A 288,358-nucleotide genomic window follows, 5' to 3' on the forward strand; every position below is an offset into this window, starting at 1 on the left:
TGGTGGGATACTGCATAAATCAAGATAAGACAGAGGTATGCCCACTAAATGTGCACTGCACAGCTGCGGGCATTGGCGATCTGGGTCTAAAATTGCAACCGTCCGCCATTAAATACCTAGGCATCTGGTTCTCTTTGGACCTCAATTGGCTGCCCTTAACTAACAAAAAACTCTCCACAAAATTAAAGAACTTCTTTCCACATGGTCTCCTAAAAACATCACATGGTGGCGACGTGTGAGTACAGTAAAAATGATGATAGTCGCACTTATCAATTTCATCTCCAGCATGCTCTCTGTATTTTTAACCGCCACCTTCTTCAAATCTGTAGATATTGCTGTATCTCAATTTGTCTGGAAAATGAAAAAAGTGAGAATTTCCATGAAAGTCCTGAAGAGGAACAAATGCTCTGGGGCATAAATATTCCAGACTATGTCCGCTATCAAAGAGCTTTCCTGTTTACGCAGGGCTCCTGGTGGCTGAACCAACATGATCCGAACCCTCCTCGGCACTCCATTGAGATAGGTCTTTCAGCGCCCTTACCTCTTAGCTGCATTCTCACTACCCATAATTTTGCAAAACTCCCGCTAGATCATTCTAGACCAATTTAAATGGACATGGCATCCTCACTCCTCCAACTCGAAAAAAACCTAACGCACAAGCTACAAGGCTGAACCTCCACCTCCCTTTGGTTTAAACGCCAGATTAACTCAATTGGAAGACAGTACTCTGGTCCACCTGGGCTCACAAAGGAATAAACATAAAAAGTGTTGGTTCCTGTGACAACCCTATCCCCTTTTCTAACCTACAATCTTGTTATGATCTTTCTAATGTTGACTTCTATAAAGTTTTACGCCTCAAATGAGCTTTGGGTAAGCTGAAGCCCCCACATAAACCAGACCTCCCAAACTTACTAATAACACTTAAAGTAGGAGGCAACACTGCCTCCCACCTAAACAAACTTTCTTGACACATACAATGGCCAATTGATTTAACTACTCATTAGAAAAAGGGAACCACACATCCCACCTAAACAAACTTTCTTGACGCATACAATGGCCAATTGATTAAACTATTCATCAGAAAATGGGAACCACACATTTCACCTTCCAACAACCTACACATTAATTAAACGAGCTGGCAAACAATTTGGAAATCTCCCTTTGACTCGAAAATGTCTCCCACCATAGCACAAGCCAGGTTCTGGTCTATCTATAAAAGGTACTGGATACCAGATAGATTACACAAACTTGGACTGAGGTACTCCCTCCTAAGTTGGCGGTGTGGGTAGGAGACAGGGAACCTCCATCACATGTTTTTCACATGCAAATTTATACGTCCACTCTGGATAAAAATTCAAGATCTAATACAGCAGCTCACAAAGAACCCAATTGTAATTGATTTCATTACAACCCGCTGGGACTTCATGCTAACCTTCACGCACTGCTCTTTAACCCGCACACAGCATCATTAGTTGACCTCCTCTTATCCCTAGGCATGAAAATGTTTTTTTCTGATTGGAAATCATCTTCCGCTAGCACCCATGACAAGTGGTGAAACTTACTTTGCTCGATCAGGAGTGCGGATAACACAATGCACTCCAACATACATGGCTCTTCAAGCCCAAGATGACTTTGGGATGCACTGATGAACAAATTTCTACTAGAACCCACAAACCCCCATAGGACCCCCCACCGATATTCCCCCACGTAGGACTTTGCCCGGTGCCACATCCAGCGAAGAGTTCACAGCTGCCCAGCGTAGCCACCTTGTCTCTGCCTTTCTCTCTGTCTCCCACATTCTCTCTCTCCTCCCTCCTCTCTTCCTCTACTTCCATCTTTAGACCAGCGGACTGATACATGTGGTACACTCCATGTGGTACACTCCATCCTATAAGTTCACAATCTATCTCCTGGCAGTCCTACTTAAACTCGTTTGCTCCCATCTATTCATTGTACACTGTTTGGCAACCACCGTATTTGTTAACACGGCCCCACAGGCTGCAATGTCATGCTGATGTTTCTTTCTACCAACCTTACAGGCGGTACCAATACATTGCAGTATATGGTGCCATGTTTTGTGAATGCATATTTTATTTATTCTTTTTTTAATTCTATTTTTTGTATTTCTTTGTCGCATGATTAATTTTTGTTCACTTTTCATAAAATGAAAACTATCTGAAATAAAAAAAAAATCAAGGCACAAAGTAAATCCTTAAAACCTGTGTTTGTGTTTTCACTTCCAACTTTGTACATCGCACTACCTGGCATAACGCTGTACCAAGAAATGTATGGAAAGGATTATGAAAACAAGCAGCTTCTACAAGGAAGTGAACCACCTTTCAAAGGAAATTAGTAAAAAAAAAAGTCAGTATACAACTAAAGGGGCATACTAAGATTATAAATCGCAAATAAAATAATGTGGAATTTCAAAGCACTGCCATGTTTTCGTACACACCAGGAGAATCTTAAAAATTGAAAACTTGGGTTAGAACGTATCACAATTATTTAGGAGGTATTAAATGTCCAAGAATTTGCGCCACAAAGAAAACTGATAGTTTATTTCATTGCATGAGTGTTTAAGATCAGAATATTTTTTAACATTTACTAGACGTGTAGTGAAGTTGCAAATTCACTTTGCCACAAACTCTAGCATTGTAGTAGAAAGGTGTAAATGTATACGCGATATCAGCAACGTAATGAGCAAATCGAGGCTTATATAGGGGAATATTATCAAGAAACGGCGTTAATGGGCTTGATAATATGCCCTTGAGAATTCCCATAGAAGCCCATGTTCTGGTGTCAACATGGGCTTCTATTGGAATTCACAAGGGCATATTTTCAAGCCCATTATCGCCGCTTTAGCGGCAGTTTTCTACCGCTAAAGCGTCGATAATTTTAACGCCGTGCTTGATAATATGCCCCTTCGTTACACAATCTTGCAGCAAATTATGAATAAGAGAATTTTGTTGTTTAGGTGGTTTGTGAACAAATGATTTGTCTATGCTGTGAAGTAAAGCACAAAAAGATTACTTGTTTGTAAAAATTTGTAATTTGAGCGCAATATGGCATATTATCAAGAAACAGCGTTAAAATTATCAACGCTTTAGCGGCAGAAAACTGCTGCTAAAGCTGCAATAATGGGCTTGATAATATGCCCTGGACAATTCCAATAGAAGCCCATGTTCTGGTGTCAACATGGGCTTTTATTGGAATTCTCAAGGGCATATTATCACCGCTTTAGCGGCAATTTTCTGCCGCTAAAGCGGAGATAATTTTAACGCCGTGCTTGATAATATGCCCCTAAGTCTTTAATAGTATTGACCCAACAAAGCACAGATATCAGTGGAGACACTATGAACTTAGTTACAAAGGCTAAACGACGACGAAAAAATGAAGGAAGAGGGAAAAGAATAGCACTAGCAAAAGCAACGATAAACAAAGAACATCTTCATGATGTGGGTATAATCATCCAGAGATCAATGTAAAATGATGTCCAGCCTGGGGTAAGCCGTATAATAATTGTGGCCTATTGGCCACCTTGGCAAAAGTGCGTAGAATTCGGAGGAGTAATAAGGTTTATATGGTTGAGGAAGTGCAAAACGTTAAAGAGAATATTCATAAGTAAGTCCTTAGGATAAAGGTAATGCATTTGTGAAAACCCAATTGCATATTAATGGTACAAAATAGAATCATTCAATGCATGTGTGATTCTGGTTCACTGATAACTACCACACTGATAACTACCATAGATAGGTATTTGATAAAAGTGGTCAGATATTAAGTAAAAAATAATTCAACTCAGGTAGTCAGATTTTTTTTTAATATGGTTAGACAGATACTTTTGGGCCAAGATTACACTTCAGTGCAAAAGCACTAAAGGAATGTTCAATTTCCAGAAGATGATAACAACATCATTGGTCGACCTTTGCTTGAAAGCCCTAAGCATCAAATTTGACCCTTGGGCATGTCTACAAGTTTCTGTTGCATGTATAAAGGTTTCCACTGGCTCAGTAGTTGAAAAATACGTTGAAGTGTTCATTGAGACTTGTATAAATTGTGTGGGTTCCATCACATGATCAAATTGAAACTAGGAGCAAGTCCAATGACGTGAATGAATGAATGAATGAGTGGATGAATGAATAATGTAGATACTTAGAATTCTGATGTATAGGGATGTAAGTAGAGTGCTTGCTGTCTGCCCGTAAGAAAGGACTTTAGCCAGTTCCAGACAGTGCATGTTATACCTATTTCTTCCAGTCTCTGCAGCAGAATCAAACGTGAGACCATATCAAAAGCGGCCGACAGGTTGAGCAGGACCAATATTGATTTGTTTCCCAGAGTCGAGCTGAATTTTAATGAAGTCTCTTACTTCAGAGAGAGCTGATTCTGTACTAAAGTTGGCTCGAAAGCTAGACTGGGAGTGATGTAGACAGTTATTCTCAACTATGAACTTTGTGATCTGTTCATTTAACCAAGTTTCTAGCATGTTACCCATCGCCAGAAGTAGGGAGGAGAGCCTATAGTTGCTTGGGTTTAGTGGATCAATGTTAGCCTTTTTAGGTCTCGCATGCGCTGCTTAGGAGGGCCTTTAGCCGTAGCTCTGCTCATTTTCAAGCACACACTCATGCTTGTGGCGGCATCCTCCTAGCGGGAGCGAGCAGGGGAGCGCCACAAGCACGAGTACAGTGCTTGAAAAGTGGAGACTGCATGCCCGCACACGCACCACTCCCGGGCTTGTTTGACATTTCAGCATACACTCTTAAAGGAGTGCATGCCTCGGCAGTCCCTCAACTTCACCCCCACCCGCCTGCTCTCCCTTTTATTCTCCCCTTGACATCTCTGGCATTCTCGTCCCTTCTTTTCCTCTCTCTTCAATTCTTTTTTTTCGCCCCTTCTCTTCCTGTGTCGCCCTCATTCCTTACTTTCTCGCTGCCATTTGCACCTCTACCCGGCTTTCAGTCCTACCTTCTCCCTTGATTTCCCCCCTTCATTCTTTCTTGTATTTCTTTGTCCGCTGTCACAACCACCCTTTTAACACAGTGTCTCCTTTAATGACATCATAGTGCACATTACACTTAGGTTTATAATGTATGAATATGCAGCAACCACAAGGGTGTTTGGAATGTGTACATCTGAGACTGGGGTGGAATGCAGGAGTGTGTATTAAAAATGCAGGAATCAGTCCATATGGTGTGAGTCTATATAGATTGCTTCGAAGTGTAAAATGTATGCGAACCTGTCTTTGCGTGTGCAAAATGTGTGTTTCTTTAGATATGTATGTGTTCGCATACAAGAGCTTGGCTTTGTGTTTGTATCCCATAGCATGTTACGTGTGATTTAGCCACGAGTCACTGTGTATGTAAATACGTGCTTGCATTCAGTTGCAGAGAGTGTGTGCTTGTATGCGAGCTCTGTTCTTCTGTGTGTCCATTTGGTGTTTGTCTATTTGCGAGTGCACATGCGTGTTTCTGTAATGTGGGTGCGTCTTTGTGTGGTGTATGACTGTCCGTTTGTGTATGCATGTATGCATAGCGTGTGCTTTCTATGCAGTTTTTCATGCGTGTGAGGCAGTGTGTTCGCTTGTCTGCAGGTTTTTGCCTGTGTGCAGCTTTTTGCTTTTGTTTGCAGAGAGAGTGTATGGGTTTCATATATGAAACTATGCAGCTACATTTGCATAAAATGTGTCCAATGTGTGCGTTTGCAATGTGTCAGATGAGCAAGACATTGAGAAATTTAAAAATCGTGGAATTTTATTTCCAGTGATTGGTTACAGTATGCCATTTTATTTCCAGTACGATTTAAAAGATGTGTGTGATGGATGCAATTTTTTTCTTGGTGCATACATAGTTTTGTCAATGTTTGTCTTAAGACATGTTGCACTGCGGCGCTATCTGCTGTACAACATGGCTTAAAGTTAAAAACAATGAAAAAAACGCATTTATGTGGCCAACCTTGACCTCATCACAGCACTTTAAAAAAAAAAACTTTAAGCCATGCTGCACAGCTCGCACTAATGTGTAACATGTCTGAGAAAAAATACATCGACAAAACCAGTAGATTTTACTGAGGCGAAACCTATTGGCTTTGCCAGTGCTTGTTAACAAAGGATCGAAACGCCATTGACAGACTCTGACCCGCTAGACTATTTATAAATCTTCTGTTTGGGTGCAGAAGTGTACGGTTTCCTTTACCAAGTGACCCTAGGGTCACATTTCTTTCTTGCCTGTATGTTTCCTAAATTCCTTGTTTTGTCTGGTTTTAACACCGTTTTGGAATGTACTCCAGTGTATATGTTTTTTTCGTTGAATTTTATTTTTGAAAAATACATTGAAATCTTCATAGTCATTGGAACTTTCCATGAAAATTATTTTTCCATAAGTACAACTCAAAAAATGTTATGCTTAGGAACCATTGTTGCTTAAATTACTAAAATACTACAAGGCCGAAGATTCTCTTACTGCACAAAACAGCGTGCACGTTGGATTATTCCCCTCTGTACACTTCTTGGGCTTGAAGATCAAAATAATGCCCCAAGAGTCTGCAAGTCAGATAATAGGAGCAGCATAGTATACTCCATCTCGAACTACTTGCCTTCAATCTGGCACATTAGATCAAGAGCAATCGAGAAAAAAATCCTCATTTTAAGAGCATGTTCTGATGAGGTGGCCCCTCACAATCTTCGCACAAATGCCACTGCATCTGGTGCACTAATGGCCCTTAAAAAATAAAAAATAAAAGACCCATTATCTCGACACCATCCTCAAGGCATCTCTCACAGGACACTGTATCTGTCATTTGTAAACTGAACAAGCATTGGCATAGCCGATAGGTCTCGCCTTTGGGACCTTATAAGTGTTTAGCCATGCAACCGTTGATGTTGTTGCACCAAGGATATTGTGCTAGATAACTAAACACTTATAAGGTCCCAAATGCGAGACCTATTGGCTATGCCCATGCTTGTTTCAGCTGAGGAAGCACCATTGCCTTTTTCCATATTATGGGAATCGTTTGGGATTCTAAGGAACTATTGAACAAGTCATTAATCTAGGGATTAAGGCCATTCATTGCTCACCTTCATTATGTGTGGAGGACAGACGTCTAGTGGGGAGCCCGATTAAGTTTGTTAAATAATCCTTCCTGAAAACTCCTAAAGACGTGCTGCCAAAGGTGAATAGCTGTGGTTGGATGACTTGAGGTTTATGGTAGAGACCTGGAATGATCATTATTCATACTATCTTTGAATCGTGAATACATTTTGAGCACTTTATTGTGTAAAAAGCAGGACAGACTATCGACAAATTTTTTAGAGGTATGCACGGATTGTTTACATGATTTCGGATTCAGGAAGTAGTCTACGATTATTTTTAATTGGTCTTAGGCACATTCCTTGCTTCCTTAATTTGTGTGGTGATCATGCTAAATTTGGCTTTGCTATTGTTTCTCCTAAACTGTTTCAAAGCATATTTATAGCTCCGTTTATCATCTTCCAAATAATTGCGTTGCCACTTCCTCTCAAGGTTTTTGCACTTGTGCTTTTCCTCCTTTAGTTCCGCAGTGAACCATAAAGCAAAGGGCAAAACTCTTTCCCTATTATTTGTTTTTACAGCTGCAATTGTGTCAAAAAGTAATTTTAGATCAGGCTCAAAAGTCACAATGGCTGTGTCTATATCCCTGGTGGGGTCAACCTTGACTGAGGAACATGTTGTGTTCAATACTGTGTCCGGGTCTACATGCTAGGAGCGATGCAGCGGTGCTTCATTTGTTTTAACAGTCTGTAGGCCAGGCAGATTAAAGTGATAGGGGATAAAAGGATAATCAGACCATGCTACAGGAGATATTTCATCGACAATGAGTGAAGGCGGGATGGAGAAGATTACATCTAATGTATGGCCACCTGAATATGTTGGGCCAGCGACCTTTTGAGCTAATTTAAATATGGACATTGCCTCTATCAGCTGTTCATCAGTTTTACATTATGGGTTATCAAGGTGTATGTTACAGTCGTCTTAAGACAATAAAATTAGAGTATTGTAAGAATAGTGGTGTAATAACGTTGGCTGGAATCGCACTGAACTGTGAGTCTGCCTTGGAGGGGGGGCAATACTCAAGAACTTTGGAGAGGGAGAAATTGTTTGAAATCTTCAGGGTGAAAGCAAGAGTCTCAGCTTTATTCTATCAGTCTACCTGCCGACTAGAGCAAAATAAATTGGATTGGTAAATAATTGCAATTCCCCCTCCCACTACAACAATTCTGTCCAAGTGAGAGATCAAGTGTCCATTAGCAATGGCTTATTCGAGGTCCGGACCAGAGCTTTTATTCAGCCATGTTTCAGTTAGGAAGATAAGATCCCAGATATTTCCGTGTAAGATAGTCCAGTGCTCAGTGTTTGGGGAGTTTGGTGGAGTGATCAAACATTAATTTGATAAGCTTTTATAGGAGCAGGCCGTCCTTTCAGCAACCCCATCGCTCTGACCGCCCGGGCTGTGTTTTCACCACTGTGCGTGGGTCTCCTCACTCATTGAGAGCTTCCTCTTCCCCCACACTGGGAAGATACACGGATTTAAAATTGCATACCATGAAATAAAACTAGTGCAACATTTGTGTGAGCATTTAGATTTAAAAGGATCCAATTTGGTTCGGTGTCAGCTGCATCTGTGATCCAATGCATTACTGGTGAAGGAATATTGCCAAAACAAATCTCGTGGAAGCAATTACTCTGTCACCACTGACAAAGAACAACAACATCTTTTTGGTTCTTGAAAATATTATGCATCCAACAAGTTCAAACTAAGCGAGAGGAACATCTAAGGAACATGTGTCTCATATTTTGTTTTATTTATAAAATAACATCCTGCCAGCACTGTCTTGTGATGCACAATCGCTTCGTGGGGGGCCCATTTTCAATTTAAGTAACAAGATTGCATTGTCTAAAAAATAAAAAAAGTATACCAAACTATAGTTGCTCTTTTCATATTAAGATTTCCCTATGCTAAGTTATATTTGCCTAAACAATAATACAGCATAGTGCCTGGCAGCTTTTGGTGTTCATATACAGATGACCTCTGAAGGTGGAAAGTTGTGATGGAGCATCTCGGAAATGTAACCCACCTCAAATAATACCTGGATCTGCAATTATTTTGAGAGGTTCTCAAAAATGAACTCACTCAGGTCACCACAGAAATATGCAAAGTGTGTGGTTCAAGCAAGAGGAATACTGTCTGTCTTGCATAGTGGAATGAGTGGCCTGGACCAATTAACTCTCACCTGAGTGAGAGTCAAGAATGTATTGTAGAACGCGTGGACTAATAACTGAATTGCCAAAGGTAGAAGAAACACTACACCTAACTGTAATCCGCTCTCTCTCAGTTCACTCGCAGGAATTCTAAGTGGATCGCTTTATTTCACCGGTTTTCGGTTCAGTTCTGCCCCAAAATTGACTGTGCCGAATGTGCAACATGTGACAATTTAAATATGTTTATTGGGGGTTTATTTATATAGTATTATCGAGTAGATAAATACATTAATGGCGATTGAATTAAACACTTATCGCCCGGATGGTCCATAAGGGAAATCCCATTTGCTCGCCTCTTGGGCTGTTTCCGGGTATATACATGCATCAGTCGTGTCGTACCCGCTGAAGCGTGTCTATTACGGCACGGTGATGACATCACCGGACTTCTCCTCCCCGCACTGACACTGACACAAAGGGGGGTGGCGCCGGCCGGGGCGGGCAGCGGTATCTGCTCAGTGCTGCTGCTGGTCCGTGCTCCGGGAGAGGAGGAGGAGGCGCGTCTGCCCTCCGCCTGCCTGCTCCATCATCAGCTCTCCTCGGCCGCGGTCCTCCTCCTCTTCCTTCCATCCGAGCCGGTCCATGCCTCTCTCCGCTGGCGGGCCGCGGGCCCGGCGGGTGGCAGCGGCATTATGCACTGGGGGGTGGGCTTCTCCTCCTCGCCCCGCTCGTGCCTGCTGGATCTGAGTCGGAACCAGAGCCCGCTGTCGCTGAGCGCAGAGGAGCAGTTCTCCGCCTCCTTCTTCTATGGGGACATCGTCGCCTTCCCAGCGCAGGATCCCTGCAGCACCATGTCAGGGCTGGGCTCCGACTCCTGGTGGAAGAAAACCCTCTACCTGACCGGGGGAGCGCTGCTGGCGGCGGCCGCCTACCTCCTGCACGAGCTGCTGGCCATCAGGTGAGAGCCGGCGGGGTGGGGACTCCGGGTACAGGCAGAGGATGCGGTACTCAGACGGGTCTGAGGCAGCTCGGGTCCAGGGTGTACAGGACCACGGGCACCCATGAGCTGCAAGGCTCGGGGAGGGGGCAGAGGACGGCAGGAGGAGACAAGAGTCTGGAAACAGGGAATGCATGATTCTGGGGAGCCAGGGGACTAAAGTGGTGAGATGGCACATGGCCTCCAGAGGTCTGAAAAACAGGTGGTGTACGGCTCTGGGAACCCAGGGTATGCATAAGTATGGTATTAAAGCTATGGAGGGGTGTTGCATAAGTATGGTATTTATGCAATGGAGGGGTGTTGCATACATATGGTATTAAAAGTGGTCTGGGTGACATACTCTAAACTGGCAGAAAACTGGGGTGTACATCCTGGGATTTAGGGGCAAACAGGTCCAGAGGTATTCAAGAGTTTTGGGTACACACAGGGTTAGACACGTTCATACTTATATACAACAGTGTGGGAGACCCAACAGGCACTGAGATCCGCGGATCCACTGGTTGTAGGGTGTGGATTATACAGCCCTGGGGCAGGCTGGGACCAGAGTTCAGAGTGTATTCAGGTTTCTAGGGTGTACACGCCCATAGTTTAAGGGCTAACACATATGGGCAGCCCTGGGCCTGTGTCCCCCAACAAAGGCACAACTTCCTTTAAACTCAAGAGATTTAGGGGTGCAGAGGCACACACACCAGATATACGAGATATAATTGACACAGAGAGTCTTTTAGCACAAAGGGAGTTCAGGGGCACAGGGCCAACACACACACACAGACTCCTACTCACTCCCACTCTCCGTTTCTTCTGTGTGAAGTATGACATCCGCATTCGACCTTCACCCATTGATTTCCTGAAACTCAGATACACCGAGCCACAGAAGAGCTGCAGCGCGCGCTCACTTGCCTTTTCCGACATAAATCACAGTCAGACGTGGGCACCCACCATTAGGACGCATTTACACTGTAAGTGTTTACAACTGCTGCCCGGCTCCCCTGTTGGTAGGCTGCCGAGAAGAAGGATGCAGTAGGGTGGGAGAAAAGACGGGCTGCGGTGTGAGGGCGAGGAGCAGGCCGTCCTTCAGCTCTGACCGCCCGGGCTGTGTTTTCACCACTGTGTGGGGGTCTCCTCACTCATTGAGTGCTTCCTCTTCCCCCACACAGAGACGACACACGATACCACGGCATAATAACTGTGTGGATCCAATTGCAGGCAGGCACCGCACTGAGCCGTTTTGCACAAGGTTGTTTTCATGAACGGAAGTGATGCGAGACCTTGGACAAATCTCTGGGGCACCTGTGTTGTGGTTTTCTGTATGGAGCCTGCTCAGAGGGTGTCGCCAGGCAGTGAGGTCCTGATGTAAACAATGTACGCGCCATGAGCGTTATTTACCTCGACTACAAGGGAACTAATGCTGGGCCGATCTACAGTTTACATAAATAATGTATACCGGTGGTAACTGTTTTACGCGTGAATGGTATTTGGCCATATGGGGAAATATAAGGAGAGGTTGGCCAAAAGAAAGACGGATTTTAAAATGAGCGCTTGTTATTTGACCATGAAGAGAGAGAAGAGGGTGGGCAATGGAAGGAAGCTTTTACAATTATTGCTTATCATTTTGACTTGTAATAGTGGGAGATTGGGAAGAGGGTGGACAATAGAAAGGGCGTTTGCAAAAATATTTCGGATATTGGCATGAAGGCTTTTTTAAACGTTCAAATCAGACCATAAGGGCTGAGAGCCTTGTCCATGCAGGGCCTATAACCAGGGTGTGTGGAAAGGTCCGAGAGACAGCAGTGGACGTGGGCATGAGCGAAATATAAGATACCAACCCCCCCCCCCCCCCCAAAATACCGGTGGGGATATCCGGTTGGCAGCTATTCGAGCTATGTTTCAGAACCATATGTGTAGATGGCGGACATTAGAGGGCGTAAAGTTGCACAGACAAGGCAAAAGGTCCCAGTATTTGATGTCACATCGGTAGGAATATAATATGGATCCAAGGTCATGACCCCGTCCCTCTAAATAGGATGGTGTCGTCCAGTGCTTTAAGAAAAAAAGTCTTGTTTATATACCTGTTAATGGCATGAAAAGACCTCAGTGCGAGATAGTTTTAAATCATTGTGAGGAGAGAGTAGACCCCTCTACACACCACCCCGTTAGTTGTGCACCATCAAGCAGCCTACCAGGTGCAGGCAGGGCCCAGTCTTACACTGGGCTGATGGTGGTTATTTACTATTTCAGGAAGTCACCAGAGCATGTATGGACGTGAGACAACATTCTGTTGTGTAACCAAAGGGTACCATACAGGAACCTCTCGGCTCCACCCACCATTGATTAGGAAATCAGAAAAACAATCTTGGATCCTGATTTCCCGAACAATACATCAATTGCTTGTACATTTCTGACTCCATTTACTTACTCTGGGAAAACACATCGCCAGCCCCCCTAGGGAAGTGCAGCAGTGAAGTGCTGTCAGGTCGCGTTTGCATCATTGAGGTGACACTGAAACAGACGCACTCCTTCCTGTTTTTGTTTGATCTTGAATTGGGAGATGCCTAATATTTTACAGGGAAGTGGATTGGATCGGCGCTGTTCATCCAGGAACCAATTAGCGAAGTGATGGCAACGGGAGAAAGTGTCTAAGCACACTCCCTTTGACTTCCATGTAAAGCGACCAGGTGGTTTCTCTCAGTCGCCTCGCAGTGGCAAGTAACTACCAGTGGATTCATTTCCCTGGAGAAGTGGGAACATTGTGAGGACCTGGTTACCATGACTGGTTTCTGTCCAGGCCCAGGGGGGGGCGGTGTGTGTCAGATTAAAGCAGTGACTGACAGGCAGCTAAACCAGAGGCCAGCGCCTGGTGACAACACTGGCAGTGTCAGTGCACAGATCCTCGCAAGGTGGGAAGTTCAGTGTGGGTATGGCTATACCCAGAGCCCTAGAATTCAGTGGCGGCTAGCAGGGAACAGAGGTGGTGGGTGGATTTGAAAACAGAAGGCAACTAAAAAAAACCACTTTCGGCCGCCGTCTCTCTGTTGTTTCTTCTTTTCCTGGCAAATCCGGAACAGAAAGCTCCCGGGCTCCCCAAAGACAATCACAATTGGTCTGAGTGCCGTGGTTTGGCACTCAGAGGGAGACTGGAGACCTGGCCATGCTCCCCGCCAGGCTGTGTAATGCAGCCTTGTGGAGCACATGCTAAGTGCGCATGACGTTCTGTTCAGGCTAAGAAGGCCGGCCAAGCAGTTATGTGCAGTTTGAGAGTGTGCACTCACCACTCCTCCCAGGCTCCGACCCCAGCCCTGCACCAAATTAGCTCAGCTCCGTAGCAAATAAAAAAAAATTATATTAACAAAGTAATTATCATTTTCTTTTTCTTTTTTTCTGCTCTCAGAGCAGTGGAGCGACGCTCCTCTGCCTTAGTGGACGAGCCGCCTCTGCTAGAATTAATCGCCTAAGTCCCACTCTCAACAAAAAGTGGGTTTCTTGTAATAACAAAAAAAATGAAAAAAGTAAAACACTTCCTCTCCCTAAACGTAGCTCCTTCCTTTCACGTTCCTGTTTTATTTTAATTTGATACATTGTTTGTGTTTAGTTCAGTCTAAAAGCAACCAGTGGTGGCTGCCACTGAGTAGTATGGGTGAGGCTGAGGCTAGAAAAATACATTAAAAATGACCTACCTTGTTGCCGACTGCCGCCACGCCTCCATCCTCTTCTGTTCCTGCCGGATGCCGTAAGCACACACATGTTCCCCTAAGCCAATCACGACGCTGCTGTCACCATGATAGCAGCGTCGTGATTAGTCTGAACGCCATGGTTCAGAGCTCAGACGAGGACTTTGAGCCTGTGCACGTTCTCAACCCAGGCTGCACAATTCAGCTGGTGGGGAACATGCAAAGTGCCCATGACGGTTTGGTCGAGTCCAAATGGCCGACCATACCGTCATGCGCACTTAAGTGCCCTAACCACTGCTCCCCTGCTGGCTGTAAGAACAGCCCAGCCCGCCTGCCCCGTAAACCTGCCTCACAACGGAAAAATAAAATGATAATAACATAGTGCTATTATCATTTTATTTTCCCATTTTCCACTACTCTAAGAGCAGTGGGGCGGCACTCCTCTGCCACAGCAGAGGGGCTGCCGCTCGAGACAACTCTATTTCTAGTTAACCTAGACCACCTTCTGACAAACCACCTTTGGACGGAGCAATTCCATCATTACTGAGACTGTAAAGAACATCACAGGCAGGGGTAAGGGTGGGGGAAGTTTGGGGTTATAAAACCCCCTTAATAAATATATTCTCTAGTAAATAGTTGGGTACAGGAGTTTTCAATCGTGTGTGATAAGGAGTCTGTGGGATTTCAACCGGGATTCTTACATACACACACAGACAAAAACACAAGCACACACACTGTCTCTCGTCTATATTTTAAATATCTTAAAAATGTCGGTTATTTAAAAAAATATTGTGTTTTAAGTACCCCTTACCATCTGCACTCTCCTCCTTTTCCACTTAAACTGCCATTCGGCACTGCTTTCCTTATAATGTATTTTAACATGATATGCCAGCATGGTTGTTGAAAAACCTGAAGCTCACACCCCCCTAATCTTACTGACCAAGCTACGCCCCCACTCACAGGGTCATGGTTTAAAATGTAATCTTCATGAATGCGAGACTCAAAACCTTCATAATAACAATTGTAATTTTTATATCACTCTTGCTGCATATCTGCTATAGACTGCTACAGACCTAAGGGTTTGAAGCTATGCAAATAAAAATTGTTCCTATAATCACAACTAAATGGTCTATCTTTATTTAACGCTGAAATGGTGAAATGCTGAGTGAACCCCCAAAGTCCTGAGCCTGCAGATTGTAGGTAGGACACCGATTTTAGCAAAAGGTGCCCCAACTACTTACCTATTTAATATGTAGATAGTTGAGAGCCATGGGCCAAATTATTTCTCAATAGTCCACTGCCTCTGGCACTGCCCGCAGCTCCTACCACTGCGGCTTAAATGCCAGGGACAGCAGTAACTGCCTGAAAGTTTTATACATTTACAAGTATATTAAATTGTTAAATCTTCTGCTTCTGCTACTGAATTCTGCTAAAAAAAAAACCCTAGACACACAACGTCAGCATTTTGCGGATAAATACTTGCCAATGATTGGAAATAAGTGCCAGTGCCGAGTACCAGCAAACACTGGCAAAAATTAAGCACTAAACAAATACATTTTCCTTCGTGAATACAGTATTGAAAACAGTCGCACTTTATATGCTTGGATTTATATTCCATATTTGAACAGAACCAGGGTAGTAAAGCTCCCATGCAGATATTGAGGCGCCTTAAAGCTAATTTTCAGACAGATAGGGAACTAGTTTAGGAGCTGGTTGGCAAATACTAACAAATGTTGTATTGGAGGACAGATGGTCTATTGACAAGATTGTTCGCGGTCTGGTGGTCATTTTATTGGTTTGGAACTGTGAGACTCAAGTTCTATTTCCCCTTCCCCCTCCAGGCTATATGCCTGTACCGCCTCCAGGGTATATGCCTGTACCGTTGCTCCCTTGTTCGCCTGTGATTAGAAATACTTTGACTCATGTTATCAAACATTACATGAAAATGGTACATTTACATGAGCACCATGCTCTCATCTCAACTTCCCATGATCAAAATCCTGAAACGAACAGCATCTAGCTGCTCAGCCTCAGACCTGTTCTGGATGGCACACTATATTTTCTTCTCCAGTCAGTGTACTTTGAAGCTTGATTCGACCATAGAATGTACTTTCTACACTCCTGTGTTAAATTTCATGGCTAAAGCCAGTCTGGATGGAACTTTTATGCAGTGTGTAGTAATCTTCTGCACAGCCACTCCACAATGTGTCATCAGGCTCGAACTGAATTTAAAATATTTGATGTCAATACACTACAGAAGCAGCTTGAATTTCTTTTGTGACTGTGCAAGGGCCGATCCGTTAACCTTAAAATCCTTAATCCATCAGGAATTAAAAAGAGCATCATATATGGATGTGAACTGAATGTTATATGGTAAGATGCGGCTCTAAAAATACACAATTTAGCCGACCTAGAGTCGTTGGCAAAGTTAAACCCATCGGCCCAAAAAAGTCTACTCCCAGGAATTTAAATCTAATTTTATCTAGGTTACGGACGGGCAATGCCAACTGATGCTACTATTTTTGAATAATATGTCTTTTTTAATATTAGAGGCTGTGTCTTAAAGTTATTACTTTATAAAGGTAGGGAATGCACACCATTTCTATATGTTCAAAAATCCAAATTCATCCATATTTGTTGATATTGCGTGCTCCTTGGAAAAGTGCCTTGCCCAGGTGACACTTAAAAATAGACGTCATGATTATGGGGCGACTTTTCACCCCTTCCCAAAGGCACTGCTTTTGTGAATACTTCTCGTTTCCAACCACATTTCTACCATTTTCTCTGTATAAACATCCATTTTCTCAATCTCTTCTTTATAATCCACTTGGTTCCACACGCTTAAAGTGATGCCAATTTTCAAAAGTTTCTCATGTTTTTGATGTGCCCATCCAGACCTCTCTTCAAACACTTCCTTTTCAAGAAAGATGAGGACGGACTGTTTTATTAGCAGTGACCCCTGACGAAGGGCCCCAGTAGCCCGAAATGCATTGGGTTTTTAATAAACACTGCTTCTGGATAAATATATGCGTCAGTACGTGTTTTTGAAGAGAGGTCTGGATGGGCACATCAAAAACATGAGAAACTTTTGAAAATTGGCATCACTTTAAGCGTGTGGAACCAAGTGGATTATAAAGAAGAGATTGAGAAAATGGATGTTTATACAGAGAAAATGGTAGAAATGTGGTTGGAAACGAGAAGTATTCACAAAAGCAGTGCCTTTGGGAAGGGGTGAAAAGTCGCCCCATAATCTTAAAGTTATTACTGGCACATCGCTTTTTAACTGACACATCGCTTTTTATTTCTGTTCAAGGAAGACCTGGGAATACAGTATCAAAGCTATAACCGATCCCTGTGTTTTATCACAAAGTTTATTTAATATAATGAAACATATAATCATTGGATTTTTATCGTTCATGATGTAATGAATTGGCCTATGCTTCTATTCAATAAAAAAAATCAAATAGAATTTTTACTGTCAGACAGCGGGATAACGACTTGGCCAAGTCACAACAAAATAAACACAAATACTTAGTATCTCATACCTTCGCGTCACAGAGACAAGAATATCTAGGGTCAAACCTGCCTGGCTATGTTAAAATGAAATTCCTAAGATTTAGACTGTTTTACATCCCGATCCATGAATTTGATGGGAGATGGAATCCTACGCTTAAAGGAGAAACTGTCTGTCGCCCTGATGACATACATTGGAAGCCTATTGCATATTATATGTAGCTGCCTCAAACCTTTGTATTTAAGAAAAATGTTCTTACGACTGATTCTAACAAAGCAAACATAAGATCCAATGTTGAGGCTGTTAGATATTGTTTTAGTGTAAGTACAAATAGTGCAATTACAAGGATAATGACATTTTTAGGTGAAGTTTACAAAGCGTTAGTCTCTTGAGCTAGCAACAACTTTTATAATTGATCTTAATTTATATACGTCTAGAATTTTTTAACCATCACCTGATATTTGCGTCGATTGTGATATTTTGTTTTTATTGTAATCTTTTCCTTAATACAATACATCTCCTACATTCAAGTCACTCCTGTGGTGCCACGACTTGTACTCAGGTCTGATTACTTCTGATCCTAAACGCAACTCTTGGAAGAATTTAGCTTTTTGTATATCCAAAGTGGCTTCAAAAGGCCTATGAGTAGTCTGGAATGCAGAGGACCGTTTCCTCATGCTATATGAAAAATGTGTGAACGGATGGAAAAGGATCCGCGGATGTTGATTCATCAAAATGCCAGAGGAAGCGGAATTGGCATTGCACATTCTTTGTGCCTTATAACATCAAAGGACTGGATCCATCTTCCACCCCAAGCCCCTCAACAACCTCTTATTTGTTGCTGAAGAGGCTAAAGGGTTAGGGAAGGGGAAAAGTGGTATATTCAAGAAAGTTTACGTAGCTCTCAGAGTCTATTTTAGGTCTCCCCTACAGACCGCTTGTAACTTTTTTCTTTTGTTGCCCCATTGTGGCTAACGTAGGGGCATATCAGCAAGGGTCGGCGATAAATATCGCTCAGCGCTCTTAGCGTGAGGATAATTATCGCCGGCCAACTCTGAATTTTATCGCGGAGATAGCGTGCTATTAGCAACGCTTATCTCCAAAGCGATAAAATTCAGAGCGCAAGCTGCCAAATGTGCGATTATCGCGGGAAATCCAGCGATAATCACACAACTTTTGGCGATAGCTTGCTGTTAGGGCCTCACATACTTAGCCATGATATCCACCTTCCATAGGATATCATGGCTAAGTCAGTTTCAAAGCAGGCGTAAGGAAAGTAGCGATAACAGAGGGTATCGCTACTTTTCTTGTCGCTATGCTGCTGTGCGTGAGACTTGATAATAGTAGAAATGTCGCTTAGCTACATTTCTCCCGTTATCTTGGGGAGGAACACCCACTTTGCATCTCATTAGAGATGCAAAATGGGCGTTAAGCGAAATGGCGATAAGGCAAGGTTTCACGCGATAGCGTGACCTTGCTGATAAGGCGATAAAATTATCGCCGCTTTTCGTCCGAAAATGGACGCAAAAGTGGCAATAATTTTTTATCGCCTGCTTGCTGATATGCCCCGTAGTAATTATAGTTGACTTTGTGCCAGCCCATTAGTAGCTATTGTTTTTCATGTAAGTCCCATTTTCTTACTTCTTGTTCGATTGCTTTCCTTCATCTTCTTGTGTTTGTCCCGCCCTTTGAGAATAGTTTCTTTGCCATCCTTTTAACTGAATGACTAGTATCCTTTCTCTGTTCATATTCAGGGAACTACTTTTTTTTTTTCCAGAAGTCTGTGGGAGTGCATGTGTTTTCTTGCTCCTTCACTTATTTGCTGCGTACCCCTGAACAAATCCCCCTGATGTGCTCCATGTTGCTCCGTCCTTCCACTCCGTAGCTTGTCTACTGCTTCCCCATACCTCTCTCCACAGCTATATTTTGCTTTACAATTTTTTCTCCTATGCCTTCACTACTTCATTGCTACCCCACTCTCTCTCATGTTGAAGTATTCACATTCTTTAAAGAAAAAATGCTTTTTCAAAATGTTTAAAATTGTTTAGCACCTTTGCCCCATGTTGATTTTGCTATTACCTCTTCTCCGTTGCTTCCCCGTCCTTCTTTTCGCAGTCTTCAATCAATCAATCAATCAATCAATATATAGCACATCTTATTACCCGTACACATGAGGGTATCCAGGCTTTGGGTTGCAGGTTTTTTGACCCTTCCTGAAGTCTGTCAGCGAGGGTGATGTTAAGAGGTTGAGGGGGAGGGTGTTCCAGGACTTGATGGCGTGGTGAGAGAAGGAGCGTCCTCTGGTGCGGCATCTGCAAATGTGTGGTGTCTGTATGAGGGCAAGGTGGGCGCACCTGAGGTTTTTAGATGGTTGGTGGAAGTTCAGGTGGTGGTTCATGTATGCAGATCATTGGTTGTGGAGTGCTTTGTAGGTGTGAGTGTGTAGTTTGAATTGGCATCTTTTCTGGATGGGGAGCCAGTGGAGGTCTTTCAGGTGCTGGGTGATGTGGGTACTTTTGGGTTGGTTGAGAATCAGCCTGGCTGCTGCCTTCTGTATCGTCTGGAGTCCTCTCATGAGTTCGCTGGTGGTGCCTGCATATAGTGCATTGCCGTAGTTCAGGCGGCTGGTAATGAGGGCCTGCGTTACTGTTTCTGGTTCTGATGGGTAGCCATTTGAAGATTCTGCAGAGCATGCGGAGAGTGTGGAAGCAGGCTAAGGAGACGGCATTGACCTCTCGTTTCTTGGAGAGTTGTCTGTCCAGGATGATGCAAGGTTACAGGCATGGTCTTTTGGTATGGTAGTGGGTCCAAGGTCCGATGGCGACCAGGTGTCCTTCCAGAGGGAGGTGTGGCTTCTAAAGTTCATCACTTCGGTTTTGTCAGTGTTGAGCTTTAGACAGTTGTCTTTCATCTAGGCTGATATGTTCTCCATGCAGTTGTGGAAGTTGACCTTCATAGTGGTGGGGTCAGCTGAGAGCGATAGGATAAGCTGAGTGTTGTCGGCGTAGGAGATGATGTTGATGTCGTGGGTTTCGACGATATCTGCTTGTGGCGACATGTAGATGTTGAAGAGGGTTGGACTGAGGGATGAGCCTTGATGGACGTCGCAGTTGGTGCGCTTGGGATGTGAAGTGAAGGGAGGGAGGCAGATTCTCTGGATGCGCCCGTGAGGAATGATACCATCTATCTGAGAGCATTGCCTTCGAATCCGATCTGGTGCGATCATCTGGTGAGTGTGTGGTGGGAGACGGTGTTGAAAGCAGCGTAGAGGTCGAGAAGGATTAGGGAGCTGATTCTCCTTTGTCGAGTAGGGCACAGATGTCGTTGGTCACGGTGATCAGGGCCATCTCGGTGTTGTGGTTAGCTCTGAATCCTGATTGGGAGGGGTCTAGCAGGTCGTTTCTTCCCAGGTGATCAGTGAGTTGGAGGTTGATGGCCTTTTCGAGGACTTTAGTGGGGAATGGGAGTAGCGTGATGGGGCAGTAGTTCTAGAGATCACTGGGGTCTGAGGAGGGTTTTTTGAGGAGGAGTCTGACCTCTGTGTGTTTCCAGGCACTTGAAAAGGTGTCTGTGGCGATGGACTCAGTGAGGATGGTGGCTTAGCTGGTGACTGATCTCATTGTTTCGAGGTTGAAAGCAGATGGCGGCATGGGTCGGTGCTCCCAAGTGGATGGAGTTCATTAATGCGGTGGTGTTTGGTGTGCTGAGCTGTTCTCAGGTGGTGAGCAGGTGGTCGGTGGCGGTCTTCGTCTGAGTGGGGAGCATGATGAGGTCAGTAAGTTGGGGATCGAAGTTTCTGTTTATGGTGGCTTTTTTGTTGTGGAAGTGTGCTAGTGTGTCACAGAGTTCCTGTGAGGAGGGGATTGAGTTTTCGGTAGCTGATGGGCAGGTGAACTCTCGAGTGATGGTCAAGAGTTCCTTGGTCTGGTTGGTGCTGGTCTCGATGCGGCATGTCAAGGCCTCCTTTTTTGCAACTTTGAGTTGGTGCTGGTAGTTGTTAAGGGCAGACTTTAAGATGACTTGATTGGTGTAGTTTCTGCTGGTGCGACACTTCCTTCCTAGTTGTTTGCATTTGGGTTTCATTGTGCTGAGTTCTGCGTTGTACCAACTGGCTTGTTTGATGGATCTGTGTTGTTTGGCTGGTATGGGGGAGCGACTCGATCGGTGGCGCTGGTGGTCCAGGGTCTAAAGTTCTCTACTGTACGATTCAGGTTGGTGGAGACATCAGGCAGGGTTTTGCTGAGGGCGTCAGTCGATTGGTGCTGTGTGACTTTGGTCCAGCTGCGGAAGGGAGCACTGTGGCAGTTGGGGGTGGTGCAATGTGGTCCAGTGATGGTGAAGTGGATGATGAAATGTTCGAACCAGGTGATTTCCGTGGTGTGGCTATATTTGACTTTGTTGTTGAAGATGAAGATAGGATCCAGCATGTGTCCTCCTCTATGCTTGGGGTCTGAGATCAGGTGTGTGAGGCTGATGTTGTTCACTTGTTCCAGGAGGTCAGTGGAGTAGGTGTCTGTGTGGTCGTCCAGGTGGAAGTTGAAATCTCCCAGGAAGATGTAGTGTTCAGATTCCATGGTGAGCAGGGTGATAAATTCTGTAATGGCATCGATGAGGCTGGTTCATGGCCGTTGGGGTCTGTGTGCGAAGGTGCCTTTGATGGTTGTTTTATCATCGGTGTTGAGTTGGAAGTTCATTTGTTCCATCATCCGCGTTGTTTCGTCTTCGGTGGTGGTGTAGATAATTGATTCCTTGCGTACGGCGCAGCAGATGGGCGTTGTGGTGGCGATGTCAGGGGCCGATGCCGGTGTGAGCCAGGTCTCTGTGATGGTCACTTCCAGGGCCATCATAACAGCATTATAGACCCCCAGGCAAAGCAGTGCACTGGGCCCTGCCTACACAACCACTCACAGGAATAAAAATGTTTAACGGAAAATGAGTGTTTAGTCTGGTCTGCACGGGGCCCCTATACTTGTGGGCCCCTGGTCAACTGCCCAGCATGCCCATGCGTTAAGACAGCACTGGTCACTTTGGTCGAGGGTGGAGATGGTGCTCCAGATTTTGGTGCGTGTTTGCAGAGTAATCTAGTCAGGAAGCATCTGAGTGGTTCCAGGGTGGTAGCGGCTGGCGTGACGCGGGTTTCTGCAAGGGCGGTCAGTCCTAGGATGAAGGTGAAACAGCAGCAGAGGCAGGTGAATGGTCCAGCAGTGGAGGTGGAAGATGTGAGGCAGCAGTTGTTGTTGCATCCGGGGTCCAGGGCATGAAGATCTGTGGTGGAGTACTTGAGGAAGTCGGTGGGGGCCAGGGTTCCTGGCGCTAGGCGCTGTCCAGGCATGGATGGGTGCAGACAGACTTGCCTTTGGCACGCCTTCAACGTGACCGTACTGCAGCTTCCATTAATCGGTCAACAGGGGTGTTGGGGAGAAGGGAAAAACGGCACAGGGGAGCAATGGCGAGACAGGAAAGGTGGCGCCTGGGGCACTGGAATCTGGAGTGCAGGGGAGCAAGGAGCTGAGTCAGAGTCTATTGGCTGGTGGGAGCAGTCCAGTGGTCGTGCAGAGGGAGGCTGGCAGCAAGGAGAGCTGGCACTGACCTTCACATTCTTTAACAAAAGAAAAAAATGCTTTTTGCAAGACATTTTGGAGGGGCCTGCAGCTGCACTTCGCTTTGTGCAGATACACATCTGCACACGTTTTCCCCTGATACTGCACAGCATCTGTAGAAAGCATTTTTGTTGATGCTGAACAGCAGCATTAAAAAAATATTGGCAAAGCCAATAAGTCTGCATTGACAGGCAAAAGGCTAACATGTTGGGTTTGCCAATACTTGTTACATTATGTTCCTAATGCTGCCTTTATGTCCATTGAGACCAGGTCTAGCCAGGACAGTGCCAGGGGTATAATAATGCAATGCATAGGTAGCAGTAGAGACCCATGTGACCTCTAATTGGCCTCTGAGAATAAACCTGCATTTCTGGTCACAGAATTTGTCAGACACTTGCCATAGTGTTCCTTGTGAGCAGCCATTTTCATATATCTTGTCATCTCAAAATACAATAAAACCATCATGGGTGGCCAAGCCATCCATATACAATATGTTGAGTGTTGGAACACATTCCCCGTGGCTCACTGTCAATGTCATGACCACCGCAGGCTCAGAAATTCCCTGAAGACATGACGTTTGACATGTTAATGGCTAAGTAGTCACAATGACGTTTCCTCTGTCCAGACTCTCTTTTACAGGGCCAGGAAGGCCCCTGGAATGACTGCTTCTTATAGGACAAGATCAGGCCGGCTCTAGGGCGGTGCGATCGGTGCCACCGCACCGGGCGCTGACTTGGGGTGGGGGCACCATGTTCATCGCTTTAAAAGCACCGGATGCTGCGTACTTTGTCCCCGCAACTCCAGTGATGAATGCTCTTCCTGGAGAGAGTCCGGAGCTTTGTCTACTGAAAGTTTTGACTGATCATAGGGCAGAGGGTTAACAGAGTGTATCCCATTAACATCTCAAAGTGCATGTAATATAAATAGGTCAATGAGTTACCGGTTTTGTCTGAGATCCTTTTCTTACTTGCAGTTTATAAGTTAAAATCTTAATATAGAGCAGTGAGCTATGAACTGCCATCACACGCTGCATGCAAACGGCAATGAAAATATTAAAACAATATATTTTTTGCCCTGACTTTCGTTGTCCTAATATTGCAAAAGGGGTTCATTTAGGTAGAAATCAATTCTTTTTATTAAAGAAAACCCCTAACAATGGTGTTAAATTTAAAATTCTGAATTTGTGCTTTTCCAGTCCAAGGACTCTTAAACTATACTGCCTACCAGTATGGATGACATGTGTATCGTACCCCTTGTAGGCCTCTGCCTTATGTAACATTTCCTATATACTAATTTTGACAGCGATGATTGATTGTCTCTGTGCAATGCATGTGTGATGTAAAGTTTTTTGACATCTTAAACTGGTATGAGTGGCGCTATAAAACGAAATGAATCTAAGGGACAGTGGTTATGGAGCCTTGAGGGGCACTGTCAAATGGTGGTAGTGAGGGAATCTGTGGTAAAGGTGGGGGGGCGCCAACAAACATTGTCGCACAGGGCACCACCAGTGCTAAAGCCGGCCCAGGACAAGATCATAATAGCAGCAAAGTCCTGGAAAGAGGAGAGGGACTTGAGTCTTTTCACTTCTCTTCTTCCTGGTCCCAAAATTGAAAGACGAGCTTTGAGAGACGCAGAGAGCGAGCAGCAGGGGCAGGGTTCGCGCCACAGCAAGTCTATCCTTGGATTGAGAATAGTCACTTACTTGCAGCATAACCATGCTATAGAGAGACACTGATGAAGACAAGGGGGGATGTAACCCCCGAGGATCCCCTGTTGGGTGACAGTGTCTTTCCTGTGCTCACCCTTCTTGTTACTTTATCTGTAGGCTGCTGGAAAGGAGTAACTCTCATTTCATCACGCTCTAAAAGAGGAGACAATGGAAGAATGAGAGCAGCACTTAAATCTACACAAAGCCATGACAGAGCTGTGTCCTGTTCTAATGGTTTGTTCCATTTTAGGAATAAGAGGTTTGCAGTTGACAGACCCGGATGAGTCATTCACCTGCAAGAAACCCGGATGTGCATTAACTGCGCATTTTTCAATTCCGAACAAAATAATGTCACAGCCGTGTTTTTATATGCTACGATTGCAACTGGAAGCCCCAATAAACGCGCCTGCACTCAGCGCCTTGGGAACTTTCCCATCCATAACCTTCGGCGTTTTTTGAGGTTTGGTTTGTCAGTCATAACTGCTGAGCCCAGACACTGTTTATGACTAAACACATTCCTTTCAGGATACTGTTGCCACTGCACAATTGTTTCACACAAAAAAACCTTGCTATGGTTTTACTACAACACATTCTACAGAGACATTTTAAGGCCTGGGCAAAGTGGGCAATTGGCCGTGGCCCCCACCTTCCAAAGACCCCCTGGGAAAGTGAACTTTATATCTATCTGATCTCTGTCTATTCTCTATCTCTACCTGAACCTCTCTCCCTCTCTGCCTATCTCTACCCACGACCATTACTCTCTAACCAGCATCCTCTTAAGGATTTTTGGATTCACTATCAAAATAGGTCTAAACTGTTTTTAATGAATACTGTTAATGTTCAACATATGATTCAATATTGCTTGGCAGCATGCAGATTTGAATTGTTATGAAATGGGTAATAAAATTCAAATGTGTTCCTTATAGGGGCCCGCAAATATGTCTTGCCCGGGACACAAAAACCTTTAAGGTGACACTGATGCTTTATTATTTTTTTCAGGAAAGAACAAGCTCTGGATTCGAAGGACGCAATTATACTCCACCAGTTTTCAAGGCCAAATACGGGTGTTCCAAGTTTATCGCCATTCTGCCTGAAAATTGAAACATATTTAAGAATGGCTGATTTGCCTTACCAGGTAATGTTATTACTTAAATCCTTACCTGCGCTAAGAAAAGTTTGTTTCATGAGGTTGGATTGCCAAGTACATATACGTTTGTCTATTTCACACAGTAGAGTTGTAAGTTGGACTCACTATATTCCATTCCAGTTTTCCTGCTACAAATCACAGTAAATATAACTTTAGCTCAATTGGGGCGAATCAGGACTACAACTCCCAGAATGGATTTGGTTGTTAATACAAGCCCAAGTCTGAAACATAGGGGTAGCACATATGAACAGTAGGAAAAGTTGTAAAGTGTTTCTATGTGTAGTATTTTGTACAGGAAGGGTACTCCTATGGTAGACTCAGGCATGTACCCTAGCACTATGGCGCTCAGGTGTGTGCCTGGTGCACAGTAGCTGAAATCAGCACTAGGGAGAGGGGAGGAGGGCGCCATTTCTCTGTAGCTATGGCGCTCTCCTTCTCCCTCCCTTTCATGCAACGCAGCACAGCACTTTTGGCTGCTGCGCTGCATTTATGTAAATCTAGGCCATGGTATCCCGAAAGATGTGGATTTGTTTGGTAGTCTTAGCTGTCTGGGCACTTGGGACACTTGTTGCTCTTACATGGATCTTTATGTCGTCGCAATACCTTTTGCTTCATATGACCACATTGATGCTGACATTTGATTTGCATGTATGTTTTCTGTTTCATGTCATGTGGTAGGAAAAGTGGCGGGAGCTGTAAGTCCACTTATCACAACTGCCACAACCTGCTATGATAAGTATTCAAAATTCTTTGAAATTGGGATACTGATTTTATGAGTGTTGATGTTACCAGTACACTCCTCCATATATTGGTTTCTGGGTGTAGGACCTTTAAAGAGGGCTGTAAGTAAGAAATCCTCCGGAACCCAGGAGCAGGCTTGTCCGTTAGTAGCTAAGCTACAATTTAGTTGATGTGACATTTTATTTATTAAGTGAGCATGCTAAGAAGTATTATTGTGCATAATTTTCATGGTGAGCATGACATATTAGAGTGCATGTTTGGCATTAAATCTCTGGCCCTAAATGGACCCTACATTGTCCGTTGGATTTCTCTTTGAGTACTCTTACACAATGTTGTTTGTTATTCTATGGTATTTGTAATGTGTTGTCAATTTCTAGTTATTTCAGAATGTTTTGGGGGCACTTATGTAAGGGCATGAAGAATAGACAAAAGGCAAACAATGTTATCTGACACGTAGTCTAAAGGGCTATCATCATCTGGGCTTTGTTCCCAATTAATTGGGGAGAAAGGCTATGGCCCTTATTCTGAGTATGGCAGTCCATAGGACCGCCGTACCCGTGGTGGCATCCAACGCTCGCCACACGGAGGGACTGGCATAAATCCGCTGGCCACACTGGAATCAAGGATCCGCTGGGCCGGCAGTCTTTCACTGGTAGAAATATGCTGGCGGAGCCACAGCCGGCATTGCCGAGCATATTCCAAGTTGCTATTCTACCGCCCTTTTTAAGGCGGTGAACCCGCCACAAAAGAGGGTGGCGGAATGGCAACAAAGGGGGCTCTAACAGGGCACCCTGCCAGATTTGGGCCTGGGGGTGCATGCGCGGGGCACATGTAGTGCCCCCCTTGATTTGCAACCTCCCTTCCCTGCGTGGTGTGGCATGTATGACACACTGTACACGAAGGTACAGTCGTGCTCTGAATGCGGTCGTCTGCATGATAGGCTCTTCTATGAGCCTAGCTGTTAGAAATGGGATTTTTGGTAGGCTAGGGCGTGGGCCAAAGCCAGGCAAAAACCACCACTCTTGTCAGGATAAGGGAGTTACACTTCTAAAATAACCCCTGCTCACCCCCTTGGTAGCTTGGCACGAGCAGCCAGGCTTATCTTAGAGGCAGTGTGTAAAGCATTTGCACATAACCAACAGTAATACAGTGTACGCACTACAAAAGGACACCACAGCAGTTTAGAAAAATATCCAATATTTTTATATAGTGAAGACAAGACCAAAAACGATAAAAATCCATACTTCTATACTTAAAAGTTCACAGTTCCAAAAATACGCTGATTAAAAAGAGTTACTTGTGGGGATTGCTCCGTCCGGGCTACCACGGCGTTGTGAACAACAAAATCCAACAGTTCTGGCTGGTTGCGGGCCAGCTACGGTGTCGGGAAGACCTGCAAAGCAGTACCTGTTAGAAATGCAGGGCGTCGAGGCCCTTGAAGTCACTCGCGTTGTGGGTCGAGCTCCTCTCTGGTGGAATCAGGAGCGCTGGCGTCGGCAGGTGTCGGGTGCAGCGGTGCGGCGTGCGGTGCTGCCAGGTCACGGTGCGAGCAGTGGCTCCGTGGCGGCGTCAGATGACATCGTCGGTGAGACCAGGGTCGCGGTGCGAGATTAAGGCGGTGCTCGTCATGGTGCTAGCAGGTCACGGTGCAAGCAGCGGCGTCGTAGCTGGAACGCTGTCGTCGGCTGACGTACTGGAGTCGATGGCGCCGGCGTCGGTAGGCCGAGGCTGCGGTGCAGGATGAGGGCGGTGCATCGTGTGACTCACAAGCGGGGCCCTCGAACCACGGAGCAAGCAGCGGCGTCGATTTCGGCGGGAAGAGGTGGTGTCAGGCCGGCCAGGGCGTCCTCGTGAAGCAAGGCGGTGCGGAGTGCGGTGCCCACAGGTCGCGGTGCGAGCGTGGCTCCGTGGCGGCGTCATCTGGCATCGTCGGTGAGACCAGGGTCGTGGTGCGGTGTTGCGGAGGTGCCCTCTGCGGTGCCAAATCTTTGGTGTGAAGCGAGGTGGTGCGGAGTGCAGTGCCCACAGGTCGCGGTTCAAGCAGCGGCTCGGTGGCGGCATCAACAGGCTTCGTCAGTGAGACCAGGGTTGCGGTGTGGCGCTGCAGCGGTGCCCCCTGCGGTGCCTTCAGGACACGGAGTAGGCAGTGGCATCGTAGACGTCGTCGAGTTGGTGTTCTTCAGGTTGCAGCACAAAACACACAGTCCCCAGTGCTGCGGGCCGAAGAATTTGAAGTCTTTGCTGTTTCTGAGACTTCGTGAACAGGGGGCAAGCTCTACCTCAAGCCCTTGGAGAGACTCACAAATTAGGTTGCAGAAAGTCTAGTCCAGGCCTTTCACTGCCCAAGACAGAAGCAGCCACTGCAGGTCAGCCCAGCAAAGCACCCAGAAAAGCAGTCCTTCCTTTTTGCAGCTTCTCCGGCTCTTCTTCTTGGCAGTCCTCTTGATCCAGTTGAGTTCTCAAGTTTAGCAGTCTGGGACCCAGTATTTATGTCCAAAAATCCTTTGATCTTTCAAGCAGAGGGTGTCTGGGCCCTGCCAGAACCAGTTGGCCTTCTCTGGTGTGAATTCCTGGCAGGAGGTGGAGACGGGATTTGTCAGAGGCCGACCAGGCCGTTTGAGGTGCAAGGAAATCTCCTCCTCCTTCCCCCATCGTAGCCCAGGTCTATTCAGCCCTCTCCTGACCTACCTAGACTATCTGGAGCCCCTCCGGCCCCCCAGTCTTCTGTCATCCAAAACCCAGACAGGCAATCCACATTCCAGCAGAGGCACACGGGATGACTGAGCAAGAAAATACCTGCTTTCTAAAAGTGGTACCTTCAAACGCAGAATGTAAAAATCACCTTCACTAAAAGATGCATCTTTAGATTCTGAGTTCAGGCATACTAAATTTTATATTCTTACTGAATTCCCTGGGCCAGTTATGTTTATAAGATGTTATAAACAAACCTCCCATTCTGTCCTATGGGGAACTGGTAGCCTTGCAATAGTGGAAAACGAAATTGGCTGTAATTCACTATTAGGACATGCCACACACACCAGGGCATGTCCTACCTTTCACATACACTGCACCCTGCCCACAGGGATACCTTGGGCCTACCTTAGGGGTACCTGACATGTAAGAAAAGGGAAGGTTGGGGACTGGCAAGTGTGTGCACTGGCCAAGTCGACATGGCAGTTACAAACTGCTCACAGACTCTTCAATGGCAGGTCCGAGTTACCTTTTCAGGGCTACTCATGTGGGTGGCATAATCAGTGCTGCAGGCCCACGAGTAGCATTTGATTCACAGGCCCTGGCACACTCAGTGCACTTTACTAGGGACTAACAAGTAAATCAAATATCCAATCATGGAAACACCAATCCATAGCAAAATGTACACAGAGCACCTGCACTTTACCACTGATCAGCAGTGTGAAAAGTGCGCAGAAACGTTACGCCAGCAAAAACAGAGTCAAAACCGGGAGGTCAGAAAGCAAAAAAGTCTGGGGAAACACGTCAAAAGATGCCAAGTCTAACACTAGCAGACCGCCGCCGTTAGACTGCCCCAGGCCGCCTACCAGACGAGGATTTAACTCCTAATCTGGAGGGTGGTCACACCACGGCTTTGGTGGTCCTACAGCGGACATCGCATAGCACTGTCTGCTGTAGGACTGCTAAAGTCGTAATCAGACCCTATATCTAAGCCACCAGGCCAGGATTTGGCCACAGGAGATAAAGATACAATGGAGCCATAAACAGCTCAGAAGAGGTGTGTTTTTAATGTTTTGAGAAATGTCTGTAAGTCTGCTATAGGTTGTCAGGTGGACACTCGAGAGCTCCAGGGGGTGCATCTGTCTTGACAGGGTGGCCCATACGCTTCTAATGCAGTCCAGCCCACAGAGCATACGTTTGGGGCAGAGGGATGCCATTTTGAGGGCCATCCCTAAATCATGCACCAGGGAATGTAATGTTTGTTCAGGAGGTTCTTACCAAAGCTATGAATATTGTGGTCCAAGGTAATATGTACGCCATTTCTAAATGTACCCAAATGACATGACTTCAAGGGGGCAGAGTGAATAGAGTAGCAGAACCACATGAATCGTGTGGTGTTAGTCTGCTTTATATGGGAGTATGTTCTGAGGAGGCAGCTACGCTGTAAAAATAACAGGCACCGAAGGCCAACATTTGGCATAGCCATTGTTTGTGAACGTTTTTATAACACTGCACAAGGTGGCTACGTTTTGTCTGTAAGTGCACGTTATGGAAGAGCAAAATGCCATCACTCACAGAGAGGTGAGCAAATGGCTGAAGTGGGCTTACTGAATGCTGTGGTGGACGGACAAATCAGTAGATTCAGAGAGCTGTCGGAAAGCCCCTATAGGTATCATATATTTATAATTTTACTAAAATAAAAAGTCTTGGCTAATACCAGACCTAAAAAGCCTTTGGCCAAAGCATGGAAAAACAAATAGCTGTGGGGGGTTTCCATGTATGAAGAGATGTTGCTGGTGAAATTACACTTTAAAAAAAAAGGTTTTTGATTGGCTTTTACGATATACAAAAACATGTCATGAGAGCATTTAGTCGCAGAACACAGTCACTGGGTATTTCGTATTGCAAGTTCACTCGGTGAAAGAGTACATGTGTAATCGTTGCAGCAATGAGCAAATCGGGGGAAGTACAGCGTTAGTGTTAACAATAAAGCGGGAGTGGGCGACAGAGAGTTCCATCTCAGCGTATCACGATTCTTGTGCTGTAGGTGAAGGTCAGCAGATACTTGGATACCACAGTCCCCCACTAGTGTACGTTGGCTTAAGCCCACTACTCTCGCAAACAAACTGGATCCTCATTATGTTGTATCACGTCCCCTAGGCGAGTAGAGTGTGTGAGGGGCAGTTTCTCTTATTGGGCCGGAGAACGTTGCCCCACTTGCTGCAAGTGCGGCAATAAACACAGAATAATAAAATGGTCATTGCCATTTTATTATTCTGTGTGCCGCCGGCTGTACCAAGTGCAAGGTGGGGGAGGGGCAGATTCCGGCAGATTGCAGGATGACGTTGTAGGTGCTCAGTACGCATGAATCTGACATGGACACTTCAAAGCCAGCAATCCCAGCACTTTAAAACAGCAGAGGGATTGCAGGCACAAGCCCCCAGCCTCAAAATGAGCGCTGGGTTAGCCTGCTCCAAGCAGAGTCCTTCCCTTCCTGCTCCTCGTCACCCCGAGGATCGCTGCTGGAAGAGGAACATTGGGTTGGAGTGCCCGGTAGCCCGTAGCATTTATGTTGAGTGCAGCACCAATAATTGATGTTGCCAGCCGCCACTGGTGTATACGCTTCATTACTATAATGCTGTCTAGGGAAGTTGTAGAGGCCAACATGTGTAACTTGTACAACTTAAACTAAAACAAACTGGTCTGCCTCAGGGGTACAACTGTCGTGCTAGCGTGAACGTATTAGGGTGTCTAATATGTCGGGGTAATGGCTCTCTGTCTCCCTTGAATGTAGAGGGCAAGGGAGGGGGGGGTGCTATGGAAGGACATAACTGTGTGTGTGCGCCTGTTAGGAGTCCAGTGACTAAACAAGGGGAGTGGTGAAATTGCACATTGCATGACATCTGAAAGCGGTGTTAAACTGAAAGATAGACGAAATCAGGATTCAAATCTGCGGCTATTTTTATCTTGATAAGTGTATTTGGATGGTGCTGCGCTTTATAATTTATGTGACTGAATTAAGCGAAGCTTTTCTAAGGAACTAAAGCATTATATTCTAAATACATTCAGAAAATTTGACTTAGGGATCATACCATTTTATTACTTATATAATCACTATAATTTAAATGTGCTACAACTTCAGGAAATGCATTCATGGATTCTGGCTCTTAGAAGCAAAGTCGGTCTTCGAGGTAAACCCAAGATGCCCTCCCAGCTCTCCTCGAGACAAAGGTCTCTTATCTTGTGTGCAGGGCAAGGATGTATGGTTAAGTGAATTCCTTTGCCTCCTTGGTTCTCAGCGCTATCCCTCTCACTGATGTTTGGGATGCTAATCCTTCTTTTGGGCCCACTGCTGGCTATTTTAGGTGGTCTGTACATATTTGAATCACTCGACAGACATTACAAATTAAAAACGTTTGACACGTCGATCCTAAGGAACTCTGCATGTTTTAATTGTCTTCTTAAAGCCAACATATGGGGCGTCACAGCTATAAGCTAGTAGGACGGGGCCCCCCGCAGCACCCAGACACGCAACAGACACGCCATCTTTCGGCGAGGGCTGGTGGAGTACCATGTCAGCAGCTCCAGAGTGCATATTGCGGTGCGTGTACCGTAATAAGGAGGGTGCACCTGCAAATGCACAGCAGCACCGGAGTGCACTCGCAGCGCTCAGGACCAGCAAAGCGGGAAGTAATGCCAGGCAGGGAGCCGCGGGAACGCCGACGGCCCAACTATTTCACCAGGCTAGCAGAGAGGGAGCGAAAAAGAGTCCCGCTCCACCTGAAGAGAACAGGAAGCTGGAGGGGACTTAGAGATGGATGATGATTTGGAGGTGTTGCTGGAAAGAGCGCGCCGGCTGGTTTCGAACCGAAGGCACGAATGGGCTCTTGTTGTTTTTTGGAACTTGCTCCCGTGACTTTCTGACTTGGACTCTTATGCTCCCCCCCCCATTTTGTGTCTTTCTTCTTTGACTCCCCTGTCCCTGATCCCATCACTCATCACCCCCTCCCTGATCCCATCACTCATCACCCCCTCCCCTACCTCTTCCCTCCCTCCCTCACTCTTTCTACCTGCCCTATTCCTTTCCTCCCTCCCCTGAATTTCTCTCCCCTTGCCTGCTTTTTCCCTATGCCTGAGCCTTGCTTCTGCAACTCATTATATATATATATATATATATATTCACTGAAAAAACCATAGGTTTCACACATGTTATAGTTAGCGGAAATTTTACTGATAAAAAACCAATGAAATTGCCCCGTTATAGTTAGTGCTGGCAACTATAACTCACGCGACCGTAATCCTCTGCTGATGCTAATACTGTATTTAGACACTTATTTGCCCATGTCTTCTTCCATACATTTTTAGCTATACATATATTACAAATATTTTTTTTTATAAAGACACATATGTCATCAGCAGAAGATTGCGGTCGCGTGAGTTATAGTTGCCAGCACTAACTATAACGGGGCAATTTCATTGGTTTTTTATCAGTAAAATGTCCGCTAACTATAACATGTGTGAAACCTATGGTTTTTTCAGTAAATTTGCAAGGTTTTTTAAATGCTAATTCCTAACTATAACGTGTGTGAAACCTATGGTTTTTTCAGTGAATTTGTACGTTTTTTTAAATGCTAAGTTACTTTACGCCATTCGAGGCGTGCGCGCCCACTTAACGCAGTGCGTTCCGTGCACGGTTTTTATCAACTTTAATAAGCCCTGTACATTTGGTGGCCTTCGGCCACCAAAAGCACAGGGGGTGGGGTCAATGTGGATAGTGTTTTTTTTATTTCGATTTTATAATTTCATGTTGCCAAAATACCGTTTTTTTACTGATTTAATAAGCCCTGTACATTTGGTGGCCTACGGCCACCAAAAGCACAGGGGGTGGGGTAAGTGTGGATAGTGGTTTTTTTATTTCTATTTTTTACCGTACGCTTACCGTAAGCGTACGGTAAGCGTACTCGGCGAAATTGCCGAAAAAAAAATAAAACCGTTTTTGCTCTTGGGGGATGTTTGGGGACTCCCTCAACATGACTATGTGGGAGGGAGTTGTCAAAACAGCCCCGTAACATGTTTTTTGGCATCATGTTTGATAAATAACACTCAGTGCGAGAGACAAAATGGCGGACGCCGCTTCCTGGTTTCGGCCGATTCGAATGTTTACTAAGATCTAAGAGCCAATCAGAATCGCGCTCGCGCACGCCACCGTACGCGTACCGTAAGCTTACCGTAAGCGTACGGTAAGCGTACCGTAAGCGGGCTCAGATATATATATTGATTTAAAGGCTATTTTCTCAGAATCTACTGAACAGATTTACACCAAACCTACAAAAGGCACTTCCTTGACATAGGGACTACCTCTCTGCCAAATTTCTAGTAATTCTGTTCAGCCGTTCGGGCTGTAGCTCGTTCTAAAGGTCCTATGGAAAAATGCATGGGAAAAACGCGTTTTGGGACCCCCCTTTTATCTCAGCCCCCGCTTGACGTATCCCCCCGAGACTTTCAGGGTAGGAGCGGAGCGTAGCGCCCCACCTATTTTGAGAAATTCGCGAGGATTCGTCGACCGGCGCCAAAGTTATTCAAAATAGAATGTTGCGGATTTCCTATGGAAAAGGGGTCCTAACTATAACTACCTACTGGCGACCGCCAGTAGGTAATATATATATATATATATATATATATAAATATATATATACACACACACATATATATATATCTATCTGTCCAAGCCTAATCACTGTTAAAATGTAATCCTGAGTGAATTTACTGTTTGTATATATAAAATTCTAACCACTAGTATATGTAGTAGACCTTTGTACTTACTACCATTCCTATGTGATTTTAGAGTTTTACCTGTTTGTATCTCTTCCCTGAGTGACTTTACAACTTGTACATGTGCAATTTGTTCCTGTTTATATCTCTTCCTTGAGTAACTTTACACCTTGTACATTTGCAATTTTTTTCTGTTTGTATCTCTTATGTAACTCATGTAATCCAAAGTCCTTATGTAACGCAACTGGTTCTTTTGTAAAGCACTCTGACACCTTCGGGTAATGTTCGCGCTATATAAAATCGCATTACATAAAATAAAATAAAAAATAAAAAAGATTGGTGAGATGACATAACATAGTTACTCTTCATCCAATATAAGTCTTCACCAACAGGAACACTGGCCTTTATATCTCGACCATGGTGTGCGCGGTGTAGACACCTGTTCAGAGATCTTTAGAAGGATGTGCCCTCCAGCCGTGCAATTGTGTTTTTCCTGCTGTCCTACTGGCCGAAGAGCTGGACTCAGTTCCTGGGTATTCCCACACAACGGGAGATAATACACCCTTTGGACATTGATGTTTTCGATCTGCTCAGTGCAATCGAAAGAAACCATGGGTCAAGAAGACCGTGTCCATCTAATGCGGACATGGGCATGTGGCCTGCAATGAGAATTAGCCATCCACAGTGAATAAGTAAAGCAACCCTCTTTTATAGGGGTAGGAGATGAATTTGCATCAGCAGAGACACCGAATTTCAGTGCTGAGCTTTCATTTTGCAAATCATTGCTTTCAGAGGCTTTTCTCCAATTGGGTCACTGGAAAGGAACCAAGGGGCATATTATCAACGACCAGCGATAATTATCGCTGGCCGTACTTAGCGATAATTTTGTTATCGCAAGCTATCTCTGGAATTTATTGCCCTGGTAGCGCGTTATTAACAACGCGTTTCTCCAGGGCGATAAAAATTCCAGAGATAGCGAGGTTGTCGCCGTTTTGCAGGGAACATCGCTGGTTTTCCAGCAATGTTCCCTGCAAAATGGCGATAACCTTGCTGATACGACTCACAGGGTTGTATCAGCATAATCCACCCCAATGTTAGGGATAGGTAAGTCTGCATTTTAGCAGACGTTAGTTTTTGGAGAAAACAGAGGTTTTCTCCAAAAACTAACGTGTGCTAAAATGCTGGGGCAGCCTTGTAAATATCGTGATGTGAACATCAGCGATATTTACAAGGTTGTCCTGCCCAGTGACGCCCACTTTGCATCTCATTAGAGATGCAAAGGGAGGCGTTGGGTAAAAGGGTGCTAACATGCGCTAATGCATGTTAGCACCCTTTTGTTAATAGGGCGATAGTTAGATCTCCGCTTTTTTGGCTTTAAAAGCCAAAAAAGCGGAGACAAATCCCTTGTAAATATGCCCCCAAGTCTACAACTCCCACAGGGCATTACGTTGTTAAAGGAAAAGTAAGAACTGGAAAAGGGTATCCCTGATGACATGAACTGATCTTGCAGCGTTATTTATAAGAACCCTTTAGTCAATGGTGAGGATCCCCTAATGGGATTCTCTGTCTCAAGACGCTGAACTCTAATCACTTCAAAAACAGAGTCCAGAAAAAAAAAAAAGGCTCGCAGGGTAAAAGCATTAAAGCAAATGGAGGTAAAATCTAATGAATTTCAATTTGAGCCCTTATTAATGTTTTTTCATTGGCTGCAGAGCACCATACCACTGTCCAGATAGCTGCTGCCGTGAGCTGGGAAAATTCTGACCATCCATGGTCGCCAGATTGAATCCTAATCCCTGTGCTTCCCCCACTTAGTCACTTCCTTCTTGCAGGGTGAGCTTCTCCCCTTCAAAGCAGAACCTAGGTGGCTCCTCCGAGAAAGGCCCCTCTTCTGGAGCACCTCTCTGCAGGGACATGCTCACTGGGGTTCCCTCAGAGGTAGTTGTTCACCACAGACTGACAAGTGAACACACACTTTCACTACATTTCTGCCACCCTGCATTTGACATCGGATTGGCTTAAGGCCAGTTACCTTATATACCAGCCAATCAGTGCCACCAATCCTTTAACATCGATTGTCTGGAAGCCAGTGACATCTAATATCACTAATGCACACTAATCAAATTAGAAACCGTAAAGCACAGCGCTAATGTAGCACTGGCCAGTGCCTATCTATAAACCAAGCTGTACCCGGCAGATGAGTCCATATCTAAGGGGGAAACCATTCCTGGATTGCTTGTGTTCCGGTTCAGGGAGAACCTGGCTTGGCAGTTTGGGCTGGACTGTTCCTATTGGAGCAAGGTCGAGACTGATTTTCATATTGCTGTGTCCAAACAGGTGGCATGGTGTGCAAAATAACGATGGATTGAGATGTGGACTGAGTGATTACCAGTGGCTGAGATTAATTCAAGCATTCCTTCCATCACTGTTTTGTATACTTATTGTATCTATAAACCCTATCAGTGTGTCCACAGGATCACAAAACCTGCCAATCAATCCACTTTCAGTCAACTTATTAATGGTACTTTCAATCTGACTAGTTAAATCACACATTTGACATGAATGCGATTAATTAATTATACCAGCAGTGGCTTAACACAAAATGATGGGCCCCCTCTGTAGAATGTGATTAGGGACCTCGGAGTCTCTCATATCTCACAGATGTCATTGACCTTGACCTGAATGGGGCCCCCTTGAAGAGCTGAGGGCCCACTAAAGTCCCCCCTGTGCCTCAGTGGCTGCAGGAGCTTGCATTATGCCCCTGTACCCCAGCACCAATCTTCACACTTTCCATTTTCTCTCCAGTTGAATCAAATATAAAAGTGTGCACCTTGCATATGGGCATACACATCACATGTATCCCTTCCAAGCTCACCTTTCCAGTCACTCAGTGAGGGGTTTACGCTTGGGATAAATTCCATCTCACAAGGAGGCCCGTGGCTTAGCAATCATGTTATTGTGTCTCCTTCTCTCGATTGCTTTATCTTTGATAATATTGTGATACCAATGCCACATTTCTTTTGATAAAAGAAGCTCAAGGTAGGGAGAGGTTGTAATCTCTCACACAGGACACTCTTGGAAGGTGTACTTAAAAACTTTTTTTTAATGAAAGGTGTATCCTCATGTACAGACCTGTAGGCTTGTCTGACATAAAAGTGCACTCATTTTAGCCGAAGGATGGAAGCCTGCAGCCATAAACGGAGGCATAAGGGGCCTGAGGATAAAATACGTTTCCCAGTCTCCGATAGAACTGAGAAGCAAGCACTGGCAAAGCCAATAGGTCTGGCTCTGGATGACAACATTTGGCTTTGTCAGTGTTTGCAAATGATTTTTGTTAAACTGTATACGGCGACTACTTTTTGTCTGTAAGTGCACATTGCACAAGAGCAGAATGCAGTCGTTCAAGTAGAGGCAAGCGAATGGCTGAAGTGGGCTGATCCTGCGACCAATGATGTATGATGAGGTGAGGGGAACAAAATGTGGATGTCATACTGACAGACCAATGGATGAAGCGAACTGGCTAGAAGCCCCTCTAAGTAAGTATAATATATAACATTTTATAAAAATAAAAATGTCTTGGCTAATGCCAGTCCTAACGAGATGCAGAGAAAACAAAGTTGAGCATACACTGTAAATAGATATTAGTCGTTTTTATGGTGACGTGCACTTCAGTTACCTCTCAGCCCAGTAAATACAAGGCGTGACAGTTACTCACTTAAATGGTACTCATTCTACCAAACTGTCAAGAATAACGTGGAGTTACAGTGACGAACTCATAACCTGCAGATGATGACATTACTCAGCAGTAAGTGTTTGTCTCAGTGAGACATCCTGCCAGCAGAGGGTGGGACTTGCATTGCTGGCAGATTCATATGGAAATAGCACTGCTGACCATTAAATGTGTCATTTAAGTGAGCTGTGGTCCCATTCACTCTCTATGTTCATTGCTTGCATCTCAGGCATAATATTCTGAGGGCCAACAAGTAATATTATTGACCATTACAGTGTCAGTTATGCTATATTGTATCTTATGAACTGCTTTTCATGCTCCCACAGCTCTTGAACTGCAACTTGTTTTTTAGAATAGTTTTTTATTTGGTTCACATCTCTATCCCTAGGTTATTTGGTACCCAGTAGCGGACACCAACTTGGCTCTTTTTAGAGGACCTGTGACAATAGTCTTTCAGTTCTTTGCAAAGGTAATGATTCTAGGTAACTCACTATATGGGACGGAAATGCTTCTCCACTGGAGGATCTCAAGTGAGAGATTTTATTACTGAATATCGGCCCCCAAAATATCGTGGTACAAGAATATTGAGGACAGAATAGCAGGGGCCAAATATCGAAAGGTAAGAGGATATGGGGAAGTATAGACCTGCTCTCCTTAACGCCACGTCTGCGTATCATGAAGTTATCTGTACCACGTAGGTACATATATGTGGAGTTAGGTATGGAAAATCTAGACTTACTTACCTGTTGATATATTTTGTACAATATTTTGTCTTCAGTATTGTGTCTTATCAATATTCTGGGGTTGACATTCAGTGTGCGTATCCCAGTGACGGTTTAAAAATGGAAGAAAATAACAAGTTGTCTGTAGGTTACTCAGGGCTCTCGATAGAAGAGAGGTTTAGTTCTGGGTGGCGACCCGTCTTATTAGGTATACCCTTTATGACGACTCTATTGCCCCTGCCTTTTCTTCCTCACAATTTTCCTACTTCTCTATTTCAGGGCAGTGTGGGAACAGACAGGGCCAGGAGAAGAGAGATTTACACTGCTTAATGTATAACATGACACACACCTAATTCATCATTCTTCCTTCGCCATCATTTCTAATAAAGTATCCTAGTCTGCAGCTCCTCCCATTTCAATGTGAATTGAAAGAAGAAGGATTGCTTCCTTCTGGCACGGACAAGGCTATCTTTTCAAAAAGCAATATTTTCCACACGCCACTCTGCAAGGAGCAGTTGAAGTCTCCTTGTTTGGTGTTGCAAACCACAACAAAGAACATGGACGTTGGTTAACAAGGCAGCTCTTACAAATGTGGTGTTACGGCTTAGCTGCCACCTTGGACCCTGAAGACTTGGGCTTGAATTACGTGTCTAATGCGTGACTGAAAATCATTTAGGGTCTCATTTACAAGAAACGGATGCATCAGCATCTATGCATCAGTTTCCTTGTGCCTGTGCCAAATGTTCTTGTGACACCGTGGATGTACTGTATTTACAACGTAGGGCACTGTGGTGCAAGGATTAAGAGATGCGTCAGAAATTTTGACACATCTGTTGGCGCAAAGGTGACGCATTGCTGGAGTTGGTCATAAAACTGACACAACTCCAGCATTGCGTCAGAACACATAGGGGAGTCCCATTGTCAAAGCCCTTCGTCATTCCTTATGCCTGGTCTGAGCAAGCATAAGGATTTTGCAGCAGTGAAGTCATAGAGTGATGCAGTGAAATGTTGTAAATTTCACTGCACCAGTTGTACGTGCCTTTTTTTGCGTGGGAACCACTACCCTGCATATATGATACCTGGCAGGTATAATGTGACGCAAGGCTCTACAAACTGACTCATTGGACCCAAGGCATCAGTTTGTACATATAGCGCAGTGTGGCGCACTGATTTCGCTGCTGCTACATCACAAAAAAGTGATGCAGTGGTGGAGCAAGGGGCTTGTAAATAAGTCCCCACATCTCCCATTGCCTAGAAAATGTTTAATATGTGTGAAATGCAAGGCAATTATAAGTATTTGAAATGTATTGTAATTCAAAGGTGCGTATCGTAGACCCTAGGGAAGCAGTCCATCTCTGCGGTGCTTAGCATTGTCTGTGTCTGAGTGTAGTGCCTGCTGTCCGATCTTTAATACACAGTGGATCAGTCTGCTTAAGGAGGAAGTAAGCGGCAAAGAAAGCCAGAGTGAGGCACAGAAGTGTGACAATACACCAGCTATTAGTTAACTATATTAGAAGGATTTAAAGTCCATGGTCGAGGGCAGCCGGACATCAGTCTTTTAAAAGAATTTGCAGGGAAGGAAAAATGGAAGCCTTCAATGAGGAGGAGGAGGGTGGAGGGATTGCAAGTTTCTCTTTGTATATGTAAATGGTAAGTCCAGAGTAGGAATTGGCCAGGGTTCCAGGCAGCCAGATATTTTTGAAGGGAATGACACCTTCTGTATTGGTCCCCATGAATCCTTCTCCCTTGCACATCTGGTCCATGGAGTCAGCTTCCGGGGTCAGATTCAAGATATGGAGGCCATACGCTATAGATGAATGGATGTCAACAATTATGTGTTTTTAGGTCGAGCCTAAGTCAGCCCGCATGCGCTGCTCTGCAAGACTTGTTGTAGTGGAGTATGTAAGAGAAGCCCCGCCCACTCTCTGCCCATATTTTTCATTGTCTTGTGTCATTGTCCTTCGTAAAGGCTGGCTTGCGAGTTGTTGTTTGGGTTTTTTGTCCCTCCTTGGTGCCGCCTTGTCTGCATTTGTAAACACCCATGGCGACTGGTCCCTTTACTTTGGATGCGGCACGGTATGCCTCATTTAGTCTGTAAGCACTCTTTTCTTTAATGGGTTTCTCCTACTGCAGGCATGAAGTGCTTTTCAGCGCTCCATGCCCGCTTTCACTTTCAAGCAGCCCCGGACAATGGCGGCAGCTTCTTCGAAGTGAAATAGGTCTTGCATTTACAAGAGTTTGAGCTATTGCCATTGTAAATGACTATAGCTGAAACTCTCGTAAATGCGAGATCTATTGTATTGCAAATGCTTGTTAATTAAAAAGCAGCCTTTTTAATTAGTTAACTAATACTTGGGGAGCATGGTCCATGGATCGGTAGTGTTGAATAATTAAGACTGGAGCATCGCTGCAGCTCCCCCTGATGCTTTGCTTATTTTAATACATTTGTTCCATACCATCAATGGCTCCCGTTGTAATAGAGAGCTCCCTTTTAACATCATCTGGAGATGAGGTTTCTAAGCGCAAGGTCTGCAGATTTGTGCACTAGAATTGCAGCTTGTAGAATCGGTTAGAGATTCAAGACCACTGGAAAGTAGCAGCAGCGCTTTCTAACAACTCCCAAATTTGTTATAAATGAATGTACTGGCGTAACGGTAAAATAAAAGGCAACAATCACTGTGTTAATTTGTATTTTCTCGTTTTAGCGTGAGTGAAATACTAGATTTGTAATCACCAATGTGATCCCTGTTGCCTTGAAAAGTCAAGAAATACCACACTATGAACATTATATATTTTCTGCATAGAAAGCGGCACACATCCTATTATTCCCAAAATAGATTTAACGTTCATTTGAAGCAAAAAAAAAGCAAAAAAAACACACACACTCAGAGAACCCATCATCAAATATTACAAGATTGCACTAAATTTGTACATGATTGAGGAGTGTGTTGTCTCTTCTCATTTGGGGCTTTCAGGCTGAGGCACATTTTGTGAACTCCGTTTTACTTCAGTCCATTGTGAAATAATTCCTATATCAGGCTGCGGTATTTCCAGTGTTCATTGTTGTGAGATCATTACAGCTGGTTGCCCGTTTATGGGAAGGCGTTCATTTCAGTTTAAGTTTCTAAAATAGAACTACTGAAAAGTGTTATTTCTGGGTTACATTTTTGTAACGAAACTGAGTAAAATTGGTGTTTGCGAAAGTCGCTCAAAGTGCACATGAGGAACAGCCATGACTGAACTAACACCCCTCGCCCCCTTCTCGCCCCTCCTATCCCCATTCTTTGAGTACAGCCTTTCTCCTTTCACTGTTTGGGCTATTCTTAGTGCAAGGGACATGAAACAGTCTATGTTTAAAGTATAAGCAACTTGTAACTCCTTCCTGGTCTCCACTCGCTCCCTGCAGATACCGTCCTGTAATCTATAGGCAAAGTCTCTGCCAGCATTACCATTCGCTGTTCTCGTGTCGTTGATTGGACAGTTCCGTACTTTCTTTCATTTGGATCTTCTTTCTGTGATGCGCAAACTCCAATCCTGCCTCCAGCAGCCCCCTTTTTTGCCGCTTCAATACACTGAGTTTCTTTACAGCGCTTCGGATCTTTCTTAAAAACAGGACACCGAAAAGAAAGACACAAAGTACTCCTTCAGAGCCTGACATGTCCTAGAGGACGGTCACAGGTCCTTTACTCAGGATTTCTCTTCAGTGCTGTAGGGGATTCTGAAGGGTGACATTGCGGGTAGCACGCTCATGACGGAATTTGTGGTGAGAATTAGAGACATAGCTGTCAATAGTGCAGGGTTACCGGGGCCAAAGATAGCTACATGTTACTACCAGAGTGGGTTGGAGAGGTGGTGGTGTTGGAGGGTTAGGGGCAAGGACATTTTTAGGTTGAGTCTAGAGTCAGCGCGCATGCGCTGCTCTGCGAAACATGTAGTGTCCCACTCTCCGCCCATATTTGCCATTGGCTTGTGTCATTTCCTTTTTAAATGCTGGCTTATGATTTGTAAATAGGCTTGTTAGTCCCTCCTTAGTACCGCCTTGTCTTCATTTGTCACCTCCCATGGCGACTGGCCCTTTTACTTCGGTTGTTATACGGTACCTGTCATTTAGTCTGTAAGCACTATTTTCTTTATTGAGTTTCTCTTACTGCAGGCACGACGTGTTATGCTTATATTCAGTCCGTGGTGCCTTCTTTACCCCCCCCCCCCGCCCTCGCTCTTGTTGTCTGTGCCTTCTTTACTCCTCCCTCTCGTTTCCGTGATGTCTACCTTACCCCCGCCCCCTCACTCCCGTTGTCTGTGATGCCTACCTTACCCCAGCACCTCCCTCCCGTTGTCTGTGGTGCCTACCTATTGGCAATGCCAATGCTTTTTACATTTTTTTAATTTGTTATGTTATGTTATAATGGATTTATACCGCCCTCAAATACCCAAGAGTGTCCTGGCGCGCACAGTCACCAAGGCCTAGTGGAACGAAGAGTTTAAGTTAGCTGATCAAAAAGGAAGGTTTTAAGTTGTTTTTTAAAAAGTCTGAAATCCTGAATATGCCGTAATTCCACAGGAAGGGAGTTCCATGCTGTAGCTGCTTTAACAGAGAGGGACTGACCCCACAGCCGCATCCTGCGGAATCGGGGGATCGCCATCCGTCGTTGGGTGACTGAACGCAAAGATCTACTGGGGACATAGAAAGCAAAACGCTTCCTGATATACATTGGTCCAAGACCATGCAGGGCTCTATGGGCCAAAGTGAGAGCTTTAAATTGCGCTCTATGGGCCACAGGAAGCCAATGCAGATCTCGTAAATGCTGTCTTACGCTAGATCTTCCAGAGATGTTAAACAGAAGTCTAGCCGCGGCATTCTGTATAGTCTGCAGTTTTTTTTAACAGATATCGAGGGATGCCAATGTACAAAGCATGCGGAAGAGAATGAGAGTGCGGGCAACCATTTCCTTGGCTGCCCTTGGAAGCATGGGGAAGAACCTTCTTAATGATTTAAGAGTGCCAAAGCAAACTCCGGTGAGTTTCTTAATTTGCACCGAAAACCGAAGGTCTTCTCCAAACCAGACCCCTAAGTTCTTTGCTGGAACGCCCTCTAAATTGGGTCGAGGGAAGTCTGGTGGCCACAAAGTTTCTCTGAAGGCAGGCAGAAACTGACCATACAGAAGGACCTCCAACATGTCCTCGTTGCAATTCAGTTGGGCATGTGCAAGCCACTGAAACACAGATGAGAGACAATTCTGGGCAGTTTCTGTCAACAAGTTGGAGTCCTTCCAGGTAAATAGGAGCTGGGTGTCATCGGCATAAGCTATTATTTTTGCTCCCAGCTCCTCTGCCAGAAAAATCAAAGGAGTCAGATAGATATTAAAGACCAACGGGCTCAAGGTAGAACCCTGTGGAACTCCAGTAGACATTTTCCTGGCAGCCGATGAAAAAGGTGGCATCCAGACCTGCTGAGTGCGGTCTTCCAGAAACGATTTCATCCAATCCCAGGCAGGGCCAATGATGCCAATGTTTGAGAGTCGAGTGAGAAGTAATTGATGGGGCACCGTATCGAAGGCGTCAGAGAGGTCAAACAAAATCAAGGCCACCCTGCTGCCCGCGTCCAGGCATTCCCTAATCGCCTCAGCCATTTCTACCAGTGCGGTCTCAGTGCTATATGACGCCCTAAAACCGGATTGCGCCGGGTGAAGTACATCGGATGCTTCAACATAGGCCTCAAGCTGTCGAAAAACCACCTTTTCACAAACCTTAGTCAGTGCCGGAAGGAGAGAGATGGGGTGATAACTAGCAAGTTTCAACAGATCTAAAGAGGGTTTTTTTAAAAGTGGCAAAAACTTTGCCTGTTTCCAATTCAGAGGTACAGTAGCAGTCTGTAAAGATAGATTGATAATCATAGTTACTTCTGGATAGACCACCTCAGCGACTCCAGCCAGAACTCTAGCATGACATGGGTCTGTCGGGGAACCCGACTTAAGTGATTTGAGGATGGCCAATGTATCCGACCCAACTATGGGCAAAAACCTCATAAATGGAGAGGCCGCTGGGGTAGGAGCTAAAAGGGGCAAAGGAGAGGGATCCCTCGGCACCCGGGAGCCCGTCCCCAGGCTATCTTGAATGATCTGTATCTTTTCAATAAAAAAAGAAGACAGCTCCTCACACCATTGCGATGAAGCTGGAAGGGCCGCTTGTTCAGCTCAGGGTGCCAGAAAACTTCTGACAATGGAGAAATCTCCTTACTATTGTTATTAGCCTTGGCAATCTGCTCCGCATAAAAGCTACTTTTCGCCTCCCTAATGGCTGCATAGTACTCTCTCTGGGCTTCAGTTTTGGCCAGGGGACAATACTCCCAACGCCAACGTCGTTTTAGTTTTTTACATCCCAGTTTAAGCTCTCTAAGAGTGCCAGAGTACCAAGGTTGAGGTGGAATAAGTCTCGAACGCCTATTAGAAAGGAGTTTAGAAGTGGAGCCAACCCCTTGACTGATCCAGGTGGCAAAGATATCTACCGCACATTCAAGATCATGGGATGCCGACGGGCGTGAAAGTAGAAGGGCCTTAGAAAGGGCCAGGATATCAATCTTCCATAAAGGCTTGCTTTGGGCCGAAGCAATAGAGGAAGGGGACTTCCCTATAGTCCAGGAAATCCGGACCAAATAGTGATCAGACCAAGTGACCTGAATGGGGTCAGTAACGGACAAGCCAAAGTTGGAACATACCAAGTCGATCGTATGTCCTCCTTTATGAGAGGGAGACTTGATCCACTGGGTCAGTTGTGCCAAATCAAATACATCCATTAATTCCCTGGCATCAGAAGCTCCCGGGCAATCTACATGGATGTTGAAGTCACCCAAGAGGAGGAAATTTGAGAAGCGAAGGGCACGGGGGATAATGACATCATCCAGGGCTTTCAAAAATGCTCTGGGAGAGCCAGGGGGACGGTACACCAGAGTGCCACCCAGCGTGTAATGCGGCAACATGACAATGGTAAAGTCGAGAGCATCCCCATCCACTAACCCAACAGATACCTTGATAGAGAAAACCCAGGTGTCCCTGAACACCACTGCAATCCCGCCCCCTCTCCCAGTTTTGCGATCCACTCTTGCAATTTTGTAGACCGAGGAGATGGCCAACTCGACAACAGGGGCGCAGGACTCATTGAGCCAAGATTCAGTTACAAATAACACATCTAAGTGTTCATCAGAGAGAAGTTCATGAATATCAAGAGCATGTTTGACCATTGAACAAGAGTTAATAAGCGCAGCCCGAATCCTGTTCTCCCGCTCAATTCGAGGAGCAGGGGCTGTCTGCTTGGTTTGGAAACAGAATTGGCAAGTGGGACATGTCCTAGAATGACAATGAAGGACTGCCCACTGATCCCCCCCCCATTGCACTTAGCAATATCAAGCGCCAAAAGTTCCTTATGACTAAAGGACCTCCGACCACCCTGCTCCTCAGACGTATAGCGAACGTGGCTGGCGCTGGACGCTCCCGCGGCGCGGATGGGCGCAGACGGGCTTGCCTTTGGTGTGCCAGCAGCGCGCCCGCTGCGCGTGTCCGCTGTGCGCTCGCGCCAGCCCCATAATTTATACTATGACCGCGCTAACAGGGAATCAGGTTTGAGAGCTGGCAAAGCCTAGTCTGCTCACCCTGACTCAACCCAAGATGGCGGATCGGCAACACGGAGCGTGAGGCGGCTTCCGCGAACCGCTATCAAGCTCTCTAAGTAAGGTACAGTTTTAAATAAGTAATCTAAAAACAGGTCACAACGAATTGAATAACAATTTTAAATACAGAGCTTGTGCAAAATCAGGCAAATAGATCAGTTCAAATAGCGAGGACTTCAGATTTAGACACAGATGGCTAATCACATTAAGCTATCTCCCAGCTCACGCCTCAGGAGAGGTAACGCTGCGCGCTCGCGCCAGCCCCATAATTCATACTATGACCGCGCTAACAGGGTATCAGGTGTGAGTGCTGGCAAAGCCTAGTCTGCTCACCCTGACTCAACCCAAGATGGCGGATTGGCAACACGGAGCGTGAGGCGGCTTCCGGGAACCGATATCAAGCCCTCCAAGTAAGGTACAGTTTTAAATAAGTAATCTAAAAACAAGTCACAACGAATTGAATAACAATTTTAATAACAGAGCTTGTACAAAATAAGACAAATAGATCAGTTCAAATAGCGAGGACTTCATATTTAGACACAGATGGCTAATCACATTAGGCTATCTCCCGGCTCACGCCTCAGGAGAGGTAACGCTGCGCGCTCGCGCCAGCCCCATAATTTATACTATGACCGCGCTAACAGGGAATCCGGTGTGAGAGCTGGCAAAGCCTGGTCTGCTCACCCTGACTCAATGCTAAATAATGGCGGCCACTTGTCTCGTTGCACGCGGCTCAACCAACTCGGTTTTTTTAATTTATTTTTATTGATATGCTAAATAATGGCAGCCGCATGTTTCGCTGTGCACGGCTTACCCAACTCGTTTTTTAAATTGTTTTATGTTCATGGTAAATAATGATAAACCAAAACAATGCAAGGTGACGGACTTATTGGGTAGCACTTTCACTGTACCTCTGCAGCCGTATAAGAGTGGTCGTGCACAATACTCCGGCACATGTCACCTTTTGGTGCCACTGGTTACAGATTCCCACAGTACATTAAACAAAAGGAGGTGCACCGAACACAACACATGTACTCTGTTGTGATTTCATTAATCTCTTGTTTTATTTCAAAATAGTTCAAAACAGGAACTTTTTGGAACTTCATCAGGGCTTATGTGGCATAATGCGAATTCACAATAGGGTGATAAAGTATGGTATTTCTTGTAATGGAGCGATGCTCCAAAAGTTTTAGCAATAATTGACACCTTTTATATCAAAATGCGTTCAAACCATCAAGGAATGACATAGAACACAATAGTGTAGTCCTTGTGGAGAACATGTTCTCCAAATGATAACATTTTAGCCACTGTTTGTATCAGGATGCAAATAAGCTTTCAAGTAATGGCTTGGACAACAGTAGTCCTTGTGGAGAAGTTGTACTCCAAAAAGTGAGATTTAGCCATTGTGATAAGCGGCCGAGCCTCCTTCCAGAAATGCCATCCTAAATAATGGCGGCCGCCCGCAACGAGGCGCGCGGCTCACCCAACTCGAAACAATCATTTGCAATGCAATAGGTCTAGCAAGTTTGAGCTATTGGCATTGTAAATAACAATGCCTTTTATTTATGTTTTGGGTTTTTAAACATAAATAAAAGGCATTGTCATTTACAATAGCTTAAACTCGCGTAAATGCGAGACCTATTGCATTGCAAATGCTTGTTAGCCTTGAGGTCAAGTGATTCCAAAGACAACTGTACATTCGCTCCTGTCTGTGATGTTGCTTGGAACCCCTGGGTGCAAAAAACTGTTGTTGCTACCCTTCCAGATATCTCCACTCTTCTGTTATCAGTTGATTGGATTATATTGCACTGCAGCATCTATATAGTGTGTCAAACTATTGATTAGGCTGTGGAGCACTCCAAATCTAATTGGATTCCTGGGCACCCGTTCTGAATGTTGGCTGAAGTATGCCCTATATAGGAGATGTGGTGTGAGGTGTATAAGGTTCAAGTATATGCTTCACACCTGGTGAATGAGTTTCCACTATTGTGATACTATAGCAATGGTGTGAACATTTCATTTTTCACTACTGGGAAGTCACAACCATGAAGAAAACCCTGCAACGTGTTTAAGACCCCACACAGAACACTGCGGTTGTCATGGACCAGACACATTTAGCGAGCATCTGCTTGCGATATATCATGCCGGCCTGCACTCTCCATACAGTATTAGTTCATGTTGATAGGTGGGCCCTTTAAACAAAGTTGGCGCAGAGCCCCAGGTCCGCTCAATGGTTGTCAATCAAAAATATCAGAATTACACGGAACACCGTGTTCAATATTTCATAACTTCACATGAATAATGTATTAGCTATGCTTGTTAATACTGACAAAGCATTAAATATGATAAATTCAATCTGATCGTAATAGCATGTCAGAAACTGATATTTCCCCACATTGTTTTTTATTAATCCAATTTACACAACAGTGTGTTTTAAGCTTTTGAAGCAGCGAATATGTCAGTTGCCCCATAGTGTCAGAACATTTGGTACTCATTTTAGGTTCCCTCAAACCAGCAGATTGCAACACTGGTCACTGTTGTTAGTTTCACGGCACCACCCCTGGCATTAGAAGTTTTTACCCGTTTATGGGTCAACGCAATTGTCCCTGTTGATAATTGTAAGGCGTTCTACTTCTTTTACTGTACTGTGAGTATACCATGAGTTTTTAAAAAGTTGTTTAATTTTTGAGTGCACTAATTTTAATCAACAATTTAATTAGTCAGATTTTGATTGCAGGATGACTTCACCATCTTTGCAACTGGCTCAAATGTTATTCCTACAGTGCATGAAAACAGGTAGTTTTTGAATTGGTAGTTGATGGACTGACGAGGGGATCTCTTTAAATCCTCTGGTGATCTGTGGGACCCCTTAATAACCCAGCACTTAAATGCAGCTGCTAGAGGCTCACCTCCACCTATATGGCGTCAGTCTGTCATAGTCTCAATTTTTAAAAAGGGAAATAGGTCAGATCCAGCCTGCTACAGGCCGATATGTCTTATTGATTCAGAGGTGAAAATTATTGGTCGGATCCTGTTAGAGCGGCTTTCAATGTGGGCAGAGGATCATAGCATTTTGTGTGACCTACGATATGGGTTTAGGCCGTTAGTGGGAAAAGGGTGTTTTCCGTTTGTTATGCCTTAAAGAAATAATAAAGCTTGTTTAACTTGCTTTATAGGTGTGTCTTGATTTTAAATGTTTTTAGTGTAACACAAAAAGTTCTGTTGAAAGAAAAGTGTAATTACACATTAGTGAAACAGATTGTATTTAACATTTCAGCTTTTTGTATAATTTCAAATCTTCCATTGGGAATCATGAGTTAATGTGATCTCTGAATAATCACTCCTTTCAGTGAGCGCGGTACAGGAGTCATTCTCCCTGCTGCCTAAAGTGGAGGACACTGGACCAGCACTAATCTAAAAATACATTTTTCCTATGGTTGGGGTTTATCAGTCTGTCCCTTTCTTGGATATTTTTAACGCTATAATTAGGATCAGAGGGCTCCTCACCTAATGCACTAAATCACCCAACTGCATTATTTAAAAATATGCATAAATGTTAGTGCTATGAATGCAAATCATATATTGAAACCAAAGTGGAATAGCGTGTTTATGGAGTGATTTAAATGCATTAGGTTCATTGTACATTTGGTAAGGTTGTGAGAAGAAAGTGTTAAATCTGAAACCGGTGTTAGCACTTTACCATCCGGCTCTACTGTACAGATTTACTTTTTTTTTAAAAACTTCAAAGAAATTCTCTATAATTGATTTAATGTCATGAACCATTCATTATACCCCGAGTGATTTGTGTATGTCTCTCATTTCTATTCTATAAGCTGAAAAGGGATGCATGCACCTTTCTGATTGTTTGTGTCTAGGATGAGAGTTGGTGCCGGGGGTCTTTGATATGACTAATGTCTATCCAAATTAATGCCTGACCTTCTGTGATATTGTCAGTGTTCTGTCTGACCTTTTATTTCTTCTGTGGTAGTAATTCAAACATAAATGGGCTAGCTGGTTCTGCTAGCTCATTTAGAGGGTAGGTTGATAATTATGTTGCCTCTTATTATTTGGGGTAGCTTCTGCTCGTAGTGTTCCTATTATTGTGGTCGGGAGTAATAAATCGATGTGGACATGGGTGGCGATACATTAAATAAATAGTGGTATTCTATAGTTTTTTTATGGTATAGTGCGTACTATCCCACTTTGTGTTGGAGTGGGTAGCACGCTACTCCTTGTAGCCCTCAGTTCGTTTGTAGAGTTAGTGGTAAGTGTTGCAGTTAGTTTTATATAATGCAACATCATTAGACTTGTTACACAGATTCGTTTCATGTAGTTTCAAACTTGGTGCAGGCCTCAAAAAATCATAAAAGGTTTACTATACCTGCAGGTATAGCACCTTGAATAATTTTCTCGACCTAACTGTAATGTACGTGACCCGTAAATTGTTTACAAATTGTGTGATCTTAGGCATATATTTTATTTTATGGAGCCGCCTTTTTCTTCATTATCACATATATAGCACCTTTAAATATGCAACTTCAGCATTTCTACTGTACAAAAAGCCCTTTTATTTTTTTATTTAACAGACTAAACGTTTGCTCCATGTATAATAAGAATTGAGCACACTTATAGGGTACACATGAGCCCTGACTTGCCTCTTAGTTCACCAATAGCATTGTCATCAGGGCGGGTCATGAATATTCCTCAGTTCATATTTAAAAACTCAGGGGTATATTATCAAGGACAGCGCTAAAATTATCGCCGGTTTAGCGGCAGAAAACTGCCGCTAAAGCGGCGATAATGGACTTGATAATATGCCCTGGAGAATTCCAATAGAAGCCCATGTTCACACCAGAACATGGACTTCTATTGCAATTCTCAAGAGCATATTAGCAAGCTCCTTATCGCCGCTTTAACGGCAGTTTTCTGCCGCTAAACCGGCGATAATTTTTAACGCCGTCCTTGATAATATGCCCCTTCGTTTTAATAAATATATTACTAAAGCATGATGCAGTAGTACACTGTCATTTACAGAGATAACATTTTCCATTGAAATAGTCACAAACTTTCCCACTAACATGCAGATTTACTGATAAAACTACACAGTGCATAAACAACGTTTGGAAATTGGGCTTCAGCAACAATATTTACCATTTGTTCATCACCAAGTAAAGTGTTCTGATTTGTTTTCATCCTATAAAAAATCTTTTTTCACCACACAGAAATACAAAAATTTACTTTCATAACTACTGAAATATATTTTGAAATGTTTTTACAGTTCACTTATTAGCTATTTCAATGTAAAAATATAAAGCCTTTAATTTCACACACGTTGCATAGCACGATTGTCCCTCAGTTCACTTTTCAAAATCCTCTAGCATCATGGTCAGAAAAAGAGAAGTAAATGTAAGAAGACAAACTGACTTTTGACCTCTTTCTATGAATGCAAAGCAAATGTGAACAGATAAAAACAAGATTTAGAGACACCTCTATTGCTCATTCACTTTGTGAGTGAACAGAGCACCTGTTATTTGTCAGCTGATCAGAATGGATGAGCAGGCTCTAAAACACAGTCTGCCCTGATGGAATCTGACACCATAGCGAGTGGGTGAGTAGATTTCTCAAGACCTGTAGTGGAAAGTTAGTTGATAATTGCTGCTATTGTTGTACATCCTTTACCTATGTATAGATTTGTATTCCTAATTGTGTCTTTGTGTTTAATGAGAATGGAGGGCTTGCAGTATACAGTAGGTATTATTCTGTTGCTGGGCTGTCTTAATACACTGTGTTATTGGATGGCAGTATTAGTCAATGCAGTTCTATGTGTTTTGGTCCGTGCTTATACATGTCAGTGAGGTTGGTAGGAAAACATCATTAGGATTTATTTTGGAAGGCCAAGCAGACTAGGGCAGAGAGAAATGGATACTTTGAAATTGTGAGCCATGGAACAGGCACCCAGCCTTCCAAACAGTGGATGCACGGCTGATTGTGGAGCCTTTGTGCCTTGTTTAGCATCTTCCCAGGAGACACTTAAGAAGTTCTTTGCTTGCCATGGAATTTCACTCCACACTGCAGAAAGGCTATTTGAATGAATATCACGTATTTAGTAACACTGAAGAAAGAGTACACTTACATTCCTGGTGGCACCTAGCAAAGAGAGATCTGCGCAGGCGTTAAACTATCCAAATGCATAACAAAGGTAGCAGGACTAAAGAAAGGAGTAAAGAGGAGGAGTGGCAAGAAAAGGCATAGCGAAAAAGAAAATGTGCAACGGTGGGGTAAGAGGATGGGAAAGCATGGGTTTAGTGCCCCCCCTAACCCGTTATCAACACATGAGACCCAGACTGTTAAAGTTAAGAAAACAGAAGTGAAAGTGAACATAAACAACTAGAAAAGATGTTAGTGGCAGAGGTTTGAAGTTAATGAAAAAATACAAAGGACCGATATTGTATTTACTTAAAAATAATGAAAAAATACCTTTAACAGGCGAGCAGTGAAATAGGTTCCCAGCCCCCATTTCCTTTTCCGGCATTGACTAATTGGACTTATATTTCATGTTTGTTACTTTTTGTTTGTGTTGCTTACTTTAGGTGTCAATGATTTAGAATGCAGTATTGAAACAGAAATAGCTGCTCTCTTACAGGAATCATGTTAATCGTTAGAAGAATGCCCAGCCTGTATTGCTCTCCTTCTGACCTGAGTGGGGCGTGTTAAGATTTTGGGTCTAGATTTTGTGGATTTCTTGTCTGCCCCCTAGGATGTAGTGCAACTCTGGAGAGTAAAATTCCAGAATTATCGTGATTTCTTGGGCTAAAGGTTCCATAGGGACTGATTTATAGTTTGGCGAGAGTATATTCCATCGCAACAGCAACAAAGTACCCTCTTTACCACACTTTCAGTCCTTCCGCCCAATTTAGGGCTGGGCAGACCAACAGTATGTTGACAGAGGAGCTTAGTCTGACTTCTTTTCCAACATACTCCTCTGACTGCCCCGCAGAATATAAGCTATATATGGTAAGTCATTTGATTTTCCACCCAATTCAGAAAGCGTGGTTAGATGGCTTTTTTGCTGTCCTTCAGCACCAGGTAAAACCTAGCAGTGAGGGACAGTAAAAATAAAATAAAAAAAAGCCCCCCCCACACCATCGGAGACCACTCCCATGGTGTGGTGAAAATTATTTTTTGATTTTTCAAAAACAAACTCCTGCATTGGTAGCTTGATTTTGAAAAAAGTAAAACTTTGGACAGGTTTGGTAGCTCGCCATAAATCTGTCAAACCTTTCCAACATTGACAGGAGGCGAAAGGATGGTGGTTCCTGTCAATGTGTAGAGATATTCACGGGGCTGGTGGACTACTCTTAATTTGGCAGGTGGAGTAAAGGCAGGGTGGTGGACATAAAATCCTCCGCCACCCTCTATGCCTTTACTCCATCTGCCAAACCTTACATCAGGCCCATAGTCTTGTTGACATTTTTCTGGTGTAAAATGTTCATTTTAGACTTGTTATCATGAGGTAAAGTGGTAGTCAAGTCACGAAGCATATAGCTGGTTTTCAATGTAAATGGCTTTAGGTTGTGAATTGGGCTAATGTGCTGCTTCCCTTAACATACATGCTGTTGTTGAACTGGCTCAAGGTACTAAATCAAAAGCAAAAATTAAAAAGTCTGCCATCCAAAATTGATAATATGTTAAGCCACTAGAACATTTGAGTGACAGGTCCATGTAACGCGCTCCTCATAGGCAGATTTATTTTAGCCTGTTGCTCTGGTGTGGAGAAAGTTGCGTGGGATTGTTTCAGCCCAGATGTGCTTCTATTGGTCAGGGTATCATCCTATTTGGCAAGACCTATGGAAAATAGCCAAGTTGCAGAACCTTAGGTGGTTATATGGGCCCTGGAACCTTTCATCTCTGGGTATGCTGCATGCAGACCTTTGAATACTGGTCTTTAGCCCATTGGCTGAGTATGGCTATGGGGTGTTTCCCAAGTTCCATACATAAAAATGATATGCAAATATTTCTTTGTTATTTTTTAATGGGGGAATGCTCCCATAAATTTATGAATACTTGAATGTGGCAGGCCCCTTCAGCAGCCCCTTGTGGAGGCTGAATACAAAGACAAATAGGAAGCAAAGACCTTGCACCCAAAGCAATTCGTTGATGTTAATGTCAATGGCAAACATTTTTTAGTTGCCCTTTGCTATCTGCATACATCAGACATTTTGTTAGGATAGTATACAACAAATAGGAGATTCAAACTTGGTTAGAGGGACTTGACTCCTTCATAAGAGGTGACTGTGGAGTGCTTTATTGTTTTTGCTTGCTATATAATGTGACGTGTGTGTGTGTGTGTGTGTGTACACCATATCAACCACCCTGGTGCTCATTTAAGCAAGTGCTATGAAATATATAGATTAAACAACAGCATATTTAGCCTATAAATCTCATGGAACTGTTATTTCCAACACAATGTACACATACGCTCTAAAACACCCCCCCTTTCAAGCAATACGATGTTGTAAAACATGTTCCTTGTTATTGAGTAAATCTACAATATTTACAAAAAATCATAATACATTCAAGATCTCTTGAATGTACAGCAGTGTAGATTGCTATTTTGCTTGATGAATATACGAGCATGAATGTTTTTCTTGGAAATGTTCATGTTAATCAAGATATTGGTTTCCATTGGTTTCCATAGACACAACATTGAAAAAAGCCTCTAATGAATTAGGCGCCTGCTTGCAGCTAAAGGTTTAAAAGCATTGTGTTCCCTTGGGCAATGTGTCATCTGGCAGAAGAGTTGTTTTCCAGTTTAACAGATGCACACAACCCTTTCTGCAGACAGATGGCTGGATTTATTGCAAGATCAGCCCCACCGTATGTTTCTCGTTGCATTTTTGCTAGGAAAATAAAAAGTTTAAAACATAATTTCTCTGATGTTAGGAGATGTTGGTAAGTCACAAAGGCCCCGATCATAGGTCGGGTGGAGCAGTATCCCTGGTGTGATAATGCTCAACCAATCACGCGCGCCCCTGTATTTCAGTATCCGGGAGTGCACGGTGTGGGGGAACATCCATCCGTATTTTATTGGTTGGAAACACAGGCCACTAACATTAAGTGAGGCCACGGGCACAAGTGATGCTCGACCCCTTCTTGAAGCATGGGAGAACATGGATGGCTTCCTCCTGTCTGCCACCACCCTCCTCACTACAGATGCGCTTCCTGCCCTCGTGCCTCTTCAGCTATTCCCTATACTCCCATTTAATTTGTGAAGGTGATAAATAGGAGCAAAAACGGGCCTCTTTCTTGGGCAAATATGGGAATTCACATGCGGAATTTGTTCCAGTAAAGCCAGGTACACATGTTATTCCCCATTCCGTACACAGTAGCTCATGATTGCACGTGCGGGGGTTCAATTACCACCTGGCAACATACATTCTGGACCTGGTAATTTCAGGACTCCAGAACTGTGTAACTTGTAATTATGTCCATTGAGTCAAGAGATTCCTTACCGGCAATTTGTCTCAAAATTATAATGTGTCGATTTAATTGAGGTTAAAAACTTGACCTTGTGCAAACATAATTTGGAACTGAATAATCAAAATATATGAAAGTACCTTATTGGGGTTGCACTGTTGATGTGATTCATGTAGATGTCTTGCTTTGTGCAATGTACACAACCTCGGCTCTTCCTCTTTTCTGGTTCCTCTAGAATGAAAAGAAATGTCAGTCTAATATTTTGCTCCCAGGTAAACCGGTCTGTAATCTGGGCAAACCACTAACACGCAGGCACTAATGCATCACTGATGCTGGGAGCGGGTTGAGGCTACTAAAGGGGTCGTTGTGCGTTGTCTTGTACTTTAGATCTAATTATTTATATGTACTGCTGTGCCTTTATGTGCTGTGCTACTACGTGTTCTGATCCTAAGGTTTTAGGCCTACTCATAAGAACCATATACAGGGGGACATATCTATAAGGACATTGCCTCCCTTTTTGGGATGCTCCAGTGGCATAATGCCCTGCTCCATATTTACAAAGCGGCGGTAAGCCACTTTGCGTGGCTTAACGCCACTTTGTAAATATCGTACCCTTTCACGCAGTTAATTGCGTGAAAGGGGCATGCAATGAGTGTTGCTGTGGGCGTTCCACATCAACACCCATTGCTTTTTGACGCTGCCCCAGATTTAGAAGGATCTGTAAATCTGAGGCAGCGCCAATAGCTAACGCCGTGCATAAGCAGGCATTAGATTGGCGCAACTGGTAGAAATACTTTTATTCCTCCTCGTTTTTGCTCTTTCTATGTGGGCTGCATTTTGGAGCACACATAGAAGGAGCAAATCGCCTTTAATGATTGTTTATGTGCAGGAAGGGAAACCTTCCTGCACATAACCAATCATCACTGCAACACAGACACGCTGAGTTGCAGGGAATCATCCCTGCAAAGCAGGCACCTTTGCACCATGGCGCATGGGTGTCTGTGTTGGCGGTGGGCAGCTTTTTTTTAGCACCAGCACAAGGGAAAACAGAGGTGTGTCTTATTCTTGTAAATAAGGCGTAGCCCTTTGTTTCTGAAATGACGCAGCGTGGCACTGCTAAATTGCTTGCAGCGCCGTGCGGCGCCCTTTCCTTGTAAATATGCCCCAGTATGTCTGCCAATGGCGCTGCAACTCTCTGTCCCTTCATGCGCACATGACTCCTATCAACCTACCCTGGGTTTACAGCTGCACTAAAGCTTCATCTCCTCTGGCACCTAAATGGAAACTATAAGTTGAAGCACCAAAAGAACTACGACATAACTAGACAAACATGGAGGCTCTGGCGCCAGCCATTCGCCCCTTATGCACTCTACTGGTAATGTGCACAAGCTCTTCCTGATACTCCCCAACATTGGGACAGCCAGCTAGAATGTTGCCACCACCTCTCTCAATGCACAGTGTATTCCTGAAGTTAACACTGACTACATATGCTTCATAATGTGACAGGTGAACTAGGGGAAGATTTTTAAAATACAATATTTATTGTTTTTGTTCTCTGTTTACAACTGCATTTACATAATGCCAATACATTATCATTACCAATTTTACAATAAACCATCACATCAACACATTGGGGAGCACAGTTGCATTAGGACTAATAGTATGTATACCATATATATATGTTGATCCTTGCAAATATTTGTTGTTTTCATATCTCATCCTCTCTTTTTTCCAATTATCCCAATTATCCCAGCACCTCCCTTTCAGTTTCTGTTTCAGGGTCATCAGGAGGTATGTCATTTACACAAAATCCATACAATTTTCCACCAGCGCCATATCTTGTGAAACTTCCTAGGGAATCCCCTGGCTTCATGTGTCACTCTTTCTGCCGACATAGAGATCCATACCGGTTTGCCATTCCTTTTTGATTGACACCCCTAGCAAACCTCAGTATCTTGCAAAGTCTTGTTTTGCTACGACCAGTGCAAATGCACTGAATATAGGCTTTCTTCTTGGTAGATCCGCAGCATTTGGGGTATTGTGAACTGGGGTGCCAAAGTAGTTGACTATTCAGCAGTCGTTCTAGTTCTCCCAACAGAGTTCACCGGTATTGCTGTATTCGTTGCATCTCTTGATTGCCCTTCTCTTTCATATTTCATGCAGGTAAGAGATGGGGCCCTTCCCGTGTTGTGTAGCCTGCTCCAATTGAAGTATGCGCTGGTTATAGTTTCTAGCTGCATCAGACATAGCATATTTTTTAATCAGAAATTCTGTAGGACACATCAGGGCTTCCTCCTAGTCTATGACCCCATGGTCCCTCTATCTGCCCTCATTTCATCCTTAATTTTTGCAACATATTATTGTTGAGAATTCTGTATATCAAGTGAATCCCCCATCCCTTCAGCTCCCTCCAATACTATTCTGCTGTCCAGAAGTTCACATTCAGGGATCTAATTGAAGGCCACCTTCTGTGACTGCATGGCATGCTTCAACTCAGCATATTTGAACAGTTGGTTCTGTGCCACACTATATTCAGTCTGTAGCTGTGCAAATTGCTTTATTTTACCATCTCAATCACATTCCCTACTTAAATATCCTAATGTTGTCCCACGTGTTAAACCCTCTTACTTTGTGTACTTCCTTCAACATCTTCACGTCCCACAATGGTGTCTCCTTGGTAATTATAACTTTTCACCCAATGCACCTTGTCACTTTCTCCCAAACCTGTTGCTGGGTAGTAGCTTTGTTCGTCCACCACCATGTATGTAGTGCATTTGCGGATAACATCATGGTTGATCTTTGCATCCAAAGAGAGGGATCGTCTCTCCGGGCATAGACCCAGTCATTGATTGGCAGGACATGTGAGGTCCAGTAATAGGCACTGACATCTGGGAGTTCTATTCCCCCCAACATGTAGACAGATCTGGTGAGTGTTTTCATTGTTCGGGGGTTTTGAGTCCTTCCATCCCAAAGTAGAGTCTGCTTTACTCTATTTACCCTAACAAAGATCCCTTCTGTTACAGGGAAGGGAGTGTTCTGCATAACATAGAGTAGATTGGGCAGGATAACCACCTTAAGAACCGCAGCTCTTCCCATAAACATAAGTAGAAGTCAACTCCATCTGAACACGTCTGCTTGGAACTCCGCTAGTATGCATTCCATATTTCACATAAGACACAATTGAGCCTTAGGTGTTGGGTATATCCCGGGGTACAGAAAGCCTTTTGTAGTCATTTTAATTGCTTGAGGAAGTTCTCCTATCAATACCTAACCACAATTATTTTCTAGGATAGATTTTCTTCAGTTAATTCTATACCCCATGTTTTTACCAAACGCTATGAACATTCGGAAGGCTTAAGGAATAATAATTTGGAGCTGTGCAGTGTAAAACAATATTTCATCTGCATACAGTAAGATCTTTTTCTCCGAAGGACTCTCATCCATTCTAAACTCTTCAATCTCATTCATCAACCTGACCAGCTTGCTTAAGGCTCTGTGCTCTATGGGCCCTCATGAGAGATCTGTGCACAGATCGCTCACTGCTTGGATGCAGATCTGTCAGATTGTGTAAGCTGATCTGAGGGAGCCTGGTGCATTCCCTACTCTTGTGCGTCAATTAGAAAAACATATGGAATCACCACTTATGGGTCTGTCTTCATGATAGGAACCTATGGTGCAGTGGTCAGGATTTGGGCTCTCATTCTAGGGAGAGGGAACAAACTGAGCATAAAACGGGGAAGACAAGTATGGAAAAGGACTGAGCAAGAGTGTGGCTACTGAGGAAGTTACCTACCAAATAAAGGGCTAAGAGTTGCAAAAGGACAGAAATGTCTCCTGTGAGGCAAATTCAGCCTTGAACCAAAGTTTGCAGGATATGTTTAAGAGCTAGACATGGTGGGTGACGTTTTATTTTCTTGATCTAAAGGAAGCTTTCCTAAAGTCACCACAGACACTTGGGTTGCAATCATATTCTATGTGGAAAGAAGGGAGAGAACACAAGATAGAAGAAATGACATAGGCACTGGATTGGAAGACGTTTACAGAACCTTTCTTCTTAACAGTATTGAATTGATCATCACAAAAAGAGATGGCTATGAAAATTGGTTCAGAACCTAGCGCCTCTTTCTTTGATTGAGTGTGGTTGCTGCCGGAAAGTCCTGCAGGGTGAGTGAGGATTTCTCACAAACCTGTTTACTCATAAAATTGAAACACCAGCCAAGAAGAGGCACATCACAATGGAGGCCTAATGGAATGGGATTGCTCTGGGTTTGTTAATGGCCCAATCACCATTAGGTTACTTTTAATCTGAAAAAGTCAATTTTAACAGGAATTGCAGTTTCACTTCAGCTACATTCTTGAAAATGCCCACAGCCTGTACCATCATTCTCTTGATGCCAAGAAATGAAGGCTCGCCTCCAATATCTACACAGGTAAGCCAAGTACTACTGTACAGTATGTTTTTACAAGCGAAGCACACCCATACAGAAAGCAGACCTTTGGATGCCCCCCCATTAAAATTAGAGTGCAAGGTGCATCCTTGGAAAGATGACTACTTGGCATGATTGAAGTGAGTGGCATTAACTGTGTTAGCACATTCATGAGTAAGGACAACCGCAGAAGCCATGCCATTGTTTTTAAAGATCCCACAAAGCATGAAGTCGAAGCACAATCCAACAAGGTAAAGAGGGGTAAATTGTACCAGTACCTGGTTTATAGAAAACTTGAGTGGTCAGAGCAGGGCAATGTCATGTTCTCATCGTGGCACAGGTTGAGGCACAGACAAATATACTCTTCATGTGGATCCAGTATCTTCACAATAAATGTGCGATTTTTTAAACCTTTTTTTTATTAGCATTTGATATAAGGGGCATTTACGCATGTACATATATAGCATACCTCTAGTGCACTTGGCCAAGGTAGATAGCAACCTCATGGTACATATCAACGCTCCCCAAGGACTGTGCATAGGTGTTACATGTATAATGCGTCAGGTCAATATGACATGCATAGTACACAATACAATTTACATGTTAACATAGATAATCTCGCCCATAAACCACCAGGCATTTATCCGTGAGCACTATCCAATGAACATTACTGTATTTCAGACGTAGTGCATTGACTCATTCTATGGCCAATTTTTAACTTAAACAAAATAATACAGAACGTTCGGCAGTCATTGGCGGTAGCGGTACCATATAGTAGTATTTTTTTTTTTTAATAACATTTAGAAGGGCCAGTATATATGCTAGCAGCTGTCCTCCCTCTGCCCCACCCCACAGGTGTGACTCCGCTAGTTCTGGGCAGGGGGGATTATACAGTGAGGGTCTACATTAAATAGCCAGTGCCAGACAGCTGAGAGCCAACTCAGCCAATATGAGTAGGCATGGACACGGTTACCTCGGTTGAACCCAACCGAGGACCCACGAAAGGGAAATGCGAATGGGGTATAAGGCTCTGCTACTGAGATTCCCACCCCGCTCCACCAGTCTGTCTGCTCATCTATTAACCAGGGCCACTATCTGACAGCGGGCATGTCCGACAGCAGAATAAATGTGTGATTACAAATAGAGGAGTCAGTGCAGCAGGATGCCCTGGGGCCAAATTACCTTTCTTGTGAGGTCCACAGTCAAAAAGGATGGAAGAGGCAAGCATAAGAGATAACACGAAAATGTCATTCCCATGGGCTCATTTGAGCTCCTGCGGTATAGGTATTCTACTTTATTAGTGCAGCAGTTGCACCAGGGCCTCTGTGCCCTGGTGCAACTGCACCTGCTGCACCATTGTTAGAGGCAACCCTGACTCACTCCCACTCCCTCACACAATCTCCCCTTCACTCACTTATTCTAACTCACTCACACTGATTTACTCAATCCCTTACTTCCACTTATTTATACTCATTCTCATTCATTGATTCTGACTCTTATTTTTATTGACACACTCAAACACATTAAACTAACACACACACTCTCAATCTCATTCTCTCTCAACACTTTCACACACACATGCACAGGGAAACACATCTGAATTTATTTTTTCCCTACCTTTCTTTCTTTGGTGGGAACTTAGAGGCTTCCAGGCAGCAGCAGAAATGAATCTGGTGCTGTACATTGGAATCAGCAAACCATAACTCCTAACGAGGAGCCAGATAAAGCAGCGGTGCCAGGTTTAAGAGGAAGACCCACCTCCAGCCCTCTCTCAGCTTTTTGAGAGGACTGGAAGCACAGCCCTATCAGAAGCTGGGGCAGTGCTGGGGATCCTGCTCCTGTTGCTTTGTGTGGCTCCTCCTTGGCCTCATGGATGCACTGATGCGCGCCCTGACATTGTAGCAGATATACTGTTCTGCCTGAGGCTTGAGCAGGATGTCTGCTAAATAAAAGGATTGTGCCTGTGTTGGAGATCGTAGTTGAACTACACCGCTCACACCGGCAATCCAGACATCCATCTACAGGGTGCTGTGTTTTTAAACAACACTCTGTAACTAAACAGTCGATCGGCACCCCTCAGACCCAGTGGCGGCGCGCCGAGGGAGTTCTGCGGGGAGGTGAGGCGGGGCAGGGGAGGGAAAGGGAGGGGGGTAGTGGAGTCCAACATACGACAGACAGGAGTAAGGTAAGTAATTAAATAAATAAAACTATTTACCTTGCGCTCGCTGCATCGCCAACTCTGCGATAGGTTTATGTGTATCTTGTGTCTGACATTGACTGAAGCATTACAACATTGTTTGGTCGCGTTTATTCACAAATGCATACAGAAATGTAACTTAACACTGACTGAGGACGTGTGGAGACTAATCTGTTTGTTTTAAAGGTATGCCTTGATGCAATGATTGATTAATTCCTGGCTATTCAAGTCTCTATATCTTTCACATAGCTACATATAGGTAATAGGGCATCCACGGTTCTACTTACTAACACAAGACACCGCTAATGGAGCTATTAAATGCGTGAAATATTCTTAAATCCTTACATCAACGGGGCTTGTTCAAATGCTATTTTAATATCGATCCACCTGTTAATGAGGCACTCAGAGTCCTGCCACCACTTACTATGTGGCCACCGACCTTTTCTATTAAATCTCTATTAAAATTTTACTTCGCGTTCTGCTCATTCTTTCAGAACCCTCCCCGCTTTCTTTCCTAAGGATACGTAGAGCCTAAGCACTTAATGCACCAACCTGTGGTTTCAAAACTTAGTGTACCAGCCTGTCTTTAACAGTCTTGGATTAAGAATCACTTTCTACTTATCGGCACATGGAGAATGATTGCTCTTCACTCTTACTTATGGTGATGGTCTCTTTAGCACAAAAGGTTTTAAACCAATGTGACTTTCATTACTTCCTGATTTTTACAGCCTTGAGAAAGCCCCAAGCTTATCAGTCCGAGGGGGTGAAACACATGTTGGCTGTTCTTCAAACTACATCGCATACCAAACCATCTACCTTTAATAAAGAATGGAAGAGACAACTTTGATTGATTATTTCATGGGAAAACACTCCTACCTTATCCTGAACATTTATAAATTGGGGTACCAAGGGTTTGAACCCTAGTTCTACCTTGTATTTCCTTGTGGCAGGTAGGTGTTACATGGGTGGAGCATGGGTGTTCCTGTGCATCCACTCATGTATCTTAATGCAAACCCATATTTACTTAGGACTTGTAAACTTGGGTTTGCACCAATATGGTGTGTCTTCCTGAGGATGGCGTAACAGGGAGAATTATCTTTATTTCTCTTTGTTACTTCATATTTGCATGTGTGCTAAATCTGCAGCACACATACAAAGAAGAATATGCCTCAAAGGATAGTTTTTGTGCAGGAAAATATCCCTTGCGACATGACACAAGGGTGCCTACGTTGGTGCAAGTGTCCAGCACTAGGAGAGAGCAGAACTGCACCACATCCTTGTGATTATGGCTCTGGTCTGCTCTCTCCCATTCATGCAATGCAATGCAGTAACCTGATTTGTAGTCTTGCATGAACATTTAGTAACTCTAGCCCACACACACACATATATGAATGTGAATATAGAGGTACAAATTTTACATTTCGACAGAGGATGTTATCAACAGCCTGCTCTCATTATTTTAGAGGCAGTCAAAAGAATATGATGATTAAAATAAAATGGCGGCTTGTGACTATCTTAATGTAACCCATAATGAACAATTCATTCAGGGTAATTTTACATGCAAATGTCCAGTATGGAATGAATCCTTGGTAAAGCTTATTTTTATTTTCACTATAAATCAGAATCACTAGTCTGGCAAGAGCAGGCCTTTTGCAGGTGGCGTTCAGCCTGAGTATTAAAGCGTGTATAAATGTGCAGACCAGAATTACTACAGTCCACACAACAGGTCTAGATTGGGAATGACCACAAGTGGCCACTGCCCCCTTTATTCATATCTTTGGGTGCGCACATACTTGAGTGAAGTGTCCCACATCGATGGTAACATAACATGTGGATTTGTTAACGGGGTATCTTGGCGCTGAATAACAGATGTTCATTGTTACCCAACTCAATGGTACTCATTTTATCGACCTCAGATGGATGAAAGGCTGAGAGGACTCACCGGGATTTGAACCTGTGACCATGAGGTCAAACACAGGCCCCTACAGTGGATGCATTTGTTCACTGAGCCATCAGACCCGGTAGTGACCAGATAACGCACAGTAGCTTTAGTTTTTCTAATTGGACCTAATGGGCCTAAGCTATATTCAGTTGGAACTGAATGTAAAATACCCCAAAAACGGGCCTATTCACAAACTGTATTTCGGAGTACGCTTAGAAGTATTACTAAAGTACTAAAAAATGCTAGTTACAAACCTATGACTGTATTTCTCCACCTCTCCTATCTTTTTTATGAGGTGACCCTCACATGTGTAATTTTACTACTTAGGGCCTAATAACGATGTCAGTTGGTAAGCCTCCGACCGTTCGTCCGAGGCTTACCAACTGACATGGTAGGTTTGTATTCCAACCGCTGAATTATAATGTCGGCTGTCGGAGTGTAAACCGGCTAAGGAAACGGACTGGGTTCCGATGGGCTCAAGTAGCCCGTCGGCCAGTTGGAAGCTGCACATAATCCCTTGAGGACTGCGTTTCCGCCATCAGGATTATGAAGTGGGTTTCCGACAGCCTTCTTATGTCGGCCTTTCTGACATGGAAAGGCTGTTGGAGAGCGACTTTTGGGGGCCCCTAGCAGGGCTCCCTTCTCCCCTGGTCCTCCGGTTGAGGCCATGGTGCCCCCTTCACCTCCCTGCACCATGTGCCTGCCACACGGTTCAGGGATGTGCAAAAACTTGTGCTGTGGCCGGTTTTGCCTGTGGTCACATCCTAATTCGGTATGCGGAACTGTCAACCTACGGTTGGGTAGTTCCCTCACTGAAACGGTGCATCCGCCCGACATCATAATTAGGCCCTTAGTAGAAATTATGGGACAGGCCTGGGGAAGTGGCTGTAAAAAGAGGCATACCTACTCCTAAATGGGAGGGCTTTAGGTAGGTTTAAACAAGGGTTTATGGTGGGCAGGGAAGGGTTTAGGGAAGTGCGTGCACCCACTCAGAAAATAAATAAGTACATGGCTATACACAAACTGCACTTCTAAAGTACTACAGCCCAAACAAAGCTAGAGTTAGTGACTTAAAGGTCCATATAAAATAATATTGCATTACTTTAAATTATTACAAATACTTACAAATATATATAAATTAGATTTTAATGTTAACAAATCTAAAAACAAAACATATTTATTATTTCATTTCAACATATTTAACAATCTTTTTGAATGTATAAACTAGCATATTCTTTTTAATATAATTAAACTACTTTTAATTAATTCTATAAATCATTTTCTAATAATTGTTTATGCAAAGGTTTTTTTTTGTTTGGTTGGGAATTAATTTTTTAATTTAAACTCCAGAATAATATTTTTTATTTAATGTAATGTATTTACATTCATTAAATATTTAATTCGAAATTCAGTTAATAGCGGGGTAGCACTTTTTAATTTTGTTGTACATTTAAAATAAATATAAAAAACATATTTACATTAATGTACAACATAAAAAATATTTTAAATAGTTTTTGTCACGTTAAATACATTTTTTTGCTTTTCCCTATACTTGACCGTAGGGAGGCTCCACAGTCGGTGTTGGAGATCTCCCTATTGTAATGTATAGGGAAAATTAAATGTTTATAATTATTGTAAATTCATTTTATATTTCTATTTTAAATGTAGAACAAAATTCAAGTATAATTAAATAATACATGTTTTAGTGTAAATTAATTAAACATTCAATTATATTCATTTATATGGTCAATTAATTTATTTAATTTAATTTAATTTACCATTATTTTCTTTGGAGCTCTATTTTAAGTCCCTTCTTCCATTGTTTATTTTGGGACGGTGTTGCAGTAACAGTGGTTAGCTATGTGCGGTGCTGGAAAAAGTAGTGCAGATGGGTCACACCGGAATACTACTGGCTCAAATTAAGCACGTAGGAAAGTACCCACAAAATATTGGTGATTTCTCACAATCTTACAAATTTGTGGATGTGGTGATCAGCAGATTGTATTGAGTACCTATCTAGAAACACCCACTCACCTTTACCTACCTATGTAGACATTTTTCTATTCTGGTGGAATTTTCATATTCAGAAATTCCCTTTTGTGAAGATAAATGTCTGCCATTTTTAATTATTTAAATCATGTATGAAATTGTGACCTCACTAATGACCTTTTATTGAGATTGTGAGCAGTGTCATCTTAAGGAGTTTAAGGGGCTCCCACTCAGAACAAATTTGTATTCTATTCATTTTCTTCAAATTCAAGCCCCAGCATGTGAAACGTTGTTAAAACAATATGTTAAAGGTGGAGATGGAGAATTAGCTATATGGGAGGTCAAGAGAAAGTTATCTTTCTCAGGGCCCTCTTGGGAGGTGTGGGCCCATGCCCATGCCTTAAAACTTCTCTGATTGTGAGGTGTTAAACTTGCCACAGTTCTGTCAATTTGTTTTAAAAGAAACCATATCACTTTTGCATTTTTTGTGATTCCAAGACTTCCCAGTAGTATCCTAAGAAAAATTATAACTGTACTAGTTTTCCTGGAATATGCAGATCTTATCTTATGGACACAGCCTTACTATATGCATTTCTTTTTTGGAATTTCTGCAGCTCAGTATGCAAAAATGTTTCACAAATAGAAAAGCAGCTTTAAAGAAGGTAGATCCAGAAGATGACCAAACTGGATAAAAGAAGAGGATAACGTATTACCTAATAAGCATACAAAGGTGTTATACATGTAGGGCCTTATATTACGAGGTTTTGGATCAGGGCAGCTCTGAAAGGTATCTTGCTGTGCTGCCCTGCGTCAAAAGAAAAGGGCCGGAATGCGCCATATCTATGAGATACAGCGCATTCCTGTCCCGTTACCTTGGGCTGGTGCACAATAAGCTGCCATGCGCCAATGCAGGCACCCTTGTGCCATGGAGAAGGGTGTCTGCGGTGTAGGGGTGATTGTTTTTGTGCAGGAAGGGCCAGCTTCCTGCACACAAAAAAATCACAAGAGGTGTTTTCATCTTTATATATGTGCTGCAGAATGGTTCACAAATAGAAAGAGGAAAAAACGAAGAGAAATAAGGATATTTCTCCTCTTTGCACCTCTCTAACGCCACCCCTGTGGTGGCGTTAGAATCTGATGCACTCCCAGGCTTACGCTTCCTCGTAAATCTGGGGATGCTTCAGATTCCATGCGTGTTGCATGGGAACACCCACAGCAACACCCATGGAATGCTTCTTTCACGCAGTGTTCTGCTTGAAATGGCACAAGGCCATGAAAAATCACGCAAAGTGGCTTTGCGTGACCTTGTAAATATGTTGCAACACATTGCTCTGCCAGAGCGTCAAAAAAGTGATGCTCCGGCGGCGCCAAAGTGCCTCTAGGGGCCTCGCAAATGAGGCCGATAATGCTTAAATATCATTTGAGTTGGTTTGTCTGAAGAGGGGAATTGTGCAGACAGTGGTTTAGGATAAACGTGCAATTGCTCATTTATATTTTTCCCTTATTTTCTTCACATGGAAACAATGTTCGTTGTGGGGGAAAAAACCTTCCCCTCTGGAGAAACAGCATTATTTGGGGCGCTTTCCCATAATTATTGCACCATCTATGCGCCTTGTCACGAAAACCCAGGACAGTGAGTTATGACAGCGGACGGACTCGAGGGACAGGGACGCATAGTGAATGTACAACAGTGGATAAGGTACCTCAGAGATGCCAAGTCTTAGAAGAAGGAGACACAGAGGTGCGGTACACGGGGATCGGAAAGTATTACACTGGGCTGAAAAACAGTATGCACATGGAAACAGAGAGAAAGGACTCAGAAGCAGCAGCAAAGAAGGAGAGAAGGAGAGATCAGACTGAAAGAGAAGACAGACTCGAGAAGCCAATGTGACATCTATCAGCTTCTGTAGAACAAATCCGGTGGTGGAGTCAGGGGGGCACGGCACTGCTTCCATAGGGCAATATAAGGCTTGATGGCAATGAACATTTGCTGCAAGAGGCCTCACAAACATTTTAAAATCTATTTATTCAGCTTGAAGTACTAAACATATGTGCAGTGTGGCTGCTCCAGAGGGTTCTCGTAGAACCAGATGCACATGTGCCGCGGCTACCTGGCGGACTAATACAACCTGTGCATGCGATTTTGTAATTTTTAAACGCAATGCAGTCAAGCAGCGAGGATGCATAATGCTGCTGCTGTGCACATTATATATCACACAATTGTACATTTTAATGTGCTCCCCTGACAGCCACTGATCACTTTCTCTGACTGGGGCTCCCTGGGTGCTTCTGGCTGTTGCCTGGGCTGTGCTGTTGCCTGGGCTGTGCTGTTGCCTGGGCTGTGCTGTTGCCTGGGCTGTGCTGTTGCCTGGGCTGTGCTGTGAAATAAAATTGTGACTCACCCTGGAGCTAGCAGCAGAGACTCTGCAGCCAGCTGTGCTGCATTGGGGTACTGCCATCAATGTTACATCATCAACGTGCAGGGTTTGTGGAAAATCCAAGCGTCACACAAAGAACAAGGGCAGCAAATGAGTCACGCCCATATAGGCAAGAGAGTGGTAAAGGTGTAACACTATGCAGCATACAAACCATAATGTGTGAAAATCAAGTTTGAGCGAATATTTGTCATTTACACATTACCAAGTAAAGAAGTAAAGTGTCTTGATTTGTTTTGTTCGTATTGAAATATTTGTTTCCTTCATACTTTATAATTTGAACATTATGCTTCCTTTGTGCTTTCTAACTGCTGATACCTTTTGAAATATGTGTGCAGTTCATTCAAAGGGCTTTAAAATGTGTTGTCTGCTAGAAAAATTACTTTCTGCAGCCTTTCCTTTCAAACCAACAAGACAGTCGCATAGTTCATTTTAAAAAATCCTGAGGAAAAAACACCAATTTCTATGTTAGAAGAAAAAGCAGCAATTTGCCACAGAAACAGAGCCTGACATTGGACCTCTGTCTCTGATTGCAAAGGTGTAAAATGTTTACTTCACCAGTGGCGGCTGGCACCAACAGGAAAGGGGGGAAGGGCGTGCGCTCAAATAAAATAAAAAAAATATATTAAACAGGCGGGCGTGCACAAATATAGCCTTAAAATATATATATTTTTTAAAACGTACCTGATAACAGTATCTCCTGCTCTGGACCTCGTTGCGCTGCAGCCCAGCCACCAGGAAACTCCCTTGACCAATAAGGTCACTGCTCTCATCAGCATGAGCGCATCTCTCTAATTGGAGGGAGAAGCCTCACTCGGTGCTCCACAGCATTCTGGAGGCCTGCACTTACTCTAACCCAGCTGTCTCTAGGCTGCTCGGTTAGAGGTTTTTAAAATGTGCCTGTCTGGCTAGCCATCCCAAGACGGCTGGCCAAAAAGACATGCGCACTTTGAAAAGTGCACATGCAACCCACCCTCCTTCCAGTCCCTGCTGCTATCGATCAGCCGCGGCCATACCCCCGTCCTGACGCTCGTTCAGGATGGGGGATGTCAGGGTGAAAAATAAAATGGTAACAATGAATTACCATTTTATTTTTCATCTCGGGGGCATCTAAGTGGGGTGACGCTCCTCCACTCCAACGGAGGAGCCGTCCCTTTGAAAAACCTCACATACCATCAATGTTAAAGTTTTCCTGGAAGAGTAAAACACAGGGACTTGACTTTTTAAACTGTGATCAGATGCACGGGCTTCACGCAATAATTATTCAAACACTTGTATCACAAGGAGAGTGCTGGCAGCAATGTGGCTAACAGGACTTTCTGGCAGGTCCCGTTTCACACAAGGCAAGGCTTGTTTATTGATGTTGAATCCCGCTCATGTAGTGAATGATGCAGATTTCTATTTCGCCTCACAAGAAAAGAAATGGGTATCTATGCATGAACAATTCAGTTTTAAGCGAATATATATATCAACTGCTATGATTTGGTCCTGTATACATTGCTGACTGTCTCTTGCATATAATGTGATTTGCTGTTGTCCTACTTTAATAAAATAAAAATAAAAAAATAAAAAATTATTTTTAAAAAATCTATTTCGCGTTCAGTGTCAGGATGCAGGCATGAACGGGCTCCTGTATAAATGCCTTAGTATTTAACACCTTCAGTTATTTGTATTGACTCTGCCTCTGCTTTTGAAAGCGATGCGATTTTGAAGGCAACATAGCTGCAATTGCCTCAAATTCTCAAGGTATGAGATGTTGAGAACCACGATAACACGGATTCCTAACCTACGCTTCGCTGTAGAGGAGGAAGAGGAGCGTAGATTCTAAAGCAAGCGAATGCTTGGCAAATCCTGTTAATTCCGGGAGCTGCCCACTGCTGGATTTGTGGCTTAAAAAGTATCTGTAAAATCAATCTACTGACAGATGTTCACAGGAGAAATCTGTTGGAATTTCAGCAACAGGACGCCTTTGGGTATTTGTGCGCTTTACAAAATCAAAATCAGCCAGTCAGTCAGCATTATATATTTGTACAGTGGTGTTAACTCTGGGATTGGGAAAGAAATGTCAGACGCCCCGGATGCATCAAACTGTCATTGCTGCTTTTGCGACCACAGAGCTCTGCTGAAGCTCTGAAAGCCTTATCTGGCACAACACTGCTGTCTGCTTACAGGCAATAACCTGGTCTATACGGCAGCTGGGAAAGAATAAGAAGAAAGTCACACCCACGAGCCTTGATTTCTTTCTTCTGCTGGCACCATCTGAAGTCAGAGGAAATCTAATCGGCCGAACATAAAAGGTGAAGGTCACACACCACTACAACACCCCCTCTTTTTGTGGAATTATACAGTGCTAAATTTGAGCCAGTGGTTTACGGTGCTCGGCACCAGCAGTTGTCAACACTAGTGAGAGTGACAGTCTGCCACAAGGTGGCGCTGCATTGGTAATTTAAAGATGACCACATGACTATTACCTGCCACCCAAGAAGGCCTGAAATAGTCTGAATTATCACACTTGTAGGAGTTTGATGGTTAGTAGTTGTGTTGTTACTATCATTGGCAGCATGACAGGGACACTATGTGGTGCAAGCTGCAGTGGCCTCCTGATGAGAGCCCTGCGCTTATTTTTTCTTATATACATTAAGCACTGGGGCTATAAAATGGTAAGCTCTGCATAATTATGTCAATGTATTGTACAAGTGTGTATGCACGTGGTCGGCTTCCTGATCCTCAACAGCCCACGAAACAGGCAGCAATACACTGATACATTGTTCTTGTGTGTTTAAACGAATTGGAAAAAAGTGTTAGTTGTAGATCAGAGTGGCAGAGCCGCAATGCCCTAATGCCCCACACACCACTGTGGGACAATAGTGTACACGAACGTGGTGGAGGGCTCCTAGACCCCCAACTTCCCTTTGGCTTGCGCTGCAGGGAAAACCCATAAGCACCACTTTAAAGCAAATCTTCACGCTACAAACTACAGCACCCACACTTTGGAGCCAAAGATAGGTTTTCCTGAAGATAGCTCCACTAACAATAGCAGATTTCAGTTTACCCGAGAACCTAAAGCACCACAAGGACAAAGAACTTTAAGTAGGAGTAAGTTTAGAAGTGTGATAAACGTCAGTAAAGATATTCCTAATGTTTGTGAATACTCAAATTGTAACCTTGCTGGTGTTCAGTACATTTTCCAACTCCCTCGAAACTCGTTTGGAAATACCCATTTATATACCCTGAGCCTGCACTTATAATAAGGGAAATATTCCCATGAAGCACATTCGCTAAAGGCGGAGTTAAATTCAGCAGATCTTAATTCTCTCAATCTGGATGTGTTATTTCTATTCACAAATGCCAATCTTTGTGTATGTAAGTGTACCTTATATGTGAAACAAGCATTGTGAATGAGGCCTCCTCCACTCTAGAAATGCTAAGTTGGCCCCCCCCAAAAAAGCAAAGTAGCATGGCACACTGAGTCCAATGGGGCACAATCGCAATCAGTGCTGAATACAAAAACTAATTTGCATCAAACTATAAAATGTCTCACATAAGGATAACGTACTGCTGTTGGGGTTGACTATGCATGCAGGCGACAGGTTGTTTTATATACACAGTGTATATACTGCATATGGTGGTTCAGTTGCAACACTAATGTCAGAAATAGAGCTCTTCAATGTATTATTTCTCAATTGATTCTGTAAAAAACAGATGTTTACCTTTTTTCTTTTTGTTTCATTTGTTTGTCAGAACTATTTTGATGGAAAACTCTCCCCACAAGGGAAAATGCCCTGGATAGAGTATAACCATGAAAGAGTCTCTGGAACAGAATTCATCATTGACTTTTTGGAAGAGAAGCTTGGAGTGAATTTAAACAAAAACCTAAACCCCCATCAAAGAGCTGTCTCCCGAGCGGTGTCGAAAATGGTGGAAGAACACTTCTACTGGTAAGACCTACCAGATCTCCTATGAGAACAACATTTTGCATCAGAAAGTTCTGAAAATTATACATGCTTAGCACTGCCAAAGGGCTTCAGGGAAAATAACTTTTACCTCCCAGACACTCTTATTGACACTAGTTTTGCAGTTATTATCTTTGAAAAGAAGAGCAAACATGTAGCACAGAATAAGTTCCATATGGTTTGATATATGTTGCTAATTACTTTGGTATAATTCACATGCTGTTCTTTGAAATTAATTTGCTGTTTTCATACATGTTGCAATTAAATGACTACTTAATATTAATATCTGTATCAATGATTGCAATAACAGGTTTGTATTGGATTCTACTAGTGTCTTACATGTTTGCGTTTCACATACTTATGAGGCTTATAGCTTACAAGTTTCAAAACTTTATTCGGATAATAGTAATCCATAAAAGCACAAAATACAATTCACATTGCAAATGTACAATATGCAAGTATTTACAAGAGAAAAACAACAGATCATTCATACTTTAAGACATAGTTAAACGGGCACGAACCGCAGTTTTTAAAAAGGAACCCACACGGAAAACAAGTTCATGATCATCCAGGGTTAATATCATTGAAAGTGCGAGATCCAGGCTAATCGGTTTCAATGTTTTAAAATACGGGGTTAAAAACCATTTAATATATGTAATATAAAATTTACTAAAAAATAAGAAATGTAAAATTGTTTGATCACTCCGGCAATCACATGGGCATGGCTCGACAATTTTATCATTATAATTCCATAGCGGGAAACTAAGAGCATATTTGATAGTGCCAGCCCTAAGGCGAAATAAGAGGCCTCGCTCCCAGTGGCTCATTGGGAGAGTTAAGTAGCTGGGTATGGGATAAGTTAAAAGATTACGGGCTAGGTATCTAATAACACTAGGTTTCAGGGACTCTCTCACAACCCTTTTGTCACTGAACAGTGTATAGAGAGCTTGTTTGAGTACAGACTTGGATGGGAGCTGGATGGTGGTAGGATCAGAAAAAACATTTTGAAAATTCGCACTACCAAGAACGCTCTGCACCCCAGAAAGCCAAGGGATAGACATAACTCTGTCACAACATAAACAATCCTCTATAATATCCGTAGTCAATTTAGCAGCAGGATTTTTCCAAATAGCCAGCCAAAAAAGAGCAGGGCGAGCACGAATAAAATCCCCTATAAAATGCAACCCCAATTCTTTATGACATATGTAGTGGGGAGAGGAGATGGGGCGCAAAGGAGCTTCCTGCAAAATCTATTTTCCTCGGCAAGAATGTGCGGACATCTGGCTGTTCCCCAAACCTCAGCTCCATACGTTGCAACCGGAACGCATTGGGCTTATATATTTTTAAAGTGGCAACCAACGCGCCAGTCTTTTTAGGGCGGGGGAGGCTCAGGATAGAGTTAATGGCCTTTGAGAATGCCCACTCCAGGAGTTGTTCGCAGCAAAGACCACTCCCAAATACAGGAAGCTACTAGTAGACCCCAATCTCTCTGTCCCCATAATGATGCTTCCAATGTGTCGTTTCTTCGGGCCACAGGACATAACAAAGGATTTCTTAAAATTGGTCTTTAAGTCCAAGGAGTCCATATGGTCGACGAAACCATTCACTAGGATGCGTAACGCATTGGGGGTGCGGCCCATAAGGACCGCATCATCTGCATATAGCAGAGCGGGAAGGTAATTGCCCTTTATTTTGGGAACGTCACAGGTTAAAGAAACCAAGGACTTATGCAGCCCATTAATATAAATAATAAATAAAAGAGGGGCTAAAACACATCCCTGTCTAACCCCTCCATGCACTCTTACCGCATCAGTCACCTCACCCCCTTGGCTAATCCTAATACAGGCCTTCAGATCTCTATGCAAGTAGGCCAGAAAATGAACCAAAGATTCATCCAGGCCATATTGCAATAGGGCCCTCCAAAGCATCGACCTATTAACGAGGTCGAAGGCAGTGGATAGGTCCATGAAGGCGAGGTAAATTGGGGATTTACGAGCTACGGTGTATTTACCCAAAATAAGATTGAGGTTAAGACATTGCTCTGCCGTACCAACCTTGTTTCGAAAACCCAGCTGGCAGCTCTCTAAGATGTGATTATCCTCGGCCCAGGTCAAGATTTTATTATATAACACTCTACCAAGAATTTTTAGGGTATTGTCAATGAGGGAGATAGGCCTATAACAGGATGGTTGGGACCGATCTCCCTTCTTGAAGATTGGCACTATTGTGCTCGATGACCAAGTTGATGGTAGAGAGGTGAATGTTAGATTATTAAAAACGTTCAACATTAGAGGGCCCCACAAATCAGGATAAGATTTAATAATATCAATAGGGGGGCCATCCGGGCCTGGGGCCTTATTCCCCGCGCTCTGGGTGATAGCTTCTACCACCTCCGATAATGATATTTCTACCCACGGGGGGTGGTTGAATACTGGGGTAGCTGTTACTGAGTGCGGGGCGGCATAAATCTTAGAGAAATGGTCAACCCAGGCTGCACCTGAAATGGTGCAGTCCATTGGGGTGAAAAGCTGGCCTGAGCAACGCAAGTCTTTGACCGCGGCCCAAAAGACATCCCCCCTTCCGCGATCAGCAGTTCGCGCTAACACCTCCCAACGCTCTTCTAGGATCTCCTCCTTCCTTCTTGTAATTGCCAGTTTGTATCGAATCCTAGCATTTTTCACATCAGTCGGGTTCCTCGGGCAGGAAGATAAAACACGCCGCAAGTCGCGGTTGGCTAGAGAACACTCATGATCAAACCATCTCGGGCCATCCGAGACTATGCGCCGCGGGGTCATAGGTTGGGCTCGGCAGGCTGAGCAAATGTTAACAAAATCCTCAACTGCCTCAGGATTTGGATTTAGGTCAGACAAACAAGAAAAGGAGAGGGGTAAGTTATCTCTAACCAGTGTCTGAAAAGTCCCCTTGATATTAATACCCCTCCATTTTAATCTAAGATTATTTGAACATATGGAGAGGTTCCTAGCTCCACATTCCTTATTATAAACAGGGCGGTGGATTGATTTTAGGCAAACCTTAATGGGGTTATGATCCCCTTGAGGCATGGGAATTACTATAGCTTCACTAATACGGTCAGCCAACCCAGGAGAAATAAAAATATAATCAATAATTGATAAACAATCTCTGCCTCTGAATGTAGGTACTAGGGGAACTGTTGACAAACAATTAGCCATTATATCCATTACATTCTCCAGGTTATGTGAATTCAAAAAGGAAGCCAATTCCACTCCCCTTTGACACCCAGAACCAAAGCTGCTTTCCCCCATGGGTAGACAAGCCGCATTAAGTTTTGCATTAAAATCACCTCCCAACACAAACCCGCTAGTTTCATCAAAGTCGTGCCTAGATTCCAAAGTAGTAATAAAGTTAAAAAGATTTATAAAATTTATATTTGGGAGGAGGAGCCTAGCGCGCAACCAAGATGGCCGCGTAGGTGCGAGGCTCCCGAGGACCTCCGCGACCTCCTGAATTAATCCTGGCGATATCCTGTCCTTGTTGAGGGGACTGTGTTGGGGAACCGGAGCTGAGGCGCCACCCGTTTTTTGGGCTCGAATCGGACCCCGAACGCCGGTGGGAGCATCGATCGAAGGTTGCGGCCTTCTCCTCGCCGGCTCCCCGGATTGGAGTAGTGGGGCGATCCGGGGACAAAGTGAATAACAGCGGCGAGCGGGGCTGGGCGACTGGCGTACCCCGCACTTTCACTTTCGCTTTTGCGCCCTCCTAGCTCTCAAGCCGGGTCGGGCTGCGGAGCGGGGTGCGGTGGCCTTGTCCAGGAGCCCGGCTGACCCGCCGGCGGTGGGTTGACCCGCGTTTCGGTGGTCGCCCCTGCCCCCCCCCCTGGCACCCGTGACTTGGTATAGCGGCCCGTTTGGGGAGCTTGGCACGACGGTGGAAGAGCCAGCATGTCCACCAAACAAGATGGCGACCGGGCGAAGGTGAAGACGACCCGCCGTGGCACGGCGCACCAGGCCAACAGTATGGACCGCTACACGCTTCAGAAGGGTTCTCCGGAGACATCGCGTGCATCCCCGGTGGGCCCGACGGAGGCATCTGCTCATCCGGTGGATCTGACCCTCCGGGACGTCATGGGCGCCATCGCAGAGATGAAGGCCTCGGTGGACCAGCGTTTCGACACCTTAGCGCAAAAAATAGACTCGGTCCTTGTGGATGTGAGCCTTGTGAGGGCAGACTTGTCCAAAACAAACGACCGAGTCGACTCCCTGGCCCACACCACAACGAGCCTCACGACAGACGTGGTGGCCCTCCAGAAGGAGGTGCGCCGGCTTGGCCAGGCGAGCGCCCTGATGGACCGGCGATTGGAGGACTCCGAGGGTCGGGCCCGGAGGAATAATGTCCGTATTGTGGGGGTCCCGGAGGGACGAGAGGCGGAGGCGGCGGATCTTTTCGTGGAAGATTTGATCCTGACCCATCTCCAGCCCCGGGGGCTGAGTAAGCTTTTTGCGGTGGAGCGTGCTCACCGGGTCCCCGGGGGCAGACCTAAGACTGGTGCCCCGCCGCGGCCGCTCATCGCCCGGATTTTTAATTTTCGGGACAGAGATGCTATCCTCCAGACCTCCAGGCAACAGGGACCGGTCAAGCTTGACAACATGGAGATACATTGCTACCCAGACTTTACTCCGGCGGTCCAGAAGCAGCGACAGAGCTTTCTTGGGGTTAAACGTCGCCTAAGGGACCTGAACCTCAAGTACTCAATGCTCTTTCCAGCCAAGCTGAGGGTAGAGGTGGATGGTCGCACGCACTTCTTCGACCGGCCCGAGGCGGCTGGGGACTGGCTGGACACTCTGCCTGGAGATCGGGGCCGGGGGGGCGGGGGGGGCGCGGCTGGCGAGGAGGGCCCGCCGGATCAGAATTGAGGGGTGGCTGAATAGGCCTTGCTCTGGACGTTGTTCCTTCACCATTTATTGATTGCGTATGTTCCCCTCCTATGGAGGTTGCGTGGGGTCTGTTGGGGGCTTCCCTCCTCCTCTGGGGGACTAGTTAGTATTTTAGCTATGGGGCGACAGGCACACTGCACTTTGGGGGGGCTGTCTGGGCTCATGCAGGGGTGCAGGGAGGGGGGAGTTCTGTTGGGACCGGGGGGTGGGGGGGGTGTGTTGTTTGTTAGCACCGCAGGGCAAACCCGCTACTATGTTGTTGTTATTAGGATGCTCGATGGGGGACGACCGATTGATTCGACGTATGATGGGGGGTAGGGATTTGACTGTGTTGTCATGGAATGTTAACGGCCTGGGGGATAGGATTAAGCGTGGTGCGGTCCTGCAGTACTTAAAACGTATTTCACCAGATGTTGTCTTCCTGCAGGAGACGCACCTTATAGGTAACTCCTTTCATGCAATGAATCGGCGGGGATATCGTTTGGTGGCACATTCCGGCTTCACCTCGGGCTCGCGGGGGGTGGGTATTATGATCAAGAACTCGCTCCCGTTGGAGATTGATGAGGTGCGCCATGATGAGAGGGGACGCTACACGGTTCTGCTGGGAAGAATGGAGGGTAGAGTGTTTATCTTTATATCAGTGTACGTCCCGCCTGGGTTACAAGCCACCACATTCGCGGACCTGGGGCGCCTCCTTCTGGACCTTCCGAGTGGCCTGCTGGTGGTTGGAGGGGACTTTAATGCGGTAGCCTCTGGGTCGATGGATCGCCATCCCCCTAGGGACCTCCCCCGGGCACAGGCGTGGCTGCCCGGCCTTCTGGACACGCTGGGCCTGGTGGATTGCTGGCGATTAAAGCATCCCGCATTGCGACAGTACACCTTCCACTCGGGTGCCCATGGTAGCCTCTCGCGGCTTGATTACATCCTTGTCCCGGCGGCCCATGCAGGGAGGGTGGGGGAGGTGCGCCATCTAGCGCGGGGTATCTCAGACCACTCCCCATTGTTGTTGCATTTCGATGTCTTCCCGAGGGGGGATGGCAGGGTGGCCCCAATCAATGCATGGTATTTGCGCGACCCCACCATTCGTGCCGATTTGATCAAATCCTTACAGCGATATTTCGACGAGAATGTGGGGTCGGTCTCCTCCGCCATCTCCCTGTGGGAGGCTTTCAAGCTAGTCCTTAGAGGGGAGGCCCTCTCCTTTATCTCCCATGCCCGGCGGCTCGAGCGGGAGGAGGTGACCCGGGTAGAGGCCGAGATTGCAGAACTGGAGGGTGACCTGGGGAGCGGGGTAACAGACGCCAAGTTGCATGTTCTACACCTAAAGCAGGCGGCCTATCGGGCCCTCGTCACGGAGGCGGCCAGGGGCCTCAGTAGAGAGCAGCAGGGGCGATTGTACGATGTGGGTGATAAGGCTGGCAAATTGATTGCGTGGTTGGATAAGAGGGAGAGAGCGAGCCGCGTGGTGCCTTTGATTGAGAGTGTTGATGGTGCGTGTGTCACCGAGCCGGAAGCCATTGTCTCCTGCTTCGCGGATTATTTCCGCGAAGTCTACTCCCCGGTTTCCCCCTGCTCGGAGGAAGATTCCCATGCCCTGCTTCGGGACATCGCACTGCCCTCCCTAACGGTGGAGGACAGGGATTCGCTGGACGCCCCTCCCACCTCGGACGAAATTGCCTTGGCTATTCGCTCGGTTGCATCCGGCAAGGCCATGGGCCCCAATGGTATTCCCATCGAGCTCTACAAGCTACGCCCGGATGTGTTGGCGCCCCACCTGCGCGCGATGTTCCTGGCGGCCCACTCGCAGGGTTCCCTCCCGCCGGACCAGCGCCTGGCCACAATTGTGGTGATCCACAAGGAGGGGAAGCCCCGTGAACGGGTCACATCCTATAGGCCGATTTCGCTTTTGAACGCGGAGCCCAAAATCCTGGCCAAGGTGTTGGCCAACCGGTTGGTTGGCGTGGTGGGCGACCTGGTCCACCAAGACCAATCTGGCTTTATACCGCACCGCAACACGGCGCTCAATCTGCGGCGCTTGCACGGGGTGCTCGCGCGTGTCCCGTTTGTGCCGGAGCCGGCCATCTTGGCGTCCTTGGACGCCACCATGGCGTTTGATACGCTTGAATGGCCATACATCTGGGCGATGCTGGCGAAATTCGGGTTCGGCCCGGGTTTCATTAGCTGGGTCAAATTGCTATATTCGGGCCCATTGGCGCAGGTGGTAGTGAATGGGCGAGTCTCGGCCCCATTCGCGCTGGGGAGGGGTACGCGACAGGGTTGTCCCCTGTCGCCTCTCCTGTTTGCCCTGGCCCTGGAGCCCCTGGCGGAGTGGCTGCGGTGGCACCCTTCTATCCGTGGTCTCCGCTGGACCCCCGAGCATGAGGACCGTGTGTCCCTCTACGCTGACGACATCCTTCTGTATCTCGCCTCCCCGCGTAAATCACTGATCGTCCTGGTTGATGTTTTGCGCTCATTCGGTCGCAACTCAGGCCTGGTCATCAACTGGGCGAAATCCTGTGTCTATGTGCTTTCCGGGGAGGCTCCGGCCCTACCACGGGACTGTCCGATCCAGATTGCCTCCCAAGGTTTTCGGTACCTGGGTATCTATATCACACTTGACCCGGAGGCCCGCTATGAGCGGAATTTGCTGCCCCCCCTCCAGCGCTTGAGGGAGGACGTGGTGCGCTGGCGGCGTCTGCCGCTCTCGCCGCTCGGCCGAGCGGCTTTGTTCAAAATGATGTCCCTGCCGCGATTCCTCTACGCCCTCCAGAATACTATGGACTTGGTCCCGGCACGCTATTTCCGTGAGGTGGAGGGCCTCCAGCGGCGCCTGTTCTGGGACGGGAGGCCGCGCATTGCTCTGGCTAAATTGACGCTCCCGTGGTACGATGGGGGGGTCGCCCTCCCGGACATTAAACGGTATTACTGGGCCTCCCAACTAGCTGCAATTAATCATGGCCTTTATGGGCCCGCCTTGAACCCGGCATTTGAGATGGATAAAATGCTCCTACCCGGTGACGATTACAACCGCGCGCTCTACTCTGGCGCGCCCGACTCCCGTTTGACGGGACCGACGCGTGTCATGGTGCGTGTCTGGCACGCGGCTAATGCAGCTATGGGGTGGAAGGACCGTTTGACCCGGGCGTCACCGCTGTATGCGTCTGAGAGGTTGGGCTCCCTATGGACGTCGAAGGGCTTCGAGAAGTGGGACACGATCGGAATCAGCACGGTGGGAGATCTCTGGACGAGGGGGGGATTCAAAACTTTTGAGACGCTGCAGGCGGAGTTTCAGCTGCAGGGCAGTGAGTACTTTCGGTACCTACAAGTCCGCCATGCGCTGGGCTCCGTCTTCCCGGACGTCGCATCCATTCCGGAGTCTTCCCCCCTGGAGGACAGAGTGCTGGATGGCCATGTACCGGACAGCACGATCTCCCTCATATACAAAAAACTGATCAACGATAGATCGTGCCTGCTGACTAGTCTCCGCGAGGCCTGGGTTGCCGACGGGCTGGAGCTGGACGACGAGGATTGGATTTCCGCGGTGGCCTCTCCGAAAGAGGTGGCCATCCCGGCTCGCCTTCGTTTCGTCCAGCTCAAGATCCTTCACCGGGTTTACGTGACGGGGCCAAGGCTTCTGCGTATGGGTTTTGCTGGTGACGGACTGTGTAAGCGTGGCTGTGGTGCGCTGGCGACTTTCATGCATATACTGTGGGAGTGCCCGAAGGTGGAGCGATTCTGGCGTGGTGTGCATGAGGTCCTGCGTGTGGTTACGCGTGTCGCACTGCTGCCTGAAGCGAGGAGATGCTTGCTGAATGTATGGGAACCGAATGACTATTCGGTCCCGCAGACGCGGTGGGTGACTCTGGGATACATGATAGCTAAGCGTGACATTGCTCAATTGTGGGGATCCCAGAGGCCCCCTGCGGTGTCGGCCTGGAAAGAGCATATGGATTGGTGTATGTTTCGTGAAAAGGTGGTGTATGTGGCGAGGGGTAAGCCTGGGGCGTGGGTGAAACTCTGGGGCCCCTGGAACGCCTACCGCGGGGGTATTTGTGAGCCACCACTGCTACCGGCTGCCTCGCCTGCTCCGTCTCCCTAGACGGCCCCCCTCCCTCGGCCGCGGGCGCGCGGTCCCCCAGTCCCTGGCCTACTCCCATTCCCCTCCTCAGAGTTCTGCTGCTGGTTTGGATCCCCCACTTATGGAGCACGTGCTGTCACTTTGGATCGCGGGTTGCCTTGCGGGTGTGGTTTTTTGGTGTTGTTTTGTCTCAAGAAAAGGGAACCGTACTGTGGGCTTGGAGCTGTGTGGCCTGCACCATTGATTACTCCTGTTTCACTGCTCTGCACTGCCGAGAGACTTTTACTGTATGTATGCAATATGCTTTTGTCATTCTAGCGGCCGGCCGGGTGGTTGTAGGCCCATACCTGTAACTTTTACAACCTGCAATAAACGGTTTCAAAAAAAAAAAAAAAAAAAAAAAAAAAAAATTTATATTTGACAATGAACTAAAATCATTGTTATAGAAGTTAACCAGGAAAAAACTTATTTTCTGGGTAAATAATATAGCCTGGAAATTCTGATTATGCGTTGGTATAACCCTGGTAGTACCTCCAACGGTAATATTGACCCAGATAGATAAGCCTCCCGAGGGACGACCCATTCTAGATTTGGTTGCCAGAGTATTATAGCAATGGAACCCGTTAACGTGCAGTTCCGTAGTAGCCCATGTCTCCTGTAACATAATTATGTCGTGACTTTGAATTAAACAAAGCCACCCGGGATCGCGTAATCTCTGTCGGAGGCCTGCTAATTTCCAACTTAAAACATTTAAGGTGCCCGCTTTTGACACTACTCTCCCTGGGTGACTGTCTAGGTTATTTTGAATAGCAAGTGCTGGTACTGGAGAAAGAGCAGTGGTAGCCTCAATCTGTAACAGGGCAAGGGGTTCAACACTCACTCTTGGTTGTCAGTCGGGAACATATAAATCTGACAGAGCTGAAAAGCGATTAACCAGAGGGAGGGCCTTGGGCGTAGGCGCATATGCATTAATATTAGGTTTATAGAAATAACCAAGGGTAAACATACATATGTTCGACTTTAGACCTGGCAATAACTCACAGGTTTGCATTAGGGACCGAACGGTGTGGGGACTACAAAAATTGATAACAATACAATCGCCTATAATGTTTTTAGCAGATTCACCCACCCATCCCACTCTTCGCACCATTAAGATTTCATGCAGTCTGGCCGGGTCGAACCCTTTGTGTTTCCTCAGCCAATCCACACATTTGTTTCGAAGATCCACCCATGACTCCTTCCTAGAACCCGACAAGCAGGGAACTCCTGCCAAAACTATCACATCAGGATAGGAGGCAGGGGGAAGATTCAGAACCTCAGTTTTAGGAAAAGTCTTTGGCGGCATTGGATCTATGGTGGGTTGTCTTACTTCAGGGTCCGATATTTGAGGGGGGACAATCGCAGAGTGCTGTTGCTGTGAGCTACTAGGTGGACACTGGGTCCTATTGTTAGCGTCAGCCGTCCTGGGACCTAGGTTAGCGGGATCCCCCTGCGTATGAGTAGTTGTAATTAAGGGATTGCGGTTAACAACCGGGAGATCAGAAACTGGTTCCCGGGTTAACAATTGCTCCAAACATGCAAGTCTTTCCTGTAAAAGAGAGAGGTTTTTATCAAATAAAGCCTTGGAATGGCTAACTATTGCTCTCAAGCCCGACTCCATGGCAGTCATAATGTCATCTTTGCTTGGGGGGCAAGTTATATCATCAGTTTGGGTACCAACGGACGCAGTAGTTGAAACAGCTGAAATTTGTAAAGGAACAACACTAGAAACTCCAGAGCGATTGTGGGATTTGGATGTAAGGTTGGGGCCCCTTTTGCGTTTGGCCGGTGGTTCCTTAGGTTTAGACTCTGTAGAATTTTTAGGATTGCGGGAACGGGTCCGAACTTTTTGTCTACTTAAAATAGTAACAGAGGGGGAGTCTGAAATTACTAATAAGGAGGATTGGGGAAGAGGTGCCTCAGACATAGGAGAAATGGTAGGTGATACAGAGAGCCGGGGATGTAGCATGTCTCCCTGGGTTAGAGCTTCCAATAAAGAGCGTCTTTGAGCCGTTAGTAAATCTAGGGACAATCGCCGCTCAGTTAGCTTGATCTCATGCGTGAGTAAACTCTCTGCCCTGATCATAAATGCATCAAGTGTCCCCACCGCACCCTTACGTCTATTCATACTTGTGCTATTCTAAACACACCCTAATGCAACAAACAACAGTGATTTAATAAGGCAACCGCCTGTGTGAATGTAACAGTCACCTGAGGGTATGATCTACGTTGAACTGCAGGTCCATAGGGGGTCCATAGGGGGTGGCCCAGCCCGGCCTCCTCAGGCCTCCTCAGGCCACAGACGGCCCGCCCTTTGCCCGGGCTTAGCCCGGCGCTGCCCGCATGCGATCCCGCGACGCGGGGACTGGCCTTCCGTTAAATACGCCTCCGGGCGCGGAAACAACGTTCGCGGCTTGCCTGCCGCTGAGGAGCCCGGGATGTGTGGTCCCCACCTCTACTCCGCGGCCGCGCTAGCTGGAACTGCGGCGGCGGGAGGCGGGAACAGGCAGGAAAACGGGTGGCAGAAATGAGGAGGTCAGTGACTCTGAAGCGTCGTATTCCCCCAAAGTGTTTGCTTATAGCTTACATTCAGGAGGCAAACCTTAGCTGTGCAGTCATGCAAGGAAATGCATTACTGCATATATCGCAATTGCAATTTGTGCAATAAGCAGCGCATCCTCAAATTTACCATAGGATAACGCACAGGAAATAACAGGACGTGTATTTTTTTGGTGGTAAGCACAGAAATCTGCTTAATGGGTCCAATTTTTTACACTATAATCACAAGAGAGTGCTATTTATCTGACCCAATAAATTCAGATCCCTGTGGTGTTGGAATGCATGAATGCATCATGGGAAATAAATATCACACAATTTCTGGGTCGATCACATTCAGGTTCAAAGTGTTCAAAATGTATTGTTATTGTAGTGATATGGCTGTGTGACACATTTTATATTTTAGTGTATGTATGTTGAGTTTGGGCTGTTGACATGACCTGTACAGGATTTTGTCCTTATCATAAACTATAGTATACAAAAGGTGATGGATGAAAGGCTTGACCTAATCTCAGCCACTGCACTGATAATTACTCAGAGCCACATCCCAGTCCATCATTATTTTGCACCCCGTTGCCTCAGTTTGGACTCAGCTATATGCAACTCAGACTTGAACCTGCTCCAATAGGAACAGTCCAGTCAAAACTGCCAAGCCAGGTCCTCCCTGAACTGGAACACAAGAAACCCAGGACCTGCTTCACCCCCTTGTGATGAGTTCATCAGCCAGCTATCGCTTGGTTCCAGTGACACAATGTTCATGAAACTCACGTCTGGGCATACCCATCCCACTTAGGGCGACATATTAAAGTATACAAAAGATAATGGATGGAATGCTTGAATTAATGTCAGCTACTGACAATTACTCGGGCCGCATCCATCTTTATTTTTCACACCATGCCACCTCAGTTTGGACCCAGCTATATGAAAATGAATCATGGCCCTTCTCCAATGGGAACAGTCCAGCCCAAACTTATTTTAAACTATGTCATTTGTTGATGTTCATCATGTGTTGGTGGAAATATTGCAAATGATTTTATATATCAGGACAATAAAGATTATCCAAATCTACCAAAAAGAGATAAAGTAGAAGTGGACAGCAAAAATATACATCTTATAATCATTACCGTGGGCAGAGCTGTAGAACCATGCAAACACTAAACAACCCCTGACATATTCAAGTAAATAAAATCATGCACAATCAAATGTAGTCGAAACAGAAACATAAATGCTTATGAGGTATTATCCAAGTGTGAACTATTATAAAACACGTTAATATCCTTCAGGATTAACCTAATGTGCCTACATAGCCCTCTTTTTAATCAAGGATATATAACAATACAATATTTAACTTTTACATGTTTTCACACACATTTGTGACATGTCATTGGAAAATAAATGATCCATCATACCAAAATATCAAGGTACAATCTTCAAAGTTGGGAACTAGAGGTTTCGAGCTTCAAGGGTCAGCCAGCCTCCAATAATCCTGTTTCACACAAAAAGGCCACCCAAGTGAAAATAGGTGTTTACAACTTTTTTGCCAGTCTTGTTTCTGACACATGCAACACGTTTTTCAAACGTATTGCATGTGTGGCCTTTTTGTGTGAAACAGAATAAATAATTCAATCAATCAAAATAGGTATCATCTATGAAATGTGATCTCTCCTGTCCCGCTCCCTCACAAGAGACTATTGGCCCGATGTATGAAGGGTTTTAGCATTTCTTAGTGGTCCGAATCACTATTTTGGGCCGTTGAGAAATGCTAAATGGCCTTTCCAGATGTACAAAGGCTAAATCACGAAGGCAGTTTGCAATTTCTACATGTAGAAATTACAAATTGCAACCGCGATGTAGGAATCGCAAATAGGGATTACCTATTTGCGATTCCTAAAGCACATGTACTAAGCATTCCCTAAATGCGAATTGGGCATTTAGGAAGTGCTATACCATCGACTTCAAGTCAATGGTAACTACGTGCAAAATAAAAAAAATGCATTAAAGGTGCATTTCGGGCATATGTGAACTTACATGTCCACTAGGAAATATGAGGTGCCTCCAGGGGAGGCCTTAAGCCCAGAGGCACCCTTGGCTGTAATTTCTTTAATTGCAATTTCCTTTTAGGCAATCACAATTTAGGAAATGCAAACCATTTCCTATTTTGCCCATAGGCAGGAATGCAATGGCATTTCCCATTTTCGATTCTCTAATAGAGATTCCTACTTTGTAGGAATCGCGATAAAGAAATCACAAATTTCGTACATATACTTTTGCTTTTCCTAAATAGCAATTCCTACGGAGTCGCTATTTAAGAAATGCAAATGGGAAGCTTTGTGCTTCTGGGCCTATCTGCACAGACCTAGTTTCTATAGCTGGCATTTCCATGGAGGGCATCCCTTAACTTCCATTTCATTATTCACCATTTATTTTAGATTCACTTAGTAAGTTAGTAACTGGTCCACTACAGGTCCATAACTACTCTTAGATATTGTCCCATAACTGTGCTATCACAGGTCTATAGCTACCTATGCACTATTAGATATTGCCCTATGACTGTGCCATCACAGGTCCTTAACTACCTATGCACTCTTAGATATTGCCCTATGGCTGTGCCATCACAGGTCCATAATTACCTATGCACTCTTTGAAATTGCCCTTTGACTGTGCCATCACAGGTCCATAACTCTCTACACACTCTTAGATATTGCCACATGACCGCGGCATCACAGGTCCATAGCTACCTATGCACTCTTAGATATTGCCCTATGACTGTGCCATCACAGGTCCTTAACTACCTATGCACTCCTAGATATTACCCTACGACTGTGCCATTACAGGTCTATAACTACCTATCCACTCTTTGAAATTGCCCTATGACTGTGCCATCACAGGTCCATAACTCTCTACATACTCTTAGATATTGCCCCATGACCACGCCATCACAGGTCATAGCTACCTATGCACTCTTAGATATTACCCTATGACTGTGCCTTCATAAGTCCATAACTACCTATGCACTCTTCGATATTGCCCTATTACTGTGCCATCAATCCCTCCTCAGTTGATATCTTGAAGAATTCACAGTCACCATACTGTTGCTCTAGAAGTGATCGATATGGATTGATCCCAATTATCCTACATCTTCTGGCCATGTCCCTTATGTCTCACATTTCATTATGACTCTTTGAGTGGTTCTTATGGACCTCATTAGGAAGATCCAGCATCCGAGAGAAAAAGTAATAAGTTGAAATATTTTGTTTCAGTCCAAGCATCACAACTGTGAATATGCACAGAACTATACTCTATGACCATAAATAATTCTTGAAGCTAACATACCTAGTCACTGCGACTCAAACCTCTGTGCACTGTACACATTTAGTACAATTCAGGAATTCAATCCGATCGATTTCAAAGTGCCCAATGCATTTCGGGCCTGACTTGCCCTTCTTCAGGGGATTTGACTCTATAAAGGTAAACACAATATGAGTCTCAGCTTTTTTCACGAAAGTGGAGGGTACTTTTTTCATCACAGTCTTCATTATTATTTTCACCATGAGTCATAAATAATTTTTGACGTTCTTACTAAAAGTCTTTTGTCTTCCCATGTCTGATATGATGCTTTTTGAGTTTTCTGTACATCAATATTCTAAAAATCAAACTTTGTTTACCTTTATTGTACTAAATGTGTTTATGTTCATGGAATGTATTGAATTCCTCTATTATATTTACGTTGTGTGTTTTCAACGTAATGTTCAATATTAAAACATTGAAACAATGTGAAAACCGAATAACAATTTGAGTGATATGATTGGTTTTGAATTCAACAACTTATGTGTTGATTTAAAAACATTTTTATTGGAATTTTTTTTGTATGGGAACCGTACCATAGTAAAAGTGCACAGAGGTTTGAGTCGCAGTGACTCTAGGTATGTTAGCTTCAAGTATAGGCACACTTTAGACAACACGTGCAACCCACTGTAGCACGCTGTGTTTTAAATAGGTAAAGTTTTTCTAGTTTGAGTATAAAAAGTAAAAAAGTGGAGTGCTTCCCTGTTTGATTGATTCATAAATAATTCTTCCTACTTAATGGTTGATACACGTACTGAGTGCAAAATCACACTAATGTGTTTTCTAAGTGATAATATATTTTTCGTGGTCAAATCAGGGGTTCACGGTCCTTTTCAAAGATGTATTAACATTGAGTCTCTCTGCTGTTGTAACAGTCCAACCACTCTGTCCATGGCCTAAGAAGCTGAGAATAACAGTGTTTTTAATGTTTATCCAACAGACACGATGATTGGCTTGACATCTACAGCCACAGTTTGCTATTGAGAAAGTGTATAGAATCCCCCCAAATTGTTTTTTTATGCAATTCATTGAGAACAACATTTTTCTGGTGAATAAAGAGCGAGTTCTCTGACTTCAAGTTGATCACATTTCTCGGCCTTCACTTGCTCTGGCAGCCATAGTCTTGCTCACTTTGAGGTAGCAGATGGAAGGCTATATTAAACATAGGCAATTGCCTTGATACAGTTTGGTATGAGGTACGTCTAGGTGAAAGTACATGTTTCATAACCACAGGTTTCTCAGTTTGTACATGTTCAGGAACTTTCACGGTTGAGTCCTCGGGGCAACACCTACATTCTACACCTATCATTAAATTAGTGAAGAAGGACATTTCACTATACTTGTTTAATTGCCATATTCGTAAATCCAATTTTTGAGTGCAAGATTGAGATTTTTCTGTACACATAGTTTAAACTGAGTTGGGCAAAATCAATAAAAAATTTGGGGGCATGTTCTCAGAATCTGCCCGTTTGCGAATGGGAAAAAGCCTTTTGGAATATATCATCCAAAAGGCCATCGCAAAATAGAGAATTGCAAAATTTGCAATTCTCTATTTTGCGAATGCAATTAAGGAATTGCAAATTGCGATTCCTTAAATGCAATTCTGGAATCACCAGAAATTTGCTATTTGGCCTTAAGTAATCGCAAAAGTTGGTGGTAATTTGCGATTTTCTAGAAAAAAGCACTTTTTTGCTTTTCTCAAAGTGCCATATCGCGCATGTATGAGCACAATATGTGCACACATGCATATTTCAGGGGTGCAACAGGGTGTCCTTTTGGCACCCTTGCACCCTTGAAATTGCATTTGCTAATTGCGATTACCTATTTGGTAATCGCAAATTGCGAATGTCTTCCCATTCATTCCTATGGGCCTCTAAGCCCATAGGAATGAATGGGAAGGTATTCCTTAATTGCGATTCAAAATTTGCGAGTCGCAATTCAGGAATATGTAGGATTCGCAAATTTATTTGCAAATCCTACATACATTGCATTTTGCGATTCTCAAATTGCAAATCGCTAAAAATCGCAATTTGATAATCGCAAAACTCTTTTTTGATACATATGCCCTTTGATCTTTTTTAGTTTTAGGACCTATGTATTTCCCCTTACAATCCTGCAACGATTTCAGAAATATCCAGTTCACCCTGAGTCATTTTTATTTTGCATTATTTTCTTAGCCAACATAACAGTGATCAGCCAATACTAATTAATATCGTGTTTGACTGTGGTGCAGGCTCTGGGAGATTCAAAGTTAAAGGGGAAGTCATTTTACACTTGCATTAGTTTGCAATATTTGGTTCAATGTGAAGCTTTGTGTGGAAGGGTCTTTTTGGAAAGTATACCAATTGACCCATTTTAAATTAAATATTTATCTTTCCTGAGAAATGCTTAACTTTCTCAGTTGGGCAATTGAGTCCTACCATTGTAGCCAATAATCTACACACCCACCCTTTACAGAAGGAACGACACACTTGAGGAAAAAGGTTTGTTTCACGAATGCTTCTTATTTTGTATTTTCCTGAAGGTACACGTTTTGGAAAGGTACGGTTGGTGACTTTTGGGTGTTTCTTTCTGGAACATATTCAAAGACAGGATTGTTTTTTTTGGGAGGGATATGGGCTTTCAACAACCACAATGATAGGGCTCCCTTATGATCGCCCTAAAGTTGCAAATAAAAGATGAGGCATTTGTTTAGGAACCCTTCAGAAAATTGCCATCTGGTGTTTGAATGGAAACATGAAAAAACATCCAATATAGCTTGATGTAGTTTGCAAAATTAAAACTATGACTATGAACAAGGGCACAACAATATTGCACATGTGAAATGCTACTCGTCGCCATTAACGTGCAGTACAATCCCGCGAGTTGCGGCAATAAAGGCGCCACTCTCCTATATGTTCTGCAGTGTCTGTTTCACCTGAAGTTAAAGAGAGACACTCCCTTAAACAGCAACGAGAACAATGCATTTTGAAGACTGGTTTCATGTGAGAGCGTGAAGACTGGTACACAGCTCTTACAAAATGGCAGACCTGTATTGTGGTTCATAAGCCTGCACTGCAGACGTCAGAGCAGAAGGATACTTCAGAGAGAAGCAGAATTCCACAGAGAGCGGTATAAATCGATTGGAACAGATGGGATAGAGTTTATTTGTGGCGTTTGTCACTCTCTGTGAATGATGTACTGAGAAGGATTCAGCGGTGTTTGGATTCATGCATGTATTTATGGATGCATGTAATATTCATATAGCAGGAACCTAGCCGAAAGGCAATGGAGACCTGTTCAGTTACTTGTGTCAGTCCAGTTAACCTAACAAAAGTAAAGCTTATGTTGTAATCTCGTGTGATTGAAAACACAAGCGTTTTCCATTGACACCATACTACAGAAACTAACCCCTTCATTGTTTCTTGCCACCATGCTGCAGGCTCCCCCAATGGGCTACTCACAACCTTTAGCCCAAGGTGATTTGTCTCCCTGTTTTAGATCCAGGTCAAATGGTAGTGTTGCAATGGAGAAGTGCCTACCTGAAACCAACTAATTGTACATCTCCCAACCCACAATTATAAAAAAAACTATAGCTTTTTATAATTATTAGCCTGGATCTGGCTCCTACTTTGGGAAAAGTTATTAAACTGTTTATCAAACTCTGGGATGGACTGATCCCAAGTATTCCAGGGTAGTTGTGCACTACGAACAATTTTCAGCATTTGAATGTGTTAATGTACATATTCACATAAATTGTAGCTAAATATGTTTGTCTTAAACCTGTGTCTATAGTTTACACATTGCATATCTAGTGAGAGAACATTTTTGATATTCCACAAACAAACATTGTTTTTCCAATCGAAAAGACATTTTCCATGCAGAGTCTTCTCTTTGTTCATACGCTGTCAGAAAATAGGGTATATTCATGCAATTTCCCAGTCTTAAAGCACCAGTTCTACGTGAATCATTTAGCTGTAGAAGGCAGATGCATTTGCGCAAAGCAGTGACAATGCCTTGGAAAGATACAACTATGTTGGTGTTTCCCACATTTGCATGGACCACTACCACGAGACTCATATGGCAACACCATCAAGATATCGTGAACTTACCAGAAAAATTGCCTTTCTTGATGGAACTTCCGCACTGACATCTCAGCACCAAATCTTCCCGGAATTTACCATTATGAGTCAGGATCGGATTTTGTGCAATAAAATACATTTGTGAATCAGTCGCTAAATTCGTAATTTTTTTTGACATGCATGATCTTGGGAAGATCAAGAGTGCTGGCGATTTTAATAACTGCCCTATATAGAATTCCATCTGCCTAAGGAGATTGTTTTTGTTTGGAAATTCTTCTTCGGATGAAGCCTACTTACCAGACCTAAGTCCCATGCCCTCTGTATAAAAATGTGTTTGTACTTGTATAGCGCACTGCCACCCCCAACGGGGGTATCCTGGCGCTTTTACTCATACCGCTGTGGAACCCTTCCTGGCCTTTCCCTGTGAAATGTCCACTCCTGGGCACCCCCATGGTGAAGACAGGCATCTCTGCGCCGCTGGGGCAGTTGTGGAGATTAAGCAAGCTATTGCCCAGAGTTGCAGCGTGGGACCCATGATTAGAATAGGCACCGAGGCGAGAATTATCAGGTCCGAGGAAATTGAATCCAAGACCCGCCGAGGCGAGGAATTGAACTCTGGTCCCAGGCCAGAACTCTGCATCAGGGTCTGCCGCTCTAACCATTGAGCCACACTTCTCCACCGATGTGCATTTTACCTCCAGTGCAGCTACTACTACAGCATGACTTTGTGGCCGGGCTCCAGGCTGACAATTACCATGTCAAATAGTAATACTGTATTTAAAGATATCTGCATCATTTCTGCCCCAGATCAGTTAAATATATGTGGTAGGACTTATTAATTTGCCATTTTTTCCTTAAATTGGCCTGGCGGTGGCTAACATTTATCTAGCTTTTCATTAAAAACACATATCTGAAGTCGAATTGTGAGTACCAATTCTTTAGCTTATGTGTTAATGTTTTTGCGACCCGAAATCCAGTTACAAAACATTGATATTTTACCTCCAAACCAAAGTAGTTGGTAACCATTCGCAAACGGGAAGAGGTCACTAAAGGACCCCTTCCTAGAGATGGGCAAGGAAACAAATTAACAGGGAGAGCCGAGCAAGAGCAGAGCCTAGGGTCTGGCTTTTCTCTTGGTGCCCATGCACGAGCAGATCCCTGAAAATGACATAAAAGCAGTTTTAGCGAAATAAAGTATGTCTAATATCACACAATTTAAGATGGGAAGCCAAGATTTATCCTGGGTTTCTGGTTTCACTTTGTGCAAACCGGACACTAATCTATTTGTCTTTCCTTTTTTATGATAACGCTTTTTTTCACCTCTTTTCGGCATTTCTCTGCAGTTTTTATAAACAGCAAATCCAACCCAAAGGTATTGGAGCGCATTAGGTGAGCACCAGTTACACAAGGCCACATTCATTTTATAAAGGCAGGTAGATTAGGTAATTTTCCCAGGATCACAGGATGTTGAGCTGATGCTGAGACTCGAACCTGGTTCGTATACAAAGTGGCAATGTAGCACCACATCCTTGGCAGAGGGAGTGTGGTAGGAAGAAGCGACTTGAAAGCTCGGCTCGTTATGGGCTAGAGGTTTCAACAGGACCTCTAGCTGACACAGCGCACAGGAGTAGCTAGAGCTTGTGGCGCCCGGGGCTAGCCCTCAGATTGCCGCCCCTGGGGTGGAGAGGTGCTGGGGAAAAAGGACGGCGAGCACTTGAAAGAGGTCCGAGAGACACGTAGTTTTGCCGCTAATAGTTCTTCATCATACGCACTGTCGGGCTCTCATATCACCATTGATCAGTGAAATCTCAGGCTGTGCAACTCCTTTAAACCTATCAGCCACTCATGGCTTTAAGCAGAGCAGCTCCTAAAACTGACTTTGCAATGGATCACTAATGGGCACTATAATCAGCTCCTTAAATTTCAATAATGCTCAAAGTGTGAACAAATATATATACACCTTTCTCAATAATGGCAATAAAAAAAACCCTAAAGATAATCCATGTCAGCAATGCAGTTCCTGTTTGCAGCACAGAACACCGTGTCAACGACGCAGATGTTTACAGTTCATCTTCATTACATCTTTCATTACACAAAAGTATTTTCTATTTTTCGATTTATGAGCTATATCAGTTCCTAGACAACAAATTAACTTCTATTCAAATAAGAAGGCATCCTGTACGTTTCTTCTGACTAATAGAACTGAGTCTACACACATTTGTTTTAAAAATAAGATTGAAGTAGAACATTAATAAGTCCCACAGGACTATTGATGGAATATAATACAATTACCCTGCTTCTCGTTGGCATATAGGGTTCTCCATGTCCTGTTCACACGGAAACAGAATAGGGGCAGCTCTGGGGAGTATAAAGTTGCATACTGCTTATGGTGCATGTTTTACATGAGATCTCTATTATTGTGTATATGTGGAAGAATACTACTGGATAAGCTCAGAGACACCACTGTCTGCTACCGCACTGGGTGAAAGATAGGGCAAACAGACTGGGGTCAGCACTAGCGAGTACTGTGTGTGCATGCAACTTGTGGAGCATGTTCTACATGAGATCTCTCAAAACAAGGGTACCATTTAGTGTGTATGGAAAAATGTGACTGGCTAAGCTCTGAGACACCCCAGCCTGCTGCTGCCCTTGGAGAAGGAAGGTTCACACAGAATGGGAGTATACCTCTAAATAAGAGTGTCAAGGTAGAGGTACCATCTAGTATGTATGGGATAATGATAATGGCAAGGCTGAGAGACATCCCTAACTATTACTACCCTGATACAAAGAAGATGGAAAAAGAATGGGACATCATAGGGGAGTCGTGTGTGTACAGCATATGGCGCACACCTCTATATGAGTTCTCTCACAGCAGAGGTACCATCTAGTATGTATGGGATGTCATACATTATTGTGCTTTATGCATCATCATGCATTCATTGAAAATGCATGATAATTAACTTTCTCCAGTGCATTTTCAACACCCTACCCTATGTCAGACACAGTCCCACCTTCTTTGCATGTGCTGCCCCACCACACTTAGTCTCAACAAATATGGTGCCTCGAAAGCAGATCAGAATTGAAGGCGCTATGACATAGTGTGCCTAATAGGGAATCTTGTGTGAAACATACCTCATCAGTAACAAACATCTTATCTAACAGCTAGAATGCCCAAAGGCTTGAATGCTTGCTTTACAACTGTAGATGTTACAGTCCGCATTTAAAAAGGACCCCATTAATCCCTGCTCCTAAAGCAAAACCTTTCCACATTTTCAAAATCACACATCCAGACACAATGAACCATACGTTTGTGAATTAGTGCATAGAAAATGTTACATAAGGCAAAGAAGACCAAAAAGTGTAAGATTCACATGCCATCCATGCTGGTAGGCACTTTTTAAGAGTGCTTGGTCTGGAGAAGGACAGACTCAGAACATAACACAGTGTTTAGGATCGACTTTAATAAAAATGTATTTCTACCCAAACAAACCTTTCTTAGCAACATCAAAATAGAAAAACTGGGAAAAAACACATCACTTTCAAACATGTACCATGCAGCTCTGTGATAGCAGTTCATAGCTCACTGTTCTAGATTACGAATGTAATTTATTAATTACACAGTAACAACAGAATCTCTGTGACTAAAGCAGTAACCCACTGAGCTGTGCCCATAAAATATTCTTTGATATGCATGGCACAGGTCCCTTGCAGCAGGCGTATTACAGTCTTGCCAAGTACCATGCATCAGGGGTTGGACTAAGGCATTTTAGCACTGATGTCTGCATCACCGCACTAAAATGTGTTAGTCACGCATACTATAGCTCTTGGAAGAATCACAACACGTCGCTTCATAGTATGATAAAAGCAGCCTCTGCCAGCACCTGCTGCGCTACTGGTTGTCCAGCTCCGTAATTAGGAGCTTATAACCGACTACACTTTGGCTGTTAGGGAGGAGCGTTGTGACCTTTAGTGTCAAAACTTCTCTAAAAACACACATATACTTCTGCCCTGCAGCTTAAATACATTTGCACCAGGCCCGGCCCTCCACCTGGTCGTCTGGTGTCACTGCAGAACATAAACACAGCCAGGATCCCGCACTTCTGTACCATCAACAGAAAGCCGACAACGATAATCCCAGCCAGTGGCTGAATTTTGGTTTGTTTTCCTGTTACCATGCTCACCACGCAAACAGCATTGTGAGACTCTCACAGCGCGCTCTCTATGATTGTGCTGCTGGCAGGCAGCTGGCACTGGAACAGTGTGGAGGGATTTTTCTGCTGTAAACAGCCCCGATTCTGCCCTATGGACAGTTTGCCTAAAGATAGCAAGCAACTTAGCCATCACCAGCGCCTGGCCTTCGATCACGAAGGGATCCCTGTAGACCGTTCAGTGGGCGGTGGCGGGCGTAGTTTAAAGAGCGCACTGCTAACTAGTACTTAGGAGCACCTAGTGTAACAGCAAGCGACAGTGACTAAGAAGGTCAAAGAGTAGCCTTGCCTGGCAGGCCTTGGGCCTGTAGGTAACCTCAGCAATGTCTGCACACCGGTCCACCACACTGGGTTTCATCACGCAATCTGCAGGCTTTGCCCGGCAGCACCTTCAGGATACTACAGGTGAGTCCAGCGCACCTGATCACTAGACTAACTTGTGTGCTGCAGCTGGGGCAGTACCAGGCCGGACGAGGGGGAAAAGGGTTGGAGGACAAAATAGGTTTATTCAGTCACTAGTTTTGATTGTCTTCACCTTCAGTAACAGCATTCAAAATAAAGGCACACTGTATGTTTAAAGATAAATCCAAGTTAAAGTAATCAGTAGGAAATGCATTCATTTGCATTATGAAATCTTAAAGATTAATTCCGTCACTGCAGATGAATATAACCAGACAGTAAAGGAACAGATTTTTGGCTGGCAGGGAGGTAAGGAGTGGTTTTTAACGACTTCTGTATTTATAGTGCTACGATGTCCAAGCTTATGACTTAAAGCACAATGAATATACAACTCATTATTTTAACACAGTATAAAGTGTTTTTTGAAGTGTTACATTTCCTGTGGAATGTCACTCATAAGTCACTGCAAACATTGAATGTCACATCAGCAATGCGAATACGAGGCAGCTACGATATTAACCCTCTGGGCTACCTTACACAGGTGAAAACTGTCACGAGACGAAACTCCCATCTCTCTCCAGCAGGTAAATTATTCACAAGAGTTAACTTGACACTTTGTTTGTTGACCAAAACTGCTCAATATACAAGGGACTTTCTACTGCTTTAAACACAACTAAGGTTGTGCTCTGAAGGGTGTGCTGTGAAGGGGATGGTGTGAAGGGGATGGTGTGAAGGGGATGGTGTGAAGGGGATGGTGTGAAGAGGATGCTGTGAAGGGGATGCTGTGAATAGGATGCTGTGAAGGGTGTGTGGGGGTGCTGTGAAGAGTGTGCTGTGAAGGGGATTCTGGGAATGGTTGCTAAAGTGCTTGTTTAAAATTCTTCAGTTTCGCATATGGCACTGCTTGTGAAGTTTAGATAAATAAGGCATGACATTGTCAGCCAGCTGATTGTGTACCGGTCCTTTCCACCCCTCTTTAGAATCCAGTACATCTGCAGCAGACATGAGCACTCGCCTGACCCTAGCCACTGGGGATGTTCTCGACCACCCCAGACGTGCTGGACACAGTCCTCAAGACGTCCCTCGCTGGCCCTGACACTCTCACTGTAGTGAGCCGTCCGCCACTAGAACACTTTGCTGCATGTTACAGCCTCTGGGCTGGTCCGGGGGTAATAAAGGTGCAACCAAGGCTCGTGGTCGACTGCACGTAACCGTACGCGGTGTCCTGTCCAGTGTCTGTCCATGTTCCTCCTGCGCCTGTGGCCTGTTAGGGAAAGGCACCCATACACCCAGGGGCACTTTACACTCACCAACTGTCTACAGCCCGCCTCGGGTCTCCCTCGCATGGAGTCTGTGGTGTCTGTGGTATGCTCACAATCTGTTCACAGGGAATCCAAGAACCGGCTGAGTGGCGAACTACACTGCTACAAAACTGCAAAATAATGTTCCATTACCGAAGAGAAGAATATTTACATGTGCAGCCCATTTAAAACACTTCCCCTGTAACTGTGAAGGTTTGTACCCGTGTCCCTCCAACACACTCTCTCTACACATGACACAAAAAGCACTTCTATTCGGTGCGGTGTCCTCCTTTCCCTAACCACACCCCCAGAGTGACGCGCATTTTATCTTTTTAGAAGTGCCAAAACAGAGTATAAACTAGGGGAAAAACTTACTTGCTGTTGCTTGAGTCTCCCAACGATCGGCACGCACCACAAAGGGAATCGAAAGTAAAAGTATACTCTCACATGACCTGCCCCCAGCCAGACGCCCGAGGTCCAACCAAATTTGCAGGTACAGTACACTTTTAAAATAAACTCAGGTGGTGCATGCAATGCAGTAGCATTTACACACACTGGCCAATCAAGGCGTAGTTATGCTGCGCAGCGCACTTCGTGTCCAATCAATACTCAGGGCTGGCTGCAAAGGAGGATTTACTATGCCCAAATAGTAATTAGCAGATTCAATGGGTTGGGTATTCAGAAATAAAATAGTGTGTCAGTTAACATACTTGAAAATAAGACTCTCCATTCATCATCGTTTACTTCTTCCTTTCCCCTGCATACACTGTATGTAATCAATGAAAATGCTTATGTTCTCATTTATCATTCACGTAACCTGAGAGTTTCATTTTAGTGTCGTGTTGATTACGACACTGCCGAGGGGCCGCCCCAGCTTGTAAAAATGCACACAACGTGACAACGGGCAAATAAACGCCCAAAGAGTACCCGCCCGCAATTTGGGTTTTTCTTTTTTGCCACACAAATGGGCGACATTATTCCCAAATAATAACTCAATCTGGCAGCACTGGTTGCGGCGGCCTTTATAATTTATTTGGGGACACTGACACTACTGTGACTGACAGTAGTGTCAGTGAGTGTCCCCAAATAAATTATAAATGCTGTCGCAAAGGACCACGAGTGCCGCTGGCGGCCGCCCCCAATTAGTGACGCCTGGGGCGGACCGCCCCCACCGCACCCCCCTAGCTATGCCGCTGACACAGCGCCAGGCTTTAGGCTCGAGTCTGGCTTAAGCTTTCAGTGGCTCGCCCACCTCTACCCCTTCTCCTTTGTGAATGTCAACAAAAAATATTTCGAACAACCAGTGTCTGCTCCTAAACAATGTTTATAAAAGTGTTTAATTTTCTTTTTTTTGAAGCATCCCAGTTCCCTATTAGGAAAACTGACTGCATTTAAAAAATGTTTTATTTAAAAGCAATCACAGACATGGTGGTCTGCTGACCCCAACAAGCCACTGTGCCTGGGATCATAGAGGGTCTCAATTTGCAACCTATCTCATGCATGTTAATGAGGTAGGTCGAATTGCGACCCACTTAGAATCAGTATTTTGTGAACCAACCTGTTAGGACATAGATTGTTTGACAAAATACCAATGCATTCATAGAAGTCGGTGTGGAAATTGCCCTCACTTCCACAGAATCCAGTTTAGTAGATTCCTAATAAGAAAACACAAATTGCAAATCTTTATTGATACAATTTATTATTCTTTGGAAGGCATCTTAGTACATCAGGCCCAAGTTCGAGTCTCAGCGTTGACTCAGCATCTTGTGAATCTGGCAATTCACTTAATCTCCCCCTGCCTAAAAAATGACCTGGGGCTTATGTGAAGGTCATATAGCTTGGGGTCTAGTTCATGCTATAAAAACTGCAACAAAAACTCAACTCATCTTAGGTTTAAGGTAAAACACCAGGCCGCTGTAATAAAGGACAGCTTAAATATTTTTAAAAAGGAGCTGAGCCACAGCACCTATATAACATTTACCCACAGTGAATTGCTCTTTCCTATCAAGGATAATTAAATGGTGCATTGCTACTAAAATTAGCCAAGGCATCATGTGTTCAATGAAATGCCGTCCAAATACAGGGTGAGCTGCACCACAGTTCCAGCTATTCACTAAATACTGGATGATGCTCTATGCATCAGGACAACAGTGGCTGGTGTTTTCTTGTCCCTCTTGGCCCGTCAGCGCAATTTGACACAGTCAACTATAGCACACTACCGAGCACCCTGAGTGACAGAATGATGGTAAAAGCACTGTCCTAAGTTTGCTGTCATCTTACTTGCAAAATTTCTCTCAGCAATCAAAACTAAAGGAGAATATCTAAGACTCTCCACCTTTAGGACTGGGGAAGCCTCAAGGCTCAATCCTTCTTCCTTGCTTTTTAGTCTGTATGTAGAACCTCTCACCACGCTTTTGAAACACCCCAGCATATTTTATTATTTCCATGTTGATGATGTTCAACAATACCTAAAACTAACCTCACATGGTTACTGATGATGCAGAAAAAAGTGATTTAGAAAAGATGATGTTGGTTAATTTCCTTAATTGCAGCCTATGTATTCACAGAGGTTCCATAGAAAACCTCTACATTTGGTGCAGGAGAATGGTATCACGTTTGGGAGATACCAAGAAAAACATGACAAGCAAAGAATGTAGTTATTTTTGCGTCAAAGGCTGTACATATTTGTACAACTTTTTTGACACAATGAGTAGGCAGTTGCTGTGATAACTCTCAGATGAAATTAACAGAATGGAAGGCATGTAATGGCACTTTATTTAGATAAGTCAGCAATTATGAGATAGGGGAATACATGGTTAGTGTAAGAAATTAGGTTGTAGGTTAACTTGGATGTGAGCCCTGGTCAAGCAGCAACCACAATCCTTGTAAGGATGAGGCACAAGCCAACCATCAATTAACCTGTGCTCAACCTTCTGGTGACCTGGTACAGAGCAGTGAGGCTTAACTTAGAGGCAATGTGTAAAGTATATGTGAAACACCTCAAACGGTAATAAAGTGAATTCCCCATACCAAAAGGATCCCTTTCACCAAGTTAGAGAAATAGAGTTATTTTTAATAAACAAAACTAGACCAAAGGACCAAAATCCGATCAGTCGCACCGGAGATATGCAAGTTTAAAGATTTCAGTAAAAATAGCACCAAAAACCACAAAACTGTGGATATCTGGTAGTGCCCGATTGGGCCGAAGTCACAAGTTCAGGCCGACCACGACGGAGATCGGGTCAGCAACAGAGACCCTGATAGGCGTGCTGAACAAAGTACTTCAAATCCTGGTTTGCGCAGCATTGCGAGGATCTGTGTTGAAGATTCGTCACGCAGCTGAAGCAATGCATCGGTACCGAATCGCAGCAAGGGCTGCGATGCGAGGTCCTGCGTTGTCGTCAATAATCCTTACGATGTGGGTTTGAGATGCAGAATTCAGTACTGAGGATTTATTCCGCTGTTGGGGCGATGCATTAGTTCCAAAGAGCTGCAAGACTGCGTCGCGGATCATGGTGTTGTCATTCAGGCTGCCTTTGACGAGGGACGCAAGGACCTGCGCCATGGATGAGTCATGCAGTGGCAGTTCCGATGGGACGATGGGCTGCCATATAGGTCTTTGCCGTGGTCCCGAACTTTGCAGCATCGGCGATGCATCGGTTCTGCTCGGGGTTGTGCCGTGCAGCAGAGGAGATGTGCTGGTTCCGCTGGATCCACATAGGTATTCATGAGCATGCACATTCACGTTGGGCCGTTTGCAAGGTCTCATATCCTGCCTGATCTTGTAATTGGAAGTCACAGACAACGGCAGATTGAGGGCAAGCTTGTTACTGCACCTTGAAAACTATCGAAATATTAATCCATAAGGCTCATGGAGTGTTTATTGTAGTCCTGAGGAAGACCTGCCTTTATGTGCAGTTAATAACACATTATCATAGGGTCTAAAAGTCGACCACAAGGTCCAATGTCCTGCGTCAGTTATCCTAAAATAAACAATGAGCATAAAAGGATATTCTGAAATTTAAAATCTGGACCTTTTACACTACATGTCTTTTCATTTGTTTCATATATTATGCATATGTGCACAGGGATCAGTACATTCTCACCATTATATGTAATATATGTGTTTTGGGTAGCAAGCTGAAAAACAAAAAAGTAAAGACAATTGCCTGATTGGAAGTACAGTTGGGTAAATGACAATGAATAAACCAAGCTAAAAGTGTCCTTTATGTTGTGTGTGCCTATTTTGCTGTTTATACGTTTTCGCTAAACAATTTAGCAGACTAGTGGTGGTGTTCAGTGCCAAGGTACTTTATTGTTAAGATAGTCCCCATTTGTAAAAGGCATCATTTTGTGACCCTTCTGCACTGATGTTGATTTTTCAACATTCTCTCACATTTCACAGAATTGTGTTACCCGACAGAACTCTTTGCAGCCTTTAAAGAATCCACAGAGGCTGGCAGAGCGCACTGGGCACACTTCTAAGCGTCCAGGACTGGTATGGCACCACCTGGCAGGGTAGACTCACGAATGGCAGAATCCAGTTGCTGGGGCTGTGTTCAACAGATGCAAGCCCAGTCCTTCTCACCCAGGCAGGAAGGCAGCAGGTCAGCACAACAGGGCAGCAGTCCTTTGGAGCAGCATTCTAGCAGAGTGGCTGTCCTTTCAGCAGCACAGTAGTCCTTATTCTTGGCGGAGTATTCACAGGTCCAGAAGTGTACTGAAGAGTTGGTGGCTGAGGTCTATTATTTATACTCAGTTGTGCATTTGAAGTGGACAAGAAGCTTTTAGAGGGTTCCCTTTGAAATTACCAGGCATCTTGCCTCTCCTGTCCTGGCACCAGACTAACTACAGGGTGCATGCAAGCCTTTGTATGGAGGCAGGACAAAACATTCAAGTGTAAGTGGAGCTGTGCCCAGCTCTTCCCACCCATCCTGGCAGTGATGCCCCATCCAGGCACATCTAAGTTCCCTATTGTGTGTGGCTGTCTAAGAGGAATACACAAAGCCCAACTGTTGACTATACCCAATCATGTGACCCAGAGACAGGCTGCAGACACCAAATGGCTAAGGCAGGAAAATACCAACTTTTTCTGAATTTTAATTTAAAATCCAACTTTACCATAAGTTAGGATTTTTCTTTACAATTCGAAAGACACCAAACATGAATGAGTTACTTGTTCTCATTTTGAAGTTACAGCTTACTAAATGTAATAAGGTAACTTTAATGTTATCCAATGGGAGAGGTAGGCCTTGCAGTAGTGAAAAATGTATTTAAGAGTTTTGCATTACCATTTAAAGCTTAAGAGTATATGTCCGACTTTTTAAATACATTGCACCCTGCCCTCTGGGCTGTCCAGGGCCAACTCTATAGGTGACTTATGTGAATTAAAAAGGAAGGTTTAGGCATGGCAAAAAGTGTATTTTGCTAGGTCGAAATGGCAGTTTAAAAACTGCACCCACATTTTACATTGGCAGACTTTAGACCTGTTTAAAAGGCTACGTAGGGGGTGGCACAAGCAGTGCTTTAGGCCCAATAGCAGCATTTAATTTAGGGGCCCTGGGCACAGATAGTGCCACTTTACTAGGGAATTACAGATACATTAAATACATGTATTGGGTATAAGCTAATTCTACCATGTTTTGAGAGAGAGCAGAAGCACTTCAGCACTGGTTAGCAGTGGTAAAGTGTGCAGAGTCCTAAAGCCAGCAACAACAAGATCAGCAAAGCAGAAGGTCCGAGGGCAAAAAGTTAGGGGGAAAACCATGCCAATGATGCCAGGTCTAAAAGTTAGGAACAGAGGTGGTTAGTCTGAGGAGAAGAGTGTAGCATTGATGTCTCACGGACCACTTATTTATTTATTTATTTTTTTAAAAACCTTTATTTTAAGGTGACACAGCTATTCAGCCGACAACCCGGAGGTACGGCAGCTTTAGAGACTCAACACATGCTTGCGTCCACATTTTACTGACAGGAGAGTCAAAGGTTCTGTTTTAAATAAACATAAATCCAACCCTAAAACACAAACAAGGCGTTAAGTACCGTAAGCCCCAAAAGAGGTTCCCATCAGGGGGGACGAGCCCCATTCCGTCCAACAGACACAGGTCTATAGTAAGGGAAAGGAGGGAAAGGCAGAGACTCAAGAAAACAAACACATATCATCAAGAACTTCAAAGCCGGAAAGAAAGCTAAGGGGAAAGCTGCTCCTCAGGCGGGTCCGGGTCTGGGGGCAGGCATATGTCCCCTCTGTACTGGTTCCATGGCCCCCATACAGAGTGCCATTTCCGAGGGCGCCCTCGAGCACAATACGCTGTCTACCACTTATTTTTTTGATCTTATGTTCCATATACATCAGGAAGAAAGGTAGTCTGACATCCCAAAGGAAGATGGCTTAAGTCTGTTTATGTTTTTTTGCTGCAGACAATACAGTTTTACTATCTAAGAGGCTGAATGTTAAGTTTGTCTCTATTAGGACTTTTGTCTGCAAAGAGATTTTCTCCACTATCACTGCAGAGTCCAGCTTATTGATATTGGCGGGGGCATAGCTTTGCCAGTAAAGTTGGGGGGAGGGTTTAAGGACTGGCTACAGGATCTTACTTATTGTCAGGAACAACTTAATACATACTCTGAACTCTTACCACCTACATCAAGGCCTGCAGATATATGGGCTCCGTTGCAATGTTATTTGTTGAGGGCGGGAAATACCGGTGAGGCTGGGTCGCCTACATAACTTCCAGCTGTAGGGTTCACTGATGACGGTAATCCTAGGGGGAGGGAACCCCTCCCCCCCGCTCACTTACAATGAGACACTCTGAGTGCTTCGTGCCGTGGGACTGTACCGTGATTCTCCCTTTGTTACATGGTGTGGTAATCTGATGGGGGGTGACGGGGTGGGGATGGCCTTGTGAATGTCGCGAGATGTCAGGACGGAGTTGCTTCATGGATGGGGTCCGCATTATCGTTGCCTGCCTATTATTATATCCTATGTACTTTATATTGCTCCTGGATGTGAAATGAGCCCAATGTCCACCATATATGAGGTGCTGTATGTTCATGTGTTAAATAATTAAAATAAAGTAAAAAAAAAAAAAAGAAGTTGGGGGTAGGGTGGTTGAATTTTTCCCAAAAAGTACGCTGGTATAGCTTGTGGGGATACATTATATGAAAAGCAGGATGGGGGGGGGGGGGGTGGTAAGGGGCAGTATGAATTGTTAGGAGTACTTAAAAAACAATATTTTTCAAATAAACAATAATTTTTAAGGCCTTTATAACAGAGATGAGAGAGCAAATGTGTGTGTATTTTGTGTTTTTATATAAAAGTTGCAGGTGAAATCCGACAGACATATTGCTATACCCGACTGAAAGCACTTGTACCCAACTATTTATGACAGAGTACATTTTTTAGAGGGGTAGAACAGCGGACAGTTTCTCATCGCGAGCAGTTGCGAGCATACGTGACCACTCGCAATGAGAAATCAGACCACCTGCGTTGAGAAATCTCGCCAGGAGGTTGATTTTCCACGCTCGCCAACTTGATGTTGACGATAGCGAATGAGGAAAAATCTCGCCGGGAGGTGGATTTTCCGCACTCGCCAACTTGAGGTTGACGTACGCAAGCGAAGGAAAAAACTCTGCTCCGCTATACGGAGCAGAGTTTTTCGGACCTCCGCGAGCTCCCCGCAACACGGTGTGCGGAAATCTCCGCAGACTCCACGAGCGGAGCACAGTTCACCGCCCAGACTTAGTATAAAGGGACTGTTTTAGAGTTTGGCGAATATGGGACCTTTGGCAAAAACAGGTGAATGTTCTGTCTGCCCTATTTAACGTGCACAGGTTTCCAGCACACTCTAAATAAGATGGACAAAACATCTCCCATCTTTTTGGCGGAATCATGCATTTATCAAACTCTAAATAAGCCCAGAGACAGTTCCAGCACTGCCTCCATTTTGGATTGAAAGAGTGTAACAAGGATGGGAAATGACTAACTGATAAACATGTAATGCGCTATTGCCAATCAGGACAGAAGCCAAATGGATAAATCAATGTTCCACTGTCTACTACTTTTTTATTCACAACAACTACTTACACTGCAACTCCAGTACTTAATATAAATAAATAAACCGAGAGACCTAACATTTTTCTTAGGAGTCAACCACCTAAGCTGCTAAATACCAAATGGCTGAATATCAAGGCTGCCTAATTTTGGTTCCAATAATACCGCTTTCTTCCAAAACCCTACACTTCCTGATTTCTTATACTCCACTTCCTCCTCCTTTCTCCCTTTTCTGCCTTTCTTTTTCTTGCTCTCAAAATCTTACGATGACAAAAAAGTTCTAGTCAAGAGAAATAAGTGCCCATCGTCTGCAACCCCCAGCACAAATTGATTACCTTTCCAATATTACCTGTAATGACCCTTACCTTGTATACAATAGCCTCATCAAAAAGATTTACAAATAATGACATATTTATCAATCGTTAATTTATGTATGCATGTATGTACTGTAAGTGCAATTAAATGAATGTAAAATAATTGAATACACTATTATTAAAATGAATTAAAAACGTTAATCACTATTGGTAAGAGTTAGTGTTAGAATGAGAATGAGGGTTTAGGGAAAGGGTTCCTCATTTACAAATAATTTAACATGCATTACACTCTTTTGAAATAAATAAAATAAACAATTTACCTTTCATTGTTGGAAGCATCAGTGTTTTATTAGTTTTAGGCTAAGATTTTTATGTATTTAAAAATCAATTTATTATAAGTTAATTTAATTAAGTTCATTTCATTCATTTCATAAGGCTTTATTCGGAGCTTAAACACAAAGTCCATAAAAGCACATACATTGCATTATAAAACAAACATCATTTATACAAAATCGATCAGACAGTTAAAATACATCAAATGACAGTTTAAAATATCATACTAGGCCTTGCTTTGATGGCTTGAAGAAGAAAAGTGGCAGTAAAGAAACAGACATCGGGTGGCGGGTTAAATAACAATTTCATGGTGTCTTTTACAATCCTAACTCCATACTTCTTAAAAACAGGTTTTAAAAAAGCTGAACGAAAATTGCAATAAAGTAGACAAAACAATAAAAAGTGCATGGTGCTTTGTACGGTAGTATTATCACATGGGCAAGGACCAATCGGGTGTTTTTTGATACTTGGGAACGCCACCAAATGGTGAACAATCCCAAAACGCAATCTTGTCAGTACGAACCGATGGGAGGGTCTGGTTACAAAGCTCAAATACGGTTGGAACCCTATCGTCTCACAGAAACTTCCGTAGAACAAACAGGTAGTTAAGTTACCACTGGCCCTCCCACGCCGCTCAGACTTATGGCTCATAAAACCGATTTCGTCTCATTTTTGGTCAAACTGGAGGCTGCATAACAATCCTCTATTACATTAAGACCATAGATCTCCAAAATACTACCCGTAACAAATTTGACCCATGGGATCTTTAGATGATTATCAATAGAGAAACAATCTTTAATGATAGCTCTATTTAAGGAGGTCTCTTCCTTTACCCAGATTGTACGCCACAACATAAGTGGTTTGAGGGCGACAGAATCTGAAAGGTGTTGAATTCCAAACTCCCTATGTACCAAATCGGTAGAAACCGATATGGGTAAACTTAGGAGTCTTTTTAGGAAGAGACTTTCCTCCACTTGTAGACTCCCAGTCGAAACATGCCTCCAAATACCAGCACCATAAAGAGCAATAGAAAGACACCTCATTTGATAGATTTTCAGCATGTCTTTAAGCCGTTTATCCCCTATTTTAGATGCGAACTGAAACACCCCGTGGGCACATTTCGCCATTCTAGCCCTGACATGGTTGATCTCGCTGGACCAGCTACCTGACTTGGAAAAGGTAATACCTAGGTAGGTAAAAGAGTCCACCGTTTGGACTTTATGCCCATCGATAAAAAACGAATGCGGTTTTTTACAGCCCTTACCACACTCCATAACAAAAGTTTTTGTTTTATTAATCATCAACTTCCTTTCCTTAATGAACAGAGAAAACCTGTCCATTAGGCGTTGCAGGCCAATAGGGGTCCTAGATAAAATAACGGCATCGTCCGCATAAAGTAAAACTGGGACGTGAAAATCAAGAGTTTTTGGGGCGTCAGCCACAACAGTCTTTAAAACAGAATCGACCTCATTAATAAAGGGTGTAAAAAGTAGAGGGGCAAGCACACACCCTTGTCTAATACCGCGCCTAATAAGGAACTTAGGGGTGCGCTCCCCTCCCGGGCCGTAACGGACACTTGATCTAAGGTTAGCGTATAACCGGGCCAAGAAATAAACAATGCCCTCCGGTGCCCCCATTTCTAGTAATTTCTCCCATAGGATCTTATGGTTCACCATATCGAAGGCACTGCTCAAATCTGCAAAGCAGAGAAAAAGAGAACCTTTCTTGGCCTTCGTATACTTCCCTATAAGAAGTTCTAGGTTAAGGCACTGTTCTACTGTCCCTCGTCCCTTCCTAAAACCATATTGGGAATTCGCCAATATGTTATTCGATTCGGCCCATTCTTCTAATCTGACCAGAAGCACCCTGCTCATGATTTTCACAGAGGAATCTAGAAGGGAGATTGGACGGTAGTTCTTAACGTCCCTCCTCTCTCCCTTCTTATAGATAGGGATTATAATAGATTCCTCCCAGGTGTGTGGGACACCATAACAGACAGCTGCATTAAACACATTAGTTAATAACGGGCCCCATATCTCTGGTTCTTTTTTGTAGACATCTATCGGCACCCCGTCAGGCCCCTGGGCCTTCCCTCCCTTACTAACAGAAATACAATCCTGAACCTCGGAAGTGGATATATCTAAAGGAATGACTGGCCAGTCACCTCCACCTACGTCCATAGATTTATCTGAGTCAAAAACCATGGAGAAGTGGGAAACCCAGCATTCTGCACTAACGTTTGCCGTCAGTTCAGGCATCTCCTCGTTCTTAAGAAAGGGACAATTAACTGTTGCCCAGAATAGGGAAGAATCCGAAGTTTCAGCCGCCTGGTCTAGCTTGTCCCATGCCTCTTGTCTTAGTTCGGCCTTCCTATTTTTAACTGCAGCCTGATAGGAGGCTCTAAGCTCCCTAACCAAGATTATATCCCTTGGTTTAGCTACAAGTGCCTCTTTAAGATCCTTAAGGGCAATAGTGCTGGCATGGTCGAACCACCCCCTTTGCCCGCACGACTTACCCTTAAGAAGCTTAGTAAATTTAGCATCAATAGTGAGGTTAATATTAATAAACTTGGGTATAATTACATCTGTAAGTTCTTTGTTCTCTAAAATAACAGCAATTTCGTTTACACACTTAATAATAATGGAGTTGGACAGAATATCAGCTTTAGCCCCCTTCCACCTAATTCTGGTTCCATTTGGTCGGTGGGGTTCAATATTAGCTATTATATTTAAATTGGGGCCTTGTTTCGCCTTCCAGAGGACAGCCTCCACAGTTAGGCAGTTATGATCACTAATTAAATTATCAACTACCAAAGGGGCTGAACACCACGGGTTAAGACTAGATGAAATGCAAATAAAATCAATCACAGTATTTGCATTTCGGCCCGTGAATGTAGGGATGGTTTCACCAGAGGCACCCTTCTTATTCTCCAACATCTCCATATCATAGGTCATCAAGATTTTGTTTAATGAATCTCCATAAAGATTATGGGGAAAATGAGAGACGCCTTCCCCCCAGCAGTTTACAAAACCACAAACCCTGTGGGCGGGGGATGGACACGCAGCAGTATTAAAATCCCCTAGCCAAATGAAATCAAACACGATATCGTTTCCCGTAACTATTTCTGCCAAAGCGGACTCTAAAGCAAACACTACCTGCTGCCTAGTATTATCAAATACATTATTATAAAAGTTAATTAAAAGGATATTTCTACCCAGCTCCTGGAAAAGCCATAAAATCTGGGAATGGGCCCCAATCGGTACATATTTCTTAACAATGAGTGGTACTTCCACTGAAATCAAGGTTAAAAGCCCACCCTTTGCTCTGCCCAGAGACAGTTCCAGCACTGCCTCCATTTTGGATTGAAAGAGTGTAACAAGGATGGGAAATGACTAACTGATAAACATGTAATGCGCTATTGCCAATCAGGACAGAAGCCAAATGGATAAATCAATGTTCCACTGTCTACTACTTTTTTATTCACAACAACTACTTACACTGCAACTCCAGTACTTAATATAAATAAATAAACCGAGAGACCTAACATTTTTCTTAGGAGTCAACCACCTAAGCTGCTAAATACCAAATGGCTGAATATCAAGGCTGCCTAATTTTGGTTCCAATAATACCGCTTTCTTCCAAAACCCTACACTTCCTGATTTCTTATACTCCACTTCCTCCTCCTTTCTCCCTTTTCTGCCTTTCTTTTTCTTGCTCTCAAAATCTTACGATGACAAAAAAGTTCTAGTCAAGAGAAATAAGTGCCCATCGTCTGCAACCCCCAGCACAAATTGATTACCTTTCCAATATTACCTGTAATGACCCTTACCTTGTATACAATAGCCTCATCAAAAAGATTTACAAATAATGACATATTTATCAATCGTTAATTTATGTATGCATGTATGTACTGTAAGTGCAATTAAATGAATGTAAAATAATTGAATACACTATTATTAAAATGAATTAAAAACGTTAATCACTATTGGTAAGAGTTAGTGTTAGAATGAGAATGAGGGTTTAGGGAAAGGGTTCCTCATTTACAAATAATTTAACATGCATTACACTCTTTTGAAATAAATAAAATAAACAATTTACCTTTCATTGTTGGAAGCATCAGTGTTTTATTAGTTTTAGGCTAAGATTTTTATGTATTTAAAAATCAATTTATTATAAGTTAATTTAATTAAGTTCATTTCATTCATTTCATAAGGCTTTATTCGGAGCTTAAACACAAAGTCCATAAAAGCACATACATTGCATTATAAAACAAACATCATTTATACAAAATCGATCAGACAGTTAAAATACATCAAATGACAGTTTAAAATATCATACTAGGCCTTGCTTTGATGGCTTGAAGAAGAAAAGTGGCAGTAAAGAAACAGACATCGGGTGGCGGGTTAAATAACAATTTCATGGTGTCTTTTACAATCCTAACTCCATACTTCTTAAAAACAGGTTTTAAAAAAGCTGAACGAAAATTGCAATAAAGTAGACAAAACAATAAAAAGTGCATGGTGCTTTGTACGGTAGTATTATCACATGGGCAAGGACCAATCGGGTGTTTTTTGATACTTGGGAACGCCACCAAATGGTGAACAATCCCAAAACGCAATCTTGTCAGTACGAACCGATGGGAGGGTCTGGTTACAAAGCTCAAATACGGTTGGAACCCTATCGTCTCACAGAAACTTCCGTAGAACAAACAGGTAGTTAAGTTACCACTGGCCCTCCCACGCCGCTCAGACTTATGGCTCATAAAACCGATTTCGTCTCATTTTTGGTCAAACTGGAGGCTGCATAACAATCCTCTATTACATTAAGACCATAGATCTCCAAAAAACTACCCGTAACAAATTTGACCCATGGGATCTTTAGATGATTATCAATAGAGAAACAATCTTTAATGATAGCTCTATTTAAGGAGGTCTCTTCCTTTACCCAGATTGTACGCCACAACATAAGTGGTTTGAGGGCGACAGAATCTGAAAGGTGTTGAATTCCAAACTCCCTATGTACCAAATCGGTAGAAACCGATATGGGTAAACTTAGGAGTCTTTTTAGGAAGAGACTTTCCTCCACTTGTAGACTCCCAGTCGAAACATGCCTCCAAATACCAGCACCATAAAGAGCAATAGAAAGACACCTCATTTGATAGATTTTCAGCATGTCTTTAAGCCGTTTATCCCCTATTTTAGATGCGAACTGAAACACCCCGTGGGCACATTTCGCCATTCTAGCCCTGACATGGTTGATCTCGCTGGACCAGCTACCTGACTTGGAAAAGGTAATACCTAGGTAGGTAAAAGAGTCCACCGTTTGGACTTTATGCCCATCGATAAAAAACGAATGCGGTTTTTTACAGCCCTTACCACACTCCATAACAAAAGTTTTTGTTTTATTAATCATCAACTTCCTTTCCTTAATGAACAGAGAAAACCTGTCCATTAGGCGTTGCAGGCCAATAGGGGTCCTAGATAAAATAACGGCATCGTCCGCATAAAGTAAAACTGGGACGTGAAAATCAAGAGTTTTTGGGGCGTCAGCCACAACAGTCTTTAAAACAGAATCGACCTCATTAATAAAGGGTGTAAAAAGTAGAGGGGCAAGCACACACCCTTGTCTAATACCGCGCCTAATAAGGAACTTAGGGGTGCGCTCCCCTCCCGGGCCGTAACGGACACTTGATCTAAGGTTAGCGTATAACCGGGCCAAGAAATAAACAATGCCCTCCGGTGCCCCCATTTCTAGTAATTTCTCCCATAGGATCTTATGGTTCACCATATCGAAGGCACTGCTCAAATCTGCAAAGCAGAGAAAAAGAGAACCTTTCTTGGCCTTCGTATACTTCCCTATAAGAAGTTCTAGGTTAAGGCACTGTTCTACTGTCCCTCGTCCCTTCCTAAAACCATATTGGGAATTCGCCAATATGTTATTCGATTCGGCCCATTCTTCTAATCTGACCAGAAGCACCCTGCTCATGATTTTCACAGAGGAATCTAGAAGGGAGATTGGACGGTAGTTCTTAACGTCCCTCCTCTCTCCCTTCTTATAGATAGGGATTATAATAGATTCCTCCCAGGTGTGTGGGACACCATAACAGACAGCTGCATTAAACACATTAGTTAATAACGGGCCCCATATCTCTGGTTCTTTTTTGTAGACATCTATCGGCACCCCGTCAGGCCCCTGGGCCTTCCCTCCCTTACTAACAGAAATACAATCCTGAACCTCGGAAGTGGATATATCTAAAGGAATGACTGGCCAGTCACCTCCACCTACGTCCATAGATTTATCTGAGTCAAAAACCATGGAGAAGTGGGAAACCCAGCATTCTGCACTAACGTTTGCCGTCAGTTCAGGCATCTCCTCGTTCTTAAGAAAGGGACAATTAACTGTTGCCCAGAATAGGGAAGAATCCGAAGTTTCAGCCGCCTGGTCTAGCTTGTCCCATGCCTCTTGTCTTAGTTCGGCCTTCCTATTTTTAACTGCAGCCTGATAGGAGGCTCTAAGCTCCCTAACCAAGATTATATCCCTTGGTTTAGCTACAAGTGCCTCTTTAAGATCCTTAAGGGCAATAGTGCTGGCATGGTCGAACCACCCCCTTTGCCCGCACGACTTACCCTTAAGAAGCTTAGTAAATTTAGCATCAATAGTGAGGTTAATATTAATAAACTTGGGTATAATTACATCTGTAAGTTCTTTGTTCTCTAAAATAACAGCAATTTCGTTTACACACTTAATAATAATGGAGTTGGACAGAATATCAGCTTTAGCCCCCTTCCACCTAATTCTGGTTCCATTTGGTCGGTGGGGTTCAATATTAGCTATTATATTTAAATTGGGGCCTTGTTTCGCCTTCCAGAGGACAGCCTCCACAGTTAGGCAGTTATGATCACTAATTAAATTATCAACTACCAAAGGGGCTGAACACCACGGGTTAAGACTAGATGAAATGCAAATAAAATCAATCACAGTATTTGCATTTCGGCCCGTGAATGTAGGGATGGTTTCACCAGAGGCACCCTTCTTATTCTCCAACATCTCCATATCATAGGTCATCAAGATTTTGTTTAATGAATCTCCATAAAGATTATGGGGAAAATGAGAGACGCCTTCCCCCCAGCAGTTTACAAAACCACAAACCCTGTGGGCGGGGGATGGACACGCAGCAGTATTAAAATCCCCTAGCCAAATGAAATCAAACACGATATCGTTTCCCGTAACTATTTCTGCCAAAGCGGACTCTAAAGCAAACACTACCTGCTGCCTAGTATTATCAAATACATTATTATAAAAGTTAATTAAAAGGATATTTCTACCCAGCTCCTGGAAAAGCCATAAAATCTGGGAATGGGCCCCAATCGGTACATATTTCTTAACAATGAGTGGTACTTCCACTGAAATCAAGGTTAAAAGCCCACCCTTTGCTCTGCCCGAAGTGGAAGCCACAGCCGGCAAATGGTAAGAAACAAAACCCTTGTAATTAATGGGGTCCAGACTCCAGGTTTCCTGAAAACAAATAATATTAAAAATGTTAATAAAATCAAACCAACCTAAACATACATCCTTTTGTGAGAGTCCAGCAACATTCCAACAGGCAATTGAGCACAGGCCCCAGTTGTCTGGTACAGTGAGTTTAGTTGATACAACCCTATCCCTATCGTCAATGATCAGTCTTTCAATTCCGCAATCGACTGTGACATCGATGTGGTTAACACTGATACCACTTATACCAATAGCCTCCACTGATTCTGGAACCCCGGGGACCACACTACGCCTCCCCTCTCCCAAGGAAGCGACCATAGTCCCTGGGTCCACCAAAGGTAATACCAGTCAATCGTTACAATCAAGCCCACTCAGGGGCTGGAATCTATTAGACGTGGAAATAGTAGGACCAGCACACATATTCAAATCTCTAGACCTCCATCGGTGACACTCAACGTCAGATTGAATATCATGGTCTCTATAAAAGTACCCCAGGGGGCGTAGAGAGATTCCTTGGTCTCGTGTAGGGAGAGATGCGGCTTTAATCAGCACCGTGGAGGTAAGTTGTGGGTTTCGGAAATTGATAACAATACAATCCCCTCCACAGGTCTTATGGGATTTGCCTACCCAATTAGTTCTTCTAGTGCTTAAGATATCCCCTGATAGGGCTACGGGGAAGCCACACTGCCGGTGGAGCCAATCCACAGTTTTATTCTTTAGTGACAAATGGGATTCACCAAAGCCGTGGTTGCTTCCGGACACTCTTACTGGAGGAACATTAGTTAAAACAGCCACAAAAGGTGCACAGGTCGGCGGTAAGTCCGGCTGAGGGCTACTTGAACTATTAAAATTTGCATTGGGACCCACCTGCTTCCTTAGTACTGAGCTAAAGGAAGGTTTAGTTTGGCCCGACAACTGCGGGAGAGAGTTGGGGACAACAGGAACAGCTTCGCAATCATTCTCGGAACTAAAATTAGGATTACTGCTCACGGCCGACGTTAGAACTATGTTAGGAGTATTAAGGGGAACCTCAACAGGTCCATGTTCATTATCGTTGGTTTTGGCTCTCGTACCGGAATTAATGAATGAATCCAATAAACCTCCCAATCTGACTACTTCATCTGAAATTATAGCAAGTTTAGTCAATAGGGGTTTAACAAGTAAATCAAACTTAGCATCAATAGCATTTATCAAAAAAACAAGTTGCTCATTATCTAAAGTAATCGTGGGACCATCCTGTGCCATTTTTTGGTCACGTTGAGCATTGGACAATGAAGGGTCGTCTCTCTTAGTGGAGCGATTCCCCCCTCGTTTAGGCTGATTAATCTTGCTATTGTTCCTGCATGAACGTAATAATCTTTGTGACCTCGATGCCGTCACGCTAGGAATTAATGGATCAAAAAAAGTTTCTTGACCAGATTCTAAATCGTTAAGGGACCCGGGAATAACACTAGCCTCGCTTGTAATATCCATTGGAACAACCAAGATGGAACTATCCATAGGACCTAAGGAAATACTGACATCAGGATTAGTAATTGACTGGGGGGCCGGTCGGTTAAGAGAGGGAGGGCTCAAGCTTTGTGACCCCGGCCGTCCTAAGGACTTCCTCCTTTCTTGGTTGATTTTATCGACCATCTTGACTAGATAGTTATCCATAGTAGTGGACACAACCACAGGTTTAGCTTTAGACATTATAAGCCGGGCTTGACCAGTACCGATACTCAACAACAGACTAACACCACAATATACAACAACCTATAAACCTACGCTGTATATAGCTGCCTAGCACAGATAATAGCTTCCCGTTATACCACCTTACACCTCACTGCCCTACCCTGATAGCAGTAACGTTTAGGCGGATCACACAACAAGTTAGGCAGGTTAACAACATACAAAAAAGCCTGTATACGGCCCCCTCCTACCCCCTCCTGTCCCGGACTGTCACAGACTGTCCGCCCTTTGTCCGGGCTTCGTCCTGGGCGTCCCGCGGCGTGTCCCGCGCTGCGGTATCGAATGAAATTAAAGGGATGCTGGAGCCAATAGGCGGGTGGGCGGTCAGGCTCGGGCTCCTGGGATCTGTAGTCCATCCAGCAGCCCCTCTCACCCTCAACAGCGGCCAGCGACTCCAAGCACAGCCCCTCCAGGCACGACAAAGCTCAGGTATGCAGATGCCCCCAGCTGCGATGCGGGACCCGCGCCAGCGGGTTCCGCGAGCGTATTTAAATGTTTGTGGGCGGGTGGGCGGGCCGCGACTCAGGTGCGGTCAGGCTCGGGCTCCTGGGAGCTGTAGTCCATCCAGCAGCCCCTCTCACCCTCAACAGCGGCCAGCGACTTCAAGCACAGCCCCTCCAGGCACGACAAAGCTCAGGTATGCAGATGCCCCCAGCTGCGATGCGGGACCCGCGCCAGCGGGTTCCGCGAGCGTATTTAAATGTTTGTGGGCGGGTGGGCGGGCCGCGACTCAGGTGCGGTCAGGCTCGGGCTCCTGGGAGCTGTAGTCCATCCAGCAGCCCCTCTCACCCTCAACAGCGGCCAGCGACTCCAAGCACAGCCCCTCCAGGCACGACAAAGCTGAGGTATGCAGATGCCCCCAGCTGCGATGCGGGACCCGCGCCAGCGGGTTCCGCGAGCGTATTTAAATGTTTGTGGGCGGGTGGGCGGGCCGCGACTCAGGTGCGGTCAGGCTCGGGCTCCTGGGAGCTGTAGTCCATCCAGCAGCCCCTCTCACCCTCAACAGCGGCCAGCGACTCCAAGCACAGCCCCTCCAGGCACGACAAAGCTCAGGTATGCAGATGCCCCCAGCTGCGATGTTAATTTAATTCAACTAATTCAAGTAAATAATAAACATAAATAATACACATTGGTTAGCAATAGGGCTAGACTATTGCTAGGCAATAGGGCTAGACTAATTTAAATAATTTAAAAAATAATATATTTTAATATTAGTCATGTGTACCATTAGCATTAAGGTTTGGCTAAGGATGGATTATTATAATATCATTAAAATGTACTTGATATATTTAATTACAATTATACATTTGTTTATTTATAAGGGAAAGAGTAAAGGGAAGGCTGAGCGGCAATAAAAATAACTTTAAATTAAATCAATTAAATATATTAACACAGATATTGAGACGCTTATCATATTGTAAGTTTAGAGTCAAAGTTAGCAAAAGCAATAGGGTAAAATGACATGATTTCACTTAATTTAATTAAAACTAGTTTACTAATTGAACTAAATGAACTAAATATTTTTTTTAATGGGTATGGCTAAAGTTAGGGCAAGACATCAATGAAAATGTAAAGGTGCAAACAAGTGGCTAGGCTCAGTGTAATGGTAATTTTAATGTTAAAATAGGCTGAGGAGGCAGTAGAAGACAAGGTAAAAGTGTAGAGTTATTGGTAGGCATGGTTACGGCAGGAGATGTAGCCACTCTCGGATAACTCCCATTTTTCATGGTCTTTGGTTCCTATCTTCTCCTTAATGGGCAGCTTTGTTTGTATGCCTAATTTGTATGACTTCTTTGTTTGACTATGCTTAAATCAGTGTTACCTTCATATATGTCTCATTCAAATTCTTTATTAACAGGCGACCTCTTCCAACTTGGGACTAGGCAACTCCCAATTCTGTCTTATTTGCCCTCTTCCAGCTACTAATTTCTATTACTGAGCTGGTTTGCAAAAGGCCACCCAGACATCAATTTTAGATGTGGTATTAGCAAAGATATTTTCATTTTACTAAAAGTATATATAATATACTTGCAGTGACTTTCAGACAGGCCTCTTTACACAATAGTCTGTTGTTTTGTTATTCACATTTTCTTCCAGCCCAGCAGCAGCAGGGTGCAAAGGCTGAACCCACTTCAGCCATTGGCTAACTTCACTGTGAGTGATGGCATTCTGCTATTTTCAAAGATAGCATACCCACACACAAATAGTTCCCTTCGGTGCCAGGGTTGGCAATGTGTGCTTTTTGAGTCCAAAGTATATTTTTGACATTAGGCATTAGTTTTTTATATCCACGAGGGTCTGGCAGCTCCCCCAATAGTACAATTCTACAAAATCCAGGGCAAATAAAACAAGTCTTTAAAAAGCCAAAAGGCTGTCAGCCACTGCCAGACTTATTGCCTTTGCCAATGCTTGTTTTTTCTTGTTATTGGCGTAAACACCATTAAAAATGCTGCTGATTGTACGTTTCATAATTAATCTAGCCACTCCTGCCCTTTTTCTCTAAAGGTGTGGAAGGTAATGTGGTTAAAGACTCTGGTGCTGAAATCACTTGCAAAAATTCAGACATGCAAATACTGATTGCACCATATTTCCACTGTATTTTTTCTTACTGAATATCAGCCTTCTAGAAAAAAGTGGCACATGCCATGCACAAATGGTTTTGGGCCAGTTTTTCCCTTGTTGTTTTGAAATTTTTTCCAAGTTTGATCTCAATCTTTACACCAATCGGTGGTACGAGTGTATACAATATTGTAGAGAGTACTATTTGAACTGAGTTCTAAATTGGCATTAACAATAAAACAGGCAGAAACAGGCCGGACTAGGAACCTAAAGCAGCCCTGGCAATTTTGTCGCACCGCCTCCACCCAATGGGGTAGGGGAATAATCGAGCGTGAAGCACTGCTGCCTAACAAACAAAACTGGCCCCCAGCAGTGCTGCTTTTGTTACTGGTGGCCAATATTGCTGAATCGGTGCAAGACTGGCCCCCTTCGTTCCAGAACCAGCCCCACCCTTCCAGCCTCCCGGGCAAACGCGCGATGCCTGCTACGGCCAGTCTGGCCCAGGCCACAAATACCATAAGAACCCATTATACAGTTAGTACCAAGCATTACCAGTTAGACATTTTGGCACTTTGTTTTGTAGACAAATAATTTCTGTAATTCTCATTTCAGGACCTTGGCCTACTGCCAGTGGGTGAACAATCTCCATGAGACCCAGAAGATGCTCTCTGTCGTTGGCCCATTTAGCGACCTGCTAAGATGGATTCTGTGCCACCTCACCAAGGGAATTGTGAAGCGGGAAATGTATGGCCAAGGAATTGGGCGGTTTTCCGAAGAGGAGATCTATATGCTGATGGAGAAAGACATGCGCTCGCTAGCTGGACTTTTGGGTAAGACATTTTCAGCTCCAGCCTGGATGCTGTCTCTTAGAAATTGTATGCATGAGCATCACCAGGATTTTCTACGCTCATTGCTTGGGCACTCCCCATAGACAGAGAAAAGTTAATTGTTGACCATTTTCAGTAATTTGGGACCACCACGATGTGGCCCCCTAATGTTTTTGTCTTACCTAGCTGTATAGTATAGGCAGAACTGGTTGCGAGTTACTTTGAATGAAAGCAGGACTTTTGGTCGCTCGTTTTGCTCTAAGAAATCCCGTACCTGGGTTTGTAAATGAACCTAGGAAAGTTACAGATCCTCTGAGGTTAGGAGTTTGTTTCATATATTATCAGATTGGAATTTGATATTTGGCATCCGTTAACTTTCTTTGAAAGACTAAGGCAGGGAGTCAAGCACAATTACACTGTAATGTACCTATATATAATACATGGGATTCTGTAATCCCTGTATAAACGGCAGTCTCTGATTTCTTTATAATCGCCCACTTGCGACGCATCCAGTTGCCGATTATAAAGAAAAAGATGTCAGAACTCGACTTTTATAAGTTATTCTGATGTAACAATGCCTGCTGCCAGAGCCGGCAGCCACAGTGAAAGGCCACAAATATCTAACAGGTTTTTGATGTGTTTAATTTTGCACTAGAGGTTTTATTTTTATTCTTCACGTTTGCAAACGTGTTCCCTCTTTCATATGAAAGAACTACGCAGCAAGGCTTTAAGTGGTTTGTGGAAAAGGTGATGGTGTGACTATGTAGTATATAGGATAAAGTACCCTCTGGCATACATGATAAAGATATTGAAATTCACCTCAGGATTCTGTAAACTTATAAAGGAACTCGTCCTTCAGCTTCGTCTTTCATATGGTTATGGAACTCATTTGTGATTTGCAATATCCTTATAATGTACGGCTGGGGGATAATTTGTCCCTCATAATCGTGTACTGCTCCTTTAAAGAGTTTAGGCCTGGCAGGTGATTGACACGTCTGATTTCTGGGTGAGTTTTGAATGCAGAGAGAAATACACTGTGGAAATGCCCTTCACTATAGGTATAGTATGATGAATGAATTCACACCTCTGTTCTCTTCTGGATTCACCATTTCCTCCTGAAACTAGACGACTTACAACTGCAACCCAACTCTTGGTCTCTCTGTCCGATAAAACAGGCTACAAGTTCTATATTGTAACTTGTTGTCATAGTCAGTGTATTTGATTTTGGCAATTCACTTTTGCAACAAGAGAAACGGATGTTTACGCACAGGCATTTACAGTGACAATAATGTGATTATGTATTCTTGGATCATGCCCAGCAATCATTGAAAGGGCATTTCACTAGGTTTTATATACTTTATATAAAAGGGATGGTGATTTTGAAGGGACTTAGGAGGTAATGGGTGCCAGAATCATGTATATAGATAGGACTATATGCATACCCCACTTATTGCAACTTCAAAGCATGCCATCTCCGACACAAGTCAGAGAAGTGTATGATGCCCTTTGGCTACTTCTTAAGTTGTCCTTTCTCAATTTCTCAATGTAGTTTGGTATTTCTTGCCAATTATCCAACTGTGTATGCAAACTCCATTTAGAATCTGTCAGCTAGATATTAATAAAGTTAGAGTGTATTTCTTTCTCACTTGTAATAAAGATGAACTCTTCTCAGTTACAAAGTCACAAAGCCACTTGCACATTGAAGCTCAACGTACACATAGTTTGCTAGTACAATCAATTCACAAAAGATGAATTTGCATTTCTACCTGGATTAACACATGTGTAATACTTACCCCAATAAGGTGTTATATTATGGATGTGTAAATCTCTTACCAGTGGCGAGGAGTGGATGTTCCCAGGCAAGATCCCTGGAAAGGGTGGGAACACCACATTTGGGGCTGTTCACATTACAAACCTATCCACAGTCCATCCCCACACTGGCTACAGTTGCAGATTCACTAGTGTTAAGGGCAGGACTGGATTTATCTGCAGGGTTGGAATGGGAAGGGAGCACCATCATATTCAGAGTGAATACTCTTACAGGGTGGGAACTGAAAGTGGGCATCCTCAAAATTGGCGGGACTGCAGGATTCTCCACGTGAAAAAGTTTATATCGGTGGAGAACATTATATATTTTGCACTGATACAGTCAGGTTTGAGCATGCTCAGTTTTACACTATGTACATTCAGGACAACCTTGGCCTGGACGTGATTAGGATGTCAGAAAACGTTTTCAAGAGTACTCCTGGAATACTGCAACTATTTCAGGTTTCCATGACTTCCCTTAGAAATGTTTGTCTGTGAATATTTGAAATTTGTGAATCTTCTCTCATGCAAAGGTGAAAATTTGCTGGTGCGTATTTATGGGTAATTTTGTAAATCTGTTCCTTATTTTCATACCCAGTATATCCCTCAGCACCTTTTACCCTTAGCACTGATATTGGGCTCATCTCAGGCACCCACAACCGCTTGATTACATTTATATTGATTTAGTTTGTGCATTTATAATGCGTGACAAACTTAACCACCCTGGCTCTAGTTTCATGGTGGTGAATGACGCAGATGCAGTGGTGTCTTAGATATACGTTGGAGATCTGTAAGTGAAGGAGAACGTAGACATCAGTGTATGCGGTTGGGAATATCTGTAACAACCTGATGTTTATATGTTCATCTAGTATTTCCCAGCCGATATGCCAGGCTAGTTTAGTAAACTCACTGACTGTCCACAAGTTAACCTGTACTACACATACTATTCAGTCTGGTGGAATTAACAATAGTTTTATCATGGAAAGCTTTGAATGGACCATCCTGTGAATGATGTCCAAACCCCAGCAGACGTCATCAAACAAAGGAGCATGCCAGAATGTATATTGTTGATGATTGTCAGTGATGCAGAACTGGGTACAAATAACTGTTCTACTCCCTTCAGAGGATAGCTGATTTAAAACCGATTAATAGTAAGAACACTGCATCAGGGACAGCTATTGTACCGGTAGAGACAGGGAAGTCGCTTCCACCGATAGTTTGGTTTTACACTGATCGGTAATTACTTAGAAATTACTTTCAGGAAAGTTGATGATTATGCGTAACACCTATATATAAATTAGGACACATACCTAAAGAAATAAGTGCAATATGAAGCAGTATTGATTGATAGCCGGAGAAGGGCCATCCTCGCTATAGAACAACCCACAAAATCTTCCACTTCTACATTGCATCTGTCTGCTGTTGGTGCCCTTTCTTAGGAGACAGGACAGCTTAGGTGAGGGTTTGGTACCAAAGCAGCTAGGGATGGAAATCTCTCGTCTGCATTACCACTGGTGGGGGACGGTGGAAGAGACTATGTATAAAATCCAGGGGGCTGGATTACATAAACTGCATGATTGGTGCTAATTTTTACTGATGTGGTATTTATCATCATTACATGTATACTAAGGGTGCAGTCTAGTCTCCATTGATTAGTGGATGTTGCTATTTTGAGTGGTAAACTATATATCAACATTGATATTGGCTGTCTCAAAAAGGCATTGAGTACCCCTGTACAGGGAACACCTTATTCTTTCCCTCCTGGAAAAATTGTCTCTGATTCTTAATGTCCTTGGGTTTAGTCATAATGATCTGTGCAGGACATTGTAAAACATTAACGGTCAGGTTTATCAAAAATTTGACGCAGCACAACGCAGCAAGACAGCTTGCTGCATTGCATCACATGGAGTGGGCAGGACTGCACCATATTTACTAATATACAGCACATTCCTATTCTTTCACTGGACTGGCGCACTATGCACTGCCTAGCTACAGCAGAGTCATCCTGGTGCCATGGTGCAAGAGATTCCTTTTGTGCAAGAGGGGACACCTTCCTGCAAGAAAGCAATTCTTAGAGGTTTTTTCCTTGTTCTAAGTGGGTTGCAAATTTCAGCACACTTAGAAAGAGGAAACATTGAGAAGCAATCAGGATATTTCTCCCCTTCACCCCTCTATTGGAAAGGCATATACTTTTGACACATTCCCAGGTATGCTGGTGTTGGTAAATCTGGGAATGCGCCAAAATATATGGGTGGATGCGTGGGAGCGCCCTCTCTCCACCCACGTAACGCCTTCACAGCGCAGACTAACACACAGTAGTAACTTCCTTTGCCTTATCATGCCATGCAGGTCCACGTAAGGTGGCCTTGAGTGGCTCGGTAAATCTGACCTAAGGATTGCATTGCCCTTGCACCACCCTGCATGACGCAAGGGCAACACAAGCCTTTGATAAATCTGGGCCTAAGGTCACAATGTAGTTTTTCAATGTAGGATCTCCCAATGGCATCCTATTTCCTATCTTTAGGTTAAGGCATATAGGATTATTCTGACACTAATTCTCTGTGGCTGGTTAGAAGGGACCCCATCAGTGGGACTTGCTCTCTCTGTTGCCTAGAATGAGGGATTTAATTTCCACAGGAACAACATGCAAGCCTAATTCAAAAAACATGTTGTACGACTAATTCCAATTTAGATGTGCAACAGATGCAATCAGTGGACATGAAGGATAGGTCCTGATTCATTCAACCAGGATCTGATGACAGTCATGCTCATCATCTGAGATCATGGGAAATCTCCAAGTAGTGATGATATTCTGTAATGTAGGATTTGGGGTTTAAACGTGTTCACCAGGAATTTGCGGGTGTATGGCACATGGGAGGGAAGTGGCCCTTCCCATTGTGCTTTCCAATGCAATTGATATGTCTGTGCCTAGTGCAAAAGGTTTGGAATACATGTGCAAATTAGTACAAATAACACCCAGTCACCATCATATGTACAGAGGATGTAAATCATGAACTTTACCAATCTTTAAATTATATACAAAATTGTTTATCTGAGGCATAGTGGGTTTCTAAGAGTCATGTTATCCTTCATTTTAAGGACCAGACATTTCGAACCAAAATTAACTTACTCGGGGGCATATTAACAAGCCAGGCGATAAAATTATCGCCGCTTTAGCGGCAGAAAACTGCCGCTAAAACGGCGATAATGGGCTTGATAATATGCTCTATGGAATTCCAATTGAAGCCCATGTTAAATGTGAAGGACGTCTAACATGGGCTTCAATTGGAATTCCTTAGAGCATATTATCAAGCCCATTATCGCCGTTTTAGCGGCAGTTTTCTGCCGCTAAAGCGGCGATAATTTTATCGCCTGGCTTGTTAATATGCCCCATAGTCTTATTTTATTCGAGGATGGTGCTCCCCTTTTAAAATTCACTTCTCTTGGATCTCGGAACTCTGCTCAAATAGTTAAAGCTTAGAAAAAAGTTAAAGGCACACCTGTCTGTTCTACATCTTGGATGATGTGTGCTGATGCTTTGACGTTTCCTTGTTTGCAAACTTCTCCACATAGGCACCTCTCCACAGCTCATGTTCAAATGATGCAAGGATGGTCAAATCATACCCAGATTGGTTTAATCAAAGACATCCAGTCTTGGCTGCTTGCAGTATCTAATTTGAGCAGGTGGTTGCCAGTTGGCAGCACAGGCACCAAAGCCAGGCTGCCCATTGTGCCATTCTGGCATTTTACCGCTAGACTTCAGGATATAGGCTACTGGCACCGCTGACCCCTTTCTAGTCACTGCCTCTTGCAGTATGTGGCAGGTTTGAATATTTTTGCCATGATTGATTATGGTTTCCTGTCCACCCACTGGGACTCTTAACTTCCTCCATGGAAAGCACTCTCAGAAAGCTTGCATTAATAAATCCCATGGTTATGGCTACTTTTTCTGTCCCTTCATGCCCCATTGTGTCATCCTTGCAGTGCTTACATTTATGCGGGTAGGCATCACTAGCATCTTCTTCTGGGCACTGGGACATTTTGGTAGTTTGAAGCCATGTGGTGTCGTTCTGACCACCACAACTTGGCACTGTCTATGCTCTACGCCATTTCTCAATGCAGTGATGCTGACTCTAGGGAGTGATTAAATAGTTCGAACTCCTGTGAGTTTGCTCTTCTTTCCCTCTCCTGTGCCTCTCCACTTTGCCTCATGCACAACTGGTCTACAGTGTCCACCGGCAACGAAGCTAAGCCTCATGCTACACAGGTATGAAGTCTCGCTATCTCTTGACAAAGAACCCTGACTGAGCCCATTGTCTTGTTCACATTAAAGTACTCCACTATTGTTCTTATCAAGTTATTGATTGTAAGAAAAAAGGGGGGAAAAAAAAGAAGGAGAGGTACTGGGATGTCCCTACGTGAAGCAATCACTTATGGAGTGGTGTAGGAAAAGACCTTACTTTTATTTATTTTCCCTCACACACCCTAGTGGTGTCATGCTTCATCATCGGGACACCGCGACCCCTATAAGTCGCGGTGGGCTCAACCAATATTTCAGGGAGCACTTAGATAATATAACAGACCAGGGGGATAAAGATTACAAATTCACTGTTAGACCCCAGTATCCCTTTATTCTTGGGTCTGACAGGAATATTAAAATAATGACATTAGGGTCGTATGGAAAATTATGGTCCTAAGACCCTAGGGCCAACATGTTTCAGTGCTTGTGTGCCTAAAACAATATGGTGCTAGGACTTTCTTCAGGGCTGTGTCATCCCCTGGTGAAGGTAGAACTGGGAAATACCCTATCCTATTTAAATAAAGGGCAGATAGCTGTTGTATGTCGTTTATAATTTAAAGGTTGTGTCACTCCATCCCGTTTGGAGAGTAATAGTGATCCACGTGGACTCACGCTTTAACGGGCGTGTCCGGTCTGTCCGGTCTCACCCTTCTAATAACCTATGTGGCGCGGATTCCATCGGCTTGTGAGCACACAGCCCTGAAGAAAGTCCTAGCACCATTTCGTTTTAGTGGAGTACTTTAATGTGAACAAGATTTAGAATCAGGAGGTTGTACTCCCTCTTTTTCTCCTCTTGGCTCTTCAAATATTCAGGACTTTGCGGTTCTGCATATTTAGTGTATTATGAGCCCATTGTCTCCCATGCTGCAGCTCTACGCAGGTGTTGGGGGCTGCTGCTTATGACGAACTACTGCATCCTGGGAAGCCCTGGCAGAGGGCTGGGAAGCTCTCTGCCAGGGCTTCCCAGCCCTGGCAGAGGTGCTTCGGTTTATGGAGAAGAATCCCTGGTCAGACCACTCAGTTTTATACAGGTTTAAAGGGTTTCTCTTCTAATAACAGCAGTGCATTTAATTCTACACTGCTTCACATTCAATCTATCCTGCTGCTAAGCACTGTAATGACAAATAATTCTGTGTCCACAGATGACTGCTTTTACAGAGAGACTATATTTAATAAACCAGGGGCCGTATTAAATTAAGTTCCCCGGGGCGCAACGGGCATTTTGGTATTACAGAAGAGGTTGGCAGACACTTGTGCGGCCTCTTCTGTAATACAGAAAGCGCTGGCCTTTCTCAAGAGGGCGTTCCCTCATTTGCATGGGGGGGGCCCCATGCAAATGAGGGAATCCCTTTTCCTCTTCGCCCGTGCTGTATTATAGACGCAGGCGCAGAGGCAAAGATGCTCTCAGGAGGCTCACTGGCAGTGCCCACTTAAAAGGTGGTGCACTGTCAGTGCGTCCCCTGATAGCAGCTCTCTGGAGGGGGTAAATGGGGTCCTGTGGATCTTCCAGACATCCCCTTGCAGGTGGATGCGGTCACTCGCTGCACCTCCCTGCAAGGGGATCTCTAATCCCCTTTAAAAGTGCCAGCGGGATTCCGCCTGCACAGTGAAACATGGAGTGGCTGCTTCAAAGCCGCTCCGTATTTCACTTGAATGCCTGCCCTCAGGGCAGCACGAGTTTGCGGCTGCCCTGGGTACAGTTCGTTCTATGTAATAGGGCGCACTTTCTCTGTTTGCGCCTAATGCACATTTTTTAAGGTGTTCCAGGGCGTAAACAGGGAAAGTTAGCGCCTACACATGACAGGGCCCCGGGAGATCAATTATAAATTACTTGGACCTGCTGGTGTTATAAGAGGTGCATAGGTCTTCAAGCAAATGGATGATTTTCATTGGTTCGTCTCTACAGTTCATCATGTGGGAAGTGTCAATACAATGGCGGCTTTAATAATGATGTTGTAGCCCCTGTCTGATACACGCCTCAGTGCAAGCTCACTCGCACCATCAGTAATTTGGTTAGCAGTCACGGGTGCTGCATTTGATCTCAGTAGGGCTGGATGCAGAGGCACAACTAGAGCCAAATTTTTTGGGGGGGGGCTACTAAAAATTTCAGGGGGGGGGCTGATTCTTCCAACAATATGCAGAGTGGAGATGCAGGGGCTCTAAGAAGTTGAAAACACAACAAAGCCAGGTTAGCAAGTAAATGGTCTTTTAACCCGTTTACCACATCGGTAATTCCGCCGCGGTGTGGGGCATTCCATTAAGTGGGCGGGTCGCATCAGCCAACGGACGTGTGCAGCACTACCGAGGTAGTGCTCGCGACGGCCGTTGGCCGACGGGCAAAACGAACGGGTTAAAGACCTGTGAAGTACTCGGGCATTGGTTTCTCTGATCCTGTATGCTGGGAGCCCCGTTGGGCATTGCTAATTGAGTGGAGAGCTGCTGTGCAGGAGGACGGGACTGCGAGGCCCAGCAGGCTGTGCGTGTTCCATCGAGCACACCTGCCGCCTCTTCACGTGTCTCCGCCCCCTGCTGACCGCTGATAACTCCTCGCGGCCCCCGCTTCGCGGGAGCCGCTCGCATAGGAGTCCTTGACCCGTTTCGCTTGCTGCCTTTGGGAGCCCCGCTGGGCATTGGTTTCTCTGATCCTGTATGCTGGGAGCCCCGTTGGGCATTGCTAATTGAGTGGAGAGCTGCTGTGCAGGAGGACGGGACTGCGAGGCCCAGCAGGCTGTGCGTGTTCCATCGAGCACACCTGCCGCCTCTTCCCGTGTCTCCGCCCCCTGCTGACCGCTGATAACTCCTCGCGGCCCCCGCTTCGCGGGAGCTGCTCGCATAGGAGTCCTTGACCCGTTTCGCTTGCTGCCTTTGGGAGCCCCGCTGGGCATTGGTTTCTCTGATCCTGTATGCTGGGAGCCCCGTTGGGCATTGCTAATTGAGTGGAGAGCTGCTGTGCAGGAGGACGGGACTGCGAGGCCCAGCAGGCTGTGCGTGTTCCATCGAGCACACCTGCCGCCTCTTCCCGTGTCTCCGCCCCCTGCTGACCGCTGATAACTCCTCGCGGCCCCCGCTTCGCGGGAGCCGCTCGCATAGGAGTCCTTGACCCGTTTCGCTTGCTGCCTTTGGGAGCCCCGCTGGGCATTGGTTTCTCTGATCCTGTATGCTGGGAGCCCCGTTGGGCATTGCTAATTGAGTGGAGAGCTGCTGTGCAGGAGGACGGGACTGCGAGGCCCAGCAGGCTGTGCGTGTTCCATCGAGCACACCTGCCGCCTCTTCCCGTGACTCCGCCCCCTCTATCCACGGACAGCATAAGACCAGAAGATATTACGCGTCAGCGGGACGCGTGTGCGGGACATCACCCGGGACAAAGCCCGGACTAAGGGCGGACCCTCTAAGACCCTCATAGACCCACAGAGACTGGACTGGGCCAGAATCCCTGCCCGATTACTGACCAGCCTAGGACTATTGTGTAAGTGTTTGGGGGGTACATTATATTATCAATCATAATGTCTATTGAAATACTAACCCCGGAGTTACCTGGCCCTGAGAAGCCGGTGAGTTTGGTAAATGGGAAATTAGATAAGTACTTTAAGAAAACCCTCTTGGATCCTCCAACCCCCCCCACCCTTGAGGAACTTCGGGCTGAACGACGGCGGTCGATTGAAAGCCTAAAGAATAGATCATTCCCGGTGTCACCAGTATTAATTAGCTCTACGGGGGATGGAACCCTTACTGAAAGACTCTGCACCCCCTCGCAGGATAGCATCCCTCTAATATTTAGAGAGGGAACACTTATGAGTGAATTAGAACCCTTAGGCACTACTAGTAATTTGTCAACCATTGTTACCACTCCCAGTACAACTAAATCTATTGTTATAACCAAAGCACAAATTACCCCTATCCCTAAACAAACAAAAGTAGTTAATAGTAGGGTAAAAAAAGTCACGCCAGTTAAAACCTATGGCCCTCCTCCGACAAAAAGGCGTAAAAATAAATCTGACCTTCCAAAGAGGAAAATTAATCATGCAGACTTTGGCATTAAAAAGGACGACAGTACTAGGGGAGGACGGGTAAAATTAACAGATAAAGGAAGGATAGTAATATCACCTACGCATCCATGTGTAACTCCCCTTATTGATCCTGTCATCTCCACCACCGACAGCCCCCCCACGGTGGTGACGCTACAGGAACCTGCAAACAGGGCCTTGATCGATAGCATAGAGTCTATAATGAGGATCTATTCTCTGGCTATCGTAGACAGACTTAGTAAATTAGAAGACAGACTTGGGAAGATAGAACTTGAACTGGGAACCAAGATAGTGACTAATAAAGTGTTGCCTAACCTCCCTATACAAGCCCCAATTGTACCCTCTTCACCAGGTATTTCTACTATAACTACTATTCCCACTGCTGTTCAGACTACCATTCAGCGTCAATTATCAAATAATATGAGTGGAAGTATATCAGGGAGTAAGCCTGTTGGACCTAACAGTAAACCCACATTATCCCTGGCTGTAACGACTAATGGACAGCGGAATAATCTTGGTCAAGCCCCAGGGAATATAAATAGAGAAGGAGGAATCGAGCGGCCGGCTCGAGGTAATTATAACAAGGGCCCCCTTCCAGAACTTCCACCAGAAGCTCTGCCCTTTGTAGTAGTCCTCACTGGGGTACCAGAGCTGGAGAAGAACAAACGGGAGGGCTATGCCCAGTTGAAAAATAAAATATTGCATTGGTTAAGTCTACACAGACCTATTGCAAATAATATCAATGGAGAAATTATCTATGTCCGCCGCCTTCCTTGGCTGGGAGGAAGATCTAAAGACATTGAGGGAGACATAGTGGTCATTAATTTTAGAGATCCGAATGCCGTCCATTTTATACTGAACTGGCCGTCTGACCACAGTAGTAAATCTATTACCCCCCGTCCCCTAACATATTTTTATCCTCGCTCAGTGGTGTTCCCACCTAATCATCAATCACAGCGAGCCCCCCCACCCACGTTATTGAGGCAAATGCTCTCAAACCCATATCGTCCACCTGTCTACAATAACGGCCCTATATTTAACGATAAGCAACCACCTATAGCTGTAGATCTGTATGGGTGGAATACTATAGGCCCAAGGTATAACTCCCTAACACACAGGAGAATGGATCATCTCATACCTTTTACACCCCTAGAAACCACCAACAGGTTTGACGTCCTTAGTGGCCTGGAAGACTGTGACTGACGCCATCGAGCCACAGGGGAGGGGGTGAAGGTATTCTGTGGAGACACAGGGGGAGACACGGGTGTAGGTACGGGGGAAAAAGGCTCAACTGATATTAACCCACCCAATGGGTACAATGCTACTTGCAGCTCTGGGGGTAATACACGCAATTCGGGGCAGCTTTACTGTAACTCAGATACTCCTACCCCGGCCAATGGAAGTACAAGTCCGACCCTACTATCTGAAGACCCCATGCCAGGGGAGGCAACCCATGTCCACACCTTATACCCACCATCTATTGAGGCTGTTAGTCTAACAGAACGGGGATATAAGATGGCGAGTTGGAATATTGCTGGATGGAATAACAAGATAGATTGTCTAGGATGGTTAGAATTTATAACCCAATTTGATATCTTGTGTCTCCAGGAGACTTGGGCGGCCGAAGATGTCTATCTTGATGGGTATGTTGCCTATAATTGCCATGCTCAGCCATCCAACATGGGGAGAGCCAGTGGTGGAATGGTGATATTGCTTTCTGTGAGGCTACCGGTTCGAGTAAAAATCCACCGGACCATCGGTCTGCACTCTCAGTTGCTGTGGTTACAAAACAGGAATGGGCGAAATGTTTTAGTTATTAATCACTACAACAATACCTTTAACCACTCCAAAACAGATATGGTTGATGAACTTGAAGTGGAGGTGGAAAGGCTATATGGGCGCAGTGATGTGTCTTTTGATATTTTGTGGGGCGGAGATTTCAACATTCACATGTGCCCATTTGTTGGCAAAAGGGTGTGTGGGTATGGGGATGAGGTGGGGGAAGATCAGATCCACTTTATACATTCGGTTTATGGGGAATCCCTAAACACTTTTATGCTTAAAATGGATTTATGCATTATGTTACCTGGCATGGACAGTGAGGGTAATTCGGTGCCAACCTTTATTGGTAGGAATTGTGCCACGGTTATCGACTACCTCATTGTCTCTTCCAGTATTACAGCTTTGTGTTCTTTACCCGTAATAGTAGACCCAGCCCTAAGCGATCATAACTGTCTAACAATGTATCTCTCCTTGTGGGGGGATAAAGTAAAGGCGGTACATGGTACAGTGACAGATATAGTTCCACATAGACCCAATGGCCCTAGAATTAAATGGGGTAGGCAAAATGAGGAACATTTACTATGTACCATTGTGTCTGCCTGTATAGATGAGGTGGAATGCTGTCTCGAACCCGAAAAGGATAATGCTGATATTCTAGCTAGTTTCGATATCATTAATAAAAACATTGCAGAAATCTTAACTGGAAGAAAATCAAAGGGCCCTAGGATTAACGGGGGATGGTTCAATAGGGAATGTACTAAATCCCTACAAAGACTCAAAGTGGCTCTTAAGGGTAAACCCAGAGATAAGGAAGCAGTTAAAACCCTCAGAAGGGAATACTCAATTCATCTGAGGGATAGGAAACAGGAACTAAGGGAAGAGGCCTGGAACAACCTGACTAAGGCAGTGGATCTTAAGGATACCAAGCTGTTCTGGTCCACTGTCAATAGTCCCTTCCTCCGAAATGAAGAAGTCCCGGTAATGTCTGCCCAGGTATCTGAGGAACAATGGGTGACTCATTTTACTAGTATTTTTAACCCTGAAGGACTAGCTGTAGGGGGGGATAGTGAAACCCTGGCTTTTATCCCCATACCTCTCAATATCACAGTCTCTGAGGTGGATGCTGCCATCCGGGTCAGTAAGGGGGGAAAGGCGCCGGGCCCTGATGGGGTACCCGTTGACCTTTATAAAGCCGAGATTTCCATATGGAGCCCATTGTTAACAAAGGTTTTTAATGCCGCTGCAATGATTGCGGCCCCACAGACTTGGGGGGAATCAATCATTATTCCGGTGTATAAAAAAGGGGAGAGGGGTGAGGCAAAAAACTACCGCCCGATTTCTCTCCTCACTGCTTCTCTAAAAATTATGAGCAGGGTATTACTGAGTCGCCTAGAGGAATGGGTAGAAGATAAAGGGATCCTTGCGGATTCCCAGTACGGATTCCGCAAGGGGTTAGGCACTATAGAACAGTGCATTAATTTAGACCTTATTATATGCAAATATACACGGGCCAAACAAGGCTCGTTGTTTCTTTGCTTTGCCGACCTGTCCAGTGCCTTTGACTTGGTTGACCATGGTCTTCTGTGGTCAACCTTGTTGGACATGGGAGCTCCACAGGATATCATCTATTTCTTGGCCCAACTTTATAGGAATTTGACAGCTAAGATACGATACGGGCATTCGGGGGAGTGTACACCCAGTGTTAAAATAGGTTCCGGAATTAGGCAGGGATGCGTCCTTGCACCTCTTCTTTTCTCCCTTTTTATTAATGCAATCGAGTCGGAACTACGGTCCACCAGTGCAGATGCACCGACTGCTGGCGGCCTGTCCATCCCAATACTGCTTTATGCGGATGACGCGGTTCTGCTCTCACAAACCCCTCTAGGGTTGCAAAAACTTATGAATAAATTTGCAGATTTTATTAATGGGAGAAAATTAAAAATTAATAATTCAAAAACTTTTATAATGCCCTGTGGGAAGAAAATTAAAAACCTAAGGTCCTTCACAGTTATGGACCAAACTATAAAAGTGGTGGACAAATTTTGTTATCTGGGTATCACTTTTAATAGTAGGGGGATGTGGACACCTGAAATGATTAATGTAAGAGCCAAAATGGCCAAGTGTTCTTCTGGCATATTCAGGTTTGCATCCAAGCTAGGCTCAAGACGGATACCAGACATGTTGTACTTATATCGCCATAAATGTGTTGCTCTGACCCTATATGGTTCAGGAGTGTGGGGCCATTGTAATAACAACATGCTCCAGGTTGAGGAAAACAAATTTGTCAAAAAACTCCTGTGTTTACCATCTTCTGCCTCAACAAAGCTGATCCATCAGGAGGTTGGTCTAGAATTTCTATCTGACTTGATCAGATTAAGACCCCTATTAGTATGGAGATCTATATGGGCCAAGGAACAGACTGGTTTTACAAGAAAGATTATATTAGATTGTCTTTACATGGACAAATGTTCCCGCATCCCCTGGCTTAACTATATTACCCGAACATTTAATGATGTTTTTAATCTCACGGTGCGTGATAACCCTTTTTGTGTTTTAGATATCCCGAAGAGTGAGATTAAATATGAATTTCTGAGGGATAGCATGGTGAAGCGTAACGCAGCTTCTGCTCTGTTCTCCTCACATGTTTTTTACGACAGACACACTAAGGAAGAAATGGGGCTCTCAGGATACCTTAAAATGGTTACTATTCGATCCCACCAATATGTATTGACAAGACTACGGATGGGGATTGTTCATTTGCTTGTTGCGTACCCTGTAATGAAGACTTATACTACTGCCCCCTGTCCGTGTGATGGGACCACAAAGCAAAGTACGGAGCATTTTTTATTGTTATGCCCTCTTTATAAAAGTATATCTGAAACCGCTTTTTAAAAAATATAATGTATTCAATATTGTTTCGGCCATGGGGCTTTTATTTGGACTTAATTCACAGGACATCTGTTTTTTTACTGCTGTATATATTTTAAAATCGATACGTCTGAGGAAAAGCACTCTTTTTTTCGATATGTGATTAACTTAAAATCTGCTATATCCTCATGTTTTAATGCTTATGTATGTATGTACTTTTATGATTATTAATCAATGATCGAATAAAGTTTTTGAATGAAAGTACTCGGGTGTGGCTGTGTGGGTGCCCGGGAAGCTGTCTCAGCCCGGGCTGACACACACGACAGGGTGGTTTAAGCCCTTTAAACCCAATGGGCGTTGTGCACCAGACTGGATGTGTGTGGTGGAGGCCAACCTTCATTGGGTTTACTTTCACAAAGTGGCTGGTTTTTCTTTGCAGAGCTCACCCAAGAGACAAATCCAGGTGATACTGCTGGTTGCCAGTGGTACCAGCAACACATCACCATGAAAGAGTCGTTTGCATGAGCAGGGCCATTGTTTGATGCCTGCAGTGGGCAGCATTACGTCACAGATAAACTGGGCCGTCTCCTGTTGCATGACAGTTATTCAGTGACATTGGGGTCGGGGAGGAAGAGTGACGTACACATGAACTGCAGCTTCGGCACCTCTGATGCTCAGTGACTGTGGTAATGATGTGCTGTGTTTATTCAAGAGTGCTTCCTTGATTCAGGTGTGTGCGCATGCGTGTCAGTGTATGCCTGTGTCCGTGTAGGCCTCTTAGGGCAAGGCACGCTTGGGAGATATTTTATTTCCTTTGAATTCAGTATTTAGAGTGAGTACCTGCTTTAAATGCAATAACTTTACTTTTGGATTCTTATCACAGGACATCAGTAAAATACAAAATACTGAAATGGGGGGGACTCTCATTCTTCACCTACTCTACCACATTCCCCTACTGCCCCCTTTAATTTATCTCTCTATTCCGACACTGGGAGGGAGCCCCAACTAGCCCTATCCCCCAGGCCACCATTTACCCATACGGCTCGTTTTGCTTTTTTTTTTTATAATCTATTTTCAATACACTTTTCTGGTAATACTGCTCTTGTTCTTTCACTGTAGCAGTCAAAAGGAGTAAAAAAAAATAAAAGTCCAGGAGGCGTATGTGTGAGTTCTAAGTTTAGACTCAGTCTTTGCCACAGATTTGGGCTGACTGGTGTCTTAATTAGTCGAAGAGTGGGAGCAGTGCTATTTTCATACCTTAGTGGTAATGGTTGCTTGTCATGGGAACTTTAAAGTGATGCGCTGCATTTAGCTGGAAATGTAGCAACATTTTCTGACATAGCTAATGCAAACAACAGATAACCTACACGAAGCAACATAACAACAGATTGAAAGCATAACTCGGTACATCACAACAAAACAGTCAAAAAATAACGGAATACAACTACGGCAGTTTACAGCATTACATTTCAGACATGCAGCTCAAAAACACAGCAGCATTAAAAACAACAGAACACATCATCACAACAAAATACCACACAACAAATATCCACAACTCACTTGTCCCACATTACCACCTGTAGAATTGTGTTTCATAATATGATTGTAAACGTGTTTGGAGATAGCAGTGCCTTAACTCACTACCAAGGACATGAAATAGTACCAGTCAAAAATCTTTTGTGATCCGACCTTAGCACTTGAGGTTTATGCTTTGTTGGCACTTCAATTCTCTGTCAAGAGTGGATGCTTAAACAGTGCATTTGGTCAGTCCCATTGCTGCAATTCACTGTTTTCACAGTAACGTTGTTCTTGATGCTTTGAAAGTTGAATTTGAAGTTGTTAAAGTTTTTTATGTGCAAATTTGGGGTACAAATTATTTGTGAGAATTGGTGATTGTAATGATACACATGGTCGTATAACAGATTAACTAATGAGTATGCCCTCGAAATGACTTAATAAGGTGGCTTAGAAGTGTGATTAATCATGTAATATAGTTATGCCACATTTTCATGCGAGACTCCATTTGATAGAAAGGATGATTTTTCTGATGTTCTGTTCATCTTGCTCCTGCTAATTCCCCCTCCCAATCAGAGACCCACTGCGAGTCTTCTCTCCTCACAGTTTCTGCAGAGCCTCTTATGCTATGATGTAGATACTGGCACTTTGATGTTATGTATTTAAATATTAGGTTAATAGATCTGGATAAGACTGAACACAGTATGTGACAATTTGTTAAATAAGAATGAGATTGGGCATATGAACAGGCTATTCATATATATGAGATCATGTAATATACAATTAATTCAAGTGGGCTTAAGATCCGCTTGGTGTCACTAATTGAAAATGAGTAGAAACAGGATGATGTTTATATGATGTTTTAATTTTGTTTTCAGCCTTGAGAAAGGGGTTGTCCCCGAAACACGTGATGGCTGTGAATTTTGGAGAAAGATGTTATGAGTATATTTGATTCTGTGGAGAAGATTAATAAAAGAACAAAAACTTTAAATTATGATCATCTGAGTTCATCCGAATTTATGAACTTGATATTTTAGGTAGTCAGCCTCCTGTGGAATACATAACATATAGATTGTGGTGCTTGCTGCACCAAAATCCACATGCCCCGCTATTTACCAGGCATTTTTACCCCGATAAACATCAACAGGTTCAATATGCCACAGTTCATCCAGGGGATGCGCTTTTTATCGCATCCAGTATTTACTTAGAGTGATAAAAAAATGAAAAACTCATACTTTTGATATATGTGGTAACCAGCATAACCACGCATATCAAAAGTCATCAGGCCCATTGTAATGAGAGAGGTATGCAGAACACACTCGCAACAAGGGCATAGCTGTTAATAATGCTGCAGGTGCAGTGGCACCACGGCCAAGGACTGTGAGGCGTCAATAGACTGCAGTTATGGCTCCCTTTTACCAGTGTCGACTGGCTTGCGGGTGGCGGGGTGGGTGCAGGGGGATCGTGTGGGGGAGATGGCGGGGGGTCACACTTGGTGAAATAATAAAGAAAATAAAAATAAACGTACCTTGCCGCCAGCCAGGTCTTCTGCCTCTACTCCTGCTCTCCTCTTGCACATCGAGCAACTGGAAGCAGGCCCCACTGACCAATCACAACACTGCATTGCAGTGTTGTGATTTCTTTTGAGCAACCTTGTTCGATCCTCAAACAGGGAATGGGGCCTGGGCATGGTCTCCATACAGGCAGTAATGCAGCCTGCATGGAGAATGGGGAAAATGTGCATGACTGTTTTGGACGGCTGTTAGACTTGTCCCTTTTTTGTAGGGTTATCCCCAACATTTTGCTTCTTACTCCTATTTTTTCCTGACCTGTTTTTGGTTTTAGGACTCTGGGCACTTTACCACTGCTAATCAGTGCTAAAGTGCATATGCTCTCTGTTTATATTCTTATTACAATTGGTTCTCACCGATTGGCATATTTGATTTACTGGTAAGTCCCTAGTAAAGTGCACTGAAGTGTGCCAGGGCCTGTACATCAAATGCTACTAAGTGGTCCTGCAGCACTGATTGTGCCACCCTCATGAGTAGCCCTGAAAAGGTATTTCAGACCTGCCACTGCAGTGTCTGTGCGCAGTTAGTTAAGTGCCATGTTGACTAGGCAAGTGCACCCACTTGCCAGGCCCTAACCTTCCCTTTTCTTACATGTAAGACATGTACCTATGGTAGGCCCAAGATACGCCCCTGGACAGGGTGCAGTGTATGTGAAAGGTAGGGCATGTACTGGTGTGTGTGACATGCCCTGAGAGTGAAATACTGCCAATTTCATTTTTCTCTACTGAAAGGCTATCTTGCCCCATAGGATAGCACCGGAAATGCTTTGTAACATCTTGCAAGTATAACTTTCCATTGGGACAAGATAGTGTAGGCTCTCTAAACTCAGAATGTATTAACACATCTTTTAGTAAAGATGGTTTTTAAATTGTGTGTTTGAAAATGCCACTTTTAGAAAGGAGGAAAGACACTAAGACCTAAGTGCTAGACACGAGGTGCACTACTGCTAACCACTCAAAGAGTGTATACCAAATTAATTACAAACGCTATAATGCTTTAAGCACTATTCACGTTAAACTTAGATCAAAAGCAACAATGTAATATACAAAAGTCCATCAATGAATCTTCCTTGCAACCCTGGGTTTGATTCATTCACATTTATTGAATAAATGCAGATGCTTCACAGGAAGTCCATTCTACATGACTTCAAATTGTATTCCAGAACTTCTTGCAAAAATAACACAAGTCCCAATGCATTTCGGGCATGCACAATAGTCCTTCATCAGGGGTTTCTACGAACAAATCAAAGTAACAATAAGAATACAGAACATTTAATTCTTCAAAGCCATAATATGTAAATAACAGCCAATTCATCCTCTGAGGCGAACTTCAAGAATGTTGTAATACTATATCCATGAATATACTTGAATCAAACATGCTAAGGACAGTCCTACTTGGAAGAAGAATGAAGGGAAAATCCAAAGAGATTGCTCAAACTGAGAAGTATGAAGAGATAGCAACAGACAGACGTGTTTAGTGTCTGAAAATGAAATCAGAGAAACCATCACCACCTCACAGGAAACTGAAAGGATAAACCAAAAGTGAACACCCCCTAGCTGGTGAGTCCAGCACTCCCAGATCACTTGTCTCTTAAAATAAGTGTGAGAACCTTGTGGGTCCAAGCACCACAGCCCGACGATACAGCACCGACAAAATACTCGCTGTACGCGTAAAGGTACCTGTAACTGAGGTCACAATAAACCGATATCACTAAAAAGTGCTGCTACTGTGCGTGAGTCTGTTATAAATATTCGTGGTAAAAAATGAGAAACTGCACTTACTGAGCCTGTCTACTGTACTGATCGTTAGCAGAGCGCGATTAGGTCGCTCAAATGGCTATATTCCCAGATCATAGACGATTGCGGAGAGGGGAGAAAACAGCCAGAGTTACCAAGTGTACCAGAGCTGGAAAATGAAAGAAAATGATGTACGTTCATGCAGACCTGTTCGCACCACCCTCGTAAACGAGACTCCCAAAAATGAATGGTAAGTTCCACTTACCCCTCCTCTAACACAGCTCAGTGCAACCGCTTACTGCCACGCATGCCTCCAGCTACACACACCAGTGTACAAGTGAAACAAAGCCTCTCCCGTTGCCCCGGTACGTGAAAAACAGTGCATCAAGTCACGTTCCGTAAACGTGAGTGTATTTTAAGAAAATCCGCTTCCCGCAACTACTACAATGAAAGGGGAAACCTCCAGGTCCATAAAAATACTAAAAGGGCTCCCAAGAGAAAAGCATGAAAATAAATGAAAGACTAGTGTAGATAGAAACACAGATACATTCATTTTCCCAATTGTACATGTCGTTGAATGATAGAGCAGACATACTGTAATGAGTAATGGATGTAATGAATGGCTTTAACGTGCGGTATTTACTGCTTATTAAATTGTGCATTGTGCAAGAAGTTCTGGAATACAATTTGAAGTCATGTGGAATGGACTTCCTGTGAATCATCTGCATTTACTCAATAAATGTGAATGAATCAAACCCAGGGTTGCAAGGAAGATTCATTGATGGACCTTTGTATATTACATTGTTGCTTTTGATCTAAGTTTAACGTGAATTGTTATACAATCTTTGAGTGGTTAGCAGTAGTGCACCTCGTGTCTAGGACTTAGGTCTTAGTGTCTTTCCTCATTCTGAATAGGGTGGCTGGGCGGAACCACCCCAGGGGGTGCACACTCCACAAATTACTGTTGTCTTTCTTATATACATTGTATATTTTTCTGTGAAACTGAGTGCAACCCAGCTGTCTTTTTCTGTTTTTCAACTTTCAGAAAGTTGGCATTTTCTTGTTTAACTATTCCGTGTGCCGCTGCCTGTTTGTGTATTGACTGTCTGGTTTTGGAGTGACAGGGGCTGAGGATGTGCATTCACTGCAGATAGCCACTGGGGGGGGGGGTTGAGGTGTGCCTGGCCCTTCCTGGATGACTCAGAGCTGGGCTGAATAGAACTAGGTTAAATTTAGAGTAGTGGAAGGAGATTTCTTTGCACCTGAATAGGGCCTGTCTCCCTTGCACAATGCTGTCTCGACCCCCATGGTCATACTGCACCAATGAGGATAGAATTGGTTTGGACTGGGCGCAGAGAACCTTGCACAAAGAGAACAAAGACATTTTGGGGTATAAGTATTACACCTGAAACCCCAGAACTTTAGATTATGTTTGGACTCAAGAGGAACCTCTGCCAAGAAGAGCTGTAAGGAGGAGTACTGCCCCTTTGCTGTGTGGTTTTGGCCTGCAGTTGCTATTTCTGCCAAGGAGAGGACAAAAACTGGAACTTTGGTTTGAACCAGCTTGAAGAAGATTTCCAAGGGCCTGTGTGTTCTGGCTCAGGGCCACAAAGACTTCAACCCCAGCTTCTCTGAACTCTATTGCTGAGAGTTCTGACCTGCCAGGAGGTGCCTATTCCAGTTTTGGGGTCTGGAGGTTGTTTCTGCTGTTGGGAGCTAGAAACAACTTGAAAGAAGTAAGAAAACCTGTCTCCAAGGCCGTCAGCAATGTTACTGTGGGATGTATGACGTTACAACGCACACTTTTACAACGCATGCACTTACAACACATTTTTTACAACGCATAATCCATTACAACGCATGACATTACAACGCATGACACTACAACGCATTTTTAAAAACTACCTTTACAACGCATTTCCATTACAACGCATACTACCTTTACAACGCATACCATTACAACGCATAATATTAAATTGCATTTAAGGTAAGTATTAGATAGTATAGGGGTAAAAGTTACTTTTCTAACTCCAGGGGGTGCAACAGTAGGGTAAGTGTTGGATAGTATAGGGGTAAAAACTTACTATTCTAACTCCAGGGGGTGCAACAATAGGGTAAGTGTTGGATAGTATAGGGGTAAAAATTACTCTTCTAACTCCAGGGGGTGCATCAGTAGGGTAAGTGTTGGATAGTATAGGGGTAAAAATTACTATTCTAACTCCAGGGGGTGCAACAGTAGGGTAAGTGTTGGATAGTATAGGGGTAAAAATTACTATTCTAACTCCAGGGGGTGCAACAGTAGGGTAAGTGTTGGATAGTATAGGGGTAAAAATTACTATTCTAACTCCAGGGGGTGCAACAGTAGGGTAAGTGTTGGATAGTATAGGGGTAAAAATTACTATTCTAACTCCAGGGGGTGCAACAGTAGGGTAAGTGTTGGATAGAATAGGGGTAAAAATTACTATTCTAACTCCAGGGGGTGCAACAGTAGGGTAAGTGTTGGATAGTATAGGGGTAAAAATTACTATTCTAACTCCAGGGGGTGCAACAGTAGGGTAAGTGTTGGATAGTGTAGTGTAATATTATGCGTTGTAATGGTATGCGTTGTAATGGTAGTATGCGTTGTAATGGAATGCGTTGTAAAGGTAGTTTTTAAAAATGCGTTGTAGTGTCATGCGTTGTAATGTCATGCGTTGTAATGGATTATGCGTTGTAAAAAATGCGTTGTAAAGGTAGTGCGTTGTAAAAGTTGCGTTGTAAAGGTTGTTCCCCGCTACTGTGACACCGCGACCTGCACCGAGGCCCGGGGCACCACTCGTGAAGTGAACGATGCACCGCCCGGCCTGTACTGCAGCTCCGACACCCTTCGATGCCTGTCGACGCCTGCAGTTATCGGCTGTGCCCGACAGCAGCGCTCGCACCGACTCCGCCATCACCAGCGCCTGCATCCCGTTATCGCAGCACAGATAAATGGAGAGGGTGACTCCACGAACTCGCCGACTTTGCATCGTCACCGGAACTGACGTTTCACCACCAACACAACCGCCTCCCCTGTTCTGGACATGACACGTCGCAGACATGATGCCTTGCCTCCCCTGTGGCAGCCAGGGAGCCGGCTTCGACCTCGGCACTGATGCCTCATCTCCACGATGGCGTGCATCGTCATAGACTTCGTTTCCAAGGTACTGTTTGTTTGGTGGTCCGTATGACTCCATGCCCGACACTATCTAAAGTTTGTATCCACCTTACCCTGACTAGAAGAAAGGGTCCCTATTTGGACAAAGGTACTTACCTCATCCAACTAGAGACCCCCATTTCTAACAGCGGCCCAAGAGGGCCGACCAAACATTCATTGCGCACTTAGGAGTGGGCAACCCACTCCTCCCCTGCCCTGCTCCAAGAGCAGAGCAGCCCCGCCCACCCACCTGCCCGCAAAGCAGCAGGAAGCAGCATAAAATGATAACGCAAACTTATTATTTTATGTTTCTGCTTCCTAGTGCTTAAAAGCAGTGGGACGATGCTCCTCTGCCATAGCTGAGGAGCCGGCATTGTCTTTTACCATTTAATAAGGTGGGGGGGGGGGAGGCTTTTCTTTGCTTGTTTTAAGGTCCAGTCACTGCCTAATTTAAGTCAGTAGTTGCAGGTGGGGCCCACCAGCACTCATTTTTGGGGATTGGCATTTAATTTCCCTCATCAAACTTTGACCCAGACTAAGAGAGAGAAAACACAAATGGAGTAAAGGAATACTAAGGGAGAAAGATGTAAGAACAGTGATACAAGGAGAAAGTAGGGATTAAAAACGAAAATGCAAGAGTGAGATAAAGGATCAAGGAGTGAATAGAAGTGGAAGAAAGAGGTGGCTGCTAGCTTTTGAACAAATCTTTGGGCACCAATACTTATTTTTTTACAATTCAAGCGCTTACAACACTGATCGACAAGGAAATCTTTAACCTCCTCTTATGATGCCAATGAGCTCCGTCCAGTGCAGTGCACTTTTTTTTTATAGCAACGTACATAGCCCAAAATATTTGAACACATACTAATTTTAAAATTGAAACGCAATGTCCCATCCGATTTCGGAAGTTCTTTTCCCCGGGGGCTGATGCACATGTAGAGATGTGATTAATAAATAAATGGATTTCCCTTTTAGCGTCTGGATGCCTCAGACTAATTGGTTCTGAGGGAAAGTGCGCCTTGATGGGATTAGCTGGCTCTAAATGCTGCCCGAAGCGGCTTCAGAGCGGCAGCTGGTCTTCACCAGCCCTGGCTCTGTCAGCTTCGGGCACTTAGTCAGGGAGCCCACTGCAACATCATTTTACACCTGCACGCTGTATTTTTGTTCCGAATTTTAATTTACCATCTTAAATGCTGTATCTGCTGCGTTTTTGCTGCTACCACGAGCATTTAGAAGAGAATCAGACAACCTATTCAGTCCGGTGATCCCTAATATTTTGGTTTATTTTTTTGTGGAGTAAAAAACTCTCTTCATGTTGATCCCTGATTTATAAATATTGCTCTGCGAAAACCGAGTCTGGGTTCTTGTTCTGTTCGCATGTGATCGCCCTCCCCTCTCACATGGTCTGCTTCGGTGAAGGGGAGGGAATCAACTATGTGAACAAATTACGGACAAGAATATGAAAGCCTAAAATTATAAATATTTAAAAAAAAACTAAATTTTACCTAGAAAGCGGGAAAACCCGAGTGTTTCAATAATAAACATATAAAAAAGGGTACCCACTGATTTTACTCATTTTATTATGGCTGGGCTGCTTATTTCTCCAACATCTACGCCTATCATTTTATGATAAACAAGAACCATCCTGACAGATATTGAAGTATTTTCTAAGTGCTATACCTGGAGTTTGTGACTTTTGTTGTGGTGTGCGAGTCTCTCGTCTCATGGTATCGCTACCAGTGGAAGCAGTACTGCCATTGAGCAAGGGTGTATTCTGAGTGTCAAGACATTGTGTAATGGTGCAGGACTAGTGCTTTATTTCTAGAGAAACAAATACCAGGGCCCAAGGCATTGCTCAAAAGTCCATTGCAGGTTGCACTATGGACTGGAAAGGCCATCACTACAATATGCCCGTATAAACTCTCCCTACCAAATATCACACTCCTATAAATGTGACAGTCTGGACAATTCCAGGCCGCCCAGAGCAGGAAGAATGGCCAGGACGCTCTCGAATAATATTTTTAATGCGCATTTAGTTGTTAAAATGATGTGCTCTATTCAGATGAAGAAAGACAGCGCCACCATGAGGTAGACTGTAATAATTAAGTGCCGGTGTTAACAGTTAAGTACTGGTGCTTAGCACTGGAATACACCGGTGCAAATTAAGCATTGTGTGGGACGATAGGTAGGGAGGGTTGTACCAGAACTTGGAGTAATAAGTCAAACGAGTGGAATATGACATGAGGGATTCTTGTCCAAAATCTTAAGTTGTTACAGTCAAAGGAAAAAAAAATCCACATCATGGGTCCTAACAACAAGCTACTTTTCACTCTGTATAATCCATTTTGCAGCGCAGTAAAACACATCCGCAACTAAGTCTAGTTACAGTACAAAAACGGCATATGTAACAACTGTGGCTTAAATCAGGTGTCCAAAACCGAGTAAACTGTGGAACCTCTCATTCACAAAAGATTCAAAGCAAGAAGCCATAATGATATGAAGCAAGAAAGAAGGAAGCTATAATTTAATAGGAAAGAGCTAAGTCAATAGTGCAAAAGAAGGTACACATGTAAAAACTCATGCATCTGGTTGAATCCAAAGTTAGCTTCAAAATATAAGTACCAGTGTATGCACAGTGCCAGAAGATTTGTGTCTAGCAAAAGGCTGGTTGACCAAACATTATCGGTATCATTACCTTCTACCCCATAGGAGCAAACCGCAGCAAACTCCAATAGTATTTATGGTGAAAGCCAGCACAAGTGTCTACCAAATGGAGCAAGGGCTTTCACAGCCATCACCATTGGATACTACTGGCTAACACTGCGTATCCAGTGGATATTACATCTAAATTATTTAAAATTCTGAAAAATGCCCTAACCAAATCAGCATTACTATCTTCATAAGAATGTCAGTTATCTGGCAAACACACACCTCAGACCAAATACTGATAGTTGGCCTTAGCTGGAAACCAGCACTCACCCTTGACACCAGGAAGTGTCACATGAAGCACTACAGGCAACCCTAGGCAAACGTGTTAGTGGTTTCCTAAGGTTCAAGAAAATATTTATAACAATTTTAAAACAACATTTTTCCACCTAGTAGCTTAAATACATTGACTATTTTTTCTATTAGTTTTACTACAGACTGAGTGCTGCAAAATAATATACTACAGGATCCAGTTTATTAGGTTTTGTAAGTAATTTTCTGCTGAATTTTTTTTTGTTTTTTTCAAGTCATGTTTAATTAAATGAAACCGGTTTAAAAAGAAATACAAATCTGGTAACAATCATTGTGGTCTAATCATACCCTTTCTAGATTCCAGCGACACCTACATACCAGAATCCCAACATAGAATTATGAAAGAGCATTCCACAAATGTACGAAATACTGTTGTCTTAACATATATTTAAGATATACTACCATACGTGTCACACGCACACTGTATATGCACTTGACATGCACACAGCACGTCAGTGTCAGGTTTTGGGTTTGACATACCAGCAAAACCTTACACTAGAGGGATCAATAGAGTGCTCTCTGATGTCTGTAAGGAATGCGCCCATTCCCGCTAAGGAGAGCCAGACTCTGGACAATCTTAATAATGACTTGTGCCAAAGCTTGAAATGGATTAACATCTGAATCCATGGCCGTATGTGGGCGTGGTGAACTGTCAGGAATGGACCTATTCCTGCGAGAGAGAGCCAGGTCTGGACTCAGGTGATAGTCCACTTATCTCCCCATTAGAATTCCTGAGAGGCTGAAAGGTAAATTAACCTCCCGGATCAGTCCAGAACAAGGAAAGTGGGGTGTAGATGCAAGGGAAGGCGAGAGAGAAACACACCCCACCAGCAAGAGGCCTGTCACAGGAGAGTCCTTCTGCACGCCTGGAATTTATAGCGCTGTATGAGAAAATCTCAGAGTTGGGCTGAAGGCCCTGAAAAAGCCAGTGACACTAATTTATATATATGTGGGGCTCAGACATGAAAAGGATACGTAGGCAAGGAAGGCAATGGAACTTACTGGGCAATTCAAAGGAGATGTCAGTAATGAGCCTCGAAGGAGAACCCAGAGGACTGCCAGGCAAGCAGCGGCAATGATAGGACCAACCAAAAAAACACAAGGACCATGAAGCTCTGGAATCTAGCATGAAGGATGTTAAGACAACCAGGGGAAAGGGATTCACGAACTGTGGAAAGCAAAACACAACAAAAGTGGAGGAAACAACAGTATGTTGACTAATTAAAAAAGAGCAGGGGCCATAGAACAAGCGGAAAGTTGACAGGAACCATCTTGCTAGTTCCTCACCTTTTTAAAGTGGTTCCTCACCTTTTCATAGTGACCAGAAGGAGTTGTGCTCATCCACTGGCCCTGACCTGGTGATATTGAACCTCTGTGTGTGAACTGGCTGTCAAGAGCCGTTAATCCACGGTCTCCAATCTTTCCAATCTTTGGTGAACAGATATAAACAGACTTTCACTTGTGTCTCACTTCCAGCATGTTCCTAGAGGAACCCTTGACAACATGATATTCTGTTATTTAATGCCAGTGATCTAGAGGTAGATGAGCAGTGAACAGACCGTTCTCCAGTTTCTAGAGTCTGTCAAGAGAACATAACACCAAGCCAGCTCACATACAAATAATTATGTTTCTTTCTACATTTTGCATCCTCAAATTGCATGCTATCTGAAAAAGTCTTCTCTGTGCTCCTAAAACCCAGACTGAAAAATTGACTCTGACTTAAGACGTCTAACTGTTGTCTCTCCTTGTTTTCTTTCGAATGACCCTTTCCTTACTCTCCATCGTCTTCATGACTCCTCTCTCGGGATACAGTCTACTCTAAGTCGCATGCATGGTTGCCTTTATCTCTACTATTGTATTTCTCCAAAATGCCCACACCTCATTTGTTGGATCACAGCTGCTCCTTCTTTGAAAACATAAATCACAACAATACCTAATCTCCTTGAGTGTATCTATTAATCCCACCAATCATTTGTTTGAACCGACATACCCCCGTTAATGGTCGCACCTTACTCAATGAATTGAATCTATTAGAAAGAAACCAGAGCAAATGCATGGAAGGGTCTCCTTGCAAGCACAAGACTAGTACCAATAACCAGTAGATTAACCACTAACCTTGGGGTCCCAGCACCTCGTTAGGGGTAATGATGGTTATTTAAATACAATTGAAAGTGCACTACAATGTTCCCCATTGTAGAAACTGGAGCTTGCCAATGTGTTGTTTATTGTGCTGTGTTACATTCTCTGCAGCAAGATTGATTTTAAGGTCTTGTCTTCAGAAAGTCCTCATATCGTTTAAAAGGCCTTGTTCTCAGTGCTGACTCTAGACATGGGAAGCATCCTTCCACACAGCCAAAGGCAGCCTTTAGCGAACACTGACGTCATGTTTGCATGTTAAGTATAGATTTGCTGCAATATTGTTAATAACGTAAGAAAAGGTCAAATGCTTACTGAATAAAATTCATGCAAAGCCTTGTAAAGAGAATAGTTTCATGGCTACTGAAATAAACTGAATAAACACGAAAGACTACTTAAATAAACTAGATTCAATAACTTGAAAAGCAACATACTGTCTTAACTCATTAAACAAGATGATCTGACGAGTAAAAACCTCAAATTAGGCCCTTTAGCTATAACTGCTTTCCCAATGTCTAGGGTCTCGCTCCCTCTCTATCTAGGGACACTGTGCCACGTAGGCTGTGTTGCGGCATGGCCAGAGGCGTAGAGCACTGAGCCCACAGATATTTATCGTTTCTTCCTTCCTGCCCCTGGGCTCTTCCCATGATGCCTGGCCTCCAGGCTCTGCTGGTCAGGAGATGGGAGTCTTAGCCACATTAAACCGTGTACAGTGCTCACTTCGCCTGAAAGCAAGGACTTCCCTATCTTTGAGGGCTCTAGGAGGCATGGCTGTCGGGACCAGAAGACTAGTATCTCTAGCATGTGTGAGGTTGTCTACGTTGCACATGTCCGTGTGACCTTGAATGTGTGTCTGTGTGAGTATTTGCTTATGCTGGAACGACTAGCTCGATTTTATTTGTAATATGCACTGAAGACCACAAGGTTTGGTGCTGAAGTCTCCTTAAAATTCCGGTTCATAAGTGAAACATGTAAGTTCAACTAACAGTGTGTAGTATCCTGCTCATGCTAATGTTCTGCCATTTTCACCACCTGCTCAGCCAGTGTGAATGTGCTGTGTGCTGCATGGTATGTTGGAGTGATGATGCGTATTGGAATGTTGGGTGCCTGTGAGGTGCAGGGGACAGCAGAGTATGGGCTTAGCAGGAGGCAGGCTGCTCCTGGTAAGGCTGCTTCGCAAGATCCTATCTACATGTAACTTACTTCAATAAATCTACTTAAACTACATCCTATCTGCGTGGACCTCGTTACTACATTATTTTGGCAACAATAGATTTGATGCTACATTTTTGAATTACCACACAGGGTAACATAGAAATGCTATAAAACAGAAAAGGAAAATGATAGTAGATATACAACCAAGAATGTATGCAGTTAGTGGGGCTGTCTCATAAGTACACCAAACTTTAATTACAGTAATTATGTTTCGCTAACCTACTGTACCTTATTTTAACAATTTGAAAATCAAATGTTTTGATCTATTTAGAGGTATCCTAGAAGTAGCGTCAGTTAAAATTCAGTGTAGGTATAATGCTGAAATCAACACTTTTCTATACAGAGTATATAACCCATTAGATTAATATTGAAATACAAATGGCCACATGCTCGACACATAAGTCAAAACACCGTATTTCACTTTTGGTCAGCAAAAAAAGGGATTTCTTCAATCCACATTTGATCTTTTTAACAATGCTTAAGTGGACCATCCCGGGCATTTCAAAATGCAGATGTTTTGACAGCGATTCATAAATACTCTATCACCATCGACTGAACTGCTTGAAATATATATAGAAAGAAGATGGGTTTGTTTTGATTTTGCAGCTTGGGTTGTGGGCTAATTGATGCTTTAGGATATCAACAACTATTGCAAATACCACAGGGTTCTCTGGTGTCTACAGTCGCGGATGCACCACGGAAACTGAATGACGTGTTTACAAGGAACAGGACGGATGGATGCCACCACTTGTAGTCTCCTGTCCCCCACCCTACTCATCAGGGGCGTAACAGAGGTCCCCATCATGGAGTGGGCTCCTTCAGCTCCTACTGATGTGAGTGTGGGGGGCCCTTTAAGCATACCTTGCACATGGGGCCCCTCACGTTTTGTTATGCCACTGCTTCTCATACTGTCATCTGGACAGGGGTACAGCTGATGAGTCTAGGGCTTCAATAAGTGGCGGCTCCTCCGCTAAGGCGGAGGAGCGTCGCCCCACTGCCTTTTAGCAATGAAGATAAGGAAAAATAAAATGATAACTCGCGTTATTATCATTTTATTTTGTCCTGTTGTCTGGCAGCTTTACGGGGCTACTCCCACGGCAGGAGCAGGGGAGTGGTGAGCACACCGTAAGTGCGCATGAATGTTTGGCCGGCCGTCTCGGGTATGGAGATCATGCCCAGGCTCCCAGTCAGCATCTTAACGCAGAACCACGGCGCTCAGAACAATCAAAATGCTGCATTGCAGCATTGTGATTGGCTGACTGGGAGCCTGGGTGTGCTTCCTGTTCCGGCCAGAGCGAGAGACTACGAGGAGAGATGTAGCGAGGAACAGGCGAAAAAGTTCTTGTCTTTTTTTTAAATTTACATCCACTTCTCCCGCGGCCCCTTCCTCCCCCCTGCCTGCCCACCCTTGATCCATTCCAGCCACCACTGGATTCAATACCAGGCAAAGGCATTTTCAGCAAAGGTTCCTTTTAAGGTAGGGCTCCATCACCGTTGCTCCAGCGCGGAGTGCAAAATCCCTCCCTACCGTCACGGACCAAAGATCTCACATACATACACTATCCATACATTCGCTGATGGGGCCCATAACACCAACATTCACTCACCATCAGTCCGTGTGAGAGGCGATTATCCTTCCAAGCGCTGGAAATGAGAGGGAAGATACCACTTCTACCCTAATGAGCAACAAATCTACACAACCTTCTGATACTCATTAGGCCCTAAATTTCACCTTTGGTATTCCTCTCATAAAACGGGACGGATCAGCTAGTTACAGGTTTAAGTGAATTTCTAATTCCCTAATTAACCTTTTCATCAACACATTTCAATGAATAAACATCCCAACTCATTTCTGAAGATATTCAAATTTAAATTTATCTTAATATTGCAAATTAAATCATTCATTTGATCCAGTTACCATCCATATTTACCTATTCTGACTAAATGTCGTCCTCCTTGTCAAATCTGGCAGTCTCGCAAATCTATGCCCATCAATTTAGTAGGTTCAGTTCATCAGGAGTTTGGGCATTAATACAGTCCATCAAAGATTCAGGCAATCAGCTGTCCTGCAGTGTCACCGTCCTCTCCGTCAGCATAACGTCAGGAAATCGAGAAAGGGCAGAGACGAACCCGCACCAACCTCTCTATTCTACCATAATTTATAGTAAAATCAATATCAAATTTATCAAAATTTGGGCATCCGAGTTCGCTGATTGGACAATCAGGGATCATCCTTTTTAAGTTCTCACGAAAGTGTCTCTTGGGTTATGACCCTTGTCAGTTCCGGTTCACACAACAGCCTTTGTTCGGAATATTTGGCCGACGTCCCAGGCTGTCCTTGAAAGGTACATGTTCATCTGGGGTCAGGTCCGGGCCATGGTGTATCTGTTGTCAGCGCAGGCGCACTTCACCCAAGCCTTGTTCGACGTTGGCAGTCGGGTTAGGCACCAAAGGCAGCCATCTTTCGATAGGCCGGAATGGTCAACTTAAGCAAAGAAACACAAAATCGTAATTAATACATGGAAATGACTAATTAAATGTTATTCCCTCGCAAACACCCATATGTGTGTGTATTTATCTAGCAAAAGCAACACTCAGTGCGGTTTATACTTACTAAATAAAGCACGAATCACAAATACATCACAAAAACGACATATATCATGCAATATTCTAATTGTCTATCATTAGTATGCATATGAAATGTAGTTCACGTATTAATTAAGCCATGCAGATGCAAATCCCACGTGTAATTCATACATTAGTAAGGTTGGTAAATATTTTCCACATCACTCCAATTCATTAGTTCGATTATAATTAATTATTTAATCTAATTAATAAAACAACATGCAAAAATGTGGTGGGTATACAAAATGTTGGCATAACCCGCTCCAGCAATCCCCCCTTTGGTGATTTTATCACCACACCACCCAAAATTTTGTTCTGTTTTACGGAATCTTCAAAATGTTTTCTTGTTCTTAATCATAATTCAGTTTCACCTACGTCTTCTCTTTTAACTGATTCATACATACTTTCCTTCCACTCCTCCAATTCTATTTCCTCAATTTCTTATCTTTTCTTTTTGAAATTTCACCTTTTATTCTTTTCTTATTTTTCTTGTTTCTACAGCACATACAACATAATCTTATCACTAAAATTATGCAAATTACACATGTTAATGGAAACAATATTTTACCTATAAGAGTACTACCTATTTTTACTAAGAAATTCTTAATAGCAGCTATTTTCTTTCCAATTCTTTCCCAAACACCTTCAACCTCCAATGGTGCAAGTTCATCATGCAATTCAGTAATATTCTTAATATACATTTTCAGATCTTTGCTTTCGTCAGGAATGTAAGTACAACAATGTTGAACTTTCAGCATTCCACAGACTCCACCCTCTTTTGCCAATAATATATCAAGGGCAAGTCGATTTTGCATTACCATAGCATGCATGGCAACCATTTCAGTGTTAACCAATAAAAATCCTCCAGCGGTGCTTGTTGACAAGCGATCCACTACTGTTGATAATTTTCTAATTTTGTTTGCATTCAGAGTTATTCCCACTGCTGGTATCAATGCTTGAAAAATGTCCCCTACAATTTCTGCCCAAGATTCTCTCTTGGTCCTGGCTAAATGATTACTTAAGCTATGTACACCATCTTCTCCTCTATCCATATGAACATTTTTCAGAAAGACCAGGCCTACGTAACATGTGCCATACCAATGGTCTGGCAAACGATAATATGCCCTGTTCCCACAAATAAAATATAATCCAGGAAAGACTGGATCTCTTCCTCCTTCGAATCCCCATCCACCCATGATTCGGTATGTATCATGGCACTCACTATTACCTAGAAAATAATTATCATACACAGTTTGATTCCTTCAAATGCAAAACTTCCCTTTCTGAGGCCAATCTAAAGCTATAGTTGGACTAGCTTCTCCCTTTAAATGTTTTTCTTTCTCTATATCCCAGACTGTTTTCTCTACCTTTCCTTCTGCTGCCTTCCTTTGCATTTTTAATCTTCTTTCCTCAACCATGTCTAGGAATGTCTTTTCCTCCTTCTTCATGTCAGATTGTTTCTAAAAATATACTCTAATGTTAGTTCTTTAGTCTCTAAGAAAAATTCACCTAATACCTTAGCAGGTTTTACTTTGTTTAATTTATTATAAGAAGGCACTTGCGCAAAAATGTTATCTACATCTGAAAAATAATATTCTAATTTCCCTTTCTCATAAAATAAACTAGCTATTACACTACATGTTATTCCATACGTTCCCGGAAGGTGATGACATGTCACTCCTTCAGAAACAGATGCAGGTAACTGCATACATACGTAGCAGTCCCGTACGTCCATTGTCTTTACATATTCATACAATAATTTTGAAAACACATTATTAGAAAAATCTGTTATTGACCTGTCTTTATGCAAATAATTATTATCTATTCTAGTTGGAACTACCTTTGGATTTTTCCCTATATTAGTTTTGTTCTCACTATGTCCTTCTAATGTATCTATAGTGGCCTTAAAAGAAATGACAAGAGCAAGGATGCTCCATAAAAGCATTAATAATCCTGTACAACAACAACAAATCTTACACCACCTTCTCATGAATGTAAATCTACCTTTACTACTTTCTATGTTAGCCATCTTATTAAAATGGACCGTGTCTTTTGACTTAGCCTCTTTCACTTCACAACTAGTTTTTCTAACCTAAGGTTCTAACACCTAATTGGTTCTACCAGTCTCTATCTTTTGATTCAATATTTTGTATTCTTCATCAGTAGTTTTCTTAACTTATTCAGTTTGGCATCTCATTGTTCTTCACTCTCCTCTCGTCATCCAAATATGGATTTTCCTGAACTTCCGTTTCTTCTTCTCCAATGTCGGACAAGAGAATTCTCAGGATTTTCGATTCTATTTCATCCTCAACCACTTTCAGTACAGCCTCCTCTGGATTTCCTTGACTATCTGCCTCTTCTCCCTTTTCAGGCAGAGCACGTACGTCCATTCTGGTGACTTATACTTCTGGTTAGGTTTCCTTGTTCTTCTACTCTCTTTGTCTTCAGTTAATTCATCTTCTTTTGACTTTTCTTGACTTGTCACTTCATTCACCTGTTCAGCTCTCGGTGAATTCACTCGTGTCAGTCAGTATCTCAGTTTTCTTATTTTATTGGGCCAAACATCATCTCTTGCAACTCTTTTTACTTTGCTCCCTTTGTCATTCTTTTCATTCCTCCAAGCTCCCTTTCTTAGAACTCGACCTTCAGGTATTTCATTTTCACTCTCTTCAGACTCTGTCTCAACTTGCTCTGTCTTTTCAGCGACTTCTTCTTCCACCACTTGTTTTGTATTCCCTACTTCTGTCCCTCCTCGGATCTCCGACACGCAATTTTCCTGATGGCTACTTGTCCCTTCACCTAACTGGATGTTGCAGTTCCCTACACCTCCTCGGGGGTCTTCCGCAGAAAGTTGTCCCTCTCTCTCTGTACCTGTCCCTTGTTCACTTAAATTTGTTATTTCAGGTAGAATTTCTCTCAGTCTCTCATCTGGAACTTCCTTTTCACAAATTTCTCTTATTGTGCCTTCAGTACTCTTCCCTCTTTTCTTTCTGTGTTCTCTTTTAGAACCCTGCGGTTCTTGCTCGTTTCCAGAATCGCTGGATTCAGAAATCTGCAATCTTCTTCTCAGAGACATACTTCTGGGGACCGAAGCTGAACTTTGTTCTGTTTCCCCCCTTTCAGAGTTTCCTCGTGTCTTTGACCCTTCGTCATCTGATTCAGTACTTGATTTTGATTCATCAAAGTATTCTTTTCCTGTACTGTCCACCGGATTTGGAATTCTCAATGTATGACTGGCATGGATCCAGTTCTTCAGTCCAGCACACTTCACAGCTGTGGTCGTGGTCAAAATGACTTGTCGTGGTTTTCCCCACCTTGGAACCAAACAATTTCTTCTTCTGTGGACCTTTATCTTTACACAATCACCTGGGCTCAGATCATGGGCTGGCTTCTTTTCAAGTGTGGTGGCATCTGGTCCAACCTGATGAAACACAGAATGAACTGCGTCAGCCAGGCCTTTACAGTATTCCAACACCATGTCATCAGTTATTGTCATCAGCTTGTTGACTGGTATACACACATGTCTCATAGCATGTCCCATGATTATTTCATGAGGACTCAAGCCTGTAGTTCTGTCTGGAATTGACCTTTTTGTCATGAGTACTAGAGGCAAGACATCAGGCCATTTCATACCTGTGGCCAAACACATTTTCCCTATTCTATTTTTGATAGTACCATTCATCTGTTCAACCACACCGGAAGCCTCTGGTCGGTAGGCACAATGTCATTTTTGTTGTACATTGAATGCTTCACAAATTAATCCTACAATCAAATTATGGAAATGTCATCCTCGGTCTGACTCAATTGTCACTGGGAACCCGAACCTGGGGATGAATTCTCTCAGCAGTAGCTTAGCTACGGTCAACCCATCATTTCTTCTTGTTGGGAATGCTTCCACCCACCTGGAGAATAGGCAGACCACAACCAAAACACACCTCAGTCTGTTACAGGGAGGCATCTCAATGAAATCTACTTGCATTCTGGTGAAAGGCCCTCCTTCTCGACCTATTGTTCCCAGACTCACTACTGTCTTCCTTCCAGGATTGTACTGCTGACATATTAAGCATCTCTGACAAAGACTTTCTGCTACAAGTCTGAATTTTGCATTGTACCAGGTCTGCTTAAATGACCTGATCATGGCATCTCTCCCAATGTGTCCCTGGCCATGATACATCCGTGCCATGGTAGACATCATGCTATCAGGCATAACTGGTCTTCCATCTCGATAGACCCACACATGATCCTTTTCCCTTGGGGCACATCCTGCTTTTACCCACTGTCTCATTTCCTCATCTCCTGCCTCATCCTGCAATTGTCTTACCTCTTCCCAAGTTCCCACAATGTTAGTGAACAACAATGAGCAAGAAGACATTTCTCTTTCCTTAGCCCGATTGACCGAATTCTGATTTTGTGCACAATACTGCGCCATGTCGTTAGCATACCTATTCCCAGTGGCAATGTAATCACCACCTTGACTATGTGCAGCACATTTTACAACAGCCAATTGTTTAGGCAGCTGTATCGCCTCAAGCAACTTCCCAACCACTTCTGCATTCTTAATGGGAGTACCACTCGAGGTCAGGAAACCTCTTTGTAGCCATAGTTGGCCGAAGTCGTGAACGACTCCAAAGTCATACTGGCTGTCAGTTATCACAGTCACTCTCACACTCTTACCAATCTTGCATGCTCTAGTCAAAGCCACAAGTTCTGCTACTTGGGCTGATTTCACTCTTTTCAAATATGATGCTTCGATTACTGCTGCGACTGTGCATACTGCATACGCTGCACTCAGCACTACATCATCTGTTCTCAAACATGACCCATCAACGAACATCACAAAATCACTTTCTGGCAAAGGTACATCTTTTATGTCTGGTCGTGGTTTTGTACAAAAATCAAGTACATCCAGAAAATCATGATCCACTTCATCTCTTACTTCCACAATCTCAGCATCAGGCAACAAAGTTGCAGGATTCACATTCAAACATTGTTAGACCTGGCACCATTGGCGTGAGTCTCCCTTCCATTTTTTCGCTGTGTCTCCTCTGTTTTTGCTGGTTATAGATGCTCTGGGAGCTGTGCCGCTGCCATTCAGTGCCACAGCGCGAATGCTCCCTTTGTAAAGATGACATATGAATTGGTACATCCATGATTGGCTTATTTGGTTTACCTGTTAGTCCCTAGTAGCGTGGCCTGTGTGTGCCCAGGGCTGGTAAACCGAATGCTGCTGGTGGGCCTGCAGCACTGGTTTGTGCCACCCACAGAAGCAGCTTGTAAAGTATGTCTCAGACCTGCCACTGCAGTGTCTGCGTGCAGTCCAGAACTGCCATCTTGGCTGCGAAGTGCAGCCACTTCCCAGCCCCTAAACCTTCCCTTGGCATCCTGTAAGTCCCCCTTATGATAGGGCGCATTGTATGTGCAAGGTGGGACATGCCCTGATGTATGTAGCATGTCCTAGTAGTGAATTACACCCCATTTCGTTTTTCACTACTGTAAGGCTACCTGTTCTCCATAGGCCAGAATGGGAGGTCTGGGCTATTACATTCTATAGTCCTAACTGACCCACAGAACATGGTAGAAAAACGAATCTAGTATGCCTGAACTCAGAATATTAAAATACGTCTTTTAGTAAAGGTTATTTTTATATCCTGTGTTTGAAACTACCACTTTTAGAGTATAGGTACTTTCTTGCCTAAGCCTTCCAGTTTGCTCTGCTATGATGTGTATTGGCTGTCTGGTTTTGGAGGGACAGGGCAGGCTGAGTCAGACCTGGGTTGAATAGAGCGACCTGCCTTGGTGTGAGGGGAGGGGTAGCTCCTGCACTTGAATAGGACTGTGCCTGGCAAAGTGACTGCTGGCTCCACCTCCCACTGTGCGTCTGAGGCAGACCCCCTCTTTCTGAAAGGAAGGATGCAGCCTGATCAACAAAGTGCTCCAGGGCTGGGCAGAACTGGTTCTGGCTGGGTTCAGAGACTTGGGACCCCTAAGAACAAAGACTTTGGGGGTATAAATATTTGTGCACAAACCCCTACAATTGGTATTGCTCCTGGATAACAAGAAGAACCTCTGTCCGTGGGACTACAAGAATCTGCAGGAGAAGGACTGTCCTTGTGCTTGTGTGCTGTTTCTGGGACTGGCCTGCAGATGTTACTACTGGACTTCAAGAAGAGGAAAAGAACTTTGATTGGACTTTTATTTTTGTGCTACAGCAATCACCCAAGGGCTAGGAGAGAGCTAGCCTCCTGCTGGAGTCTCAGGCACATCAGACTCCACCATCAGCCTCCTGTTTCCTCCCAGCGAGGATTACTATCTGCAGGTGAGGCTCCTGTGTGTTCCAGGGCCTCTTGTTCTACTGCTGAGAAGAGAGCGCTGAAAATCGTCGCTACCCTCCGTTAGCGAGCCGCTGCAGCTGGTGAGCGTGAGAAAAAATCACCGCTCCACTGTCGCCGAGTGCTCGCTAACCCCGAAGATCGTCGCAGCACCTGTCTGCGGGCCTGAAAAGGATTTCATCGCATCACCGGCTTAGCGTGAGGAAGTTTGTCGCTTTGTCCTGCCCGCAACCCAGCGCATCATCCTCCCTTGCGGTAAGGATTCAACGCATCGCTGGTTAGCGTGAGGAAGTTTAACGCTACAACGCCTTAGTGACATTTCTGTTGCTTTGCTCCAGGAACCAGATACTTTGTGAGTAAAAGGGTCGCAGAGACCCCTGCCTTGAACTAAACATCATTTTGTGCATCCTGAACTATTTTTCCTTGCAGCATTTCTAAAGTAATTATATATTTTTATAGTATTGTGGATTTTTACTGTTATTGGTCTTGTGATTAAGTCTATATAAAAATACCTATTTTTCATAACTACTTGAGTGGTGTCCATTTGTAGTGTTCCTCATTATATTACTGTGTATGGTTATAAATGCTTCACACACTGCCTCTGAGATAAGCCTAGCTGCTCGTGCTACGTTACCACAGGGTTGAGCAGGGGTTGTCAAAAGGTGTAGGCTGCTTACTCTGACTTAGGAAGAAGGGTCCCTACTTGGACAGTGGCCAGCCATTGCCAACTAGAGACCCCCATTTCTAACACACATCTTGCAAGACTCACATTAGTGGCACCCAATATGACCTTTTCATACTTAGTCAGCCGACTATGTGTCATATACTGAGTACGACTCCTTGTCAACAGAATTGCTACATCATGGGGTACAAACACTTTCAATGGATATCCCATCACAATTCCTTCACTCTGCTCCAAACTTCAACATGTTGCAGCCACCGCTTTCAAACATCCAGGTAAACCTACAGCTACTGGATCTAGCATCGATGAAAGATTTGCAATTGGTCTTCTCATTTTTCCATGTTTCTGGGTTAACACAGAAGGTGCACATCCATTTCTCTCACTGCAATACAACTCAAATTCTTTCTCATAGTCAGGCATACCTAATTCAGGTGCTTTACACAAACCATCTCTCAATTGCCTAAATGCTGCCAATTCTTCTTTGTTTAATTCAAGGGGATCTTTCACATCACTTCTCGTTAATCGCACCAAAGGCTTTGCGATCAAGAAAAAGTTACCTATCCCCTGACGACAATACCCGACCATTCCCAAAAACATTCTCACTTCTCTTTGAGTCATGGGAGCTCTCATTCCTTTTATTATTCTGATTCTGTCTATGGTTATTTTCCTTAGTCCTTTCACAATGTTATGTCACAAATACTGCACTTCCTTCTTACAAAACTGTAGTTTTGCTGGTGACACTTTAAGTCCTCCATCTGCCAAATGATTCAGCAAGGCTATTGTATCTACCTCACAGGCTTCACGTGTTTTTGACGCTACTAAAAGGTCGTCAATATATTGGACCAATACAGAGCTTTCTGTCATTTCTAGACACTCCAAAGACTTCTTTAATAACTGATTGAATATTGAGGGGCTTTCTGTATACCCCTGTGAGATTCGGCACCATGCCAAAATACGCTCACCAAAACGAAATGCAAAAATTTGCTGACTGTCGTGATGCAATGGGATGGAAAAGAAAGCATGACACAGATCAATCACTGTATAACATTCTGCATCATGGGGAATCTGATATAAAATCACTGATGGATTTGGTACAATGGGACAACATGATATCACGATTTTGTTCACTTTTCTCAGATCTTGCACTATCCTGAATTTCCCATTAGGCTTTTTCAGTCCCATTATCGGTGAATTACATGGACTACTCATTATTTCTCTCAAAATTCCTTGCCTAATCATTTTCTCTATTACAGGAGTTACACCTTCAATTATTTCAGGTGTCAGTTTATACTGCGGAACATTAGGATATGTTACTCTTTCCTTTACAGTTATTATGACTTGATCTACATTCCTCATCAGTCCTACATCTTCTCCAGTGAAATCCCAAACTTCTGCCTTTACAGATTTTCTTAATTCTTTAGGTAATTCATCAGGGTTGAATACAGCATATGTTTCAGTAACTTCATTTTCTCTGTTAGATATGGTCATCTTGTACAACACATCATCATCTGGTGTTTCAAAAGCTATTCCATCCAGAGTACAAAATATAGTGCAATTCATTTTGCACAACAGGTCCCTACCTAATAAATTCACAGGACTGGTGTCACACACCACAAAGCGGTGCATTTCTGTAAATTTCCCTATGCTAACTTTCACTGGTTCTGTAAGGTATGTCTTAATCTGTCTGTTGGACACACCAACTACTTGGATCGTTTCATCCGAGAGAGGAAGATTCTTAACATCAGCTGATCTAACAGTTGATCAAGTAGCACCAGTATCCACTAGGAAAGTAATATTTTCATCATTAACCCTCCCATCTACAAAAGGTCCTGTCTGGTCTACTTCTAGAGTTGCGCCAAGTACGCACTTGTTGTATTGTAACATGTGTAATTTGTTAATGCTGCAGCCTACCTGCACTCTGATGTATTAGTATTCTAGAATGTTCACATGGTTACCAGGGAATGTGTGATTACATTCAGACTGGAGCTGTTGGCAGAGTGGGTCCTGTCTCTCTGCTCTGTATGTAGCTAATAAACTACCAACTCAACGATAACCGCCTCTTGATACTCGTCAATACCATTTAATTCATCTTCAGAGAGAGATGGTAAGTGTTTATGAATTGACCTTCCTTCAAATCCTAAGGAGTGTAGGAGAAGACATTTTCTCCTCTCTGCACTAAAACGTAACGCACCAATGGCTCCTAGATAAGTTTGGAAAGCATCATGCCAGATTTCCCATCTAACAGGAGGATCGCCTGGTGATTCAAGGAATGACGGTGGAGGGTTAACAGATTGCATGGTGCACAATTCGACTAAAGATGGAACAGTTGGGGAAGAAATGGTGTCTGATTATAGCAACTCAATAGTAAAAAAAAACTCAAAAGGGGTATCAGAAGTTGCATTCATACATTAGTAACCCAGAAGAATAGAACAATTTTACTAAATATTGTCACCAATAAAACAACACACATGTAGTGGTAAAAAGTATGATGTGCGTGTCACCGAATGTCAGTAACACGCAAATGTTTCTCCCTTATCGTTCTCCTCTGCAACGTTCTGAAATGGTGTGCGAATCACCGAAATTTAGTGAACGCGACAAAATAATCACTCGGTGTGCGTGTCATCGTACATCGTGTCATCCGATGTTGTGAACCAGGAAGGTGTGCGTGTCACCGCTGAGACACGCGTTGCCAAGGAGACAACAAACTTGTAAACAAAGAAGGTGTGCGTGTCACCGCAAAGCCAAGACACGCGTTGCCAAGGAAAAGACAAACAACGCTTTCCTCCAATCACCGAGTTCGTCAAAGATGACGTTACACGTACAGCACGAGTGGTTAAGGCTATGGATTGCTAATCCATTGTGCTTTGCACGCGTGGGTTCGAATCCCATCCTCGTCGCCAATATTTTGTAGTAATGAAGCCAATCCAAGTAGTGTTGAGTTGGTAGTTTATTAGCTACATACAGAGCAGAGAGACAGGACCCACTCTGCCAACAGCTCCAGTCTGAATGTAATCACACATTCCCTGGTAACCATGTGAACATTCTAGAATACTAATACATCAGAGTGCAGGTAGGCTGCAGCATTAACAAATTACAATACAACAGCACTCTTCTTCCTCCCTTCGGCACCGTCAATAGCTCTCTTCTGTGTCACTCCCATCGCGTTGCAGCCAATACTGCGAGACAGCGCTAGCGCGTGGCGGCTTATTTACCTGTTCTTCATTGTAGAATCCCGATTCACTACTATACTTCTGTGTGTTTCTGCTCTGTGGAAAAGGCAGTTTTGGCACCTGATTCTGTGGGGGAACAACTTGCTGCTGTTGCTGCAGTTGACCACTCACCTCATGCTGCACCTGTTGGTTCAATGATTGATTTTCATTGTTAGTACTCAGGGGAAACTTACACTCGGATTTCCAATGCCCTATCCTGCCACAATTATGACACGGAAATTTCTTTTTAGCTTCTTCAATATTCCCATTATACTTCCCAGTATTACATTTCGGCTTTGACCCTGCTTGTTCCACCAATTGTGCTTCCTGTCTCTCCGCTACCTTTACCTGTGCCCACATTGCCTTCTCTTTTAACTTCCGCTGTTTTGCTTCAATTTCATCACTGAAGTATTTAGCATGTCTCAATACTTCATCTATTTTCTTGTTTTGCCAATCTACCGTATATGCTGTTTAATCATCTCACCAATTTCTGGTCGTAGACCATATACAAATCTGTATACAAAATGGCTCAAATCCTTTTCACTCAGATTCTCATCTCCGCTAAACTGCTTAAAAGCTTGTATTAGCCTCTCGTAATATGCATGTACTGACTCTTTACTTTCCTGGTGTGTTCGATCAATTTTTACCCAATCTGTCTCTTTAGGGGGCACTTTATTTTTCAGAAATACCATAACCTGCTCATATTTCTTCATTACCTCGGGGTCTGGTGCTCCTGTTTTAGGATCCCTAGGATATTCCTTGGTTGGCCAATTTATCATCAGCTTGCACTCTGACCATAGATCTGCTGGTACAATTATGTCAAATAGGCGATTCAAATCAATCCATAGTACTTTAGACAATTTCACAAATCTGTCTACCTGCCTGTACCACTCGACGGGCTTTTCGCGTAGTCAAGGGAAATCATTCGTAAAAGACAAAATATCCTGTCTCGTCCATGGGACATGTACATATCCTCCTCCTGGAATCTCTCTCATAGGGCAATCTGTTACTACCTTCTCCTTTTCTCTTACAGGAAAGGCTGAAAATGTCTTATCTGAGGCATCATCTCATTTTCTATACCACCTGCTTCTCCATTTATCCACGTCTCCCCATTTTCTCAGCAAAATGATTATGTCCTTAATTTGACCTATTCGTCCTGTGGTGTTCATATTCTCAATGTCCTTTTCAGTGAATTCTACTCGATATGGTTTCTGTAAGGCTTTTACCTTTTCAATATCAATACCCATTTCATTTGCTACTTCTTCTAACCTTTCATGCACATTTTTTGCTCTCCAGGTCACACTCTTGCACAAAAACAATAATTCTTCATCCTGATAGGTTTTCAATTTTTCTGTTGGGATAGTCCCTACTATTAATTCTTCCAATACCATTCGTAACTTGGCCACATCAATTGTTTGGGATTCTTTGTCTTTCCTTTGCAAGCTTCTCAACCATTCACTTAACTCGTCTGTTGATGGTCCTACTGGTTTTTCTATACTTCCGTGTCCAAAATCTTTTTGTGTTTCTGACACTGTCTCTATCATTGTCATACGTCTCTCTGCACAATTCTGATCTACAAATGGATTGTTTGTAAAATTCGGTTCCTTTACACTCATAGTCTGCCTCCATGGATTCTCATTCTGACTCACTCTTGGTTGTTCTACTGGTTTATTACTTCTATAAGGGACTGTCAAACAATGATCACTGTCCTTCTGTTTGTCAAAAATAGGCATTACTGGACCTATCGTTACTGGAACAGTTACCGCTTCTAGATTCTTAGTTAATTCTCTTATTTTCTCAGTTAATTCCAGGGTTGTTTTAGCTAATTCTGCAGAATTTTCTCCATCTGTTCTTTCTTCCAACCTCTTTTCTACTTCCCTAGCAGCACTGTTTTTATTCAAACTTAGGGATTCTGGTTCCGATTTTATAATTCGCATGGTTTCTCTCATTGGGGCACTTGGAGTTAACATTTCTGGTTCTGGTCGATACGGTGGTGGACTTTTATAGAACATATCATCAAGAACATCATCCTCAGACTCATTCACTCCATACCCTCTCAACTCCACATTATGCCTCTTTTCTAACCACTTTCGTCCTTCATTCTCTCCTACAGTTCTTACAGGGAACACACCCTCAGTCATACTCGCATCTCGCCATCTTTTCATTCGATCGCTATGCGTTTCATGTCCGTATGGTCTTCCAAACCAGTACCTATATCCTCTACCATTTCTTTGTCCCTCTCGCTCATGCATTTCGTCTTCCCATTCCATCAAAGCCTCAAACTGCGTCGGTCTAGGTCTTGGCACTAAATTCATCATTTTCTCTCTCAAGTTTCTCAAAACAGCCAAATTAAATGAACCATGCTCTGGAAAAGCTAATACTCCATCATCCTTCGTATATCTCATCCAGTTATCCAACCAAATACAAGTATGATACCCATATTTCACAATCATAAAAGATGCAGGGGTTTTCGGTGGAGGAAGTAACTGTCCTTCCCTAGTCTTTATTGGTTTATCCTTTTTAAACCACTTCTTGATTCTTCCTAACCATGTTTTTCTCTCTTTTTCCGGTGGATCATAATACATTTTCGTGTCTTTCGCGTATCGCTAATCTCTTTTACAACTGTACCGCTAGTCTATCCAATCACAGCGCGACTCACACTAATGCACCAATTCAGGGCGTCTACGTCACTGTCACAATCCTCAAATCCCAGCGCGACTCACACTAACGCACCAATAAGGAACGTCTACGACACCCCGTTTCCTCCAATCCTAGCACGGCGTACACTAACGCATCAATACGGAGTGTTTCACAGTTCTGACCAACTGTCCAATCCCAGCGTGGTCGTTATGACATCAGCAGCCGCTGCGGCAGCTCCTGCTTCTATCTACCCCTCCTTTACAATCCGCTCAGTAAGTTTTTGTTTCAATTTCTACACTTCTGTTAGTAACAACATAGAAACATTTCAATTGTCCGCTTCACTAACCAAAGAACAGCAAAAAGACTTTTCTCACGAGAATTCCTTCTTTCCCGAGAGCAGCGCTTACCTCTGCCCTACTACGGAATCGTTACTTCCGTTGATAAAGTAGCACATCCCTCTACTTCACCCTTCTAACAAGCATTAGTTAATTGTTTCTCTAGCATTTAAGACACATAGTTGGAGACCCAATGCTCCTGAGAAATAAAGACAAAGTTTCGCAATCAACCTGAATGCTATTTCATTCACGCACTTTCACACGGAAAATGTAGTACATTCACACAGAATTCTGTCTTTCCCGAGAACAGTGAACAGTCTGTTCTACTACAGAATTATGACATACGTTAACAAAGCAGCGCTTCCCTCTACTTTGTCCTTCTAGCAAGCTCAGAGAATACCTATTACCTTTCCAGTGATAAGCGTTATCGGAATGCCATTTGGATCCCTGGTACCTAAGACCAGAATTTCACAGGTAACCTTTGCTATCATACACACTTCTCTCACACAGAAAATGTCTCTAATGGCAACACACGACGATGTCACCGAATCGAACCCAGACAATGCGCGTGCAGCTTCAATTGTCACACGTTTCCCCTGTGTACCTACAGGGCAACAATAATTCCGTATTTCCCGAGAGCAGCGCTTACCTCTGCTCTACTACGGAACCGTTACAAACTTCCGACTTCCTACATCCCAGAAGCCGTGCAAACAAAGTATAACTCAACGTAACTCAACATAGAGTGTTAGTACATAAATCAATACCAATCAATAACCAAAATCAATAAGCAATGTACAAGCAATAATCACTAAACCAAAACAATAACAACCATCATCTTGCTACCAGAAAAACTGCTCCAGCGCGGAGTGCAAAATCCCTCCCTACCGTCACGGACCAAAGATCTCACATACATACACTATCCATACATTCGCTGGTGGGGCCCATTACACCAACATACCCTAATAAGCAACAAATCTACACAACCTTCTGATATTCATTAGGCCCTAAATGTCACCTTTGGTATTCCTCTCATAAAACGGGACGGATCAGCCAGTTGCTAGTTTAAGTGAATTTCTAATTCCCTAATTAACCTTTTCATCAACACATTTCAATGAATAAACAACGCAACTCATTTCTGAAGATATTCAAATCTATCTTAATATTGCAAATTAAATCATTCATTTGATCAAGTTACCATCCATATTTACCTATTCTGACTAAATGTCGTCCTCTATGTCAAATCTGGTAGTCTCGCAAATCTATGCCCATCAATTTAGTAGGTTCAGTTCATCAGGAGTTTGGGCATTAATTCAGTCCATCAAAGATTCAGGCAATCAGCTGTCCTGCAGTGTTACCGTCCTCTCCGTCAGCATAACGTCAGGAAATCGAGAAAGGGCAGAAACGAACCCGCACCAACCTCTCTATTCTACCATAATTTATAGTAAAATCAATATCAAATGTATCAAAATTTGGGCATCCGAGTTCGCTGATTGGACAATCAGGGATCATCCTTTTTAAGTTCTCACGAAAGTGTCTCTTGGGTTATGACCCTTGTCAGTTCCGGTTCACACAACAGTCTTTGTTCGGAATATTTGGCCGACGTCCCAGGCTGTCCTTGAAAGGTACATGTTCATCTGGGGTCAGGTCCGGGCCATGGTGTATCTGTTGTCAGCGCAGGCGCACTTCACCCAAGCCTTGTTCGACGTTGGCAGTCGGGTTAGGCACCAAAGGCAGCCATCTTTCGATAGGCCAGAATGTTCAACTTAAGCAAAGAAATACAAAATCGTAATTAATACATGGAAATTACTAATTAAATGTTATTCCCTCGCAAACACCCATATGTGTGTGTATTTATCTAGCAAAAGCAACACTCAGTGCGGTTTATACTTACTAAATCAAGCACGAATCACAAATACATCACAAATATCATGCAATATTCTAATTGTCTATCATTAGTATGCATACGAAATGTAGTTCACGTATTAATTAAGCCATGCAGATGCAAATCCCACGTGTAATTCATACATTAGTAAGGTTGGTAAATATTTTCCACATCACTCCAATTCATTAGTTCGATTATAATTAATTATTTAATCTAATTAATAAAACAACATGCAAAAATGGGGTGGGTATACAAAATTTTGCATAACCCGCTCCAGCACCGTCCACCATGTTTCTAAAACAGGCAGGTAAAAGTAGCCCAAGGAAAACACACTTCCTTGCTCTGCAATTGGCAGCTACGACAGATTCCACAAATGATACTGAGCCAGCTAACATCACTGAACCTGATTTGACACTCGGAGAGTCCATTCTCATTGCATTTATGAAAGACCTTAAAATTGTTCACAAGGAATCAAAATAAAATCACCTTCATGAAGAGGCCTAAGCATTTTGAAGATTGTGCAGTGAAGCTTTTGTTGCCCCAGGGGTTGGCTAAACCTGGTTAATGCTTTCCTCTGCTCGCTAGCCCTTCTGTCGGGCTCAGTCCTTTTTATTTAGGGCAGCTAGAGTATATACAGACATCAAAGTCTCATTCTGAGATGTTATGAATATTGGTTTTTGGTATGCATTGCTTATTGTATTACAACTTCTTAAAGATGAAATCTTATTGCGTAACGCACCTTGTTTTGTGTCTTTACGGTAAACATATTAAAGATAAGAGTGGTAACAACTTTCATTCTAGAAATGCTAATATGCCTGTCTCTGAAGAGGTAGACAGAATAGGGTAACTTACTCTTTTAAATAAGTATTGATGGTAAAGCTTGGGTTGAGGAAGAAAGACATCGAGACAAATCTTACATTTATAGAAGCAGCTAAACATTAGGTAAATAGATCAAACGGGTTAGCTGTGATAGCAAATATTGTGAACCAACCATGAGGATATTCTGGGAAAAATAGCTTGTCCTTTTGAAAAAATACTTAACCCTAAAATTATCTAAGCATTAAGTTATCATAATACATTCATTTGCATCATCTAATTGAAGTCTTGCATTCTCTACATCAATTCAAAGACAATGTCTTAAAATGAAAACACATTGAGTAAGTAGTCTGGTTAGCCCATTAAATTTTGCCTCAACTTTTGATAAAGGATTACGACTATGAAAAGCACCTCGTTGCTCTCTTTTTTAAGAGACTATTTATCCTTCCCGCATTTTTGTAGTCTGCTGTTATGTCTGTATATTCTAAGTGAAGCTATGAACAACCTCCTCCCTGAGCGTGTGTATTTTAGGCTGCCAATAATACGGATTACCTACAGGGAGTCTTAATAATCATTTTCTTTTGTTTCCTAATTTACAAGATGGTTTTTAAAATTAAGTTTCCTTTTTGTAACTTTCTTGGTTAAGTTTCCTTCTTTGGTGCATGTAGTCATCCAGTTAGATACATTTCTTAATTAGATACATGTCTTAATTGAAATACCTGGCCCAGTAAACCAGCTCTGCCCCTTCTAAGAGGTTTGACTTCAGAAATGTCAATATCTTTCCCTAGAACCAGCTAAGATCTTCATTAAACGCAAACCTTGCATGGCATGTCACAATATTTAGACCAATAAATAACAACACCTAAAAGTAAAATATAATTAAACATCAACACATAGTCAAACCAATTATTGAGACTGCATTCATAGTGATATGTAATCTTATCTGTAAGATGATGTTCAACATTTGGATCTGTTTCCTTAACGGTGAGATCGGGAGCAATACATTTGGCATGCGTGTTATGGTTTGCATAGCTGTTGTGCGAGTTATGGAATGTGCTCCCCCAGCCATAACTTCCGATTCTGAATGAATTTTCAGTTTTTTTTCATTAACATAACTGCACTTTAACTGTGTTATCTGCCTGTCTGTCTGCCTACCTGCCTATTAATCTATCTATATATGCTCCATTGGCCATAATGTGTGATACACACACTCTAGTATTTCCCCTTCTGGGCTTACTTTGGTTCTCCCTTGGTTACACGTATTAGCACCTAAAGGCTGCTTTCGCTTTGCGCAGACACACATAATATATTTGTTTTTGTGACATGATATTATTTTAGCATGGTATGCATATTATGTTTTATTCAGTGACATTTCCTGGGATTTAGTCTGAACATTTCATGCAAGGTCAAACAACACAATGTACTGTTTTTCTTGTGTGTGGTAAGTAACATCTCCTAATGTTTCTAGACATAACACTATAGCACTGCTGCAGGTTTTCTAACACAACAGTTTCTATAATATGAACTGTGCCTCAAACTCTTGGTGGTTAGAGGGTGGAATTCCAGCCGAGGGACAGGTCTTGGAACAGAGGCAGCAGTCATGCATAAAATGAGTTTACACCTACGATGAGGACCACCTAACTGCATACACCAGTTATGGGGTTCGGCGTTACTCCCAGAGATCACTAATATATCCCTGTGCTCACATAGTGACGGTAGGCAAAGATAGATATGTTAGTTGCCATGGTCATACTGTTCATAGTTTAGAGCAGGGGTCTTCAAACTGTGGGGCGCGACCCCCAGGGGGGCCGTGGAGTGATGCAAAGGGGGTCGCGCCTTCCCAGTCACACTTCTGCCTAGGCCCAAGGGCTTCAGCCCCCACCCTCCTCCGTCTTCCCCCGTCCTGTGTCTTAGTCCGGGCTGCTGCAGTGAAACTTGAGCTGCTGGGGGCTCAGCTGGGAAGTGTCTGGAGTCTTATCTCCAGCACTTTCGTGTTTTTCACAGGTCTTTAAAGACCATTTGCATATTTACATGCCTTTGCAAACTGGTTACAGAGGCTTAGGTTTTTTCCCTGGTTCCAGTACCCCCTGGGTCCCCACTCAGCCTATTCCTTACATTTGTATTTTACATTTACTGCTGTAGTGTGAGAATGCATTTCATGGAAAGGAATATAAAGTAGGTTTGCCAAAAGAAAAATGCCTGCCGTGTTTTGTTTAAAGAGCCTGCAAAGATCTCCTCTTGGCACTAAATAGACTTAGAAATAAAAAAGTATGTATGCATTTGTTATGTGACTTTTCTGTCTTTGTTCTCTTTAATAATCAGTCATGGATCATTGAGGCAGCCCTAGAACACAATTAAAAGTTCTTTCTATTTATATTTAGGTGACTGCTTTTTTTGTACCGAGTGGGCCATCAAAATAATCTGCTGGCAACCCTAACCATAGGACTGGAAGTTTGTTGCAGGATCAGCACATTATTTATTTCCTTCACCCTCGATTAATGCCGCAATAGTTTAACTTAGATCTTAAACTCTACGCCGCCGTCAACAACTTGCTGAGTTTCTTCATGGGTCCGGGAATGCACCCTGCATTCAGACAACTCATTCCTCATTCTCGCCCTTCACTTTCACACTCACCCTGCACGCACAGCGATCACAATGCACTCACACTGATCACCATGCACTCTCACCATTCACCCGCTCACCTTGCACTCACAGTGATCACTCTGCACTCACAATGCACATGTGCTGCTCACCTTATATCTCACCCTGCAGTCACACGAGAACACTACTCATCCTGCACTCATGTGACACTTCACTCACCTGTCCCCCTCACTACTCAATATGCAACTCACTCAAACAAGCCCATCAGTAATCATTCATTCCATTCTGAACTTGCATCCACACCCAAATTCATACGCCACCTCACTCACCCTGCAGTCACTCCTCTTGCGCTACTCTCACACTGTTGCATCGCTCACCATGCACTCACATGGGCACTCTTGTCACCCACACAGGGCAGAGGGTTAATGTGCCTGCTACAAAGAATATTTACCATGCAGATCACAGAAATGAGTGTGAGTAAACTATGGGTAGTGCTATAAAAAATGAAATGTTTGTCAGAAAGGTGCTATAGAGAGATGCGGTGCATTGTTGGTGAGTGGCAGTGAAGGAATTCATGGAGAAGGAGGAAACGGGGGTGGGGCATCAAAAAAGACTGTTGCACCGGGTGCGACCAGTGTTAGGACCAGCCCTGACTGGGAGTGTTAGCCCTCCCCCCTCTGAAGTTCTGGTCTAGTGGCTCACTTGCTTCTGCCTATTATTATTTACATTTGTAATGCACTACTGTTACCAAAAGATGTCCTGGGGCTAATAACCATCGACTGCCTGAAGGCAAATGAGAAACACACAGAAGAAGAACCAGCCAAATGGGGTAACCTACAGAGCATAGAGAAAGGTTTTTATATCTTCCTAAAGGATAATAGGTTCTTGGTGGAGCGAAGACAAGGAGGGTGCACGTTCCATAACTGCGCGGCCTGCACCAAAACAGCGAGACAGACAACTCATGCCTTCTTGAATTAGGGAACAATAAGCAGAGTGGCACATGCCAAGAGGAGCATACGGGTCCGACCCGTATGCTTGGTGAGGAGAGATGAGAGGATGAGAGAGGACAGCAAGGGAGTGAGAGAATTTGATTGAAGAGGTCAGGGATGAGGAGAAATGTGAATTGCCGAAGAAAAGTGTGGACACGCAAGAAGTGAGTGTGAGCCAACGGGGAGGGCTTCTGTTAGAACAAAGGGGAGATGTGAACGAGGAATGGGGGACTGGAGAGGTGTAAGAAACAAATAGACAATAATTTGAGTGGAGGATCGAGGTGAATGAGAAGTGCTGAGGGGCACGGGAGGTGACAGGGCCAGAGAGGCCATGAGATAAATGTGAGAGACTGTTAGAGATGAGGGCAGTGAAAAGACAGAATGGTAAGAGGTGATTAAAGGTGAAGTGAGAGGTTGAATGGGGAGAATTCAGAAGTTGTAAAAACGGGTGAAAGAAAATGGCCTGCAAAGTGAGAGAGGGATCCGGGGTTAGAGAGGAGAGAGGGATGGAAGGGAGGGGGTGAGAGGAAAGCTGCATGGGTAAACTGTTTAACTCTGCACAAAACTGCCAGGGTTTTAAGGGGCTCCTGCTTCTCCCGGCCAGGGCCAGGTGAGCTTCTAATGTGGCAGCACGTATTGCTGCAGAGTGGAAGGCCCTTCACAAAGGTTGACTTGAAATCTTTCTGATGATAATTGCTGTTTTTTGGCTATAAATGGGTACTGATTGGGTGAAAACTTTCCTCGGTGTTACTGTGTGTAAAAAATGTCAAAATAAGGCAGCAATGCTATCCCAAAATACACTGCATCACATAACCTCATTTACATTTTCATCCCACACAATTTAGTCAACAGGTTTAGAAATTTTTGTCAGGAGGGGGTCCTTACGCCTCAAAATGTTGACAGGGGGGTCTCGGCAACCAAAAGTTTGAAGACCTCTGGTTTAGAGTCTGTTGGTAATGTTAATTACTTTTCTTAGTTGTATTTGTTTACTAATCATACCAAACCGGCTTCAATCTAGACTACAATAGTTTCAATAACTATATTGTAAACTTTCTTTGTGTCTTCCCTCTGTTTACTATGGACATGCATGAGCTAGGACAAAAGGTGAAGAGCTGTTTCCATGGTTCTCTTGGGGACTAGAAGTTCATGTTCTAGGTTTGCCGTAATCACCTGTTACTCTGGAAGGTTATGAGTGCAGCCGAGGCACTGTGAGCTGGTCGGATGTGGGCCTACAGTTACTGAGGTGATAGTGAGATTCAGTCCCTACATTCTGACGTACTGTTCTCCTAAGGCACAGTTCTGTTTCCAAACAGAATCCCTGCAACAATAACACACACACATGTTTATAACACTGAAAAAAGTGATGCTGTAGTTAGGTGAAAATATCAGGTAAAACATAACATTTAAAATCTAAAAACCACTGAATTCACTAGTTATCGTTAACTGCACTTTAGCCGTGGTTTATTAGGTGACAAATATATATATCTATATATATATAATAAATATATTGAACTCTTTATACCACTGAAGTTCACCATTTAAAGTTTTTTGAATTAACTATAACTTCCACCCTCCCAACATTTTTTGTTTGTTTGATCCCATGGTAATCTCACTGTAATTTTGCATTACTGCCGCAAACTTTTGTGTGGGGGGCCAAGCTACATACCGCAAGATGGCAGTGTCAAGGAAATACAAATATTTTTAAATTGACCCTGGAAGTGTTCCCTCTGGGACACCCCTCTAGGACCTGTGGGCAGGGCCGGACTGGCAGTAGCGGGCACCGGGCAATCCCCCGGTGCGCCGCATGGGTGGGGGCCGGTTTTGGGCCCCTGGGGGCCGTTTTAGTTACAGGGCCGGTTTTGCAGCTTAGCTGCAAAATCGGCCCTGTAACAAAATCGGTCGAAAACCGGCCCTGGCAAAGAGCTCGGCGGCACCCCCAACCCCCCACAGGGAGGCGGGGGGAGGGGCGTCCAAGCACTTTGCCAGGGCCGGTTTTGGTTCCCAGTCCGGTCCTGCCTGTGGGTCCTTGTAACCCTACCCTACCACCTTAATCCTTATTTTCTTTGTGTTCTATGACATGGGGACTGAGTCTCCCAGTCCAAAAATAGCAGCTACAACATTTCTCTTCATAGTGCGACTAGACAATCAGAACATTAGTTTTCAGCTCGCGGTTCTCTTTCGGTTCTACAGTGGTAGTACTGCAATGTAAGATAGCTATAAATTTTGAACCTTAATTTCTCAAAAAATACTCAACAGATTTACTCCAAGTATCAAAAAGCAGGTTTTCTTGATAAAAGCCTAGCTGTGCACCAAATTTGGTGCAATACTGTTTAGCCGTCTTGGCTGTAGGGCTACTCAATTTTTGCACTATGACAATTGCCTGTGAAAATTGATTTTTGGGACCATCCTTTTTTATTAGATCCCCGCTTGACATATTACCCCCAAATATTAAAGGAAGAAGCTGAGTTGGCTTAATCTTTTGTTTTGGAAAGTTTTAGGAAGATTCATCAAACGCCACCGAAGCTATTAGCAAAACTCATTCCCTGTGTGCTAAAAACAAATAAAGCATAAGGTGGCAGGGTAGATAGATAAGTAGATAGTTTACAGTGTTTGTTTTTCTCTGTCAGCAGCACAGGTCACCTTCTCTTTCCTTCATTAATTGTAGACTTCAGAGTGTGGCTGTGTGTTTTAGATGCACAAGGCTACAGAAATACACCCAGCGGTGGCTTCTTCTATTGGGCGAAGAAGCCTTGGCCCCCTCCGCTGAGGGTGCAGAAAAAGGGAAAAATAAAATGGTAATAAAATGATATTAACATTTTATTTTACCAGTGCCAGCCCGAGCTGGTTGTGAGGGTGGGGCCCATTGCTGCTGACTGGCAGCAGGGGAGGAGGAGTGATGCACAAGTTTAAAGGGCACATGTCAGTTGGGCCGGCTGTCTTTGATGGCCAGCCTGACATGTGTACTTTAAACCTCTCCAAACTGAGCTGTTTTAGACTGCTGGATGCAGAGCAAGTACAGGCTTCCAGTGCCTTTGGGAGCACTTAGACAGCCCGCTGTATCCAATCCTGATGTTTCTCTCATGCTGGTTAACAGCATGAGAGCAGCATGTGGACTGGTTAGGGGAGTTGGCTGGGGCCTGCGCTGGATGACGAGAAGAACACCAGGATCGGAGGACATGCAGCAAGGTAAGTGAATGTTTCATTTTACTTCATTTAATGTAAACTAAATCGCCGACATACATTACATTTAGTTTTAAACTTAAACATTTTAACTTTCATACGTTAATGTTATTCATGTCGGGAATTTAGTTACTGTTTATTTAATGCCTAATGTTTAATTTGCCCCGAGTCGGCACGGCCCCTTTTTTTTACACATTTGCTCGCCCACCACTTTTAGTTTAGGACTGCCGCCACTGAATCCACATGCATTTTTAGATCTTCCTTGACAGCGCAGTAGTCACCAGATGTTATGTGATTTAAAAAACCACAAAGCTTTCAGACTACTTTTGAGAAAGGGGCTTAGGCTCCACCCACGTGTTCACTGGGTACAGAATTTGATTGGGCGAAAGTTGTGTGCTTCCGCTAAAACTATTGCTTGAATTGCACTTTTTAGATTGTGGCAAAGTTTATACTCAGTACAGCAGGACTAAATTGGTTATATTGACAAAACAATGATTCTGGCTATAGGCCTGATCTGTTTTTTATGAAATGGTTTTGAAAAGACAGTAGGCCGGATGCCTTTATTGTGAAAAGCATATGTTAAAATCAATAGCCAATTATGGGTGGATTGTTATGACACTGTATTAAAGCCAACTTATAAGTATTTTGTTACATGGAATCTCACAGATCACCAAAGTAGAAAGGGTTTTGGTATTGGTCGCCCCTTCTGACAAACTGTGGCTGTAGAAGATTTGCACTGTGAGGATCTTTGTAAAACCCTCTTATCTCTAAGGATAGATTACATTTTACTCTACCAATTATCATTTTATTTACATTAATAATTGTATGACTCTATGCTTGATGTTTGCTGATAGATGCCTTGTGGGAACGCTTACACTAAGTACGGTCGTCCCGATTTGGTTATGATGATAAACCAGTGATAACATCTATAGGCCTGATGGGTTTGCAGGGAAAAGTTATGCCAGATGCCATAGGTTGTTTATTGTGAAAAGTTATGACAAATGCTATAGGCCTGGCTTATTTATTGTAAACAGTTGTGTCAAAGTCAATTTGCCTCTAAAGGTGGATTGTAATCACATGTTAAAGGCTGTGGACAGGTATTTGGTTACACACAATCTCACATATCACCATAGTAGGCAAGTGTTGTGGTGTTGGCCTGTCACTCTGACAAAACCTTGGAAGATTTTCACTGTGATGATTCTTGGGGGCAAATTGTATATTGGTTGGCCAATTGTAATTCTGTACAAATTTGTATATTTATAACTGTGTATGTGTTGGTTGCCCTCTAATGCACACCTCATTAGGCTTGTATTGGTTATAGTATCACGCCGATGGTAAAGGCATAGGCCTTATTGGTTTACAAGTAAAGTTATGTCAGGTTCCTTAGGAGTGATCTGTTTATAATAAAAAGGTATGATAAAGCTAGCAGGCCTGACTTACAGATTTTGCCTGGTCCTAATATTTTGTTACGCGGAATCTCACAGATTATCGTAGTAAGCAAGGGTTTTGGTGACTCACCTGAACAAACCATAGGCATAGAAGATTTGCAGCATGGTAGTCTTAATTGGCTGTATTAGTAGGGCTTTTATTTTGTCTTGGCAACTGTTTGGTAATTTTGCTATGCCATACCTGGTGGATGCCTTGTGGGAAAGCTCATGACCAACGCAGTAGGTCTTGGCTATAGTGACAAGCCAATGATAAAGGATAATTGTTTATAATAGGCCTAATTGCTTCTAATGAAAAGCTATAATAGAGTCATTAGGCTTCACATATTTATTGTGCAAAGCATAAGTTGAAGTGAGTAGACACTTAAGGTTGGATAGTTGTTATCCTGTATTAAAGTCTATTGATAGGTATTTTAATGCAAGAAATTGCACAATTACCTTTGTGGGGAAGGATTTTGTTGTTAGTTGCCCTGTCTGACAAATTCTAGAGCTTGAAGATTTCCACAGTAATCATTGTTTGATACGATCTCTTTGGGAGGCCTAACAGACTTAGCTCTCTGCCAGAATTTTTTAGTTAAAAAAACAATCAATAATGCATATATCTAAATATATTAATCTATATCGATACATAGAGGGCCTTTAGGTCAGCCTTCTTCTGCAATAGGTCTGTCTGAGTGTCATTTGCAGTCTGCTTCCATCCATGACAGTTTACTGCATGGGGTAATAGTTCAATCCACATCAGTCATTAGCTCTCTGAATGATGGCAGTTTCTGATCACATGTGCACGTGTACCTTAAAACAAATGTGCTTCAGTGTCAGGGCTGGTTGGTTAGTCCTTTAGTTTTCACATGTCCCCTTGTATAGTCCCCCCTTTCATTTCTTAGTTTCTCCTGTTTTCATTTTGTCATTAGAAGTATACTAGAGCTCTCTAGGCAGTGCTAATAGGTTGCTTGCCTGCTGCTCATTTCATCTGCAGTGCACCGCATCCCACGTGGTCACATCCATTAAATAAAGGCAACAATCACGCCATCATGGAACGTTAAAGATACACCACGTACAATAGCTCTGCGGGACGGATACCTGCTGCTATATTTAGTTCCGTTATTGCATGCATATGCCTGCTTTGTTTAGATGGCAGCATGTTTCCTTTTTTATCTACATGTTTTCTTGCATCTTGAATATGTTATTGAGAGTGTGTGTTTCATTGGGGTTGTGACAAAGGGTGAATGCAAGAATGAGTTAGTGGGTGTGTGACTGGGTGCATAAGTGCAAAGATGAGAGACAGAGTGCATTTATGGGGACGTATTAAGTGCCTTAACCCATTAGTGGCACAAAAAAGCACTTTCATTCATTATCCAGACCTATTGGCATTGCCAATGCGTATTTAAAATGGAATTCAACTGATGGTTTCATTTACCGGGGTGGGATTCTTAATCTTATAGTAGACGGTAATGAATTGTGGTTCCAAATTAACACTTTCTGGATTCTTATCTGCTCTTCACTCCTTCTACTCCTAAGTGCAGAGCTGCACTGCTCCACGTGGTTTTCAAAATGCAGATGTTTCTCCACGACTTATAGATGTACAGGTAACTCTTCGTCAGAATTTAGCCCCTTCGTTCTCAATCTGATAATATTCATGGATTCCAATCATCTCAGTTGGTTTATTTTGTCTCCTCCTCTCATGCTTTGCCACTGTATTTATACCATAGAATTTTAGGCTTTTCTTATCATTGTGTTTTTTTGTGGATTTCCTTGCTCTGGCATATGCGAAGTCCTTGTTGTTTATGGCTCGACTTTACTCTATAATTGGTATTTTAAGCTGACAGGTTGTGCTGCCTGCATATTTGAGACCACACACACTCCAGCGCATATATTGCAAACTGTGAGTTTCATGTAGTTGTTTTGTTAATGGCAAGTGTTTCACCACTTCCATATGTGATGCTGGTCTCATTTATGAATTTACCACAGACCACTACTTAGATAGGATCATTTTGTATAAATTAGTGCAGCTATCATACGCCATGATCTGGTAAAGTGACATAGGTATGACATTTCAGTTATACAGCTATGATCTACTGGAGTGCTTTCATCATATGGTATATCAGGGGTGAAGCCAGCATACGCATGACGTGTTGCCCTCACACATAATCATATATCAGGGATTCAATTTGTTTTCTGGAAAAAGTAGACACCAACCGCATCTTGCATTCCCATAAATATGCTTGGCATGGGGCTCGTTAAAGATTTAGTGTTAAAAGTAGCATATATGAAGGTGCTCATTGTGGCGGACTCAACTACTCTCTTTGATGAGTGTGATATGTTGGAAAACAATAGATATAAAAGGGTATCTTGACGATTAACATGTTAATACCTATTGGAACTTTCAAGTCTTTTGAAGAATTGGCCTTTAAATTTAGATTACCTTACTCATCATCATCATAAGCGGGACACTCTCAATATTGTAAACATCAACAACTGTTCCATTGTGTATGACGTTTTCTAGGTCCAACTTCTGCAGATCTACAACAGTCTGGCATCAGCCAAGCCGTACAGCCTTGAGGGACATTTCAAGGCACTGTTTCTGGGCTTATGGTATCCTCATTAATCGTGAGTTCTCTAGACCTACCACCCTGGTCCTTAAGTCCTGGTGGGAGCAACAATTGTTGCTTTAGCTTTTCGATGAACATTAGAGTGACATCCTTCAAAATGCATGATCAGGAGCTCTGAGAAGTGCAACCTAAATTTGGATATTTCACAATGCTGAACCAATGGCTCTAGTCCCTAGCTAGACTGCAAGCACCAAACCTGTGCCCTGCCTCCTTGTGCTGGAGGTGCTCAAGGTCAAGGTGTGACATTGTTCATATTCTATGATCGAAACTAATGCAATGTAGGTCTGCCATTTGGAATGAAAAGCAGGCTGGCCTGGGGATATAGACCGCTCTTCCGCCTTCTGTTGTACTTCTCCATGCTGTTTCTGTTGTACTTCTCCATGCTGTTTCTGTTGTACTTCTCCATGCTGCTTCTGTTGTACTTCTCCATCACGTTTCTGTTGTACTTCTCCATGCTGCTTCTGTTGTACTTCTCCATCACGTTTCTGTTGTACTTCTCCATGATGCTTCTTGCATACCTACATTCCTACAAGTCAAGAGATGGTTTTCTACATCACCGGTGACAGCAAAAACCGGTATTTTGAGGTTGTGGAAGACAATGAAAATCTTGAATCTTGAAATGTGACTGAAAGACGTGCAGTGTGGCTTATCTTAAGAAAATCAAATGCTAATTGCTTAACCAAATGCCTTCATTATATATGGTATGAGGCAGCTTTTTGAAACCCTGATCAAATCTTATGGTACCCCCCAGTCTAGTATGAGGTGATATAGCTGATTTCTCATTCCAAGTATTATAAAGTTTGTATGTTTATATCCTCCTGTCCAATCATTGAGTGAAACTATTAGAGGTGTTCCCTCTTGTGAGTTTTTAAACTCTAAAGAGTCTATATGTCTTATTATAACACCCTTTCAAGCATCACAGTATGAATAGCTACATATGGTCTTACTGTTATGTTCATTTTTGGAGGGGCTACCAGGACTGCATGAAGCCTAGTCTTAGGGATCACTACAGGACAACACCATGAAGTTGCTCTGTGCTCCTCACAATATTGACGGCACGGCAGATTGCACGTTGGATCTGTGTGTCATGATACTGTCAGCTAAAGGGCCAGTGGAATGTGGGGTTTGTGGTCCTTACTGTGCTACTGTCCCGAAGCTGACACTGTCCCATGAGGTGCTCCTCCTCGAATTTCCTCCCTTTCTGTCATTGGTCCTTCCAGCCTACATCTTCCCCCAACAGATGGGAACCAGTGGTTGAGAAGGTGCAAACCGATAGGTTGGGAACAGCTGTGATGCGTCTAGTGGGTCTGTTGGTGTATCCAACAGCATTGCTATGGCACCACCTTTTAAATATATATATGGATATCCACTCATGCCTACAGCTTTTGACCCCCAGTTTGAACTTTGCTTTGATGTAACTATTATATGTATTTCAAAAGAATGTCTTTTTTTTTTTTAAAGACTGAATCTCCTGAGAACCTGTACTGTGACATCAGGAACATGAGGGAAGCCATAGATCTGAATGAATGAATGAATGAATGAATGAATGAATTAATTAATGAATGAATGAATGAAAAAGCAGTTATATAGCCCGATAGCTACCCTAACGCATCCCAGTGCTGGAGTAGGATGCGTACAAGAAGAGACCAGTATTAAGTGGGGCTTTGGAAGAACCATGTTTTGAGGAGTTTCCGGAAAGGCATCAGGTTGGATTCCCCACGTATATACGGGGTGGTGGGGCGTTCCATAGTTTGGCAGAGTTGTAAGAAAAAGATCGTCCGCCACATCTGGCTCTCTTTATTTTTGGGAGTGCAGCAAGAAAGTGGGACGTGGAACGAAGAGTTCTGCTAGGCTGGTATGGAGTGATCATGGAACGCCTGATTGTTGGCCCCTTTGCCCAGAAAGCCTTGTGTGTAATGCACATGGCCTTGAACTGGATTCTCTCCCTGACCGGTAGCCAGTGTAGGCATCTTAAAACAGGTTTAGCTTATTGTCGTTGAGGGAGTCGAAGGAGCAGACGAGCAGCGCAATTTTGAAGAATCTGGAGCTTTGAGATTGTTAGTTGGGGGGCTCCTAGGTACAGGGCATTACCATAATCCAGGCGAGAGTGTATAAGGGGCTGGATCATGATTCTTCTCGCCTGGAATGGGAGGAGCGGAAGTATCTTGCGCAGCATCTTCAGTAGGCCATAGCAAGCGGCTGATAGTTTAGTCGCCTGAAACTCAAAGCTGAGAGAGCGGTTCAACCAGATACCCAGGCTTTTAATCTGGTTTTTGGGTTCTGGAGTGGGTCCAAGACAGTTAGGCCAAAGATCTTGAAAATATCTTGGACAAACAAAACGCTTTAATACTAAAATAAATATTAACCTTCTGCAATTAAAAAAAACAATCACACTATTAAAAATCTACAATAAGGAAAAGGAAGAATTAGAGCAAAGAGAGCAGAGATTTAGTAATTCTGTATAGACGGCTGAGCATGCTGAACAGAAGTCTTATTTCTTTAACCTTTCATATATTATCAATGAGCTTCTTGAAGTAGCTGAAGTAGCTTATGAATACTGAAGTCATCTAATTTCTGTACAATGTTGTGTGTTTTTTCATTGCCCAGTCATCATGGTTGGCAATCATAGCAGTTGGCTTTTATAGAAGTATTTGCAATCATACAAGAATACCTCGGAAAAAATGGTCCAGAATTGATGAATCATACTTTTCCTTTTTTAGCCCACTTTTTGTACTTACCTCATCCTTGTTTATCCTTTATCGTTCACTTCTTGTTTTCACATAGCTCCAAACAACAAATGTGACAACAAGAGAAACATTTCAAAATTTGTTTGTGATGATCACAGCATGTGGTTTGATTATTTGTTCTTGTGTTGGTCTACTTGCAGGTGATAAAAAATACATTATGGGACCAAAGTTTTCCACCCTCGACGCCACTGTGTTTGGACATCTGGCCCAGGCCATGTGGACATTACCGGGGACCAGACCTGAGATGCTTATAAAAGGTTAGTCTCTAGAAAGATGGTTAAACTTTTACTAAGCTGCATTAAGAACACTGGAACACGTGAATGCTCAAAGGATGATGACGTGTTGCGACTGAGGCCATCTGATGGTAAGCCTTCAGTAGTGATCGGATCTTTGAATGGACACATTTTTTTTGTTCTGTGTCATACTTTATCTCTGAACGTGTTATACCAGTTAGCTCATGAAATGATGCTTTTATTCCAAGTCGGCCTCCATAGTGCTGAGAAACCAATGCATCCAAAGACACAATGTGGCCCTTATTAAGAGTGGCCTTTTAAGTTCACTGTTACATTTGCATTTTCAATGGTTGTTGTTCAACATGGTTATGTTATGGCATAGTAGCATCTTATGAGAAACAGTTCTTGTTCTATTTGGAACCTTAAGGGACTGTGATGCTCTGGGCAGTTATCTCTGTCTGGATTATGCTGATCAGTCACCTTGGGTTGCTGTGCTGCTTAAAATACATCTATTTTAAATTTATTGGACCTGGACTTCATCATTGTAACATTCACATATAGGAATTATAAGTTTGTTGAATTTATCACACCTTGTAAATACCACATCTATGGATAACTTTCGGCAGGTCAAACCTGCCAATAGTTATATGAGGAAAAATGCATAAAGGGGCATGTGCATATAAGTGTGGTAGGCACCCAAACAAATGTTTTTTTTAATCCAGGCCTACCACACGTGGAACACACTGAAGTAAGCTTCAACTTACCCGACCAATACCTTATCAGTGGGGTCAAGGCTAAGAAATACAGACAGGATTGTTTTCTTATTGACTTTTTGTACTTATGCTGTCTTTGGCCTGGTAAATTACAATATGTGTGGTTACTTCTGTTACGCAAATATAAAAATTCTGAGTTTATTGCAGCCAGTAATTAATGGTTGTGATAAAGATCCCATCCCTTGTTATATTTCAGCAGGTCAACCCTGATGGAATTTAACGAGGGAAAATGCCTGGTAAAAACTGAGACATACAGATATTGGTGCGGTGTAAGTCTTTATCAGGTGTGACCTCGCACCGAACACCAGGCTACTCATAAAGAGGATCTTTGGTTGCCATTCTTTGTATATTGTCATTACCTCATCTACTGTTTATGAAACCCATCTGATCTGAATCTACCCAGTTTGGCATTAGAATTTCTAGCCTATTTTGGCCAGAAAACCTGGGTAAAGAGCTTGGTATCTGTGTTCAGGAGCGATATCGGCCTATATGAGCTACAATTCTTGGGGTCCACCAATGTTTCTTTTTAAATGCACTTATGGCCTTGTACTCAATATACCCGTCTGTTGACCTTCTAGATCGCTGGCTCTAAGGTGGTGCGACTGGTGCCACCGCACCGGGCACTGAAGTGGGGTGGGGGCACCATGTTTGTAAGTATATTATCTTTTTAAAAGCACCTGCTGCCACATTCCTTGCCTCCAGCAATGTTCATATTATAAGAAAACAATGGTTCTGTCGGGTATGAGCAAAACAATTACTTTGTTGTAAAAATGAATCAAGAAATTTTCAGGCAGGCATCTATAAGAATGTCAAGATAACTCCGGTGATTAAAGTTCTTCCTGGACAGAGACTGGATTTTTATCTAGTGGAAGGTTTGACTCAACATAAGGTAGCGCAGAGGGTTAATATGCCTACTTAAAAGAACATGTACCATGCAGATCACAAAGTGCATATAATCAAAATAGGTCTGTGGGTTACTGCTTTTTGTCAGAGAGATACTTTTGATACTTGCAGTTTAGAAGGTAAAATCCTAATATAGACCAGTGAGCTATTAACTATCATCAAAGAGCTGCATGCAAACTGCAAGGTGTAGATTAAAGCTGTATGTTGTTTTGCCCAGTCTTTAATTATCCTAATCTTTCAAAAAGTTACTTTGATAAAAATCTATTCTTATTATTAAAGAGAGTCCCTAACAATGGTGTTACGTTTTAAATTCTGAATTTGTGCTTTTCCAGACCAAGGACTCAAACTATACAGCCTACCAATGTGGATGACATATGACTCTTACACCTTTAAGTCCTCAGTCTTATGTAACATTTCTTATACACTGATTTACACAAGTATCATTGTTTCTGCACAATATGTGTGTGATGTAAAGTGCTCAGACACCTTGCACTAGTATGAGTGGCGCTATAAAACTAAATGAGTCTGAGAGAGAGTGATTATGGAGACGAGGGGCACTGTTAAATGATTGTAGTGAGGTTATCCAGGCAGAGGTGGTCATTGGCGGGCGTCAACAAACATTGTCACACAGGGCCCCACCAGTGCTGAAGCCTGCTCTGCTTTTCTATTCTACATCTCAAATTCTATTGGCTTTTACTTCCCTTCCTTTCCCTCATCAGGCTGCTGCTCTTTCTCTTGCACTCCTAGAATACTGTCTGCTGCAGCCCAACTCTTGCCTCTCTTAGAATTGCATTTCAAACCCACTTAATCATACTGGCTTTCATAATTATCTCTGTGTTAAGCATTTACGTAACCAGTGTTTTAGATCTTAGGTTTCTGGATTTCATTTTTTTTGTGCTTCACTGGTCCCTAAAACGTTGTTTGTTGATAATGCTCTAAAAGGAAATAAAAATGACATATAATTAAATGTATGAGTTACACTAAATGTTCAGAAAACTCTGGTCCTAAAGGCTACCTGTTAGATAAAGAGGAGATGGGTTGTGGACTCCCCCTCGGCCATCACCTACCCAGCCGGACTTTGGGCAGACTTTCCTTCGTCTCTCTGTCGTATCTCCCCCCTAACCATTTACCCTTCCCCCTACCCTTCTACGCTTTATTTATCTCGTCGTCCTATGCTCTTTAAATGTTTTTCAACTTAGACCTTGCTATTTGGCCGATGCCCGGTGGAGCTACCTGATAGCTAAAGAGAAGATGGGCCGAGGACATCCCCCTAGGCCATTTCTTTGTCTCGCCGTCGTATCTCCCTCCTACCCCTTCACCCTACTCCCTTACCCTTCTACGCTCCATTTATCTCATCTTCTATGCTCTTTAAATGTTTTACTGGTAACTGATGTAACCTGTTAATTGATGTAATTTTATAACTTTGTGGATCCTCATGTAAAGTGCTCTGATACTTCGGGACTAGCCAGCGCTATATAAAACACATTAAACAAACAAACCATTCAATCTCATCATGTGAAATGGAAGCTTTTTGTAGTCTGTATTTTTTCCTCGCATCCTCGTTCACAATTATTTATTTTTGAGACTGTGTGGAAAAATATTTATAAAGGTATGCACACACTTCCTTAAAAAGGTCAGGGCTTCCAGTCTTACAATAATACGTTTTATTTTGGCTTTTGGGAGGGGGAATTTGGCATGGAGACTTTGAAGCATTACCAGTGCTATCCGCACTGTGCAACAAACAGTTGACTTAGGTATGACTAGGAGCAGGGACGGCCTGCTCAAACAAGAAGTGTTGCAGTGTGTGGAGGGCGTGCAAAGGTTTAAATAATTAGAAAAAGAAGACTTACCCGAAGCTGCCGGCCAGCTCTGCCATCCGTGTTCCTCTTCTTCTTGGTCCCAGCAGACACTGGGACCGCATCAGAGACTCCCGGCCTGAGCAGGCTGGTTTAATGCTCACTCAGGCACACAGAGTCTGTGCTGTTTCACCAACTCAGCTGTGCAATACAGCTGGCTTGGAGTAACCTAACTACGCATGCAGTGCTTAATTTGTAAAATATGAAGTCCAGGTGCTCAAATGTTTGTCGGAGGCCAACACCCACTTTCCCCGGCTCCACCCACTCACTCTATTGGCTCCACCCACATCCTCAACTGGCACTGCTGAAAGCCAGATGTAATACGTGATCTGAATTTCAGCATAGGGACTTCCTCAAGTGAAGTTTTGATAGGAAGTCCCCCGCCCCTCATCTCTCCATAGCCCCTTTCTCATGTATTTCATTTGTTTTATAGCGTTTCTGGTACCAGATTATGGTGTCGGAACACTTTACATCAAACACACATATAGACAATGAATAATATATGTGTAAGTCAGAGTATAGAAAATGTTTCATAAGACCAAGGGCACTACCTGATATAGGCATTTTTTTTAAGAGTGCTTGGGCTGGAGAAGCACAAACTTGGGATTCAAAACGTAACACAGTGGTTAGGGTTACATTTACTAATAAGAATTTACTTCTGTCCAAACAAACCCTTTTTAGCAACATTAAGTTAATGAAAGACTGAAAATAACATAACTTTGTACCCTGTACTATGTAGTTTGCATGCAGCTCTTGATGGAAGTTCATAGCTCACTGATTTTGTAACATATGAACTGTACAGAAACAAAAGGATCATTTGTGACATAAGTAGTAACCCACAGAGCTATGCACATAAAATACATTTATGTGATATGCATGGTGCACATTCTTGCAGCACAGCGGAGTTCTCCGTCAGTGAACCCCTTTTTTCAGGAGGTTCCTGTTTTAAGCCGGTTTTTGTCACCTCTTTTGGGCCTTGTTTGGGAGGGATGGGGGGAATAGGGAGCTCTTGCAGAAGCCTCGCTGTGGGACCACCTTTCCCAGGGGAAAAAACAAATTGTATGTCGCTTATAGTCAGAGATGCTGACAGAACGATGTGCAAGTCCCGGCGTCAGCTCAACTTCCTGTGATTCTGGGCAAATCATGTAATCTCCCTTAAAATAAGATTGTCTCTCCTAAAAGAAAAATAAAGTGGATCTTGTGTAATGTTACTGGTGCTCATGTACACTGCCCCAGTGCCAATGGGCTGAGTTCACGTATATAAAACTACAAAACCAATAACAAAAAATAGCTTGCCAGATTCTAATGAGACCAACTGTCTGGTGCTCTCCATGCCACTGGAATCAAGCTATCCTGGCTGAAGAGGGGTGAAACCCCGAAACCGGTCCTAGGATGCTTGTTTTCAGTCCAGGGAGGACCTGGCTTGGCAGTTCGGGCTGGACTGTTCCCATGAGGCACAGGGTCAAGACTGATTTGCATATGGCTGGGTTCAAACTGGAATGGTATGGTGAGCAAAAAAAGGATGGATTTAGGCCCAGATCTCTGTACTGGGGTGAATGTATGACATTGTTCTGCATTCTGTCCATCAACTGTTGTTTCTGCATTTGTCACCCCGAGTGGAACGGGTATGCTGAGACGTGAGTCCCGTGCTCTCCATGCCACTGGAATCAAGCTATCCTGTTGTTTTTGCGCTTGATTAATGAAACGGACAATCCGGGAATGTGGGCCGTTTTTTTTGGGAGTGCCGTGGGCCTAATTATGTTCCAATCCGACCCTGCTTATGAATCTCACTGAGAGACTGGAGTCTCGGTGGTCCCTCACCACATTCTGCAGAGGGCCCCATTACTTTGCGTCATGCCAGTAGTTAAACTGTGGCCTCACTGTGACAGTGACTTCCCCGTGGAGTTTGCACTTAAGTGCCTGCACACGCATTCACCTGGGAATGCGGACCTGAATGCTTTCAGTTTCGTCTCTCCACCTCAGCTCTTTTTAGGTGAATTCCAAGGCCAGAAAAGTTGCTGCAGCCTCTATGTGCCCAAAACAAAGGCTGACATCCATCTGGACCCTGCCAGGCATGATGACACCCACCACTGCGCCGGGACACCGGTCTCACTGCGAGTCACCATTATTATTCAACAGCCCGGCTATAGTTGAAACTACCCACAGTTTGACATTGACCCCAAGGCGAGGCCAGGAGGCCTGAAATATTTCTGCATCGGGCGAGTTTCAGTCTACCGCCTTTTTACTCAAAAGCACGTTTAATCAAAAGCACAGTGCTAACAAAACAGCATGTCCGTGCTTCAATAGAAAAGTTAAATTATTACTCATGGGTTCATATTTTTAATATAATCTGCAAAATGAATGCTGTTTTGTTTCTGACAAAACTTGTTGTGTTTTTCTTTATAGCACCGGGGACTGTTTTGTATTAATTAATGTGTGTTAAAATTATGCAGCACTCTACAGTCTGGCTGCTTTCACTAAAGGGGCAAGTGCCTGTCAAACTTTAAACTCGAGGGCCAATGCACAGTAAGGCCAAATCCGAGGATGTGAGTGAGGGTAGTAAGCGATCCTTCAGCGCACAAGGCGTTAATCAGAGAGCAAAGAAACAAAATCATATTTGAGTGGGGGCTTTTTTCCTGCCGTGGGACAACCTCAGATCTCCCAACACCTTTCTATTTCTGAACAAGTCACTGCTTCCAAGATTCGAAGAGGAGTCTAATGGGCACGTAACTAACTGTCTCAGCCCTAATCTTGCATCCTATAACAGTAACGTTCATGCAAACCACCACACTCAAGAAAATCAACTGTTGGCTACTTACTGGTTACCAACTGCTGCACGACACGCAGCTTCATATAGTAGTGCTGAACTGCCTGTGAGTCATGCGTGTGTCCTGATCATAAGGCGGGCGACTGAGACAATTTAAAAAAGGTTACGCACGCTGCCTCACGCAGCCCCACATGACCAAATCCAGCCCAATCAGTGGCCTGCCTGCCGGCAGCACAGACTGAAAGGAATGGATTTATTACTGGCACAGCTCTTCACGGAGACTCGGAGACAAAGTGAGAATGTGAACACTTATATTATTGTGTGACACACGTTATGCAGTCACATGCAGATCAAGACCCGGCGCTGATAAATAAGTACCGGTGCTAAGCACCGGAAAGCACCGGCACAAATTAAGCACCGTACGCATGTCTTTTTGGCCAGGCTAAGACAGCCAGCCAAACAGAGATGCTCACTTAGAAGTGCTCTCTGCTCCTCCATTCCATGGCCCAGCCCGGTCCGGACCTGCCCCTTCCTACACACGCTGGCCCAGCCAGAAGGTGAAAAATAAAATGAAAATAAAATATTGTTTTATTTTTCAGCTGCTGGCTCTGAGCATTGGTGTGACGCTATTCCGCCATTGTGCTGCTGACTAGATGAAGCCATTCAATGTCCTTGCTTTTCTGAGTGTGACAGCTGACGCCTTCGCCAGCATATCTCTCTTGCCCTCCCCCCCTCTGTGTGGCGTAGGCCACATCCGAAACAAGCATCACCAATAGACTGTGATATTAAATAGTGGTCAATATTCACCATTAACATTGTTTTTGGGTATGCAGACACCATGGCTTACTTCTTTGTGTTTGCAGGCAGGGCCCTGTCAAGCGTAGTGCAACTATGGAAGTCAAGCATCTTTAGGTGTGACCAAAGGTTTATCAAATCTATTTTCTTTCAGCTCATTGTCAGTGATTTTTGTTTGGTATTAAAATGGGGGCACTTGTTTTTTTTTTTTTTTGAAACCGTTTATTGCAGTTCGTAAAAGTTACAGGTATGGGCCTACAACCATCCGGCCGGCCGCTAGAATGACAAAAAACATATTGCACACATACAGTAAAAGTCTCTAGGCAGTGCAGAGCAGTGAAACAGGAGTAATCAATGGTGCAGGCCACACAGCTCCAAGCCCACAGTACGGTTCCCTTTTCTTGAAACAAAACAACACCAAAAAACCACACCCGCAGGGCAACCCGCGATCCAAAATAACAGCACGTGCTCCATAAGTGGGGGATCCAAACCAGCAGCAGAACTCTGGAGAGGGGAATGGGAATAGATCAGGGACTGGGGGACCGCGCGCCCGCGCGCCCGCGGCTGAGGGAGGGGGGCCATCTAGGGAGACGGAGCAGGCGAGGCAGCCGGTAGCAGTGGTGGCTCACAAATACCCCCGCGGTAGGCGTTCCAGGGGCCCCAGAGTTTCACCCACGCCCCAGGCTTACCTCTCGCCACATACACCACCTTTTCACGAAACATACACCAATCCATATGCTCTTTCCAGGCCGACACCGCAGGGGGCCTCTGGGATCCCCACAATTGAGCAATGTCGCGCTTGGCTATCATGTATCCCAGAGTCACCCACCGCGTCTGCGGGACCGAATAGTCATTCGGTTCCCATACATTCAGCAAGCATCTCCTCGCTTCAGGCAGCAGCGCAACACGCGTCACCACACGCAGGACCTCATGCACACCACGCCAGAATCGCTCCACCTTCGGGCACTCCCACAGTATATGCATGAAAGTCGCCAACGCACCACAGCCACGCTTACACATTCCGTCACCAGCAAAACCCATACGCAGAAGCCTTGGCCCCGTCACGTAAACCCGGTGAAGGATCTTGAGCTGGACGAAACGAAGGCGAGCCGGGATGGCCACCTCTTTCGGAGAGGCCACCGCGGAAATCCAATCCTCATCGTCCAGCTCCAGCCCGTCGGCAACCCAAGCCTCGCGGAGACTAGTAAGCAGGCACGATCTATTGTTGATCAGTTTTTTGTATATGAGGGAGATCGTGCTGTCCGGGACATGGCCATCTAGGACTCTGTCCTCCAGGGGGGAAGACTCCGGAATGGATGCGACATCCGGGAAGACGGAGCCCAGCGCATGGCGGACCTGTAGGTACCGAAAGTACTCACTGCCCTGCAGCTGGAACTCCGCCTGCAGCGTCTCAAAAGTTTTGAATCCCCCCCTCGTCCAGAGATCTCCCACCGTGCTGATTCCGATCGTGTCCCACTTCTCGAAGCCCTTCGACGTCCACAGGGAGCCCAACCTCTCAGACGCATACAGCGGTGACGCCCGGGTCAAACGGTCCTTCCACCCCATAGCTGCATTAGCCGCGTGCCAGACACGCACCATGACACGCGTCGGTCCCGTCAGCGTAGAGCGCTCGATTGTAATCGCCACCGGGCAGGAGCATCTTATCCATCTCAAATGCCGGGTTCAAGGCGGGCCCGTAAAGGCCATGATTAATTGCAGCTAGTTGGGAGGCCCAGTAATACCGTTTAATGGGGGCACTTGTTGACGTTTACTTGTGCCTGTATGCCTGAGCTGCAACAAATCTTGTTCCTGCAAAATTTCAGTATTTCCCAAATGAACTTTTGACTCATTCTTTAACATACAGGGACATTCTTCTTAGATCATTTCTTGAAAACCTTTGAATTAAATCCCGAAGTTCATGCAGAGGAGCTTTGATAATGAATGATTAAGTGATACAGTCATAGTTCTTCCCGGATGTGGTAGGTTATAGAGTGGTAAACGTGATGAAATATTCCTGTTGAGCAGAATGTTCCTCCCAGTCTAACTCCTGGCCCCAACCCCAAAGAGTTACAACGCCCAGTCATTATTAAATTATTTATATTTTCTGTCCATAAAATGTACGCACTCTTTTACTGTAACGTTCCCAGATTTTGTGAGCTCGTGGCTAGGAATCTTTGTCGCTAAACATTATTTTGTGTACTTTCATGCCTGCCCGTCACAGAATCTGGCCGCATATCTCATGCACCGCTACTGTAAATAACATATGCGTGCACCCTGTTAAGTGCACCCTTTGGAATTACTGAAAATGGCTGACAAACATTTACACAACACGAACACTATGCTACAAATGGTTCTGTCGGGTGGAACATTTCTTAGCATTCCATCATTAATATGTAGAAATATAGAAAGAAACACACACAAAGAAATTAATCAAAATGAGTATTTTATACTTTTTGTTTTATATATGCAAGGCTATCAAAGAAACAAGTTCACAATTGAAAAGACGAAAGCGTGACTTGTAAGTGAATAAGTGATCTTAAAGTGCCAAGGTGTTTAGGTGAATGCAATATACTCAGTGCGATTGTTTAAAAACAATGTATAACATGTATGAATCAATCGACATCTGTCCCTGTATAACCAAATCTCCAACAGCCCTCCTCTGGGTCCTTTTCTTTTTTAGAGGTGGAGAACATAGGTGGTGGATTGTGAAGATGCGTCGGCGTTTCGACCCAAGAATGTGCGTTAATGAAACAAAGTCACAATGTTTCATTTATGTAAATGAAATTTCGGGGTAGATATTTATGTCAGACGATATTCTGACTACTATTCTGGTACTCTATCACATCATTATGTAGCACATGGGTAATTATTCTAGACGCTGTTGGTTCGAGTGGTCTCTCTCGCCTCCCCCACTCTCATCTGTCGAGGCAACAAGTGCCTGTGGAAGTCCTGAAATACCTGGTGGAAAAATCAATGTTGTTATCCCAAGGTCAGCAAGCAGTCATAACCATCAGCAGTGAAACATTGGGCGGTATGGCTCTCAAGAACGACTCTCCAAAATCCTCTCTTGAGACTGGAGAAGATACAAAATCAGCGGGAAGGGCATCCAGTAGAAGATGAACGACGGCATTCAGGATCATTTCCCGGGTGATCCGACCATAATCAATCTCCCATTTCCACTTCACTTCAGGTAGCAAAAGATGCAGGCTCTCTGTGCATGGATCATTTTTGGTCAGGTTCTCTTTTATGGAGGGAGTCAGATAAAGTAGGTATTCTTTACTGTGTTTCTACAATGCAACCTTCCTAGAACTTCAAAAGCGAATTACTACTTTTTATCTGGATGAGGAACACTATGGGGACTCTGAGGGATGTACTTCCAATTCTTAAAAGGCAATGTCTAAAACACCATGTTATTCTAAACCCTAATACCACCTTCTACAGAAGGTGCAAATTGTTAACATTTGCTTGGTTCAGTTTACAGTGATTCTACCAAAAGGCTTTGTCTGTAATTTTCCCTTTTGTTAAGAGCAAAAGCTGGTTGACGATAAGTTGGAGAAGCGGTAATGCAATTAGCAGAGGTCAAGAGACTGGTTGTTGCTTTCCATCCAGTCTCCATCTAAAATCTCCAGTGCCCTTGTGGGCTATGCCTCACAATCAGTGTCCTGGTCCAAACATGGTTCACAGAGCTAGACCAGCACCTAGAGAGGGACATTGTGGTCAAGGAGGCTTTTTAGCCACTGAGATGCCTGTTACCTTCATCTCATCGGCTTCTGAAGCCCTGGCTAATAGTCACATTTCTTCCCATTGAAGGCGGTGGGTTATAGTAAAGTTGGAGAAAGTTGGAGTGAGTATCGATCAATTTGCTGACATTTGAGGAGACTCCGTTTAAGATCACTGGGTTTTGCAAGTGGTACAGAATGCAAATACAATAAACGTTCTGCAGACACCTCCACATTCAGAGTATGCCAAAGCATCACAAAAGTCACAAGTTCTGTAACAGGGCATTTTCTAATTGGTAAACCACATTTTGATTGTTGCTGTGATACGTCGACACAATTATTATATATTTTATCTATTTCGTTTTTAGATATGCTGAATAAGACCAACATTCAACAAATGCATGTGTTTTCACCCTGGAGACTCTTTACAAGCAAAATATGTGGATACCCAACTGTTCCCTACTTCTTGTACATTAATCAGTGGTGCAAACATTTTATAAAGGGCTGAAGGTGGGTGGGTGCTGGACAAATAACCACAGGGGATGTTTATTGCCTGCTGCAGTACACATTGAATGCAGTACAAAACGATCTGCACGTTTAGAGAAAACTGGCAAAAATGAACCCTTTAAGTGCTTCGGGCAAGTCAGTCTGCATTGATTTTCAGAAGATAAAAGATACGCTTTAGACCTAGGACTCCATTATAATGAGAGATCTATTCGAGACTGGCAAACTCCCTGCTGGATAAGTGCATTGTTTTGAGTTGCTTTGCAAGGAAGTGAAATTACCCAATGACTAGAAACCGCCTCATATACTATCACACATTTGCATCTATGTCACCTCTGAGCTAAAATAGTGCATGCTATTTCAGTTTATTAGCTAAGTGTCACTATTGAGGTCCAGCACACTCTGAAATAGCACAAAGGAAAACAAAGATCAAGTTTATATGCATGTAGGATAGAAACATGCTAACTGATAGAAAAACTGGGTTTCCACATTGGAAAAATGAAGTATACGGATAAGAAAATATATTTAAGTTGTTTGTGACTACAGGGTCAAATATTATGCAGTAAAGATGGAAGCAAATAGGGGAAAGAGAACTAACTAAAACACCTAAAAGGAGAGGTGTGGCTCATTGGTTAGAGGCGGCCGACCCGTAAGCAGAGAATCGGCCAGGGACCAGGGTTCAATTCCCGACGCGGCAGGGTCGTGGACCAGGGTCAAAACGGACTCGATAATTCTCGCCTCGGTACCTACTCTAACCAGGAACACACTCGGCAACTCTGGGCATTAAGCTTGCCTCATCTCTACAACGGCCCCCAACAGATGCCAGGGATGCCTGGTTTCACCTTGGAGATACCCAGAAAGGGACCATCTCACAGGGAAAACCAGGACGGGTTCCCCAGCGGTCTTCAGCGCCAGGATACTCCATGGAGTCACAGTGCGCTTTACAAGTACACCCACATTTACATTTACATTTTACTAATCCGGGTAAACCTGATTTGAGATGCAGTAAAACCTATCCAGATACAATTTTAAATTGTCGGGGTAAAGAAAGTGAGGTGTGCCCTTAGATCATAAAGATATAAGTGAATGGGATTTCCTGTGAAAAAGCACAAAGAATGTTTTGTTATATCCCTCTTTCTTGGGATGGGGCTAACATTTTCATAAATACCCTGTTTCCTACTTGGAAAAGGGAGAGGGCCTGAGGGACAAATGGAAAGTATGATGGTGGATATTTTATTTGTACAATTTTGTGCAGGCACCAAATAAAAACTGTGCCAGGACAGTTGTAGGGATGCTGCCCATAACTACTTCTTTGTTCCGAGCTGTTTGCACGAATGTTTTATTTTTATCTACAGCGACCCCTCAAGCTGCACAACTGGCGATCCTCATGGATACATTTGGTGACTATGGGGAGAAACTCCATTGGTCGCCTCACCCTATCGTTTCAGACCAGCCATCTTTAGTCCCTGCTACACAAGTTCTGGTGGTGACAGCTCTTTATAAGTTGTAGAATGTCTGGGTTCATGTGTAATGGCCCCCCGATGTAGGCCGGGGACCTTCGTGTTTATTTAATTTGTTGATGAATGTAATGTTTGCAAACATCGGGGCTTATTCACAAGCCCCTTGCGCAGCCTGTGCATCACTTTTAATATGGGAAAAAGTGACGTACCGGCGGCACAAGGGGCTTGTAAATAAGCCCCATCATTTTTAATCATTGATGGGGTATCTGTAGCACCTGTATATCTTGTGGTTTTCCCCCCTCATGGGCAATGGCAGTCATTATCCCCTTAAAGGAAACCGGGAGGTGTTAAAAAAAAATTAAAAGCACTTCCTGCTCTAAAAGAAACCCTTTTACAAACATTCACAAAGGGGGACCCCTTCCCTTTTGCAAATGGATTACCACCTACTTGAAGTAGGGGTAAAATGCAAATGTTTTGCAACCACATTTTGGTAGCAAAACATTCAAACATACCACTGCGGGTCGCAATAAGGAAGGGACGCCCTTAACATGCCCCTTCCTAATACTGAAGTGCAAACCCATTTTGTGAGCCAGTAATAGGTTACTGAATCGCAAAATAGGGCTTTTTACATAAAAAATGTTTATTTTACAGGTCACAAATGGGCCAAATCTGTGAATCGGGCCGTTTGCAACATAAAAAAGCTACTTACATCTGGCCCCATATCTACTAAGGTGTAGCACTATCCTTAGCTCTCCCTAGATCTGGTGCATAATCAGGCTGCCTAGCGCCACACACACCACAATGCAAAGGTGTCTGCTTCATAGGTTTTGTACTTGCAGGCAGTGGCGACTGGCATGTCCAGAGGGTGGTGGGGAGGGAAGCACAAAAAGAAAAAGATATACAAAAAAAGAAATACATTAAATTAAATAAAACACACTTACCTTCCTGCAACGAGTGCACCGTCCTCAATAATCTTTTCTCCTCGAGGCAGGCTCCCAATCCAATCCTGGGCTGCTCACATGCTGTTAACCAGCATGAGAGCAGCACCCTGATTGGAGGGAGCCACCTGACTCTGCGCTCCACAGCGCACTGGAGACCTGCACTTGCTCTCAATCCAGCTGTCTTTAGACAGCTGGGTTGAGAGGTTAGAAGTGCTCATGCACACTGTGAACAAGTGCAAAGGGAGCCCACCCCCATCTCTGCTGCCATTCAGCAGGTCCTGTCCCATCCTGCCACTCCGTTTGGGACAGGGTGGTGAAAAATAAAATGGGTATGAAATAACATCACAACCATATTTTTTTTCGTCTCTGAGGGCATTTCTGTGAGGCAACGTTCCTTCACTATAATGGAGGAGGTGCCACTGCTGGAAGGGTACTTTTCAGTACAAAATACTATGATTAGACTAACTTTGAAGCTTCCCCCACTTCGGATGCAAAGTGGAAAAAGTTAGGAGAAATAAAAGCACTTCAACTTTTTAACCCCTGCTTCAATGTAGCATTTGTTTTGGTGCAAAACCTACAATTGTTAGTAGATAAGTTTTTGCATAAAAAAACATCGGTTGTTGCATGGGAATGCCTATGTATCACTCGCAAACGGCTCCTTGACACAGTAATGCGCACTGCTTTGATTTAGTTTCAGTCAAGTTTCCAGCACATATCAAGTTTTAACTGGAAAGTAAATCTAAAAATAATTTTTTTGCCTAGGTTTGCTTCACCTTTGTGACGCAAACCCAATGCTAAATGTTTGTAAATCTGGTCTGAGGACCGCGTTTGTAATACCACCCCAGCAAAAAGTCTTTGGTTGCCAACACAAATCAGTATTTTTGTTGGAAAGTTGACTAATGCAATACAAAGTAGCACTAGTATATCCTGCGACCCCCCCACATCCCCCAGCGCCTTGAGACCCTTACGGGTGAGTAGTCGCGCTTAACAAACACCTACTCGGTGGTTCATTGGCCCTTCACTGACGATGTTTAGGTCCCTCGGATCTTGTGACAGAATTGAAGGGGCATGCGTCGCAGTAATGGACCGAGCATGACTTTTTGCGCCTCCTTTAATGATAACTTGATGCAGCATCAAGCGCCAGGTTGTAGGGATTTGTGTGAGAAAGCTGCGTTAGTGCTGGGTTTCATATGACAAAACGCTATCACTTGAGACGTTTTGGTTATCTGGAAAGACGTACAGGGAGATTTACAAAAAATTCACGCAGCGCACCCTCCCGTGAGGCTGCGTTGCATTGCGCGACAGATAGGGAGCAGGAGAGCGCCATATCTTCAGAGATATGGCTCTCCCCTTTCCCTTGCCCTGATTACGGATGCCATGCCACGCATGCACCTTAGCACCATAGCGCTAGGGTGTGTGCATTAGTCTAGCATAGGTTTTGTACAGGAAGGATACCCTTCCTGTACAAAATACGATGCCTGGACACAATGCAGCAGGCATGCAAAGTTGGAAAAGGAAGGAGAAATTAAAGCATTTCTCCTTCCTTGGGCCTACTTGAAAAGGTGCAGTTTTCTCACGCTAAACCCAATCTACTGTTTTTAGTAAATTGGGTTTAATGTGAGAAACCTTGGATGGTTGCATGGGAATGCCCATGCTCCACCCTTGGTACGCTTCCATGGGGCAAATAACGGCAACCAGCGCTATGCGCTGCTTCGCATGACATTTTTGCTATTTCCAGCGCTAAACAAGTAATGCGCTGGAAAGAAAATAGGGAAAAATATTTTTGTGACGCAAACACGGCGTAAAATCTTAGTAAATCTCCCCCATATTTCGTTGTTTTGCCTGAATTTATATAACAATGGAAGGTGGCTTCTGAATAGAGATTAACCCCTTCAGCGCGGCGCGGATTTCCGCGCCACGCTGAAGGTTCCGTGCGCGGGCGGGGCCATGACGGAGCGGTTCCGTCATGCGCACAGCGCAACCGACGTGCATGACGGAACCGTTCCGTCATGCGCGTCGAAGGGGTTAAAATAAGCAGGTCGGCTCCTGCCTCTCGTACATCCCATGTTTATTAGAAACGTGAGAGTCCGCACCTCTTTCCTCATATACACTCATTAACTTTGGGGTGGGCTACGGATCTTTCCCTTTCTTATTGTTCCAGTTACTGTTAATTAGTACTTGCAGTGCTCATTACTGCATTGCAGTGTTTTCCTCTCATAGCTCGTATTAAAATAGACGCATGCTTTGTCTTTAAAACATATGGTGTCTTGGAGCAGGCCTTCCAAGATGATATACATTTTGTGAATTGATGCCTAATCAATACCTGACTTTGGATTAAGATACTCTTAAAAGTAATTGCATCGCAATCGCAATACTAAATTTTAATCAATAATTCTGAATGCATGTGCATGGCAATACTGCCTCCGTGTGGTATAGTGGAATGATTGCAACATTATTTGCGTTTTGAATACATAGCTTCTGCAATACTGCCACCTTGCGAAATAAAAGAAAAATTACTGTTCTATAACAATTTTATTTTGCGTTTAAGGCAGCAGCACGCTGCAGTAGAGACAGACATGTTTTTGGTTGCCTTCCTTTACAGTAACTCCTTAACATTTCACTTAGAAACTTACTCAATAACGCGTATGAATATCGATCAAAATTATAGTTGAAGATAATTAGTTATACTTACTACATTGCTTGTATCATGTGCATCGCTGACACTGTGGATTCAAATACTCTATACTGACTGTCAGTTTAGTACCAGGTGAAATGCCTATTAGAAGTGAGTTGGCTTAAGTTGTTTTCTGATCATTGGTTGATATAGTGGGGTGTAAGACATTGCAGAATTCCACTCACTGCGTTCAGTAACACTTGTTTTCATGTTTACTGATTTTGCGTTTTGCTTGCTCTATTTTATGTGAATATCAGGTTTCTGGTGGAGGTGTGTCAGGCCACAATTTGCAGGTGTCCAGGACAATTGCCCAGAATGCTTTGAACACAGTGAAGCAAAACAGCAACTTAAAAGCCATTGGAACTGATTTCCAGTGCAGGGATTTTTGTTTGTCATTCACTTGTTCTCTAAGTTAAGACCTGCTTTAGGTTTGTACTCGTTCGTTTGTACTTGTAGCTTTAGTCCATCTTTTTTGTCAGCATAGTTGAGTTAAATCTTTATAAAAGGCATTGTTAGCTTTACACTGAGATTGGTTTGTAGAAGTATCTTCCATAACTCCCTGAGTGGAAAAGCACTTCCTTCACTGCAGAATTTATTTGCAATTTGTAGGAACATTAACCCGCATTGGGGTTGTTCTTGAAGTGGTAACTTGCAGCTGGTGAAAACCTGCGTTGGAGTGTATATTTTGTTTAATTTGGAAACCCTATATGTTGGTTCCGATCAGACATTGGAATCTCGCTTTTATTATGCACAGATGTGGTTCAGATGCTCGGAGATGCTGGTGTGATGTCCACATCCCCTGCACAAGTTGCCCTACCGGTCATCGGCACACATCTAGATATGGATGCTGTGTTCTTGCTTCACTTGTAAATATTGGCCCCTGTATACATTGACTACGAAATCTGACGGAGATGGGACTGTGGCATTCCACGTGTCACTTACTTATGAGTGGAAATGTGTATTTGTTCTAAGGGGCAGATTTACAAGCCCTCTGCGCCACCAGTATGTCACTTTTTGTGACGTAGTGGTGGCGCAGGGGGCTCCTCCATATTTACAAGGACAGGAAAAGCCACCCTGCGTGACTTTTCCTCTCCTTGTAAATACGGCCCCTTCACACGCAGCACTTTGCGTTGAAAGGGCGTTCCATGGGTGTTGCTGTGGGTGTTACCCACGCAACACCCATGAAACAAGACACATCTCCAGATTTATGAGAAATCGTAAATCTGGAGATGCGTCTAAATGCTACGCCACCCTAGAGGTGGTGTAGCGAGGCGCAACAAGGAGAAATGTTTCTTTTCTCCTCGTTTTTTCCTCTTTCAATGCGTGCTGCAATCTACAGCACACATTGAAAGAGGAAAATGCCTGTAGTGATTGTTTTTGTGCAGGAAGGTGCCACTTCCTGCACAAAAACAATCTCCCCACGACACAGGCATCCTTGCACCATGGTGCAAGGGTGCCTGCGCCAGCTCATGGCTGCAGTTTGTGCGCCAGCGTAGGGGGAAGCACAGAGATGCGACATATTCTTGTAAATATGTGGCATCCCTGTGCTTCGGAAGTGCCGTAGTGTGGCACAGCCAAAGGGCTTGCGGTGCCACGCTGTGGCACTTCCTTGTAGATCTGCCCCTAAGTTGTTAACTGTGGTCTTCCTCTACGAGCTTACTTTACTTGTGTGCAGCGAGTCTAAACACAGACCACAATCAATGTAGGTTAGGCTTGCCATGAGTCTTTGTGCGGTCTGGGACAAAAGTTTAATTGGGGGCCTCCTAGAACTTTTTTTTGCCAGGTGAAAGAATCCACTCTTTTTAGGTATTAAAAAACATGTACCACAGGAAAGGGAAAACATGGCATCTGGCCTCATTTAAGTGCCTGGCCAACTTACCTGGCTCTATAGTAAGACAGCTTGCTGTCATTAAAAAAGCTTTAATTAAAAATATAATCAGATTTTGCTCAAGCAGATCAGGGTCCTGGAAAGTGCAGGGCCAAGGGCATAATACACTCATCTTATGGCCCTGTTTAGGGTATATGTTGCTGCTGGCAGATTCCTACACCAGAAGATGTCTCAAGTTATCACGAGTGGTATTAATCAAGGATTTATAGTGACTAAGGTTGTTTCTGTCCTCCGGCTGGTGTTATCCCTGTGCTGTATGGTTCTACTGTTTTGCTAATGAACAAATTTTGGGGTTTAGATCAGTAGTTGATATGGTGCTCTGGATAACAGTATTTTTATTTTATTTTAAGGAGTGCTATAATGGCTTTTACTGTCAATTCAGGGACATATTGTTGTTGTTGGAAATCATTCACGGTTTTGTTTATGCCAGGGTTTAATGTTTCAGAAAGCACTTTTAGTTATGATGGCAGCCGTAGTATGATATTCATGTGGATGGTTAAGCCTGACCACAATATAGTAACAAACCAGTGCTTCATTGTATTTAAGTCTGGGATTGGTCGCTGTTGTAGGGATTCAATGAAGGTTTTAATGTTTGGGTTCAGTCTTTTAAAAAGCAATTACTTTTATGATGTAGTTCATCAAAGAGCTAATTGTATATGAGTAAGTGTATATTGATTTATAAAGAGGGGAAACGAAAGGAAAATAAGCATAAAGACAAAAGAAAAGACTGAATGAAACATGCAGAGGATGGAAGTGTAGTTGAAAAGAAAATGGGTCACAGGACTGTATAGAGAAGAGGGAGAAAAGGGGATGAATAATTAGTGCATGTTGTAGAGTATGATAAGAAAGGTATGGGTAAAACATGGACTTGGCCCATACCAAGGAAATACAGAGTGGAAAGCAGAATGGACAGTGCACAGTGTCAAAAGTAGGAGATGGTGATGAACCGAGCAAAGATGGATAAAAGACAGCAGGATGTTAAATAACTTTATAAAACTCCAGAAATGACCCCCAGGCATGCTCCAAACATCTCCATCTAGTACGATAAACTAAGCTGAGCACCTCTTGTATCAATGACTCTTCACCCGGTACAAGCAACTTACCTACCATCAGTCTATGAAGGAACCGAGAGTACCGTCCCATGCCTGAACATCAGGCTAGCTATTCAGAAGTATAATACCTTGATCCACTGTTAAGTTCATTCACAAGACTGTGTTGTTCCAAATAAAATACCTCCCCAAAATCCACTTCACGTCAGGCAGTCCCTTTGAAGAAGATCCATATTATCACCACTTCCAGTGCTCCGATGCCAGTCTTCTTCCATTCCATACCATTGAGACAATTTACTCTGCGACCCATGTACTCTCAGCAGTATTTTCATCAGTCGAGGAAATGACGAGCTCCATCTCATATCCAGTGGCGGGTGATACTGAATAAGTGTGGTGGGCGGTTTAAAAATAAAGAACATTTACCTTTGTTAGACCACCGACTCTCCTCCTTTCCTGTCTCTCTCCCGATTCTCTTCCGGAGTGAGTGAGCACACAGGCTCCCCTAAACCAATCATGATGCTGTTGTCACCATAACAGCAGCATTGTGATTGGTCTGAGCACCGTGGTTCAGCGCACAGACAGGCAGTGGGAGCCTGTGCATGTTCTCCACCCAGGCTGTGCATTACAGCCCGGTGGAGAACATGCTAAGTGTGCATATTTCCTCCTCCCCCTACTGACTGTGACGACAGCCAAGCCCGCCACAAAACTGTAATAATGATTCTGTTGATATCTTGTTGAGATATTTCTTTATTGGAGTAAGCAGGTACATCCACACACGACCAGGTCACTGTCTAACTGGCTTCCTTAGTTAACAATCTAGAACACCAGTAGGTCACTCATAACAGTAACTATGGCAATGGTCATGATGATACTTAGATGCCACAAAAACCTGCTTCAGCTCTGAAAAATAAAATGATACCAACATTGTGTCGTTATCCTTTTATTTTTCCTTCTTTGCACTGCTGAAAAGCAGTGGGACGACGCCGCCATTGCTCATATCCTTTTTAAAGTGAAGGCATTATATGCCCCAGGGGAGCCATGTAGCTCTTGCATCATGAAATGAAGAAGTTCCCTTCACCCGATCCTTTGTGCCGATGTCCTTTTAAGTTACCACATCTATTTTGTGATCTTTTGAACATCCTTATTTATAAAGTATTTCAAAGCAGCACAATCAATTCAAGCCATACTAGTTTCTTCATTTAAACATGTTATGAAGGAAAAAATCAAAATAAAGACAAAAACAACATTTATCTTATTCTTATTATCTGAATAAGATTAATGCTGTCTTTGTTATTATTTTATTTTATTTTTATTTTTATTTTTTTCCTTCATAACATGTTTGAAATGTACTGAAAAAGAGAAACATGAAAGTTTGTTCTTCATTCACTCTCCAACCAACATCTCTGAAAAGTGTGTCTATGGGCAACCCTGTAAAACCAAACACACGCAATGAGGGAGTCAAACCACCTCTACCCCTAGATAAGAGGCAGGCGTAAATTACCTGCTGGAATTTCAGTCATTGGGAGACATGGCCCTAAGCACAAGAGGACATAGATATGTTTCAATCCTCTTCATACCCGTAGACAAAAGTCTTAGCCAGTATTAAAAACTGTAACATGCGTATCTAGATTTTTGTTCTTGTTTTCTTAGTAAAGTGTTGCAGCGGCGAAAAGGAGATGACTTGGAACAAACAGAGCATCTGGTTCAATGCATTCCTGACACCTCTGGAGTTATTAGTGACATCATGCTTGATTGAAAAGCATTTTCATGTTAATGATGATTAAATAATGGGTAACACCTATGGAGTCAGGTGGACGTAAAGCGAGTAACTGTAAACTCACAGACGTGCTCAGTGTGCGTAGGACTGAAGACAACCGTACAATGATTGAGTTCTCATGTGGGATAATGGATATGGCCACATGAACACAGTGGGCCTGATTCACGCAGGTAAACGTACACTTTTATGTAAGTTTACTATTTGTTTTGTTATTCACAAACTGAAAGTTTCGTTTTACTAATTGTACTTTTACTAATAGTACTTTTACGACCTGTCCAATCTTTTTACGTGCTTGTGCAGAGTCTCGGCAGTCATAAAATTACTATTAGTAAAAGTTAAGTTGCAGTTTGTGAATACAAAAAAGTAGTAAACTTACACCAAAGTGTAAGTTTATTTTACCTTTGTGTATCATCAGTCGCGGCCAGCTTGGCTTGTGGGTGGGGTGGGGGTGAGGTCGCGCAGAGGGGGGGATCGTGTGGGGAGGTCACGTGGGGGCGTTTAATTTAAAAATCATAACAAAATAAACGTACCTTTCCGTCGGCCGGGTCCAGCGTCTTCACTGCTCCTGCTCTCCTGCCTTCGGCAGGAACAGGAGGCAGGCAGCCAGGCTCCCTCCCCTAGGCCAATCACAATGCTGCAAGCAGCCCAGCCAGCAGCTTATGGGGAGGCCATTTTAATGCAGCCTGCATGGAGAAGGGCAGAGTGTGCATGACTGGTTTGGGCCGCCCCAGAGAGCCGACCAAACAGTCTTAGCGCACCCAGGAGTGGGCACACCACTCCTCTCCTGCCCTGGTTGCAGAGCAGCCCTGACCACCCTCCTGCCCGCAACCAAACATGAAATGGTAATAACTGGAAGTTATTATCATTTTATGTTTCTGCTTCTCACACTGCAAGAAAGCTGTGGGGCAATGCTCCTCTGTTCTAGTGGAGGAGCCTCCCCGGTGTATCATCCCCTGTGTACTTTGCTGTTGTTACAGCATTTACAGCACCACCAGAAAGGATGTCACTAACCTCATACAAGGATCTCATGTATAGGAAGATCTAGCGTAAAGATAGCACTAAAGTAATTCCAAATCCATCTCTATCATTGGAAAACAGCAATGCAGTACTGCACTCACACAGTTCTAGATTGTAAGGGCCAGATATACTAAAAGCAGTTTGCAAACCAGAATGTGTAAATTGCACAGAGTCTGGTTTGGTATCTTCCCTACATTTTGGGATATGTCTGAGGTACTAATCAGCTGCATTGCAATTATACATTCACAGGGGGTTGTAAATCCTCCGACCCTCCGACCACCTGCAAATGCCTGCTAATGCATACATGTAGACATGCAAGTGATAGCAGACTTCCATCCCAGCTTTTTTCATGCAATTTTTTTAAGCTGCACGTACTTTAAATGGGCATGGTACTTACATAACAAAATATTCACTTAGAAAAAAAGCAATTAGGAGAAGCATTCAGGGACCACGGTCTGCTTCCGTAGAGGCCACCTGACATGATTCCCAAGAGGAAAGCTGGCTCTGAGGAAATACTTCCACTTTGCGGCATTTCCTCTGGCAAAATGGAATGTGCACATTGCACAAAGCTAATTTGTGCACAAAAGCCTCTGTGTTTTAGCGAATCACAGAGTTAGCGAGGACTAAAACTTTTGTACAGCTCTTGCTAAATTTGTTGTAGGGATTCTGCTTAGAAACAGAACTATGCCTGGGACCACAGAACGTCAGTATTTAAGGACTTAGTCACCATACCACATCAGTACCTATGAGCCCCAATCCAGACTAGCTCATAGTGCTTTACCTGCCCTCCTAACCTTCCTAGAGTGACAGGTAAGTTAGCATCCCAGAACAAAACACTCTAGTCCCCTTAGTGAACTGTGGAACCAGATCGTCGGCTTCTCGCTTTCTCACTCATGCCTGTCCATAATAAACAAAAAAGACAAGAGAACAGTTTACAATATTTATTGAAACGTATTGTGCTCTATTATAAAACATATGTGCTGCAACTAGAAAATATATGCATCTCAACAGCGTGAGGAGCATTACAAGAAAACTATAAACAGCAAGAAGTCCTACCATGGTGAATTATTTATCTGCCTCTCGTCACCTCCACCATGGAAACACTGTTATATTATAGATCTCTGGGTTTAGTGGCGAACCCCATACCTGCTATGCATAGGTAGTTGTTCTACATTGCAGGCAGTGGATCTCTCTCTCATCAGGACCTTTGCTCTGCTAGAATGTCTTCTCTCTGTTTTCAAAATGGCCCGTCTCTGTGTATATGGTACGAGGTGTCTTCTTGAAAACAGCAGATGTGAATGTATGTTGTGTCTAAGTGCCAAGCTATGTTTGCTAACCGATCACTAAAGACCATGCACAGTGTTGTTTGACCTTGTACAAGATGTTCAGACAGTCTGAAACAATACCAAAACACATGCAGTGCTTTTCTAAAATAATGTTGTGGTACAAAAGTTGACGTGCTAACCGTAACATGTGCAAGGCACAACAGCCTAAATGTGCCAGCAAACTAAAATACAAGCAAACTAAGTGGGCCCTAAAGGAAACATACAACACATTCTTCCTTTGTATGTAATTGAAGCATAGGCTAATTCTGGGCCCGATTCACAGAACTAACTTAAGACAAAATCCTAAACTTACTACCATTTTGGAATTCACAGAAGGCACTTACTCATTTTGGTATTCACAGAAGGCACTTACTCATTTCGGTATTCACAGAAGTTAGGAGTCCTAACTTTAGGACTCCTAAATGCCTTCTGTGAATACCGAAAGTCTTAAAATTAGGATTTTTCTCAGTTTAGTAGTAGTATAGTTAGGACTCCTAACTTTAGGACTCCTAAATGCCTTCTGTGAATACCGAAAGTCTTAAAATTAGGATTTTTCTCAATTTAGTAGTCCTAAGTTTAGGACTCCTAACTTTAGGACTCCTAAATGCCTTCTGTGAATACCGAAAGCCTTAAAATTAGGATTTTTCTCAGTTTAGTAGTAGTATAGTTAGGACTCCTAACTTTAGGACTCCTAAATGCCTTCTGTGAATACCGAAAGTCTTAAAATTAGGATTTTTCTCAATTTAGTAGTCCTAGGACTACTAAATTGAGAAAAATCCTAATTTTAAGACTTTCGGTATTCACAGAAGGCATTTAGGAGTCCTAAAGTTAGGAGTCCTAACTATACTACTACTAAACTTAGAAAAATCCTAATTTTAAGACTTTCGGTATTCACAGAAGGCATTTAGGAGTCCTAAAGTTGGGACTCCTAACTTCTGTGAATACCGAAATGAGTAAGTGCCTTCTGTGAATACCAAAATGAGTAAGTGCCTTCTGTGAATACCAAAATGGTAGTAAGTTTAGGATTTTGTCTTAAGTTAGTTCTGTGAATCGGGCCCCCAGTGTTTAACTTCCCTATGCGTATCCTCCTCCAAATATTAATCTTCTACATAAAGAAGCAGATGATTTGGGTGTATATTATACTCATTTTTGATTTTTAGAATTTACACCTATCTCAATCAGTATATAGTTTACAGCCTAAAAAAGAACATTTATTACCGACTGTGTGGTATACCTGCTCATTTACAACATAGCACTGAATACCATGGTAATGTGCAGGAGCAGACGTTATCATTCCCGACAGTCATTACTGGAGTATTTAGAGTTCAATGTAACCTCTTAAATTTAACATTCATATAAATGTTAAGTAAGCTTAAGCAATATTGGAATCGACCCTTTATAATGTTTTTCTGTCGTAATTCTTGTCTTCTAATGTTCCATTTCTGTTTGTTGCAGGAGAGCTGATAAATCTGGCAATGTACTGTGAAAGGATACGGCGGAAATTCTGGCCCGAGTGGCACCTGGACAATGATAACAGCACATACGAGTCGGACAGCAGCGATGACAGCAAGACTCACACCCCAATGAAGGAGTTTAGTTTTTACTCACGAACAGGCACCTTTGAGGATGAAGGGGCTGAGAACAGCTTTTCCCAGACACCCGACACGGATTTTACAGGACATTCGCTCTTCGATTCCGACGTGGAGATGGAAGAGTTCACAGACCATGAGCAGTGCAAGTGATGGGCAGCAGGTCTTTATTCATTCTAGAACTGCAGCCTGCGGGTGTAGATGGTGGAGCCTTACTCAGTCCACTAGAGTCGGGAACCTTGTAGGGACATAATGTTCGCCTGACCAACACAGTTTGTGCACAGGCTATCCTAGACTATATCAGATTCCTGTCTTAGCGTATGAAGCTATGGAAAAGAAACCCAGATACAACTTGTGTTACTTCTGGTCTGTAGTAGTATCTTTCGAGTTGTCACTCTTCAGATGACGCTACAAGACATCTTGACTGATCCGATATGATTTGATGGATAGCATGCCTTAAGTTCTTTCTACAGGGTCATCTTTAGCACTGAGGAGCATTTGGGATACATTGTTCTACTCCAACCGTCCTCACACTGCCAAGTGTGGGCTGTGTCAATATGATACCGAAGAGAAGCCTGTAGTGTAGCTGAAAATCCCACAAGGCTCCATGACTCATAGTTACTGTACATGTTTATGTGTATGTGGTACCGTGAGAGGATGCATGCTAAAGCTCGCTACGTGTGTGTGTGCTAAGAGATGACCTGCTGGAGAAAGGCTGGTGGAAATACGGTTGTCTGCAATCTTATTGAAACGTTAAAACAGGTGGATTTTGCACCTAGTTTCCAGTGTGCCCTTAAATTTACAGTTCATTTGCATTTGGTTCAGATTCCTTGACCATTTCTTTTAAATTTAAGAGAAAAAAATCTAAATCTATTGAATTGTGTTTTCAACCAGATACACAGTTCATACTGGAAAGATAAAGTACACAACGGGAAGACCACCATGGCACACACTACACCAGTGACCTTCCTGTAGTGTCGTATTTCACCTCTACCGTCACCTTACCACTCTGTATATCTATTTTTTTTATGCTGCCCTTTTAGGAACCTCTCCTAGTGGAAATGAATGAGTGTCAGACTCTCAAGAGCAGTTTTGGTTCCCTGTGCAGCATTAAACCAAGCCGCAACCTGGGAACAACAACAGGATTGTAACTGACAGCCTCCTTTCCCCCTACTTGAGGTTTGTGTGCCATTCCCTGCATCTCCTTTTTTATTTATTTTTCGTTTTGTTTTGCCGGTGAGGTTCCATCTTGTCTTTGTATAACTAAGTGTCCCTTTTCCATTTCTGGCATTCGGTTGTGGTGTATGTTCCTGCAGTGTTGTGCTGGTGAGGAAATTACCGGTAGGACATTTACAGTAGTGCGATGACTGAATACTGTGCTGAAAACAGAGCCTGAATTTAGCTCTTGTCAATGACCTGTGCCCATTTGTTGTGTCCGGTAACTAAATCACCTGTGTAATTTCAATGGCAACTTGTGGGAACAGTATGTACATTTTTTTTTTACATACATCTGCTTTTTAAACTGAATATGAAATCACAGCCACAGTCTTTTAAAAAGCTCGGAAAAGACTCTAAAAGTCTAGTGCTATTGTGTTACATCTTCATGTAGTTAGAGAGACAGTGAGGCCAAACAGAGGATTCAGGCAGTACCTCCACCAGGGAGTTTGTTTCATACTAAAAGCAGGTGAGAATCCAGTGCTTAATTTGAGCCAGTGGTTTCCTGTGCTCAGCAACAGCACTTGATCATTAACACCGGCACTTTTCATGAGCACTGGTTAAGGACACATTCATTTATGGTAGACACAGGAAGATTAAGTGATTTGCCCAGGATATTGAGCAGAGCCCAGTGATTTGCCCAGGATGTTGAGCCGAGTCCAGACTCAAACCTGGTTCCCCAGCGACGAAGTTGGCAGCTCTGGCCATTAGGTCACATCCTCTCACCACTTTCAAAGTTAGCAGTTGGTTCTGTTTTAGGCAGCACTAACAGGAGGAATGGGCTGGTGCAAGCTGCCTCCCGACGAGAGCCCTGGCACTTATTGTTTTACAAATTAACCACCGCGAGAATAAGTTTTAGGCTACCTTCTTTAGCTGTGAAAGGAGGCTGAGAGGGCCAGCACCCAACATCCAGCCATATATGGCTCAAAATATCAGACAGAAGGGGCCATGGTATGGCAGAAATGCATTGCTCATGCTTAACCTGTTGCTCCGACCACCTTTCTTCCCATGCTTTGCCATGATAAGCTCATGCATATCACATGTTCAACTAGTGGTGTACTGTAAAGTGAGCTTTATTTCAGGAGAATCCCTTTTTATAAACAGAGTACATCAACTATTTCCCTTCATAAATGTCCAAAGGTTTTCTGAGAGTAGTTGTGTCCTGCTCCTGGCGTGGATGTGGCTTTAAGCTAAATTTCCAGAAGTAAAACTAACATACTCTTGGGAAAAAAATATTTGTGAATCTGGTACAATGTCTTTCAGTTAGCAATTGTGGAATTAATTAACATATTTTGAAAGGGAAATTTAACGAAGGACATGAATACAAGTGAACTACATGTATCAATATAAGCACATGATAAAAGAATTCAACGAACTACGACTAACTCTTAATAAATACCATGTAATCCTTGTGAAGTCTCATCTTATCGACTGCCATTTACGTCCTAAAGACCATCATTTATGTGTACACATACAAAAAAGTTTGAGAGCAAAATCTATCACTAAAGTATGTTTTTTATCAGATTTTATTTGGGTATTACATTGATAGAAGTGCCTCAAGGATAGCGCTATGGCGTTCCATCGGTAAGACATGGTCATTCCCAAGCAATGGGTTTTAGTGCAATTTCCTATCTATGAACATTGGTAGACAGGAATTTGTGTAAACAAATTACACCTCCTTGGGGCAGGTGTAACATTGGAGACAAGTTATTTTTTCTCCAAACCTTTTCCAACTTTTGATATGTGCTGTATTGTGCAGCGCACATACAAACTTAGAAAAGTACTAAACTGGGTCTAAGCATAGTATTTTGAACTGGAGGATTAACCTTCCAGTACAAAACATATGGTAGACATCACACACATACCCTTGCACTGTGGTACAAGGGTGTATGTGTAGCGAAAGGCAGCCAAAAGTATGCCAGTGCAGGGAGAGAGAGAATACTGTACTGTATCATAGAAGATAGAGCTCTGTTTTGCTCTTGCCGTTTGACTCAACGCAGCACAGCATCTTCAAGTGCGGCGCTGTGTTGCATCGCTTCTTTGTAAATGTACCACTTGCATTCATGCGGTGCTGTGTAAAGGGAAGGAATTACCATTTGTGTGTGAAGTGATGTATTGCTTTGTGCACTAGAATATATACTATTTGCATGTTCTGGTGGGAAGATATGGGTGGTAGGTAATGTCTGATTATAGTGGAATATTATATGATAATTTGCAGCATGAAATGTTCGGAATCCAACTGTTGGATTTTAGTGGAAACATCAGAGACTACTAAAATCCTCAGAATCTTTTAACATAATAATGAGACATTTACAAGAAACCTATTTTCCTGATTCTCCTGGACCTCACTCGACACTCAATGGGTTGTATCACGTGTACAGTATTGTGCTTGCGGTGTTTGAATTTACCAAGGTTTTCAGCTGGTACAGTGTTTTAGTTTGTCAGCAGTAGATGGTGCAGTACTTCAAGTTAGTACCAGATTGCACCACACAATCTATTTTGATTTGCTGCAGGTGGTATTTCGTCAAATAATATTTTGCTCAACATATTAAAATGCCACTGTCAATTTTACAGTAAATTCAAATACTGCTGACACATATTTGTTTACGCAATACAGCCAGTAAATTCATTTTTTAACTTTACACATTTATTGTTACAAAATACAGGCTAGTAGCTTTCATCCCTTTTCCCTTCTGACCCTTCATCTCCTCCTCTAAACGACTCTCCTTGAGCTGGACAGTACAATCGCCCTTCACATCCTTCAGGATTTCTATTATTTCACAAGGGTCACATGTCTCAGGTATATGGGAATGCTAGAGAAGAAGCTTTGCTTTACACTTGAAAAATCCTATTAATAGGAAGAATCCTATTAATAGGAAATATACCTACTAAAAAGTTATAAGTTTACTTCAATATGGTGTTAAATTAATGTGTGATAATATTTTGCAATATTTGCTATTAAATTAGGGCCTGAACTAATTCAAGTTTTAAACATGCATTTTTTTTCCAAGGGTAGAGCAAATGAAGTTAAAATGTAGACAAAGTGAAATACAGAACATTGCATATGTCACTTATCTTTTGGTATTTCTTTGTAAGAGGGACAGTTCTTAATTTGTATTTTGATGTTTCTTGGTAAGAAGGGGTGTTTTCATTCACTGATATACTGATATTTCTTGGGAAAAAGGACAGTTGTCAATCCCTTATCTTTTGATGTTTCTTGTTAAGAAGGAGAGTTGTCATTCACTTTCTTTTTTTGGTGCTTCTTTGTAAGAAGGACAGTTTTCAATCACTTAGCTTATGTTGTCTCTTGGTAAAAAAAGACAACGTCCGATCACTTATCGTTTGGAATGTCTTGGTGAGAAGGGCAGTTCTCAATCACCTACTATCTGACAGTTCTTGATAAGAAGGACACATCTCAATCATTTCTTGCATTTCTTGATGAGAAAACACTTCTCAATCAGTTCTCTCGTTTGAAATATCATCATCCATATATTTTAAACATATTTATTAACTTTCAGAATATTTTGGATCTCATGTACAAAGGACTTTTTATTATCTGTACTAACACAAATCTGTAAAAAAGCACAGTTTGTGTATGTGGTAATTCTCCCCAAAAATGTTTGCATTCTCAAAAGGCACCCCCGGTGGTGCATACAATATGCAGTCAGGCAGGTGCCTCCAGCATAAATTCTGTGTTCGGGAAAATACTCTAAGTGAGGCAAGTGCAGATCTCAGAGCATCACTCTTAGCGGGCTGAAGTGAGATCTGCACCTGGCACACAAGCCATTCCCTTAAAGAAGTCTTGAACTATTGCAAGGCTACCACGAGGATAGGCACAGAAACACTGGAGACAGGAATGATCTCTGTGAATAATGCAGACTTCTATTCCTCTGGAATTCAGATTTCCATTATTAACCAGTGGCATAGCAAGGAGGGGTGTGTGGGGGGGTCCGCCCTAGTCGGCACAAGTTTTGTGGGTGGTGGTCGGCTCCCCCGTGCTCTTACCTGCGGCCGTTGTGGGGCTGCAAATGCAGAGATCTTCAGCACGCCCCCTCTTACCTACGGCCGTCATGGGGCTGCAAAACATAGGGGGGCATATCTACAAGGCGGCGATATAAAAGTATCTGCGATATTTTATCGCTATATCAGCAAGTCACGCTATCGCGTGAAACCTGGCCTTAGCGCCTGAATTCCTAAAGCCCATCTTTGCATCTCTAATGAGATGCAAAGTGGGATAACGAGGATCCAGGATCCAGGATAACGAGAGAAATGTCGCTAAACGACATTTCTCCTATTATCAAGCCTCACGCAAAGCAGTATAGCGACAAGAAAAGTAGCGATAACCTCTGTTATCGCTACTTTCTTTACACCTGCTTTGAAACTGACTAAGCCATGATATCCTATGTAAGGTGGATATCATGGCTAAGTATGTGAGGCCCTATCAGCAAGCTATCGCCAAACTTCGTGGGATTATCGCTGGGTTTCCAGCGATAATCTCACATTTGGCAGTTAGTGCTAGGATTTTTATCGCTTTTGAGATAAGTATTGCTAATAGCACGCTATCTTAGCGATAAAAATCCACACTAGCCGGCGATAATTATCCTAGCGCTAAGTGCGCTTAGCGATAATTATCGCTGGTTGTTGCTGATATACTCCAGGGTCCGCCACTGGCAGCAAAAAGTCTAGATACACCACTGTTATTACCCATAAATTAGGGTTAGAATTGTAATTTAGTACATTAACCTACTGGGCCACTTTTCAGGCCCCAGCTTGCCAATTTGTACAACGGGTAACATGATTCATGTGCTGGAGCACGCTAAAATCAGCAGACGTCCACCACGAGAACAGTGGGCCATATTATCAAGGAACGGCAATAACATTATCGCCGCTTTAGCGGCAGTTTCGTGCTGCTAAAGCGGCAATAATGGGCTTGATAATATGCCCTTGTGAATTCCCATAGCAGCCCAGGTTCTGGTGTGAACCTGGGCTTCTATGGGAATTCACAAGGGCATATTATCAAGCCCATTATCGCCGCTTTAGCGGCAGTTTCCTGCCGCTAAAGCGGCGATCCTTGATAATATGGCCCAGCGTGTTTCTAAGGGTAGTCAATGTAAATTAGAGCCGCATGTGCCAGTTTACTGTCCTAACGTGCAAAGTGGACCAGCCTGAAACTGAAAGCATGGCCTTTGCACTTATAGCCTGCCACTGACAATATAAAGGCCAAATGCTAGGATTTTGAAGTGACATACATTTGCAGGGAGCATTTTTCCCATTAAAGAATTATAGCCATATTACTGTGAATGTGGCTGTTTGAGGTTTGAAAATTGTATTGATTTCACTGTGGGCACAAACCTTTTCATTCACCCATCTTTACATTTCCTTGAAGACATTCATGATGCAAAGAAATTAGCAGGTTCAGTGGATGCGAGTTAAATAAAGCTTGTTGAAACACTCTGGAATTGATGACATTCTTAAATCAGGCAAGGCACTCCAACGCCTAAACTTCACATTTCCTTATCAAATAACTGAGATATGTAGTATCTTTTACTGCCAAAGGCTATTTCGCTTGTGTCCTAAATGGCCATGGCCATGACCATAGTCACTGATGAAGGGCAATTCTTGAAGTGGCCACATTCATGTCAGTCATAGCTGCCACAACTAGTGTCTTTTTCAAGAGAAAACAAACGAGGACCAAGTGTTATGGATTCTAATGTAGGTGCATTTATTGTGTAGCTGCTGAGTGTTTTTCCACGTGATCCACAGAGAAAGAATTAGAGAAGGGGATAGATCACAGATATAGAGGGGAGAAGTATTGGAGGGGAATAAGAGAGCGAATGGGTACAAAGAAGAGAGAGGACTAGAGAGGGAGAGATGATATGTATGTGTGGAAATATATATATATATATATATATATATATATATATATATATATATATATTATATATATATATATATATATATATAGAGAGAGAGAGAGAGAGAGAGAGAGCAATAAAGATGAAACAGGAGAAGAGGCATCACGCAATTTCAATTTTACATTAATGTGTCATTTATATAAATATGTGTAAAAAAAATAATTTGCAACACTGGAAAGATTCCCTACAAAATTACTTGTGTTAATCAGTAGGAAATTAGTCCAGTGTTTTGCAACTTTATTGTGTTAAACTGAATGAGTCGTACATGGACGAAATAAAGGCTGAGACCTGAAAATGTGAGATGCACCACTGATGAATGGTGCAGCTCTTTTCAATGTAAAATCGCACTTCTGTTCAGTGTACCCAACATTTTATTCGATGATGAAGTTGCAGAGCAGATGTGTTGCACATTTCCTTTATATGGATTGCTCAGGGAATTTCTGAAATTTGAGTAAGTAGTCCTGTAATTATTCTATGTGGTATGTACGTAGCTGCTTGAAGGAACGTGCATTTAAACTCACTAATGGTACCACAGCCACTGTGTCTCATCAGTTGTGATTGGAATTTCAATTTCCTAACTTGACGAAGTTGAAAACCCTGTAAGAGGGACGGCATCCAGAGAAGAATCCGCCTACAATGAGGCGTGGCTTGCCTTGTTTATTTCACACTTAAAGTGATCATCCGCTTAGAAAAATATGAGCCACTTTGGCTAGCCCCTTTTTCTCATTGCCTTGCTGGGGTCCCTTGCATGAGATATTAGTAAATCTGCCCCTCAGTGCTAAAGGATATCATGCCCCAGCTGACATGTGGACATACATGACATTCTGTGCATAGATGCATTCCTTGAACAGCTTTGGATCAAAGTATGACAGTAAGTGGTACATGCTCTTTGTTTTAATTGCACAGGCCTATAGGCAGGGCTGGACCGAGGAACAAAAAACAGTCCTGGTAAAAATGCTCAAACCAGCCCACTCCCTTCATCTCCTCGCACAGTCCCTCTCTTTCCATCCATCCATTCTCTATCACTCCTTCCTCTCTCTGATCACTTTCTCCTGATCTTCATCCTTCTCTTTCTGTCTCTTGAAGCCTCCCTGAGCCTGCTGCAATTAATTTCTGGGCGCTGAGGTAAGGGGCAGAGGCACCCAGAGCGGCTCTGCGTTTTCAAAACCGGCCTCCTAGATGTCCAGCCCACCAGGGAAATGCCCAGTGGAATAAAAGGCCTGTCCGGCCACTTCAATGGGAGGTATGCATTGCAAGCCAACAGTGAAGGCTATTCACCCCGCGAGGTGTCGGGAGACTGTTGCAGTCTGGTGGCGGGGGCCTAGGCTTCCTACAGCACGAGCCCCAGGCACCCCACCTCTTCGTTTAGCACCCTGTAAGTCTGGTTTGTAGGCGCCCCTCATACAGGGATCTCTGGGGACTCGTCTCTTAGTTTGCACACGAGTAAAGCAGGCAATTTGATAGAACTGTTTGTCTTGTGATGTGTTTCTACTATTTTTTTAATGCACTGAAGAGCAGTTGGCTGGATATGTCGCTGACCGTTCAAACTGACACCGAAGGCCCCTGTTATCGAGGGGCTGAAGTGAAGCAGCATTACGTATCCTAGCACCGTTGTAACTCCTAGCTTATGAAGCCATATCTAAACTTGTACACTTGATTGTACCACAAACTTTAATTGTGTAATATGATGGTCAATGTGTAAACATGTGGCAATATGCATATTCGGTCAAATTCTGTATGTATTGATGTGCAAATTATAACCAATACATATAAAAATACCGCACCCTGACTCCGGTATTTGTTCTCAAACTGCATGCCTTTGTAAACACTTTGCATATCGGTTTCATGACTCACAGTCCTTTCAATACAGCGCTGCCGAAAAGTGACAACCCACACATTGCTACAGTGCAGCATGAGTGTCCTATGACTGCTTTAATTCCATGTTGCTTTAGTTAGATATGTTATTTCTTATCGAATGGTGCCACCCAGTGGTCATTGTTATTAATGCTACTTGACAAAAACCAAAAACACACCTACTAGAAAATCACATTTCATAATAATAATATAAATTCTTTACTTTTATACATACATCATTTTTTTCATTTACTTCATATTACCGAGTTAGCCTACTTACTGAAAGAAAAGTAAGGACTTCGAAGTAAAAATTACCAACCGCAGATCCACAGAGACCATAACAAAACGGCAAAGCAAACATGTCTAACTTGTATTTTTAGTTATAAGTCATAGCTATTGACTTTGTTAAAGCCGTGTGCTCAGTTTGTATTTCGACAACTGTCAATTACAGGAGCTGGAGAGCTACCAGGAATCCAGAATCTTATCAGCAGCCTGGCCACGGAATGTAATTGGCAAGAATGTCAAGGTGATAATGAAAACCATTGCGGAAACGATCTTTTTGTGCCCGCAGCAGTTCATTTGTTGTGCTAAAATTGAACTCATGTACATGCAATGTCAAGCAAAACCTTAAAAACAAAGGCGGGCAAGCCAACATATTAACAGCTCTGCTTTATCCCTAACCACTAAAGCACAAGCAGTGCCATTGAAATAATTGTCTTAAAAATCATGCAGAAGATGATACTTGATATGCGTGATTAAGACTCTTTCGCCTTCTATTACTGAGATAAGTTATATATATGTTAAAATTGATAACTTCTAGATTCATAAAGATTTAAGAGCGTTCCTTGCCCTGCCAGTGTTGCGATAGCTTTATCTTTATATGGGTAACATCATTGCAGTTTATCGACCGAAAATGAGTTAATATTTTGAATAAAGCACTCTGAACTGAATCACTTGTAGGTGCGTTCAAATGTCATATCCCAGAGCACTGGAAAGGAAGGCACAGTGAAGTGACTTGCCTAGCATTATTTTTTTTGCTCAAGTGAAGGAGCAGAAATTTTAGTCTGCATTTTCCCCTCCTGTATCCAGGTTTGTATCGTAGAGTATTGCTTTCTTCATAGTTGCCTTACAAGCAAAAATGAGCAAACTATGCTCAGTAAAACTGACTCGCAAAGTGCACCGATCACAGTATTTACTATTTTTCTCTAAAAACAATAACGCTGAGTGAACAGCTCACGAGTCAGTCTCAAAAGTAGAAAAACACAAAAGAGAATAAATTTAACATATGAGTGCAGGAAAATCATACACATTGCATGGAAATTAATGGAGGGAAACCGGTTAGACTATTGAACCGGTGTGTTGTGTTAAGTATGTACATTTTCCATATATTATTACAATACAGTTTTTGATGGATAATACTTACGAGGCAAAGGAAAAGGGATATAATTCTGACTAGATTCTGCAAGCATATTACATTTTTTTCAAAAAGCAGTCAACGAATATGAACTTCATTAATAGGTTGACGTGATCTTTCTTACTGAAGACTAGATCTAGGCCTTAGAACCATGGACAAAAAACTGATAGTAAATTATGTTCAGAAACCAGCAGACATAGCTCTCCTAGACCTGGAAGGGAACTGGATTACACAAGATGTGAACTGCACAGACACCAGCCATTAAACGTTTAATTCAGGTTTATAGTAGGACTGTATAAACATTTACACTTAGGGTACTCTAACGTAGAGCAGGTTTGTCACAATTGCTTCATTATATGTTTACAGGGAGGATGGTGTACAGAATCAGTTAGCATATAAAAATGCTGTCGTATTAGAAATATTGGTTACATCTAACAGTAGAGGGGCATCCTATTGGTAGAATAATGATTTTTATAGCATCTGCTATTGAACATTCACCTGTGTAGCAGGCTCCATAGAAAATCCGTATAATCCAAGGTTTATTCCTAGTCTCATGGAGAAACAGCACACACTGTTCCTTCAATGGTCCTTCTGAGTCCAGTCGAATGGATTTGAGTTTGAAACATATCCCAAAAGGTGCTGTGACAGAAACATAACATTCAAGCATATCTTTAGAGCAACAATGCATTGACATGCCATTTTAACATTAGCTCATAACGTGCCGTCCTCTTGCCAACTCTTCAATATTGTAAGAACTTGGGTTGCTAGTTGAAGGGGTTAACGTTTGGGGGAAGATCACCCTAAGGCTGACAGGTCTAACATGTGTCCCCCCAGCTAAAAGTGGGGAGAACAACTCAATCTCTAGGAAGGTCTCATCACTAAGTTGGAAGAATCTGAATAGATCATCAGCATTGGTGGAATTTTCAGCCCTCATTACATGAGTATCTCTTAAAGATCTTTTGGGAAGAAATTAGAAAACTGAACTGTTGATTATCTAACTGCAGGTTACCGATTGGCACCTCTATACATTGTTGTATGAATTGTTTAACTGAGTGCACCTAAATGAATCCCTGTTAGGTACTTTTACCTGTTAATACTTACATTACCCAAGCCTCCAAGGGTCAATTGAGTGTCCCACTTTCTTTTCCCACTCATTTACATTAGCCATCTGAGAGACCTGTGGTCTGTCTGAACCCGGAAGTGAGTCCCAAGTAGGTATGGTCTTAGTTTCTTCAGTGCCCAGACCACAGCAAAGGCCTCCCTTTCAATTGCACTACTCCTTTATTCCCTAGGAAGTCACCTCCTGCTAATGAAGGCTACTTGATGGTCTAGGCACTTCTCATTTAACTGTGCTAAGGCAGCCCTTATGCCATGCTCCAAAGTGTTTGTCTGCACAATAAACTCTTTAGGGAAGTCAGGAGCCTTGCGTACAGGTGCTGTTCTCATGGCGTCTTTGAGGGTGTCAAAGGCTTTCAGCAGGTCTCTGTCCAGACAACATTTTTGGCTGCTTCTTAGAAGCCAGCTCTGCTAAGGGGACAACAATGGTGCCATATCCCTCAACAAGCCTCATATAGTATCCTGTAAGGCCCAAGAAGGCCCGCACCTCAGTCTGTGTTTTAAGGGGTTGCCAGGCCAGGATAGTCCTGATCTTGGCCTAGAGGGGCTGCACCTTGCCCTGACTACCATGTGGCCCAGATACACCACAGAACCCTGCCCTATCTGGCACTTACCGCCTTGATAGTCAGGCCAGCCTGCTGCAGGACTTGAATCACCTCCTGGAGGTGGTACAGGTGTTTCTACCAGCTGGAGGTGAAGATTGCTATGTCATCTAGGTAGGTGGCACAGATGCCTCCTTCCCATCTAGAACCCTGCTGAATAACCTCTGAAAGTTGGAAGAGGCACCAGGGGGCTGCTGTAGGGCTCAATCACCCCTAACACCAGCATCTAGGAGACCTCCTCCTTGAAACTGGCCCTCACCTTATCCAAAAGCATGTACATTTTATTTTTGACAGACGGACTCTTTCTAGTGTCTATGTTTATTTATTTTTATTTAATTATTTGTAAAGTTTTATATAACACTGGCTTGACCCGGAGGTATCAGAGCGCTTTACATGAGGAGCAGCGAGTTACACATAGTTACATTAATTACATGAGCCAAGTATATACATAAGAGAAAAACATGTGGTTACAAAATATTATGAGTTATAAGCGCGTGGCATAGCCCAGACACACGTCTTATGGGGAATGGAAGGTAGAGGGGGAATGGTAAACAAGGGTAAGGAATGCAGATGGAGTCAGGCAGATGGGGGAGAGAAGGAAACACCACAGGGAGATGAGGAAAACAATGTCAGATGTCCGGCTGGGTAGGTGACGGCCAAGGGGGTGAACCAGAGCCAAACTCCTCTATAGCTGCATAGGACTGCTCCACCGGGTTGCTCGTGCTAAGCGGTAAATACAAACAATTATGATATCCGCCCAGGGGGCATTGTCATAGTTCCATCCCAAGCACCGGTCCCGGTGTTACTGGGAAGCATCGTCCGCCTCATCCTCTATCTCGCCCCCAGGTCAAGAGTGGTGAGAGGAGAGGTGGAAAGGACAGTTCCAAAGTCTACAGAGGTTCCCTGATTATGCATGTTGGGGTTGCCCAGCCCAGGAGTTTTGCATCATGACCCTTTGCGAATTGTCACTAGGGCAGTTCACTTCTGTCTCTCTTTAGTGCTCCCTTACAGTCTCCTCTGAACAAGTATGAAGTGGTGGCAGCGGTCGCCATCTTAGGGTCAGGCATCCGGTCAACTCCCTGTTAATCCAAGCAATCAGGGGCGTTCCAGGGGGCAAACCACCATGAGACTGGGGGAATCTCAATGGCCAGCTGGAGTCTCTCGCTCCCACAAGCAAGTGTCCCCTACCTTGCGCGAGAGCGAAGGCGATGTGGGGGCAGGTCACGATCGGCAAGCCTGATGTCCCTCCTCGTCTTTCAGGACACCCTCCGATCTCCCACCTCATACAAGAGTCAGCCGCTGCCTCAGGGGCCCCAGCCACACTCAGCCCTGCACTCCGACTCCAAGCATACAACCCCGCTTGAAGTTGCTCCAGGGGTGCGCGAAATCTTCAGACGAGTGCCGCCATCTTAGGAGCGGGCCGCTATGTTGTGGGTACACAAATGTTTGAGCCCAAGCGTGAGGGAGAACGAAGAGGAAAACTGCCCCAACAACTGGAGCACTCTTCATTGGTCTCTAGGGGTCTTGGGATCCACCATGTAGGTGCACTCCCCCTTCTGCTCCTTCACCTCGTATGGGCCTGTCCAATGATCCCGGAGAGCTCTGTGCTCCACAGGCCCCATAACCTGCACCTTCTTGTCAGGTTGAAACTCTGACAGAGTGGCCTTCTGGTCATACCAGAGTTTCATGACTTCTTGACTGGCCTCAAGATTGACTTTCACATTTTTCCAGAAGTGGTACATCTGGTTGTGGAATGCCAGCATGTACCCGACCACATCCTGTGGGGGTTTCCTGGGAGCTGAGAGGTCCCCTCGCAGGGTGGCCTTAGAGGAATTTGAATGGGCTAAGCCCAACCCCCTTCTGTGGTACCTCCCTGTGGGCAAATGGTATCCATGGCAGGAGGATGTCCTACTCTTGCCTCATGGGCTCAGGTAGGCCTACTATCATGCTTTTAAATATCTTGTTGAATCTCTCTCCACAAGCCGTGTTGGTTTGAGGGATATAGGGCATGGATAACTTGTAAGCTACTCTACACTACTCTACACCCATCCCACATGGACTTCATTCATGCTGACATGAAGTTAGGTTCTCTGTCAGACATTATCCCTTTGGGGAACCCCACAAGGATAAAAATCCCCATCAAGGCTCTGGCCACTGCAGGTGCAGACTCCGACCTCAGAGGATTGGCCTCTGGGTAGCGGGTGGTGTGGTCCACCAAGACCAGGATGAACCTGTTGCTGAAAAATGTCTTGGGGTTCTAAGGGATCAACAATGTCGATGCCCACCTCTCAAACTCAAAGGGAGTGCCAATGAAAGGTCAGGGGAGCTTACAGCATTTCACCTGACTTTCCACTGGCCTGGCAGGTGGGGTAGGACCTACAGTATGCATCTGAGGCAGTCTTCATCCAGGGCCAATAGAAGTAGGTGACAAGCTTGGCGAAGGTCTTGTCTTGTACCATATTTCCTGCCATGGGGATATTGTGCTAACACTGAGGGACCACCAGCACATACACTGCCCCAGGTTCAGGAACTGTAGGCTCACTATAAAGGAGGTAATTCTCCCAATAGATAAGGTGACCTCCAGAGGTATCATCTACTACCTGGGCCTCAGCTTGCTGCCTAAAACCCTCTATAGTGGGGCACTCTTTCTGTGGTTTGCAGAATTCCTCCCTGGTGCGTCCACCCTCAACTTACCATCTAGAAAGCTCAGATAGGTCACCCAGGGTGGAAGTGTCCTCCCCTGTAGTCTCAGGAGCATCCTCCTCAGGTGCCCCTTCAACCTGGACTGAGGGAACCTCAGGGACTTGTTTCCAGCACCCCTTGCCCTTACTCTTCTTGGCAGCTGCCGGAACCATTTTTTCAGGCTCAAGAACTCCCTTGACTCCCTTCCCGGGCAGCCATGGACCTTGTGGTCACACAGACCCAACCAGGCACTCCCAACTTCTCTAATTGTGACCTGAGCTCTAACTCTTTCCAGATAGTGTGCTTTAGATCATTGCCCAACAGGTAATCTACAGGTATGACGTGGCTCACAGCTACTTTTAGAGAACCCGAGACCCCACCCCACTTCAGGGGAACCAGAGTCACTGGTAGATGGCTGTCACGGTTGTTTCTGACTATGAAGTGGTGGAATGTGTTAGGGAGGAACTGCTCTGATGACACCAGCTGATACCTCACAGCAGTCATGCTGGCTTCTGTGTTCCTCAGAGTCTCCACCTGTTGCCCATTGATGGTGACCCACTGCCTATATTTAGAAGTATTTGTAGGCCTATGGGCTTTAGGCACCATCTTCTTATCCACTAGAGACACTAGGGTAACCTCTGTCTGCTCCCTAAAGCTAACTGGAAGCACCTCCTCCCTAAACGTTACATTCGCCAACCCAGTTGCCTGCCCACCACAGGAGAGCTGTGCCCTTTTGGAATATTTGGTGTCTCCCTTGGAGTGCCCATACTTGTAGTACATCAGGGGATAAACCTTGCCATCTGTTTATCAAAGAACCCTTTCTTCTTTGGCTCAGATTGGGACTGGTTACTGCTGTTCCCTATGAGTTATTTTGGTGGCCTTTTGAGAACACCTTCTTTTTAAGTTTTTTGCTCCCCCTTTCTTTTTTCTGGTGGGACCCACCCTTTTGGGAGTCCCTCCCAGATGGTGAGGGTCCAGAGGTCTGCTTCCTCATGAAGCTTCCTGCCATCAGTCAGCTTGCTGTCCACTAGGTGCTTGTGCAGCTCTGTAAAGCAAATATTGAGCACGTGCTCCGTGAGAATCAATTGGACAGCCCATAGTAATCATTAACCTTGCTGCCCCTTATACAGTCATTTACTGCTTTACTGGAGTAGTCTAAGAAATCCACCCAAAACCGATTTGGAAGCTCTTGACTGTCACTGAACCTTTGGCTGTACTTATTTTCAGGGGTCAGCCCAAATTTAGTGATATTTAGGGCTTTCACAGGGGCATGCCGGGTTTGGTCCTCTACTTCTAGTGTGAGTAGTGTATCCCTCCCCACTGAGGCATATGTTTCCATAAGCAACCCCCTACAGTGCTCATCTAGAATCTTGTGCACCCTCAGGGTAACCTCATAAGCAGGAAAATACTCATCAATGTCAACTCTATCAACATATTTGGGCACCAGATCTTTAGGTATGTGGACCTTCTTGTATCCTTCAGACACTGAGGGCCTCATTTATGAGGAAGTCACGCAGTACAGGGCAGCAAGTCACCTTGCTGTGCTGCGAGACAGGGAATGGGCAAGAGTGCACCATATTTAAGGCAATACGGTGCATTCCTTTTTCATTCCCTTGCACTGGGACCCTTTTGAAACATAGCACCAATGCAGGCACCTTTGCATCATGGTGCAAGAGTGCCTGTGTTGCACACAGGGTATTTTGTGAAAGAAGGGGCACCTTCCTGCACAAAACCAGTGCTGGGAGACATGTTCCTCTTCCTATGTGTGCTCCCCTGGAAAGGTGTACGTTTTTGGTGTATCCCCTGGTGCGTAAATCTAGGGATGTATCAAAATACATGGGAGTTCAGTGAGAACACTAACGCAATGCCCATGGAATGCCTATTCAGGGCATAGTAACACAAATCAGCGATTTGTGCTGCGTTGCGTTGCTCAAATTTTTTTCAGTCACTCACAGCCATGCAATGTGGCTTTGTGTGGCTTCAAAAATTCTGACTTAGAGGTTTGTGTCATACATGTACCATGTGGCGTGGGGCAAACATGATGCAAGCATCTTGTTAGACCTGGCACTTTGGCGTGGGTCTCCCTTCCATTTGTTTCTGTTGCCTCATGTGTTTTTGCTGGTGTTAGATACTCAGGGCACTGTGCCACTGCTGTCCAGTGCCACAGTGCAAGTGCTCCCTATTGTAAATTAATGTATGAATTAGTGATTCCATGATTGGTTGGTTTGGTTTACCTGTCAGACCCTAATACAGTGCACCAGGAGTGCCCAGGGCTTGTAAATCCAAATGCTGCTGGTGGGCTTGCAGCACTGGTTGTGCCACCCGCAGAAGTAGCCTGTAAAAGTGTGTCTAAGGTCTGCCATTGCAGAGCCTGCGTGCAGTCTGGTACTGTCATGCTGACTGGGCAAGTGCGCCCACTTGCCAGTCCCTAAACCTTCCCTTTTCTTCATATCAGACACCCCTATGGTAGGCCCAAGGGCAGGGTGCATTGTAAGGATAAGGTAGGACATGCCCTGGTGTGTGTGGCATGTTCTAATAGTGAATTACAGCCATTTTCGTTTTTCACTATTGCAAGGCTACCTGTTCTCCATAGGCCAGAATGGGCAGTGTGATTATTACATCTTATAATCTGAACTGATTCAGGGAACATGGTAGAAAGTCGAATTTAGTATGCCTGAACTCAGGATGATAAAATACATCTTTTAGTGAAGTCGGTTTTAACATTCTGTGTTTTAAAATACCACTTTTAGAAAGTAGGTATTTTCTTGTCTAACCATTCAAACCTGCCTCTGCTAGGCTGTGTATTCCTTGTCTGGAGTTTGAGTGACAGGGCTGGGGAATTCCAGGAGACAGGGTGAGGTAGCCCAGTGGTGAATAGAGAGATCTGCATCTAGATGGGAGGGAGGAGTTGCACCTGGGACCTGAATAGGGCTGTGCCTTCCCTCCACAATGCTGGCTCCACCTCCTGTGGTGTGTCTGATGTCTCTGCCCTGCACTCTGAAAAGAAAGAAGGAGTCATGTAAACAAGGTGCTCCAGGACTGACCAGAACTGGTTTGGACTAGGCAAATGCCCCTCTGCCCTCAGAGGACAAAGGATTTTGGGGTATAAGTATTGGGACCCGGATCCCAAGAACTTAGATCACTTTGGGAAGCAAGAAGAAACCTTTGCTGAGGAGAGGAACCAAGAAGAAACTGAGGAGAGACTATCCCTGAAACTGGGGGATTGGCCTGCAGTGGTTGCCTACTGCCAAAGAGAGGAGAAAGGAACTTTGGGGCATATCAACAACAACGTGCGATAATTATCGCTGAGCGCACTTAGTGCTCGGATAATTATCGCCGGCTAGCGCCGATTTTTATCGCTGAGATAGCGTGCTATTAGCAACGCTTATCTCATCAGCGATAAAAATCCTAGCGCTAACTGGCTAACGTGAGATTATCGCTGGAAACCCAGCGATAATCGCACGTTAGCTTGTTGATAGGGACTCACAAACTTTGCCATGATATCCTCCTTCCATAGGATATCATGGCAGTTATCACTACTTTTCCTGACGCTATGCTTCATAGCGTTAGGCTTGCTGATAGGAGAAATGTGGCTTAGCGACATTTCTCCTGTCATGCCAGGTCAGGAACGCCCACTTTGCATCTCATTAGAGATGCAAAGCTGGGCGTTAGGAATCCTGACGCTAAAGCAAGGTTTCACGCGTTAGCGTGGCCTTGCTGATTAGGCGATAAAATTATCGCCGCTTTTCGGCCAAAAACGGCGATAATTTTTTATCGCCTGCTTTTTGATATGCCCCACAGTGTGTACTTTTGCTCAACTTGTGAAGGATCTCCAAGGGCTTGGAAAAGAGCTTGCCTCCTGGTGAAGTCTCAGGGACAACAGACTTCAACCATCAACTCCCCAGAGTTCTTTGGAAGTGCCTGCTGCTGCTTTGGGCCTTCTGAGGGACTGCGTGTTGCAAGGAGCTGGAAGCGCGACTCACGGAGAAGAAGCAAGTCACCGTCGCAGCCGCTGCCGTCGCATCACTGAACAAGGGTGTCGCCGCTGTAGCTGTCGCATTGCACCGCATCAAGAGAAGCGCACCGCAACACCAAAGAAGCGTGTCGCCGTCGCAGCCATCGTAGCTGACGCATTGCACCGCATCTAGAGAAGAGTCTCGCATCGAGGAAGAAGCGTGTCGCTGTCGCAGCCGCTGCCGTTGCATCTTGGATGACGCCTGTAGTAAATCACAGATGGACTCTGTATCTTCATTTACAACAACGCCGCTGTAGTTGTCGCATTGCACCGCATCAAGAAAAGCACCTTGCATCCACGGAGAAGCGTGCCGCTGTTGGAACTGCTGCAGTTATCGCATTGAGTTGAAGCGTCTCGCAACGTCGGAGAAGAGTGTCGCAGCCAAAGCCGCTGTTGTCGCATCACTGAAGAAGTGTGCCGCCGCTGGACACATCGAGTCGAGTCTTCTCACACCATCGGAGAAGCGAGCCGCATCAGGAAGATCTTCGCGTCTTTATTTCTTTGCACTAAACTTTCATCACATCAACATCGTTGCAACACTTTCGTTGCCCTGCATGTCGCATATAAAGGTACATTGACTTAAAGTGTCGCATTTAAGAACTAAAGAGAACTAAGCTAACTACTACCATTTTTAAGTAACAATATTTTGGATTTTTGTCGTTTATGGTCTTGTGGTAAATCTATATAAAGAATACTTATTTTTTATATAAAACTTGTGTGGTGTCCATCTGTAGTGTTGTCACTTGATTACTGTATGTGTTCACAAATGCTTTACACACTGCCTCTGAGGTAAGCCTGTCTGCTCGTGCCAAGCTACCAAGGGGGTGAGCAGGGGTTATTTTAGGAGTGTACCCCTTTACCCTGACTAGAGGAGAGGGTCCCTACTTGTCACAAGTGCATACCTGTGCCAAATAGAGACCCCCAAGTCTAACACCTCTCATAAATGAGTCTCTGAATGTATACTGCCACCACTGCTGCTGGAATCTGCTTGTTTAGCTTTAAGTTTCAGCTCTCTGAGGCTCCTTTATTAGTCAATTTCTTCTCCTCCAGCACCAACTTCCTTTCCCCCATCTTGAGTTGGGTCATATGTAGCCTTAACTCCCTCTCTGCCTTCCTGTCTACTAGCTCCTCTGGGGACAGGCTATGCTAAAAAATACTGCTTCCTGCTCTGGCTGGTAAATCCAACTTAGGAGTTGGGTCATCATCCTTCCCTGAAGAATATATTTCAGGGCTGATAGTTTCTGACCATTCTCTTCACTCCACTGCTGTTGGACAACAGTATTGGTTCATGGTTAGAGTCCTAATTTCAACAACTACAATAATGTTAGCTGGAACAGAAACACTTGCTGAAAGATCATACATTTCATCACAACTAAAATGAGATGACTCCCTAAAACATTATCCGCACAGCACCCAAGACCACTATCATCCCATGTACCAGAGAGTCTATTAGTTTTCTCTTCTGAACATGCACCTTGGACTTTTTCCACGCCTCTCTTGCTCCACAACCTACCATTGGCAACCATTACAGAATGTTTAGAAACTGTTCTACAGTTGTGTTAGGATAATATTTAGAGGACTCTTTCCTCATTCCGATTGACATCCTCACCATAACCACATTTCCAACTTGTTTCACATTGTCATTTGTTTCTTGTTATTAATCCTATCATAGTGCACCTTGCTCTTTTCTTGAGATTACCTTACACTTAAACTTACCTCACCCAGCTGAGCAAGACTGTCCTCAACATGCACCTTCTGCTTGACACTAACAGGGGAGAACTTGGGTACTGAAGGCCTCATTTAGAAGGATCCTGCGCCGCCAAAACATCACTTTTAAATTCACTGAAAAAAACAAAGATTAAAGTGATGTTATATTTAGAAATTGCAATTCTATTCTATTTTACATAAAAAAACCTTAGATATTCACTGAAAAAACACAAAGGTAAAAGGGATGTTACAGTTAGGTGAAAATGTCAGGTAACACATGCCGTTTTAAACAAACAAAAGAACTGAAATTCACCATTTATAATTATCTCAAGGAGCCGAAAGTAACAATAGCTCACGCCCTTGCCATACACTGCTAATTGCCCCACATATTACATCACTCATGACATGATCTATAACATTACTGATAACATCACTGCAACATCGGAATTTACCTCATTGATGAAAAGACTGTGCATGACAGGGGCAAGAGTTGTAGTTCTATTTTCAAATATTGTCTTCTGCCTATCCAATATTTTTTCTCTACTGAGTTAAACTGAAGGAAAGAGACATCAAGCAAGGAAATGTGGGCTCAGTGCCTGGCCCTAAAAGTATAACAAATGCACCGTAATCCCGCCATCCTAAAATATTATAACGCTTCTTGACTACATAAACTTTAGTAAAACTTTCTCTATCTTTGTACGTCATCGTGTCATGAAAATACACCAACATTTTAATTCAGACCCACCAAAACCCGCCCATGAGAATATCTGGTGGCAATAATACCATGTGTCCTCAATTCTCCATATATAGCTTGTCTGTCACAATAGGGGTTGGTGATCCCGGCTCCAAACCCCAGGTGACACCCAAATCCACTTCTTCAATTTTTAATTTACAAACTCGATCAGTCTTTTTATTATTTGCATTTTGTGTGTATACAACCTCAATCAATACATCTACTCTGCTCCCTCTTCTGTTTTTCAAACTCTGGTTGTCCAGATGCTGTGTATGCTGTTCATTGACCAAAACCACTTTTTGTACATTTTAACACACTAAGGCAAAATGTACATTATTTTGCATTTTATGCATTTCTTTCCTTTTGCCAGACAAAAATTTGAACTTGTCACGTGGCAACCTGATCCACATCTATTACATGGTCCAATATTATTGACCCCGGTTTTCTAAGAATTTTTTAGTATCATTTGCAAGATTCATTGTGTTCATGGAGTTGAAAGCAATTGCACCTACATTTTCTATTTCTCTATTGTGTTTAAAGTTCGCTAATTCTTTTGAGGACATTACCGGCCTCTCTGTACCTCTGGCAATGTATTTGGTATTTTTCAACTGTTGGGTTTCTGCAACACAATAGTCTCTCTTGTGTTTTATTATCAAAACAAATGACCAAAGATTGATCTCTTAAATACTTGTCAAGTGGCCCATGAAATTCACATGTAGATGTCAAAATCCTCACTTCTGCTACAAAACTGTAAATGGACTCATGTTATAGTTCTTTGTGTTTTAAAAACCTGTGTCTTTGAGATGGTTTTATAGTCTCATGACTGCCTCTGTAAATTAATCTCACAAGACTGGAGAAGTTGGAGTCATTTAGGGCAGATGACCAAAAATTAATTTCCCCTTTGTACTTAAACAATTGTGTAACATTGGTGGACATATGCACAAGCCCCTATCGCCATCACAATGTCACTTTCAATGACGTTGTGATGGCGATAGATGCCTCACCTTATTTACAAGGCAGCATTAAGCCACTTAAAGTGGCTTATCATTGCCTTGTAAATAAGTCCCCCTTTCACGCTACACTTAGCGAGAAAGGGGAGGGCAATGGGTGTAGCAGTGGGTGTTTCACCGCAACACCCATTGATTCTTACGCTGCCTCCTATTTACAAGGGAGGCGTAAATACGAGGCACCATCAGTAAAAAGACCAGGGAAAACCTGGTCTTACCTTGGCGCAACAAGAAGAAATGCTTAATTTCTCCTCAGTTTTGCTGTTTTCATGTGTGCTGCGTTGTGCAGCACAAATGATAACAGCAAAAGGACAATGATTGTTTGTGTTCAAGGCCCCCCTTCTGGCACATAAACAATAAAAAAATGTAAATGCAGTGTTGCAACTTATGTGTGTGTCGGCTTAAGCAGCACACAGAGAAGTTACAAAGCGGCATTTAAAGATTGTTTATGTGCAGGAAGGTTAGACCTTCCTGCACATAAGCAATCTTCCCCTGCATGAAAACACCCTGGCACTATGGTGCAAGGGTGCCTGCATTGGCTCTAGGCTATACAGTGTAGCGCCAGCGTAGGGGGAAACGCAGGGCTGCACCACATTCTTGTAAATGTGGTGCAGCCCTGCATTTCTGAAGTGGCGGAGCGCAGCTTTAAGCCAGGAAGGCTAACGCCTCTCTCCGCCACTTCACTTGAACATATGACCCTGAGTTTTTTCCTGATTGGATCATATTGTGTGCCATCTATAGCTATTAACTAATTGTGAAATGATCTGTGACATTGGATCCATGCTGTTCTTGCCATCCCTGGTTCTGGCAAAAATTATGTTGGTAAATTGGTACGCTGCATATTATAATATTGGCTTATTTAAATCTTAGTATTTACTTGAAATGTATTGGAGTCTGCTGTAACATCATGTCCACCAATAGCATGGAAGAGTATGTCCACACAGGCTCAGAAGACTGTGTCTGATTTGTCATCTTAGAACATACTTCACCTCGCTCAAGTTGTGCTAAAAGACTTTATGCTGCTGTACTTGTGGGCATGCTCACAACAGCTTACATTAGACAGAGTGAGGTAGTGCTTGACTACTGCCCAACCTAATTAAATTATTTCCCATCTGACTGGGCCAGATAGTTGAAACAGAGAGCGACAACAGGACAATCAATGAGTAGCCAATGATAGGAGTGCGATTAACTCCATATTAGCTACCGTTTCTAGATTGTCGCCAAAATATATTTTGCTGGAGGTTCATTAGGGAAACATGAGATGGTAAGTGTAATTCAAGATTTATTTGTAATATCATGGTGAAACAGCAGATGACAGCCCTTCAGCAACTGCTCCCAAATCCAACCCAATGGATTCTAGTTTGGAATATCGTCAGAAAGATGCAGTGATGGAACAGAACAATCAAGCATAGCTCTAAAGCAAGAATGCACTGACATGTCATTGACAACATTAGCCCCTAACGCAAATGTTTAATAGAGGCATGGTACAGAGAATCAGTTGGCATGTGAAATGCTGTCACATAATAGAAATGGGGCAAACGTAACAATAAAGGGGCATCCTAGAGGTAAAATTTAGATTTTCCTGGTTTCATGAAGGAAAGTCTTAATTTCATTTAAGATACGGAGGCGAGTATTCTGCTTTCTGAACTTGCTATATTTAAATAGCAGCAGTCAAGACTATGGAAAAAAACTACTAGTCCCATGAGGCTTGGGAACAACAACTGTAGTCCAATTGGATAACCAATCAGGGCTCACAAACCCCTATAATACCTTTCTTGACTGCGAACAGTCCTCTTTTCCGAAGCTAAAAGTCATGTAGAAGTATGGAACAAAGGTGAAATTAGAACAAAACGAAAACCAGCCAAAACAAGAGTAAACATGCCTTGAGTGAAGTCCAGCAATCTAAAGCCTGAAGCCAGTTGCGGCTGGCATGGCTCACGGGGTTGGGGGGGGCGGTGCTGAGTGGGGGGGACAGGCGAGGGTTCACGAGGGGTGGGGTGGGTCGCGTGGGGGGTTCAATAATTAAAAATTAAAAGAATTCAAACCTACCTTTCTGCCGGCCCGTGTCCCGCGTCTTAACTGCTTGGTCTACTCCTGCTCTCCTGCCTCTGGCAGGAACAGGAAGTAGGCAGCCTCCCTCCCCTCCCCAAAGCCAATCATAATGCTCCAGTGGAGCATTGTGATTGGTCGGGACGCTGCCCAGCCAGGGGCTGTAGGGGATTGCATGTTCTCCATGTAGACTGCAATGCAGCCTGCATGGAGAAGTACAGAGTGCACATGACTGGTTTGGGAGGCCCAAGAGGGCCAACCAAATCAGACATGCATACTCAGGAGTAGGGTAATCACTCCTGCCCTGCCCAGGCAGCTCCGCCCCCAGTCCGCCCACCCGCAATATGGAAAGAAACATAAAATGGACATAACCAAAAGTTATTACCATTTTATGTTTTGACTTTCTTGCACTGTGAGAAAGCAGTGGGGCGACGCTCCTCCGCCCTGATGGAGGAGCTGCCCCTGCCTGTAGGGAAGATTTCCAAAGAGATTTGTCCAAGGCAGGATAGATGGCCTGGAAATGAGCAGGCCGGATCATTGAGGTCGGAAGGTGCAGATGGAGACCTGTGCAAAGGTAATTGTTGTAGAAACGGGTACTGCAAGGTGGGAAAAACATTGTTAATATATATGTGGAGGTGGGATAATACTCACCTCCATGTCTTTAATAAAATGAAGACTTTCCTTTGTGACAAGTCATGGAGGCACTTATTATGTTTGCTTAAAACATATTTATTGATAGTGAAGAAGCAGTATATACAGGTTTGCAATAAAAAGTGTGAAATGTGTTATCATTTAACCAATCAGCTGATCTCAGAATGTCCTCTAAACGGGAACCTACTCAAAAGGCTTTGGATGCCATGGCCCCCCTGGAGGAATGAGCTAAAAAAATGGAAGAATCAATTCCAGATAAGAACATATCCCACCTAACCCACTGGGCAAAGGTAGGGGAAGAAACTGAGGGCCATATTCACAAGGATCTATTGCCGTGTAAACTGCACTTTATCGCAGCCAAAGTTGCGATAAACTTAGCGCCCCAATCACAAGATGGTGTTAATATCCCACAGCACCAGTTTACCCACGATAGCAGCCGCAAAACATATCACCACAGATGATCCCCACAACTATCTCTAATGAGATGCAGAGTAGGCATTCCCGTACGAAAAACCGTGACAACACCACACCTCAACATTCTCAACGACCAGCCAGATCGGCGATAAGAACACAAAACAGGCGATAAGGTGCGTTAGCACCCAGAAGCTAACACCTGCTCAGACCTGGTGCGAAGTTGGATGGCAGCCTGCACCACAAAAGGAGCCCAGCCCACAGCCACATCGGAAGGGCAACAGATGCCATGGAACCACTGGTCATGCGGCCCGGACACCCAAGAGGGCCACAACACCGACAGCCACCACTCCAGGACCCCAACACCCACCGGAACACCCCCCAGACCACCACAGAGGCAGCGCAGCCATATACAGCGGACCCCCAGGAAGCGCACCAGCCTCACAGACCCAACACCTGACAATATCATTGCCCACTACAGGCTCCAAAGGACAACCATTGTACGCATCCTGACCAACATCGCCCAACAGGCCGATGGCACCAACACAGCGGACAACCAACATCCCACCCCACACAAAGCTGCTGGCTGTGCTGCACCTGTTGGCTTCAGGTACCCCCCAACCAAGAACCGCCAGAGTTGGAGGAGTCTCACAGCCAGCCACATCCAAGTCCCTCACACCTGCCCTGGACATCACCATCAGCCTGGTACCCCAGTCGCTATACGTCCAACACAATGTGCAGGATCTGCTGGAGACCAAGCAAGGACCATACGCCATAGCTGGATGCACGCACGTGTTGGGGGCAATCCACAGCACACATGTCCTACCTGTGCCCCCTGGTGACACAGCACACAATCACCACAGCAGAAAGCACAGGTCTCACATCAATGGGCAGGCAACATCCGAACACCGTGGAACCTCCACCAATGTCGCCTCTACATACCCAGCCAGTGTGCATGATTCCTTCATCCTCCGACAGTCCATTAGCAACCAGCATTCCCAGGATGGCACCAAGGGAAATGCACAGCCCCTTGGCAAGTTCCAAATGAACACCCCACTCACCTCAACTCCACAACCGTGCAACTCACAACTCTGGCAATACACACGTCACAAACTCAAAATCAACATGCAAAACAACATGCCCACCCACCAGACATTACAGAACAACTCACAATAGTAACCTGGGCAAGCCGTGAACATGAGCCATCAATGGCATGGCACCTCAGCCACACACTAGCCGAATGTGGGGAGAGGTGGCTACCAGGCATGTGTGAAGGATGCAGGAGAACCATGATTGGGAAAGTACACAATGCCAAGAGTGGCAGAGATGTGCTGGACAGACCACAGTATGCAGAACACACCCACATCCATGGCGACATACACCTCTGGTGTATGGAGTGTAGTGGACAGTGAACGCAACCATGTCACCCCAGCCAGTGGGGAAGTTCGCGGAAATGTTGCCTGTTATGTCCCCCCCATAAGCGTGAGCGGAGTGGGATGGCCCGGGGTACGCCAGGCCAGCGTAGGGGTGTGAATAAAAAGCAAGTAGCCCTGGGTGTGGTCCTCTTCCTGAAAGCCCAATGTCTCTGCCAGGGTGGCGTCTCTCACCACGCCATGAGGCCAACACCGTCCTCGTGAGCGGAGTTGCCTGCGATCCTGTGCGCCTGCCGTACCCCAGCCCGCTGGACCCTGAACCCATCAGGCCCGCCCCAGCGCAGCCAGGCCACACTGATCACCATCCGACACCGGCGTGTATCAAGGAGGGACCACCACGTGCCTGCGTAAGCTCCAATCCTAAGGCCCACGACCTTAGCAGCCTCCTCAGACCATCACGGGCTCCAAGACACAGGCCCGCTTTAGTCCTTTCTCGTTGTCGTACTCTACTGCCGCCTCCAGCCTACACCACAGTCAAGTAGGTCACACATTTGGAACTGAGTCTTGATCTTACATTGTCCGTGTACGCACAAGAATTAAGATTCCACTTCACTGTACTCCCTTCGGTCGGGTGGCAGCAACCATGTGCATAGCATCCCAACGACACGTGGCTGTGGGCCCTTGCTGACCGCTACCCCCGGCCTACACTGCGGTCAAATAGATCACACACACTTTCGGATTCAGCCTTGATTTACTTATGGCTGACTTGATGTCATTGTACAGGCCTCATCGCAGACTGCATCCCCTTTCAGCCCCGGTGCCACTATGTCTATTCCCCAAGACCCATGGACACTTTCTGGTTGGACTTTGGTGGCCACTGAGTCCATGGACTTGGGGTTGTCATCGCCATCATGGCGGTAATACTGACTTTGTGGTGAAAACAAGGCTGTGGCATTCCACCCCTCCAGTTGCTGCTTCCGGACAACTTCCACCCTCTACATCATGCCCTGGAGGACACCTTCCACTGTCTCCTGCAACCCTCTGCAACATACACCTCGGACATTGATGAGGACCTGCTCAGGTCGCATGGCCCATCTGACTGCACCGCAAGTCACCGTCCCGTGGCTGGGTGCCTGTGCCGGCCGCAGTGCATCCGGGGCCACTAACTCTGTGCTGGTCATGTCCGGTACCCCTTCTGCTGAGATATTGGATGGCCTCTGAAGCGATGGATTTGGGGTCATCAACGCCATGTGTCTGTGGCCCTGCACAGTCTGCAGCCTTCGGCCTCAACTGCGGCCCACCAGGGCTCACACATCAAATCGAGTCCTGACCAGCCTGGATGTCGCATCACCTCAGGAGGCACATGCCACCACCGCCAGGACCGACTCCAACCGCAAAATGCCTGTGTCGAAATGGTCGTGCTGGCAGACTGACGGAGTTGCCTCCACATGTCGTGGATGCCATCTTCTGCCCGATCCCTTGCTCAGCACTCCAGGTGCCACTGACTCAGTGCACCACGAATCATAATCCATTACTGTCTTGGTTATGTACTGTGGTGGGTTCACACAGCAATGTCACCTCAGGCGGTCTGGGAGACCTGGGATGACGATGAGGAAGATGATGCAGCTGCATTATGTAGGTCCCGAAGGGACAGAATCCTAGACATTCTCTTCACATGAGCACGCTCAGCTCTGGTGCCCCAGACTCACGGACACTTCTGTTTGCTCATTGTGTGCCCTCTGGACTTGCTCAGGCTACCTCCATGATGCTCTGCAGTTGTCCCTGTAATGCTGGTGTTGTCTGTTTCTGTATTCATTGTGTTAACTGTTGTATTTGTTGCTAGCACCAACAACTCCCTGAGGGCTGTCTTGCACCCACCCCACACACATCCAGCACAGGCGTCACTGTACATATGGCCCTGCCAATAAAGGGGCCGGGTGCACAGTTCGACATAATATCTGCGTGTGTCCCTGTGGTCTTGTTGTATGCATGAGGGCCCTGGACCCTACGACATTACATTGTGCTGTGTAAAGCGGATGCAGTCATGTCACCGCAGGCAGCGGGTTAGAGCTTGGACATGTAGCTTTGTCGTCACCCACTCAATTCGTAAGGGAAGTGGACGGTGTCATCGTACGCAGAGCCAACGTGGGTGTGTGACTGATATGTGCGTGCGCCTGGGCGTGGTTCTGTACTGGGAATGTGCACCTGCATGTGTCTCTGTGGCAGTGTGGGTCTCCTTTGTGGGGTGTAGGTGGTCCCTGAAGGGTAATGGACACCCACGTATGTGTTCTGTTATGCCTTCCATGGGTTCAGACCACACCTGCACCTGTTGGGCCACCTCCTTTTGGCGTTCTGACACTTGCCATTGGTGTGCCATGTGTGGGTCGGTGAAGTGTTGTGTGCAAGCCGTGCTTGCAGGTGCTTCATGCTGTGTGGTCTGTTGCAGGGGCTGGGTTCTCCTCTAAGTGGCTTGTCTGCCCTTGTCCTGGTGGTGGGTTACGTGGGATGTCCATGGGCTGTTGTAGGGCGTCGGAGGTGTGGTGGCCGTCTCTGGCATCACTGATGGGTTGTCTGGTATGACCTGCTGGAGGTGTTGTTTATGCCTCTGCAATGTGAAGGGGAGATGCATGTTGACATTGTGTTGACATTTATGTTGGCGCATTGTTCTTGCGAACATGCAGACTGTGTGACAATGTACATCATGACTGTTTGGGCGGTGCTGGCAATTTGAGTTGGGACAGTGGACATTTGGACTGCATGACTGATGTGAGGTTGTACATGTACATATGCATCTCACAGTTCCCTGCTCTGTCCACTGTGATTGGCCTGTTTCTGCACATGGGTGGACCCAGTTGTGTCCCCTGTTCTGCAGTGTCGGTGTTGCACTTTGTGCCACATTGTCATAAGATATGCTGTGATTGCTATGTGTGTGTGCTGCAGTGTGCCACGGGGATGGGGGACAGGTCCCTGGGTATTTGTGGTTGTGCAGTGTGCTACACATCGTTGCGCATATGTGCCATTGTGCCCATCTCCCCCATCCCACCAGTCCCTTTTAGATCCTCACCCTGTTGTTGTTGTGTCAGGTCCTATCGAGCGGTGTCCGGACTCCCAACTCCTTGCACCATCTCCACACTGATTACTGGCTTCCATTTCCTCCAGCTCCTCCTGTGGTGCAGGACTCCCACCTCCTGTCACTGTTGCTACCTTCCTGTTGGCAGCGGGTTTGTGCCTGGTTTAGGTTTCCATGTCATGCCAGCGCCTGTTGGCCTTCTCCATTGGTCTCCTCAACACTCCATCTGCATTCAAGATAGTCTGCTTGTGGGTCAGTGGCTGGTATTGTTCTGTCACTTCTGTGACGCTGGTCTTGTTTTCCTGCGGTCTGCACCCCGTCTTCCTCTTCCTCTTCTCCTTGGCCTTCCCCGACCCTGTTGTTCCTTGCTGGTGGTCTGTGGGGCTTGTCGGGTTTGCGTTGCCCTTTGCGCTGGGTCAGGGTGCATCCATGTTGCTATGCACTTTGGATTCTTTCTGGTGTGTTGTTTTTGTTGCTTTTATGGTGCATTTTCCCACCAGACGCATGGGATTTGCTGGGCTCCCGCTGGTTTTCGCGGCTTTTTGTATCGCGATTGGCCTCATCGCAGCTTTTTTGGCATTTATATTTTGCATTTTTGCGGCGTGGCGTTGATCTGTGCGCGGCCATTTGACATGTTATCTGGTGACTATCGCATGCTACTGCCGCGTTGTAAATACTTGGCTGGCACGGCGTAATTTTCCCATGATAGGCTGCAATGTTGAGAGTTGCGTTAAGCTACTCTTGCAGTAGTTATCACACGTTCTTGTGAATATACCCCTGTGTTTTTTGAGGTTTTTAGAAGGAAATGAGGAGTTGAGTGTTGGAGGATGTTCTGAGATGGTTAGTTTACTGTGAATACATTTTTAAACAGTTATCCACACACAGTTGAGGATGGTCAGGAAAGAAAGGGTAAAACACAGAAGTTAAAATTGTTTTTGTACATTTTCTTATTTTAAAAACAACACTAAAATGGCGAGAAGAAATGACCAATGCTTTGACTTCAGAAAGACATTTGATAGAAATGAGACATAATAAGATTATTAACTTAGCTGATAACATTTTAAGAGAGAGAGAAGCATTTTCTGGTTTTACTTCCTTTAACAGACGACAAACCAAAGGATGCTCCCCCACAGGTTTTCTATTGATCTGAGGATGGTTTGCGGAGGTTGCAGATCTGTAGACATTGACTGTACGGTAAATCCTGCCCCCACTAGCTAGAGATGCCAAAATGTTTACTATATATGTAACATCTGCTGAAAAGGGATTAACAGATTTTCCCATTCACCAGCTACAATGGGTTTCATGATCTTTTTAAAGCACCAAGGTGCTGAAGAAAGACCGAAGGGGAGAGAAGAAAATTGGTACGTTTTCCCCTGGCATTGGAACTGCAGATACTTTCTAGATGAGGGATGATTTGGAATAGTTAAATATGCGTCCAACTTGAAATGGCAGAAGACTACAAATTAGAAATGCCTTGGGATGAAGGTAAGTTTCTTGAATTGCTTTGTTTGCAAAAGAGATACAACCTCTTCTGTCACTAGTGCAGCCATGTCTTGTGAAAATTCTAAAGGGTTTGGAGTTAGGGTCTGATAAGGCCTGGAATAGAGTTCTACGGAATAACCTTAAACAACATTTACACCCAGGGATCTGCTGTGATCGCCTGCCAATTGTGAAGGAAGAACTTTGGATGACCCCCAACTGAAAGAGGAGTAGAAAGAAGACCTACCTGTAGAGTTTGTTCCTTGGATGCTCCTTTGACCTCTGTTTCAGAATCCCCTTTTCCTTTGGCGATAGACTTGGGGTCTGAATTCTTGGTTACCGTAGTTATTGAAGCCTCTTAAGTTTTGATTTCTGTAACTTTGGCCAACTAATCGGCTTCTGCCTTTGTGGGCCCTGGCAAAAAGCTGTTGGGCAAAAACTTTCTTTGGGGACTGTTGAGCTTTGTACAACGAAGCAAACGTAGTAACGCATTTGCTCAACTCTTTGATGTATGAATCTCCCAAAAATTAACCGTCAGCTTTGACTCCAGGGTCTAAGGTTGCCAGATTCGCTAATTTTGAGTCCAATTTCAAAAGGAGACCTTTTCTTCTTTCATGTGCGATGGCAGAATAAGCATTCCAGAAAGGCAACAGGCTCTTTGAATCCACATGGATAACTCTGCAGCATCAATTGAAGTATTGTCTACTTTGGCTCTTTCTGCTAGATAAAAAATGTGGGATAAAGGACAGACCAAGTCCAACAGTTTGTCTTAGCATGGTGACCAAGCCTTATTCACGCCCTCCCTGGGATGCTTCACAAATTTGGAAAAAAAGATAAATATATTTGGATCTATAGTAGGTGTTGAGGTAATGTTAAATGGCAAAGAGGGCCTGGGACATTTAGATTTGAGTTGTGCTCTAGTTTGTTTATCCAAGTGTAAACATAATCTACTAGAAATATAGTCTCCCACATTCTCTGAGGAGAACCATTGGGCAGAGTTAGGTTGATGAAGGAATTTAGGGTCAAACAGGGCAGACCATCAGAATTTAACACAGGCCTAGATTTAAAAGGGTCAGCTTTAGGCGATAATACCCTCCGTTTCTTTTGCTTGGGAGCCAGCCAAAACTCAGAATCATCACAACTATCATTATGGTCCTCAGTATCAAGATAACAAGAATTGTCCTCTGTATCTTGAATATCTGAAATCACAATTTTGGTGTTGGTGTTAAAGTCTTTGGTATTATGTTTCCCCTCCTTAGAAGGAGGCCTTGGAGGAAAGTCATCGTCTAACTCTTGTGAGGAAATCTCATCGCCTTATAAAGTGCTTTTGGTTTTACTGCAAGGCCTTTCCTTGCCCTTGGAAGAAGCATCTTTGGCTGCATTAGATACTTTGACTGACATTAGTTTGCGTTTTCTGCTTTCCCCCGCATATTGGGCCAACACATTTTTGGACATAATATTAATTACTGGGTTCTCAATATTGTTGTTATTTTATTCGGAGAAGATTCCACTGCATGTTGTATCAATGACTAGATAAAGTCATCTAAATTTTGGTCAACCTGTGCATAAAATGTCGAAGAAACACCTAGTTCCACTGTAAACCGAAGCGCTGATAAATGTTGCTAGTAAATATATTCCTGAACCAGGATTCACTGTGAGGAAATAGTTAATGAATAGATAGGAGCAAAAACCCCTCCCTGAAGGGTGGGGCTTCTGCTAGAGTACATGTGGAGTGAGGACTGGCCGAGTGCGAGACCGAGCCCGGGGCGTCGCCGAGAGCTCCAAGGCTGAGCAGAGAGGTGAATGAAGCGGAGATAAATGGGACATAGGAGCCTGAGAAACAGGCACCACAATGGAAATAGGAGCCAGAGGAACCACAAAGAAAAGTGTGCCACAGCAGAAACAGTTGGTCCAAACCAACTGCTGGTCACAGGTAAGTTCCTCGATTGCCCTCGCGCAAGGCAAAGATCACCGAACCTTGAAATAGTGAAGAGCCTTGAAAAAAATACAATCACTATAGTATTAAACCATACAAATGAAAATACCACAAAGTATATGATATTGAAGAGAGAGATATATACTTATCTTGACTGAGAGCAGCAACAAAAGAGTACTGTTCACAGTCAAGATAGGTATTATAGTGGGTTCTGAGGCCTGATTAGTTATTCTATTGGACTACAGTTCTGTCCTCATTGGTTGTTGTTCCTAAGCCTCATGGGACTAGTAGTTTTTTTCCATAGTCGTGACTGCTACCATTTAAATAAAGCAGGTCAAGAAAGGATAATAAGAGCTTCCGTGACTTGCCATAAAATCATGATTTTTATCGCCTCTAATATTGAACATGGAGTAAAAAAATACAGCATTAGTGGTAGTAGCTATATGTTTGTTTGTTATAAATGTTTATTTAGCACCTAAACTAGTGAATTCAGAGGCCAGCAGCTGCGGTCCGTGCAGGTAACAGTGGTGGGGCAGTGGGGCTGTGTAAGGGGGGATTCCGAAGGACGATGCCTCGGCATTTTCCCTCGGATTCCTCCCTTACACGGCCCCACCGCTGTTATCTGCACGGACCGCGGCTGAAGGCCAGGACCAAAGTAAATATATTGGAAAGTCAGTGATTACTAGATACAGGTTTCACTGTAAATCTTTTTAAAGATAATTCATATGACAGTGATTGAAAGATATGCAAGGTTTGGTGTACTTCAAAGTGAAAAATGCAAATGTTTGATCAAAAATTCTTCAATGCCCTAAACCACAAAGGTTTAAAGCATTTAATGGAAGATTTCAGACTGACCAACCGGCATGTTTCACATATTTTCTACACGGCCACATTTCTGTGGTAGATTACACATTTGTGAGCATGCTGATGTTTCCATGTGACCATCACCCTACATCTTCCTTATTAAAAGTGAAACTTAGGGGGAGATTTTCAAAAAAAGTCATGCAACGCAGCGCAGCCCCCCGCAAGGCTGCGCTGCGTTGAGTGACAGGGAGGGAGCAGGTGAGTGCCATATTTTCAGAGATATGGCTCTCTCCTCCCCTTTCCCTTGTGCTGATTTCAGCGGCCGTGCGCCATGCACACACCTTAGCGCCATAGCGTTAGGGTGTGTGCATGAGTCTAGCATAGGTTTTGTACAGGAAGGGTACCCTTCTTGTACAAAATACTATGCCTAAACATGATGGAAAGCTTTTCCCACTTTGTATGCATGCTGCACAGTGCAGCACGCATGCAATGTTGGAAAAGTACAGAAAAATAAAAGCATTCCTCCTGTTAGCACCTCCTTTGAAGGGGCACTAACCTTTGGAGCAAACCATGTCTACAAATCTTTGTAAACATGGTTTTGCATCAAAAGGCATGGACGGTTGCATAGGAATGCCCATGTTCCACCCATGTAACGCCCACCCGGCGCTAAGTAACACAAAGCAGTGCTTCGCATTGCTTTGCGCTACTTTGGGGTGCTTTCCAGCGCAAATCAAGTTTTGCGCTGGAAAGTAAATAACAAAAGAAACATTTTGTGTTGGTTAGCGTCACTTTTGTGAAGCAAACTGAGCGCAAAATGTTTGTAAATCTCCCCCTTAGTGTTGCCGAAGAACATAAACCACTTCCAAATAATCAAACGAACATTGATGGCCAGGGGAACGTACTATCGCACAGACTCATGTAGTTTAAATCTTCAAAAGAACACAAGAACTAGTTTAAAGTTACCCACCTCAGATTATGGTTTGCCACAAATAAACCACAAATATTTAAACATCAAACAAAAACTCTGGGAGGCGACATAAACAAACAATCAGATGTAAGCAACACAAATGCTAGACACTTGCACATGGGACGAGAGGAGAACTTTGGATTTTTGATCCTTTATTTCAAATGTTTGAGATAAAAAGCCAATAGAGCCAACGCGTTTCACCCGTGGCGGGCTTCTTCAGGGCATCCAAAGAGGAGAATAAAGCTCCTCTGGAGATACAAGTCCTGTGACAACACTGGTAGCGGTGGAAGGCAAACCACCCACTGTGTGTACCAAGGGAGATCTTAAGTGATGATCCGTAATGAGCCCGGATGCGGGGCTGGTCTGAATGGTTCGATCTGCCTCTCCGGCGCTGCCTCCCGTCACCGCACTGTTGGGCTGTTAACATCACCCACCGCTGCCGTGATCTTAAATGTGGGGCTGGGTTGAAGATTCGATCTACCCCCGGGGTGCTGTCTCTTGCCACTGCACGATGGAGCTGAGTCTCCGGGCCTCACGAGTTGCGGTCTGAGGTGTCTGCGTTGATTTCCGAGGGTCTCTCCGGTCCTGTGGGGCTGGTTCATGGGGTTGAAACTCCCCAATTCGACTTCCTGCCGCCACATGGGGGTGTTGAGTGCCAGACTGCCTGTCCCGACGGAGGTACTACTGAGAAGCTCACTGGCGACGGTGACTGTGGAGCCTCGCTCCGGCCTGGACGGTAAGAGGGACACGATGAGGCCCGGTGGATCCCATAATGCCGGCGAAGGCTGCTGGGTGTTGCACATTCCCGGGATGCAATTCCTAGGGTCCCAGATGCTCCTGCATGTTTCTGCTTCATTCTCCCGGAGTTAGAGAGGGGAGAGGAGGGCGTGGGGGCTGCCGAGCTACCACTGCACCTCAGTGTTAGTAACTATTGATCTGGCCTGCATGCAGATTTTTTGGTTTTCTATGAATGCTCCCCAAGGCAAGGTCTGTAATGAGGGGCATGGGGGGCCACCTTGATCGTTTGGCAATGCATGTTTTACTACCTGTTAATCCCTTGCCTGACCCCAAGATGGCTGCCACTGGGTTCCTTACCACGTTGTGCTACTCCTCTGAAAAAAAACAGACTTCGACCAGACCTTGAACACATTCCCCATCCGTACCTACCCTTCAGGATACCGAATCTGTGAACCTACCTCTGACTGTGGAGGCCTAGCTTTTTGGCTGATGCCCGGTGGAGCTACTTGATAGGTATAGAGGAGATGAGCTGTGGACTACCCCTTCGGCCCTCACCTACCCAGCCGGACATTCGGCAGACCTTACTTCATCTCTCCATCGTACTCTCCCTCCTACCCCTTTACTCCACCCATGTTCTCCTCTACGCTCCATTTATTCCTCCTCTTTGCTCTCTAATTGTTTTCTCATTGAGACCTAGCCACTTGACTGATGCCCAGTGGAGCTACCTGATAGCTATAGAGGAGATGGGCTGTGGACTTCCCCCTCGGCCGTCACCTACCCAGCCGGACTTTGGGCAGACTCTCCTTTGTCTCTCCATCCATCCTAGCTCCATCCTTTCACACTCCTATACCTTTAGCCCACCCCCTTACCATTCTAAGCTCCATTTATTCTGTCTTCCGATGCTCTTGAAGTGTTTTCTTGTAACTGATGTAACTTGTAACTGATGTAATTTTGTGGATCCTTATTTAAAGCGCTCTGATACCTCCGGGTCTAGCCAGCGCTATATAAAACTCAAATAAATAAAATAAATAAGTGTAATCCAATCCCAGCAAAACAATTTAAGAGAGTGGTGTCTTTCAAATGTGGAACCTCAAAGTGGTGCAGCAGAAAAAAACGTTTTTTCAAACGGAGAGCCTGTTTTGGCTCGAGTAAGGCCCAAACAGCATTAAAGGTGTGGAATCGTCCTCCACATCTTATAGCACACCCGTATCGTTCTCGGGCATCACGACGCGGCAAAGTCAATTTCAAAAGTGTCTAGCATTTGTGCTACATCTGATTGTTTGTTTATGTTGCCTCTCAGAGTTTTTGTTTGACTTCCAAATAATCTAGATATAAAGGTGAAAAACGCAAAATATGAACTAAAAAAATAATTGCAGAATATCCAAAATCTTTGTGAAACTGTTAGATTAAAAGACTGAGTTGCTGTAGGGCTACAAAAAGCTATTAAAAGGAAATAGTCTTACAATTTTGAGTCAAAAGTTTATGGCGGTGGCTTTGGAACTTTAAAGTAGTCTGATTAAAGTTAATGAAAACCACCTCCAGATATTCCGTACAACCGTTAACTTTATGAGCTGAAAAGAACAAATAGGAGGCAATTGAAAAACTGTTAAAATAATTAAGGACCTCATTTTGCCAAGTTAGACAATTTAGGGCCTTATTTAGAGTTTGGAGGACAGGATAGTCGATCACAGACTTGGCAGGAAGCCCATCCGCAATAGTACAAGTGCTTTATGGCCTCTGGCACTTGTAATACAGCGGACGGGATGTGCATCACATTTTAAAGGAGTATCCCAGATGCCAAACCCTAAAAAATACCCAACGGCCCAGAATTAGAAACATGTCATGGAATGCAGCGTAGCAGCCAAAGTTGCTACGCTGCATGACAGGGAGAGAGCAGGAAAGAGCCACTTATACAGAAGTATGACACTATCCTCCTCTCTCTCTAGCACTGGTGTACAATTTTGATGCCAAGCGCCACGCACACACCATTGCACCATAGTGCAAGGGTGTCTGCGTCAGCCTAGTAGAGATTTTGTACTGGAAGGGTACCCTAAATACTATACCTAAACAAACTTGAAAACTATTTCCGCTTTCGGTGTGTGCTGTACAGTGGAGCACACATGCATAGTCAGAAAGGTTAGGAGAAATAAAAGCACTTCTCCTTTTAACACCTGTTTCAAAGTATGTTTTGGTGCATAACCCTGTCTTCTATTGTTAGTGAATAGTGTTTTGTGTCAAAAACCATGGGTGGTTTCATGGAAACACCCATGTTCCAACCCTGGAATGCCCCCTGGATGCAAAGTAACGCAAAGCAGCACAAATCACTAGTTTGCGTTACTTTGAGGCAACTTTCCAGGTCAAAAAAAGCCTTGCGCTGGAAAGTAAATTCAAAATCAAACATTTTGTCCTAGTTTGCATCACCTCAAATTCTTTGTAAATCTGCCCCATAGTTTTTAAAAGTGTGATATAGGCAACAGCTCTTAATATTAAGAAAATAGACATGAAAAGGGACACCTTCCTGCACAACAACAATCCTGAGAGGCCTTTTCCTCTTTCTATGTTTGTTGTAAGAATGCAGCACACATACAAAGAGGATAAGAGAGGAGGAACAGATATATTTCTCCTCGTTGCGCCTCACCTGCAGAGATGTCTCTTTTTGGCGCATTTCCAGGTTTCCAAGGTCTTGTACATCTGGGAATGCATCAAAAACCATGGGATTTGTGTGGGAACACCCAAGCAAAGCCCTTGGGCACCTACCCAGGGCAAAGTAACACAACACAGAGATTTGTGCTAATTCACACCTATTCAAGCCTGCATACATGATGAGAGCTGGCAGATGATTAAGCTAATTAGCCATCTGACAGGTCAGGCAGGCAAAGGGTAACTTTCTTAAAGTTATTTTTCTTTAATACGTATTAAAAATATGACTTAATCATTGAGTTGGATTTTAATAAGAATTAAAAAAAATGGTTTAATTATTTTTCCTGCTGGTTTCATTCCTGGGATACAGCATTAATATTTTATTTGGTACACAGGATTTATACATAGCAAAACTAGGCCTGTCACAGCAAAAATAGCTTTTTGAGCCTTGCCACTGTAGCGACATGGTAATATTAATTCTCTACATGTCCCACTTTTATGTGCCATCCACCCTACATTGTGGTATACAAGGATCACATACTTACTAATACTTTAAAGGGAGGTTGTTACCTGCCAACAAGGGGTATTTTAACAGGTAACACTGGAGGTTTTTCACTGCAGCAATCAGGCAGCAAAGCTAGGTTTGAAGTCATGTTTACTTTTGTCACACTGGTGGATGGCACATTAAGCGCTGCAGTCCACAGGTAACTTTTACCATTTCATGCCATGGGCGCTTCTCTGCACAACATACTATATCCTTATAGAAAAGTTAAATTCATCAATCAGGAATTAGACAATTTCCCCGCGTTTTAGGTTTCAGAGGACATACATTGGACACTATAGAGCAGTGGCCCAGTGTGCAGAGTCTAAAAACCAGCAATAAAATAGGCTCCAGGAAAAGACGAAAAATTGGCAGAGACCATGCAGAAAAGACAGATTTACTACAATTCTCCCCTCCAGTACTCCTACTGAGGAAGGGATAGTTTAATGAAATACATCTGAAATAATAAGCCTGAAAGATTCTCCAGGTAAATCTAAAAGACACTTTACCTCAGAGGCTATCAGTACTAAGGCTGCTATTATGGTTATCTGTAGTGCCTGGCCTCAACCCCTTCTGAGCTTCTACTTCTGACTCCTGTCTCTCCATCCTCTTACTGCTAACTGCGTCACATTCCCTTCTCTTCTGGGCCACCATTCTATCGAAGACGTCACTGGAGCCTCAGCACCGGCTGACTATGGTACCTTCTGCACAGCACCACTCACAGACAGCTGTCCCGCAAGCAAACCACGGGACATGCAATTGCTGTTTGCAAAATACCCCAATGCTGCAATGACGCGGGTTAAAACTAAACAACACTGACCTACCACTACTGTAGCTGCATTAATTCTGCTGTGACTCTTTTGCTTCTGGTAAGCACTACAACTGTTCTCTTCATAAGGGTCACAACACTGTGAATCACGTGCACATATTACTTTAATTATAATGCTGGAATAGGCAGACTTTTGGTATGAACATGTGCGCGCCGCGTTTGGGTCACTGTAGTCCATTTGTTTGTTACAGTTTCTTGGTCGCCATATATCATCAAGTTGGCGCCCGTGCTGTCCTTATCTGGTGTTGTGTGGAAGCCAATGACCTTAATAATGTATTCAAGGAAGTATTTTGAGCTGCGCTCTTCTGTCATAACTGGTTGGCTTTGGTTCTATCAGTGCGGGCCTCACTGGCACCTCACACACACTTTAGAATCTGGATTAATATTCTTGAAGGCATTATAAAATATAAAATTGTATGAGGAACGCAGATTACAAAGATACTAGTCCAAGGTGGATGTGCTGATTTCTGTGGTGTATTAATGAAAGCAGCAGAAATCGGTCTCAAAGGAGCAAAACATTTTGCTCTTCAAAAAGAACAGTTTTTATAGCAGAGCATTTCAAAGAGGAGGGAATGTATACAGATCAGTATGGGGTTTGGGGTTTCCGAAATTAGGAGTATGCTACGAAGAGAATTTGTAGCTAAGAAAGGACTTGACAACAGGGTACACGATGCACATATTTACGGTAAGAAATATGTTTACATTACCCCAAAATTACGTGAACTCATATGTATACCTTATCCATGTTTACAATTTCAGAGAATATTAATTGGGTCATGTTTTCGAACAGATTATTGCTTTTTACTCGGATGGTGTGTTATAGACTGCGTTAAAATATTAACTCGCCTTGAAATTTTCATAGCAAAACCGACGATGCAAGTGAAATCTTGCAGATTGTCATTATAATGTGCACAAGTAAGTCAATGTTATATTTCTTAATTTGCTTTTTAGATTTATGTCACTGTCTCTAATTAAAGCTATACCCAATATAAACAGAAGAGGGCAGCAGATAATTTCATTTAGTGTGCAGAGGAGTGGACCAGTAAGGGAAGGTGTTGGTACCAAAAGACACTTGCTCGATTCTTGTTATCGATTCTCTATGGACTGCTGTTTCTTTTCGACATCGTCGCAATGTTGTTTTTACCACGTGAACTACCGAGTTGCTAATTGATGAAAATGCATATTTTAAAAGAAAGATACTGTCAAATAGCGCAGATTGGGTTACACATATTTAAGGGTCAAAAAGGGAGTGAAGAATATCGTAGAAGGCCAAATGTGTTACATCCGCTCTTTATCAATAAGAGATGACTAAAAAGATCAGGCTAACAGCGGACAGAAGATACATTGTTCATGCCCTCTGGCTATTGCAGTTCATATAATTAAATTACAGCAAAACGTCCTTGTGAAAAGACACAATTTATTGTTTTGTAAATGTCTACAACAAGTGCAATCTTTGAGAGAGAGAAGCAAGAACAAACGCCAGAAATACTTATGGATACCGTTCATTACACAGAGATGGTACTACCCGTTTACTCCAAATACTAAGGGGCCTCCCCCTCTCCCTCCCCCCATACAGAGACATCAGGCAATGCAAGCCCTTTAGTTGGATTTACCGCGCCACGCAAAGCCACGTTCTGTGGCTTAGTAAATCCAGAGTAACGCAAGATTGCACAAATCGCTGCCTTGTGTTACTCGGCACTCGGAAGGCGTTCCATGGGCGTTCCTATGCATCCACCCATGGATTTTAGCACATTCCCAGGCTTACAGGTCTTTATAAATCTGGCGATGCGTCAACATGATACGCCTTCCCAAGCGAGGCGTAACAAGGACAAATATCTTTATTTCTTCTCGTTATTTCCTCTTTCCACATGTGCTGCATGGTGCAGCACACGTAGAAAGAGAAAAATAATCCTGTCTCGAACACAGGCACCCTTGCACCCTGGCGTAAGGGTGGTTGCGTTGGTGCTGGGCAGCACTCAGTCCATCCCAGGGAAAGGGCAGGAATGCGTCATATCTTTGCAGATACGGCACATTTCTGCCCTCTCCCTGGGTCGCAACACATCGCAGAAAGTTGTCTTGCTGCATTTCATGGCATTTTGTAAATCTGCCCTTAAGAATTCTGCCTGAGTTCTTGTGTGTGAATGAATGAATGAATGAATGAATAGGACACTTACAGAGCGCATGGCTACCAAAGGCCTCCCAGCGCTAGAAAGACACATCTAAAACTGCAAATCTAACTGCTCAAGAGAACAAAAAGGTTTTAAGATGCTTGCGGAAGATAAGATGGTTGGCCTCAAGACGAATAACATCAGGCAACTGATTCCAACTTTTAGCAACCATGACAGAGAAAAGACGGCCCCCGCACCGGGCTCGCTTGAATCTAGGGACAATAGCAAGATGTTTCGACTCAGCTCGTAGAGGTCTTCTGGGGACATACAAGGAAATAATCGATTGAAGGATCGGGGGAGAGCTAGCCACCAAAGATTTGTGAGCAATACACAATGCCTTAAATTGAATTCTTTTATCAACTGGCAGCCAATGGAGTCCCTTGATGTACGGTTTCGCGGATTCTCTATTATGAACCTGCATAAGAAGTCGTGCAGCACAATTTTGGACCGTTTGAAGCTTTTTTATAGTCGAACAGGGAGAGCCCAGTTAGAGCACATTGGCATAATCAAGCCTAGATAAAATTAGTGCTTGTACCAACAACTTCCTGGCTGTAAAAGGCAGAAGGGGCAAGATACTTCGAATCATTTTAAGAATGGCATAGCAAGAGCCAGCGAACCTAGACGCCTGAGTTTTAAAACTAAGGTTGTGATCCAACCAGACTCCCAAGCTCTTTACTTGGTCTTTAGGCGCCGGCATGCCTCCCATACATTTAGGCCAGAGAGTACCACTCTCCAGGCTGATCGTTTTTCCCAGAAACATAAGTTTTTTGCCGCATTCAGCTTAAGGAAAGAAGAGTCCATCCATGCCGAAACCTTTTCCAAACAATCGGCCAGGATAGACTTGTTATTGTTTAACAGGTTGAGGGACACAATAAGCTGAGTATCGTCGGCATACGTAATGATCTTAACCTCGAACGGCTCGACGATATCAGCCAGCGGACGCATATACACATTAAAAGAGTGGGGCTAAGAGAAGAGCCCTGAGGCACCCCACACTGCAATGGCATCCAGTTGGAGGTAGCATTATTCTCAAATACTAGAAAAGATCGATCCGAGAGATAGGACGCAAGCCATTTGTGTAAAATGCCAGTCACCCACTTTCCTCAAGTCTCGCCAATAACAGTTGGTGATTTACCGTGTCGAAGGCCACGCTGAGATCAAGTAGAATAATCGCAGCGGAGCCTCCGGCATCCAAGATTTTCCTTGACTCCTCAACAACCGCTAGCAAGGCAGTTTCAGTGCCCTGCTGGGGCCTAAAGCCTGTTTGAGAGGAATGAAGGCAATGGTTGCTTTCCAAAAAAGCAGAAAGACTAGAGTTAACATGCCTTTCGCATAATTTTGGCGATCACAGGAAGTAACGAAATAGGGCGGTAAATGGCAAGCACTCTGGGATCTAAGGTGGGCTTCTTCAAAAGGGCTCTAACCCTAGCCTGTTTCCAAAGAGAGGGGACAATTCCAGTGGAAAAAGAGCTATTTATTAACGAAAGAATAACAGGAGCAATTGAATCAAATACCTGGCTAAGGATGTGGGGGGGTGCTGCGTCACTGGGGGAACCAGATTTAAGGCGCTCCAGTTGTACTTTTAAATTTCCCAAGTCCATCAATGGAATGGAGTCAATAAAAAGTTTTGAGGGAAGGGGGTCATCTCTAGTCAAAGAGGGGGAAAGGCCGAGTAAATATCCTGTGTGTGCATCAAACTCTCCTCCTCTGACCTCACATGTTATGCTATCTGCTGCCGTTCGCATTTGTATAGCACTAATCAACATCCTAACGTAACCTCAGACTGGTTGCTCTATTTTGGGGACTAATAAGGTCATCAGTTGACTATTTATGATATTTGTTGGTGTTTGATTGGGATAAATAAGCGTAGAACATGTTCAATGTTTACTTTAGAAGTGGTTTGTGTTGTTCACAGTGAAGGTGGGTTGTACTTAATCATCTGGGATGTTTATATGTTTATGGATGGGTGTGAAAAGGGACTTGCATGTTATTGCATTGGGTGGCCAGTTGTCCATTGCTTGGCTGGAGTAAAGTGATTTCTGTCTGAGCATCGCAAGAAGGGCGGGAGGGAAATTCATGCAATGTAACCGAGATCACTGCTGAGCAAACCGTACCTCTCTCCTGTGCTATGATCCTTATGCATGACGATGTACTCAAGGCAAAAGCAGCAGCAGTCCCGACACAGCGCTTAGAATGCTGCAACTTGGTTCTACACAAGATCATACCACATTTGTCACACGGGTTGGAGCATAGAAGTATTTCACGTGAGGTTTACGTGCATGTCTTCCAAAGATCTATGGGCATTCTGTTTGGGAGTAGGAATGGGGTGAGGTCATTTGAAGATAACATACTGGTGCATGCTGACTACATGTGAAGGTTAAAACTTGTCCTGGGAATTCTAAAAGAAAGGGAGATGACCATTACGAACAGTAAATGTCAGTTTATGACCAGGATGGGTGAATATTTAGGATACTTGATCACTCCTAAAGGGGCCAGTCCTAAAATTGATCAGTTGGATGCAATCAGAAAAGGTAATCTGGCAAAGGATAAAAACACATTGAAGTCCTTTTTAGGACTCAGTGAGGTATATTTACGTGAGGCTTGCATCATGTTTGCACTACGCAAAGGGGTACATGCGTGACACAAACCTATAAGTCAGATTTATGAAGCCACACAAAGCTAATTTGCGTGGCTCTGAGTGGCTTAAAAAATTTGGAGTAATGGAATGCAGTGCTAATCGCTGCATTGCATTACTCTTCCCTAGGAAGCCTATCCATGGTGGGTGTTGCGTGGGTGTTCCCACGTAATTCCCACAGGGGCGGCTCCTTCGCTATGGCAGAGGATCGTCACCCGTTGCTTTCAAACAGTGCATGGCGTACATAATAAAAACATAAAATGATAATAACTTTGCGTTATTATCATTTTATGATTCCTGCTGCTTTGTGGGTGGGCTGGTGGGCCTGCTGTGCTCTCCAAGCAGGGCAGGGGAGGAGTGGTTTGCCCACTCCTGAGTGCGTAATGACTTTTTGGTCAGTACCTTTGGGCCGCCCAAACCAGTCATGCACACTTTCCCCTTCTCTATGAAAGCTGCATTACAGCCTGCGTGGAGAACATGCCCACCCCTCCAGCCCCTGGCTGAGCGCCGTGAAAATCGCATTGCATTGTTGTGTTTGGCTTAGGGGAGGGAGTCTGGCTGCCTGCTTCCTGTTCCCGGAGATAGAGGCAGGAGAGCAGGGGCAGAGACGCGGGACTAGGGACCCGGCGGAAAAGTAAGCATATTTTTTTTATTCCCCCGCGTGACCCCCTGCTATCCCCCATAACCCCCCGCAACTCCCTGCACTTGCCTCGCCACCCGCGAGCATGCCACCGCCACTGAATTCCTTTGAATTTTGATGCATCCCCAGATTTACAAGAACTTGTAAACCTGGGGATGCACCAAAATCTTACGCCTTCCCAGGGAAAATGTAACCTGGAGAAATATCTCTATTTCTCCTATTTTCTTCCTATTTCTGTACGTGCTGTTTTTTGCAGCACTCATAGAAAGAGGAATATGCCTCCTAGTATTGTTTTTGTGCAGGAAGGTGACCCTTGCTCCTGCATGCAACATAGGCACCCTTGCACCATAGTGCAACGGTGCCTGCATTGGCGCTAGACTGTCAAAAGGGTGCGAGCGCAAGGTAAAGGACAGGAGTGTGCTGTATTGCCTTAAATATGGTGCATTCCTGCCCTGTCCCAGTTGTGCCGCAAGGTGACTTGCTGAGCAGCGCTCTGTCAGTTTTTTGTAAATATCGCCTAGTGAGTTCTATACTAGGTTTGCATGTGGCTATGAAGTAATAGTAGAACCTGTGAGGTCACTTATGAAGAAAGGAGCCAAACCTGTTTGGAACTGTTAGAAATGGCAGTCTCTAGTTGGCAGTGGCGTGCACCCTGTCTAAGTAGGGACCCTTCCTTCTAGTCAGGATAAGGGAGTTATACACCTCAAGTAACACTTGTTCACCCCCTTAGTACCTTGGCACGAGCAGTCATGCTTATCTTAAGGGCAATGTGTAAAGTGTTGGCACATAACACACTGTAACACAGTGAAAACACCACAAACTGACACCGCACCAGTATTAGAAAAATAGCCAATATTTATCTGTGTAAAACAAGACCAAATAGATAAAAACTCAACATACATAAATCAAGTTATGAATTTTGTAAGAATCAGCCTAAAATACAGTTCCTTAAAGTCGATATCTCCATCCGGGGCTATCGCGGCATCGTGAACAACAAATCCAACAGTTCAGGCCGCCCGCAAAGTCGCGTGCCAGCTATGGTGTCGAGAAGACCCGCAAACAGTACCTTGAAAATGCAGGGCGTCCTAGACCTTGCAATGGGATCCGAAGATGCGGTGTCGGCAGGCGTCGGCTCCAGAGGTTGGTGCAGAAGTCATCAGGCCCTTGAAGATTGAACTCAGTGCGGTTAAAGTCAGGAGCACTGGTGTCGGCAGTGTCGGGACTGCGATGCGAAGCAGGGCAATGCAACATGTGGTGCCCACAGGTCACGGTGCAAGCAGCGACTCAGTGACAGCATCCAGCGCCGTCGGTGAGACCAGGGCTGTGATGTGAAGTGGGGTGGTGCAACGTGCGGTGTACACGGGCCACGGTGCAGGCAGCTGCATGGCGTTGTTGCTGAAGTGCTGTTGGTAGACCGAAGGTTGCATTGCAAAGTGGTGTGATGCGTCGTATGGTGCCCACATGTCAAGCTGCAAGCTGCAAGCAGCAGCATTGGTTGACGATGCTGGAGTCGATGGTGCTGATGTCGATTAACTAGGGCTACGGTGTGGGACGGGCTGATGCGGTGTCCACAGGTCATGGTGCAGGCAGCGGCCTCAATGTCAGCGTGGAGCGCCATCGTTGGTGATTCTAGGGCTGCAATTTGAAGCAAGGCGATGTGACGTGTGGTGCCCACAGGTCACGGTGCAAACAGTGGCTCGATAATGGCGTCAGGCGTCAGTGAAACCAGGGTTGCATTGTGAAGCGGGGTGATCCTTCATGCGGTGACATCAGGTCATGGTGCAGGCAGCAGCACCGGTGACGGCGTCGGGGACTGCGTAGGTGTTACTTCTTTTCTGTTGCAGCACGGACACACAGATGAAGTTGATGTCTTTGATGTGCATGAGACTTGCTCTTCCACCAGCCCTTAGAGAAACTTAAACAGGAGGATCAAGAAAGTTCAGTCCAGTACTTTCACTGCCCAAGATAGAAGCAGCACACAGCAGGCCAACACAGAAAAGCACACAGCACAGTGGCACTCTCTCCTGACAATGGTTCCAGCTCTTCTTCTTTGCAGGGTCCTTAGTCCAGAGTATTTTAAAGTTGTGGGGTCAGAGCCCTAATACTTATACCAGTTTTAGTCTTTGAAGTTGGGAAACTTGAAAGAAAAGTCTTTGTTGTGAACAAACCCTTGCCTTTCCCTGCTCTGCCCCCAGACACACTACAGGGGGTGGAGACGTTATTGTGTGAGGACAGGCATGCCCTATTCAGGCGTCAGTGACAACTCCTCCCACCACTTTAGCTCAGGAAGGCCAATCAACCGGGTGATGAGGCATCAGGATATGCAGGACACACATCAGCTCCCTTTGTGTGACTGTCTAGAGTTTATGCAGGAAAGCCCAGTTGTCAGGCAACACAGACGTGGATTCCACAGGCAGGCACAGAATGGTTAAGCAAGACAATGCCTACTTTCTGAAAGTGGCATTTTCAAATATGTAATTTAAAAACCATCTTCGCTTAAAGATGTATTTTTAAATGGTGAGTTCAGACATCCCAAACTCCAACTTCCTATCATCTTCCAATGGGAATCTGCACTTTAGAGGTGTTTCCATGCAGACCTATGGAAGAGATAGCCTTGCAATAGTGAAACACAAAATGCACCGTATTTCACTATCAGGATATGTTCAAACACACCACTACATGTGCTACCTTTTAAGTACACTACACCCTGCCCATGGGGCTGCAGTGGGCCTACTTTAGGGGTGACTAATATGTAATAAATGGGAAGGGATAGGTGTGCCAAGTGGGTACACTTGCCAGGTCGACAGGGCAGTTTAAAACTGTTTGCACAGACACTGCAGTGGCAGGTATGAGACCCATTTGAAAAGCAGTTTGTGTGGGTGGCACAATCAGTGCTGCAGGCTCACTAGTAGCATTTAAATTACAGGCCCTGGACACATTCAGTACACTTTACTAAGGGCTTATAAGTAAATCAAATATGCCAATCGTGGACAACATCAACCATCAATAAAATTTACAAAGGGAGCATATGCATTTTAGCACTGAATAGCAGTAGTAAAGTGCCCAGAGTCCTAAAACCAGCAACAGCAGGTCAGAGAAAATGGGAGGAAAGAAGCAAAATGTTTGGGGATAACCCTGCAGAATTGCCAGGTCGAACAGGAACAAACTTTGATACTCAATGCACCAGATTTGAAACCATTTGAGTGCCAAACTATGTGCAGTATGACTGTTGAATCCAGTTCAGTTGGCATTGGGGTTGTTCTTAATCAATAGGTCAAAGGTGAGCAAACTGTTGATTTTATTTCACATGCTTTATCGGGGCAGAGTTGAACACTAGAACTATTGAATTTGAGGCACTTGCATGTGGTTGGGTGATAGAGAGACTGAGGATGTATTTGTGGTGTTCTCAGTTCAATCAGTATGCTGTCCATAAACACCTAATATATATGATGTATAGTAATGATGCTGTTCAATAATGTGCAATCGTCATATTTGATGGTTAATGGTTAAATGCATACATGGCTGATTCATTTCTTTTGGAGGTCAAAAATATATTGTAAATGGATTTCCCAAAGGAAGGAATTCAAGTAAGGAGTTAAGTGGTTTTGCTAAAGTGGCAGATGATTGATTGATTGAGGGGGATACGAATTTGAGACAGAATTTGTGCATATCACCAGAGCAGGTTAGAAGCAAGTTGATATGCGTTTCTTAAAGTGGGCATTCAAATATCTCAGCCACACAAAAGCTGCTTAGAAAATATTATTAGAGGCCACATATGGATTCACAGGTGGAAGTTTATGTTGGCAAGTGTCATCAATGCTTACTATTTGATAAACAGTGCAAAACCACTCCGAAACCTCTCCATCATATACTTTTTCAAGATGGTGTGGTGGAAAAATTGGTGATGGACTTTGCAGGGCCACACAATGTACTCTGTAAAAGATGAGATTTTGAATTGCGTTAGCTGATTATTTCACCAAATGAATATACTATGTTTTTGTGAGTTCCACTACAACGGAGGTAGTGGTCAATTTTTTGGATTGTCTGTATGCACATGAAGGTGCACCTAAAGCTATTCAAATGGTCTTGTAGAACATGCAAACAAGTTGTTGAAGGAGGGGAATCAAACGGCTCTAGCTTCTGGTTCAAATGTAGTTTCTAATTTAAAAGAAAAAGTGTGGTGTTGTGTAAGCACACCACATTTCTACTGCTGGCATGTCTCCTTGTCAGTTGCAATGGGGTAGGAAAGCCAGAAACAGGTTGGATCCGATTCGTTTCTGACATTACTGCCAAGAGATTTATAACAGCATAGATGTTCCATAAAATAAAAGATGATATTGCGATAAAATAAGGGAAAGTTAAACAGTATCAAAATCAGCATTGAAATACCAGAGAACATAACAAGGAAGCTTTAGAGGATTTGTAAAGGAAAGCTTAGGTTGACTGGTCCTGTTCAGGTGGTGAGAGTAACTTGATATTATGTGTTCTTGAAAGGCAGAGGATGGTGCAATAAAATAAGTATTATGAGCCTGCTTGAGGAGCAGATGAAGGTGTTGCAGTCTTTGGGTAAGAAGTCACAATATGTTTGGGTGCTAGGAGAATTTAAGATTTTAGGTGCATTGGTTGTTTAAAGTGTGTGGGAAGAAGAAGGATGCCAAACGGATGATGTTTTGTATGGGGAAAAATGTAATGATGATTATGGTGTTGATTATACAGTTTCTGAGTGTGAGGCCATTAAAGACTTTTGCTGCATGCAAAGTGGGTGTCCTACTGAGTCTAATGGAAAAAGTCCAGCTGCTCTTTCTGAATGTGAGGTCATTGATGATACTTGTGGAATACAAAAAGATGTGTTTTGCTGAGTCTTTTGGCAAGGAACCAACTAGGACTACTGCGAAGTTCAAAGACTATGGGCCTGATTTTGGATTTGGGGTATGGAGTTAAGGCAGACAGAGTGACAGATGCCTTTACGTCCGCCACTCTGCCTTTAATCCACCTGTCAAATTTAAAAATGTTTCGGGACCTACAGATATCGTTCATTATTGGCAGGAACTATCATCTTGGTGGTTTCTGTCAATATAAAAAAAGTTTGATACTGTTGTGTTATTGTACCCTCTCTAGCAAACTCTAAATCAACCTGTATATTTTGTGTTAACTTCAACATTGTCTCATTAGGGAATGTATTTTTTTCAATAGGTTAGGTTAGGATGTCTTGTAGAGCGCGCAGCAGCCCCAGCAAAGGAGCGTCCCGGCGCTAAGAGCAGTAATAGCAGCTGACAGCAAGGAACCCAACATAACGAGGGAAAGAAAGAAGACCAGTGGGCCATTAAGAGCCGTAGGAGCAGACAGAAGGGCATGGACTACAAAAAAAAACCTAAAGAGAAGGGAAAAGATGTGTCTTCAGTGCTTTCCGGGAAGATGCGTTGTATACTCAGCGACGCAGCGCTCGCAACGAAATTCGTTTTATTAATTTTTTGCGTTACTTACCTGTAATCGGCCATATGCCGCATTTTGCAACCCCCCACCCTGCCCCTCCTCTGTGCCACGTCACCGCCCCGGTAAAACACCCTACACGGGCCGTCGCTGTGTATACTGTAAGTTTAATTAATAGCTGCCTTTTAGTTTTTCCACTGTGTTCTTTCCTACTGAGAATGTGGAGGTGTACATGTGTTGTATTGAGTGCATGCTACCACATCTGTGAATCTGAAGAGAGTTATTCTTCAGTAGTAGTCTCTCAGCTGCTGAAGCACCATGCAACTTTATATTTTTATCAATAAATCCATTAGCATTTACCAGCTTCCAGTGCGTCTTCTTCCAACACTGATCCCTAATGCTAACCCTCGCTCTTACCCTAAAAGCAGCATTTCACCCAAGCCGTAAGCCCAACTTTGAGCTTACCCCTTACTCCAACTCAATACTAACTCTATCAGTATACCTTTTTGTAACTATATATCAGTATTTACTGTTTATTTCTTGCGGTTGGTTAAAGAGGGTGTGGCTAACAAGATGTCTGAACAGGTATAATATGAGGCATCTCCGCCTAGCCCAAAACAGAATCCTGGGGTAAGGCTGCCATCTATGCATGAGGATGATTGGGATCTGTTGAGGATTTTAGTTCATTCCTATTTTATTATTGACAACGTGCGGATTGTAGCTTTATACTTTATTAGACATGTACACATTGATATAGTAAGAGCGAAAAAACAAATTTCCTATCATGGATAGAAGTGTGTTTTCCCAACTCTTGTTTACTAGGCCTCAATTTTGGCCTAGCAGCTATGTTTTTCAAAATGTATGTCTCCCCTATTTCAACTCTGCATATTTTACTGTATGTTATTTCTGCAGCGTACTGTCACGCAGAATCATGTTTGGTTATTTCCATTGTCAGCATTTAATGTGTTCTGGATTAATCTTCCCCTGCCCAGTCACACAACTATGTTTACATCAAGGTCCTTCTTCTTGCTCACTGTACCCTATTCATTCATAATAGCTTGCTGTTCTTCATGTATCTAGTTTGTTCCACAATCTCCATATGGGATTAGGATATCATGGGCAGAATCAATTCATATAGTGGGGTGATGATTAGGTGCTATGGCAATATTGTTCTTAATAAAACTGTGCTCTCATTTGCTGAGAATGTAACACATTTGATTATACCATGATGAATCTGTAGTTTTAGTGATTTCATATGTGAAAATAGTGGATAAAAACCCTTCATTTTAGGGGTGAGCAAGAAGGAAACTTAAATGTAGCTTGGTATGCTGTCAGTTTCTCTCTTAAATTTGCTGCCCATTTGGGACTTAAATATTTCTGATTTTGGACTTGTTTGTATAGTTGTATTTGCTGAGAGAATTCGTGGCAATTGTCCTGTATCGCCTTTTAAACTTTTTGGCATAAAACCCTGTACCTATTCCACTGATCTAAAACTCAGTTATTGGCGGGCTCTTTGACTGTATTCTGGATATTTTTGATGTGTTGGGGGGTGCCTTAACTCGGAGGCACATTACCTTTGAGATATAACACAGTGTCTGATTCAGAATTCAGTGGTCTCCAGTGCCCCCAGATCTCTCCCTCACCAACTGATGAACATTTGAGACTGGTCAGAAGACAGTGAATGCAAGTAACTTGGAGGTGTCATGCGTGATGGGGTCACAAGGTTTGACGTGAGCCATAGCTTAAATATAGTGGCTGCCATGTGACATGTGTATCACACATCAACATTTTAAATGGCAGCGCAGTCCTGGAGGTGCAGGGACCGACTGGCAGAGGTAGTTTACTGGGGCGGGGGCCCCTGAGGAAGGAGGAGGCATTGCCACAGAGGATGGAAGAGGCAGGTCCCAGAATGAGACAGACCCGTCGAGAATTCCATGTATCAAGATTGGCCTTGCCGGAGCTCAGCTCCTGCTCTTGGTACTGTTGCTGAGCGGGCACATTGATCACCCAGCTGCCTAAAGGGACCTGAACTGCGGGGTGGCGGGTGATTTGGACTCTTGATGGCCCTTTTGAAGGAATGCTGACAGATAGATGTGTATGTCACTTTTGAGGGCCCCCGATGGGGTACAGCTTGCCCTGCAACGCTGGGGTAGCAAGGAGGGAAGATCCTTACCCTTGCTTTATTAATTACATATGTGTACATGAGGGTGCTGGCTGACTGAGTGGAATTACTGAATACTGTCCCTCCCGCCACCGCCCTGATGCTCTAGTATGGTAAAGGAAAAAGCTTAGAAAAGCACATAAACAAAATAGTACAATACACCATAACATCCGACGAGCAGGCAGCACTACCTCAGATGCTGGCAGTGTGCCTTAGGGGATGTCTGAGCCATCTATGGCATACCTGCTGCACACAATAACTGATTCATGCCAAGCATTGGTAACCAATATTGACACTATGGCTGCGGAAATGATATTGCTGAGGGTGCTCCTCAGAAAGTTATTCGAAAAAACAAAAGCAACAGAAGACAGTGTTCAAATCCTCCAGATGGATGGTAATAATAGAGTCAATTAATTAGGACAAAAAATTAATTAACATAATCAGCTAAATGTGCCATAAAGAAAAACTTACCGTTAAACCGTTAAACTGACATCTTGGCACCGGCACTTGCTGCTCCAGGGTGGAGTACAGCCCCCAGTCTGCCCCACTTTCGTGCCTGGAGGCGCTGTCACCAGCTTGCACGCTCGGAGGTGCATAAAGTAACTCAGGGCTCGGGATTCGCGGGACCCGCGCATCTTGGCACCGGCACTTGCTGCTCCAGGGTGGACTACAGCCCCCAGTCTGCCCCCACTTTCGCGCCTGGAGGTGCCGCGAACAGCCCGCGCGCCCGGAGTCGCTTAAACTAACTCATGGCTCCCGCTTCGCGGGACCCGTGCATCTTGGCACCGGCAATTGCTTCTCCACGGGGGACTACAGCCCCCAGTCTGCCCTGTTTTCGTGCCTGGAGGTGCCGTCACCAGCCCGCACGCCCGGAGGCGCATAAAGTAACTCACGGCTCCCGCTTCACGGGATGCACGTGGGCGCACCCGGGCGAAGCCCGGGCCAAGGGCGGGCCCATCTGTGCCCGTCCGCGGCCTGGCTCAGCCACATCTCCTGGCTTTATTATTCGGAGACATCAACGAGCCAAAAGTAAGGAGTGGGGTTGGGGTGGTGGGGAGATAACTCTCACCCGCACTGTAATTCGCTCTGTATACCCCGAGAATTCACAAGATAAACTAGGATGGGGAGGAAGAAACCAATGCCCATGCCAAAGGGTACTGAAGCCACTCTAGATGGCTTCCTTCAGAAGGCTGTGGGGGCCCTGAACAAGGAAATTGAACTGGTAGAGCGCAGGCTTTCGCTGGGTTCATTATCCCCATTCCCAGCCATGAACACGCGCTCTGGTCAGTCTGACCTCCTAACTATTTTAGAGGACCCTAATGGAATAATACCTGTATCTCCACATACCCCCCCAGAAGAAACAACCAATCGCCCTTTCACCCATCGTTATTATCTTGAGCCAGGGAGTTACAGATGGAGAGCCACGAGGTAGGGGAGTCGTAACCCCAATAATAACGGAGGACCACAATGTGGCAGGGGGAAAAAGGAAGCGCATTGACCCGAAGGAAACCAGGACTGATCAACGGACCCAGGGTCTCATACCAAAGACAAAGAGAACTAAGCAAAAACCCCTACCTTAGGAGAAAAACCCCATGGGGGAGGAGGGCCTGTAAAAACAGAGACTTTGTCTGATATGGACATGTTGTCTGCGCATTTTGGTAAATTAGTATCAGACTCCTTGGAACCTATCTTATCTCGGCTGGCCCTCGTAGAGGAGCAACTGGCACAACTCTTTTCGTCTCATGGGAACATATCCAAGCAAAGTGGTCTCATTAATAGATGTCACCTGGGTAAAGGCCTGTGAGAGAGAGGTGTTGTGGCCACCCATGGAGCTAAAAAAAGTGGGAGGTTAACCTTAGAGGGTCCCTTAGACAGAGGTGCAGAGGCCAACACATTAGATTTACCCCGGGATAGGGCCATTAGCATAGATCCTGAAATAGAGCCACAAACCCAGGCAAGGGGTGAAGAGAGGAGGGCTCCTAGTAGTCTGATGGAGCATAAGGAATCCTATTCACTGGGCACTGAAAGTGATCATAGAGTGATCCCAGGGAACAGGAAAAGGTTAAAAAAGGGGCTCTGAGTCTAAAAGGCAGGAAGAAAACATCATATTAAATCTCCCTCCGGAGTGCACCCCCTACACATTGTTCCTGACAGGGGTACCATACGTACCACCTGTTCATCACGAAAGCTGTCAGAGCCTCATTAATAAATCCGCCTACTGGTGCACCAGTAACATCGGGTCCCAGCTAAACTGGCGTAACCACATTATAATGGCAAGACGGGTAAGTTGGTTGGGGAAAACATATAAAGACAGAGAGGGAGATTGTGTGGTCCTGAATTTTAACGATGAAAGATGGGTGGACTTTGCCCTATGCCATCTTAGAGACTCCCCTTTGGAGCACATATGGGCCTGCCCATTGGGTTTTTTCTATCCTCCCTATCAAGGGGTCATTATGCCTTGTTTGCGTCCCCAGAACAGAAACCCACTCCCTCTCCCTCGGCCCCATGTATGGTTCCACCCCAACCATTTCAAGGCATTATCTGGATTATCAGAAATTGACTGACTACCCTTGGACCCATATAGCTCAAGCTGGATGTTAAGAACAGGGGGGTAACTAGGGATAACCTTTCCAGAGAGGTTAGAATAGAAGGTAACAGTCGGGGGACAAAACATTCAGACTACCCTACACTTAAATTACCTGATACTCACATTGGCAATGAGGAGGGGGAGACTGTGGACGTTATTTCTAGTCCTTCAACATCACACAGTCCAGGGACGCTGGGGTCCGGTTTAAACCTCTCGATTGTTAGCAAGAAGAAGAAACCAGGTGTTAGTGCAAATAAAACTTGTCCTTTCAGAATTCTCTCCTGGAACATTGCAGGTATCTGTTCGAAACTAGAAGACGAAATGTAGTTAGAGTATATAAATACTTTTGACATTGTCTGCACCCAGGAAACACGGGCCAGGGAGAATATCGAACTAGATGGCTTCTGTTCCCTTAATGTCCATGCTATTGCCTCACCAGCAGGGAGAGCGAAAGGAGGATTAGCGACATTGATATCTCTTAAGTATGGGCCAATCAAAGCGAATTCCGTTAAAGTCTCACCCTGGTATCAATTGATTTTAATTTCTAACTTGTTTCAGGTCAAGAATCTTTTAATTGTTTGGTACTACAATGTTTTTGACTCAAATTGTAGTGACATTATTGTAAATCTTAAAGTGGAAATTGACAAGATCGCGGGGAAGTGCTAGCCCCTGAGTATCTATTGGGTGGGGGACTTAAATTGCTCCATATGTCGGCATAGCACAAATGGAGCATGCGGGCTAACGGACACCGAGGGACAACCCCTGACATATTTCGTACACACACCACAGGGAGATGCCTTAAATGAAATAATTATTGTGAATGATTTACTTTTTGTTGACACTTTAGTCAGTAACACAATAACCCAATATCTTACCTTCATGGGCAGAGGGAGTGGAAGTGTTATTGACTTCATGCTAATATCCAGTAAATTTTGTTTCCTGGTGGACAGTTTTAAAGTGAAGCCCAACAACGCTAGTGATTATAATCCCCTCACTGCCTCCTTATACATAACTGCCCAAGAGGACAAAGGTGATGGTCACCCCCTCCTGTATAATCTAAATAATGGGGTGAGAAGGAAATGAAACAAGATAAATTCCCCCCAATTTGAGGAGAACATCGTTAAAGCAAACCTAAGCTCCATACTGCAATGCTTAGACCATGACTCCCCCCCAGAAATGGTTATACAGGGATTTGAGGGAATCTGTAGGAATGTGTCCCAAAACCTGACAACCCCAATAGTATCAAGGGAACCCAGGGGGGCTAAATGGTTCAACACAGAGTGCACAAGGGCCCAAAAGGATTTTAAAAAGGCATTACATATAAGCCCCAGAGATAAATCCTTAATCAAGAGTGCAAGACAGGCTTACAAGAGCGCAGTGGTTAAGCGGAAGAATGAACTGAGAAAGCTGGCCTGGGCGAACTGAGAGAGAGCGAGCTCGCTAAAAGACTCTAGGAGCTTTTGGGAGGTAATAAACCGCCCCCTATTCACATTGGATTCAAGGGGGATGGATTCACTGATACCAGGGCAAGTATGGGAATCACACTTTACAAACATATTTAACCCCAAGGGTATCATTGGCCAGGAATTAAGTCTAGATGTCCCATTAAATCCAGTAACTGCCCACCATCTGAGCTCTTTCCTAACTGTAAGTGAGGTTGAGGATGCTCTTATGAAAGGTATAGAACTCAAAGCTGCAGGGCCGGATGGGGTACCTCTTGATTTTTTTTAAGAGTAATATGCAACTGTGGTCACCCTTCCTAACAAATGTTTTTAGAGCGGCAATCATTTGCCCCATTCCAACCTCATGGAAGGAGGCTATAGTGGTACCTGTATACAAAAAGGGTAATAAGGAAGACCCGGCCTGCTATAGGCCCATCTCCTTGAGCAATGCTACGGTCATGGTGATGGGGAGGGTCATTTTAGCACGACTGGAATCCTGGGTAGATTCAACTGGGCTAACATCACAAACCCAATACGGAATTAGGAGAGGCATGGGGACAAATGAACAGTGTCTCAACTTGGCCTTGATTATGGGCAGGTACATGAAGGCTAGGAAGGGATCAATCCACCTTGCCTTCATGGACTTGTCCAGCGCCTTCGATACAGTTAACAGGGGGAAACTGTGGTCCATGATGGGTGAAATGGGTTTCGAGGAACCACTCATCACCCTCCTGCGTAGGCTACATGCATCCACTTTGGTAGCCATACGATATGGTCCAGGAGGAGAGAGGACTAGACCCATCGTCTCCACTGAGGGAGTCTGACAGGGGTGCATATTGGCCCCCTTTCTCTCTCTCATGTATACGAATGGTCTAGAATCAGCCCTGATAGACCAAAAATTGACTTTCCAAAAATCGATTGCAACCCGGTCCCGTTGTTGTCATGTGCGGACGACACGGTTTTAATGGCTTTAACCGCAAATAGCTTACAGAGCTCCTTGAATGCTTTTACTGATTTTATGTCAGTCCTGGACCTAAAAGTAAACTTCACTAAATCTTATGTTATGGTCTGCGATTGAAAACACACCAAATCTAGAACATTTTCTGTAAAGGGCAAGTCAATTGATAAGGTCTCTAATTTTATTTATTTGGGGAATGTTTTTAATAATAAACTGAACTAGGACACTCTTATCACATCAAGGGTACTGAATACTAACCATGCCGTGGAAGGCCTTTTTCGTTTTGCATGTAAGTTAGGCCACAAACCAGTAATTGATCACCTTATATAGAGCAAAATGTTTGTCTATTGCTACCTATGGGGCGGGAGTATGGGGAGACTACAAAAGTACCCAACTGCAAACACTAGAAAATAAGTTTAAAAAAAGATTGTTGATGGTCCCTAAAAGTACACCGTCAGCATTTTGTCATCTTGAGGTAGGGATGGGCTTTATTTGAGATGTGATTAACATTGCCCCATTGATGCTTTGGGCCAAAGATTGGTTGTCAGAAGATTTAAATCTCACACGAGCGAACATTAAGGATTGTATGACGCTGGATAATGCTGAGGCCATTTCATGGCTTTGCTACGTGAAACGAAAATTTTATGAAATAGGCCTAGGGCATTACTACGATAATCCATCGAGCATCGACACTAATATGAAACTCAACATATAAAATACATAATTTGCTGAGCATAACAATCTCCGGCAGCAACTAGGGCTGCACCCCCTCCAAGATCGGCACCTTTTTCAACAACAATTTTACTTGTCCTTTACTACGAACTCGCAGCACAGATTTTTATTGACTAGGTTTCGGCTTTGCATATTGCACTTTTTAACGGCCTTTCCTAAACAGGCTGGCTGGTGCAATAACCTTACTCCTTGCCCCTGTGACGGTTTAGCACAACAAAGCACCCTGCACTTTATTCTCTTTTGTGCACTTTACAAAGAGCCAAGGACACGTTTTCATATATGCCATTTTTAAGAACAAGTTGCCCCCACAATTATCAGGAATGTTTCAATCTCCTGCGATCCCTGTCCTCTGAAGTTAATTGCGCTACAGTATTACATTTTATTAGAATTGCATTTTTAATAAGGAAACGGTATGAAATGTAAATTAAATGACTGTTTGACTTTTTTACAAATAATCTTACCTTGAATCTTTTAAAATAGGGAAAAAACTCACTATGTAGTATTTGAGTCATATGATGTATTGATGAACAAATTTAATATGCAAATTTGATCTATTTCTATTTGTATGTACGTTATACTTTTATGGTCAATTCTTTGAACTGAATAAAGTTATTCTTGACTTGACATGCATTTGAAATGTGCTCACTAGCAATAGGCAATCATTGTTACTTATGTAAGCCATAGTAAGGCCATGAAACAAGTTTTTTCTTAGCTAGAAGGGAACTCGATATTGCTGAAATGTGCTCAACAAGATTTAGAAGCTTGACCCTAAAATGACATGCTTAGATATGTTGTCATAACTGCAGAATCTTTCGGTTTATCAAAATGTATTATTTTAATAAGCAACATTTTTATTCTTGAATGTCATGAACTCCCTACTTTCTTAGGTTACATACAAAGCTTGAATAGAATAATTTGTGCATTTAAACAATAATGAATCATTCATAGTGTAGCAGAATGCATTACCTAACTGTGATTTTGTCTTTTAATTAGTAGTTCATTGTTCTGGAAGTGAAAACTTTTTATACGTGGAAGGGCAATCTGCGTTTAAAGCCTTTGCAAACTATGCCTGATTTTTCCTGAATCTAATCGCGCAAGACTGTCTGTAGCTAACCATATGATAATAAGTTTAATCCGCATGTATTTCTGTGGGAATGGAGGAGCTGAACCTGCTTACCGAAGAACTCTGTTCCCTGATTGGTTCATGGGAGAAAAGGTCTGTTACAAAGTTTTTGATATTCTTTCTTGACTTTTATATTAGTGTGTGTTCCTAGGTGCATATACACTTTTTCTTTGGGGGATTACACTAGACTCAGAACTTTGACAGTTGTGTCTACTGCTGCTACTGTTTTCTCTCTGCCTTATTTTGCTATTTTGAATAGGTGGTTTCTACTGCAACTGAATGCTGACCTATTTGGATGTATTGAGACTTATGAACTACTCTTTATGGAAAGTTCTGCAACTCTAATTTGGCTCTGAAGCTTCACACTCCTTAGATTTCACTCTTTTCCTTGAATTAGAATTCTTCATGGGTTCTTAAAATCTAAAGCTCTGATCTTGCTTCTATTGAATAGGGAACTTATTTTCTTTATGGAACAAGCTTAATAAAATGTATATGTATGCTTTTTTCTAACCATTTCTTTTTGAAGAGATTTCTGTAAACGTATACAATTGACAGACTAACTAAATAAAGACCAAAAATAAAGACAAATAACTCTACTAATCTCTTAATGAGGAATAAAGCTTTGAAACAACACTACAACTTTCATCATTGACTGACTGAACTTAAAAGGTTAATGAAATTAAGTTTGAGATGTCTAACTTGCTCCTTGACTCCCAATTCAACTCTCCAAGGTACATCACTTAGAAGAAGAAGAGGAAGAAGAATTTAGAAGGGAAAACAGGGCTTAACCCTGACAAACCATAAATGACAGAATTTGGTCTCAGTCCGCACTATCATTAGTGAACAGGAGATGAGAGCATTGGAAGACAGGACCAAAGAGGAGGAGGGCATATCAAGGCAAAATAACCTAAGATTTTTGCACTTCAGAGAATGGATAGAGTGCCCATTGGTGGAGCTCTTCCTGGAAGATTGTCTGCTGAATATACTGAAGCCTAAGGGTTTATCAATCTACTTCTCGGTTGAGAAAGCACACAGCACACTGGCACCGCCTCCTGAGCTCTGTGGTCTAGCTTTTAAATTATCATGATAAGGATGGCACCTTATTTTTTGCCAATATTTCTTTACTCTGTTTTTCAAGAAAAGAAAAAAAAGGAGGGGGATATGCCCCAACAGCAGGCAAACAAACTCCATACAGAAACTTGATTTCTAAGTATAGAACAACAGAGCTTATTAAACAAAGTACCGAAGTCCAAATAATGCACCTTTGACAATTTGTAACCTGAAATATACTATGCAAATTAGTACAGCATCCAAGTTTAGAACAAATAAAAATCATGTGAACAGAAGAAAATAGAGGTGGAAAAACACAATGGGTTTCTTGTGAAGGACATATTAAGAACTAGTAGATTCTAAAACGCCTTCATTTGCATAGTCAGGAAGAAAATAGGAAAAAAAGGGCGGCTGCCATTTTCTTTACATGTATAATGTGGAGTCTGAAAGCTATTAGGAACTTGTCAATTCATTTGGTCAGTAACTCAAGCAATTTGTGGGGCTTTCCTCATTTTTATGTACAGCCTCTGACAAAAGGATTCCATATAGATTCAAAGATTTAAGTTTGATCAAATAGGCAGTACATAATCTGTTCATGAGATGCCACAAGTGCTATATCATGTAACGAGTCATCATTGGTTGAGGGATACTCTTTTTCCAGTACTATGGGAAACTGCCAAAGCTGTGTCAGTCCATCTTTTAATTTGTTGTGTTATACCCGGCAATTCAATAGTGTTGCGCAAGAAGCTCACTTCTGGTGTGAAATGCAAAGCCATGAGGTTGGTAGGGTTCATAGTGGACATTACCCTCTGCCAAAAAAGTTGAAATCATGAACAGGACCACATCAAGTATATTTTTTCTCCGGTGTGAGGATTGTGGTGTATTATATGGTGTAGTTCTGAGACCTTACAGTGCAATACAACCCTGTCTTGGGTCCAGTCAAACTCATTTGTAAAACCTCTTGCTCAGCCCAGGGTAGCTGTGGCTTCAAGATGCTAGGCTTAAATAAAGGAACTCGTGTAAAGCATTTAGAAGCATCAAACAACAGAATAAAAAAGTCACACAACACAAAAGATATGCAAGTTATGAAAATAGATCACATTTTTATGAATTTTTGGACACAAAGATGAGCAAAATTCACCACAGGATTCCAGAGATATAGATTTTAAGTGAAAGGTCAATTTCAGCTTTTTTGGTCCAAAGTGCAAACAAGCATTAGTAACTGAAAAGTTTTGACACTTTTAAGAAATTTTAAAGAGTTGTGTTTGACTACTCCGACCCAGACTAGATGACCAAATCTGACAATGGAAAGGTCAGGGGGGCAAATAAGAAGTATTTGGATAGTAAGCTGGTTGCAAAAGCAGTCTCAAGTCCAGTTCCACATTTTACACAGGGACTGCCATAGACATCAATGAAGTGGCCTGATGCTGAGGATACAGGATGCTGAGGATGACGAAATATGGTCTGGATGCTGTGCGGTCGATGCGGGTCATCATGGGATTACATCTCGGTCCGCAGATGAGGTGGTGCAATTTTAACCACAGAGATCAGTGTCCCCCGAAATCCTCCTCCCACCAGCAGAGCTCCCACTACTGGTCTCCAGTTACTGCAGGTCCAGCGATATTCTATGGGGAAAGCTAGTGTATGTCTTGGGTGACCAAATTGCACTCCGATGACTCTCCCGGGTCCGCTGGACTCGGGTGCAACTTTTGAGTGGAGAGGAGTGGTTAGAGATGATTTGAAGGAAGTGACTACCAACTGGTCAGACCTCGGTCCAGGGGTCAGCACGGCAGTCCTTTTTTGGTCTTCTCTCAAATCCAGATGTGATCTGAAGTTCCGGGTATCAGGAGTGCCATATTTATGCCAGGAAAGTGCCCTGAGGGGATGATGTGGTTACTAGCCAATGAGCTACCAGGATCACTGGTAGCTCTTGATGACTTCCAGTCATGTGTGGCATTTAGCAATCCCAGAGTGCACTAATCTGCTCACTCCAAGGTATCTGAACCCCTCCTTCCCTGTATCCCACGTTAGACGTGTGCCTACCTGTGAGCTGCACACCCCTGAAAAAGATGGTTTGGCAACTGGTTTCTTCCTCTGCGTTCCCGCTGGCAGCCCGTCTAACTGCACAAAGGGGCAGCCCCTCTTGAGTGTGGTTGCCATTTGCTTCTCCTTTGAAGCTCACCTTCTGGGCCAACACCCGGTGTGGCTTCCTGTGAGGCGGTGGTAACTCCTACTGCGGCAGGCCTTTATTGTTGTACATTTGGGGAGTCATGTACATGACACTGCAGGAGGGCAGAAGGTTGTTTGGTAGCCAGCAACTGCTACTGGCCGCTGGAAAAACTGGGCACTAGGGTGACAACTTTCTAACAGTTGCTTTTGCCTAATTGTGACATTAAATTAGAGTTAGACATCAAGTTGTGTTAATGCCACAATTAATTTCATACCTTGAAGTACCCATTTTGGCGGTCCCATTCAGAACTTAGCAGAGCTGAAGGGTCAATGCGTAACTCCGCACTAGCCAATATGACCTCCGGGCTCTCCACAATAAAAATAGCAATTTAGGGATTTTGCAGCTAGGGCATAGAAAAATATCTACTATACTTAATAATAGGCACTCCCTGCCTTAGAGCTTGACAGACCTTCCTTGTGGGAAACTTGCATACATTGTTAAGGGAAGTGTGGGCTTTTCCATTGGTTTAAATGGCAAAGTTGAAATAGCAGTTTAAAACTACTCTTCCAGGCTGCAGTGTCAGAGTAGGAGCCATTTTTTTGTTTAACTTACAGACCCTGGGCACCTTGGTACCATATACTAGGGACTTATAAGTAGGTTAACGTATACCAAATGGGGTAGCCAATTCAACATACTTTATAAAGGATTAGAATAATGGCACTGAGGTCAGGTTAGCAGGCCCCAGGGCACTCTCAGAGTCGAGAAACGAAAAGTATCAGTTCAAAACATAGGGGGGGGGGGGGGGTTGATCAAAAAGAGGTATTTTCCTACATCTAGTGTGGTCTCCATATATCCTACAATCTGATGTATCAGTGAAATTGGCCATATGTAACTTTTGAGAAGCCCAGTAACAATCATGCAGCCATTTAAAGAAGCTGAATTCTAATTTCCCAACCTACAAACTATGGTCATGAGTTTCAAGCAGGTCTATTTGGTCTTCACCTGAATATTCTTTTCACATCTTTTTTGCCATATATCACCTAGATGTTTACAGAGAGGCTGTGAATGGAGTTCCTCCATTAGGGTTTTCTACACACCTGAAATGACCCCTTTCTATCTACCCCACCTCTTGAGGTACAATCAATTGGTGATTGTCTACCATTCTTTAGATTTGATGCTCTAATGATTGCCAACAGTCTGCCTTTTGGTTGCAGTGGAGTGCAACTTATTTAATTAATTTACCTCTCATGTATGTCTGTGTTATCCGCCACATATTCTCGTAGGTGGGCCTTGAATTTATTTTTTGCTTCAGGGTCCTTACATTTCTAAACAGGTATCCCAGGGCACAAGTTGGGGGTACACGTGGGTATACGGCGTCCACCCACTATTTTCATAGGGTGGGCACTGTCCACCCTGCCAATATGTTAGGACCCACTAAAATATGGTGAATTTGGCTCGGTGTAGCAGGACAATTTAAGCAGTGCTTGCACGTTATCTGCTTAAGTTCCAAGCAACAACAGTGCAGGCCGGGAGGGTGCTTTTGTAAACTAAATTCCTGCTGGTGCAGGACAAAGGCCGAAGTTAGGGGCCACCACCCTCCTTTTGTTTGAGTATCATAGCTGGAAGCTATCTGGAACCCCACACCTAGATGCATTGAAGGAAACAAAGGCACAGAGCTTTGCCTTCACAGGTACTTAAGAGAGGCATGCTTTTGACTTTGTTCAAATCCTGTATATAAGACAAATGCACACGCTGCAAGAATGTCAGATGTGTTGGTATGTCCCAGTATTTACACAAATAACAATTTAAATACCATTATTTTGTTTTATTTCTTTCATAGCGCTACTCATTCCAATGCAGGGTGTTAGAGTGTTTTACATCATACGTAAACATTATACATTGACAATACATTTTATGTATGTAAATCAATGTACAGGATGTGTTACATAAAATAGCAAGAGTTGTAAGGTGTAGGAGCCACTTGTTCTTCATAGCTTAATGTGCTATATTAGAAGGATTACAAATTATGAACTGCAAGTAACAAAAGTATCTTTATGTTAAACGTATTAGCCCACTTATATCCAGCTACATAAAATAAGAATCTGTCATCTTCATGCTACATGATGTGCTTTGCAGGAGTCACATTAATCCTCTATGCTACATTGATTCAAAACTGGGCTTGACAAAACACAGATCTTTCTAACAAATGCTTTAACCTCCAGAATTACCTTACCATTATTATTATTCCCTGAGATTCACTGGGCTCACAAAGATCTCTGCAGCAGGTGGCTTAACTCTATAAGATATTTTAAAATGCAAACGTTGCAACCAATTAAGCAGAACTTATTTACTGCCTCATTTCCTCCCTTGCTGACAATTTCTGTGTAAAAGAAACAATTGATGGACAGAATGCTGGACAATGCAAACATTCACCCCCAGTCACAAGGATCTGGGTTTCATCCATAATTACTTTGCTCACCACCCCAGTTTAGACCCAGCTATATGCAAATCAGTTTTGACCCTGTTCCTTGTGGGAACAGTCCAGCCCGAACTGCCAAGCCAAGTCCTCCCTGGGCCAGAAACAAGCATCCTGGAACGGGTTTCAGGGCATCACCCTTCATCAGCCAAGCTAGCTTGAATCTAGTGGTGTAGGCATGCTTTTGAATTTGTTCAAATCCTGTATATAAGACAAATGTATACACTCTAAGAATGTCAGATGTGTTGGTATGTCCCAGTATTTACACAAATAACAATTTAAATACCATTATTTTGTTTTATTTCTTTTATAGTGCTACTCATCCCAATGCAGGGTGTTAGAGTGTTGTACATCATACATAAACAATCATTGACAATAAATGTGTGTAAATCAATGTACAGGATCTGTTACATAAAACAGCAAGAGTTGCAAGGTGTGGGAGCCACTTCTTCTTCATAGCTTATTATGCTATATTAGAAGGATTACAATTTATAAACTGCAAGTAACAAAAGTATCTTTATGTTAAACGTATTAGCCCACTTATACCCAGCTACATAAAATAAGAATCTGTAATCTTCAGGTTACATGATGTGCTTTGCAGGAGACACATTAATCCTCTAAGCTACATCGATTCAAAACAGGGGCTTAACAAAACACAGATTTCTCTAACAAATACGTTAACCTCCAGAGTTATTTTACCTTTATTAATATTCCCGGGCACACAAAGACCTCTGCGACAGGTAGCTTAACCCCATAGATATTTTAAAACGCAATTGTTGCAACCAATTAAGCAGAAATGATTTACTGCCACATTTCCTCCTTGCTGACAATTTCTTTGTGGAAGGGTTTAAAAAAAATAAAAGTATAGGATGAGGCACAGATTTTGTGTTGGGGTTGTGTCACTTATTCTGCACAACCCCAATGCAAAATCTCACTTGTTAATTCTAGTAATGTGCTCAAATGTAGTTGTGATGGAACTGCTAAACATATGTCTCAGGTGTTAAAATCTGATGTTAATTCTTATGATGTCTCTTCCTGTGAGATCATTGGTAGTGATGCGATGCGCCGTGATGCAACGCACTATGATGTCAAATGCATGCTGCCTAACTTGGTTAGGCCCCCAGCTTCTTTATTTAGGACTTGTACTCTGAGGTATCCTCTATCTGTACTGACGCTACATGTTGTTGAAAGATTGATGAGGATATGCTTTGGCTGTAACTAACTTTAACTTGTAGTCTCCATAGCTGTCTTCAGCCTCTTATCTGTGTATGTTTTAAACTGGGCAACATGAAATATAACCTTATAGCCTGCTGTAGCGAGCAATACCGGCCATTAAAGGACCACTCCAGCTTTAAAGTCACAAGTCGAAGGCCAGGGCTATAAAAAGGGAGATGGCCTTTAATGGCCAGTATAGCCCAGCTACGGAGGGCACAAGGCTATTAGAACATTCCACCAATGGAGTGCAGAATGTTCTAACAAATAAAACAAAGGCCTCAGGGAGAGGACTGAAATCCCCTCGGGCCTCGTGAGGCCTTTGTTCACAGCTACAGCTGTGAAGGACAACATTGGAATTTTGGAACTCCGGGCTTCTACTGGCCATTATAAGTCCGAAGCACTCCATTGTTTTCAATGGATCTCCCAAGATTCAAATGTTCTGATAACAAATTTAAACTGCATTCGACTTGTACTTCTAGGAAGATCCAGACTTGTCTTGTTCTTTGGTAGCTTTATTAGAATGTTTACTTTATTTTCTTCTCTGATGCCAAAGTGGTGTGATGGTCATCATTTGGTGGTTTACGATCGATTTGTATGTCTTCTATTGTTGACTCACCACACAAGTGTTTCTCGTTTGGGGGTAGGGGAGGGTGCTGCAGCTATAGCCATATCTTGATATTTAATCATCTCTAAAAATTGCTACAAAGCAGAGGACGCACAGAACTCCTTGGTATGGCCTTCTCTTTTAATCATGATGACAGCTGTATTATCAGTTATATCCTTTCTAATATTATTCTAATTCAATTGTACCCTCCTGTCCTGTGGAGTGTGCCTATACTCATTTGAATATTGTTATGAGGAAACGGTTTACAGCAGCACTCACTGTCATGGGACATCCTCTTGAACCACATTCTATTTGAGTTGTGTGGAAAAGTTTCCGAGTGGGACAAAGCTTATTGACATGCCTGTAGGCACATTAAAGAGCAGTGCTTGAGTCCTTAGTCACTATTCCCCCCTCTTTTTAAAGCATTGTCATTATATGTATTTAAATTGTAGGTACGTTTTGTTATGTCATTTTATATTTTCGAAAACTCCTATGCAGTTGTTAAAGATTACCTCTTGACTTATTGTTCATTGCTCATAATAATAGAGCTTGTTAGTTTTGCAACCAGAAGCTGCTCTGTGTTTGAACTGGATTATATTAGAGGGCATTTGAGTAGGCTGAAGTAAAACAGTCATTGGCAATGCTAATTGGCCTTGCTTGTGTGTAAAAGTAAAGAGTGATTTGGTGTATATACTCTAAAATATTAAACATAATATTGCTAATAAAAAACAAAAATCTCTAGTAGTCAAGTATATTCTCATTCCTTTCCTATACAACAAAGCTAGACTGATTACTGTTGCCAATCGATCAACCAATCAGGGGTTTATTAAGCACAACTACTCACCCGAGAGACTCTCAAGGTGCTGGGGGGTGGAGTGGGTGCAGCTACCAGTGAGTTCACAGCGATTCATCGAAGAGCCTGTTCTTGAGGTCCTTCATGAACTTGGAGAGTGTTGGCGTCTGTCAGAGGTGGAGAGGAAGGGTGTTCCATGCCTTGGCCATGAGGTAGGAGAAGGATCGTCCTCCCATTCTGGTCTTCTTGATGCACAGTACCGTATTGATGTAGAGCTGGGCTGAGCCGAGGGATCTTTGGGGTGCGTGGAATGAGAGACGGTGGTTAAGGTAGGCAGGTCTGGTGTTGTGAAGGGCTTTGTGGTCATGGGTGAGAAGCTTGAAGGCCATTCTCTTCTCAACGGGGAGCCAGTGTACTGTCCGTGGGAGTGGCGCAGTAGGTTGAGGACTAGTCTGGTGGGGGCGTTCTGGACATTTTGGAGTTTGCAGGTGAGTTTTTTTTTTTATTCCAGCGTAAAGTGCATTGCCATAGTCCAGTCTACTGCTGACAAGGGCATGGGTGACGGTTTTCCTGTATTCAAGGGGAATCCACTTGAAGGTCTTTCGTAGGAGTTGGAGGGTGTGGAAGCGGGAGGAGGAGACATCGCTGATTTGGTGACTCACTTGGAGTTCGAAGTCTACGATGATTCCGAGGTCGTGTGCATGGTCCGCAGGGGGTGGGCGGGTTCCCGAGGGCGGGGGACACCAGGTTTCATTCCAGGTGTTCAATTGTGGGGCCATGATGAGTACTTCATCTGTGTTTAGTTGAGGATAGCTGTTCTTCATCCACCTGGAGACTGCTTCCATTCCCTCTTGAAAGTTGAGTTTGGAGACGTTGGGTTTGTTGGATAGTGAGAGGATGAGTTAGGTGTCATCTGCGTAGGAGACAATGTTGAGTCAATGGGATCTGACGATGGGTGCCAGCAGTGCCATGTAGATGTTGAACAGGGTGGGGCTGATGGAGGATTCCTGGGGGACTCCGCAGGTGGTCGGTGTGGGATCCGAGAGGAAGGGGGGAGGCCGACTCCCTGCGTTCTGCTGGATAGGAATGAGCAGATCCAGTCGAGGGCCTTGTTCCGGATTCCTGCATCATGAAGTCTGCAGGCTAGGGTGTGGTGAGCGACTGTGTCGAAGACTGTGGAAAGGTCCAGGAGGATGAGGGCCACAGTCTATCCTCTGTCGAGTAGGGAGGGGGTGTTGTTTGTTGTGGCGAGAAGGGCGGTCTTGGTGCTGTTGTTTTTCCTGAAACCGGGATCTGAGGAGTCGAGGATGTTGTTTTCTTCTATGAAGGAGGTGAGCTGGCTGTTGATGGCATTTTCAATTACTTTCGCTGGGTACGGGAGTAGGGAGAACGGTCTGTAGTTTTTGAGGTCAGTGGGGCCCGCCGAGGGGTTTTTCAGGAGAGGGTTGATCTTGGCATATTTTCAGTCTTCGGGGAAGGAGGTGGTCTCAAAGGAGCACTTGATGATTCGTTGAAGCTCGGGGCGGTGATGTTTGCGGCTCTGTGGTAGATATGGTGTGGGCAGGGGTCCGTGGGAGTCCCGGAGGGGGTAGACTTCATGGTCTTCAGGGTGTCTTCAATGGTGATGGTGGTCCAGCTGTCGAGTGTAGGCTGCAAGGTGTAGGGAATGGTGGGTGTGGTGTCCGCATGTAGGTGGTCGTTATCGAAGTTGTCATAGATAGTCTTGATTTTGTGATGGAAGAAGGCACCAAGTCTGTCGCAGAGGTCCAGGGAGGGAGGATGTCAGTCGTCTCGCTGTTTTGTTGGGCGAACTCTTTGATGATGTTGAACATTTCCTTGCTGTTGTGTGCATGGGCAGAGATTCTATCTTGGAGTGTTTTCTTCCTTGTGTATCTGATGAGCTTGTGGTGGGCGGCGGTGGCTGCTTTAAGGTTGTGGAGGTCTGCTGTGGTTTTGGAGTTTCTCCATGTTTTTTCGAGGCATCTGCATGTTCGTCTAGATTCTCGGTGTTCGTTGGTGAACTAGCTGGCTCTCTTGGCATGTGTGTTGGTAGTATTCAAGAGGGGGTGATGGTGTTGGCACATTCGGAGATCCAGTTGGGCAGGGTCTGGGCGGCGATGGTATGGTTGTCATCCATGGCGGTGGGAGCGGAGCTGTTGATGGAGTCGGTGAACTGGTCGTCGGAGATCTTGTTCCAATTACTGCACCAAAGCTGGTGTGGACGTTTGCGTGTGATTGTTGTTTTGAAGGTGAAGTGAATACAACAGTGGTCCAGTTCGGAGGCGTGGCTGAAGGTGATGGAGTTTCCCACTGTGAAGATGGGGTAGAGGATGTGTCCTGCTGAGTTTATGGGTTCTGGTATGATCTGTTTGAGTCTGATGTTGTGGAGGTTGTCCATGAGGGAGGTGGAGTTTGGGACTTAGAGGCTGTTGAGGTGGAAGTTGAGGTCTCCCATCAAGGTGTAGTCGGTGGAGGTATGGCTTTCTGGTAGATGATGTCGACGATGGAGTCGGCTAAGGGTGCGTGGGGTCCAATGCTTGTTCCTTTTCCAGTCAATGCATGGGTAAGCTCCCCCCAATACCCTACAGGACATTTTTGACATTGATCAAATCCCCCACTCCCTTTTTCTGTACCTCTGCATAGTTTCTTTGCAGTATCAGCTGTCTGCTTCTACTTATGGGCCTCAGCACCCTGGCACTTTTTGGACTGCATTGCCGTATGTTGCCCAATAAAAGATGAGGGGGACATGTGAGGTGAATTGACCATAGTGTTGTCACTGCATACAGACCAGATATAACCCACTCACGTGATGGACACATTAGAAAGTCCAATAAAATAATTTATAAATGATATAGCCACAGAATTCTGGGCTAGGTCTACACTCCACCAGGACATCTAAACAAAGTAAGGAAACACACTCTAGCCGAACATCTAAACAACATTAATTAACTAGCGCCATACCAAAATATGTAAACACAGTAATTAACCGCACCCCAGCAGAACATCTAAACACAATAAATAACTACATTGTACAAGAGTACCTCAACACAGTAAAGAGTTGCTTTGTACCAGAATATCTAAACACAGTAAGGAGAAACACTCTAGCAGATTATCTAAACTACAGTAAATAACTACCTCCATAGCAAAATATCTAAACACAGTGAATAACCGTACTCCAGTAGAATATCTAAACATAGTAAATAACTACATTGTTCAAGAATACCCAAACACAGTTAAGAACTACCTTGTACCAGAATATCGAAACACAGTTAGTAACTCTAACAGAATATCGAAACATAATAAATAACTACAATTTAATAATACTTTATTTAGACAATCAAGTCCATTAAAGTGATGGCTACATAAAAATAAAATACAATCAAATACATAGAAAGCAGTATTGCTATGTACATCATGGCCAATCCGTAAGATCGTCTGTGATACATAACTAACCGTTATAAGAAAACATCAAAGAGGTGTCAAGACGTTATGTGGTGGACTTGCATCACATGCTCAAATCAGACCGAACCCTACTGAATAAGCACATGACAGATTCCGATAGCTGTTGCGAGTGGTCTACTAATGGTGGTTATGGGACAATTGTTATTAGTTTAAAGCGACTGGAGCTGAGCATAGTGGTGTTTCATTAGTGGTTAATACATTCTAAAAACAAAGGTTTAAGACCAAAAGTTATTCTAAGGTGCAGAGTCATTAGGTGCCATGCGCAATTATTAAAAATACAGCAATCATAAAGAACTGAAGTTTAAAGGTTTTTCCGTCATCAGAATCTAGACCTGGACAGAACATTTCTGTAAAAGTGAGATAGCCGAACTTCAACAAAGAGTAAACAAATTAATAAATAACTACACTGTACCAGACAATCTAAATATAGTTTTAAAAAAAAGCAAGATTGTCGAAATTCAACAAATAGTAAACAACTAAACCAATAAATAAATAATACACCATACCACACAATCTAAATATAGTGAAGAATTTCCATGTACCAGAATATCTAAACACAGGGGCTTATTTATGAGAGCCCTGTGCCACTTTTTGCACCACGTAAAGTGGTACATGTGTGACGCAGGGCTTTCATTTCGATTTAAGAAGGCACGCAAAGCCACCCTGCTTGGCTTTGAGTGGCCTCATTAATCATGAGTAAGGCGACGCAGCGCAAATCACTGCGACTCCTTACTCTGCACCCAGGAGGCGTTCCATGGGTGTTGCTGTGAGTTTTCCCACACAACACCCATGGAAATTGACGCTGCCCCAGATTTACATAGTGATGTAAATCTGTGGAAGTGCCAAATCCGTACACCTCTCGAGATGAGGCCTAACGAGGAAAAATATGTGTATTTTTCCTAATTTTTCCCTCTCTCCATGTGTGCTGCAGAAGAGGAAGACGCATCTTAGGATTGTTTTTGAGCAGGAAGGTGCCCCTTCCAGCACAAAAACAATCTTGGAAGCAACGAATGCACCCTTGCACCATGGTACAAGGATGTCTATGTTAGCGCTAGGCTGACGAAATAGCGCCAGTGCAAGAAGAAAGGACAGGAATGCACAGTATTGCTTAAATACAGTGCATTCCTGCTGGTTCTCTTTGCCGTGGGGCAGTGCAGCGGACTACAGACGGCGTTGCCCTGTATCGTGTGGGTCTCATGGACCTTGTTACCTCCCCACGCATTAGTAAAATCATCCCCTGACTTTGTTCCTTAAGGGCTCTTTTGAGAAAACTTTGGCTCGATTTATATTGAACTACCCTGGAGAAGCTGTGTCTGATATCTAGGGGTAGGGTTAAAGAAATTTATTGGGAATCTATTTTGGTGGAGAGTGTGACATGGGATCGCTTACTCTAGCATTTATAGATTTCAAACCCTGGCCCCAATATGAAGAAACTATTGGTGAAATTGTTCCAGCTTTGGTATGGTAATTGTTTCTTCAATTTAGATACAGGTCATTACCCACTGGAATGTTTTGTAGTAAAGGGGCGTCCCAAGCTTCACGTGATGACCTCTGTCCAGCATGTGGGGGAGGACCCAAAACTCAGGTACACCTACTCTTTTTTGCCTCTGCTATAAGAATCTGAGGGCAAAGCGGATTTTTCCCATTTGTAGGAATATTGGCACTAGATACCATTTTTAAGCATTCAGAATTCTCAGCACTGACAGTAGGAGAGTTTTGGTCTTTGGCATGGCAAAATTCTCGATGGCCCTTTGGATCAGGCGATCAAAGTACATCCTCTGAGCAGGTCCCCTTATAATGTGTGAAAGTCTTTTCAATTGTGAGATGTGTATTTTTAAGGGGTAAGGCTTATGCCTTTTTTAATGGTTATATATGGGTGAGGGTTGCTGTGCTCATCTTTAGCTATTTCTTAATTTTAAATGTGAACATGTAGATCCAGGAACTATTGTGCATGCAGGGGGAGCATTTTGCTTGAGAAACTATCAAACAATTTAACGGAATAATCCATTCTTCCCTTAGTAGTTGTCATATCATGTTATTGATGGGATACCTGTCCTGCTATTTTGGGGGCAGTTCTAAGCTTCCATTTTTTTATGTTTCAAAGTGTGCTTGCTTTAATGTGGTTTTGTTTCATTTTGTTTGTGTAAAATTTGTGAGATGTACTTTACAGGATACCAGTGATAGAAATAAAGTTTTATGATGATTATATAATATAATTAGGCTAAAGCTTATTGCATCCTTTATTTTATCTGAATGGGATATATAGGTGGCAAATATAGAAAAATGTTTAGAGGAAAGGTGCTCACTGCTTCTTTAGGGCACACACGAGCAAACACCAATTGCACAGTGGCATCTTTGACATACAACAGGCTTCTATTATTGCATTCCTATATGCAGGCCAAGCATTTTATCTTCTCCCGTAATGCAGCAGTCACATCAAGGTAAACAAATCGGTAGAAGCAGGCACCACGAATATATGACAAAAAAAGCACAATTGCCTTCAATAAGATGGCCAGGGAGCAGAGGAAATCAATCCACCTATGCTTTTTCAATAGAATATTAAAATGATGCTCTGTATTTCAGTACGAAAAACAAAACCTGACCTACTAGTCGTGGTGCCTGTGCATACACATTTACAGATTTGCCATGCACACTCCATAACATATGCGTTTAACCTTGGAACAGAAAGTCATCGCTATGCACAAAAAAGGAAGGCTGCATATTATCTGTTAACCTTTCTCAAAGAAATTTTGGCCTCCAAAAGTACATTTCAGTCAGCAGCCAGAAGAGATCAGTCAAAATGATAAAAGTGGCCCTCGTTTGCTTTTGGCAAACAAACTGGTCTTTTGTGTGTTAATCAAATCTAGACATAGAAAATACATTTTCAAAAACTCAGACTGGTTGGAGACCTAAACCTTTTGAGACTGATGGACTATAGATATCTCTGCACCAAACTGGAAACCAATTTGTGGAAAAATGGTGCCAAATGGTGCATTTTCTGCGGCAACAAATGATGGGCAGAATGCTGAATAAATCAAGCATTAACCACCAGTCAAGAGATCTGGGTTAAATCCGTCATACTTTTGCTCACTACTCCACCCCAGTTTGGACCCAGCTATATGAAAATCAGTCTTGAACCTGTTCCTCATGGGACCAGTCCAGCTGAAACTGCCAAATGGTCCATTTGCGGCATACATTTACAAGAGAAGTAGATAGTAAAAACTATAGATTTCACAGGCAGCAATGAAGACACACTCATGAAATAGTCTGCCTAGCGAGAGAGCCCACGCATCCTCAGTGTTTAGTCGTGGCAAGGGTTAATTTCATGACACAATTTCTCAAAGATTTTAGGCAAAAAGAAAAATGTTGGCATATTTTAAGTATGCAATTTGACATGATCTTCAATACATTTTTTGAAATGTATAAAACGTCCTTCTCTATTCTATTTTCCTGTATTTTCACATTATGGTGGATATTTACAAGAAAATGCTGGTGTGCGGTGTTACGCCAAATTTGGCAATGCCACACTCTGATATTTTCAAAATGCAGGATGCGCCGAATTGACAAAAATATGGCGCAGCCCTGCGTTTCCCCTAGCGCTGGTGCTAAAAAAGCTGCTGAGTGATAGCTCAGGCACCCTTGCGCCATGTGGCAAGGGTGTCTGCGCTGCAGTGGCGATTGCTTATGTGCAGGAAGGGACACCTTCCTGCACATAAACAATCAATAATGGTGAATTGCTCTTTCTATGTGTGCTGCAGCACACATAGAAAGAGCAAAAAACGAGGCACAATTAATAATTTCTCCTTGTATCACCATTCTAGGCATTACCTGGCCTGCATTTTTGCTGCTGTTCCAGCATCGTAAATCTGGGGCAGCATCAAAAAGCAATGGGTGGTGCGGTGGACGCCCACTGCAACACCCATTGTCTGCTCCTTTGCCGCAGCAGACTGCGGCAGAAAGGGGCTTATTTACAAGGTGGCGTTAAGCCATGTTAAGTGACTTAGTGCCACCTTGTGAAGATGGGGAATGGCTCACTTTTTCTGACGCTCCGGTGGCGTTAGGGGCAGTTACATATGCCCCTATGTCCCTTACCATGAGACTAACAGGTATATATGAGAAGGTACTCGGAAGGGACAGGCTGTTCAAAACTAAAAGTTACTCTGATATTACTTCCTTAGGCCTTAAACAGTAGAGGTTTGCCCCGGGTAGACATATCAATACCTTACTTTCAAACAGTGAACATATGACCATGCTGCTGCACCAATCTTAGAGTGTTGCCGCTTGTAATCACTGTGTTCACAGGGAAGAATATAAGAAACTGCAAAAACAAGCCTATTATTAGTGAGGTACACACACATACACGGATGTCTGACGAAACCGTGCATGTATTTACTACACATGCCTTTACAACGCAGTAACTACCCCGACTGCGACGTTACCATGTGTTGCTTTACCACGCAAGTCGTTACAGCAACTTGCTTTAGGGGGGGATTTGGACTTTGGAATAGTATAAATTACTATTCCAACTCCAGTGGGTGCATCAGTAGGGAAGGTGTTGGACTTAATATCTAACACCAGTCTAACACTGCGTTACCTAAAGCAAGTCTCTGTAATGACTTGCTGGGTAAAGGAACTCATGGTAATGTCGGAGCAGTTACTGCGTTGTAAAGGCAGTTTGTGTTTCTGCCTTCGTGGTAAAGGATGTTTCCCAACACACACACTGACCCTATAATAATATCAATGAGAGTGTAGTGGAAATTACTTTTTGCTCCCCTGTAGTGACTTGAGAGTTCTGCTATTTCTCATAACTACTGTAGGCTAATTTTTTTTTGACCCCTAGCCGCTTCATAAATGGGTTCCTAGGTTTTCCGCTTAGTGACTATCATAAGATACCCATTCAAAGTCCGTCAAGAAATTCTCCAGACTGTTGTTCCTGCTCGGTTTGCAATAACTTATCTGTAAGTGGGATTCCACCACCTGGTATCTTGTATCAGCATAGCACACACCCAACTGCTGAGGCTTCTCACAATCACATGCTTCACTAGACACTATTTTGCCATTTTACTTCTAACATAGAATCCAATACCTAGCCACCCGATGTGCAACAAATGATTTTTTTCTTGTTCTTTAAATTATTCTGGAATATGCTTGCAGAAGAAATGCTGTGTCACTTTCCCTTACCAACAAGCACATAAAAAACTGGTAACCAATGTAGTGCTTGGATCTCATCTTGGTGTTTGAGTCTAGGGGGAAGGAACAATGAAGGAACCCTCATACTGATAAGGTTAACAAAGGTACAGAATAGCCACACAATTTATTTGACATAAAAAGGGGAGGTAGTTACTTCTCCTTTCATATTTCTGACAGCTATTATCGATATGGATATGGGAAGGGCAGCTCCAAACCCTAACCCAGCCAAGGCTCGACCAATCCATTATGAAATTCCCTGGTCCTGAATCTATGACCCTCATTATGAGTTCCCTGTTATCTTTGTGGGGAGATACTGAAGCCAGATTTGATGATACTGGCCAGAATCTACCCATGAGATTACAGGGATTACAAATTTGCCCCGGAAATGGGGACTATAAGACCTGGTAATCTTGGATCCAGTTCTACATGTTGTCCACCTTCTGGGGGTAATTATTGTCTCAAATCCACAAACATTTACGACCTGTTAACATAAGGTGGTAAATGTTGCATGGATTTTTTTCTCAGCTATGGGGAGTTGTTCAGTAGCCGGGAGAGGGCAGCTGAAGGACAGCTATCCTTTCTCTTCAACTTGGGTAGCTGCTCCCAGAAAACTTGAAGTTGTCCCGAGTGGTATCCCCTTGTGCATACGGCTCATAATGCGGGCCTATGTTGGGATACGCTTGGGCCGGAACTTGGTATCACTTTGTGCCTGAGCCTGTATTTATAACTGAATGTGATGTACTGATGCACACATGTTACATTTAGGGCTAATTACGAGTCGGGCAGGAAGGAATTCCATTGTGGAATTCTGCCAGCTCTATTACAAAGGGCCCAGTATTTTTGCACTGCCTTTTCCCAGGTGTGGCAGTACCAGACTTGATTTTAACGGTAGATAAACCCCTGGGGTAAAGTCCCTTTAGAGGCTTGGGCTGCACAGCACAACATCAGTTAAGCCTTGTCCTCCATGCCCTGTGAACCTCTTCCTCTATCAAAAAGTGAGCATACAATGACATTCCCTGCCATGACTCTCGAACCCTTTCCCTCCCCTGCCACCTCTACTAATTAGCAGATGGTAAATGTGTGTGTTAAACCTCTCAGAATAGGGAATACAGAGTGGAATTCTGCATAGCAATTCTGTAGCCACACAGTTATTCCCATTCTGAGGTGGCCGCACTCATAATAGGAGTGGAGATACCTGCTGGTAATAGTAATTCAAGCCACTAGGATTCTCCACATAGAATTCCATCATACTCATAATCCAACCGTAAATTCAATATATTACTACCACTTTTTCCCTCTGTTTGAGTAAAAATCACTGCTGCACATTGCAGCTGTCCCATACTTAACCTGCTTCTCAAGGTCAATAGCCTAAATCTTTTTTTCATTATGGTCACCAGACCTAAAGCAAGAAGGACTTCATATACTTTCAGGCTCCAGTATGAATGTAACAAGATCTCAGACATTTTATTCACCTCTTCTCTATCCAAAACAACTGCCATCAAATATCACAAGCACCAAGCTGTGAAGAAAACCCAGAAATCAGTGACATATACCATAGGCTTGGTCTGGACTCCATGAAAAATGTAAAAAAAAATCATTTTGCAAAGGACATACTCTCGGGGACTAATATGATATGCTTTTTTGCCTGGTTTCAAGGCGAACAAACACATCTTACTATCTCATGTTCACATAATCAAAAATGTGAGCTACACAACAGACTATAGCTAGGGATGTTAAGACTGATACCATGCCTATCACGGATCCCATGCTATCAACAGCTACTATGACACCTCCAGGTCACCTTCCGCCACCTCACAACCTCCCCATTATCACCAACTCACTTCTCAAGAATGAAACCAGTCAGTAAAAAGGCAATATAATTCAAGGTAGCTGGAACTATACCCACCTGTAAAGAACCAAACTCACAGCCCTCCCGGAAGCCACCACTGCCCCTTGATACAGCCCGTGCTTGCCAAACAACTTCTCAGACCAGTCCAGCTACACCACAACTATAGCTCCTAAACTGACTCTCAATGAAAGTCTCTGCAACACATTTGCATGGCACACATGAGAGGTGTGGCTACTTGCCTCATACTGCATTACAACCACTCAGTACTAACTAGAGCACAACTCTCTTATTCATGCTCAGAATGAACTGCCTAACATCAAAGTGAAGCTGGATCACCTGCATGAGATGATAAAATGTTTGCAAACCACAGTCATTGTCTCTCGCAAGAAATATCCACTCAAGGACTGTTCCAACATGGACACCAACTCCAACAGTGTTGAGCATTCCTCTACACACATTACCTGTTACACACCCATGCACCACATACATTATCTCTAATGCACCCACACATCAGAATTGTCTGTGATCTCCGAACTGATAAAACATCCTACTTCTCAATCCTATTCCCACATTTTCAAGAGCGAGATGTCCTAAGCACAATCAACCTCAGACGAATCATCTCCTGTGAACCCATTGACCATCTTCTACACATCACATCAAAGCTGCTCTCCTGAATGGTTGGTTTGTGGTCTCTAATTACCTGTCCATGTATGTTTTCATCCAATACAGTGATGCTTATCCTATTGCACCCACAGAAACCTGATTTGTTCATCCTCCATACAACTATTTATCTTATCCTACTAGGATACATCCTGCGCATCAACTGCAGAAACAACTGGTGGGTGTGCAGGAGCTGCTGTTATCCACATCAAGTTCTAAAATGCAAACTGAACTCAATAACTCCCCTTTGTTTATTGAGGAGGATTTGAATGCTTAGTTGTGGAGATAAAACATGACTCCTAAAACAAGGAGTCAAAACAACATCTCAAACCTCCCACCTGATAGCGAAAACATGTTGATGGTCTCCTTGATTACAGAACTAATCAACTCATCTCCTCTTGTGATCAGATTTTCAGTGGGAAATGTCAATCTCCACAGGGAAAAATATGAACACACCAAACACATCATTACTCAAAGTCTTCCTATCAGACAAAACCTAGTACAACACTGTACCTTCTCTACTAATTATACAGGTCCTATATTGTATCTGCCTCATATCGAAGGTTCTACCCTGAACATCACGTACAAATATCTAACCATCTTAGATTGTATTGGTCCGATCACTACTTCCTTTCTTTCAAAATCCTGACCTTAACATACCCTCTGAAGGCAAAATCGGAAATGGAAAATTCTAAATCTAGGGACCTCAAACACACAGACAAAAAAGTTTTAGTCTCCTTGATTTACTCTGTAAAACTACAAACAGGACCAAATAGTGAAATGTCCAAGCTAGTCAGCCAAACAAAATCACAAATTGAAAACCACAAACATCTGCTCATAATCTATGTATACATCCCCATGCATCCATGAACCACCCTATTACGAACACATATTGATCCACCTACACATTTATTCCACAACCCACAACCAAAAGTTAATCTGCACTTGCATACATCTGGGTGTGCAACACACAGCATTGCATGCAGCTGTAGCCATTTAACCATCTATTCGTCCTTGTAAACATGGAAACAGCCACAAATCAATCAACCAATCCATCCATCCATCTTTCCATCAACCCACCCACACATCCACGTACCCAACCATCTACCCATCCACCCACCCAATCATCCATCCACCCACCCACCCAACCATCTATCCATCCATCCATCCACCCACCCACCCACCCAACATCCACCTGTGTCTGTCTGTTCAAATATCTATGGTATCAGGTACTCAATGTTTCTTTACATGTTGCCAGTATATGTATATTTGCATATGGGTGCGGTCTGTGTGAATATGGGCCCCTGCATTACACTTTCTAGTTCTGCATTTAACTAGACCAAACGACTACATACATCCAGTACAACAAAGAACATATACCGATTAAGACAAGCCAGACCTAATAGTTTTGCTAATGCTTGTTAAAAGCAGACAGAAGTGATGAAAACAAAGACAGTCGGTGGTTTGCTAACGCACTGGGCCCATGAGGTGTCTTTAACATCTTTTGAGAACAGGTTCATTGAAATGACATCACATTCCAAGCAAGCATTCTGCATAACGTTTCTTGCCTCCTTCTGCATTTTACTTAGATGTGTGGAGTGAATTTGGATGAGGTTCTAAATCAGATCGTAACTTGCTACATCAGTAGTTTAATCCAAATTTTTCTTATATCACAAAAGGTGGGAAAATTGGAATGGTGAAAGAAAGGCTTAGATGAAACATTTCACATAAACTTCATTGATATTTTTCACAGCTGCATGATCTAATAGTGGCTAGATTTACCCTTTGTATTACAGAACATACAAATGCCATGCCTGTACAGGACAGTAAGAACAGTGAAAGGAAATGCAATTTACACACTTATTATCAGCGATATGTCAGGATATCGATCAAGTGCCCTAAATATTGTGGCCCTAATATCCTGTACACAATATCACTCAATTGAATGTTGATTGTCTTTTATTAACACAAAAGGAGATATAGGCTTGTAAATGACATGTAGGACATGATATTTTTTCAAGACAATCTTTAGGCCACGATATCAGGGCACTGTACCTTAATGCTCACATAATATGAGTAACACTGCTCACCCATCTCAGTGGTGCATCTTATTTTGTACAAATGCCAGTCAATGGCGCATTTGCTCGTAAAGAGCATATTTGTGTACATAGCTGCCCAAGGGCTGTAAAGAGAAAACATGCAGCAGTTTTCTTGAAAAAACAGCCTGCACTGCGAAATATGTTTCATTCTCTGGGAGGTCTACTAACGCCACTGAACCCTAACTTGTGTTTTCTCTACTTCATCTCACCTATTGATCTCAATGTTGTATTTCCATACAGTTTCAAGTCCTCAGTTTCGGGATATTTAGGTATTTTGAGGTGTGGCTTGACAGCAAAGCTTACAATTGGTACACCTCTAGCTCACATGTAAGTCTCTTGCGTAAGGTACCAGTGGTACCAAGGGCCTTGTGACCAGAGAGGGTCTCTAAGGGCTGAAACATGTATTGTGTCACCCTCAGAGACCCCTCACCAAACACATACACACTGCCATTGCACACTGTGTGCTTTGGTGCAGACAACGCTTCAGAGTCGACAGGGCACACATTCCTGTGTGCCATGCTCACCAACCACTGCCTGTGACATAGGTAAGTCACCCCTCTAGCAGGTCTCACAGCCCTAAGGCAGGGTGCACTGTACCGCAGGTGGTGGCACAGCTGCATTAGCAATGTGCCCATACAGTATCTGTGCCATTCACAGACATTGTAAGTGCAGTGAAGCCATATTGAGTACATGGGCTGGGAGTTTGTCATTACGAACTCCACAGCTCCATGATGGCTTTACTGAATGCTAAGGAGTTTGGTATCAAACTCCTCAGACTAATAAAACCACACTGATTGGATTAATTACAAAATGCACTCAGAGGACATCTTAGAGATACCCCCTAAGCAA

The 288,358-nt window shown here is 43.8% G+C and overlaps 1 protein-coding gene across 1 annotated transcript; it reads left to right on the forward strand.

Moving 5' to 3' along the window:
- The first annotated feature begins 9,720 nt into the window (after positions 1-9,720).
- On the forward strand, positions 9,721-208,943 carry FAXC (failed axon connections homolog, metaxin like GST domain containing). Its single transcript, XM_085611121.1, has 6 exons — positions 9,721-10,188; positions 25,717-25,852; positions 73,392-73,588; positions 119,597-119,814; positions 181,188-181,304; positions 206,184-208,943. The coding sequence occupies exons 1-6, from the start codon at positions 9,923-9,925 to the stop codon at positions 206,468-206,470; spliced, it is 1,221 nt and encodes a 406-aa protein (XP_085467247.1). The 5' UTR covers positions 9,721-9,922; the 3' UTR covers positions 206,471-208,943.
- The last annotated feature ends 79,415 nt before the right edge of the window (positions 208,944-288,358 follow it).

This window comes from Triturus cristatus, chromosome 6, assembly GCF_964204655.1.
Source record: "Triturus cristatus chromosome 6, aTriCri1.1, whole genome shotgun sequence".
NCBI classification, from domain to species: Eukaryota; Metazoa; Chordata; class Amphibia; order Caudata; family Salamandridae; genus Triturus; species Triturus cristatus.

Excerpts from the sequence above, each read along its gene's own strand:
- FAXC (XM_085611121.1), top strand. The coding sequence starts at position 9,923 with ATGCACTGGGGGGTGGGCTTCTCCTCCTCGCCCCGCTCGTGCCTGCTG. Across the intron at positions 10,189-25,716 it reads CACGAGCTGCTGGCCATCAG|GAAAGAACAAGCTCTGGATT; the intron begins GTGAGAGCCGGC and ends TATTTTTTTCAG. Across the intron at positions 73,589-119,596 it reads GTGGAAGAACACTTCTACTG|GACCTTGGCCTACTGCCAGT; the intron begins GTAAGACCTACC and ends TTCTCATTTCAG.